General features: G+C 42.9%; 33 protein-coding genes, 3 long non-coding RNA genes and 1 pseudogene across 62 annotated transcripts; 18 read left to right on the forward strand and 19 right to left on the reverse strand.

Annotated features, from left to right (window-relative positions):
- Positions 1-6,766: 6,766 nt before the first annotated feature.
- On the reverse strand, positions 6,767-30,899 carry hig (hikaru genki). Of its 4 annotated transcripts, XR_011442395.1 has the most exons (11): positions 30,447-30,899; positions 13,264-14,232; positions 12,902-13,009; positions 10,923-11,144; positions 10,374-10,471; positions 9,793-9,867; positions 9,056-9,392; positions 8,509-8,997; positions 8,079-8,261; positions 7,128-7,770; positions 6,767-7,062 (listed from the first exon to the last, which is right to left on the reverse strand). XR_011442395.1 is itself a non-coding variant. In XM_017252612.2 (10 exons), exons 1-10 carry the CDS (start codon positions 30,574-30,576, stop codon positions 7,562-7,564), a joined length of 2,820 nt encoding a protein of 939 aa, XP_017108101.2. In that variant the 5' UTR covers positions 30,577-30,899; the 3' UTR covers positions 6,767-7,561. The 4 variants fall into 4 exon arrangements, 3 of the variants coding, with proteins under 3 accessions (XP_017108101.2, XP_017108102.2, XP_043066614.1); XM_017252612.2 differs by having other exon boundaries at positions 6,767-7,770; XM_017252613.2 differs by lacking the exon at positions 9,793-9,867 and having other exon boundaries at positions 6,767-7,770.
- LOC138926002 (probable cytochrome P450 4p2) lies at positions 16,980-19,137 on the forward strand. 2 transcript variants are annotated; one of them, XM_070278100.1, is made up of 8 exons: positions 16,980-17,208; positions 17,265-17,468; positions 17,526-17,607; positions 17,663-17,763; positions 17,827-18,097; positions 18,154-18,374; positions 18,433-18,747; positions 18,804-19,124. In XM_070278100.1, exons 1-8 carry the CDS (start codon positions 17,010-17,012, stop codon positions 18,962-18,964), a joined length of 1,554 nt encoding a protein of 517 aa, XP_070134201.1. In that variant the 5' UTR covers positions 16,980-17,009; the 3' UTR covers positions 18,965-19,124. The 2 variants fall into 2 exon arrangements, with proteins under 2 accessions (XP_070134201.1, XP_070134202.1); XM_070278101.1 differs by lacking the exons at positions 16,980-17,208; positions 17,265-17,468; positions 17,526-17,607 and having other exon boundaries at positions 17,698-17,763; positions 17,829-18,097; positions 18,804-19,137.
- Positions 19,210-21,376, forward strand: LOC108132980 (probable cytochrome P450 4p2). 2 transcript variants are annotated; one of them, XM_017252614.3, is made up of 8 exons: positions 19,210-19,451; positions 19,509-19,709; positions 19,769-19,850; positions 19,916-20,016; positions 20,070-20,340; positions 20,407-20,627; positions 20,688-21,002; positions 21,061-21,376. In XM_017252614.3, exons 1-8 carry the CDS (start codon positions 19,253-19,255, stop codon positions 21,219-21,221), a joined length of 1,551 nt encoding a protein of 516 aa, XP_017108103.3. In that variant the 5' UTR covers positions 19,210-19,252; the 3' UTR covers positions 21,222-21,376. The 2 variants fall into 2 exon arrangements, with proteins under 2 accessions (XP_017108103.3, XP_070134203.1); XM_070278102.1 differs by lacking the exon at positions 19,210-19,451 and having other exon boundaries at positions 19,599-19,709; positions 19,774-19,850.
- LOC108132981 (probable cytochrome P450 4p2) lies at positions 21,472-23,738 on the forward strand. 2 transcript variants are annotated; one of them, XM_017252617.3, is made up of 8 exons: positions 21,472-21,845; positions 21,908-22,108; positions 22,159-22,240; positions 22,307-22,407; positions 22,468-22,738; positions 22,796-23,016; positions 23,081-23,395; positions 23,459-23,738. In XM_017252617.3, exons 1-8 carry the CDS (start codon positions 21,593-21,595, stop codon positions 23,626-23,628), a joined length of 1,614 nt encoding a protein of 537 aa, XP_017108106.2. In that variant the 5' UTR covers positions 21,472-21,592; the 3' UTR covers positions 23,629-23,738. The 2 variants fall into 2 exon arrangements, with proteins under 2 accessions (XP_017108106.2, XP_070134200.1); XM_070278099.1 differs by lacking the exon at positions 21,472-21,845 and having other exon boundaries at positions 22,036-22,108; positions 22,164-22,240.
- On the forward strand, positions 24,037-26,101 carry LOC108132983 (Cytochrome P450 4p1). The gene is made up of 8 exons (XM_017252620.3): positions 24,037-24,260; positions 24,335-24,532; positions 24,594-24,675; positions 24,736-24,836; positions 24,894-25,164; positions 25,222-25,442; positions 25,514-25,828; positions 25,891-26,101. The coding sequence occupies exons 1-8, from the start codon at positions 24,062-24,064 to the stop codon at positions 26,049-26,051; spliced, it is 1,548 nt and encodes a 515-aa protein (XP_017108109.2). The 5' UTR covers positions 24,037-24,061; the 3' UTR covers positions 26,052-26,101.
- On the forward strand, positions 26,368-28,379 carry LOC108132805 (cytochrome P450 4p1-like). Its single transcript, XM_043210680.2, has 7 exons — positions 26,368-26,611; positions 26,679-26,958; positions 27,017-27,117; positions 27,174-27,444; positions 27,504-27,724; positions 27,788-28,102; positions 28,161-28,379. Exons 1-7 carry the CDS (start codon positions 26,413-26,415, stop codon positions 28,319-28,321), a joined length of 1,548 nt encoding a protein of 515 aa, XP_043066615.1. The 5' UTR covers positions 26,368-26,412; the 3' UTR covers positions 28,322-28,379.
- Positions 30,900-36,532: 5,633 nt separating the features above from the next.
- Positions 36,533-37,340, forward strand: Tsen15 (tRNA splicing endonuclease subunit 15). Its single transcript, XM_017252555.3, has 4 exons — positions 36,533-36,826; positions 36,886-36,970; positions 37,023-37,176; positions 37,236-37,340. Exons 1-4 carry the CDS (start codon positions 36,824-36,826, stop codon positions 37,318-37,320), a joined length of 327 nt encoding a protein of 108 aa, XP_017108044.2. The 5' UTR covers positions 36,533-36,823; the 3' UTR covers positions 37,321-37,340.
- On the reverse strand, positions 37,332-67,613 carry Pkn (serine/threonine-protein kinase N). Of its 14 annotated transcripts, XM_070279112.1 has the most exons (12): positions 54,640-54,823; positions 53,026-53,739; positions 52,606-52,927; positions 50,822-51,360; positions 43,686-44,996; positions 42,135-42,812; positions 40,476-40,700; positions 39,701-40,327; positions 39,269-39,640; positions 39,095-39,202; positions 38,893-39,033; positions 37,332-38,829 (listed from the first exon to the last, which is right to left on the reverse strand). In XM_070279112.1, exons 2-12 carry the CDS (start codon positions 53,350-53,352, stop codon positions 38,686-38,688), a joined length of 4,794 nt encoding a protein of 1,597 aa, XP_070135213.1. In that variant the 5' UTR covers positions 53,353-53,739; positions 54,640-54,823; the 3' UTR covers positions 37,332-38,685. The 14 variants fall into 14 exon arrangements, with proteins under 14 accessions (XP_070135213.1, XP_017108033.2, XP_070135214.1 ...); XM_017252544.3 differs by lacking the exons at positions 53,026-53,739; positions 54,640-54,823 and adding an exon at positions 67,475-67,613; XM_070279113.1 differs by lacking the exons at positions 53,026-53,739; positions 54,640-54,823 and adding an exon at positions 56,808-56,979.
- On the reverse strand, positions 45,093-48,949 carry LOC108132948 (uncharacterized). Its single transcript, XM_017252554.3, has 4 exons — positions 48,806-48,949; positions 47,476-47,957; positions 47,000-47,419; positions 45,093-46,933 (listed from the first exon to the last, which is right to left on the reverse strand). The coding sequence occupies exons 2-4, from the start codon at positions 47,719-47,721 to the stop codon at positions 45,326-45,328; spliced, it is 2,274 nt and encodes a 757-aa protein (XP_017108043.2). The 5' UTR covers positions 47,722-47,957; positions 48,806-48,949; the 3' UTR covers positions 45,093-45,325.
- LOC108132989 (SAP30-binding protein) lies at positions 67,519-70,263 on the reverse strand. Its single transcript, XM_017252626.3, has 4 exons — positions 70,053-70,263; positions 69,247-69,989; positions 68,486-69,192; positions 67,519-67,847 (listed from the first exon to the last, which is right to left on the reverse strand). Exons 1-3 carry the CDS (start codon positions 70,143-70,145, stop codon positions 69,063-69,065), a joined length of 966 nt encoding a protein of 321 aa, XP_017108115.2. The 5' UTR covers positions 70,146-70,263; the 3' UTR covers positions 67,519-67,847; positions 68,486-69,062.
- Positions 70,264-70,271: 8 nt separating this feature from the next.
- Cog6 (conserved oligomeric Golgi complex subunit 6) lies at positions 70,272-72,524 on the forward strand. The gene is made up of 4 exons (XM_017252622.3): positions 70,272-70,428; positions 70,477-71,108; positions 71,165-71,385; positions 71,447-72,524. Exons 1-4 carry the CDS (start codon positions 70,339-70,341, stop codon positions 72,394-72,396), a joined length of 1,893 nt encoding a protein of 630 aa, XP_017108111.1. The 5' UTR covers positions 70,272-70,338; the 3' UTR covers positions 72,397-72,524.
- On the reverse strand, positions 72,441-75,150 carry Mad1 (Mitotic arrest-deficient 1). Its single transcript, XM_017252621.3, has 4 exons — positions 74,891-75,150; positions 73,792-74,837; positions 72,918-73,729; positions 72,441-72,865 (listed from the first exon to the last, which is right to left on the reverse strand). The coding sequence occupies exons 1-4, from the start codon at positions 75,015-75,017 to the stop codon at positions 72,658-72,660; spliced, it is 2,193 nt and encodes a 730-aa protein (XP_017108110.2). The 5' UTR covers positions 75,018-75,150; the 3' UTR covers positions 72,441-72,657.
- A 68-nt stretch (positions 75,151-75,218) lies between these two features.
- Positions 75,219-83,867, forward strand: Drep2 (DNA fragmentation factor-related protein 2). 2 transcript variants are annotated; one of them, XM_017252624.3, is made up of 3 exons: positions 75,219-76,164; positions 80,626-80,896; positions 81,378-83,867. In XM_017252624.3, exons 1-3 carry the CDS (start codon positions 76,153-76,155, stop codon positions 82,541-82,543), a joined length of 1,449 nt encoding a protein of 482 aa, XP_017108113.1. In that variant the 5' UTR covers positions 75,219-76,152; the 3' UTR covers positions 82,544-83,867. The 2 variants fall into 2 exon arrangements, with proteins under 2 accessions (XP_017108113.1, XP_017108112.1); XM_017252623.3 differs by lacking the exon at positions 75,219-76,164 and adding an exon at positions 78,935-79,180.
- Positions 83,868-86,052: 2,185 nt separating this feature from the next.
- Myd88 (myeloid differentiation primary response protein MyD88) lies at positions 86,053-90,758 on the reverse strand. Its single transcript, XM_017252625.3, has 5 exons — positions 89,306-90,758; positions 88,215-88,498; positions 87,989-88,157; positions 87,745-87,931; positions 86,053-87,533 (listed from the first exon to the last, which is right to left on the reverse strand). Exons 1-5 carry the CDS (start codon positions 89,814-89,816, stop codon positions 87,107-87,109), a joined length of 1,578 nt encoding a protein of 525 aa, XP_017108114.2. The 5' UTR covers positions 89,817-90,758; the 3' UTR covers positions 86,053-87,106.
- Positions 90,759-94,363: 3,605 nt separating this feature from the next.
- On the reverse strand, positions 94,364-163,198 carry LOC108133107 (serine-rich adhesin for platelets). Of its 2 annotated transcripts, XM_017252870.2 has the most exons (8): positions 162,829-163,198; positions 147,743-149,126; positions 147,009-147,681; positions 146,836-146,941; positions 145,068-145,205; positions 143,918-143,993; positions 143,729-143,858; positions 94,364-94,839 (listed from the first exon to the last, which is right to left on the reverse strand). In XM_017252870.2, the coding sequence occupies exons 2-8, from the start codon at positions 148,820-148,822 to the stop codon at positions 94,721-94,723; spliced, it is 2,322 nt and encodes a 773-aa protein (XP_017108359.2). In that variant the 5' UTR covers positions 148,823-149,126; positions 162,829-163,198; the 3' UTR covers positions 94,364-94,720. The 2 variants fall into 2 exon arrangements, 1 of the variants encoding a protein (XP_017108359.2); XR_011442397.1 differs by lacking the exons at positions 94,364-94,839; positions 143,729-143,858 and having other exon boundaries at positions 143,919-143,993; positions 146,836-146,939.
- LOC138926066 (uncharacterized) lies at positions 94,748-103,055 on the reverse strand. The gene is made up of 2 exons (XM_070278579.1): positions 99,669-103,055; positions 94,748-94,839 (listed from the first exon to the last, which is right to left on the reverse strand). The coding sequence occupies exon 1, from the start codon at positions 102,666-102,668 to the stop codon at positions 99,951-99,953; it is 2,718 nt and encodes a 905-aa protein (XP_070134680.1). The 5' UTR covers positions 102,669-103,055; the 3' UTR covers positions 94,748-94,839; positions 99,669-99,950.
- On the reverse strand, positions 103,126-134,558 carry LOC138925506 (uncharacterized). The gene is made up of 3 exons (XR_006246062.2): positions 134,383-134,558; positions 133,489-134,068; positions 103,126-103,852 (listed from the first exon to the last, which is right to left on the reverse strand). It is a non-coding gene; the product is annotated as an uncharacterized lncRNA (long non-coding RNA).
- Or45a (Odorant receptor 45a) lies at positions 128,436-129,631 on the forward strand. The gene is made up of 2 exons (XM_017252367.2): positions 128,436-129,521; positions 129,578-129,631. The coding sequence occupies exons 1-2, from the start codon at positions 128,436-128,438 to the stop codon at positions 129,629-129,631; spliced, it is 1,140 nt and encodes a 379-aa protein (XP_017107856.2).
- On the forward strand, positions 129,762-130,577 carry LOC108133108 (uncharacterized). Its single transcript, XR_001773723.3, has 2 exons — positions 129,762-130,234; positions 130,294-130,577. It is a non-coding gene; the product is annotated as an uncharacterized lncRNA (long non-coding RNA).
- Positions 136,085-136,433, reverse strand: LOC122321292 (uncharacterized). The gene is made up of 2 exons (XM_043211117.1): positions 136,369-136,433; positions 136,085-136,311 (listed from the first exon to the last, which is right to left on the reverse strand). Exons 1-2 carry the CDS (start codon positions 136,420-136,422, stop codon positions 136,177-136,179), a joined length of 189 nt encoding a protein of 62 aa, XP_043067052.1. The 5' UTR covers positions 136,423-136,433; the 3' UTR covers positions 136,085-136,176.
- Positions 151,883-152,845, forward strand: LOC138926094 (uncharacterized). Its single transcript, XR_011442448.1, has 2 exons — positions 151,883-152,264; positions 152,330-152,845. It is a non-coding gene; the product is annotated as an uncharacterized lncRNA (long non-coding RNA).
- Positions 163,199-164,906: 1,708 nt separating the features above from the next.
- Positions 164,907-165,625, reverse strand: ODA-Dnal1 (Outer dynein arm dynein axonemal light chain 1). Its single transcript, XM_017252514.2, has 3 exons — positions 165,441-165,625; positions 165,265-165,376; positions 164,907-165,209 (listed from the first exon to the last, which is right to left on the reverse strand). The coding sequence occupies exons 1-3, from the start codon at positions 165,590-165,592 to the stop codon at positions 164,907-164,909; spliced, it is 567 nt and encodes a 188-aa protein (XP_017108003.2). The 5' UTR covers positions 165,593-165,625.
- A 133-nt stretch (positions 165,626-165,758) lies between these two features.
- Positions 165,759-169,272, forward strand: LOC122321116 (phenoloxidase-activating factor 2-like). The gene is made up of 3 exons (XM_043210533.2): positions 165,759-165,776; positions 167,993-168,126; positions 168,193-169,272. Exon 3 carries the CDS (start codon positions 168,439-168,441, stop codon positions 169,168-169,170), a length of 732 nt encoding a protein of 243 aa, XP_043066468.1. The 5' UTR covers positions 165,759-165,776; positions 167,993-168,126; positions 168,193-168,438; the 3' UTR covers positions 169,171-169,272.
- A 28-nt stretch (positions 169,273-169,300) lies between these two features.
- Positions 169,301-170,866, reverse strand: LOC122321115 (nucleolar GTP-binding protein 1-like; annotated as a pseudogene).
- A 2,090-nt stretch (positions 170,867-172,956) lies between these two features.
- On the forward strand, positions 172,957-174,321 carry LOC122321114 (phenoloxidase-activating factor 2-like). Its single transcript, XM_043210532.2, has 2 exons — positions 172,957-173,190; positions 173,257-174,321. Exons 1-2 carry the CDS (start codon positions 173,008-173,010, stop codon positions 174,214-174,216), a joined length of 1,143 nt encoding a protein of 380 aa, XP_043066467.1. The 5' UTR covers positions 172,957-173,007; the 3' UTR covers positions 174,217-174,321.
- Positions 174,322-174,346: 25 nt separating this feature from the next.
- LOC122321113 (nucleolar GTP-binding protein 1-like) lies at positions 174,347-175,912 on the reverse strand. Its single transcript, XM_043210531.2, has one exon. The coding sequence runs from the start codon at positions 175,895-175,897 to the stop codon at positions 174,485-174,487; it is 1,413 nt and encodes a 470-aa protein (XP_043066466.2). The 5' UTR covers positions 175,898-175,912; the 3' UTR covers positions 174,347-174,484.
- Positions 175,913-178,001: 2,089 nt separating this feature from the next.
- LOC108132815 (phenoloxidase-activating factor 2-like) lies at positions 178,002-179,367 on the forward strand. Its single transcript, XM_017252375.3, has 2 exons — positions 178,002-178,235; positions 178,302-179,367. The coding sequence occupies exons 1-2, from the start codon at positions 178,053-178,055 to the stop codon at positions 179,259-179,261; spliced, it is 1,143 nt and encodes a 380-aa protein (XP_017107864.2). The 5' UTR covers positions 178,002-178,052; the 3' UTR covers positions 179,262-179,367.
- A 24-nt stretch (positions 179,368-179,391) lies between these two features.
- On the reverse strand, positions 179,392-181,797 carry LOC108133242 (nucleolar GTP-binding protein 1). Its single transcript, XM_017253090.3, has 3 exons — positions 181,639-181,797; positions 181,235-181,509; positions 179,392-181,165 (listed from the first exon to the last, which is right to left on the reverse strand). Exons 1-3 carry the CDS (start codon positions 181,684-181,686, stop codon positions 179,530-179,532), a joined length of 1,959 nt encoding a protein of 652 aa, XP_017108579.1. The 5' UTR covers positions 181,687-181,797; the 3' UTR covers positions 179,392-179,529.
- A 267-nt stretch (positions 181,798-182,064) lies between these two features.
- l(2)k10201 (lethal (2) k10201) lies at positions 182,065-182,754 on the forward strand. The gene has a single exon (XM_017252483.3). The coding sequence runs from the start codon at positions 182,098-182,100 to the stop codon at positions 182,752-182,754; it is 657 nt and encodes a 218-aa protein (XP_017107972.2). The 5' UTR covers positions 182,065-182,097.
- Positions 182,751-183,348, reverse strand: LOC108132900 (dolichyl-diphosphooligosaccharide--protein glycosyltransferase subunit 4). Its single transcript, XM_017252484.3, has 3 exons — positions 183,231-183,348; positions 182,938-183,057; positions 182,751-182,859 (listed from the first exon to the last, which is right to left on the reverse strand). The coding sequence occupies exons 2-3, from the start codon at positions 183,036-183,038 to the stop codon at positions 182,838-182,840; spliced, it is 123 nt and encodes a 40-aa protein (XP_017107973.1). The 5' UTR covers positions 183,039-183,057; positions 183,231-183,348; the 3' UTR covers positions 182,751-182,837.
- A 161-nt stretch (positions 183,349-183,509) lies between these two features.
- On the reverse strand, positions 183,510-195,501 carry wun (wunen). Of its 3 annotated transcripts, none has more exons than XM_017253069.3 (7): positions 195,362-195,501; positions 191,368-191,821; positions 186,787-186,938; positions 186,211-186,429; positions 185,212-185,391; positions 184,964-185,140; positions 183,510-184,053 (listed from the first exon to the last, which is right to left on the reverse strand). In XM_017253069.3, the coding sequence occupies exons 2-7, from the start codon at positions 191,648-191,650 to the stop codon at positions 183,931-183,933; spliced, it is 1,134 nt and encodes a 377-aa protein (XP_017108558.2). In that variant the 5' UTR covers positions 191,651-191,821; positions 195,362-195,501; the 3' UTR covers positions 183,510-183,930. The 3 variants fall into 3 exon arrangements, with proteins under 3 accessions (XP_017108558.2, XP_070134384.1, XP_017108559.2); XM_070278283.1 differs by lacking the exon at positions 195,362-195,501 and adding an exon at positions 191,975-192,146; XM_017253070.3 differs by lacking the exon at positions 183,510-184,053 and adding an exon at positions 184,674-184,828.
- Positions 195,502-195,610: 109 nt separating this feature from the next.
- wun2 (wunen-2) lies at positions 195,611-199,830 on the forward strand. Of its 2 annotated transcripts, XM_043210473.2 has the most exons (7): positions 195,611-195,752; positions 197,197-197,308; positions 198,652-198,803; positions 198,863-199,081; positions 199,136-199,315; positions 199,377-199,553; positions 199,613-199,830. In XM_043210473.2, the coding sequence occupies exons 2-7, from the start codon at positions 197,197-197,199 to the stop codon at positions 199,628-199,630; spliced, it is 858 nt and encodes a 285-aa protein (XP_043066408.1). In that variant the 5' UTR covers positions 195,611-195,752; the 3' UTR covers positions 199,631-199,830. The 2 variants fall into 2 exon arrangements, with proteins under 2 accessions (XP_043066408.1, XP_017107907.2); XM_017252418.3 differs by lacking the exon at positions 195,611-195,752 and having other exon boundaries at positions 196,264-197,308.
- Positions 199,831-203,998: 4,168 nt separating this feature from the next.
- LOC108133159 (cilia- and flagella-associated protein 53) lies at positions 203,999-218,751 on the reverse strand. The gene is given in 6 exon segments (XM_043210906.2): positions 203,999-204,297; positions 204,373-204,595; positions 204,653-204,751; positions 204,753-204,839; positions 204,896-205,215; positions 218,415-218,751. Coding segments are annotated over 5 exon segments (864 nt in total). The 5' UTR covers positions 205,192-205,215; positions 218,415-218,751; the 3' UTR covers positions 203,999-204,138.
- Positions 205,848-217,940, forward strand: egl (Egl_like_exo domain-containing protein). 3 transcript variants are annotated; one of them, XM_017252965.3, is made up of 8 exons: positions 205,850-206,541; positions 208,223-208,475; positions 214,079-214,324; positions 214,383-216,357; positions 216,420-216,518; positions 216,576-216,825; positions 216,884-216,972; positions 217,034-217,940. In XM_017252965.3, the coding sequence occupies exons 2-8, from the start codon at positions 208,310-208,312 to the stop codon at positions 217,245-217,247; spliced, it is 3,039 nt and encodes a 1,012-aa protein (XP_017108454.2). In that variant the 5' UTR covers positions 205,850-206,541; positions 208,223-208,309; the 3' UTR covers positions 217,248-217,940. The 3 variants fall into 3 exon arrangements, with proteins under 3 accessions (XP_070134313.1, XP_017108454.2, XP_017108455.2); XM_017252966.2 differs by lacking the exon at positions 205,850-206,541 and adding an exon at positions 207,727-207,809; XM_070278212.1 differs by lacking the exons at positions 216,884-216,972; positions 217,034-217,940 and having other exon boundaries at positions 205,848-206,541; positions 216,578-216,719.
- Positions 218,752-219,660: 909 nt separating the features above from the next.
- Sesn (Sestrin) lies at positions 219,661-230,233 on the reverse strand. The gene is made up of 8 exons (XM_043210349.2): positions 230,093-230,233; positions 223,938-224,123; positions 221,785-221,967; positions 221,325-221,703; positions 220,817-221,135; positions 220,573-220,756; positions 220,407-220,517; positions 219,661-220,313 (listed from the first exon to the last, which is right to left on the reverse strand). The coding sequence occupies exons 1-8, from the start codon at positions 230,141-230,143 to the stop codon at positions 220,227-220,229; spliced, it is 1,500 nt and encodes a 499-aa protein (XP_043066284.1). The 5' UTR covers positions 230,144-230,233; the 3' UTR covers positions 219,661-220,226.
- Positions 230,234-230,671: 438 nt separating this feature from the next.
- On the reverse strand, positions 230,672-238,806 carry LOC122321093 (uncharacterized). The gene is made up of 2 exons (XM_043210350.2): positions 238,609-238,806; positions 230,672-230,957 (listed from the first exon to the last, which is right to left on the reverse strand). The coding sequence occupies exon 2, from the start codon at positions 230,839-230,841 to the stop codon at positions 230,674-230,676; it is 168 nt and encodes a 55-aa protein (XP_043066285.1). The 5' UTR covers positions 230,842-230,957; positions 238,609-238,806; the 3' UTR covers positions 230,672-230,673.
- LOC108133124 (purine nucleoside phosphorylase) lies at positions 233,281-234,458 on the forward strand. The gene has a single exon (XM_017252904.3). The coding sequence runs from the start codon at positions 233,421-233,423 to the stop codon at positions 234,435-234,437; it is 1,017 nt and encodes a 338-aa protein (XP_017108393.2). The 5' UTR covers positions 233,281-233,420; the 3' UTR covers positions 234,438-234,458.
- Positions 238,807-241,903: the final 3,097 nt, after the last annotated feature.

A 241,903-nucleotide genomic window follows, 5' to 3' on the forward strand; every position in this document is an offset into this window, starting at 1 on the left:
AATTATTAACATAGTTATGAATATTTATCCATTACAAAAAGTAAAAAATTTAAATATTGTTTTTGATATTTTCTTTTTCCCCAAAATATAAGTTTTGATTCAGTTTGTGGTGATTATTTTTGGTATTTCTGAACCGATCTATAAACGAATTATGAATCATGACTCGAATCCACTTAGATCTCCATCAAAAGATAAAACAAATCATAGACAATTGTGAATATTTTTCTAAACCCTAAATTTTTAAAAAGGATCACAAATTGTGCAAGCAGTAATGCCACATTATTATACTCGAAAAGAAAAGATCAGGAAGGTATAACATTTATCGATTGGACAATAATTAGCCGAGCTATTCCTAAGTTTCTTAAAAAAATAAGACTGTCTAAAGGTTTACCGTATATTATTCCATTTTCCGTTTAATAACATTTAAAAGTTTACAAAACGTTTCATATTTAATTTGTTTTTCGGCCATAGTTGTAAATATTGTTAAACATTGGCGGCTGCCACTCACAATTTTGTTCAATCATTTACATACTCGTAAACTGCAGTTTGATAAACAGCAGGAAACCGCAACAGGAACAGAAACAAAAATGGCCAAAATGGCAACCAAATCTGCATTAGCTCGTGGGACAACCGCAAAAGGGAAACAAAATTTTTACATCAGCTAGGACGCTTATGATGCCAATGCGGTGGTGGCTGCCACCACGGTAGTGCTACTGGCCGGCTAAGTGGGGCAAGGGAGACTCCCCAGGGCGAGTGGCCACATTTTAGCGTTGAATGCGTTAACCGAGAATGCAGTGGCCAGGCAACTAGCTACTGGCCAATGGATACTGACTGCTGACCAAACGAAACCAAATGCTCCCTGATGCTCCGAATTAGGTCAGAGTGGTGCCCGCAAAAAGCGCAAAATAAAAACGAATAAAAACAAAAGTGACTGAGATTTTGGCAGGCTCTGAACTCTAAAATACCCCTTTTAGTTAAACTGAAAAAAATTAATTTAATTAAGAGAGAGTATATTAAATTTGGATGGGTTTTACTCTGACAAAAAGCCCACTCTCTGGCCATAATCTATGGAATTTAATTAAATTACTTTCCTTGAAAGGAAAAATGAAAGCAAACAGGCATGCTGACTAAATGTATACCTATACCTTTCTAAAGGAAACAAGTCGGATTTCCTTCTTCAGATCTCATTTTTTACCTTTGATAACGAAACATATATGTTACTTAATTATTTAATATTTATGTAATTAAAAGAATAAAAAAAACACCCTTTCTTTCACAAACTAATGGGTATGAAAAGCAAAGTTGAAAATAACGTAGGGCAGAATGCTTGAATCGCTTGACTCGCACGGGCTATCAGCGCTTGCATTTTAATTGCAAATTTTCTTTCATTCTACTGGACCCAGTCGGGTGAAATTCTGCGGACACTGTTCGTTGGCAATAATTTATTGGAGGCGCTTAGCACGAGATTAACGGTAAATGTAAACCCAGCCAGCGAACCGGAAACGGATTACGGGCCAACGGAAGTAGAAAGTCACACGTAATTCAATATCACGCTGGCAATTTACGACCCGAGAAGGACTCAGACACTGACGCTCACATTGGAATCGGGATATTCGAGGAGTCCCAGGAAGTCTGATGGGTAATTGCATCTGGATCTGCTCCTGGTCCGGTGTATGTCTGAGTGGGTCTGTTGCCATTTTTATTTTCTTCCTCTCCTGCAATCAGCCATTAAATTAAGCGACCTCTTAGACTCTGGCTTCAGAGCCTTTTAAAGTCGGAGTGGATTGCGGTGAGGTTGCTTTCAAGCCATATGCTTGTCATCCGACCAGGAAAATGTATCTCGACAGTTCCGGTGAAACCTTTTTAGCCAAAAACCATGATCTAATTGGCTCGGGGCCCGGGGGTTGTAAGCAACCAGTACCAGCAGCTCCCAACCTCTTAAGGGAAATTAATATGTAAAACGTATAATATGTGGGTAAAGCCATTTCTAAGATTACTTTAAAGTTAAATTTAATTTCCAAATATTTTGATTAATTAGTATACAAGTTGTTAGTGGTAGTTGTAAACAATAGAAACTTTTTAAATATTCCAGGAAATAGTCTCTAAACTACCATAGACTACCATAACCCGCTGGCAGCCATAATTGTTTTTGCTGAAGAGCACCCCGGCTAGACTTTATTTATTGTTGGTAGCACACACACCCAAAACATCCAAACACACAGCCACAACAAGCATACAAGAGCAGGAAGGATGAGAGATCCTGTGTATACACCATTTCGACAAATTTTTGGCCGGGTCAAGCCCAATGCAAAATGGCCCAAACTGAATGCAGCAGCTGCAAATATTTGTTGGGCGGTCTTTGCTTGCTTTTATTTCCAGAAATTGATTGACTTTTTGGCTTTGAATTGATTCGCTTTGACGAACAAACAAAAAACACTCTCGGACACCAAATGGGAATGTTTTGGTCAACAATTATTTGCAAGTTTTTTCTTTTGTTGGGTAAAATTCAATTGTGTTTTATAAAATTTAGAAAAGAGAGTTCTAAACTTATAGAAGTCGGCATCAAAATAAAGGATATATTATATTTATAAAAGCCAACTATTTTTGTGGTTATAGTCATTGCAGTTATATAATTGCATTTTTGGTTTTTTAAATTTACATTGATGTTGCTTTCTTTTGCCAATTTCATTCCCAGGCCAGGACAGACCATTCAGCGAATTGCAAATTTAAATGCCGCAGCAGCTGCAACTGCTTATGGTAATGAGCCTGTCCGTCTGTTGAAAAGTCCGGACAACCCGGAGTCCGTCTGTTTTCACGGCAGTTTCCCTGGGAGAAGACCAGCGCAGTCACACCAACAGACCATGGCAACTAATAATGTAAAACTCGCTTTCTAACTTTCAACGGCCCCGAAGAAAGTGCAGGGAGGAGGCGACAGCTACAACGATTGCTATGGTGACCAAAATTGAGTGCCGTTTGTGAACAGCTGGAAACTTATGAAAGTTGTTTGCCAAACAACAATAAAATAAATTGTGCGAAGCACTGAAGTTGTCGGTTGGGGGACGGGTCTGTATGTTGCGGCAAGTAAGGGGATTCCCCCCCTCATTCAGCCTTACAGGGGTTAAGGTGTGCACTGTATTTTAAAGAGAGAACAAAGGAAGGAGCCGAGCAAGGCGCTGGCAGAAGGTGTTTCCGCCAACTCGTGTCAATTGTCATTTCGTACTTGAAGCTGCTTTGCTGTTGCCACCAACTTGACTTTGTCTTTTGACTGAGTTGTAACGCTTTTATTGCCATTGTTGGGCCGGCTGTTGTTCGGCATATTATTTATATTACACCCAGGCACTCGGCACTCGGTACTCGGCGGGAAAGGTGTAAAAAACTTTTACCCTTGGCGGCTTACACTTTTTATGAAGTGCACACAGCGGGTTATCAATTTGTACGTTGTCGCTACAATTCATTTTATTATTAAAAATCACTGAGGTGGAAGCATCAAAGCGGAAGTTGCATTCACAGCCGACAGGAGATATTGTATATTTTGGCATTTTGGGGGGCAGAGGGGATCTCCATACACACATACATATATCCTTCTTTACATACAAAACAGAAGTACATAAATTGTAGCTGAATACAGACATATATATATTTCATAAGATATTTATTTATGCAAATGTATGTATGAATTTTGTAAGCTTAAAGCACTTGGCTTCCCGGTTCGTTAATTTGCATATCAAATTTAAGGCTTACCCTGAATGCTTTTGATTATAATTCGGGAATTCGCAAATAATTGAAATAAATTCAAGCTGACTGGTGAGCAGCTACTGTATCCATTACTAGATTCCATTGCTAAACAGGGTACTAGAGTTTCCAATTCTGTGGGGCATCCTGTCATTCTGCTTCATCATGCCGTTGCAGTTGATTACCCAAGGTTTTCCATCCATATCGATTCTGCTTTTTTGTTATCAGTGATAACAAAATGCAAAATGAAAAGAAAGCGAGCAGGCATATCAGTGTCCGTATCCTAAGAAGCAGCTGCTTTTTCTCGAACGAAGAATTCGAATGGAAATTCTTAGTGTCCACATCGTTTCGAATTTCGCCCCTTTCTCCAATCCATTGCAGCCAGTTTTCCACCCAGCTTCCAGTGTCCATTGTTGGTTTTCGTTTTCCCATCCGATTCGGATTACGTTGTGGAAAATGCAAAATACTTTTCGCTACTTGCCGGTTCCGGGGAATATAACCAAGTTAGATTGCAGCCAAGAGCTTTGGCCATATTTCGTACTCTCGCACTTTCGGCTTAAGATAAATATTTATGGAAAATGTTAATCCCGCGCTCTTTAATCTAAATGTTAATTTCGCGACGCGCAAATAAATCACTTTGTAGCGGCAGCATGGCGTATGCGTAATGTGAATGGCTTGGGAATTCCAAAAGGACTTTTCACGCACCCGCCCAGCACTCACCTCTCACCTGGCTGGTGCCTGCGGTTGTTGGATTAATTAGAGCAACGTGCACATCAAAATGCTCCTTGGAGACCAATTGCCGGGGAAAGTTCAAGTGCGGCTTTTCCCCGAGTGCTGCTGCTCCTTCTGGGGCTCTTTAATATTTGCCTGTTTTCCAAGCTGCAGCCTGATGAAAATGTCGGCAGCAGGTGTAAAGTTTCAATTAGCGCTCCAGTCATGGCCAAGACCAAAAAACTAGCACCTAATTACGCAGCTCGGGATTAGTTTTTTGTTGAGAATTCTTGGTTGTGAGGGAAAAACTATTTCTTTTAACAAGAAAGTAGTTATCGCTCTGAAAGCCTTTCATTTTTAAGAGAAAGGTTCTCCCCTGGGACTTACCTTGTTTTGATCACATTGATTGGCTTTCAGCCAGTCCAGTCCCTTAGGTGATTAATGGTGTTTTCATCCAACTATACGGATTCCCATAAATATACATACAATGCATCCGCCTAATCAAAATATTCAGATGAGTAATTGTGTTTCTAGAGCGGCATCCGGAAACAAAACTTGCCATTTCCCAAAGGCATTCGGCACTAAAGAAATATGTCAACTATGCGGCCAACTTTAAAGCCAACGAATTGCTGGAATAAATGGCTAAGATGACTTTATGGCCATCACTGCACTTTGTCTTTCCACCGAAACGGAGCTGGAAGCACAAATTGCTGAGGATTTTGGGGGTGAAAGGGCCAAGACTGGGGACTGGGTTCAAGTGTAGTTCGCCTCGGGGGCTTTGGCGTGCATTTAACATCCAGGCCAGGACATGACTGGAGGGCAGGACAAAGGGGCGGGGCCAAGCTCGTTGTTTTTCTTACTGAGCCTGACCTACATACACTGAGCAAAGAGGGGCTTTTTACAGCTTATTTTATAGCTTTTTTAATCATATTTTTTCAAAATAAACCAACATAGATCCCTTTAATTATAAAATGATTGTAAACCCTTTAATTTCTGTTTTTAATCTCTTCCTCTATCCAATCTTTGCTCCAATATTCGCTCTACTGTGTGGCATGTGGGTGTTGCACAGAGTTTTTCCTTTGGGTTGGCGACACCGTGTTCGTGCTACGTGACGTGCATAGTTCATCGCTTCTGGCCCGGCTAGCACGGACTGAAAATATTGCAGTTGTGATATGTTTCAGCTGACTCGGATGTCCGACGATGGTATCACACCCTGCTCCAGAGGTGCTAATGAAAATTGCTCAACTTTTAGAACAAATCGGAAATGGATATGTGGCATTCCCACACACCTCCCACAGCCACATCCGCGTCCGGGTAATTGCATGTTCTTGGCTCTCGTCTAGCGCCCTGCTTGCAACTTAATTAACCCCAACAATTAGAGCTACATGGTACTTGGACGCCTTTAAAGTTTCCGCCTCGGAATTGGGTTTGAGTTAAATGCGAGTTTTATGTCGTACAGCCGGGTTTGTTGTATTAATTTTTGGGGACTCGAGCAACAAACAAGCAAAACCAATTTGCGCCAAGGAACACCAAGAGCCCTCCTCCTTCTAGTCCTTGTCCTCGTCCTCGTAACAGGAGCAGTTAATTTTAATTACGCACCAACAGTGGAACAGTCACTGTTGCTTTGTTGACAACGAGGGGGGTCCTCCTCAATTTAGACACCTTTTGAGGAAGTCAGAGCACCCTTCCCACCCCCCGGAAAATTGCCATTAAATGGGCGTGGGCGTGGCTGAAAATAAACGACAATGGCGTTTCTGTGGCCATGTGTGGAAAATGGTTGGTGTCGGTGGAAATGAAGCCTCCAATCGTTTCGAGGTGCAAAGCAACGAAACAAATTAATTTCCCCCACTTTTCCAGTATGAGCTGCTGTTATTGCTGCACAACTTGATGCCTGCCACACACACTGCCACACCACAAACACAAACGGCCAACCTTAGAGAAGATTACCAACTAAATTTCCCCCCCACCGTGCAACTTTTAAATGAATTTCACTTCCGCTTTTCAGCATGCCACCGGAACAGTTAAAAGCACTGGAAAATATAAGTTTTAAAACTCAAAATGTGTCATGTTGCATTACCTTCCCAATACCTCATATTTCTCTCAGTGTAGCACACATTTGCTGCCGTGTGCCGCTTCTGTAGATTTTGATCCTGTGTTGGCATTAGCAACCGTTTTTGGAGCAGGAGCTGAAAACACACACGTGCATATATGGATTTCCTTGGCACACTTTCACGCCAAGCTAAAGGATATTTTCCCTTCCAAGATGCTCGGCTATAAGGATAACACCCCACACAACACAACACACACAGTTAAAGACAGTAAGTTGCATTTTACACAATATTTGTATTTTATTTTAAAACGTTCTTTTCTTTACACACAGATTGCAGCTGCTTACAATGCACCTTTTTCGCTTTTCTAAATGGAATTATCAAAGGATATCATGCTCTTGCCATTCTCTTAGCTCCTAACTAACTAACTTTTCCAACAACTGCGGCTGCAACCCTCATCGTTTCATCTCTCAGTGTAGTACAATTGTTATGCTGGAATAGAATTCTTTAATCTGTATATTTGTTTATATACTCGCACAGTGGGTAAGTTTGTGTTCGTTATCCTTTTCCTCTAAACATTTACATTTAATTAACTTTGAGCTGTAACCAGAATACATACATAATATATATAAATACCTGTACTTAGCTGTTGATTATATATATATATATATCTTTAAATAGTTTAGAGTTTAGAGTACAAGAAATTGCAAATAGTTTTTTTTCAAATTTTTCGAGTTATACCGGGTAGAGAGTGTGGTGCCTGATCAACTCGATCTATATATTCGGATTAAAGCCTTGAAAAAGGATACAGATAGAGAGCTGGAGCTTTTGACAAAAAATTCGTGGGCCACTAAATGACAAAGATTTGATTTATTTTATATATTTTTTTCTCGTTAAATAGAACCTATCTGATAAAATATCTATTAATTTTGATACCTCTCACTAAGTTAATCTAAATATCACTCGGTTTCTGCTTGTGGCTGATCATTGTTATATTTTCTGGTTTTTTCATCAAGATTCTCTGATTCCGACGAGATGTGTGGCTCCTGGGGAATGTGGAGTCGCGGCTGTTACACCTCCTCGTAGCTCTTGCACTTGGGCAGGGGTCCGGACCACCGGCCATCCGGCTGGCATTTGGGCCGTTCGGGCGGACCCTCGTAACTCTGGACAAATCCGGGCCGGCACTGGACGCTCAGGTAATCGCCGGCATCGTAATTGAACTTGAGCGGAGCTATCAGGCCGTTGGGCGGATCGCCCGGATAGGGGCACTGTGATTTGCCTGGGCGAGCGAACGTGGTGGATGTGGTGGTCATGTTATGCATTTTTTTTATGTAAGAGTGATGATTCGTGAGCGGTATCGTATATCGGAATCGGTATTCGGTATTCAGGTATTCAGGTAATCAGGTAACAGGTATCAGTAAGATCGGTGCGGAAATACAACACAAGTTCATTAATTGAGTTTTGGTCTGAATTCGGGGCCCACGAGGCAGGAGGAGGAAGTAGGGGCGTCCGCCGGCAATCTCTCGCAGCGTTCGCGTTCTGTGTCAGTGAATGTGTGTGAGTTTAGTAGTTGCGGTGTCTACTTACAAAATGGCGGCGAGTGCGACCAGAATCCGTTCTCCGTGCAAATGATGCTCGACTCGCCCACCAGGCTGTGCCCGTCGTTGCAGCTGAATGTGACCAACGCCCCCACCGTGAGGCGTCGCTGGCTGAGACTGGTGCCCCCGATCCGTCCGTTAAGCGGCGCCACTGGCATCACGCACTGTATGACTGTGGTGTATGGGCGGTATTGTGTTGGGGGTGGTGGATAAGGAAGCAATATATATTATTATTAATTATTTTTTCCATAAAACTAAAACAAATATTAATAAAACAAATTAAAGGCATTACCCAATTAAGCTCGTAACTTTTTATTAAAAAAAATATTACTCATACGCCCTGTGTGTCAGTTGGAATTAATATCCAAAATAAACGAAACACAAAACTTATTCTTCCTAGTTTAGGGGTTAGCACTCACCTTTGCAACGAGGAACGGGGCCACTCCAGACGCCCGACGGCTCACAGTCCAGCTGCGCCGGTCCGGTCAGCTTGAAGCCCCACTGGCATTTGAACACCGCCCGCCCCCAAGCCGAGGTGTTCAGCTCAATGAGACTGAGATGGGGGTCATCCAATTCGAGACGGGGACACTGGACAGCATGGCAGGTCGGCGTCGGCGATGACCAATTGCCGGAGGCCAAACAGGTGGCATTCAGAGCCCCGTCCAGCCGGAAGCCCTCGGGGCACTCGTAGTGCGCCCGCTGGCCCAGCTTATTGCCCTCGAGACGCAGCTTGAGCGGCGCCAGCGGCTCTGTCAGCTGCGGACACGTCGAAGTGGCCACCACGACGGCGATGCTGTTGGTCAGGCCACGCGGCGAGGTGCAAGTGAAGGTGCCAGAGTCATTATTCTCGATATTCTTGATGCTCAGACGGTAGCGTACAGCCTTTTCTTCCTGGGAAGGCGACCAACCTATTAGGGCCAGAAGAAACCGAAATAAACTCATCTCATTCCATAGGGAAACACCCACCCGTCGAGTACTGCATGTACCAGCTGGTCCAGCTCCACTCCGGCGTGCCCCTGACCCTCGGATACATGCAGTCCATCAGGACCGTGCTGTGAGGAGGAACTGCCATCACTCCGGAGGGCTCGAACGAGTAGGAGCCGTTGAAGATCTTGATGCGGATGGAGGGAGCACTGTCCTCGGAGTAGTTGGTCAGGACGGTGGTGGGCACACAGCTGGGCATGCGCGGCGCCCAGAGTCCGTTGGAGCAAAGGACCCGGGACTCGCCCAGCAGCTTGTAGATGCCCAGCTCCTGGCAACGGGCTTGCAGGGAATGTCCGTGCGGCAGATCCCATCCCACATTCTAATTAAAGTGGCAGGTGGCAAGCAAGCGGTGAAAGGAATGTGATTAGAAGTGCAGTACAAAGGGAGAGAAAAAACAAAAAAGAGACAGAGAGAGAGAGAGAGTGGAGAAAGTTATCAAAAATCAGATGGGTCCTTGGACTGGGGAAAGTGGCACTGGTTGCTCTGGCGTGCAGTTCCTCGCAGTGTATCTGTAACTTGTATTTTTGTATCTGGTATTCGAGTATCATTCATTAACTCATTCAACAGGACCCACTGTATCTGTAATCTGTTATCTGTTAACTGTTATCTGTATCTGTGTCTTTGTATCTGTGTATCTGGTGTATCTTAGATCTGTTCTGGTTGGTGTCTTTTTTTCTTTTGGTGCAATCTACACAACACAATCTACAACGACGACTCACAATTTCTGTATTTGAGAGAAGTGTCGATTTGGATAATCGCGTTTTACGCCAGCCGCGATTTGGTGGGATCGGAGTCTGCAAGAGAGAGAATCAGAGAGTACCAAAAAACAACACACTACTACTATATCATAGAGCGAGGGAATCGTATTGCCCGATTCCCGAGCATCGGCATGCAGATGGCTTAGACGCTGGTCTTGATTATTTATTTTATTATTTTTATATTTTTTTGGTGTGATTTTTTTTTCAGGCTGATATGAGATAAGAGCGATAGCAAGACGGGTCGTGCGATATTAGAGAAATAGAGACAGAGAAAGACATAGTTAAATAGAGAGAGATAGACAGACAGAGTTTCGAAGATCGGAGCTGCGATCCCCTTTTTTGGCAAAAGCTGATATACAGGCTCTCCTCCGGAAATCTACAAAAATCGTATGTATGTGTGTGCGTGTGTGCGCGTTGTGGCATGTGGATATGTGTGGTGGTGGTGGTGCTGTGGTGCATCTGCGTGGTATCTGTGGTGGTGGTGCGGCAGCCAGCTGAGGCGACGGATCCACAACGACGGTTTGCCCGCCGGAACCACTTACCACTGAGATGTTGCGATAGCTGAGAAGCAGGTGCGATGGTATCCGGTTCACGTGGCAGCTCTTGTACAGCGGCTGAAACTTGACGTTGCCATTATCATCTGGGGGCGGCAAACACATATTGGTACACAGAGAAAAAATATCAAAAACAGGGATTCATTTTTATTAGCGGATGAGTGTTTTTTTTGTCATTTGACTGATAAATTATAAGAAAAATAGAGTTTTCTTTTGTGAATTGATAAAATAATAAGTACTTAAACTTTTCTCTCTGTGTATTTAATTGGCGAATCAAAATAGGGTTTAAATGAAACAACAATCTGGATGTTTGTGTCTCTTGATTGTGTACTTGACTGTGTCTGCTTTATTTTCGAACATTTAAATGGATTTGCATTTGTATCTGTTTGTGTGACTTAAATGTATCTGTTACTGCTGGCTAAATGTATCTGCAACTGCAACTAGGTATCTATTGTATGTAATGCTGTTTAATTGTGTGTGCTGTGTCTGGGGCATGGCTCGTGTGTATCTGGTGGGTGGCGGTGTGTGCTCACTTACCCTCCTCGTTGGTGGCGCACAACGGACCCACCCACTTGCCCTTGACACACCGTATCTTGCACAGCCGGCGATCGCCCATGGGTCCAATCTCGCCCGGAAACCTGATCTCCGACACCTCGGTGAACTGCTGCAGGATGTCCACCTCCTCGTCCTCCTCCTCCTCCTCCTCGAACTCCTCATCCGGATGCACAGGCGAATAGCCAGTCTCCTCATCATAGATACCTATATTTTTGTTTTGATTTTGAAGTAGTGGGACGAGAAGAGCAGAAGGTGTGGGCGTCATGAGATGGGCAATGTACCATGCCAAGAAAAAGGGGGGCGGGTAGATAGACTTTGAGAGGGGGGAGCAAATAGAGCAAGCATCTAATGAGCTAATGAGGCCAATGCAAATGCAGAACTGAAATGGGGATGTCAATGGCTGATTCTAAATATTTCTACCACCATATCCATATCCATTGATCCTTAAAGAGGATAGTTAAATTTTATGTAAAATTAATTCAGTTTGACCCTCGCTGGGTGTTATTTTAAGCGGGTCTGATAGCCAAGATGGATGTATTCATGAGTCAACCCGAGTTGACCCAGCCACTTGAGAAGGTTTCATGAAATTGCGGAAAATACTTGAGCAGCCACATTAAGCCATAGAGAAGCCACGGGACGTGCGAAAAGTGCTGCCAGCTGAAAATTTCAATGGGAAGCTGCGACGAGTGCTTAGATATGCATTAAAAGAAGGCAAAGAATTCGGGAGCCGGGAGCCGGGGGAAGTGATGCTGAAGTGGCCACTTAACAGGATACAACTTCATTTCCAAGCAACCCCATCCAAGCAAAAAAAAAATCCGAGTGCAAAAATAAAAATGGAGATGTGAAAAGGCAAAGATAACACGAAAGATAATATTATGTCAGAGAACGAGGGCCGGCTAATAGAAAATAGGATGAAAAAAAGGCGCAGCCACAGCCACAGCCGGAGACGGATACGGCTACGGATACGGACAAAAGCAGTATAGAGAACCAAAGCAAACAAAGGAGCCGAAAGGAAAATCATTCAGCACCCATACCGAGACAAAGTTCTGGCCATAACAAAGGACCACCAGTCCAGTCTGAACTCTATAACCACGACAAAGATATGGCCGAGCAAATAAACCATGACCACGCAGCGACGATGGCGAAAATGGGGTAATGAAAAGCCCAAAGAGTGGGCTGGGAGGATATGGTTTTGGGGTGCTGTTGGCAGTGGAGCAGGTGCCTCAAAGCAGGTGTGAATTCACTACAGGATGAGCCATATGCAGTATATGCTTTATGCTATATGGTGGATGGTGGATGGGATGGCGCTGTGGCTTTGGCTTTGGATGCGGCTGTGAGCGACTGCGATTAGCTTTTACGAGTATGTTACGGTGTGTCCTGTCCACAGCTCTCAACTTCCGTTTCATGTCCTGCATGGGTCTTTTTATGTGTGTGTGTGAGAGTGTCTAGTGGCTTTAATGCCCTGGCAAAAAGCAGTTTCAATATTGGCAAGCAAAATTATTCAAATTTTTAATAAAGAGGTTATAAGGCTTGAAAGAAAAATATAAAAGCAGCATAGGCAATGCTTTTTATGTTCCACTAGGCGTATACTTAATTTTTGGAATTTAGGAGACCAACCTACGTATACTTAATTTTTTAGAGCTTTTTTATTTATATATTTTGGATTTTGATTAGTTTCTATTATTTAAAATTGTTATAATTAGTAGCTTTATAAAAAGACATACTAATAATAACCTATCGGACAACCTTATCTACCTTCTGTATTGTGACCTTTTTGCTAGGGCATTCCGGATTATTAACATTCCGGGTTAATAATTATAAAAAAAGCTAGTCGTGATCGACGGACGGCGCTACACGGACAGACAGACAGACAACGAGACAGCAACAGCGGAGCAAATCTTTATAGGCATTGGGCACTGTGGCATTGCCAGTGTCTGGCCGCCGTGCGGACGCACACTCACCCTTGTCCTTGCGACTGGTGGTCTTGGAGCTGGAGTCGCCACCACCCTTCGGACGGCTCAGTGCACCCGTGGTCTTGCCCGATTTACGCTTTACACGTTGCAGGGCCACTGTTGAAGAGAAATACTTGTATTATTTATTTGAGTTAAAAAAAAAGAAGAAATGTTCTTTATATATTATCACTGCTGGAATGTAAAAATTTTATATTAAAGTTTTTCTGTAGTTTTTATAGCCTTGCAGGGTGTACAGTCTTAGCAGCCTACAAGGCATATACTTAATTTCAATTCAAGAAATCCCGCAAGATTATAAAAACTTTACTTTTGATTCAAAGTTTCTTTAAAATGTATCGAGAAAGTCACTTTACCTGCTGCACTGCTCGACTGATTTCCGTACTGTTGTTCTTCAATGTCCACCGGCTCCGGTTCCTTGTCAGGATCCGGAGGCAGCTGGCCAAGATCACCCTTGGACTCAATGCTGCGCCGGCGACGCCAACGCGGGCTCCGGTCACGCTGGTCGAGCTCTGCAGCGTGACTGTCCCCGCGTCGGCGATGGTGGCCAGAACTGGACTCTGGCTCCTCCATCACGTCCTTCTCACTGCGCTCCTCCTTTATGATTTTGGTTTCCTTTTTGAGGGTCTGCTCCTCTGGGTTGACCTTCTTGGTTTTGGGTTTCTTCTTGAGAAGCTTGGTGCACTTCTCCTTGCCACCCTCTGCCAGGCACTTGCTCATCTTGGCCTTCATCTTCAGCTTGTGCAGCTTGGAGCGCAGTTCCCGATTCGGTTCGCGACTCTTCAGGATATCGGCTATGTGGACATAGTAGACATCGCCCTCGGCCGCCAGCTTACTGCCGGCCCAGCGATCCGTTTCCGGCGAGGCTTCCGCATCGTGGAGAATGGCATGACGCTTGTAGCGACTGCCACGCCCCCTGCCCGTTTGGCCATTGTCGTTCTCGATGCGACGACGTCGCCCGGAACCGGAACGCCGACGCTTGCCCTGCTTGCGATTCGTGTTCAATCGCTTCTCATCGGTAGGTCCACCGTGCAACTCTTCATCCTCGTCGTCGCCCAAGTCATCATCGGCCACCAAACTGGCGGCAGCATCGCCGACATGCAGATGGTCATCGCCCAGGTCGAGGGAATACGGATTGATTACGGCCGCATGGTTCTCCCCCGGATGGCGGGGGGCCGACTCCACGAACTCCACATCCGCGGTGGTGAAGTCCTCGGGCAGGTAGACCTGAGTCGTTTCGAACTTGGCCAACGGCTGCTCCGTGGTCGATTCCGGCTTGACAATCGTGAAGCGAACATCCGGTGCCCGGCAGCCAGGCGAGGCATCTGGAAAAAGGCAGATAATATTATCACTCGGAAAAATATTTCAAAGATACATATTTAATAAATATTATTTAAAGATAGATTGAAAAAAAAACAACTTTTAGATTGAAAACAATTTAAGCTCTAAATACTTTTTATTGATTCTTTGAATCAATATTTTATTTGTTTTTGTCTTAGTGATGGCTTACACAAGTAGGAGTATATATGAGCTAAAGATTGCGACTTAAACCTCGAAGGTAATGCAATTTCAGGTCTGGCTGTCTGGCAGTCAAGCAGTCAGGCAGGCACTCTTGTCATAAATATTTCATATGTGATCTAATTTAATAACTTGGCTTGCTTCGGCGAACTTTCTACTCGACGTCGCCAGAGTTTCGAGTGCCATCGAAATTGCAAATTTCCAATATGCATTTGGCATTCTGGCAAGTAATCAGGGGAGTGGAAAAAAGGATGGCAGGATGCAGAGGGCAGGATGGTCGATGGGGTGGCAAGAAAATCGTTGCACAGTCAACGCACAGTCGAGTTTCCATTTTACATGAGACTTTGCTTGGGAGGAAAAGGAGCAGGAAGCTGGGGAGGAGTAGGAAAGAGTCATGGCAGCTTTTTCCGCCATCTCCAGTTAGCATTTCGTAATCGCCGACGGCAGTCTTAAAGTTTTACTTTTCCATTCAACATTTTTTTTTTCTTTATTCCGTAATGTGTCATGTACTTTGTCAGAAAGTAGGTCGAGCGCAAAAACAACACTGACAAAATTAACTTAAAGTATTCCGAGTGATGTTGCAATTCATGCAATTCAATCTAATTAGATTTTAGTTGATTAAAAATCTTTCTTCCTCATTCAAGAGAAAGCAATACAGCTCTAAATGGATTTCAAAATCAAGTTACTTTTCTGAAAGCAAAGCCAATATTAACAAGAAAGGAAAGCTAACTTCGGGCGGAGCCGAAGTTTATATACCCTTGCAGCTAAAACCGGATATATATCGCAAACATCGGATATAGTTGGCCGATCCTTATGAAATTTGGTAGGATGGATCAAAATTTAATCTGTACCAAGTTCCAGCTTTCTATCTTCAAAAACACGAAAGTTGGGTCATTTCCGATCGTTCAGTTATATGGCAGCTATAGGATATAGTCGGCCGATCCTTATGAAATTTGGTACGTTGGATCAACTGACCAAAAATAGAATCTGTATTAAATTTCAGCTTTCTATCTTCAAAAAAACGAAAGTTGGGTCATTTCCGATCGTTCAGTTATATGGCAGCTATAAGATATAGTCGGCCGATCCTTATGAAATTTGGCATGTCGTAATGTTTTGCCAAAAATAGCACTCATGTCGAATTTGAACTCTCTAACTCTAAAAACACCAAAGTTATACCATTTCCGATCAATCAGTTATATGGCAGCTATAGGATATAGTCGGCCGATCCCGGTCGTTCCGACTTATATACTGCGTGCAAAGGAAAGAAGGGTGTGTGCAAAGTTTCAAGACGATAGCTTTAAAACTGAGAGACTAGTTCGCGTAGAAACAGACAGACAGACAGACAGACAGACGGACAGACGGACAGACGGACAGACGGACATGCTCATATCAACTCAGGAGGTGATCCTGATCAAGAATATATATACTTTATAGGGTCGGAGATGTCTCCTTCACTGCGTTGCACACTTTTGGACAAAATTATAATACCCTCTGCAAGGGTATAATAAAATTTTCTTTAAGCCAACAAATATAAAACGCCATTCCACTACAAATCCGTGATTGTGTCGCTTACATTCTCAGCCTCGCCGCCGCAGTAGCCGTATTGTGTTTTTTGTTTGGTACTGTTTTTTTTTCCTTTGGGGTGAACAACGTACTGGGTGCCGACATACCGGCATACCCGGCTGCGTAACAAATAAATTAAAAAAAACAAGAAAGGAAAGCTAACTCCGGGCGGAGCCGAAGTTTATATACCCTTGCAGCTAAAGTTGGGTCATTTCCGATCGTTCAGTTATATGGCAGCTATAGGATATAGTCGGCCGATCCTTATGAAATTTGGTACGTTGGATCAACTGACCAAAAATAGAATCTGTACTAAATTCCAGCTTTCTATCTTCAAAAACACGAAAGTTGGGTCATTTCCGATCGTTGAGTTATATGGCAGCTATAGGATATAGTCGGCCGATCCTTATGAAATTTGGCATGTCGTATTATTTTGCCAAAACTAGCTCTCATGTCAAATTTGAACTCTCTAACTCTAAAAACACCAAAGTTATACCATTTCCGATCAATCAGTTATATGGCAGCTATAGGATATAGTCGGCCGATCCCGGCCGTTCCGACTTATATACTGCGTGCAAAGGAAAGAAGGGTGTGTGCAAAGTTTCAAGACGATAGCTTTAAAACTGAGAGACTAGTTTGCGTAGAAACAGACAGACGGACAGAAGGACAGACGGACAGACGGACAGACGGACATGCTCATATCAACTCAGGAGGTGATCCTGATCAAGAATATATATACTTTATAGGGTCGGAGATGTCTCCTTCACTGCGTTGCACACTTTTGGACAAAATTATAATACCCTCTGCAAGGGTATAAAAAAGAAAACGCGACTGGGCATCTCCTATACTCTGATGAAACTAAAACCAGGCCGCATGTAAATCTATATTTTATAGGGAAATATAATCTGTTTAGTTGTTGTTTCTGATAACAGAAAGCTTTCGAGAGCGACCTAAGAGCTAACAAAAAAATAGAATAGCTCGAGCCAGTGGCGTGTTGGTTGCCATCGAATTCGGTTTTAAAGAGATGCTAGCTCTTTGGCTTGTTGTGGCTTTAAGTGTGCTCCTACACTGGCTCTATAAGGTCAACAAAGAATACTACATTCTGGCTTTCTTGGCCAGAAGAATCAAGACAAAGAATGGCAAGCCACCGGAGAGTATTGTCCCCCTGCCCAAGGGTCGCACCATATTTGCCAATTGTTTCGATTTTTTTGGTAAAAACAGAGGTAAGCTTTAATCTAATCTGTTTACTAGAGATTTGGTTACCATGTGTTTTGTTTAGTGGAAGTCTTTAAACATATTCGACGCAATGCAAGAAGAGCAGCTGGTGAAAGTTATATTCTGTATCGCGTCGGCAATGCCAGCTACAATGTGATCGATGCCCCAAATGCCGAGTTTATACTGAACCATCCAAATCTCACAACCAAAGGTTTTGTTTATAATTTCCTACATCCATTTCTGAAGACTGGCGTTTTGACATCAAACGGTAATACAATTTTCTATGGAATCAACACATATAATTGCAAAATATTGTTTATTGCAGAAAGTAAATGGCATACCAGAAGAAATATGCTAACCAGGACATTTCATTTTAATATATTGAATCAGTTTCAAGATGTCTTCATGTAAATAGTTCTTAAAAATTGAATAACTCTCTGATTTTAATATTACTTCTTTTAGAACCGAGAGTGTCAAGTTTGTAGACCAATTTAAAGGCCTAAACTCGTTCAATGTTTGGCTAAGTGAACCCCTAGCAAAATTTACTTTGAACAGCATTTGCGGTAACTACCAATAATAAAATTAATAGTGTAATAAATATAATTACGATTACGATGTTATTGCAGAGACTGCCATGGGAGTTAAACTGGATGAAATGGCTGAAACTGGCGATCGCTATCGGGAAAGCTTTTACTTAATTGATAAATGTTTTGTCCGGAGAGTGAGCAACCCATTATTTTGGGGCGACTTCTGGTACAACCTCCTGGCCGCCCACGGATATAGTGCAGCCTTAAAAGTGGTTCACGACTTTTCGAGTGATATCATAGCCAAACGGAGGATTCTTCTTGAAATGGAACTGGAGTATAGAAGGGCCACCCAAGAAGCCGACGATGATCTGCAAGTACCACCTCCATTAGAGCTATCATTTTTAATCCAGAATCTCTTTGAAACAGATGTGTTCCCAGGGGCAAGCCCTTTGCCATGTTAGACACCTTGATTTGTGCTGAAAAGGATGGCCTGATCGACCACAGTGGCATTTGTGAAGAGGTGGACACTCTGATGTTTGAGGGCTACGACAGTCCCTACATTGGACTAACTTTTGCCCTATTAAACATGTCCTTCTACGGCAAACACCAGGATATTTGTTACCAAGAGATCCAAGAGCACATTGAAGGTAAATGAAGGGAACTAAACCGTCCTCTTTACCATTATACTTAAATGTGTATTTTCAGATGACTTGAGCAACCTAAACGTGACTCAATTGAGTAAACTCAAATATCTGGAATACTTTTTAAAGGAAACAATGCGACTCTATCCGTCCATTCCACTCATGTGCCGGGAAACTATACAGGAAACAGAACTTTTTAATGGACTAATCCTGCCCAAGGGATCTCAAATTAGTATTCATGTGTTTGACATCCATCGCAATCCCAAGTACTGGGACAACCCCAACGAATTCCATCCGGAACGTTTTCTGCCCGAGAACTATCAAAATCGCCATACTTACGCCTTTATACCATTCAGTGCTGGGCAGAGAAATTGTTTGGGTAAGAAATTGCAATTTAGTTCATATTATTCTATTAAAATATTTGTATTAAAACAGGTCAAAAGTATGCCATGCAACAGATGAAAACCCTGATGGTTGTCGTTCTTAAGAAGTTTAGAATATTACCAGCCATGGAGCCCCAGTCCATTATCTTTCAAATGGGCATCAATCTGCGGACTCAAAACAAAATACAAGTCAAGTTCGTGAGACGAAAATAGGGAGTTCTTAACACAATTACTGATAGTCATTCTAATAGTCTAATAAGTCACAAAGGTCCCACACGCGACCATCATCACTCCCAGCTGACCGAACAAATAAAAACAAAAACATACATACATATGTAGATATTATAAATGATTCCATACTACCATATATTCTAATGATATAGAGAGCTTGTTATAAAAACAAAACCGGTTGATATTGGAAAGCTCGCTAGATGGGAGAGCTGAAAATCGAAAACAAAAACAGTCTACTTTGGTGAGCGGTCTAGCTCGGTCGAGGAAAACATGCTCGTTCTTTGGCTTATAGTGGCTCTGAGCGTACTCATCCACTGGCTCTATAAGGTAAACAATGAGTACTACGTTCTGTCGTTCTTTGCGAGAAGAGTTCGAACCAAAGACGGTCGAAGTGTGAATAGTGTGGTTTTTACTCCAAAGGGTCGCACTATATTCGGCAACTGTTTCGACTTGATGGGAAAAGATAATGGTAAGGGAGTAATGTTAGAATCAATCCAAAGCTCTCCTTATCTAATCTTTCCACTAGCCGAGGGATTCCAATACTTTCGGGATTTGGCCAAGCGTTGCGGAGAGAGCTACCTCCTCCATACGATAGGGAAAGCCAGTTTCAACGTCATAGACGGTCAGACGGTGGAAAACATACTGAATCATCCAAAACTTATCAACAAGGGATTTGTGTACGACTTTCTGAAACCATTCCTCAAAACTGGAGTTCTAACAGCTAAAGGTAGAGGACTCAAAGCTTATCCATCCTTGTCGGTTGTATTTTAAAATTATTTTTCGTAGAAAAGAAGTGGCACACGAGGCGGAGTATGCTTCAAAGAACATTTCATTTCAACATACTTAATCAGTTTCAAGAGATATTTATGTGAGTAAGTTCTACAACTCAATAATGCATGTTATTAATTTATTATCTTTTGAACTATTTTTTAGAGCTGAAAGCCTTAAGTTTGTGGATAAGTTTAAAGAACAAGAGTCAAGCATCGTCTCCCTAAGTGATCCCATTTATCGCTTTACCTTGAATAGCATTTGTGGTAATCTTTTATTCTTTTATGAAGAAAACCTACTAATATTTGGTTTCTTACAGAAACTGCCATGGGTGTTAAATTAGACGAAATGGGAGACGCTGGCAAACACTACAGGGATAACTTCCATCTGATCGATCAAGGTTTCGTGCGTCGAATAAGAAATCCTTTATATTGGGGCGATTTTTGGTATAACCTTTTTGCAGCCCGAGACTATGCGGCTGCTTTGAAAAAGGTGCATGAGTTTTCTAGTGATATTATTGCCAAAAGGAGAATTCTCTTAGAGGAAGAACTAGAGCACAGGCGTCTAAACCAATCTGCAGATGATGATATGTAAGTGCATCACTAAAATCGTTACTAAAAATCAAACTTATCTTTGTTTACTTTACAATTACAAAGCGGCTTTACTTCTCAGAAGCCCTTTGCCATGCTGGACACTTTTATTTGTGCTGAAAAAGATGGTCTTATTGATCACAAAGGTATTTGCGAGGAAGTCGACACTCTGATATACGAAGGCTATGACAGCCCCTTCCATGTGATAAAATTTGGCCTAATGAACATGTCTCTCTATCCTGATCATCAAGAGGATTGCTACCAAGAGATCCAGCAATTTATAGAGGGTATTGAAAAATAATATTAAAATATAATTGGACTCCTACTAATTTTTTTAAACTCCTCAGATGATTTAAATAATCTGGATCCAAGGCAGTTGAATAATCTTAAAAAATTGGACTGCTTTCTGAAGGAAACCATGAGACTGTTTCCTTCTGGACCTATTTTGGCGCGTCAAGTCGTCGAAGAAACAGAACTAGCCAATGGCCTGATCCTGCCCAAGGATACCCACATCAACATTCACATCTTCGACATTCATCGTAATCCCAAGCACTGGGATTCGCCAGATCAGTTTAGACCCGAGAGGTTCTTAACTGAAAACTGCCAGAGGCGACATCCCTACGCCTATATCCCCTTCAGTGCTGGACCAAGAAATTGCTTAGGTAAGCCATATGAGTTTTTTACTTCCTGAATATTTTTAATGAATTTTCGTTCAAATAGGTCAAAAGTATGCCATGCAAGAGATAAAAACTCTCTTGGTGGTCATTCTTAAACATTTCAAGATTGTTCCAATAACAAATCCAGAACCTATTGTTTTCCGAATGGGAATTCAGCTTCGCACCACAAACATATTAAAAGTCAAATTTGTGAGAAGAAAATAGCATTATCATGTCGCAACCCAGAGACTAAAAAACCTTAGATTAAATATGTTTATTTTACGTTAGATGGGACTCTCTTAAAGATAACGACTCTTCGGTAGGCTAGTGCAACAAAAATTTATCAAAATGCAATAAAAAATGTAGCTACACTAAGAGAAGTTATACAAAATTTGTTTTATTAAATAGTATGTTTAAAAAAATTTAATTTTTGATTAGTAATACTTCCTTTGTAAGTAATTTGGAAAATGATAATTTAAGACATTTCCCTAGTATATTTTGTTTTGTGTAATTAAATCTAATCTCTTCTATTTGTTGTGTATAACAAAAACCGGCAGATAAGCCGAAAGCTGATAGTGGCTTTAAAAAAAAAAACAATGAAAATCCAAAACAGTACTGTGAGAGAAGCCCACGAGTTCACAACCGTGATGATTATATTTTTATGGCTTGTTGTGGCTTTGAGTGTGATTGTGCACTGGTTTTATAGAGTAAACAATGAATATTATGTTCTGGCCTTTTTCGCCCGACGAGTTAAGGCCAGGAATGGCAAGTCCCTGGAGAACTTGGCTCCCATAGCCCCGCAACGATATTTTTTTGGCAACTGTTTTGATTTGTACGGCAAAAACCCAGGTAATATACTCAAACATTTTGAAATACAAAACTCAATAATCTAATCTATCTTTTTAAATCAGCTGAAGTTTTCCAGCACATGCGAGATCTGGCCAAAGGATTCGGAAGAAGCTATCTCCAATATGGAATGGGTATCTCGCATTACAACGTTATCGATGCCCACACCACGGAGAGTATCCTAAATCATCCAAATCTGATAACCAAAGGGATGGCCTATAATTTTCTTCATCCATTCTTAAAAACTGGGGTTCTAACTTCAAAAGGTAAGGCTATGATTATTATCTGGTTTTTGTTTATAATTATTTTTTCTCAGCAAAGAAGTGGCACACTAGACGAGGGATGCTAACAAGGACTTTCCATTTCAATATCCTCAACCAGTTTCAAGAGATCTTCATGTAGGTTTTTGTGGGTAATATTTATGTATTTATTTAATTATTCATTTAATTTATTTATTTTATTAGAGCCGAGAGTCTAAAGTTTGTTCAACAATTCGAAAATGATGAAATAAGTCTTGTTTCGCTGAGTGAGCCAGTAGCTAGATTTACCCTAAACAGCATTTGTGGTAAGTAATGAATTATGTCCTTAGAAAGGACTCTCTAAAACAATTATACTCTATCCACAGAAACCGCCATGGGTATAAAACTAGATGAAATGGCTGAAAGGGGCAATCGCTATCGTGAAAACTTCCTGATGATCGATGAGTGCTTCATAAGACGCTTGAGAAATCCTCTATATTGGGGGGACTACTTCTACAATATTTTTGCTGCTAGGGATTATGATGCTGCTTTGAAAGTTTGTCATGACTTTTCCAGTGAAATTATAGCCAAGAGAAGGATTTTGCTTGAAGATGAATTAGAATATAGAAGAGCTACACAAACAGCCGATGATGATTTGTAAGTACATACTCTTCGTTTTCTAAATTCCAAATACATATTTTCAAACACTTTTAGATGCGTTCCCCGAGGAAAATTGTTTGCCATGTTGGACACCTTGATTTGCGCTGAAAAAGATGGCCTCATCGATCACAGTGGCATTTGTGAGGAGGTGGACACTCTGGTGGCTGAAGGACATGACACCACGGCAGTGGGTCTTATATTTGGCTTAATGAATATGTCTATCTATGAGGAAGAGCAGGATATCTGCTATCAGGAGATCCAAGAGCACATACATGGTGAGTCCTTAAATAATTCAAAATGGTCCTTAGAAGTCTAATAATAAAGTACTATTCTTTTCAGACGACTTGAGCAACCTTGACCTGAATCAGTTGAGTAAACTGAAGCACCTGGAGTATTTTCTGAAAGAAACCATGAGACTGTATCCCGCTGTACCCATGTTGGCACGCCAGGCTGTCCAGGAAACAGAGCTTTCCAGTGGCTTGATTCTCCCAAAACGGTCTCAAATAAATATACACGTCTTCGATATCCATCGAAATCCCAAATACTGGGATGAGCCAGAGGAATTCCGACCGGAGCGGTTCCTCCCAGACAACTGCCAGAAACGGCACACTTACGCCTATATTCCATTTAGTGCCGGACAAAGAAATTGCTTGGGTAAGGAAAAATCTCAAAAAAAAAATGAACACTTCATAATTATAATGCTTTGTTATTGGCCAGGTCAAAAATATGCCATGCAAGAGATGAAGACCCTCTTGGTGGTCATTCTCAAAAAATTCAAGATTCTGCCGGTTATCGATCCGAAATCCATTGTGTTCCAAACGGGAATTACACTGCGCACTCAGAACGAAATAAAAGTTAAGTTTGTGAAAAGGAAAGTGTCATCGTGAGAAGACTAAAAGAGTACATATAGGTTTCATAAATCGAAAGTCATGATGGCTTGCAGAAAATTGTTTGTTTTGTAATCCAGTAATACAGTCCATACCTTTGTACAAGCATGTGTTTCTATCATTATATTTATAATAAACAAAAATATAAACAAATTCCAAACAAAGCAATTTTTTGATAAACCGGTTTACAGAGGTAACTATCGAATATGTTATTTTCTAACCGAGAAATAAAACAAAACCTGTTGAATTAGCTTCTAACTTGTAGTTAGCCGAGCGTGGGGACATAGTCGGTGCAATCTAATCAGTATTTACTGTATGTTCTTATAATTGTTGTTATAATAGACATATGTATAATTAAACAGACTGATATGAAAAAAAAGCCAACACAGTGATCAGTGTTGTGGGAAAGTTACTCGGTTACGGTTGTGCAACGATGATTGTTCTATGGCTGGTTATAGGCCTGAGTGCCCTTATACACTGGCTTTACAGACTCAACAAGGACTACTACGTTATGTCCTTCTTCGCCAAGAGGGTTCGCACCAAGGACGGCCAACCTCTGTCCAGTTTGGTGGCCCTGCCCAAGGGTGTTACTATTTTTGGCAACAGCTTTGACTTGTATGGCAAAGACCACGGTGAGTCATGGAGGGGCCACCTTTGGCTTTACAAAGCTTATCGGAATCGGTCATTTAATTTTTGGTTCACTTAGCTGGGGTCTTCAACATGTCCCGTGAGCGATCCAAACTAGGCCGGAGCTATGTGGAATATGGAATGGGTACACCGATTTACAACCTAATCGACCCCGACAGCGCCGATATAGTTCTAAACAATCAGAACCTGATATCAAAAGGTCTGGTATACAACTTTCTGCATCCATTTTTGAGGACTGGTCTTTTGACTTCGACAGGTGGGTTTTCGGGTTTTGATTTAGATATTTTTAAATATTTAGAGGAATAATCTTATTTTAGGCAAGAAATGGCATGCTCGCCGCAAGATGCTTACCCCCACATTTCATTTCAATATTTTGGGACAATTTCAGGAGATTTTCAAGTGAGTTTTAAGAAATTTTAAAATTATTTAATTACTAGAATGCTATAAACATTTTTTTAGAACTGAGAGCCAGAAATTCTTGCAACAGTTCAAAGGTCAAGATGAGACCACCATCACTCTGAACGATGTTATTCCCAGGTTCACCCTAAACAGCATTTGCGGTAAGGAGGTTACCTAATCTTCATTAGATTTAAATAATTTCACATTTAATTGATTAGAGACGGCCATGGGCGTTAAATTGGATGAAATGGCTGAGAAAGGCGATCGCTATCGCGAGAACTTCGCCAGTATCGAGGAGTGTTTCATCCGGCGATTGAGTAATCCGCTTTACTGGGGCGACACTCTGTTCAACTTGTTCGCTGCCAAGGATTATGCCTCGGCCCTGGACGTGGTTCATGGATTTTCCAGTGAAATCATAGCCAAGAGAAGGGTTCTACTGAAAGATGAACTACAAAGCCAAAAGGAAAATCCGACGGCTGATGATGACTTGTAAGTGAAAGATTAGAATTGCTAACTCTATAAAGCCTCTATAAATTTCTTTAATAGATTTGCTGGAAAGAAAAAGCGCTTTGCCATGCTGGACACTCTGATTCATGCTGAGAAGGATGGCCTAATCGATCATATTGGAATTTGTGAGGAGGTGGACACTCTGATGTTTGAAGGATATGATACCACCTCGATTGGTCTAATCTTTGGTCTGATGAACATGTCTTTAAACGCCGAAAAACAGGAATTGTGTTATCAGGAAATTCAAGAGCATATTGAAGGTAAAATGAAGTTCAAATAGGTATTATACTCTCTATTTACTCTATTTTAAAAAATTAAATTATACTTTCAGATGACTTGAGCAACTTGGACATAAGCCAGTTGAATAAACTTAAATACCTGGAATACTTTGTGAAGGAAACCATGCGGTTGTATCCCTCAGTTCCTATTATGGGCCGCGAAACAGTTCAGGAAACGGAACTTTCTAATGGTCTAATCCTGCCAAAGGGTGCCCAGATCACAATTCATGTTTTCGACATCCATCGCAATCCCAAGTTTTGGGATTCCCCCGAAGAATTTAGGCCTGAGAGGTTTACACCAGAAAACTCCCAGAATCGCCACACCTACGCCTATATCCCCTTCAGTGCTGGCCAAAGAAATTGTATTGGTAAGAACTATCTAGTTTAGAAAATTTTCTGCTTATTAAAATATATTTTTCAATGTTTCTAGGTCAAAAGTATGCCATGCAGGAAATGAAAACCCTGCTGGTGGCTGTCCTCAAGCAGTTCAAGGTCCTGCCAGTTACCGATCCCAAAAGTATTGTCTTCACCACTGGCATCACCTTGCGGACTAAAAATAAAATTCAAGTAAAGCTAGTTAGACGAAAATAAATGAATGTTGTAATAACCTGTTAATAAAGAACAAAATACTTTTTTTATAATTATTATTTTACTCATTTTACTCATTTATCAAGAATACAGGAAAGGTTTCGAAATGTTTGAGATTTAATCTACAAAACACTCAAATAATTAAATTCATTGAGAAAACAAGAAAATTTCTAGGGCAATAGCAGACTCTAATCGTCTATGAAAGTATTTTCTGTACAATCTTATCTGTTTCAAGTACTAATATTTTTATTAGATGCGGTTACTAAATATGTTTTAGCAGCCGTGTGATAAGAGTAAACCTCGCTTTTCTCGGGGCACAGCGTTCAGTTCCGAAAGTCAAGTTCATGGGAACGGATGCCTAAAAATGTTCGTCGTCTGGTTGATTGTGGCCGTGAGTGTACTTGTGCACTGGCTTTATAAGATTAATAAAGACTACTATATACTGGCCTTTTTCGCAAAAAGAATTCGCACCAAAGATGGTACACCTGTCGAAAATATTGTGGCAATTAACAAGGGTAATACCATTTTCGGGAACAGCTTCGATTTGTATGGCCAAGATCATGGTGAGTTTTTAGTTTAAAAATTTGTAAAATTTATATATGTATATTATAATTAATAAAATACCTATAGCTAGTGTTTTTACCCACACTCGCGTGGGTGCCAAACTGGGTAGAAATTATTTGGAATACGTAATGGGTACTCCAATTTACAACATCATCGATGCCGAGGGATCCGATTCGATTCTCAATAATCCGAATCTAATAACCAAATCGATTGTCTACAATTTCTTGCATCCATTTTTGAGGACTGGTCTGCTGACTTCAACAGGCAAGAAATGGCATGCCAGACGCAAGATGCTCACACCTACTTTTCATTTCAACATTTTAGGACAATTTCAGGAGATTTTCAAGTAAGTTTTGACGGCTGAAATAGCATCATTATCAAGAAATCTTTATAAATCATTGTAGAACTGAGAGCCAGAAGTTTTTGCTGCAGTTCAAAGGCCTAGACGAAATCACCATATCGCTGAACGAAGTTATTCCTAGGTTTACCCTCAACAGCATTTGTGGTAGGGTAATACTATATCTAATCGAAAAGTTTGTAATTGCACATTTAATTTATTAGAGACGGCCATGGGCGTTAAATTGGACGAAATGGCCGAGAAAGGCGATCGCTATCGGGAGAATTTCGTCAGTATCGAGGAGTGTTTTATCAGACGAATGAGTAATCCCCTTTATTGGGGCGACACTCTGTTCAACTGGTTTGCTGCCAAGGATTACGCTGCAGCTCTGGACGTGGTCCATAGTTTTTCCAGTGAAATTATAGCCAAGAGAAGGGTTTTGCTGGAAGATGAGCTGCAGAGCCGGAAGGAAACTCAGACGGCAGATGATGACTTGTAAGTAGAAAGCTAAGATTGTTTCGGAACTCTCTAATTTATCCCAATATATTTGAAAGATTTGCCGGAAAGAAAAAGCGTTTTGCCATGCTGGACACTCTGATTCATGCTGAGAAGGATGGCCTGATCGATCATATAGGCATTTGTGAGGAGGTGGACACTCTGATGTTTGAAGGATATGATACCACCTCAATTGGTCTGATCTTTGGACTTCTGAATATGTCCCTTTATGCCGACAAACAGGAACTCTGCTATCAGGAGATTCAAGAGCACATTAAAGGTACTGCTAAGGTTTGGCTTATCTATGGTGCAAACTTATCTAAATTTCGTATCCATTTCTCAGATGACTTGAGCAACTTGGACATTAGTCATTTGAATAAACTAAAGTACTTGGAGTACTTTGTGAAGGAAACCATGCGTCTATATCCCTCAGTGCCCGGAATGGGACGTGAAGTAGTCGAGGAAACTGAGCTAGATAATGGTCTAGTCCTGCCGAAAGGTACCCAGATTGTGATTCACAACTTTGATGTCCACCGCAACCCCAAGTTATGGGATTCCCCCGAAGAGTTCCGCCCGGAGAGATTTACTCCTGAAAATTCCCAAAATCGTCACACCTACGCTTATATTCCTTTCAGTGCTGGCCAGAGGAACTGCATTGGTAAGGAGTCCTGTTTTCTCAATCCCTCTGTGTTACATAAACAACATTATTGTTTTAGGTCAAAAATATGCCGTCCAGGAGATGAAAACTTTATTGGTTGTCCTTCTAAAGGAGTTCAAGGTCCTACCAGTTACTGATCCCAAGAGCATCATCTTCACCACGGGCATTACTCTGCGTACCCAGAACAAAATTCAAGTGAAACTTGTGAGGCGAAAGTGATGTGTCTGTAAAACTATACACATATGTTACCACAAAAAAAAATGCATTGTTAAAGTTACGGATTCACTAAGGGCTTTCTGCATACATCCTTGGAGGTCTGGACCGATAATCGTTGGCATCTTGACAGCTGCCGCCCTATAAATCATTCATGCACTGCCGAGCAAAAGCAGTTTGCCTTTATTCCTTACATATACCTATTACCATTTTTACTTCCATTTCGAGCACAGTAGGAGTCCTTTGGCGTTTCCTTCTTTTGCATTTGAAGCAGCCAAGCAGTCTCCAGTCTCTCAGCCAGTCCACACACTAGACCGTACATATAGAAAAGGATATATGGAACGAATAATAAAGCGCATAAAGCGCTGGCGACTTCTTGTCAGTCGGTCTGCCTTCTTCAACTTCTTTATCGCCGACTGCTTTTTTGCTGTAACTGCGATTTTGACAGTTCGTTACTCAGTTATACCATTTGCATGCATAATGCAGATTCAGCTTTGTTCTAAGCACATAAAATGTGTGAAAGGAAGCTGCCAGGACGAAGATGCGACATGCGACCACGCTGCACATGTGCGTGTGTGCTAGTGACTGTGCCTGTGTGTGTGACTCTGTGCGCAACATCATCATCTATCCTTGGGCCCACGATTTATGGGACAGGACATGAAGAAGTGGGTGTTCGTATGTGGAATGTTGGCCGGCTGGTCCTGCTGGTCCTGTCGGTCTGTCAGCTTTTAGTTGCTACTTCGGTTATTGCATATTTCATCAGGCTCGCTTTCTGCCCCATCCCATCCCAACCCATCTCTCCATCTCGTATTTGGCTTTTCAACGTCATAAGTCAACATTAAATGACGCAGCTCTGGATGCCATTTGTGAGTCATGTAAATGAAATTCCGTTGCGAGCAAATATTTGATCCTGTGGATACTGAAACTGCAGGCCATCTCACTTCGCACCACACAAGGTTTCCGTCTCACTTTGCAAAAACTACGCATAAAAATCAAAAGTCGCAATATCAACCCACAAAAAATACAAACTGCGTAGCATTTTTTTTACTTCAAACTGAAGGCTGAAAACCCCACAAAAAAATAAAAGCTCGACAGCTGCCCCTGTCGATATGCTAGAGGAAATTAGAAGGGAATCGAAAGGATTCGGGCATTCAACAAATCGGGCATCGAGGGTTGTGCCATGGAGGGAAAGTGAATTAATTACTTTATGCGCATCTGCGTGTCGCTGTCGGGGCACTTTACACTTCCCCCTGTTTCCTCCATTATCCTGCGGCTCCTTTCAGTTCCCTTCCCATTTTTTTTTCTCACACACAGACTCACACACATGACGCTATTAATTTCTATTACCCAGCCTCAGACAGCCTGCCATACTTCATTACGAGCTTTCGTGCAATTGCCCTTTGCTCGAGCTACCTTTCATTTGGTCTGCTTTTTATACACTCAGAAAAAAGGAGGAGATGTATATGAAATATTATGGAATAATTCTTCTTTCTGACTTTCAGGCTTTTTTGGTATTTTAGTTTCAAATGTTTCACATTCAATGCCTAAGAACTTGTCAGTATCTTTCCACAAACTCTATGTATATTAGTCCCATCAGAATTGTATAATTTTCTCAGTGTATGACCCCCCTTTGCCCTTTTATTCGCGCTTCCCTGGCTTGTTTGTTGATTCTGATTGGGATTAAGGTTGCCCATGGGTTCTCGGTTCGTTTTGATTGCCTTTGTGCCGCAGATGCCGTGAAATATTTCATTTGCTTCCAGTTATTTGCTTTTGCGCTCTGCAGTTTCAGTTTCAACATCCTGTGTCCTGTTTTTCTTTCTGATTTCAGTTCGTTTCAGTCACTGTTTCCTTTTTTATTTGGTGTGGTTGATGTGTGGTGCGTGTGTGTGATAATCGCAGGAAGGGCACATGGAAAGCCATTTAATAAAGTGGCCTCAACTGGACTGCCCTGACCTGGCATCGGCATGTAACCAACTTAGACGAGGCCTGTCATAACTTATTTACTATTTTTTGTGGATTTCTTGTTGCTCTATCCGAAATCACTTTCATGGTGACTTCCAGCACTTAACTGAAGGTCAAACCGAAACGCACACAGCACACACGTGTGCAGGCAGGAGCAATTAAAACTCACCTGGCTCGGATGTGGTGGTGGTCTCTACGGGCTCCGTGTTGGCATTGCTTTTGTCCAAGACCAGCAGCAAAACGGTCAAGGATATTAGGGCCCAAAGCGGCTTATGGCGCATACGCTGCCTGCTCCACATGGCCAAGGATCAGAATGCAATTGCCACGATATCCTTGCGAATTTTTGTTGTATTCTCTTTAGGGAGTTTTTGGATGGTTCACTATTTTTAAAGTCTTTTAAAGTCACTGTATATTTTGGGACTGGCACTGCACTTCAAACGCTGCCAAAAATAGAAATCCACTTGGCCAACTCAACGTCACACGGACGCACACACACTCGCGCAAAGGACATGCAACGAGCAAATTTGGCTTTAAAGTTTCACTCTTATTTTCAGGCTTTATCCTTTCTGTTTTTTTTTTTTTGTTAGCTTTTCCAATGTTCTCCGAAGCTCTCCTGGCGAGTGACGACAATCGAATGCCAGGAGGCCAGCGAACATCTCGCTTTTATAGCGCTCGTTGGATTCTGCGCAGCTTTGGCGCGTCTTCGTCAAGGTGCCGAGTGCAGCTCTCGTCCTTTAACGAAAGCATCTCTTGACGAAGGCAGCCAACCATTCCCGCCCCCTCGCTAGATGTCACGTGCATTTTGCCGGCAAATCGTATGTTTTTGTTTTGGTTTGCTTTTCTTTCCTCCGATGTTTTGCTTAGTGGCTGCTGCTGTTGCTGCTTTTCCGATTTTCCACTCTTACCTTTTTTGTTGCTGCTTTCGCTTTTCTTCTCACTTATGTATGTTCTTCGCTTGTGTGTGTGTGTCTGTGTTTGTATGTATGTGCCCTTGTAACTCTCACGTTTACATCCTTTTCTGTTTTCCTTTTTTTGTTCGTCTTCCATTTTCCCACGTGGCAACGGCTACAAATGAAGTTTTCCGCTTGCTTGCCAAGTTGATTAAGTTACTTCCCAGTTTAAAAGTAATTTAATTATACAGTCTTAATACCCCTAGATAGCTTTTTTAGGCACCCAGACAGCCAGTGAATCAATCAAAGCAAATCAATTACGATTTTCCTGAGAAACAAAACTTTCAAGCAGGAAATCACATTCAATTTCGGATAAAACATGACAGGAGGCTATTTTTCATAGACCTATAAGGGGATGGTGTTACAAATTTAAGTTGGAATGACTTTTAAAAAGTTTTCGTTATAAATTACATTTAAAAAATTCTACATTGCAGAACTTTAAGACCAACAGAAATCGACTTTTTATGCCAATTGCATTATACTGCATATTCAGCAGCCCGGAAAAGTATGCTATGAATTTTGCTGACGCCAGATGTCTGATTCCGACTGCTTCCTGGTTTCTGCCTTTGGCCTTCTGTTGGCCCTTACCAGATGCCAATAATAAAGCAGCAAGTTGCGGTGATTTTGAAGCACTTACCTAGGTCCTGTGGCCAAATGCGGATGCCTCTCGGCCACTAATTACGCAAATGAATTCTTCCAACAAGAAAAGGACGACTGGCATTCCACAACAAAGATAAATGTCACTCAATGGAGATGGAGGATGGAGCAGGATAGGCAGAGGTGAGGTGAGGAGTGGAGTGGCCAAGTCCAGGACAACCGTAACCGTAACAATACTGTCTGGGATTCTGGGTTGGCTGTCGCATTGAAATTTTGCTGAAATGCGAAACGCGCTCAACTCAACTCGAGTGGAAAATGAATGTTTGTGTACGAAGATGTGCTGCTGCATTTGCCGTGTTCAGCTGGAAATCCAATTGTGCAGCAGCATTATCTTTTGTATAATTTCTGGCATAGTCCTTTGTACACCCGCCCCCTCTGTCGGTACGTCCTACACATCAAATGCAATCAGGCTGAAAATTTATACGTTTAGCATGTTTATCCTGCCTTTCGGCTGATGTTTTGCTTCTGCATCCTTTGCAGACAAAATCAATTTGCTAACCCGCAACCGCAGGCTACGATGGTACGGACAAGGTATTTCTATTTTGGCAACCTAAAGGCCAATAGCTGACATTTTAGCCTGCGTGCAAATTAAATTGCGTGTCCTTGCCTGGACATCTACACAAAAGGTTCCTCAGGTCGAAAATTAAATGGCATTGCTACAAAGTAGATTAAAAGCTTGTAAACATCAGCTTTAGATTAATCCATTTTTCATTACATTAATTGTTATGTAACTGTGTGAGAAAAGTGTCATCTGGAAATTGTAAGGACCTTTAATTTATTCCACCTCCTAAAAAGAGATATTACTCTTGAATGAACAAAATATAATCAGACAAGACAGCAAGAATATCAATTGAGAACAACTTCTATAGCTTTTCATGCCATTTGCCAAACGGTATTTGGGAAAAGGATAAGGAAGGTTTGCCTTAACACTCCATGACCAAGTTGGAGAATCTTGTCTTGTCATGCAATTATCGAGTTTTAATGAATTTTCGCGCTACGTCAGTGAGCCAAGATCCAAATGCCATTAAAGGACACCGCCAGCAGAGATGCGCAAAAAAGCGCAAAAAGTCCTTGCCAACTAATTACCCCAGGACACTTGCCACACCCACCCAGAATCCCAGAATCCCAGAACCCCAGAAAGCCAGACAAAAAACCAACAAATGCTCGAGTTAATTGCATTGCCAATGATGCGGCAAAATCGTTTTGACTCTCTGCCCGCAATGATGACCATTAAGCCATTAAGAAGCTCAAATTGCCATTAAAGAGGGCAACCACGAGCATAATCTGACGAAATCGCAGTTCCAAAATTTCACTACAAGTTCTCAAGTCATCACCCTTAAATCTGAACTTTAAGACACCATTTTTAGGGGAAGAGAGACGAGAGGAGTCCTTACCACTTCTGGTTGTAATTAGGCCACATTCCCATTGAATTGCAAATGACATTAGTTAAGTATTTTATGCTGGTTTTGGGAAAGTTTGCCCCAGCTGTCGGTGGTTTGTTTGCTCCCCAAATGCCTAACGAGCTAGGTGGTCAGTGTGAAAATTCTAAAAGTCCTCAAATGGCAATTCCCGCTGTAAGTTAAACAACTGTCTAATTGCTTGCCACTCGCAGTGGCATCAGGGACTCCATTCGAAACCAAATCCGAGCTGCAAGAGTAAAAAGCAAAACACATCTGACACAACCAGGCAATAAATCTCAATTGATCCCTCAGGTGCCTCACATGGGGAGGGAAGGGAGTGTTTGGTCAATTAAAACTCGACCGTTCAGCCACCCGACTGGACATACTCCTCTGCTCACATCAGTGGTCAGTGCATCAGGTGGTGGAGCAGGTGGCACAGAGGAGGTGAACGTGCGGCAAATATGTTAAGTGGCATCAGCGAGCCACAACAATGTGCATGCTGATGACTGCTCAACCTGCCACACAACCTGCCACACACACTCCTCTTGGCCATGAATTCCCGTGACTTTTCCGGTAAACACGAGATAACCGCCGGCGAACAGAAGCCAATTCGAGCCAATTCCACAAAAAAGGTAAAACAGAAAGTATTTTAAATAAAAGAAATGAGATACTATTTTACACACAAAACATTTTCGTGTTAAATAATATATAATATTATTATAATTAATAATATATATTCATATCATAGAGTATTTGCATCCATTTTTTTCCAGTTGATCAGTTTCTTTTTTAAATCCTTGAAATATTCCACTTTTTCCGATGTCCTTACAAAGTAAGGACACATAAATAACAATTTGGAAGTATGTGTTAACCGTAAAGCCCATAAATGAGTCCCGCCTTTGGACGATGGGCGATACAAGGTGAAAGTATTTTTAATTAAATTCCACAAACAAGCCAAGCAGATAAAGCAATTGAATGTAAATGGGTATGAGGATGGGAAAACAGGGCTAAGAACGCATAGTACTTGGTCGTAAATGCCCCAATGGGCAATTGTGGACATTTGGCCTGAAGAAATGGTTATGGAAGGAATAAAACCGGCGGGAGAAACAGAGCAGAGCGGACTAGAGGCACGCAAGTGCAAATAATATTGTGGCCAAGTTGGCTCAAACAAGTTCCAGTGGTCAGTGGACAAAACCCTGGACAAACCCAGTAAATAGCATTAAGTAACCACACACACGCACATGCGGAGGGCCAAGCTGGGCAGGGGGTGTTTGCGGATAACTGCTGTCGGTGTCCTTGTCGTCCTAGTGTAATTGCCTTGGATGACTTGCCTGCCCCCAACCTCCTGACTGGCCGGGCTATCCACTGACTCCACTTCCTTATGGCTCTCTGGCATTGACAAGCTCCATAATGGCCATCGACCGCAACATCTGGTTTATGTTGCCAGTTTCCTCTGGCCCGGCAGGGGTCTTGCCACTCGGCTTCCACGCATTGATTCTCAGGTACACACGCCACCACTACCGACCAGCCTAATTGAATATCCTTGGCAAGCTCATGGTAGCACAGGCTCCGCTATTAACTACAGGTGCAACACTTGAAGTGAAATTGCTGCGCTTTTCTTCAAGAATTCATGTCACATTTCCCAATTTTCTAGAAAACAAAAATATAAAAAAATTGTTGATGATTAAAATGCAGATTGAAAGAGAATTGATCTACGGTTCGTTTGAGGTATTCCTCTATAGAATCTGAGGATTATTGGATTAGTGGCAGATCCAAGCCATTTTCAAATTTTTAAGGGGGCCCAGGAAGTTCGGCAAAAAATCTGAAAAATAATTAGTTTCCAGGTTTTAATGCATATTAAAAGATAAATGATCTACTATTCGTTTGATGTATTCCTCTTGAGAACCGAAGGATTATTGACACAGATATGGCCTACGCAGTAGCTCATAGTGGCCGCCCGAAGCCATTTAAAAAATTTTAAGGGGGTCCATCAGGAAATTTGACGAAAAATCTGAAAAATAATTTGTTTCCAAGTTTTAATCCTGATTGAAAGATCTACAATTCGTTTGATGTTTTTCTCTTGAGAATCGAAGGATTATTGACAAAGATATGACCTTCGCAGAAGCATAGTAAATTTTTAATGGGGTCCATCAGGAAATTTGATGAAAAATCTGAAAAATAATTTGTTTCCAAGTTTTAATGCAGACTGAAAGAGAATTGATCTACGATTCGTTTGATGTATGTATTCCTCTTAAGAATCGGAGGATTATGGACAAAGATATGGCCTTCGCAGTAGCTCATAGTGGTATTTTTAAGCTATTTTCCATATTTAATTTATTATTAACCTGCTATTAAAGCAGCTTGAAAGTGAATGTATCTATTAACGAAGCTTTACTGTAACTGGCACTGGACTCTGGACTGTGTATTGTGCCTTTCCGCATTTCAGTAAGCAAAAGTTGCTTATCGTCGACGCACATTGATATGCATACACACTCACAGACACGTATGGGAATCCTTGGGATGCTGCTGCCAAACCCTTATCAGAAGGATACACAGCCAGAAGAAAACTCCCTGAAGGGACTCCCTGGCTCCATTGGAGATCTCGGGAAATGCCTTGGAAACCATCGCTTTGCATGCATATCCCGGACATATTTCCGTTCCTCGGCCAACTGCATCTACTTAGCATAATTTGCCGCCTCTTTCTTGTCCTCTTGTTTTTTTGGTGGAGGGGTCCTGGAGTTGCGAAGTTGTGTTCTAAGAAGTCTTGGACTGGGAAATGTCTGCCGCTCGGCTGTCAAGGACCCAAGTTGCGCTTTCAGTTTGTCTAGACAAAGACTATGTCTGCATACAAAGATTATGTTTTGATGGGACGTTTAGCTGACAATCAATTGGTGTGTAGTATCAAAAGTTTTTAGCATATATTTGCATTTAAAAAGAAAAAGATTAAAGAGACAAATAATAATAAACGAAAAAGGGAATAATGTAGTTTCGGACTAAATGGGAGTTAAAACCTTTTATTTTTTTTAAGTTAGTATGTATGGTATACACCTTTATGTATATTTTGTGGTAAATTCAAAGAAAAGTAACTATAAGGCCAGTAAATTTATTACTAACATTAAAATTCAAATATTTATAAGCGCGCCATCTTGCAGGTCACTGGTATTTTTGAGCACTAAAAACGCGTATTTCCCAGCACTGAAGTTCGCACAAAGTGATTCTAAAACCTCATTCATATTCTTCATATTCAACAGCTGTGCGAAGCTTAAATTTGTTTATTTCACAAAAACAATAAAAAATTTAAAGTTTCTGTTCATAAAAAACATTCAGATCTGAATGAACAAAACCCCTTTATTAATTTGGAATAGAAAGAACAACGAAAGCGGTACATAATTTGCAAATAAGAAACTCCTACAATATTTTTGGCACAGAGAATAAAAATATTAGTTTTCTGACCACTTTTATGAATGATAATGTTTAGTAATAAACATTTTCTGTACTAAACTAAAGCCCTACCTATTTGGTGGTCAAAAATAAACACAATGGTAAGCATATTAGCAGCACCGGTAACTCCCAAACGGTAAAGCATGTGTTTAACTTTCAGCTAAAACTGAGTGACTTTCAAACTGTTTGTCCCGACAGTTTGAGTGCAACTATTGGTTATCAAATTTACACCGATTTAAAAAATGGTGAATATAAAGACTTCTTAGTTTTATTTCTTCTCAAATGTACCTATTTCAGATCCCCAAAACGTGGACCTAGAGCCAAGCTATGATAAAAGCCTCAAACTCTTTTGTTTGAAACAAGAAAACCGGGTTTACATACCTGTATTACACACAAAACTAATAAATTTTAGACAGTTGCAACAATTTAAAGAAAAATGTGGCAGCAATGCGTAAGTTTTGTAATTATACACTTTTTAATATTTTTATTAATTCCCGTTGTTTATTTTAGCAATATATTCCTAGCCATAATTGACAATACCGCAAATATATTATACTATGAGCTGAATCAAGGATTTTGTGAAAAGCCAAAATAAATAAAAGTCCATTTTATTAATAGCGATAGATACATTTATTCAAAATCATATCATAAATAAAAATTACAGTCACAACTTGAAGCTAAAAAAGTGACTGACTAATGGTCGAAGTCGACGACAGCTTTAAAATCAAATCGGCATTATCATAAAATCATAATAAAAATGACAATAGAAGATCTCTGCTCTGTTTATATAATCCTTTCGATTTGCTTGAGGGGTGCACAATCGTTATCATACTCGTAATTATCAATAATTATCTTCACATAATGATAGCTTAGGACTACGTTTCAATAATCGATTATTACAAACTTAAATAAAACTAAAAAATTACATTAAATATATAGCGTAGATCTTAAGGGTACAACGATTCGGTTGCATGCCACCAAAATAATCCTCTTGAGGGGTCTTTCAATTTATTCATCCTCGATCGGGTTTAAAGCATACCGCGCCCATGCAAGCAAATCATTTACAATCTTTTAATCGATCATCGAATAAAAATGCTCAAAGCAATACAGTTTCTTGTATAATAGGTAGGTGTAATAATATAATAATAATAAATAACAAATGTTTTCGTGTGTGTTTCTTGTTTTTTTTTGTTTGTATATGATTTAAAAAATATGTAAAATTATAACACAACTCGGGCAATGGGCTAGGGAGTTGATAAAAAGCGCAAGGCAATTTACAGAGCTTACATGTTAAAACTGTAAATATTTAAATATGATCCCTTTTATATCCTTTCTCTTCTTCACTCGATTTAAATATATATATGTGTATAGACGATGAGCTCGTTTCCTGGGATGTGCATGCAATGTATGTATATAAAATATATCCTCGAATTTGTTCTTGTATGCTGATTATGAAAATATGTTGCGGGCGGTGTATACATATACTATCTATTTAGATCCGGCCCTAAAACTTTCCAAAAAACTACAACTCTGCGTATAAGGCTTTCCTAAGGGTGTTCAGACTATTCAATGTGTTTCCCTTTCGAGAAAACAAAACTAAAGAAACGACTCTGCTGTACAATGATGCGACAATGATGTGGACAATGGTGTTTCAATGGGTTATATCTTGGGTTGGTGATTAGACAAATGCGTTCGCTCTGCCACCAAGTGGGCATCTAGGTAATTTGGTTCACGTGAGCAACACTCAAAAGTACTCTCATAAATAGATATATTTTTTATATAGATATAATTCATAAATATATATGTCCTGTATCTGCATGATCTCTCGTATAAATATTAAACTCACATCGATATAACCAAATACAACTACTCGAAACCAACTTCGTACACATTTAAAAGCAAAAGGCAATAGTTTCTATCGGGCGGGCTAGGCCCGCTCCGAGCCAACAACAACAGGTGCCTAACACCATTCGGCCGTGTATGAAAAGTCCTGGAAGAGCACCTGCTCGTCCTCGGAGAGGTGGCGCGGCTCCTTCGGTGGCGTTAGTTGGGCCTTCTCCGACGTGAACTCCTCGTCAAAGTTTGAGACATCCTCCAAATGGTTCTATGAATGGAATTATTATATTATTAATCTGATAGCTAGTACCCATGAGGGTTAAAAGCTTACAATTGTGGGCACAAACGGTGGTTTGACTTTGCGGAGCAGCAAATCATCCCAGACAATAGATCGGAAGAAGGCCTGCTTTTTCACATCCTCCGCATCGCGTTCCGAAGATCCCAGTCGTCGTTCGGGGTTCTTGCGCAGCAGCTGGAAGAATTTTGGGTTAGTATCTTGGTTTTAACTTGATTTCATAGACTCTTTTTCTTACCCTACGCATCACGGCTATGGCCTCCAGTGAAAGGAAACGCGGATAGCGCACCTCATCGTTGACAATTGAATCGAATACCTCTTCTTCATCGTCGCCGGGGAACGGGGACTACAAGTAATCAAGAAACACATCAGTAATCATAGCTAGAAATCATAGGTTTCGTTATGAACTCACCTCCCCAACCAACATCTCAAAAATTAAAACACCCAGACCCCACCAATCCACGGCCCGAGTGTACGAGGTCTCTGTGAGCACTTCTGGAGCCAGGAACTCTGGCGTGCCACAGAAAGTGCCAGTGCGATCCCCGAAGCCCATGCCCTCTTTGCACAGGCCAAAGTCGGCGATCTTGACATAGCCCTCCGTGTCCAGCAGCAAGTTGTCCAGCTTCAGGTCCCGATAGATGATCTTGTTCTCGTGCAGATACTGCAAACCCAAGACCACACAGGCGGCATAGAAGACGGCACGCGGCTCCAGGAACACATCCGTATGGATGTGCATCATTAGATCGCCACCGGCGGCGTACTCCATCACAAAACAAACGTGTTGCTAAAAAGAAGATACGTATTAATAAACTGGAATGAATGGTTTTGGATGTCCAGGACTCACGTCAGTTTGGAAGCACGAATACAAGTTGACTAAGAAGGGATGACGCATGGCATTGGCCACCTCGAAAATGCGCTTCTCACTGAGCAGGGACTCGACCTCGTCCCGGGCAATAATGTCGCCCTTCTTGAGCGCCTTGATGGCATAGTACTGGTTGTTAGTACGCAACTGTGACAGTATAACCTTGCCGAAGTGGCCACGACCCAAAACACTCAGCAGGCGGAAGTTGTCCATCGACAGCATGCCGGCATTGGGAGCCTTACCGGCGCGTCCGGCCTCGATTCCGCCGGATTCGCGATACTGCAGGCCACGGGCAACACTACGGCGCTGCTGTTGTTGCTGCTGTTGCTGTTGCTGACTGTTGGCATTGGAGCCGGGGGTGTAAACGGAAGCGGCTGCCGCCGCCTTGGCCACATTCAACTCGTACTGATTGGCATAGATGGGTTGCTGCTGCTGTGGTTGCTTCTCCTGCCTCTGTGAGGGCTGTGGGAATTGGGGCACACCTGAAGTGGCATTATTCCCATAAATGGTCGGAGTGGGTGGCTCCTGGATGATGGGCGAGGACTGCACATACTGCTGCTGCTGTTGCTGGCCGCCGCCTACATAGAGCTTGCCCAGCTGCGGTATTACCTAAAGGGTTGGTGGAAAACGAATATATTTTATTGTTATTTTCAGTACTTTTGCGTAGGACCTCCTTGGTAGGACAACTAAGTAGCTACAACTTGAGAGCTTGGCATTGTACTTCCTGTGGCGTGGCAAGTGGTACCCCCTGTGTTACCTGATTCACTTGGACTTGGACTGGGACTTCTGATTCTAACTTCTCAACCGTTTCGAGCAGAATGCTCTCAACATAAGCCTCGGATACTTTATGTGGCGACTGCGACTCCGCCACGGCCTTGACCTCCGGCTGCAGATCCGGCTCGGCCACCTCTTCTATCAGGCAACTGGTCGTCCGGCTGGCATTGATCGGTTCAAGGGTGATATGTACAAGACTAATGCGGGCCTGCAAGAGGATGCGTTTTCTTGATAGGGTTGATTGACTTGATCTCTGGGACGGAACACACATACAGCGGGAGATGCGACGACGGCGCTGGGACACAGAAATAGCTTGTTGTCGATGATTCTCGAGGGGGACAGGTCGAGGTAATGAAGCTGGCTGGGGTTATGCTGGTAGTGCTGCTGTTGCAGGGAAAACATTTGCCTCAAAACTTGCGCGACCGCATGGAAAGTTGGCACAATCATGACGTGCGGCCCTACATGTCGATCGATAACGTTACGCGGCGATATGGCCAAAACCGTATTGGCCAACTGAAGGCGAACAAGTGCCAAAGTCAAGACCAGAGGCCAACCAAATGGCCGGTGGTGGTCACTTAGCATTTCAGCCGCTTCTGCGTCGTTGTTTTGGGTCTAAAAATTACCAACCGACCAGCAACCGACAGCCAGAGAGAAAATGTGACAACGCGGGGACACATAACGATGGGTACATATGGGCTTGGACACTCACATTAACCAAAAAAATGAAAACAAATACAATCTTAGATGGAAATGTGGAACGCTGACGTTGCAACGTACTTGTAGAGATGTAGTGTGTGTTGGGACTCTAGGTGGGTGTGGATGACAAAAAATTAAAACATTTTCCGACCATTGGCACGTGAAGTGGCGCACTTTCGTTGGCCCCCTTGTACCTCCTACTAATCTATTTTAAGATTTTTCAAAAATTGTCAAATTTTGGTTTTCTTTTCCCCACCGATTCTATTATTAATATAATATATATATTTCATTTAATGCCAAAATAAATTATTAATTATTTTTGTACAAAGCTCTCAAGTTGTAGGGCCTTTGGGATATAGGGATTAAAAAAACTACTTCAAGCATTTTAAATTTTAAATACTTTATAATACGCTGTGCAAGTTAGCTCTTAAAGTGCCGGATTTTAAAAATCAATTTCTAAAAACATTTAATAACAACATCTAACTAAGCTGTGCAAGCTAATATATATTTCAAATTTGTTTCTAATTACTTTTTACATATTATATATTATTTATTTAATTTTTAATTATTTTTTTTAAGTATTAGTCTCTTTTTGGTTAGAATTTTGCAAAATTCAAGTCAGTTAGGGGTTTATGTGTGTGATTTTAATGATTTAAATGTTTTATAATTAAACTTTGGGGGCTTCCGAGGTTATATTTGTGTGGAAAAGCCAAACCAGGAACAACACACAGACATTTAAAACAGAAACATTTAACCCAACTCATTGTCAGAACAAAAACAAATAATATTCAACGAAAAATTAAAAGCAAAGATCTTGGGGTTAGTGAGAAAACAAATCATAAGAAAATAATATTTGTAACCAGGCTGCAGGATCAACACTGCAGCCAAAGAACAGAGATTGCAATTAAACCGGAAACCAAACCAGGAAATGAAAAAACCTCCTAACCTCCACACAGAAACGATCGCCGGCGCTGGAGCTGTGACTGGAATGCAGCCGGCTGCTCTGGCTATCCCTGTACAGATACTCGTCATCGTCCTCGGGATATTCCACCAGCGGTGACGGCGGCACCGATCGTTCCTCCTCCGTTCTGCCGCCCAGTAGGACCACGGGTGGCAGGGTGAGAACCGGTCGGTGCAGCTGCTGTTCCACAGCCGATGGCGGTTCGGATTCCGTGGATTTCTGGGCGGGATGTAGCTTGCTCGGTGGCTGGGGCTGCTGCAACTGAAATTGTGGGTTGTGGGTTGGGCATTGGCTATGGCTATGGCTTTGGCTTTGGCTTGAGCTTGGCATGCGTAGCGAAAGGGGCGGCTTTGGTGGCGGAGCGGTGAGGGTGTATGGCGGCAACTGGTGATCCTGATCTAGCTCCTCCGGCTCTCTATGTTTCTCGCACATCTGCAGGATCGCCTGGCGCTGGGCCTCCTGGAACTGCTGCAGGCGCAGCTGCTCCTGCCGCTGGCGCTCCTGCAGGGCCTGTTGCTCCGATAGCTGTTGCTGCAACAGTAGGCTCTCCAGCGCCTCTGGATCCAGCGTCATGGGCTGCTGATCCTTCAGCAGGCGACGCAATGTGGCGGGACGCGAATCCAAGTCGGTGAGGAAATCAAATTCGTGCAGGGCATCCTGCAGCTGTCGGCGGATAACGAAATCATGACGATACGCAACGAAAACGGAAACGGAAACGGATACCGAGACGGGCACACAAACACACAAGGACATAGTGTGAGAGAGAGAGATAGAGAGTAAGGGACAGAAGGCCACACAAAGCAAGATGCGTTCGAAAGAGACAGAAAGAAACATGATGAGAAAGTAAGAAGGCTAAAGGATAATAGGGACTCTCGGAAGAGAAATGAAATAAATGGAAGCGGATGAGATAGCGATGATGAGATGAGTTGGGATATAGTATAAGGATATAGAGGCTAGATCCTTCTCTTTAGGAATAAGGTCACATTTTCTAATTTTATTTTTCAATAAGGATATAGAAGTATTTCTTAATTTATAGATATTTTTAAGTAAAAGTTTGGATATCTTTAAAGGGTTTACACTCCTCTCTTGTAGGATTGAGGACTTTCATCTTTAATCTTTAAAGTTTCTTTACAAAAATGTACCTTTTTAAGCCTTTTTTTCTAACAACTGAGCACTTGTTCCGCTAAAGATGGTTCTGTATGGAGTTTGGCTGGCGTTTCAGATTAAAAAAATCATAAAAAATGGATTCATGTTTACAAAACAATACAAAACCAACACCAAATGTCCAAAATGTGATGACTGTACAGCTTTCGTGTATATGTGTATTTGTGTGTGTGTGTGGTGCGTGTGGGTTGGTGGGTGGGGCGAGTATAGATACATGAGAGAGTGGGCGGAGGAGCAGTGGCAGGCACAACGATCAAACCAGCTACGGGTAAACAGCTAAATACATACGCAGATCTTTATACAGGATCCAATACGCAATACTGAACTGTACACAGGTCTCTTGGTTAGGTGGGGACTAGCTACGACACTTACCTCCTGGTCCAGCACTGGCGTCGTGGTGGAGGGCTTCACCGCCACGGGTGGTGGCGGTGGGGCCGTTGTGGGGGCTGCAGTGCGTCCGCCCTGGATAGCCGCTCCTTTAGTGGCACCCGGCATCTGTAGGTTGAGCGTTCCGGGTCTGCCGGCAGCGCCCGCCGCGGTAACTGGCGGTGAATCCGGTGGGAGGACGCTGATGCCCTGCATGTGCATGGACAGGGGACGCATGCCACTCAGGCCGCTGGCCGAGGGATCCGGGTATTCGCCAGGAGTTTCCACGTGCTCGTTGATGCCAGCATCCGGATCGAATTCCAGATTCTGGGCCTGCTCGCCGGGCGTATATGGCTCCGGTTCGACCAGTGCATCCGACGACGGTGTCCTTGAGATCGGCGAGTCCGAGTCCCGGGTGAAGCTGGCCGCCATGGGGGAGGCACCGGCTGGGGGAGCTCCTGTTCCCCCAGAACTCATGTGTACATGGTTGGGGGCGTTGCGCTTCAGCAGACGGCCCCAGGTGGCCACATTGATGTTCATCTGCTTGGCCCGGGAGATGTTCTTCGCCTGCTGCCTATTGAAGATCATGCGCTGGCGCCGCAGCTTCGGCTTCTGCGATATCATCGGGTTCAGGAATTTTACCTCGGCGAAGAGTAGACCCTGCGGCTCCAGTTGCAACGCCATGCCATGACGGACATCGTCGATGAACTCCTCCAGGCGCAGAACCTTCACGGCACACAGGGAGCGCCAGTCGCGCCAGTAGACTCCAATCTCCAGTTCCCGGGAGCGGTCTAGGTCGATGGAGAAGCGCTGGTCCCAGGCCTGCTGCGAGCACGGCTTCCAGGATGTTTGGCCCACGGTGATGTTGTCCAGCTTAATGACCGCCATGATCTCGATGGAGGTCTCGTCCTTCACCGAATAGCTCTTCGAACTGCTGCGCGATGTCACGCCCTTGACGAAGCTTCGCAGATCCCCCGGACTGGAGTTGTTGTCCTTGTCCCTCCTCGATCGTCCGGGCACATCTTCCAGCAGATCCTGGCAGCCCATGAGACGCACCTCCAGCTTGCCGGTGACACTGGCGCACCTGCCCAGCGACGAGACCGACTGGTAGGGCTTGCCGCCCAGCAGACCGCCGTGACTCGATTGCAGGGAGGTGTAGGTGACGGGGACCGGGGACGTGGATTGCTGGACGATCTGCAGCTCCGTTTTCAGCAATTGGGCGGCGGGAGAGTCGGCGGGCAGCTCCTGGCGGCGAAGGTCCAGCGAGTAGCGCAAGAGATCCAGTTTTCGCGAAGACTCCGACAAGCGTCCATGGGCCTGAATGAAAAGATTACATTTTTAGTATTTTTAATACAAACTAATATTAGTTAGTTACTATAATTAATTCCACCACCCCTAACCCCCCGTAATACGAACTCTCTTAATTACAATCTATTGCTCTTGACTTTATTACAACATATGATTACAACATAACTGATTCAGCGTTTGAGGAACATTCGCGTCTGGCTTACAACTATTCGACAGATTTGGGTTTCTTGTGGTTCGGGATTAGGTCTGGGGTTCGGGTTAATGGGGCAGATGGCAATCAGAAAAGCAACGTGTTAAATGCAAGCCTTAAACTGGAAAATAAATATGAAACGCAGGTCCTAGGGTTGCGGCCGCCGCAGCAGGGGTCGCTCGCCCAGGGAGAAGGCTCTGCCGCGGAGCTGGAAGCGCTCTGCCAGCCAACGCTGGCAGCTCTCGCACTGGCAGTTGGGATTCTTGGTGGGACCGACGTGGTGGCCGGGCTTCCGCATTGCCACCACATTGCCGAAGCGACGCGCCTTCTCCAGGTGCTCGTGGGTGTAACCGGACACGATGGTGGACGCCTCGCTGGCCAAACTGGGACTGTCCCGGGATATATCGAAGTGACGCACTGGTAGTGGTGATGGCGCCACAGTGGCCCCGAAAGTACTGGCGGACGTGGTGCTGGGCGGGGCTTCACTGCCGCATCGCACCACTGTGGTGGCCGCAGACAGCAACTGCGGCGAACTGCGCTCCGAGGAGGGCGATCCGGAAGCCACCTGCACGCTCAGATTGTCGCGGGCCTCGCTCTTCCAGCGATAGCTCGGATGGAGCAGCCTGAACGGATCCGTTGTGGCAGTGGCTGCTGGCTGGACCGGCGCCGTGGCCGGAGGAGTTGCCGTGGGTCCTTGCCCGCCAGTGGGTCCAAAGAACTGCAGAAAGCCCGGGCGATTGCGCGGGAAATGCGATATCTGCTGGAGATGGGACTGCGAGTGCCTGCCAGGGTAGGTATTGAAGCCGTTGGCATCCGAGAAGCCGTCCGACTCCGAGGGGATGGTGTCGCTGCGCTGGAACGAGCTGCGCTGCGAGGACTGCGCCTCGGTGATGGTCTGCAAGTGCGGATGCAGGTTGTTGGTCGCAGTCAGGTGCTGGTTTTGGTCTAGGGAGTGCTGGCGGGACCACAGCCTCTCCATCTGGCTGATGCGCAGCCTGTCCAGCGAGTTCTCGTAATCGAAGCTATCGGACTTGGTCAGGCCGAAGCTGATATTCGTGGTGTCTACCTCGTCGGTCTCCTTCCAGGAGGAGTCGACGCAGTCCACCCCACCCATCACGCTGGATATGCTGCTGCAGGTGGCGTCCCGCGGCATCGTGGAGCGGGAGGAGTTCGGATAGGTGCTACTGCTGGTCTCGTCGCTGGGCTGGCGCATGTACTTCTGGCGCAGATTGGCCAACTTGGCCGCCCGCTGGTCCCCGATGTGCTTGCGGAAGAGCAGCTGCTTGGACTCGCTGACCTCCTCGGCGGTACTGCACTTTGTAATGGCATGTCCCAGATTCAGTTGGTCCCTCGCCTGAGTGCTTGATCCTGTGCCTTGGCCCTGCTGCTGGGCTAGGCGCCTTGGCATGGCTCCGCCGGATATCCTCTTGTGACGCAACAGCATCTGCTCGTTGTCCAGCACGGTCTGCGGCGTGGAAGTTGATTCTAGATCGTAGCGCTTGCTGCCAGCCAGCTCAGAGTCGGATGAACTGGAGGCCTCCTCGTCGGCGTGATGCTCGTCATCGGCTTCCTCCTCATCCCCCTCGGAGCCCGTGCAGTAGACATCGATGTGCACTGTGCGGGGTTTCTTCTCCCCAAGATTCGATGGCCGTGAGACCGACGGTTGATTCACACTGCCAGCGAGAGGCGGTATCCTGGACATCGAAGCCGACTTGAAAGTGGACGAGGGCGTTGTGGGCGTGGGTGAGTAGGTTGGCTAAACGAGGTGGGTTCAAAACAGAGTTAGAAAATGCAGTGACCAGCAGGGGATTCCATTGCATACCACATAGGTGTTAGCCTCCTCCGCCTGCCGCTTGCTGGCAAAGTTCATCAGCGCCTCTGTGGTGGCCCGACGCTGCTCGTACGCCGGCCGCCTCCTAGCCGGCTGCTCCTCCGTGTCGCTGGTCTGGGAAAAGGCATCCCTCAGCTGCTGGGCCCTCACCTTGCTGTGATACACAAAGGGTTCGTTGGCCACCAGAGCTCCCTCCTCCTGAGGCAGAAAGTCCGCCACAGCGGACACCATAATGTTGCAAGTGCTCCGGCAGCGAGTCCCACACACCTGGGCCGTGGCCCCTGGAGGGGCAGCAGCGGCCTTATCCTTAACCGGTTGGTTCACCACCCTGGATGCTTGGGGACTGCCAAAGGCAGAGTCGGCATTGGTTGTGGTGGCCGAAGAGTTGGTGGAACGGAAGCTGTTTCTGGTCTGGAAAGGTACTATTCGATAACACACTTCATCCAGTTGCTTAGGGAATGGGTTACCTTGTCGGCATCCTGCTCCTGCTCGGGATCCTGGAAGGGAGTACTCCACTTGTAGACCACACGCACTGGATGCACTGCCTCCGGAGCACAGAACTCCTTCTGTACGGTTTCCCCAGCCCGGGCAAAAGTCAAATGGGCTCGCACCGTCCACTCGGCGGTCAGTTCGTGGGGCAGTGGCGGAGCCTGCTGACCACCGGAAGGAGCAGCTGCCCCCGAGGCAGTGGGCGTGGGCGTGGGCGTGGACATGACTCCCTACGCAGTTTTACGATCGCAGCATGAACACATTGTGGCAATGGCTATGGCGGTTGTGGCTCAAGGTGCCATCCACTATATATATATACACACTCACGCACTACACATAGGTCTATATATATAAGACGCACACACTCACGAACTTTTATATTCTTATGACTTTTGCTAAAAATATCAAGAGTCCGTTTTGATAGTTCTATGATCTTCTCTGGTCATGCGAATGGCTCGAACTGAATTCAAACTTTTATCATTAGGGGTATTATAGTAATCGATTACAGTTGAAGGTGCCTATCGAGGAAGGTACTAATAGCTCTATATATTCTAGGTCTTCCTAGAATATATCTTTAGATAAATAATTAAAATTGCAAGGTAAATGGAAAGCTAATATCAACAAAGGTATCATTATTTCACGGCAGAATGTTTACAATTCTGGTGGAAACATTTGTGGCTAGCTTTTAATTTAAACAACCTCTGGACATTCCTTGGGGTGTTTATAGGAATATATTTTAACCAGAAATAGAGTCCAGAGTCTAGTCAAGATCAGTAACATCCATCATAGGCCATTCCAACTGTATTAATTGGGTTTTTTGTTTGTCCCGTATTTTTAGCTTCATTCAGCCAACGCACACACATATTTTGAAACGAAAACACTTTCGGTTTTTATTTTATTTTTTTTGTTTTTCACTTGGCTTTTGTAAAATTCGTGCTTCTAAATTTATGTGAATTTATTTTTAACAATATTTTTGTGTGTTTCGTTACGCTGAAATTGCAAGATGACCCCAAAAGCCAAATCTTGTGAGAAACGGAAAATCGGACAACGAACGTGCCACCTCACGGAGCACCACCACACGGAGCACCGCTGAAGGTGATAATCTTCTAAACGCAAAGTTACGCAATTTTCAGGTAGATAACACCAGAGAAGCCTGCAGCACACGCTACGTATGCGTAATATTCAAGCTAAACGTTCGAAATCGGTGGGGAAATGGGTGGCAGCATGTCTGCGTGCCTTTTCCGGATTAACTTTGATTATTTAATTATTCTCGTTATAATAGTTATTATTGGTATTTTTTTTTATTACGCATTCAGAGAGTCTAACACAAACGCGACGCAAAACACGGCTAATAAAAATAATTATTAAAAAAATAAGAAACTAAAGTATCGGAGGAAAGCAACGGAGATGGCGTCGCCAACGGCAACTCAACGCGCACTGAACACCGCGGAAAAGCGGAAAAGCTGCTTGTGAAAATTCGCTAGAGGATCGCTTCTCTCAGACGCTCGCTCCCAGATACATATGGACATACGTATATATTATATATATATAATACAATAGACCCACTAACAAAATTTCCCATATGCTGGCCAGAGAACTTTGCGCTCCGTTTCTTATGATGACTTTTATAGGTTTCTCGTTCCGATTTGGATACTCTTGCAGAGGGTATTGTAGTTATGGGTTAAAAATTCGGGATTGGCAGTAAACGAGAGGTCTTCGACATTATAAGGGACGATCAGGTTGATCTTTTGAGGGTATAGGTTTCTACGTAAAGTAGTTTTCTTATTTTGAAAGCTACCAACTCCAAACTATGCCCATATCCTTTTTTTAAAGGCTTCCTATATACTAAACCACATACTTAAATCGCCATATAGATGAAAGATCGGATAAGTTATAACTTTGGGTTTTTATTAAAGATATAAGCATGGATATTTTTTCGTAATTCTTAAGAGACTAGAATTACTAAAGATACTTTTTGATTCTGAGACTAAATTTCCCAAAGAAGAGGCCCTTCACGTCTGATATTTAGAATAAATATCTCCCTTAAACAGCAAGAGTATAGAAACTTCGTCTTCCCCAAATACTACCTTTTCTTTCCTGTTTAAAGTTGTATTTTTTTGCCAAAGACCAAAGACCCGATCAGGCAGATGCACAAACATAAACTATACGAGGCTATATACCCTCACGCAGCATAGTTCTAAAAATGTTTAGCAAAACACCAACAAATGGCCCGAAAATAAAAAAAAAAAGAAGATGCCAAAGTTTATTTTGTGTTTACAGTTTTAGATGGATCGCATAAAAACTTCATCGGCGTGGTATTGAAAGAAGAATTAATTGAATCCAATGAATGGAAACTGGAGGCATCTCGTTAAACTTTCGTCTGTCTTGTGGCTGGTGTGCTGGTGCTGCATTGTAACCGATAACTTCCCCATTCTGCTGTCAGCAGAAAATGCAACAGACAGATGCAGCCAGCAGCCGACAACTGGCCGCAAAAGCCGCACAGAACAAATAAATATGAGAATGAGGCCTGCAGATAGATTATTTAGGCCACAGCCCGGACAGCATATATTGCTGGCCCTCCGGAAGTGGAAACCTTGGGCCTGGAGCATCTCAACTAGTGTCATGTTGGCCATCCACTAAAGCAAACCAAGACATCTTCTTTTATTGTGAAATTTGGAAACATTCCTAAGAACATAGAATAGCCAAGTTTTAAGAAAATAAATCTATATGCGTTTATTTTCGTTGTAAAGCGAAACTATTAACCCACAATGTTCTGCTAAAATTATTAGGGCAGGCCCTGAGAACACTTGCCAAATCATTTTTCGTTTCATTCTCAGATTTTTTTTTGGCTTTTTCCGCCAAGTAATTGCGACGTTCCACGTCCATTTAATTAATGAGACGACAGTTAGTGGCAAAAAGACTTGAAATGAAAATGAAAACGGACGAGTGGCAAACGGCGAACGGGTTGCGCTGAAAAATATTTCAAGCAGCCGCATAATTAGCTTTTTCCTCCTTCGCTCTTCGGGCATAATGCGAGCAAACATCACGTATACGTACGGGTATATCAAATATGAATCATACGCCGCGTGGCCATATGGCAGCAGCCGCACCTGACTTCAGGTGGATGAGCTAGGGCACCATGCTTCCCTTGGCCCTCGGCCAGCTTTAATTATCTCCGGTATTAGCCGTATTACGAATAATCCTGGGGATGTCCCACAGATACACAATTTTAATCAAGTTACTTATAGAAAGAGTTATATTTAGAGCTTAACTAGGTATGATTTTTCAAGAGCCCCTCCATAATAATTGCCATTTCCGACTTACCTCCTGTAGCGCCTTCTTGTCTGGAGCCCGGTTGGCCGTCTGAAGCGTTCGGATCACATTCTTGGCTCCATCCACGACGGCTGCCTCGATCCGTAACCGATGCCGCAGCTCCTCAATTCGCTCCTCCAGCGTCGTCTCCAGACTCTGCGGCTGGCTACTGCTATTGCCGGCCACCGTCTGGCCATGTTCGTCCAGCATTTGGCGCGTGGCCTTCATGCGATCGGCCTGTTCGCGGTTCTGTTTCACCTTGATGATGCGCAGTCGCAGGAACTCGATTTTGGCCTTCGAATCGGCCAGCATCTGGTGGGCCTCGGCCAGGAGCTTCTTGTCGCATCCGATTCCCAGCGACTGGATCATGTTCTCCGCCCCGGTCTTGACCTTCATCTCGATCTGCAGCTGCTTCTCCAGCGAGGCCAGAACTTTGTCGTTGGCAGTGGCCGGGCCACCGCCCTCCAGTGCGTTGTTTCCGCCGCCCAGTCCACCAACTGCGCCGCCAACCAAGAGGCCTCCATTGGGATCAACGCTGGCAGTAATAGCTTCTGGAAAGAACGGAATAGATCAGTTTGGTAATCAGGTTTTTGTAATTTAATCTAATTCCTTGGGTCAGGGCTGTAAATACGTGTCTAGGGCTCTATCGGCTGTTAAATCAAAGCATCGAAACTGTTTCTTATCGACTAATTGGAATCTAAATGGTAGGGTTTATAACCCTCGATAAGATGAGGTGGTGAGTCAGCGATGAGTTTCCATTTCTAAAGGGCTGATACTTTAGATTTCAGAACATCCTGTTTAGTTCAAAGCACTGCCTCCACCTTTTTGATGTTTTTCAAAAATAACTATACACCGCACGGCATTTGTGCAACATTCTTTGACAGCTGCCAGGCATGTCAATCGCGGGGCATATGGAAAGTCGACAGTGGCGCCACACAATGCTCCGTCAGCGGCAGGATGATGGTGGTACTGGGTCAGTGGCTTGGCCAAACACGGAAGCTGATAAATGGAATGCCAGAATGCTGTTTCTCCGACTCTAGACTCTAGAGTGTGTAAACAAACCAAACCTAGCACATTTCATGCCACTTGTGTCAATATCTGTCTCACATAAAGAAGAATAAGTGGCGACAACATTTCGGTTTGTTGCCATCGCCCATCACAATAGTGTTTGTGTTTAAGATACCATAGCGAGTTTATAAAGGCGATAATCAGATCTTTCACACCCATCACCCATCGGAGTAGTGTGTTTCTGTCACCCTGAAGCCATCCAAAGACCAAAGACAGCAAGTGCGTGACCAAGACCCGTAAATGAAGCACTTTCGTCATTCGTGTTCATTTCAAATTACTCTCTACTTGGATGAGGGCAACGCAACGCTTCCGGTTCGAAACCAAAAGCCAAATTAACTCTCCGATAGCATAAATTTATTAAAATCCATCCAAAAAAGTACACAGTTCTGGCAGTTATCTAAGAAAACTTTATCAATTAACTTGCAAAACTTATCTTCCTGACCTTACACTTGCTGGACTGAATGGGTATTGCGCTACCTGAACTTCCATTGCCTCGTTAGTGGAACGCCCCTGGGCGCGCCCTTTGTTTCTAGCCGGGGAATAGAGCCACTTGCCTCGTTACTGCCGGCCACATAAAACTTGTTGCATGAAAATATGCTCAACTCTGGCGGCTCTCGTACAATTGCAACAGTTTATGGACAAGACCGTTGAGATTGGCTTTTCGAAAGTTTGGCCAGCTTTTTGGGGAAAGGGACGGGGGGGATGTTGTTACCAAATAGTAGACTCACCTTGGCCATTGCTGTTCACCGCAGTGTTGGCCGATGTCAGTAGGATTTGGCTCTCCAGCTCCTGCAACTCGGACTTCAGCTCGGCCAGCTTGCTTTTGCTCTTCTTGACAAGAACGGCCACATCGCTGAGGGAGCGCCGGTCCTTGGCCACCTCGCGCAGCTTCTCGGCGCCCTCCTTGATCTTCAGCTCCTTGCGAATCTCGCGGCGTATGGCCTCCTTGATCTCCTCCAGCCGTATGGACATACAGCTCTCGGGCAGATTCTCTGTGAAACCATATTTGTGACTCAGTTCGTACAGAACAGGATGCTTTATGTATTCGCCCTGTGGAAAGGAAAGATGATAGATATTAGACATGGTAGTTGGTAGTTAAAAGATAGAGATACATCTGAATATGCCGCCAAGGGCCTTAGCCTACTCACTTCTCCGGACAACTCATAGTTGGAACCATTAACCGAATCCGTATAGAATATAGCACCACTAGTATTCGATTCTTCATAGAAATCATCGTCACTTTCTGTTCGAAAGACATTGGTGACCAGACGATTCCACAGGCCACTATTGGAGCGTCTGGCAGTGGAGTGACGACTGTACCGTCGCGGCAGTGAATGGAACTTCCGGCCTGACACCCCGCCCTCAAAGGTAGACACCGAAGCAGAGTCTTCACGATCCCGATCCCTAGCCGGATCCCGATCTCGATTACTGTGAGGACTGATCATACTACGGATTCTCTTGACCAGCCTGGACATTATTATTCACACTTGGATTTCGGATTTTGGGATTTCTGGTTAACTCGGCCGGTTTATTACCTTACTTTGGTCATTTTACAGCAGTTTTGTGTGTGTTTGCTGGACAAGTTCACGGTAATTAGCTGGAACAGGCTGACCCACAAAGAGCACACTATTTTTTTTATTCACACGACTCCGACTCCGAACGGGCGTTTATTAGGAAAATGTTATGCCCAGACCTCAGGTGTCTGCCGTCTCTTCGGCGGCTTCTAGTTCAACAAGTTTCTTTGGCTTTCTCATTAAACGGTTCTCGATTGCTTCTGTCTGATAACCGGCATTCATTCATTGCACATTGTGGCCAACAAGACGACGACGACTTGGCCGGGAAAAGTTGGCAAAAGGTGTCAGCTGAAACAATCGAGCAACGTGCTGATAATTGCCATGCAAATGGAGGAATTCTAATCGAAATCAGTTCCAATTGAATGTCAGAGGAAATGTGCCTCCAAGTTAATGGCGAAAGTTTTCTTTATTTTTATAATTTATACTGAATTAGTTAGGCCTGATTAAAGTTTAAGAAGAATCATGATATCAGGAAAGGAAATACTTAATTTTATTTCCAAATTTGTGAGTTCAAGTTCATTCTTATCGCCCTCTTCGTTTTTTTAAGCGAATATTTACAGAGTGAGCCATAGGACAACAAAGTTATTCAGTTCAGCTATCGACGGAATATGTTTATTTCCCGTTCTTGTTGAAATCTACATCATGGGTCTACAACACCTCTACACATGTACCAAACTGTACTACTGTGCCATTCCCAAACAAAGTGGCAAGTGCAGAGAGGTACACAGTAAACACTTTTCAGCGATATCTACGAAAATATCCACAATATATACATATGTTCATCCATATACATCCATACATATAAACAATCTTTTATGGAGAACTGTTTGTAAATATTTTTAAAATGCTGCCAATATCCACAAAAGGCTATCAAGCTTTTGTTGAGATATTAATGGACGGGGGGATTTTTAGTTCGAAAGTGGAATGAATCTGGGTTTCCCTTTATGCATATCTTTTGCTTTAAAGGATTTGAATTAAAATCAGGCCTTTCAGTATTTAATACGGCCCTGAGTTGGCAGAAAAAATAAAAGGAGTGCGTAACAATTTCTTATCAAAACGGCAGAGACTGATAAGTTGCGGCAATAACTTTGAATTCCAGAACGGCACTGCTTGTTTATACAGTGGGGGTATGGGTATAACTTTTTCTATTATTATTACTATTAACTTTATTTAATTTCGCCACTTTACACGCTTGTTTCGATATTTGATATTTGAGGCGCCTAGCCCTTTTCGCAATTAGGTTAGCACTTCACAGATAATTATGCAAATATTTGCTACACTCCGGCGGATTAGTGGCCAATTATTGGACAGTGACACGACTGAGTCATCGCCGACGAACTCCGGTGGGAAATCGGTTTTAACTACGCCCGTCTATAGCCGAACAGTTACTGAGAACATCGAACTACGTCGAACAGCTGGCGCTGTGCTGGTGTGTGTATCCCTGCCCTGGGGGTGTGTGGGTTGTGGGGGTGTGTGGGTGGGGAAAACGAATAGCAAAACACGAATGGCAACGAACGGCAACCAGCTGGAAGCAACAGGTTCGTTTCGCCGCCAAACCACGCAACTCAATTGGCGGCCTGCAACCTGGAGTTGCCAGTTAAGAGAGTGATCCACTCAGGTAATGCGGTTAAGGTATGCATCTTTGAGGTACGTATCTCTCAGATAATGAGATTTAAATCAATCCTGCTAATTGGCAATTAGCCCGAAGCAGAAGCCAATAGAGCGCATCGAACAACCTCAAACAGGCAACTCAAACTAGCTAGTTGTAAGTGCTATATACCTGGAAATCATCCCACACCTCAGCCACCCATCCAATCATCCCAACATCCCATCATCCACCCACCTGTCTGCCTCCCATCTCGAACATCAAACACCGATTGAAGGCTACGCTAAGTGCTATTAAATGAGGGTCATTTCCAAAGCTTTATTTATTTTTATTTTTATTTTTATTCGAAATGCAAACAAGGGATAGGATTCAATGGATTTTCGAGATAAATGGGTGTATTAATTATATATTTTAAAGAATTAAGTAAAATAACTGTTTATATATTTACGCATATCCCTAGTAGAGTCTATAACTATAGTTTGGGAATATCTTTTTAACAAGATAGAAAGATATTACAGTATTGTTATACGATATATTATAGTACTAGCTTCTAATATGATATGAGAACTGTTTGAATATGAAGACTTGGGCAAATGTTCCTCACTTACTAACATAATATATCATAATACTAGCTCCTCCTACTAGCTAGTTCAAATTTCACCTCAAATCTCTATTAGAGTCTATAACTTTAGCTTGGGAATATCTTGCTAACAAGATAGGAAGATCTTGTAATAGTAGGTAGATATATTATAATATTACATAGCTTCTAATATAAGAACTGATATCAAAAAGGTTTAAATATCATGAGTTTAGCATACCTTCCTCACTTACTAATATATGGTAATATATCATAATTATAGCTCCTAATATGATAGAAGACGGTTCAAATTTCACCATAAATCCCTTTTAGAGTCTATAACTATAGTTTGAGAATATCTACCTCAGTTACTAATATAATACATCATAATAATACTTCAAATATCACCCCAAATCCCCATCAGAGTCTATATCTATAGCCTGGGAAATACAATTCCCATGTGAAACTTAAGTGGCGCATTCTTGGCAGAAAAAAAAGAGCCATCTTCATTTTGATAACCGTAATAAAGCCAAATGAGATTGCATAACACGATTGCAGATTGCAGCCCAGGCCAGACCGGGCCAGGAAAATGCAAACCCAGCATAACACACAACACTTGAATAATCAGCATAATATACGATATAGCGACATGTTCATTATACATCGGGATTCGGTGTGGTTGCAGCAAGACAAAGGCGATATATAAGGCGAAGGTAGCACCACCGCTATATGGATGGATAATGACGCCAGCCAGCTGGCTGAGAAAGTTGCACAAAATGCAGCCCCAGGAGGGGGCCTGAGGTGATGTCAGAAAACTTCAATAAATTTTTAAAAATTTATGAATTTCTTTTTGACGCACGCTTGGCTGGGATTGGGATGGGAATGAGTGGGCGGATGGTTGTCGGAGAAGAATTCAGTGGAGAAGACAGCAGAGGGAAGCAGGGAGAACACTGCATCGACTCACTTATCAGCTTCTTCTGCCTTAATATGATAATTAACCAAGTGGCGGCGGAAGAAACAAACATTAAGGCAGTAATTGCTGTAATTACTATTAAGCCCAGCTTGTTTAGTAAAGATTTCCGGTAGATTTCACAGCAAAAACAGTTAAATTCTTTTGAGATTTTTTTTCGGATAAACTGGAAATAAATATCTGAATATCTGAATATTACATACGTGCAGGTATCCTCTGAGGCGCGAACGTAAATCCTTGAGAAAAACCATGTTCATGGTCAGTGCCATGATATTATTCAAAGTTTAAATTTAATTTAATTTTTATTTTACACACACATGTATTATTTAGATTTTATAAAAGTATAGTTTCTTTCTTTTGGTTATCTCACTGTAGAAATATGCGAAAATTTGTATAATCATTATCCAAAGGAAAAATGGCGACGCTGTGACAGAGCTGGCCAAATATTTGTCACAATAAAATGCCCAGGGAGCGGAGGTGGAGGCGGGGGCGGGTTATAAACAGCAGACCGGAGAGTATCCGCTGCGAAATGTCAAGGCGGTGGTGCCGCGACACAAACTGCAATACGAGGAAAATTGTTACTCTTTCCATTCGCGCTTTCCACGGGACTGGGGGGTGGCGGAAAAGCGATTAGAAAGCTTTTCGATTTGCGCACCAAAATTTCGGAAAAAATAACAGAAATCGCGGCTGTTGTTCTGTCTGGTGCCAGCACGGAATCGAAATTGGCATGAAATGCAAAACGGAGAAGGGGGCGGAAGACAGGAAAGGCAGGCAGGCGACTGCAGACACGTGGATGCGCCTGTATCTATCAGATACACTATGTGATGTCATTCATTTGGATGGCAAATATTTGGTTTTTCCTTTGGAAATTTTCTACAATTTTCTCATACATTTAAAAATTACAAAAATCCTGATCAGTCATTTACCTGCAACGAGAAGAAAAGAAAACATATATTTATTAGTATATCAAGTTGGGGCAAATTCAGTTAACTAATGATAATGATGATGGACCACTTTGATTCGGCCCGCGGCAATTCATAAATTGATAATTGGCGCCCGCTTTGAAGTCGAATCTTCGGGTGTAAAGGGGGGATCTGGGAGGGGATCTAAAGGCATACCATACAACAACCACTACTGACAAGTGACCAGTGACCAATGACCAATGGGCCGCACTGAAACTTACGATTTCTAATCGGTCGTTTGCCTCCGAAATACAAACCTGCCACTTAAGCTACATACAGCATTGGTGGCTAGGCAGGGCAGGGCAGGGCAGGAAACATTGAAGCGTTTGCCGCACGCACATGAAATCAAACCAGAAACAAGGTCGCCAGCTATATAAACTCTACCAGCAGGCATACACGAACATAAACATATTTATATCACAACCCATCGTATACCCTTGGCCGATCCGATGCTGCTTGGCTTTTGGCTGTTGATCGGCCCACGCACGTCCAAAAAAACATGTGTAGCTCCGGGGATATTTTTATTTTTTTGTGAGTTTCAAGTAGCGATTTCATTTTCGCACTCTACATAGCCAAAGGTATCAACGTGGGCTAGCCGAATGGCTTTATATGTTACTTTTAATACTCTTCTGATTGGAAATTATTCAGAAAAGAAGAAAGAGATGCTGTCCTGGCGGTGTACTTGAAAAGATTCTGGATGCTTTTGAGGTAAGCATGCTTTTTTTAGAACAAGGTATCAACGTAAACTAGCTTAATAGCTTTATATGTTTAAATTAATACTCTGAGAGATGGAAATTATTTAGAAAAGAAGAAATTACTGCTATCCTGGCGGTTTTTTTGAAAAGAATAAGCATGCTTTTGAGGAAAGCATGCTTTCTTTAGGAAAAGGTATAGACGTGGGCTAGTTTTATGTACATATATGATTAGTAGAGTACTATAAGGTAGAAATGGTTTCGAAAAAAATAATTAGGATGTTTAAAGACAGGAATATGAAGGAATCAGCATGCTTTTGAGGAAAGCATGCTTTTTTAGACAAAAGTATCAACTTGGCTTTAGCTTTATAATTTTAACTTTTACTCTATTTGATGGAAATTATTTAGAAAGCGGGAAAGAGATTCTATCCTGGCAGATTAATTGAAAAGATTTAAGGAAAGCATGCTTTTTTTTAAAAAAAGGTATCAACTTGGGCTAGCTGAATAGCTTTATAGTTAATAGAGTATTACAAGATGGAAACGATTTAGAAAACAAGAGGATGAGATGCTATCCTGGCAGTTTGAAGAAAGGAATTTGAAGAAATCAGCATGCTTTAAGGGAAAGCATGCTTTTTTTCTAAAAAATGTCTTTTTTCGAACTTTTCTTTAAATTTGTATATTGCTTGAAGATTGTTTCTTTAATTTATAAAAAATAAACAATTTAAACTTGAATAAAAGTATACTTGAATAATTTCCCTTTTTAATTACATTTCCTATCCATCACATCTTTATAAATATTTCTCCCAAACCCAAGTACTTCAAACTATACCGCTGTTGACCATTTTTGAGCCAAAAACAGTTCAAAACCATTAACAGGTACTATAACCAAAATCAAAACAAGATTTCTTGTTATTGTTTCCATTTTATAGTGTGTATTTTTTGGACAAACGCCTAAGCAGTTGGCGATCTGTGAGATACAAAGATACATAGATACATATAACAAATGTGTACAAATGGCAAACAAATTTGATTTTATTTAGCACTCTGATTTTGGTAAGTGGAATTGAATTGGAAATTAGTTTTCAAGTGTCAATAATAAATTTAAAAATAACAAAAAAATACAAAAAAAGGCATAAGCTCACACATACAGAGTAGAGACAAGTGCATAGAATCTCATTATGGCATTTTTGCTGATGAATTTGTTTAGTTAGTTGACAACTCGAGCTGTCAACGACGCTTCTGTAATTCGAGTTCGACCCAATATGGGAAAATGGCTAACAGAGGGGTATGGGGTGGGGGAGGGAGAGGCCAATATAGGGGGCTATATTGGTTGACCCAGTCGCATGGCATTAAGGCAAAGCCATAGAAAGGCATCAACAACTACGACTGTGACAACAAAAATTTTCATTTTTCTTCAAAAGCGCTTGCTTTTTTTTGTTGTTGTTGCTGCTTCTGGCTGCTTCTTAACTATTTTTTTTGCTTATTCAGCACATGCAACAAGTGAATTTGGGTTAAGCCTCACCAACATAAGTACCGTAACAAAAATAAAACCGCCAGCCGCCAGTCGAACACACGGCCAGGCCAAAAGCCAGAAAGAGAGGGCCAACAAAATTGTGGCAAAATTAGAACAAAACTTGCGGCGGTAGCGGCAGTGTTAGGGTGTCCATGTGTCCGTGTGTCCGCTTGAAACTGAAAATCGATTTTCGACTGGTCTCGAATTTTAATTGATTGTCACTTGGATTTTCACTTTTTATAAAAAGCAGAGAAGCAGATACAGATACAGATACAGAAGCAGAAGCCCAAACGAATCGAAAAAAATAAAAGAGAAATGGAATTTCACCCAAGTGCTGTTTGCCAGTATCTCGATATGCATCTGTATCTGTATCAGTATCTGTTTATGTATCTGTATCTGTGTGCCATATCTCAATGGCTTTTATCTTTTCGCCTTTTGTCTTAATTATTAACTAGAAATCCGCTCGAGCCGAGAAGAAGCCGTAAAATAAATGGTCCAAATCGCGTTGATTCGTTTAGCAAGCAACTTACACACACTTGGCAAACGGCTAATCCCAGGGTATTATATACTCTATATAGTATCTGCCACCAGATAACTTCACTCGCGTAGCATGGGCGTGGGCGTGTGCCTTTCAAAATTAAGGACATTGACTTAAGGCCAAAAAAAAAAACGCATTTATGCGTCATCCATTGGAAAACATATTTTTTATTTTTTTTCGCACACAACGTCCCAAGGCTTCCCAATTTATGCAATTCGCCGCCTGATGCACGGTTGCGGCGCCGCTACTTTCACACACAAACAATAACAAACGAACCTCGGAACACGTACCACAACACGTACCACGGTACCACGGAACCCAAGACGGAACGTCGTCTCAGCGACACAACCGGCTTTTGCAACGTCCGCGAGCGAACTGAAACCTCTGAAAAAAAATTGAAAAAAGCACAGAGACCCAAAGCCCCCAGCGCACCAGCAAGAGAGAGAGAGAGAGAGGGAGGGAGAACTAGCCGCCAGAGTAAGCCCCGCTTAATGGGTGATTCTTCAAAAATGAAGAAACCAAGAGAGTGAGTGGAAGAAAAGTTGGTTAATTGGCTCTGGCGAACCTCATCTTCTTCTTCTTCTTTTTTTTTCAATTTTCCTTTTACCGCTCTCCCGAGATTCCCGGACATTTTCCGCTTTTGTTCCAGTTCTGAGAATTGTACAGCTATGTTTGATTAACATTTGAGAGAGATCCCCCCGCACCCTGCACAACTAACCATCTTTCAAAGCCTCTCTTCTTTAGATTCTATTTTTTTCGGCTATTATGAAACTGTCACACATTTTAGTTGGCCACGACTTTTGTTTATTGTTACCAAAAGACTGTTACCAAGAATCGAGGCGATAAGCCAAGTGTCGTCATTTGCATAAGCACCGAAAATAGCTATTTGGGGGGAAAATGAGGGAAAATTCCATGGCTCAGCATGGCGGCGCCACAATTAAGAGAATTCTTAGCTAGAAGATGTAACTGGAAGCTTGAAATTTAAGGACAAATTTTGGTTAACCCTTATAGGCTTATCCAAGAACCCCTTGCGTCAACAAGGTAGGAAAGCCTTTCAAGTGCATGACTAATTAGATGGTCTACACCCCCCTATTAACCCCAACCACACACCACACCAACCTTTTCCAAGGCCCTGACTCACCCAACTGACCTATTGAATGTCGTTTTTCCAAAGAAAGGGTTTCCGAGTCGATACCAGCAAGTACTCTTCCAGATACCGGATGTCCGGATGTTGCCATTTCGAATGCCAAGTGCAACGACTGATAAGAGCTGGCTCGGAAAAGCGAAAACGAAACCGAAAACAGCGGCAATTAAACCGTCGAATGCGTCATGGCCATAACTGAAAAAATAAAGTTGGCCCAACCCACGCCAAAGAGGTTGACAAACCCAAAACACTGCCTGCCACGCACTCGCCTGCCTCGAAAGCAGCGCCCAAAAAAAAGTTGCCCAGCCAACGAGCCAAGTCAGCCAGTTTCATCATAATTACACATGCCTCTCCTCAGGCTCCTCAGATCTCTACCCCACCCTCCCCGAAAAAAAAGGAAAAGTGTCGATACTATAAGGTTTATAATGAAAGTGGTATACCCTTAGAATAACTTGCTATTTCCCTCAAAATATTATGCAATTTTTGATCAAAAAATAGATTTAAAGTTTTATTTTCGGGAAAGTTTTTTCCGCATTCAAGTGGAAAATAGGGGGGCTTGTCAATTATGTCATTATTAAGGGAAACCGAGCCAAGAACAATGCGAAATGGAAAGATATGCTGATTGTCTCTGCCACATCCGTGCCTCATGATGCAGAGATGTATCTGCAGCTCTATATGTATCTGTAGGATTGTGCGCCTCGAGCCGTGTGATTGTTTCACTTGTTTTTTGTTACTTTAGTTGTTGTTGTTGTTGTTGCTGTTGGGCGCTGTCACGTAACGAAAGGGAAAACTCTGGTTGTCGCTTAGCTTTAACTTTGGCTCTGACTCCCTGGGCACTGTCGCATCGATGTGGCTGTGGGAAGTCATCGTTGTCGTCTGCAACAGTAACATGCAGCAACAGCAGAAACAGGATGGTACAGTAGACATTCCTTAAATTGACTAGTGATAGACTCAAGCCAACTAAACCCTACTAACTCATCTAGTAGTATAAGCTATAAGTTTAGAAAAGTATCTTTAAAATCCTTTCGTAATATCTGAAGTCATCTTTCACGGCGTCCACCTGTAGCTTGCAACAATGACACCCCAGTGGCAACAATGGCAGTCAAGAAGAATCGTTTTTAGCCAAACCAGAAACGGGAAGCAAAGGGGAATCGAGGGGGGGAGGGAAAAAAGAGCCGGGCCCTTCAGTGTCGGCCGACGTCAAAGAGGAAGGTGCCCCTCCACAGTTCCGACTGGCTGGCTTCAAGACATCTTGAAGCTCTCTGCTAGGCGGGGTGTCGACGCTCATTTGCATCTCAACTCAGCAACTGGGAAGAATATAAACACCAACCCCAGCTGAAGTATATCTAGTAGTATCCCCAAAAATCTAATTAAAATATCTTACTTTGCAGCCGTTAAATTAATGGAATTTTTATTACAGTTAGGTCTTGGTTCAGAGTCCCCAGAGACAAATCGGTGGGAAAGCTCAAAGATGTCGAAGAGCAGAATTTGTTGCAAAAAAAAAACAAGATGCAAGTGAACCGCAACTAACTCCTCTGCCTAATTGCATTAAGAGCTCGGGAAGGTGCAACAGCAACAAAAAATCAGAGCAATTCCCACAGAATCGGAGAGGCATTAGCCGCAGCACACGTAATGTGATTAACACGGACTCCACACACTCATACGTGTTAGGGATGGGGGATTAGGGATTAGGGATGATAGAGAGAACTAGGGAAATAGGGAAAACTATCGTTATTTTATTTGTTAATTACCTTCTTTACCAAATTATCTTAACTATTTGTTGATATAAAAATACCTCTAATCTGATTATAAAATCTATTTATATTTCATTAGTCACTATTTGAAACTAAATATTTATTTACCGACACCCTATCGATACCCCCTATTGACTTCCCCAAGCAGATTTCCCGTTTGTCTAAAAACTAGGTATTTACTCATCTCTAATATGGAGAAGCTTTGGCAGCTTTGTTGTTTGTTTGTTGTTTGTTTGTTGTTGTTTGTTGTTGTTGCTGTTGCTGCTGCTGCATTCAATCAACGAACAACGGCATTTTGAGAGCAGCGCCAGGGGCGGCAGCTCCAACACGGCAGCGGTCAACAACACTTGCAGCGATTGAATGAGAAAAAAAAATACAAAAACTACAACAACAACAAAAAACTTAATAATAACAACAACTGAAGCTGTTTGAGGAAGCCAGCTTAGAGCTGGGAAAAATTGGCACCGAGAGAGAGAGAGTAAGAGAGGGGTACTAAGCTTAAGAGAGAGAGATGGGTGAGAAGAGGGAATGCAGGCGAGAGCTATTGCAGGTGTTTGCCAAACAATTGCACTCCAGCTTGGCACGCTTCGCCTCTTTCTCTACACAGAGAGAAAATAATAAGACTTTGTAGTAATTAAATAAATAAATTTAATAAGAGATATCCTTTAACTAAGGATACAGAGCAATAATCATAAAGTTAATAATTTAGTGTTTTCTAGTCCTTTCTTATTTAATTTTTTTCAGTGCATCTCTTACCCCCATATCCTCCTCTCTTTCCCACTCACATATGCCATTAACATGCTGTTAATTTGATTGAAAAATGCTTTATGGCCAATAGCCGCAGTGGCACTGGCACTGGCTTTGGTTTGCCATTTGGACTTTTTTTTTTGTTTTTATACCCTTGCAGAGGGTATTATAATTTTGGTCAAAAGTGTGCAACGCAGTGAAGGAGACATCTCCGACCCTATAAAGTATATATATTCTTGATCAGGATCACCTCCTGAGTTGATATGAGCATGTCCGTCTGTCCGTCTGTCCGTCTGTCCGTCTGTCCGTCTGTCCGTCTGTCCGTCTGTCTGTCCGTCTGTCTGTTTCTACGCGAACTAGTCTCTCAGTTTTAAAGCTATCGTCTTGAAACTTTGCACACACCCTTCTTTCCTTTGCACGCAGTATATAAGTCGGAACGGCCCGGATCGGCCGACTATATCCTATAGCTGCCATATAACTGATTGATCGGAAATGGTATAACTTTGGTGTTTTTAGAGTTAGAGAGTTCAAATTTGACATGTGAGCTATTTTTGGCAAAACATTACGTCATGCCAAATTTCATAAGGATCGGCCGACTATATCCTATAGCTGCCATATAACTGAACGATCGGAAATGACCCAACTTTCGTGTTTTTGAAGATAGAAAGCTGGAACTTAGTACAGATTTAATTCTTGGTCAGTTGATCCAACCTACCAAATTTCATTAGGATCGGCCGACTATATCCCATAGCTGCCATATAACTGAACGATCGGAAATGGTATTTGGTAGAAATATCAACTTTCGTATTTTTGAAGATAGAAGTTTGGGACTTTTTTTAGATTTTGTATTGTAATAAATTGGATTATATATTCCTATTCCCATAAGGATCGGCCAACTATATCCGATGTTTGCGATATATATCCGGTTTTAACTGCAAGGGTATATAAACTTCGGCTCCGCCCGAAGTTAGCTTTCCTTTCTTGTTTTTTTTTTTTTTTGGTCTTGGAGTGAAAGTGAAAATTACAAAAATTATACAGAAATCAATGTTACCGCAAAAGCCGTCCCAGCAATAGGAAAATTGGATGGAAATGATCGGGCCACAAAGTCAAACAGGCCAACATCCAACATCCGAGCAAACAAACAAACAAACAACACAAGCCAGCTGTTGCTGCACCTTCGAGTGGCAAGTTCAAATGTGGCAAGCTGGCAGAAAATGGCAGAAGGTGCACCATATTCCATCGCATTCCTTGGCCAGTGCCAGTTCTACTTCCACAACCAGGCAACCACCCAACTAGTTTCTGTGGCACAACATCATTTGCAAGCCAAACGAGGTGGCCTGTCCAGGCCAGGCCAGAACCCGGCTGGCTGGCTAACTAACTTTGTCCCAATTTCGAGAATCCACTGTAATTGGGGACACCTGCATGTGCCGAATTCGAATGCCGAGTTTTCCAGTTTTGAGTTCAAGGGGAAAAACCCGTTCGTATTAGCACCCGAAAAGCACTGGCATTAGTAGACATTCTTTTGGCCAGTAATCCTACCTGTTGGAGGTGAGGGCCATAAACAAAAAGGCCTCAATCCAATCAGGTGGATTCATATCGATCTGGCAGGGAGGGCAGGAGGCAGCCACAGTAGCCAGTAGTCAGCGCCATAATTTGCGCAATTGAACTCATCAATTGCTGCAATTAAATGGTGGGGCAGGGGCAGGGGCAGGGTGAGGCCGACAAACAATAACGAGCTATGAATTAACTTGGTCAAATGCAGCGAGGGGCTTGTGATATAACCCCAACAACAACACCAACAACGACCACGAGCACGGCAAGTTAATTAAATGATTTTCAATGCCCCTCAGTACTTTCTTTCTCCCCCCGGCGGTGGAAAACTTTGCCTGGAAGAGGAAAACTACAACTAACAGCCATGAATATTTTGCAACATTTAATTGCTCAATTTATGTAAGCCAGTCGGAGCAGCTCCGAGGGTCGAATTGATAAGAAAACATCAACAACAACATCAACGACAATGATGAAAAGCAAACAAAATAATCTGTAGAGCCCTACTATCCGCCACTAGGGACTCAAGACCAAAACCCCATCAGCGTTTTAATGAAATAAAAGCTATTTTTTTATTTTTTTTTGCGCAGCTAGTGAAAATTTACATAAACAAATCACGACAAGTAGGACCCAGGGGGGTGATAGCTTATCAGCCTCCATATCAGGCTAGAGAGCACTTGCCACTTGATAGATACAAATTGAATTTAATGAAATGCATCCCCTGCTTCCGAGTGGCTGTGGAAAACTTTTCGCGAAAATCGAGACTGTCAACAAGATGAACCTTTAATTGGCATTCTTGGCCAAGGAATATTATCTCTCGACGGCAGATAAACAAAACAGGCTTAAGAACCTCCCTTCCCTGTGTGTGGGGGGCCCTTTGTTTGTTCTGACAGGCTGTCAGGGGCCAAGATATGGCCACACAATAATCCAAGAGGCCCGACACGTGACACTTGACGAGACCAACCGTCTTAGCCAGCCAGCCAAGTGTGTTTGCCAGGAGAGCCACTGGAAACATGGCTAGGGAAGATTAGCCAGGATTCTCCAAAAAGTCAGTTACCATGCCCCATTCTACCCAATTTTCCCAGCCAACTGGCTGACCCTGTTCTGGTGGGCAACTCTAGAATAGCGTTCACCATCGAGATGGTTCCAAACCGGTTTTCTTTCAAAAAAAAAAAAAAGAAGCTACTCTCAGGTGCACCACCGTAAATGGCAAAAGTATGTAAGTAGGAGCTGCTGAATGCTCCTCCTTCGGGAATCTGGTTTTCTGGCCAAGATCGGTTCTTGAGCTTAGTAGCCTATTATTCGAACAACCACCCTACTACACCCTACTACCCCCTTTATAAAGTCTTCTGAATGGTTCTATAAATGTGTTGAATGGTTTTCGCGTTGAGTCACTTATCGGCCGGAGAACTACATACGTGATGGATGCTGTTGTTACAGAAGCTTCATATAACTGCCAGAGATAAGGGGGCTGGGCGATAAGGTCCACAGACAGGGCTATTTATAGCCACAACCGTTAAATACCCTGTAATCAAAGTGCAGGGTAATTGCAATAATGGCAGAGCTAGTGGCCACTGCCTGTGAATCAATGCAGTTCTTAATTGCCCCTTTTTTAGGGGGGGCAATCATACAATTCCGAACAAATATTTGACCGCAGGGGTCTATTTTTAGACACCCGGGTCACGCACTTAAGCCAATTGGCACTTGGCGAGCGGAATTTGAATGTGGAACGCGATTTGTGCACAAAAGTGATGTCATGTTGGCCACTGGGGGGGGAGGGGGGTGGCTGAGAGATGACCCACAAGTGGTTTCCGTCAGCTGGAGCGGAAATTCCTGGTGTGCAACAGGTGCGTCAGAAAGGAAAGCCAACTATAGGGAAGTACTGCCACTGTACTGCAAGATAGGTATGTATGGGGTCTGATATGAAAAGTAATAACCAGGCCGATTTGACCGGCTGCGGGTGCTCACTCACCTGATAATACGAATCCGACATGGTTTATTTAGTTCGTCCAGCTGAATCACTCGATGCCCTTGCTGCTAGCTGCTAGCTATTGGTGATATTGTTTTTTTTTTTTTTGGGTCTTTTAGTCGTCAGTTTTTGGTTATTTTGGATTTTATTGGCGCCGCACAAGTCCACACAGTCACAAACATAAAACACACACTTGGCACACGCGTACGAGTTGTTTTTCTTTTTTTTTTTCTCTTTTTTTTTTTGTTTACTTTTCCTTCGAACAAACTAGTGGTGTGCCGTTGTGTGTGCGATTGGAATTGTTTAACACTTTAACACCTGATGCCGGACTGCTTTTTTTTTATCTTCTTTATTAAGTGCGCTCTCATTTGATTTCCTGCGGCCGAAAAAAAAAAAACAAAAACAAAATGAATAGAATTCTGTTGTTTTGGGCAGGGCAGCACACACACACACACACACACATACAGGCAGGCAGACACACGTAAACACACCAACAAGTGGCTGCTCCCCAAAGGTGAGAGCGAGCGAGTGACACAGAGACAGACAGACCATTACAATTGTGGAACAAAGAGCTGCCCTGGCTGTAGCTTCCCCTTCCTCCCCGGTTGCCTTTATTGTTGCTAAATATTATGCATATTCCAGAGACAATGCACTCGGATCTCCCATGGAAACTATCTTCTTCTGCTCTTCCTTTTCTACCCCCTCCCTCCCTCTCCCCATACGCTTCAGCAACAATCCGCGGCCCAAAGAAGAGGCAGAGAGAGAGAGAGACACCGAAATACCGGTTGCATCGCAAATGGCCACATCCGCAATATGCACCTTGAATTAACAACACGGCCAAGATTGTTTAAACAAAAATTCAACACAAAAAACTCTCCGACATATCCACGGCATCTTCTTCGTCTGGTTATATCGTTCGCACGCACACACACATCCACACTCAGATCTAAAATTCTTCTGCTGCTGCTGCGTTGTCTTCTCCAACTTTAACGCTGCAATTGATTACGGACGTACGCTATATTTTCAAATCATAACGCCAGGTTGGGACTTTAATTGCTTGTGCAATCCGTCTGCTTGCAATAAGTAGGCACTGCTTTGTTTTTATTTTTATTTATTGCGATTTTAAGCGGAAAAAGACTCAGCACACGGACGTTCGAAACAGAGTTGCCAGCTATTTTTAGAGCTTGAGTATCGATATATCGATTTCGATTTATGAAAATGGTATATCTTATCGTGATATCGACTTTGCTATAGGATTTTTATGAAAACGAGTCTTGCAGACTTTAGAATTAGCATCTTTAAAACTGTAGCAATAGGAAATGTGATTATTTCGCCCTAATTCATATTTTTAGAATCCATTGACATATTTTATTTCACTTTTTTCAAGTGTTTATGGTTTGTGTCTTCGCTTCATGCTACCAGATGGCCAAAAAACAAGTGCTGCCAGACTGAGTTCGCTTCTGGCAGGAAAATCTATACCTGGAGAGGATCTAAACTTAAGATCCTTAGAGCTCCAAGATCTCCTTAATTGGTCGTACAAATGTATAATAACAAGCCTAGTTTTAAAATTATAAATTTATTGAATAACTGACTAAGCGGTTGGTTTCTTGGGGAGCGAACCGAAGGCGGAGATAACCGTGCCCTTGGTGCCCGTGACCGTGGTGGTCAGAGCAGGCAGAGTAGGCTTAGTGGACGGAGCTGGCTGATCCCACTTAGATTTCCTGGAAAAAAGAAACCAATTAAACAACGAAGATTCTGAAAATAACTAATCTTACCGCTTTTTGGCTTCCTCTTCGACTTTCCTGGCCAAAGCCGTGACCTGTTCAACCTTGTCCATATCCTTGCGATCCTTCTGTCTTTTAACCATTTCTGTCTTTTGAACGGCGGCAAGAGCCTCATAGTAGGACTCCTCGCCCCACTGTAGAGGGTCATAGATCTCCGGAGGATAGTTGGTGCCAAACTCGTTAATGTCACAAAAGCTAATCAGTTTGTCGTAGATGCTGGGGTTGCGGAACTCCTTGCGGTCTTGGATCACGCGGTTCATGTCCATATTCGTCTGCCGCATCTTTGTGTACATTTTGGTGATCTTGGCCACTAGTTCTGGTGGCGGTTTGCCCTTCGGCTCTGGCGGTAATTGAAACTTGTACTTGGCATATTTCGGATCCTTCTCATAGCTCTCAGCAGTTCGTTCGTCAGTGGGAAAGTCTGCCGACTCCTCATCCACCTCCATGACATCATCTCCATCCCGGGTTCCGTTACCAGCATTGCTCTTGTCCTTTGCCTTTGAGCTGTCCTCACTCCTGGAACCGGAACTGTCGCTTTCCGAATCGCTGCTTGACTCCTCCTCGCTGGATTGGGCTGCAGCCTTGTCTTCTTCCTCGTCTGAAATAAGGGTGTCATCCTGGTAGCTCACCAGCCTGCGGACTTTCTTGGCCCGCTTCCTTTTCTTTTTTTCTTGGCGCTTAGTTTCGGGATCCTGTTTTGTGGGAGTTGGCGATGGCCGCTTCGGAATGATTACCTACAAGATACATGTAGCATTAATTACATATATTCTATAATTTGTAGTTTTTTGACTTCTCACCTGGGACGCCGTTGAGTTTTGGGAATCCGGACTGGCCTCGCCTTCATTTTCTGAGTCGGTGTACTGGGCGGTCAAACTGGCCAACGCGGCCATGGTCGTGACTTGCTGGTTAGATTTACTAAAGGAGTTTATTTAAGATTTTCTAAATTTTTAACTAATTCGACTTTGCTTTGTTTTGTGATGATGACCAGGGATGCAGTGTCTAATTTCTAGTATTTTTAGCCTCCTACCAACTTTAGTATTTTTTGTCAGCTGTTTAGTGTGACCATAAATTTATTTATTCAAGATGAGCTCCACGAAGGAAAAACTGGAGGATCAGGACAGGATCCAGAAGCGGGTCAACAAGATCCTGGAGGCTCGTCTGGAGTCGGACAAGGTAAGCGCCTGCCGATCCTACAGAAAGTCTCTAATCTCGTGTTTTTAGGACACTCTGGATGCCCTCAGCGGGCTGTCCAGCTTCTTTACGGAAAACACCATCCAAAACCGCAGGAATCTCCGAAGCCAGATCGAGCACCGTTCCGTGGGCATCAATGAGAACTTTCTGAAGGCTTTCCGTGAGGTAAAGCTGTCGCTGGACGCCGTGTGCGATGATCTGGACAAGATGGCCACGTCAGTGGAGACCATGAAATCGGACCTGGAGACCTCAAAGGCCCTGACCAAGGATCTGATCGATCAGACCAATACTATGCAACAAGAACGGGACCGGTTGGAGGTCCATCAGCAAATAGCCCAGGCCTTTTTGGCGCGCTTTCAGTTGAGTGGGCCGGAACACCAGCTGCTCTACGGCGCTGCCAAGGATGCGCCAATAGTCGCCGACTTCTTCAAGGTTCTGGACCGGGTCCAGAGCATCCACGCCGATTGCCGGCTGCTGATGCAGTGTGGCTACCAGACAGCTGCTTTGGACATCATGGAGGAGATGACTTTGCATCAGGAGGGTGCTCTGGAAAGACTCTATCGCTGGACCCAGAACCACTGCCGCAGTCTGGAGAACAACGAGATCGGACCGCTGATTGTAGAGGCCATGAGCCGGCTGCAGGATCGTCCAGTTCTCTTCAAGTTGGTCCTTTAATAGTTTAGGTTTTTGGAATTATTTTAAAAGAAGGACATTTCAGATACGTAATCGATGAGTATGCCATTGCCAGAAGAGCTGTTCTAGTGCGCCAATTCATTGAGGCTCTCACCGAAGGCGGACCTGGCGGCAATCCCAAGCCCATAGAGCTGCATGCCCATGATCCCAAGCGCTACATTGGAGACATGTTTGCCTGGCTGCACCAAAGCATTCCCACGGAAAAGGAGAACCTGTCGTTGCTTTTCAAAAAGTGCGACAAGCAGGGTAACTTAAATGGTCCAACCTGTTATGAGCCTCATTACTAATTGATTCCTTAACCCTTCAGATATCTCGGACCAGCTTCAAAGCGCCCTGGGCTACATAGCCGATGGTGTGTGCCATCCACTGAAAGTGCGCGTGGAAACCATCCTCCAGGCTGAAAAGGACACCATTGTTCTATTCACCATTTCGAACTTGCTCCGCTTCTATCAGCAGATAATGCGTCAAGTGGTCCAGGGTGGCAGCCTGGAGGAGTGTCTGGTGGAGCTGCAAAAGAACAGTGAGCAGATCTACTTGGGCGCCCTGGCAGCTCAGGTGCGTAGCGTTCTGCAGCGGCCGTCGGGAGGATCTGGCCTGGCCTTGGAACCTCCCCAACGAGATCTAGTTCCGCCACCAAGTGTGGCACGTTTGCTGAACATTCTCAAGGAGATCTTATCGGTGGCCACAATGGTGGATGGCCGGCAGGCGGATATTACCAAGATAGTGAGCTGCGTAATCGACCCGCTGCTGCAATCTGTCCAGGAAAGTGCGGCTCATTTGCCCACCGTGGATATGGGGGTGTACCTCCTGAACTGCCTCCATCACATGCAGAGCTCGTTGGCGGTTTACGAATACATGGACGAGCGCGTGGAACGGCTGCAGGCCCAGTCGGACGCCCAACTAGACACCCTGACCTCTGAGCAGGCCTCCTCGCTGGTGGCCAATTTGAATCTGGGCCCCATCTACGCCATCCTGCAGAGCAATCAGTCCAAGATTGAAACGAACCTGCTGAAAATATTCATGTCCAAGATGGACGCCTTTCTGGAGCTACCCGACGTGCTGCTCTTGCCGCAGGTGCAGCTCATCATGTCGAGCAGTCATCGGGCCACCGTCCAAAAGCGATCTTTCAATGTAATCGTGGCTATCTACAAGCAGATCTACGATCGAGTTCACGATCCTGCCAACGGATTCGAGCACCCCGACCAGTTGCTCCACAGGACGCCAGAGCAAGTGTCTCACATCTTGACTTCAACTTAATATATATACCCCATTCCGATTCTAAATAGTCTTATTTATCTGTGTATGTCTATAAATCTATATATTTTAATCAAAAGCCGATTTTCCTGTCTGAGATGTTTCAATTAAAAGTTTTTAGCATCCACTTAGTTTTAAAAAAAAGGACTAATCCTTGCCAGGAAAGTAAATTAATGTTTTTGCTTTCACACGTATACAGTCTATGAGGTGGCCACTGGCCAGTGAGGTGGCCGAACCTCATGCAATCACTATCATCTAGGAGGTCTAAGTAATGGTTACTGTTTGGCGCTGGAAGAGCTCCAGAGTGAGGGAGGAAAAGAACGCAGGGAATGAGTTATTGGTGGCCAGCTGCTGGTCAATAGCTGGACTCAGAGTCCGGGAATACGGAGACTCGAGCAGAGCCAAGCAGTTCGATTCGTTGAGGGTGACGTCCAGGTAGTCCTCCGGACTTTCAGCATACATACTGGAAAGGCTACAAAAGGAAAACATTAATAACAGGACTAGAGCAAGTCGTTAAAACCTACCGATAATTGCTATTAGCTCCGATGCGGTCGATCCTATAGCCCAATAGCATGTAGCATACATCGCGGAACTCGGTGGTGGCCGCTTTGAAGCACTCCTTCATCTTGCGCATCTTACCGTTCGCCGACTCCAGCTCCGCCCGCAGCTGATTGAACTCTTTAAAGTTCATTGTCATGCCTCCAGTGCTGGTGGTCTCGTTCAGTCGCTGATCCTGATCGTCCTCCAGCTTCTTGTTGCGCCGCTTCAAGCGCTCGATCTCCGCCTGCAGTTTTTCCATTATATTCTTGGCGGATTCGTAAGCTTCGGCGGCCGGATTCTCCGTAAAATGCACCACCTTGTAGTCCTTTATGTTAAAGTCGCCGCGCAGACAACGGTGCATAAGCTCCAGCTCCATTTCCTCCTTGCGCCTGCGGAGCCGATCGTTCTCCAGCCGCAGTGTGTCCAACTCCTTCTTGACACTGTCGTAGCCCTCGCTGGACGGTTCAGCCAGCTGCTCATGTTGGCGCATGGCCTGAATCTCACGTTCCAGTGTAGCACACATATCCTTGTAGGCGGTGACGGTGCGTTCTAGGACCTCCATGCGGTAGCGCACCTGCATGTCCTGCGTCATGTCCGCCATGCTCGTGTTGCTCATGGTCAGATCCTTGTCAAAGTTCTCCACCATCTGCTTGTAAAAGTCGCGCTCCTTGGACACAGTAATCAGCTTGCGCTGCAGTCGCTCCTTGAAGTTCTTGTGGCGTTTCAGGCCCATATTGAGTTCTTCGATGTTCTTCATGTAGACGCTACACTTTTGCTCCATTTCACGCACTGTGGTCTATAAGGGAAGTATATTTTAAGCAACAAAATTAAGAAAAATAATATGTTTATGAAGCCTACCTGCAAGTGCTTGGTGTCGGATTCGGAGGTTGTCTTTTCAGCAACGTGCACTATGTCCTCTTGCAACAGTTGCTCGATGCGCGACCGTAGGGCCAACGGACTCACCAAGGTATTCGCCAGGCAGTGGTCCTGGGCCACCTTAACCCACTCCTTGAGTTCTTGCTCGACATGCGAGAGCTTGACCTGCAGGGACACCGCCTCCGCTCGAGCGCCCTCCTCTTTGTCCAATCGCGTCTTGTAGTCATGCACCTGCTCCTCAAGTAGCAACTTGTCTCCAATGAGCGTGTTCAGGTGCTTGTTGTGTTGACGCAGTCGATCCACCTCTGCCTGCAACTCGGGAATACTGGCCAAGCGTTCCTGCGATGCTTTAGTGACCTCCTTCCAGTCATTGTACGACTGAATTTCGAACTCCAACTCCTTGATGCGTTCGTTGGCTTCATTCAGGCGTTGGGTTTGCTTCTCAAAGTCGCTACGCAGTTCTTCGTGCCTGGCAACCCGTTCCTTGAACTCGTCATGTCGACGACGGAGCCGCTCCAGTTCAGAGCGCGTGGCCTGCAGTTCGAGATCCGCACGATGAGCCATCCGACGATACTCGGCCAGGTCGTTATTGATGCACATCTGAACGTCGCGGGCGTCCTCCTCCTGCTGTGACTTTTCCTTTTGTAGCATATCTACCGAGTTCTCAAACTTCATTTTTAGCTCCGCCAGCTCTGCTCTGGCATTGCTGGCCTCTTCTTTTAGCGCCCCTTCTCGCTTTCGCATTATCATTAAATTCCTCTCCATTTCCAGCATATTCTTGCTGGTTATGTCGCACTGCTGCTTCAAGGCGGTGCTTTTGCTCTCGGCCACCGCCATGGCCCGGCAGTGTTCCTTCAACTGGCGCTCCAAGTCGCGCTGCAACTTACTGTTCCTGGCCTTCAGTTCGATTATATCGGCGCGCAGTTGGCTGTTCTGCCACGGACCCAGGGAGCTGTTCAAGGAGCTATTTAAGGACCCGGTACTGTTCAGATTGTTGTCGGACGTGTCCATGCGTCGCTTCTTTGGTGCTGTAAGTAATTCTTGCCACTTTCTACTCAAATAAAAATGCAAAAATACTTACAAGCAATAAAGTCATCGGTGAAAGATGTAGACAGCCGGTTGAAGAGAAGTTTCTTTGGTGCTGAGTGGGTGACGCTGTCGTTGAACTGCGCCATCATGTTGTCCATGCTGCTGCGTATTTCGTCCATCTTAGCTTAAGTTTTGTTGAAATAGTTCTAAAATATGTGTTTATGAAAATTTTTCGGTTTCGGCTTTTGGTGATTTCTTGTAAGCGTCAGTGTGGCCAGATTTGCCAGAAACCGACACTCTTTGTTTGCTAAAAAATGTGGCAGCCTTGAAAAGACAGTTATGTGGCAGCACCATCGGGATAACACGCCCGTTCTCTGGCAACACCGTTTTGGCCCTGTTGTCTGGCAAGTCCGATCCGAAAATAAAAATTGATTTGCATTTGTTCTTGGCCAAAAATATTTAAAATGTTATGGTTTGCCCACAAAAAATGACTTAGTTACCACTCCAACTAAATTAAATGGCCAAGTGGTGGAAACTCAGACAATTAAACAACTGCCGGAAAGTCTAGCGTATGTGAAGAAGTAGGCGTGTGTACTTGCCGAGCAAAAGAAGAAAAAACGGTAAAAAGGATTTTAAGCAAAGCTCAAGCAATAACTTTTTATCAAATAGCATAAATAGGAAAATTAATAAAAGGAAACGCGAGTGCGGCTTAAATGTGCGAAAATCGCAACAAAAAAGTGTATGCCAAATAGGAAAATGTGGCTCCGCCAACGATAACGGTACTCGTACTCGCCAACACACACACATACCACTACACTGCCAGTGGCGGATCTTGACCACCAGCCGCACCTATAAAAGTGGGCGTAGGTAGAGACAAATTACAAAAAAGGATGTTATGCTTCTAGCGACAGAGTAAATAGTTTAAACAAATTCAACCTGGATTAAAATAATACTCAAAAGCTTAGAAAATACCAATACACATACACATTCCCACGCACACCAAAGGAAGTAGGAGGAAAGGAAAGGAAAGAAAAGGAAGAAGAAAGAAGTAGCATCGGCGCGTTGGAGAAATGTGCGGGAAGAGAAAAGTGAAAATAAACGTGTAGTAGAGAATTTTTGAAGCAGACACACACACACACAAACACATACACATCCCACACTCTTTCTCTCTCTCTGTCACTCGGCTTTTACCGTTTTCCGCCTACTCACACACACACACACACTCACACACTTGCAAAACACTCACTCACACACACACACACACACTCTCGTATTGTATGCGCGAAAAGCGTGAGCTAGTGAGAACATGTCGTAATGGCCAGAGAGGTAAGTGCAAATGCCAAAAGTGTTAAAAGCGAAGCCGGCAAGTGCGGTTAAACTGTTAATTGCCAGGCTATTGCCAGTCTTCATTGCCCGATCTTGGGCGATAATGTTCATCCATCCATCGAAATCAGCTGATCCCGCCTCATAATTCATTTCTCACCCCCACACACATTAACGGTTAATACGGGCCCTACAGTAAAGCTCCAGTAAGTCGTGGCTCTTCAGTGAAGCCAGTGCCACGGTTTTTATAGCCTACTTTTGAGAGCTCCAGGCTTTCGTTCATTATTAAGATTGTTTGATTTTCCTTTTTTTAAGCCAAAAATCTAGTTTAAGCCTATTCTTTCTATCAAATTTGTATTAATTTTTAATGACAACCTTTTGTAAGTGGGGGGGGGGGGGGGGGGGGGGGGGATACCCTGCATCTCAGCATCAGCATCAGCATCTGCATTCGCATCCGCATCCACATCCACGTCCACGTCCGCTAGAGGAACCTATTAAGCCCGTGGCCCCCATTAGTCTCTTTGTGTGCGTGTCCCCCAATCTCGGCGCTGGGCCTGTGTGAGTGCAGTGGGTATGCGTGTGTTTGTGCATGTTTTATGCAGTTCCTTCGTTTCGTTTTGCTTTGCGGGTGAGTGAATAGCTTTGACCCAAATAACTGAGGTAATACTTACGCCCCATAGATGCGCCACACCCCCAACGCCCATAGCGTCCTCCTTGCAATACCTCCCCGCTCCCTGGCCCCCCCATGTGCATCTGCAACTGTTGTTGTTCTTCGCCCTCCCCCCTCCCCTTGCCCACATAACGGTATTCGACTCTCCTTGGACTTTTGCAAAAAAAAAAAAAATTGTTGCTTTGTGATGTCGCCAAAAGGTTGTTGAAGAAATTCCCGAAAGCCAAAAGGAATTCCTTCAAAAGCTGGCCAAATTTCAGCAGAGTTTTGAGCTGCAAGCTGATCCCCTGCATTATTAAGCATAAACAAAACCAAATTATCTCTGCTTCTTGGCTAAAACAAGCGAAAAAGAAGGAAAGTCGGCCAGCAGCACAAGTTACAGCACTGTTAAGCCCTAACATTTTCAGCTGGCAATGCTGTTTACATGGCGAGAGAAAGTGAGAAGAGAGAGTGTCACGAGAGAGAGCAGCTTAGGGAACTGCATCTCGCTTTCGCTCTCGCTCACCAGCCCAACAGCCCATCACTTTATATCCTTTAGCCCCTTTTATTAAACGACTCTATGAATGTTTAATGTCCTCGGGCTGCAGTTTAAATGCTTCACGGCGCTGTTAATTAAAAGTTGGTCAACAAAAAAAAAAAGTAAAGAAGCTCACTCTAATATTATTGCAGGGTAAACAAGGACCAGCTGCCGTGCTAATTGATCGGATTTGATTTGGTGTCAATATTTACGAATCGAACGGTACAGGATCCGTGGGAATACTTGTGGAGCGTTTCGCGGGAGAAGGTGCGCGCGCCTTATCGTCCTGATTATATCACATTGATACAAATGTAGGCCAAAGCACGGCTAACAAAAATGTCAACTTTCCGAATGGGAATTTTTAAAGCCTAGAAAGAGAGTACTGTATTAAAATAAAAGCTTTAACTAAAGTTAGTTAATATGGGTTTCATTACTTACTTCTTTTCTAAACTCTGGCTTCTTTTCCTTTAAGCTTTATGCTGCACTTCTCTCACTCACTCCCCCTAGGAAGTCATGGCTGCACTTCTCTCCCGTTTAAGCCCTGTTCTCGTTCCGAGCGATGTTAGAGCCATGTTAGCCATGGCTGCAACACACAACCCAGCCCCAAAAAGGGGAAAAAACAGCAGCATCTGCAGTACCATCAGCAGCAGTAGCAGCAGCATCACGTCGGGAAAACCTCCCAGTTCGCATTGCCAAGCTGCCAGGCACAGAGGCGGCCAAGAAGAGCTCTGCTGCCAATTTTTTCGTTTAAAAATACAACATTGAAACAGGGTGTGACTAAAACCAACGTTTTTTCTATCTTCGAACTTTAAAATTCTTTGATTAAAATCCTTTTTATTAAAAAAAAAGGATATCTAATAAGCAGCTTGGCAGCCACAAATGAAAACGAAACGAAAACTCGGCGGTTTCACGGGCAAAACGGGGTGCTGCAGGCGCGTAGTAAAGTGAAAGTGCGAAGTGCGAAGGTCAACCCGCCCTGACCTGCCCCAAAAATACGAGTACGAATGCGAATGCGAATTACGAGCAGGAGTCCAAGAAAACGAAATTTCAGACCCATCTGCTCAGCAAGCCAAACCTTTTTACAAAAAAAATAAAAAAAGGAAACCTCAATTTTGTGCAGAGTGCGTTTTTATTTTATTGTGATTTAAAAATAAAAAAAAACACCTTTTGTATGCACTTGTAGTAACGAATTTTCCCCGAAGGCATTTAACAAGAAAATTAATAAAATTTATAAACAATAAACTACAATAAAAAATAAATGAGCAATAAGCTTTAATTTTTGTAATAACTTTTCGTAAAGTTTGCAAGTTTATATAACGATTTTCTAAACAAAAAAAAGAGGAAACTTTATACAATTATTAAAAATGAAAAATCCGAACAACGAGGTGGTAGTGTGAGGGAGGACGACCTTGAGCGAAAGAGCCCAGGAATCGAGCCCAGAACCAACAGCAACAACAACAACAGCACCAGAACCAGCAGCAGCAGCAGCAAGAAGTCGCGGCCTAAAAGTGGCTGCCAAGGGCGAAACGAGTGCCATCTGCAGCAGCACCACCGCCACCAACACCGCCATCAGCAGCAGCAGCAGCAGCTGCAGCGCCACCATGTGGTCCAACGCCCTGTGCACGCTGGGCGTGACGAAGCCGCTCTGCAACTGTCTGAGCATCAGACAAGTGGCAGCCGCAGCTGCGGCGGCGGCCCAGGCCACGCAGGGCGTTGCTGCCTCTGCCGCGGCAGGTGTGGGTGTTGGGGGCGTTGGCGGTGTGGGTGGTGTGGGTGGTGCGGCCATCACAACGGGACCTTCGGCCACCACCAGCAATGGCCTCTCCGCATTGGTAATTGTCCCGCTTTTTTTTTTTTTTGAAAAACCTGATAAGTGATAACTGATTACTGGATAGTAGAGTACCCATGTTGCCAGGCCAATGGATCAATCACCATTCTCACTGCCATAAATTGATAAGATAAGCCAGCAGTCGCTACTCTACGATTATCTGGAGAGCCAACAAAAGATACTCGGGTTGTTTGCTTTTGAAATCGTTTAGAAATTTCATTTTAAATCGATTAATCCTGGCAATTACGATAAGATATATGTACATATATAGTAGAAGTCTATAAAAACAGTAGTGCCAAACCAGTCTATAAAGGACTGGCTATATAGATCTGAAGATCCGAAAGATAGCTACCAAGGGAATCATACCTGTAGCAGAGCACCGCGCTGTCTATGGCCTCTGCTCTGGCTGTTTATACAATTTATTAATTTCTGAATTTATAATACCACCTCCACCCTCTCCCCTGCAAGGCCCCACTCTTTCGAAAGCCATATGGCGGCGGCGGGGCCCCGAAACTGACCTATCCCAAAGACAAAACGCGAGCGCACGAGTTCACCCAAGGGGGAGGGTGGAGTGGGGAAAGAAATGAAATATTTTTATGAAAAGTTTTCTGCTTGTTTTCGGTGTGTGTGTGTGTGTGTGTGTGTGTGTGTGGAGGAATAAGCAAAATGTCAACATGAATTTTTTGTAATTTTTCAAACATTTTATTTTGTGAAAGTAGCGGGATAGGAAAAAGGAGGTAGATGTATGTAGAGGATATATGGTAGGGGAGGGGGGGGTAGCATTCCATCTACACTAGAAATGATGAGAGCGAAAGAGAGAGCCAGCTTCCTTTTCATATTTGTATTTGGCTCGTGTGCTGCACTCGTTACTGGGTCACTGGAGCGCCACACTCATGTCCTTGCAATACATTAAACATTGCAGCTTCGTCCTGTTACAGTCTGCTTCTTGCCACTGTTAGCCAACAGCTGCGAGCACTGTTAGCTGTTCCACACCCCCCTTTTCCCCCACTCGCATGGGGTATCTGTCACACTTTTGTTTTCACTTTTCTGTTTTATTTTTTCTTTTTATTTAAAACAATAAAATATTTTAAAAAAATAATACAAGAAAATATTTTTTTATTTTTATTTCTTAATTTTTTTTTTTTTGTTTCTTGTACAATTAAGCTTGCATAGTTGGCCTTGACATTTGCCCCCCAACCCCTTCATTTAATAAGCCCGAGTACCTCAATTAGCGGGCTGGAGAAATTATGACACAGCCCGGGCCTTCTGGTGCTGCCACACCCACTTGTCACTTTGCCTGCGCAGTGTTTCACACAGGTGTCACGCCCATTTTGCATCCTCCATCTCACATATCACATAACCATGCCCCTTCCCGACCCCCCAATCCCCAAACCCCAAACCCCAACTAGCTAGAGAATCCCAACAAACTAATCCAAGTCTTCTTCGCAGGAGTCTCGCGGCAAGAGACCACTGAAAATCTGGGACAGCTGGCGGAATGTGCGCAAGGGCGTCGTAGTTGGGACTTTCGAAGAGCTCTTGGTCCGCGGCAAGGACAAGCTGGGGGTTCCTGCTTCAGAACCGGTACGCGTTGTTCTGGAGTGTGATGGAACCCAAATCGAGGATGGCGAATACTTTCGCACCCTGGCCAACAATACGGTCCTCCTCCTGTTGAGGCAGGGCGAGCGCTGGTATCCCACTGGCGTCGACGTCATAAAGGCTGGTAAGTATCTGTGCCTGAATCTGGCATTAACTGATATATATATTGATAATGGCAAAAATAAATCTTGAAATTTGATATAAATTGTAATGTTTATTGAGGAATGTTTACAAAATCATTTGAAAACCATTCAGACTCGAATAAAAACAGACTTTTTATTATGTAATTATATAATTTTTAAAAATATTTACGAGATCTATCAATCTCCTTTCAAAAACTTCATAAATTTCAATATTTTCCATGAAGATATATAGGTTCTATAAATCTTAAAGAATGTAAACACTTTTCGAGTGACATACGGCATTGGAAAAGTTTTGTTTATATAGAAAGAAAGATATATGTATATTCCGATGTGTATCTAGAAAAACTATTTTTAAATAAAGCGCAAAAGCCATTTAAAGATCATTCGCTTGAGTTTCTTTTAGCCATTGTCAGTACTGCATGAAAATAGGACCCTATTTTAATGATCTACTTACCATTTCAGCAATATCAGCTATACCGAAAATCGTCTGCGAGACGATCCATGCACTAGAGCTGCACGATGAGACCCCGTCGTGGAAGATCATGGACAACAAGGGGCGTGTCACGGTCGTATTGCACTGGGATCAGCGGCAGGGTGGTGGAAGCAGCGGCGGCGGCGGAGGAGGTGGTGGCGGTGGCGGCGGTGGCATGTGCTCCGGTCTGGGCAGCAGCAATGGCTTGCTCTCCTCTGACAAGTACTCGCCCTCGAAAAAGGGCCTCTCCGCACAGAGTTCTCTGGACAACAAATCGGTGTCCTCGCAGTCCTCCCAGCCGCGCTACGCCAGCCCCCAAATAACGGTGATCAGCGACGACGGCCCGGCGAGCATATACCATCCCGGCGGCGTGGTACTGCCGCCTGGAGTTGTGATACCCGGCGGCAGCCGTCGCCTCTCCAAGCAGGGTAGCTCCTTCGACAGCACCATTGGAGTGGGCGTTGGGGCGGTGCATGTGCATACGCCGGAGTGCGCCCATCACGCCCACACGCCAAGCAGGGCAGGCAGTCCCAGCACCACCGAGTGCGATTTTCACTGCTGTGCCCTGCACGAGGAGGGACGAAAAATAGCCGTGCACAAGAGTGTGGCCACGTCGCCCATCCAGGACGGAAGCACAAGTCCCCAGCCGCAGTCGGCACCTTCGGTTATGGATCCTATGCAGGGCGTCAGCAGCGGAGGAGGCGGCGGAAGCATGCAACGCCGTTCGTCGGGGGCCAAGGGCCATGTGCGTTTCCTGGATATCGCCCCAGAACGGGATAGCTCCGAGAGCGAAACGGAGAACACCGTAATGGAGGACGACAAGACGACGACGGAGAAGTTTCTGCTATTGATCGACCAGCTGTCGGTGGATCAAAAGCGCCACCTCAGCATCAAGGACATCGGCATCATATTGGAGCGCCTCAACTCCAAGATCCTTGATGTGGAGCGGTTGGATCGCGAGTCCGAGTCGGACGACTGCTACAACTGGACGATAAAGGCGACAATACGCGGCGATGCGCTTCGCGAACTGGGCGTCATCTACAATGGCAACTACTACGCCATCTCCGAGCATCCCGGCTACAAGGAGGAGCTCGAGGAGAACGGCGAGGAGGCTGAAGAAGAGGAGGAGGAGGAGGATGAGGAGGACAGAATTTAGACGGGGAAAATGAGAGGGGGCATTAATCCCAAATTCACGAACGCCCCACGTTGGGCGCCAGGAAGAAGGTATCAATAAACTAACGCATTTTACAGAAACGAAAAACGAACAAAAAAAAAATCCAAAAAAAGAACGATTTAAAAAGAAACCACACACACACACTAAAATAGGAGTAGCCCAGCAGCTCAACACACCACACACACACACATAACACATGCATACATATATACATATATACTTATATAAAATAATTACGAGAATATAATAATGCAAGTCGCACATTGTACAATAGTGAAGTAAGCATAAAAAGTGAATTATAAAAAGGCGAAAGCAAAGCAGCCAAAAAAAAGATACAAACACACACACACACACAACACACTCATCTCAGACATCCTTTGAAAGCCCCCGAAAAAAACAAAAACAAAAACAAAAGCAAAAAGCGCGAAAAAAATATAAAAAAGCAGTTTTGTAGCATTTAGCAAGAATTCTCATAAACGGGAACCGACCGTTAACGAAGGAATGTGTGAATATCAGATTCGAATTCCCCACAGTCGAAGTCACCATACCCATATCCGCATCCGCATTAACATCCCCACGATCAGTTGCTAATCCCAATCCTTGTGTTGTTATCGTTGTTGTACAATAGATGTTTCGTGTTCCGTTGTGATTGTGTGCCAAAATAGCCTTATTTAGTTGGATAGCCCCACGCACAGACTGCCACTCGAGTCAGGAAATCTAATCTGAACCTAAAACCCAAAGACTATAAGTTGTGAAAGAGATATAGATAACAGAGACTATAAATTGTTGTTGCCAAAAGCAAAAAAAGATGAGAAACCTAACACTGTCTGTTGGTTCAGTCGGTCTCTCGTACTATCCTATGTAGTGAGTTCCTTAGTTTTGTTTCTAGTCTCCCAGCCAAAAACAAAAAAAAAACGAAATGCATTTGTATAGTTCCTGGAGTCTATTATTTGTTAAAAATTGTTATATATTTTTCAAACTCCCCGCTGAAAGAATCACACAACTCACCACATTCGCCTAAGCATTAGCATCCTACATCCTGCATCCTACATCCTGCATCAGCATGTAAAACTGCCGTTAATCGTAGTGTTGTCAAACGTTCAACAAATTCGCGCACAATGTTAAATTTAAACACGAAGAATAGAAACAATAAGCAAAAGATGCTGGTAAATGCCTGACAAACTGACTAAAAACAAAAGAAAAATATGTGTAGTAGATTTAAACCGCCCTCTCCCTTTGCATTGTCATCGTACATTGAGTTAGTGAACCTTACCTATAAAAAACGAAAGAAAAAAAAAAAGATAAATCAGTAGATCCATTGGGTGAATCTCTCTATTAGTAACATCGTAAGATCGCAATCGAAATTGTAATTGCACCCGTTGCGTGCAAAAGCGAAAACACTGCCAAACAAAATATCGCCACCAATGTCCGCATTTGCATCTTCATACCGTTGGGTTAGAGCTCTATTTCAGGACCTTCGATGGTTCCATACGGGTAAAAAGCAATAGAGAAACTTGATCAGTAAACGGAGGATAGTTTGCCGATTTTCAAAAATCTATCTTTAGAGTTTTGGAGACTTTCAAAGTATTTCTAGTCATTTTTAAATGCTCATCTCTCCTGGCATTCGTAGCTGGTCTACGTTGCTGCTGCTGTTTCCCTAATTGAAACCTAGGGGTACTAATAGGTAACCAAAAAAAATATCTTCCTGCTCTGCATCAAATCATCAGACACCTCCAGTAGCATAGGGAAACCAACCGAATTGGACAAATAACGTAAACAATGCCGAGATCAACCACAACTGTCTTCTGCTTAAATAAAAAAAAACAAACGAAAGAGAGATAAAAAATGGAAATAAATTTAAATGGAAAGTAAAAAAGAAAACCTAAAAAAGAGGCGAAAGTGATTTTTAACACAAAAGGCACAAATCTAAGCATTTATGCGAGAAAATTAAATGAAAAATCTAGTATGTATAAATGAAAATTGAAATTGATAATTGATTGATAACGATAATAAAATAGAAGGGAAGAAGGGTCAGTAAAATGAGAAATCAGATATAGGAGACAAGCGAAGAAGAACGTTAAACGAGTACTCACAATTAGCGAAGCGAAAAACAAATTCATTAGCGTTGTTTTAATTTATTAGTAAGTCGACGACCCAAAACACGACTAATCGTCGGATATAGTATGTACTATATACATATATCCAAATGAACGGAGAGTGAGGTAGGAGGAGGGGAGTCAGTCGAGTTACGAGAAGGAGATGAGCAAATTACCTATGCGTACTCAACAAGCATTACATAGTTATAAGACGGGAACTTGCAATACGATGATATCTCAACTTCCATACCGATACAGACTTCTTCAGCTGACTTCCATAATCATAATCATTGTTAACACTTAACTATAGAGGATAACGCTTTAAAAAAACAAAAAAGAAAAGACATCAGAACACACGGAAAAGCACACAGTGTTCTTTGTTCGGGCTCGTTTAGTTAGTCGTTCTGTTCTGATCGATCCTCCAAGAAACCATATATATGTTATATTGAGTCCTAGACCAAGTCCCCAGACCCTGCACCCGCCCCACTGCTCCCACTCAGACTCGTCGTCGCACACTCTCTGTGTAAATGCAATCAGTTAGATTTATAAGATGAATAAAAGAACAATTGGAAGACCTCCCCCGGCAGGATAATGAAAGCATTAATTAAGCTACGAAAAAACCAATTGCAAATAATAAAATGTCATAGGGCGTGAGGAGGCAGGAGGTCGAGGCAGATGATAATGAATGAAACAAGATCGAGATGCAACATCATGCGTTACATTGTTTTAATATTGCGAATTACGATTCAATTAACATAACATACATATACATACATAAAACAAAGAGGAGACAACTGTTTTTATTAATTTTGTTAAACGATAATGAAATCATTAAAATAACTCTAAACAAAGGAAAACAAAGCTAAGCGATTAAAACAAACGACAGATTAAAATTAATAACATATATAAATCGATATATAAATAAACACACACACACACACACTCTCATACAACCGAAACTTTGAGCAGAAAAAAAACAACAACAGAAAACATAAATTCAATTAAAAACAAAAACCAAAAAAAGTTAAAACAAGAAAAGCTCAAGTCGCAAAAAGTCGTTAAGCTAAAAATAAAAAACTGAAAAAAAAATACAAATTTGTTCACAGTGTAAATTGTAACACACAGAGCGAAAAAAGAGCGCAGGTAGAAATGACGATGAGATAAATGGATGTGAGCGAGGAGCTATTATTAAAACATTAAACGATTTAAACAATAAAAAACAGAAAATAAATAAAACCAAAAAAATACAAAAATTTCAAAAACGGATTCGAACTGTCTTATAGATTAACCGGAACTGGCCGATAAACAAACTACCGCCGATTCCACTCCTATATACATAGAATGTACAATATGTATGAGAATAATCATCTGTATGTAAATATACGACGGGGGGGATTCACACATCAACTGCAATGTTTATTAAACATGAACGAACTAAAGGTTGTCTACATTCAACAATAAATTATTGAGCCAAACATTGAACAGTTTATTGCCACGCTCAACCTGGAGCTGGTTCATTTCCGATACGGCAACGGTGCGTTTCATAACCATAAACGATAAACGACACGTGCCCCGAAGGTCGTTCATATCATCGGCCATTGTCTGACATTGAAACGGAATAGACTCGCACTTTTTATTTTATTTTTTTTTGCAAATTTGTTTAGCACATAAGTTTTTATTTTTTGTGTTTAAGGTTTTGAAACGCACTGTTTAGACATACTATATAATCTAGTACAAAGTTAAGTCAGGGCTTAGGCACGCATTCACAGCAATCGGTCGTTATCAATCGGTATAACAGTAAAGCTAATCATTTGAGGATCCGCCCACGGCGGTACTTGACGTTACGTTTTACGGGTTAAAAAAACAACAAAAACAAAAAACAAATATAGAAACAATCAGCTATAGCTAGAACTGCTTGAGCAATTTACAGAGTGATAAAGCACTGCACAAATACGGTATAGCTTATATATGGCCGTTACTCATCTAAAATGTGGGTCTGAGTTGCGAGAACAGCTACAAAGATAATTGAATTAAGTAAGTCACTTATCGAACGCGTGACTAACAGTTAATTGAGAGCTTCGATTAGCAGTGGGACGCGCATTTAACCTCACTCAGACCCAGACCCAGACTCGGACCAATTTGTCTATTTATCAAATCAACTCATATCTTATATATATATTACTTGTGTTCCTATCGGATGGGTCTGTGGGGTCGGTTATGTGGTATTGTCTTTATTCGTTGTTGTCTTATTCAAGTTAACAAGTGCGTCTAAGTATATTAAGTTAGTTGGCTTTGATTAAGATTAGGCTACGGATTAATTCTAAGTATGGAGGGGTGACGGCGTTGTGGCGACTCTACGGCCGTATAACTAGACTGGGCACACGAAAAGGAATCGAATGAGCTCCAAACCAGGTGGAGACTAAGACTGAGAAGGATCTTAAGATTATATTTAACCCGGAGTCTGCAGCTTGCTGCTGGATCGCGAGAAAAACACCTTCTTGAGGATATTCGGCTGCCACTTCTTGCTCTCCGATGTCGTCGATATGTTGGAGCTGCTGGCACTCAGTGTCCTCTCCCGTTCCGTGACATGGATGGTGCTGACGGAGTGGGCATGTCGCAGGGGTTTACCACTGGTGCTACCATTCTTTGGCGACTTGCCAAAGTTCAGGGTGATCTTTCGCAGGAACTTTTTCTTCGACTTGTGCTCCGGCAAAGGGGAACTGGTGTCTCCCGAAATGGATACCATGGTGGTATCCGCATCGGAGGAGCTGCCATTGTTGTAGTTGGGCATGTCGGTGACGTCTTTGTCGTTGATTTGGATCCGAATACTGGGAGTGGTCACTCTCTGGGGAGCTGATTCCTCCAAGGGCGATGGTCTATAAGCGAATTTTAATGGTTTCTTATTTTCGAGAGTCAAATATTTGACGGGTCAGTCGATTAAAAGTTTTTATCTTCAATGGGTTTTTTTTCTGTTTATTTTACATTCTTCAGATAGTGACTTCCGGGGCTTTGTTAGAATTCTTCAAAACTATTATTTAGATGCACTCTCAATCGACTTTTGCAAGGAATATAAACAGAGCTGCTTACGTTTGCACCTGGCGCGTTGAATAAATTGAAACCGCATCCAGATCGTGCAGCGATCGGGCCAGTTTATCCCAGAAATTGAAGAGCTTGGAGTCCCCGGCGTACTTGATGTGCGTGTATATGCCCAGGGTCTGTGGTATGTGCATGCTCGGATTGTACAGTATCGGTATGATTTTGCGAGTGTGATTTTCTACAAAATAAATAGTATATATACTCGCTAATTAGTCTAAAGGCTAGTCTAGGTTACCAATTTGTATCTTCTGGGTGAAGTTCACGAGGTACGTGTTCTCCGGACTCCGGAGAAACTCCTCTGTGAGCACAACGATCAGGTGGTTGCAGCGGGTGGCCATGAAGTGGGAGAGTTGGATGTGCTCGAAGGGCACCCCCGCCAGCATATCGCGATGCCGCAGGAAGAGCTATACAGGAATTGGTCCTCCAGTTAGGTTGAAATTTCAGTAGAAGATCGCACTTACCCTGAGTTTGTATGTCTCGGATTCTAGATTTTCCATGATCTCTGTGGCATGACCGATGTCCGCTTCTGCGTACAAAACACAGGCATTGTACCGGGGCAGGGGCTTTCCCATCTTGGCACAGTCCTGGTCCTCGCCGCTCAGGATCTGAACGCTGGGGCCCACTGTGATGCTGTTGCTGTAGTTGTTGTTGGTCTCCAAGCTGTCGGATGGGGGCGGCGGACAGCCCTCCACCAGTGCCGTCTGTCGCTGCTCTTGTTTCACGTGATATCGTTCGGTGTCCTTGGCTGAGAGTAGAGTATACATATATGTATCTAGATCGTATTATTTGCAAACAATCTAAGGCTAAATGGAAATTTTGGTCTCAAAACAAAACAAAAAACAAAAGAAATTCTCGAAAATCAAAACAAAATTGTTGATTGTTGGGTTGTTTTTCTTCAAAAATCAACAAAGACTATACTACATTTGGGATCGTTTATTCAGAATCAAGAATTAAACAAATGTTTAATGATTATTTTTAGGAAGCATCGCCCATTAACAAGGTTAAAGGTTTTTAGGGAGAAACCCAAATAAAAACTTTTCAAATCTTATGTTTTTTAAAAACTAGAAATATCTGGAATGGACTGGTTCTGGTTCTGGCAGACATTATATACTCAGTTTGACATCTCAGAAGATCTCAAGATCTCAAGATCAAAGATGTATATCGTACAATGTTTGTCTCTGGACATCATAAAAAAATATATAAAACGTCTGGCAAAACAACAATTTCCAGAGAAAATATTAAAATGATTTATTTTAGACATTTATGGGCATAGTTCTGACTTGGTTTCTCAATAAATTAAACTAAACTATAGTATATATTGTTTAGGGTTTATAAACAAAAGATATTATGACTATTGATAGCGAAAGCATACTATCCTATCTGTCCTCTATTTTTAAGATACAAAAGATACCCCTAGTTGGTGTATTAACGTTATCAGGTTAAGAGTTATCTCTCACGTATATATTTATAGCTTTTGTGGATATCTTTACGACCCGTTCCATTGCAATTTCGCCAGACAGGTCGTCAAACATGGATGGGCTACGGTGCCTACCTAGATTCTCTTGGATATCATCGCATACGTCCCAGCGCTCGATGATACCGAGGAAGTTCTCCAAGTGTCCAACTTTGGCGGTCTGGGGATTGCGCTGGCTCCAGCTGCTCAGCACCAAATCCATGGGATTGTTGGCATTCTCATCGACGAAGCCCTTTTGCTTGGCCAGCTCCGAGATGCCGCGCCAGTCCTTCTGGTAGCCCTCTTCGGAGCGCAGGACCTTCTTGCGATTGAGCATCTGGGATAGCTGGGTGCGGGTCTCCACGCTTAGTTCAGATAGCGGCGTCTCGTTGAAGTGGCCCATTCCGGTACCGGAATCCAGGGAGCCCCCCATACCGATCCCCTCCACGGCCACCATGTTCGCGGAGCGATAACGTCGATGACTGACGTCAGTGGCGTGGTAATGGGGATGCGATCGAGGATGGGAATGGGTATGGAAGTGGACAGCGGCGGAATGGGTATGGGAATGGGCAACCGAGTGCTGCTGATGGCATACAAATCGAGGGCGCATTCGCACTTGGCGCTGGCTTTATTGGAATAATTGGTGTTTGTTTGCGATGCGATATTTATCAACTGACGTTTATCAGTCGAGAGCAATAAAAAAACGATGAAAAAAAAAAGAACAGAACGGCGAATAAAAACAATAAAAAACGCTTGAGAGAAGCGCGTGAGTTTGCTATTGTTGTTTTTTTTTTTTTTTTTGATTTTTTTTTCGCTTTCAGCTGCCTTGATGATATTTTTTTTTCCTGATCGCGCGTGCTGTTGCGGGCGGATGGAACTGGAACTGGTTACGGCGGGCAACGGCTACGGGTTACGGCCAATGCGGGGGGTGACGGTGGGTGGGTGGTCAGAACGACCGAGCGCGAAATGTGCCGAGTGGTGACCTCCAGCACCTTGCCGCGTCACCGTCGCGTTGTTGCTTTTATAATTCTCTTGTTGTTGTTGTTGTTTTGCTGTCTGCTCTGGCGGAGATCAGATCTTCTTGTCTGGCCTGGCGGGTGATTTTTGTTTAAATATTTTTATACACTGCACAGACATACACACACACACACGCGCGCGTATAAACGGTAGCACGAGCACGGGCCAGAGAGCGCAAGGGGGGGAGCTAAACACAAAAATAAATTTTATTAGCGCTTCGAGTGCGTCCGGAGCGGTTTGTTGTTTTCTTTCGACTGGTTCTGTCCGCCGTTTCGAGCTTTTGTTTCTGCTGCCTCGCTGTCTCCTCCACCTCCACCTCCTCCTCCGCCTCCTCCTCCTTCTGCCTGGCGCTCTTGTTTATTTTGGTTTTGTGGGCGGGGGGGTTCGGTCCTGGTCGGAACTATTCGCTCAGCTGCTGCTGTTTGCCTAGCACCCTCTGGAACACTATGTACACCTGCTAATTGCTAATTAATTGATCTTTTTTCTCCCAATCTTTGTTTTACTTTCTGCGCAACAAATGGATCGCGATAGCTTCACTAGATATCGATAGGCGGCCCCCAAAAACCTACTAAAAAATCCAGCTTTCCCACCAAATTCAAAAGTCAGTTTAAAACAAAAAGCACTGAGTTTACCGCCACAAATCAAATACCTCCAATCTATCTGTAGGTTTTATATATTTGCTAAAAATAAAGAAACCTTCTCTTTGTTCTATACGTTTTACTTACGTTTCGACTGTAATAGACTCTTTTACCCGGTTCGAACTTACGTTACCGGTTTGGAGCCGCACTGCTTTCTCTTATAGTATTATTTGGTATTTTTCAGCTGCTTGGGGGCTTCCGGTCACACCGAAAGCTAAAAGCTTTAAGCGAACTAATAAAGGCGGGATTTTTAAATCAATTTAATCATTTATTTCTAATAGTGCAATAAATAATACATTTTTTTTACCACAACGCGTATTTAATTGCCTAAATTGTATCCATAATTAGACAAATAGAAATACCTTTGGTAAAGAACATACATTACGTATACGTAATATAACGTATACGTAATTTTGTGGTATTTCTTGACAATTTTTAGATTTTTTTTTTAAATTTTACCAAGGTTATAATTACAACTTACTTTTGAAGAGCTGGAAACCAATTCCACAATTGGCCACAATTTAGCCAAAACTTTGGCAGCCCATTTTGGCAGACCCCACGCCATATTACGTATACGCATAAATAATACTCAAATGTCAAGCGTTCACTTGTAAATTCAGTTTATTTTCATTTGATTTTCTTTGTTTTGTTTGCTGCCTGCATTCGTGTTGCGCATTTCAACACATTTTCAGTTACAAATACTGAGATATACTTACTACACAGGTGACACAAATTGATTTATCGCTTGTATGGCTCTTGTTTGACTTTTTCTTTTCATTTTTATTTTTCTTTTGATTTTCAACATTTCTTGGTTGTTTGCTTGATGAATAAAACGCCCGGAGGCGTTCAAATGTATTTTTAAATATATTTGTTTTCTTATTTTCTTCTTCTTTAATGGTTTATTTAATTTATTTTTATTTTGGTTTTACTTTTGGTTTTTTGTTTGTTTTTTTTTTGTTTTTGTTTTTGTTTTTGCATTGCCAGCAACAATTAACAGTTAAAGTTATTCCTTGCACACGAGTTGAAGTATTACCTGTTTTTGTTTGATTTCCGTTGTTAATTTATTTAATGTTGATTTTCTTGGATAAGCCTTTTCATTATATATTTATTTACTTGGTATTTACCCATTTGTTTTGTTTGGTTTTGTTTTGCTTTTTTTGTAGTGGTTTTATTTACAATATATCTGTGGCTTAAGTGTGTCTTTTGTGTATGTGTGTGTATGTGTTTATGTCAGAGTTCTAGCCGTGTCCTTGTTTCAATTTATTTATTTTTATTTTTATTTGTATTATTTTTTGTTTTTCGGTTGTAAATAATTGCTCAAACTGGATTGGGCACCAAAAGTCTCTCTTTCAAAGGCTAAAATGTTTGATTTTTTTCTCGAGAAATAATTTACTTTATTCTTGAATTTATGTTTGTATTTAACTTGTGTCATTTATCCATTATTCATTTGAGATTTGTTTTCTTTCTTTTGCTTTGTCTTCTTAATTTTTTTTTTTTTGTGGTTTTTTGCCCTAAAACATTACGAATATTTCATTACATCAATGGTTTAATTTTGCTTCGATTGTAGTTGGTTTGTATAATAATTCAGCTTACATTTTTACACTTAGCTAGTCATAATTACAGACATTAGTTGTATTGTATTAATTAGTTTTTGGATTAGCTCCGGTCAGTTTATTTCTGTTTACTTTCGTTAATTGTATTGTATTTTTCGTTTTAGCATGCATTTGAATCAATTATGCGAACCTAGTATATATATTCTCTTTTCGATCTGTCACAATTACTCATCCTTATGTTAAATGCAATTGCCAATCCTTTGTGTATGTGGTCTGTGTGTGTATGTGGGCAGGTGTAGCCTTCTTGGCTTATATGTCGTCTGGTCATATATGAAATTGAAATTCCCTGACCCGAAATGTAAATCTTACAAGTCTGAATGAGCTCTGTGGGATGTGGTATGTGGGTGTGTGTAGTTGTATTGCATTTAACAAACGTCTCCCAGCTAAGTAGATTAAATGTTAATGTTTACAATTTATTGAGCTAATTTAAAGCTTTCCATTTGTGTGTTGTCCTGCTCCTGCCTTCCTGCCCTCTGCTCTCTGCTCTTGCCACTTGCCCCCCAGAAATCGAGATATAGGACTAGAATCGTAATATATACACGATACAAAATGTATTGTTCAACTGGAAAGTTCACAAAATATCCAATTTATTTTTAGGATAACTGACAATGTGCAGTTGGGCGGGAAAATTGTGGAATAATTGCGATTTAATTGTTAATTGGGCAAAAATAGAGGGTGAGCTCTGTTGGCTGAAACCGATAGAAATTTGCTTCAAGCTACATTTTGTCATTAAACTTTGCAACTGAGTTAGCACAGGTTTTCGATTAAATCATAAACACACACACATATTAATATTCATACAATTATAGTATATTTAGCAAAGGCTGGGCAATCAACTCATCGACAGCTCAAGCAGTTCGACCACAAATTAATTTTAACATTGAACACCTAAAAAAACATTTAACATTTAGCTTAGATTCACTTAGTTTAAATCCATTTAAAATTAATTCGACAACAAGCTCGTTTTGCACTTAAGTAACAGTTTTCACATCAATCCGCTAATAATCTAATTTCCTTGTTATGTATATTTTTTGTTAATAATTATTCATGGGCCTTGGGGGAACCCACTTGGCACAAGTTCTTCTCGTGAATAGATCTATTGAATGTTTAGCTTTCTTTTACAATTATTGTTATCCTATGAAAATCGTATTTTTTTTATTCAAAATGTATTTTGGAATACTGAATACATATGTATGTACTCTTGCAATTTTATTCATCCATGTTGCTGGTTGCTGCTCCTTCCTAGAGATACAAAAACTTTTCTGTTGTTTATTGCTATTAACATTTACTTAGGAGTACTTTTCAGTTAACAACTTAGTTTCAGACATAACTATTGACCAACTTTTGTTCGTCAGCTCTTCGCCTCTTAGCTGCCCAGTCGACGCCATTCGGAAAGTAAGTTCTGGGAAATGGGAAAACTATCTGGATAGGGGGCATCTGCTAAAGAAAAATTTGAAACCATTTGGCTAATCAACTGAACCATCGAAACCTTTCGCTTAATTGCTCCTTTTCCCCCTGGCGTCGTCCTGCAACCACTCTACTAGATCAGATCCTAAGCACATTAATTACAGGAGAATCGAGTCCGTTCTGGTAAACAATTTCGCCTTCAAGGAATGCGAAGGATCTTGGGGGAAAATCTTGAAACGAAACTATAAATTGGTAGTTTTTAGGCCACTTTCTGGCGATTTTGGTTACCAGAACGTGCCGGATCTAACATTTAAAATGCCATCGAAGTAACTCTATAAACAACGCTTCAACTATTGACTTAACTGCATCACCTTTTAGTTTTTTTCCGCATTTTCATATTTTGTTGCTCTAAGTGGAGTCTACCTCTCAGTTAGATATAAAACAAGTGACTTCCGCCTGGGCGGACTTAACTACAATTAGCATTAACTTTAGCATGAGCCGAGCACTTCGGAGTGCTCGTCTTGAATTTTTTATTTATTATTTTTGTTCTTTTTACTATATTTTAGTTAACAATTTCTTTTGTTTCGATTTCTTTTTAGGTTTTTTTTTGTGCGCATAACGTTGATTCAAGGATAAGGAGGCGTGGAAGGGTGGTTAGCAATAGGGGCAGGGTGTGGGGAAGGGTTCGTTCCTCCTGCCACCTGTTTCCTGCCACAAACTTGTCGCTGTTGGTTGTTGCTGCTGCCATTTTCTGGCATTTCCAGCTAGCGATGACATCTCATCCGGTTGCATCTGCTGCTCCTGTTGCTGCTGCTGCGTTGCAACATCCTTCCGGCCGTTCACGGAACGTGGAAATGCATCTCCATCTGCTGGCGTTGCAGGTTCAGCTCGGTGAGGTTCTTCATCAGCCGGCTGCGTTCCAGATTCTCGCGGTAGCTCCGCTCGTTCTCCTGCCGAACTGTCGACAAGAGAAGAATGTGTGTCAATAATAATCAGGGAATGTCTTTGAAGTAAAATTTATAAAAATGGCTCTAAAGCAAAATATTTGAATAAAAGGCAACTTTTTCTAAAGAATTGTTTAAAAATTACTTAAATACTATTTACACAGTCTATGCTTTCAAAATCAAACTCTCTTGGAACAAGTCTTTTGGATAAAAAAAAGGATAAAATAAAACTAAAAAACGTTCACTACGCACTCGTTATTATCCTGTTGAGTTTCGTTCGAACTGCAGTTGAAGTAAATGCCTGTTGATGAATTCTCGAATACAACTTTCATCAATCCAGACTATTTACTTTAAGCACAGTCCAACATTGTACATATTTCCGCTTTTTGCTTGGTCCCTCTTTTTGCATTTCCGTTTCCGCTTTGGGTTATCACGTTCGCATATGTGTAAACACATATACCATATGTGTGCCTGTGTGTTTGTGTGCAGTATATCAACCCATTTCACACACAATATTCGTTTGTTGTTTTTTTTATTTTGGTGTGTGTATTGGTGGGTGTGGGAGTGTGTACCTGCCCCCCTCCCTCCCTTGACATGACCCCCTGCGATTGTCGCCGCGGTTGCTGTTTGCTCAACGCTTTTGTGCATTTTACAGCAGTTTTAATTAACGCTCAACAAACTGGAGCCAGGAATGGAAATGGGAATGGGTAGTGGTGATGGAGATGGAGATGGTGATGGGGTAACTGGCAAAGCCAGGAGGGAAAGCCCTGTGGACACACACATTGGTTACCTGACCCGTGGGTGTTGTGTAAAGTGTCAAAATTTGTTTGCCAATCAATCACAAACGGACACGCGGACATCTGTAGATACAGATACAAATACAAATACCGATACAGATACAGATATAAAGTGGGGACAGAACAAGTCACGACTGTTGAAATACGAGTTACCCCCAGTCTCTCCACAAAAGTTAAACTGTTGCTGCTAAAGTCCCTTGATTGATTCCCAGCTAATTCTGGAAACTTTTGCTCTTAATACTCTGGCTTTGGCTAGTGCTCTGACTCTGTCTCTGTCTCTGGCCTCTGGATCCGGCCAATATATGCATGCATTTCAGCTACAAAATTTAATTAAAAAATTCTTGCCCCAAATGGCCACCAAACAGACCAGAACAAACACAAACACCAGCCAAGCGCCAAACAAAAACACATGCGCACAAATTGCTGCAAGGCTAGTGCAAAAATTTAAGTAATTTTCCCCTCTTTTACGCTCTCATTTAATTGCAAAAATTAGTAATGCCATTTCCATCCTTCATCCCGCCATCCGCATCCTCACCCGCACCCGCACCCGCACCGGGAGAAAGCGACTTTAACGAGTGGAAGTTGCAACCACGAGGCAACACATCACACAGTCCTGCCACTAAAGTTGCTGCTGCTGCTGTCGTCATCAAACTCATATGCATATATAGGCCAGAGACCACCACACAAGCGACCGGACTCTACGGGAGGTGGGAGCACGCCCCGGCTGTGCCTCCCCCCCGTACCAGCATCCATCTTTCATGGCTTTGCATGGGCTATGAGCCGTAATCGCAACGTGTTAATGCCCGACTGGCCGGGGAAGTTGCAACCCCTACCTGGCAGCAGGTGACGATGCCTGCCATTATTCACTTGGCCAAGTGCCACTGCTGGCCTTTGTTGTTGCTCCTGTGGTAAGTAGGAGCTACTCAACAGAATGCCACCTACCACCCCCATCTTGGTCAAAATTCCAAAGGATGGCTTAGGGCTTGGGTGTGATGCTGCCAATATTTATTCCAAGAGTACCTAGTGCCTACTAAAGGAGTGCTTGTGTGTTGTCCTAAATAATATTTAGGGGCACTCGGGGTATTCGGATAAGTGAGACAGGAAAATAAGTAGCTTATGGCAAGGAATTTAGGTCTCGGCTACAAATTATTATATTTATGGATTATGTTTTGGGGACCCCCAACAAAAGATGTCTCTTTAAGAACCCCAGGCGTAGTTTCTTAATTGAAATCTATATTAATCTATTAAGACGTTTAAGCTCTCCTAATTGCACTCAGAGGCTTTAACTAGAAACTAAAACAGATCAACTATTCACCCAAAAAAGTATTTATTATTAAATAGCCAAGTTAGGTACTCTACAGGACGTTGCCTAGTTGATCATTCACCTGTCCTCAAGGACGTGCAAGAGCCATGTGCGTGCTCGGCGGAGTCCTGGAGGAGTTGACGTGTGTGCCTGTGTGCGAGGCTATTCGAGACCAATTAACATATAACTTTCCCACCGGTAAACAACTTAAATTGTTAACAGCCATTATGGGCGCTCATAAATGCTGGCGAGTAACTTTCAGCCCCACACCCACACCCACGCAGGAGCAGCAGTAGCTGCCAGTGCCTGCCGCCTTTGTGCCTTCGTCCTTTCGCCTCGTCCTGTCCGCCTGGCCGGCTGGGCGCTTTGTCTTTCATGTTGTTTAATTATAAATGTGGCGCTGAAAGCAAAAGGCCCCGCTCCCCATCCCCCTGCCCAGAGCATCCACTGATTCGCTCTGGCCTAGTCGTCACGCCAGTTTGCCTGACGGATGGAGACCGACGCCTAATTAGCAGCCAGGGACTGGCAACGGGAATCTGAACAGAAACGGGGTACTAGTTCTCGTCCTGGTACTGGTATGGTTCTAGGTTCTGGCTTCTGGCACACGGTTTTGTTTGCCATCCATTGTACCTTTAAATTGAATTTATTGATGCACTTTTGTTGCTTCCACCGACTGTCTGGCTTTATGCCTGCCATGCTCCTGGCATTTCATTTAATATTTTAGTTTTTCTTTTTTTTCTGCCTCGGTTTTTGCGGTTTAACTGGAGCATGATGAAAATGCAATATGCAACAGATTTGCACTTCTAATGGAAAGCTTGTTGAATCAACTTGTTCATTATTGTTTTCAATTAGGAATATTACAGTAGGATTAGTTTGAAAACAAAAGCCTTCAATATGTCCATGTCCATGTTCATATTGACCAAAAAAGTATGCTACATTACAAGGCTTATATCTGCGAGGGGGGAGTTCTTTTAGTGAAATATTCAAATAAATAATAGCTGATATTATTGTCAGTTTGAGGACGAACTAGGATTCAAATACTACCTTTTCTTATTCTAAATTTTTTTTAAAGAAGTGAAATCTCAACGCTAGGGGCTCGAACTCGTGTCAATCAGACTTTGAGATACATATTACACATGCAGTTAGTTTTCCCTGATCGAGTGGCTTTCCCTTAAGTTTTCCAGTTGAACTTTTTGATAAAGGAAATAACTTGCAGTGGCTAGATTTTTTTGTATCATTTTTTTATTTTCTGACCTCTAACTTTCCTTTGCAAACTGTCAATTTGTGGCTGTTTTTTATGTGTAGTGCTGGCAATTTGGGGACTTTAGCGGTCACACGGGATTCTCGGGTCGACTCTCTAGCATCTCGGCCAGGCAAGGCCAACCAAGCCAACGGAGCCAACTGAGCGGGCAATGTCACTAGCATACTACTGCTGATTCAGATGCTACTGCTTCTGCCACTGCCTTATAATAAACAATTGTTGTTAGTTTATTTTTTGTCGTTATTGTTGGATCTGTTGTTTTTGTTGTTGTTGCTTTTGCTGTTGCACTTTCCCCGGCTGGGGCCCAGTGAGGCGCAGTTGAAAAAGTAACCTAGTTTCCATGTCGTCAACGTGAAATTAAGATGGTGTATGTACGGTATGGATGTGTGTGTGTGTGAGCCCCCTGTCTGCGGGCGCACGCACACATAATAAAAAGGAAACCAAGCGTACAGCACCGTAATGATGCTGCACACACACACACACACACATACCTTACAGCTACACCTACGTTAACAAACAAAACTATTAAGCGAGAGCATAAAAAAAGAGCAGGATAACCAAGGGAAAGGTCTCAGCAGGCCTTGGCAGCTCGGCCTGCTGTCTGTCTGTCCCCTCCACCGCCCCCCGTTTCGGCCGTCTGTCGGTCAGTTAGTCACCTACCATCCCGCCCACTGAGAGTCGGTTAAGCATTGTTTGTGCCCCAACACACGCACACACACACACGTGCTGATTAGTTTGGCTTTGTGGCAAGAAGATGCTCCTGCTCCTGCTCCTGCTCCGACAGCGGCTTCTGCGGCTCCTGATGCAGTCAAAGTCATTAAAGTCATGGTAAGTAAGTACAGCATCATTTTTTATGGCCGTGTGCGTGTTTGCCAGCCAGGTTAGTGAGTTAGTCAGTTATGTAATGCTCGAGATTTTGCTGAGCTTTTGCCAGCTCAATATTTGAAAATTCCATGCCACAGTTTTTGTTTGCATTTGTATGAGTGTATGTGTGTGTGTGTTTGTTTTGGTGGCAGGAGGAGAACGACGCTTGATAGTCTGAGGGACTGACATACATATTTGTATTTGCACAGTTTTATGGTCTGTAAGGACATATGGCAATATGGCCACAGCGACTATAGTTATGTGTGGATGTGGCTGAAGGGTGATGGGAAGTGGTGGGCAGGGATGGTGCGTGCTTTAAGCAGGACAATGGATTCCAAACCGGCATTGATGCTTTGGCCAGGACCAGGAGATGGAATGCAGTTGAAACAGATTTTAGGCCTATTCTAAATTATTTCGTTTTTCTGAAATTTTAACAATAAATAAATGCAATATGCTGATAATTCTCGATGGGAATGATTCCCCTCTTTGGTTGGATCAATAAATGGATTTTGAGGTTAGGCTGTGTGGTTTTTATGGGGTTTCTGATACGGGGCGACCCTACAGTTCAGGACAAATTTACGATTTTTGTTCACACACCGGAGGCTTTGCCGGACTTACAGGCTCTGCGATAGTTCCTCCTGCTCCTGCGGCTCCTCCCTTGCTGGCGCCTCCCCCTCAGTGGCTGGACGTCGTTTGGTGGCCCGGCGGAGTCGCAGAGGAAACAAAACGAAGAGCGGAAACCAGGCATGGATTCGAAGCGGAAGCGAATGGAACGAAAACGAAATCGAATCCAAAGTCAGGGGATAACCGGCAACTGGCGGCAGCGGCGGGTAACTGGTGACTGCTAGTAGCGGTGGAGCTGGTGGAGATGGTGATGGAGCACAGCCTCTGAGTTGGAGTTCATGAGGGTCGCATGCCCGTCCAGTGCACCGGGGTGTCCCTGCTGAACGAGTGCGCCTTCTTTCCGGCCTGGCCCGAGCTGGAGGTCAACGTGATGGTCAGTACAAAGACGCTGGCGCACACCAAACACAGCAGCACCGTCGACAGGACGATGCAGACGATGCGCTTGCGCTTGCGGTCCGCCGCCTCCTCCTCGTCGGTGTCGTCGCTCAGCGACTTCTTCTTCAGCTTGTGGGAGCCGCCCGTGACGGAGCCTTTTCGTCCAGCCGCCAGCTTGTGATGGAATGGCCGCAGCACTTGGGCGGCGAAGGCGGCGTCGCTCAGCTCGTGGTCGTAGGTCAGCGATGATTTCCGTTCGAACGATGGCCGTTTCTCCTCCAAGAAGGCGGCTGCGGCCGCCGAGGCGGAGATGGGTCGTGGACTCCGCTTGATCTCCTCGATGCTCGAACCGGGCACCGCCGTGGAGAGCGGGCGACTGTTGCGTCGGTGGGGTGAGCTCAGCTCGAAGTCGTCGCCCGCCGGCGGACCGCTCACGGCCCCGGCGTCTCCAATGAAGCTTTTCGATTTCTTCGAAGCACTCAGTGTCTCCCGATAGCTGCGCAGGCGCACACTGGCGCTGTGCAAAGCCTTGGCCTGCTTCACACTGGCGCTGGCGTTGGTGCCCTGAAAGGCGGCAGCGGCTGCCAGAACGCCCGGTCGGTGGACGGCCAACTCCTCCAGGTTGCTGGGCGACAGGTAGAGCGAGCGGCCGTGCTGGGCGCCCCGCTTAAAGTGGTACGCCGCACTGGCCGCCGCGGCCGCACTGTGCAGCTGGAGGCCACCTCCGCCGGCTGCAGCTGCCGCCGCTGCCGATGTGGAGGGTCGGCCGTCCAGCTCCAGGCTGTGGGTGCTCTGTTGGCGGGTGTGCGGATGGTGCGATTCCCGCTTCTGCTTCACACTGTTCGAGGACGAAGGCGGGTGGGTGGCGTGTCCAGCGCCGGCATCCTCGAAGGACCCGGCACCGGAGCTCTTGCGTAATCGTTGCACCGCCACGGCGGCGGCGGTGATCTCCGCCAGGCCCAGCTCCTCCATCTTGGTGTGACTGTTGCTGCGCGATCGGGTGTCTACGAACAGCTCGTTCTCCAGCGACAGATTGGTGGGCGGTGCGAACAGATTCCGTCCGTTCATCGGTTCCAGCAGGTCGTCGTTCAGCGAGGGATGTCGTATCTGCGATTCCACCACCGAGTCCGGCTTAACACTCGGCCGTCGGCCGGGATCGTTGAAGGAGCGATGCGACCGACAGCCACGTCGGCTGGGCGACGGCGAACGGGATATCTCCTTGGCACCGGCCGGTGGTCCCGGCATTAGGAAGTTGCCCCTCACGGAGCTGGTGCGACGACTCGAGGTGGCCGATCCACCGGCACCGGCAACGGCCAGCTGGATTTGGTCCAGGGCGGCGGGATCCTGTTGTGCGTGGAAGGAATGCGTTTTCTTCATCTGAAAATTGGTAGACGGATGGACGTCAATGGTGTCGGAGCGCCGGAACAGGTTCTTCTTCAGCGGATGCGTGTGCATCGGCCGTTGGGTGGCGGCCGTTTGATTGGCCGAGGGCATATCGTCCATATCGATGAATTGAATGGGCGATGTGCTCCCGCCCATGGATCGGCCAAGCTGGCCCAGCTGGCCCATGCCCACGCCCAGCCCAAGATTGGCCACACCCACACCGACACCGACACCATCGCCCAGGCTGCTGCTGCTGCTGACCAAGTATATGTCCGGTTGCTGGCGGTGCTGTTGGCCGAGCACCGGACTGACCGCGTGTGAGGTTGGTGAGCTCTTCGAGTGCGCATGCGAATGCGGATGCTGATGCGGATGTTGAAGCTGATGATGTTGTTGTAGTTGATGCGGATGCGTATGTTGTTGTTGTTGTTGTTGTTGTTGGCGGTGCGTATGCCTGCCGGCAGCAGCGGCCTGTGCGGCCAAATGCTGAAAAGTGTGCATGTGCAACTGTTGTTGTTGTTGTTGTTGTTGCTGTTGTTGGTGTTGCTGTTGTTGTTGTTGGTGGTGGTGTTGCTGTTTTTGTTGTTGTTGGAGGAGGTGATGTTGTTGGTGTTGATGGCGAGCAGATAGTGCTGGCGATACAGAACCACTGCCGCCCCCACTAGATGGATGGGATAAGGAGACATGTTGCTGTTTCTGTTGTGCTGGGATAGCTAGGGTCTGCGGGGGTAGGGCGCCGGATCGGGGGTGGGGCAGCGGCGAGGCCGAGCGGTGGATCAGCGGCTTCTCACTGATAACGATCCCCTCGCCCATGCCACGCACAAGGCCATCGTTATCGTCCATCTCCATATCCATATCCATGTCCATATCCATGTCCATGCCCATTCCCATGCCCATACCCATGCCCATGCCCATTTGCATTTGCATTTCCATATCCAGGTCCATATCCATATCCCCAGCCGGGGCATAGTTGTCAATGGCCATGGACAGGGATCGGTGGATGGGCTTCAGCTTGGGTGGTTTCTTCTTGGTGGCGGGATTGTCAAAGGACGAGGTGCCCGACGTGTGCTCCTCGTCCGCACCGCCGGCGATCAGATACGGATCGAAGCTGTGGACGGCCACCACATGCTGGTGGCGCGACTGCTGTTGCTGGTGGTGGTGCGACTGTTGTTGCTGGTGGTGCGACTGATGGTGGTGCGGCTGCTGCTGTTGCTGACCACCGCTGGTGCCGCGCTCCATGCGGTAGTAGTACTGCCGGGGGTATCTATGGTAGTAATGTGCAATTGTGGTGCTGGTATGTGGTTAGGTTTGGTGTGGATCAATCTGGGGGAGCTATCGGGAGCTACCAGGATGCGGATGCGGAAGCGGTTTACGGAGGCGGTTACGGATGCAGAGGCGGAGGCGGAGGCGGAGGCAGTTACTAAAGGCGGAAGCGGATACGGAGCTTGGTGGATTTTTGGGTTATTCACTCTGACCTGTCAGCCCCAAACGATCGGTGGTTCGGCTGGTTGGTGGTTTTGGTTGGTGTTGTTTCGTGGTTGCTAGTTGCAGGCTTGCAGGTGGCTTTATACTTATTTCTTTAACTGTGATTGCTTCTTTCTAGGAAGTGAGGGTGCTTTTTTTTTTTTTTTTGATTTTTCTATTATTTGTGCTTTTTTCTATTTTTTATTTTTTTTGGATTTTTTTTAAAGTGGTTGTGGTGGTGGTGGTGCTACACATACACGGATACACCGATCGGAATGGTTCGGAATGGTGGGGGGAAGTGGTTTTGATTGTGGTTTTTGGTTTCTATTAAGGTTTTGATTTTGGTTTTTGGGTGCACACACGCATATGCATATACGTGATACGTGAACAGGACACTCACACACACAGAGACACAGAGGACACAGTGAGACGTATCTTAAAGGTGCAAGAAAATAAAGGAATTTGAATTAATTTGAAAAATACGCTTTTGTGGCGGTTCTGCTTCTGTTTCTGATTCTGATTCTCTCTCTCTGTGCTTTGTGCTTTTCTGCTTTTCTGCTGCTTTGCTTTTTGGCTTTTTCATTTATGGCTAATACTGCTCGCAATTAAATTCCATTTTCAGCTTCTTAGCTTCTGGCTCACTGTATTTACTTTTATTGTCACATTGTGTACGTGCTGGGTTGTCTTTTGATTTTATTTAATTGCAATTGAAATGAGTTTTTCTTGTAGTTTTTTGGTTTAATTTTCTTTTTTTTTTTCAAATGATGATAATAATGATGGGACCTGCTGCTATCTTCTGGTTATTGTTGATGTTGTTGTTGTTGTTGATGATGTTCTTTTTGTGTTTTTTTGTATTTTGCTAAAGTTTTTGGTTTCTAGAATTGTTTTTTTCGTTTTGGTTTTGGTTTGGTTTGGTTTGCTTGCTACACTCATTAAAATTGGCAAATACAAAAGCACAACTAGAAGTAGAGAAAAGAGAAATTCGTAAAAAAACGTATTAGCAAGCTGGGCCGGGGGGGTGTGAGCGGTGTGGGTGGTGGTGGTGGTGTGGGTGTGGGTGTGGGTGTTGTTTGTGCCATGTGCAGAGTCGGTAATGGCCATAGATAGCTTTGCAAAGTTGAAGAAAAAGCAACAAAAAAAATCTAGAAAAAGTGATTTTTAAAAAAGAGTTGAATGAGAAAAGACTGAAATCGAGTCGAGCCAAGTTCTTATTTTCCATAAAGCTTCAATTGAATATCAGAAATTACTGAAAAGTGTCCAACAACTAGAGTTGTAAACTAAAGTAAAGTTTCGAGTATTGTTGCGAAGTTGAAAAGCAATATCATTGAGATTTTCAATGAATTCCCAATCACACAGTTAATTCAGTTTAGTTCAGCCATGTGGGACCGGTTTTTTAATCGCCCAGAAAAACTGTCTCATGCATTTTTAATCCAGATAATCCTTTTAGTTTGGTCGGCCTTCAGCCCAGCTCAGCCCAACTGTGAAATGGCTTTACGACCCTCCACGTAAAGGCGATCACGTAGCGGACTCGTTGTCGGGTAATGTGGCATAATCAAATTTAATCTATGGAACTGCCCCAAATGGCTGGCCCACTCTATTACCGGGCCAACTCTTTGCTGGCCAAACACACAATTCATCATTTCGCAATACCTTTGGCAGGCGAGTCCACGACGAGTCCCCGGACCTAGCTCCAGGCAAGAGAATTTTAACGTTTTGCATAATTTAAGGCGCCAGGCCACAACCAGTCAGGCCATCGAGCCACTTTTCCCATCCCACTGTCAGCATTCCCACTCCACCGAAAAAAAGAGGCGAAGGCGAAAGTCCTTTGCCACTGTCACTCACAGTGTTAATTTTTCAGAGCTCATTGATGGATGAGCGCGTCGGTTGACATTTATGTACGATGGCAGAGCCCAGGCCTAGACATGCCACAAATGATGCCGATGATTCCAACTCGGTCCAACCCGGAGAGCAGCCCGTTAAAAATTAACGCCACAAGTTCGGCTCTCGACCACACGGTTCTCACTTCGCATCCGCGGCGCCTCCACTGTGGCGGAGCAACCAAAACGAGTTAAACATATTAAAATTTGCTTTTGCAAAAAGGTACCAGAGCTGGGACCAAATGCTCAGGAGACACTTAACATCACGTACTTTAAATATGTTTAACGGAGCTTAAGTGGAATGAAAAGCGTCGGAGATATATGTGTTCTTAGATGGGTATATATAAGATATACGTGGCATACATAAGCCGCTAAAGTGTACTTGAAAAAATGAATATTTTTTGTAAAAATAATTCCAAGAAATAGGCACTACAAAGATTGATTATTTCCTGAAATAAAGAGGATGGAAGTAATGCTTTTTTAAAGTTAATTATCCCTTGTATCTCTTTAAAGAATAAGGGTATTAGGTAGAAAAAAATATATTTCAAGTGTGAAGGTCTTCTTGTCGCTTCTGTTTCTGTAACCATATGCCATAGTCAATGGCAACGTCTGTTACTGGCATTATTTCACAAAGTTGGCCATAGAAACAGTGGGAACGGAGGCTGAGTCTGGCAAGGAGCCTATCGAGTGTCCTGAGTCGCCCGCTTTGTGCAGCGACACTTGCCACGTTTCTCGTTCGGGTCTTGTATGTCAAATCCTTGTGAGATGGATTCCATCTTGGGTTCCCAGACAAAGCCCACATTGCCGCAAAACTGCGAAGGGATTTAATTTCAAAATCGTGTTCGGGTCAGAGAATCAACTGCGATGTGCTATGTAATCCAAAACAGGAATAGAAAGAGTTTCTTCCCGGCACTCTAGGATTTCAGGTGCTGCTGACTCATTAAAGGAATTAATTGAAAGGAATTTAATTGAAAAAAAAAAGAAAAACTAGGATATTAGTTCCTTAAGGGGTTGGTTTTCGTTTCTGTTTTTCTTCTTAGAGCCGAGACTTTGTTTATCTTAATTGCTTGTTTATGGGAGCCAACTTCCCTTGGCCCAGTAAGATGTTATTAAGATGTCTGTTGCCACCTAACCGGGCTGTATTAATTTCCCGTTTCTTTCTCTACTGCCCAAGTTAATATAATTTCTATGGGATATCTAATTCCTATCCTATTCCTCCTCCTTCGATTCCGCTTCTCCTAATTGACATAAACAATACTTAATTAACATAAAACTAACATTCCCCGTCCGGGGCAAACCCAATTTAAACAGCCATACGTGCGTAATTAAGTCAGTCGTCCTCCTCCAGCCACGCCTCCATTCAAGGCGGATGGGTGTGGTCGGGTGTAGGGAGTGTGAAAATCAAAGTGGCATTAAACGCACGCCCACGCACTTGGCCTGGTCAGAATCGGGCTTTTGGCTGCTGGGTGCTGGCTGCTGGTAATTGTAATCCCGCCCGAATTGGCGGTCTCGAGTGGGGCGTGGCAGAAAGTGTGACCAATTAATTGCTCCGGTTTCCGGTTTCCAGACCCTCACAGCGAGCCAAGACAACAGATGTCACTTAATGTTATTAAATCTGTGCGCGCCATGTTTGCCTTAAATCTTTTTGGCCATAAATGTATTTTAACAAGGACTGGATGAGACTGAGAGCCTGTGAGTATGCCAGTAATCCGATTAAACGGCGAAAATTGTGCAAGGGAATGCAAGCCCTTTCTCCTAACGCCGGCAAGGACTCCCTTTGACGTCCTCGAAAGCAACGATGAAGGTGCATACCGCCTGTCACCTATGTATGTATGAATGTATCCTTCCCCTATCAGGCATCTGTCGACACAATTAAAATTCTCTCACATCCTGACAAGGCAAAGCAAGGCAAGGCTCAGGCTCATGCTTTTGCTGATTTTCCACAACTGTTTATTTTCATTTGGGGGAAAGTTACACGGATAATGATCATTTGCCAAAGAGAGAATCGTAATCCGTGCTCAAATGCCATCACATTTTCGGAAAATGTTTATGCATCAGTGAGAAGCGTTTTAAAGTGATTGCCGGAGATTAACATATTTTGAGATTCAGACTCCTCCGGGTCCTTTGGATAAAGTGCATACTCAGTTGCATTTCAGTCAGCCATTCCGGGCGGCAGAGCCATTAACATGTTTAGTGTCGGAAATAGCCATAAGATGATTAAATAACCATTTGCAAATTCAATTGCATTCAGTTAAAATCCCATACACACACACACACGACCCACTTTTAGTGCTTTCTCCCAAGCCGAACTGCCATTTCAGTACCGATGAGATTGAAGCAAATGTCCTTCCCCACCCACAGCTGCTCCCACTGATACTTTAAAAGGAAGCGGACTTTTCAGCTTTTAAGTTTTCAAAAAAAAAATTTTTTTCGGTTAATATTTACAAACCATAACCGGCACCATTATGGGTTGTCAGTAAGATGCTTCCATGTTGGGGAAACACATTTCACTTCGTTTCCTTTGACTGAAAGGCAGCCCCTGCAGGTATGCAATATTATTTTAAAGAAAAATTCCATCTTCACAATGTACTTCATAGAAATTTCCCTCCTCCATGAGCCCCTCCATTTTGTTGCGGCCATATTTTTCCCCTGATGGCTGTCGACTGTGGACTGTCAGCGGCAAATGCGAAAACCAAACTCGAACGGAATGTCAGGCGTTGTGGAGACCGTTTTGGACTTTCAATTTAATTTGAATTGTTTGCGGATGGCAAGCATTTTTTACTATGTACTTGGCTACTCGTAGTACTCGTAATCGTAATCGGACTTGTGTCTTGACCGACCGACCCAACCGACCAACCAGCCAACCGACCACGCCCAGTCCATAATCTTATTAAGTGCGCTTAGTTCCTTAATAAACAATCGTAAAAACTTTGAAAACAGGAGGCGACTGCAGCCAAGAGTTCTGCCAGGGTTGGGGAGAGGGTGAGGTTCAAATCTAAACGAGAAATTACGACAAGTAACCCCACACACACACTTGGTGTTCTTGGTGTTGTGGCACAAAGTTCTGTTCAGCAGCACGCTGGCCACAGCGCCCTCGGTGGCAAATTCAATTAAATAACTGCACAGAAAACTTTCGCAAAACACAATTCAACAAATTCTTGAATGCCTTGCTACACTTTTGACAAAAATTTATACACATTCTGTCGCCGCAAAAGCATTCCACAAAACTTGCCCCACCAAATCCAAGAACCCTGCACCAAGCCGGGCTAAGCCAGGTCTGACGAATTGTTGACCAGAAAATATGTAAGTGGCCCGGAATGAGCTAAAAACTGTGGCCCCAAAAACTTTATCCACTTACATTGAAGGATGCGGTGGTTGTTTGGTTTGCTCCCTTCATGGCAGTGGCGGCTATGGCTATGGCTTGAAATGAGTTTGTAGCGGAGAAAAATCATTGCTAGCAGAGATTTACTTCTGCCACTGCCACTACTACTACTACTGGCATCATCATTTTATTTCACTTATCGCTTTTGGGCACCGCACGAACCGATCCGTAATGAAGGCCCTCCGTAAAGTTTCATTTAAGCGGATAGTAGCTACTAGCAGGCAGCCCTATGCTGGCCAAACAAAAACAGAAGACCAACCCGTAAACCGTAACCCGTAAACTGTAACCCGTCAGGACGAAAACTCTGTGTGGTGGTAGAAGCCCACGCTCGGAAAGAAGACAAACAAAATATTCTACTCTGTTCATTTTTGGTCTATAATGTTCTGTCCTGGCCTGGCCTGTCCCGAAGGCTGGCAGCTGCTTCTTTTAGGACTTTTTCTTTGCCTTCTTGGCTCCTGTGTGGACTTGGACTTAGTCTTGTTTACGGCACACACGCATGTGTTTTTCCAAAAGGAAGAACCTTGTGTTGTTGTTGATTCATAAATTCGCCAGGACTCTCCGTAGCTTCTTCGTAAATTGTTGTTTAATATGTTTTTCTATTTGTTGTGTAATTGTTTCTCTGACGCCCCTCCCCTCCACACACAAACACACACACTAACTCTCATAGAGAACTTTTCCCTTCAGGATATAACAAAAAATATAAACAAAAACAAGAATAGACTTTAACCTGAAGGTGGGTGATAAAATGATAAAATTTTTCGAAAATTAATACTGTTTGGCAGAAAAGGATTTGGAAACTTTTTACCAGCTTTGGCCAGAGTTTGGTTGGCTTTCTATCTCACTTTTTGAATACACAAAATATTATAAATTCAGTCAAACGGGATTTGCCAAAGTAGATAATCCTCCCGGTGGCTACATTTCTTGCCACAATATTGAAAGTCGAGTGCGAGTACGAGAGCGAGTGGCTTCGTGCTTCATTAGATGACAGCGCATAAATAAGAAAAGCAAACAAATGGCTGTCATGGCCAAAAAGATATATATGTATATAGCCCCACATATACACAAAAGTGTACTGTATCTCCAAGTTCGATTTGTGGCATGCCTCTTGTCGCATGTAAAACTTTTCCTACCACAATGTTACTTGACAACTGAAATTAATTGATTTATGCTGCCAGCGGCGAAAAGTGTGCCGGATTGTTTTTACAAGCCAAATAATGCACAGGGAGAAAAGTAACTAGACTTCCATTTAATCTTATATTTCTTTATGTGCAACTGTAGTTCTCGTAATCAGCACGCGTGCCACGCCCTTTGTTGCAATAACTCAGAAAAAGCAGCTGCTGCAATCGAAATTGGAAAATGTGTAAGGCTGCACTTGCTAGAGGGGGCGGAGGGGATGGGTGGTTGGGAAAAGTCCTGAATACGTGACCTGGTTACTTTTGGACCTTATTGATTCGTTTATGTTGTGTAATTTGACAAACATAAATAAATTAGGCCAGTACAATAACGCAAGCAGAAATGGCGGATATTGGCCTGGCAACCGGAAACGTTACAAGGTAGAAATAGGAACCGAAACAGAACCAGAATCATGAGTAACTGTAGCCGAAGAACAAAAGGAAAAGCTGAAACAAAGGCAAACAGAACAGGAACAGTAACAGTAACAGAAACAGAAACGTTTCCCCAGCGGAAACGGAAATCTCAGGTGTTTGCTTTGGCCTTTGTTGCTGGGTTGCTGGGTCTGTTTCTGCTGTTGCCTTTGCCTTTGCCGCAGATGTTCGCATCTAAACAGATCCCCGGCTAATTAATCTTATTTTGGCATGCCACTGGCATGAGGCAACCAGGGGAGCAGCAGCCGACACACAAAATTTCGAGTAATGTCCCCACTGAGTTGGGTTATGTGGGTACATATGTACGTACATCCATATACACCCGACATCCACGCACTTAAAGTAAGCGCATTCTAAACGCTGACACTGATGCTTGACACGAATGACGTGATGAATGTCTCCAGGATACGAGTATGGTTCTCCACTCTTTTGACGAATGCCTCTGGCCGGAGCAGCACGCAAAACAATTTCAAGTGTCGTCGCTGCCGTTCAGGTGCTCCATCATACGGGGCATGTTCATTTGTTGCTGCCCGGCTCAAATAAACTCTGCTCAGATAGCTCAGCTCTGGCTCCACCTAGCTCCCCTTCCACTTAGAGCTAGAGCCACCCACCTGAGCACCACCTTTTTAGGGAGCTTGCAGTTTGTCAACGACAGCTGCATAGAAATGGTACCGAACTGGAATCGCATAAATCTCACGAATATCCAGCAAAAATAAAAAATATAAGCATATAGAAGAGAACTCTATTTAGACTAGAACTATACCCTTTTTAGTAAATAAAATTCAAGATCTATATGCCATAAAAATACCTATTCTATAGAAATATGTCCATTCTGACTAAGTGATTTTATAAACACACAATTGTATTATTTTGTTAGTTTTTATAAAAAAAAGTAACAGAAATTGAATATACCCTCTATAAAGTCAGCGAAACAACTCTATCGCACAGATGAAACAACACAGGGCGTATACGTAATATATTTTTTTTGTGCATTTCTAATAAAAGCTTCCAACTATTTCGCCATTTCCCCATTTGATCATTTTTGCATTGCACGTGTAAGCTGATTACATTTCAAGCATATCTCCCGGCTTCGTCTCCTTTATGTATTTTTGGCATCGGGGGGAGATTAGAGCAGCTATGGTTAAAAGCAAATGTCCAGCAAAGTTAACAGGACACTGGGATGGGGATGGGGATGGGAATGGGAATGGCTATGGGGACCAGGAAAGCTTTGGCAAGAAAATATTGTTGGAGATGGAAAGTCAATATTTTCACATGACCAACAAAAAGAATTCAATATATAATTTTACTATTCAGTCATAGTAGAATAATTCCCTTTAATAGTATTTTGTTTCGCACTCGATTGGGCCAAAGTAAATGTTTGATTTTATTGATTGATTTCAATTGAGATTCCTTCTGGGAAAAAAGGGATTAGTTATGCTCGATTATTTTCCAATTTCCACACTTTTAATTGGAATTATTTTCAAAGATTTAAGGTTTGAGGATAGGCGCTGTTTAAAAGGAAACAAAAATTCCTAAGCCTTCAACTTCCCTATAGGAAGAATGAAACTCATCATACCCCTTTCAGAGCCATTTAAATGAATCAAAGGACCTCCGTTGATGGTGCAATAAGAGCTAGATAGCCCCCCCAAATCGAAAACGATGGCCATTTCGAAAAGCTTGCCCAAGAGGATTCTGTGCAATGTCAGATGCACTTTGGGTCAACGGCAGATCGAGTGCCGAAGTGCTGCCTCAAGTGGTGGACAGTTGGGAACTCGATTGTCCCCCCATCCGTGCCATTAAAATCGGCAACAGTTAAGTGGGGACATAAATTAGAAATGGTAATATAAATCTAATTCTTCTCACTCAATCCGCTAAGGCCACTCCTGCCACATCAACGCCATATCTCATCCACTTCCTCATCCAATCTCGGCATCAAGTTGAAAATGTAATTTGAGCTTAAATTACATTTGAGTGTGGAATTAGCACAGTTGTCAATCTGTGTCCTACTACGTATGTGTCAGTCCATCCAACCATATGTCCGTACGTTTGTCCGCCGGAATGTAGCAGCATATTAATGGGTCCGGCCACATTGTGCATGTGAGTGTCCATGGGAAACAAGTTGTGGCTGGTCATCCAGGATGGCCAGCTGCTGGGGCTGTAACTCGTTTACGTCTACTGCACGTTGGAAAATTTGAAAATTCATGAATTCCTCTGTGCGAGCTCACAGGAGGTCATATGGCGAGAATCCATGGGGCACGCACAGGAGCTGTTTACATTCAATTTACGGGGTGGCGTCGGCAGGCGAGCAGGGGGTTGATGGTGGACTCTTGCCAAGGCTGTTTTCCCTCCACATCTTGATTATTTTCCGCAAAAAAACTGAAAATGAAAATGCTTCTGGTTGTCCAATCAAAGAACAACCATTCAGTTGCATACCCTAACAACAATTTGCAACACCAGGCCCTACCAGGTGACCAGGTCACCTGTTGGCCCCACAATTTAATCATTTCATTTCCATTTGTGGCCATAAACAATAATTGCATGTAATTAACACAAGGACAGTTTTCATAGTTGTGACAAATGCAAATTTATTCCATCAAGCAGACTATAATTGTTTTTCTCGGTGGAGACCAGCCAGGATGTTGACGTCAATGCAAATGCAAAACATCAATAGCCCGGTGGTAAGTGGGCTCTGCTGTATCTGTGCTCCATTCTGCCATTCTGGCGTTGTGGAAATGTTTTTCATGCTAATTTGTGAATACAAAAACCTGTGTCTCGCGCTGCGACCTCGTCACGCCTGGGCACACAGTGCGTATGCTTAACCAGCCGCACACGCTGACAATTTATGCAACAGGACACCGTCACAGCCTGTGTGTCCTGCCTATTGTTTGTTCCACTGGCTCGCTCGTCGAATGCTTAAACAACAACACGTGGCCAGATCCCTACGGATTCAGTCTAGCATATCGTGTGTTCAACAAATATTAAAATTTAATCCGGCCTAAGAGAGATGTCTGTCGATGTTGCAAGTGTCCTGCTTGATTGATTGTCCTGCTGTCATCACTCACCTCGATGTATAATGAAAAAATAATTGGGAATTTGCTTTACAAAAAAAATACAAGTGCAACAGTAGTGTTTGTGGTTCAGTTTCTCTTTGAAACTAGATTTCTTTTGAGTAAAAATTTGAAAAACCTTAGTCTGCTTTTTAATTTGCTGCTGTTGGATGCAAAACCGACTTGGTTAATGGTAGCCTGGCCAAAAACCAAGCAGCTTAAGGGCTCATCCGGATGCTGCCTTTTTCCGGAGCTTGACTGCCACTGCAAATTGCTTATGCTCTTTGCGTAATTACAAGTGCTGCATGCCACCTGAAGCCTGAAGCCAGGACCCATTTTGCACGCTGGGACTGTGAATGTCCTGCGTAGTGTTCAAAGTTTGCTTTAAAAATGCACATTTGCCAAATGGAATGAATATAAATTTGTAAAAATATTACATTACGCTCGGGTGTCTAGGACAGTGTCATTTGGCGGAAAACAGGGCAGGGGCTGGAGCAGGGGACTTGGCTTATTATTTGCAATGAATAAATAAACATGGAGCGCACGCACACATGGAGGGCCAGAGAAACATGTTCATGTAACTGTATTCCCCCCCACACTATTCATCTCTTTCGCACATCCGATGTTCGTATTTCGCAAATAGTTGACATTTTTCATTTGCATCAATTCCGCTGTCACATTTCACAGTGTTTGTTTCTCTCGCCGACTCGTTTACCGTTATGGTTATTGAAATTGACGCCGCACCGTTACCCGGGCCGTATATATTCCGGCGTATATCGAGAGTAAATTAAAGACATGTCTTGTCCTTGCTACGTATGAGTTTTTTTTTTTCATTTTCTTCACTTTTTTTGCACCGTGACATATTGACAATTTGTGGCTGGCTTTTCATTTTCACATTTTCGGTCGCGTTTTTCATTTTCTCACCCCACTATCTATCTCTTTCTCAGTGTCCCGTTGTCCTGACTCTTGAAATTGACTTCGTCCTTAAATATTTGATGCATTTTCGCTGGGGTCCTTTCTGCCAGTGCACTGAAAGCAATATATATTTATTCCATAGTGCATTACTCTAATCATCAAAGGTGCGCTCCAGTTTCAGTCTGCACCGCCTCGTCCTCGCCCTCGCCCTCGTCCTTCTGGCAGGAGGCAATCTGTGAAATGGATATTCATCTCATTTTGCTCGCCCTTGTTGGCCCTTGTTCGGAAAGGAAAATAAGTGCTCCGGCCCATCTATAGATGGTATCTATCTATTGGTCTATCAGAGCATTATCGGATTAATCAATCAATTTGCAACAGCTTCCTTCGAATGAAGATATCCTTGCAGTGGCTGCTCCCTTGAAAGCAATTTAAATGGCCGCCATCTTGACTTATAATCCTCTCGTTTGGCAAACATTAAGCGCCGATTGGCAATTTAACAATTTCTGAATAATTAATATTCAATTATGCAACTGCGTGCAACGATAACGAAAGGAGACGGGCACAAAAAAACGGATATATGTATGATGGGACTGAAAACAATCCATTATCCTGCGCACATGCCTCTGCTGATGGATTATTTATGTTGCGGTAATTATACAAAAGGGTGAGAACGGACAAAGAAATGGCTGCAGGCCCATAGATACAGATACGGAAAAATAAGGCAACAAGAACTAAACCGTTATCTCTGACCAGCTGCTGAACCTCCGGGGTGGAGAGGCTTCGTCCCTCCCCTTTTTTTGGCCCTTATTTCTACTCCTTTTTTTTGTGCGTCTACTGGCAACGGTTCTGCAATAACCGCAGCGAACAACCCGCAGCTCTTCGGGCCATCGGTGGTACGGGCCATTCCATATGTCGCACTAAGGATTGTCAAAATATTGAACACACACACACCCACACACACACACTCTCTCATCTCTCATCCACTTTGGGGCGGCATACACATACTTATGCGACGCATTTAGCATCATGTAGACAAAAGCAGGTCAATACTTTTACGTTTTTTTGTTGCCACTACTGGCTGGCACTGCTGATGCCGCTGCTGCCGTTTTGTGTGGCAAAGTGAAACGTAAAATTGTTTTTTTGTTTGCTTGGTCTCCCTTGTTTATTCAGTCGTTGTCGAGGCCCAGTTTGGTTTGCTGTTTTCTGTTTGCTCTCGGCTGAACAGGAAAAGGAACCCCGATAGGGACATCCCACCCACACACGGAGACACACACGAGAAGGATAGCGATGTAGAGGCCTTGCAAAAATAAAACTCTTAAAATTTCCAAAATTAAAGCATAACATTTTGACTATTGGTTCTGCTTCAAATAGCAATCTATCCTTAAACTATCTGGAGTTGCATAAACAGTCAAGAACTGAAAGTAAATTTTAATGTTCCATAAATAAAACTCAGAAGAGGAATAAAAAAAAAAGGAAAAATGCATATAAATGAGGGAAAGTAATATCGCTTCTTTTGTTTACTATAGCATACTTTTGAGGGCAAAGATACTATTGAAAAGGAATCTTTCTAGTTTCTTTTGAGGCAAGGACAACAATGAAACTTGAAGTATTTCTACAAAAATTAACTTTCAATTTCAACTATTAAATATAAGATTTTCACTTAATTAAAACTAATCTACTAAACTAAAGCGTGTTAAAATAGACCAATACCATAGCTACAAAATTCCAAAAAAAAAACCATGTTGATAATGGACTTTATAGCCATTAAATACGATTAAATATAATCATAAACAAAGCCATTAATACCTAATTGTTTATTTTAAATCACCACTAAATTAGCTTTTTGCCAAATTAAAAAAAAAATCTATTCTAGCATTTTCATAGGCGAATTGGAATTTCACAAATCAGAATTGGCAAATAAACGGGCAAAAAATAAATTTGAAACCCCCTTTGGCGCCAAGGCCAAAGTCAATAGAAGCGGAGGCGGATAGGCCTGCAGACATTTCGCAAAAAAAAAAAGGGCGTGGCATTTCCAGCCATAAACAACAAGGAGCCAAAAGTGGCCACGGCTACAGTTTCCCCGAAAGCCAAAAGCCAAACCAGGAACCAGAACCAGAACCAGACCAGACGATAACTTTGACCGAACACTGAGGACCGGAGCCGAAACCTTTTGCCTGTTTACATTAAAAGCTTTTTAATTTGTATTCTAATTTCAATATTTGCTTGCGCCCAACAATGAAATGAAATCCTGCACTCCCTCTGCCCTCGAGAAAGGATAAATGGTACGGGGCACTGAGCAAGGTTACACTCATGTGTTTGTGTCAGTGTGTGTATGTGTGCTGTATGTGTTTATGTGGCTGAGTGCAAAATGGCGGACGAAATATGCAAATGACATTAGGCCATGTAGTATAACTTCTGGCACGTTTAGGCCACGTCGATGGAGCGCAACAAGGAAAGTTTAAAGGGATAAAGGAGGGGCTGTCCTGGATCCAGGGGACTTGAATCGTTTTTTAAGTGTTCGTGTCGGAAATCTTAAGATTTTTGACGGTGAAGTGTACAAGAGGTGAGCAGGTCGGGGGGGCCAAGAGCTCTCGACTGGATTAAATTTATGAAATGCTACGTTTCGAGTCCCGGGGGGAAATTAAATTTCAAAAAGCTTGATATCATATTGTTGTGGATTAGAATGATAGAAACGTAAGTTGTTTATTAGTTACGAGGGCTATTGATTCCCAGAATTACCAACAAATACTCTGTTCTATTAGCCATGAAACTTCAGGACCTGAAAAATAGCTTGGCTTTCAAAGTAAAGCCCGAAATTGAGTTCACCAATCGTTGACATGGACCTGGCCAATATATTTGACCAGCCAGTTGGCAAAACTCGTTTGCGCGGCAAACTTGCCCCTAAGGAACTGCACCTGCTAATTTGAGCAAATAGAACGATCCTGTTGCAGTATACAGGGTGGCACGGGGCGTATACGCAATGCTTAATTTGGAAAACTGGTAGGGAAGGAGGTGCTTGATTGTACGAATTTTCCGCAGCGGGTGGCAAATTTTGCCACCAACTGGTTTCACAGCTGGATGCAGCTTCTATTAAAAGGGGAAAATGGCCATGTGGGGTGCGTACTGCGCGCCAGTGGCCAAATGCATTTCCTATTTTAGCCAGAAACGAGAGACTCACCGAGATTGAAGGGTGGAAGGGTGGTGTCAAGGATGCAAGTACGCAAACAGCGCCTGTCAGGGGCGAGCTGGTGACAGATTTCTGCCCGGGAATTTCTATTTTAGGATCCGTTTAGATGGCCTGTCACCAGCAGTCTCGATTTCTCGATGGCCTGATGGCTCTGGTACTTTGTTTCGTTCTGAAAACGGAAATGTTGGGGCCAATGCGAATGTTGTCAATGATGAGGGATACGACGATGACCGCAAATGGATGCGACTGGAGCAGTATCTGCTATCCTTAGGGGACAAAAGGTTCGCGAAAGGTTTGACTCTTGCCAGCGAACAGTCTGTCAGCTGGACGTCAGTGTCAGTGCAGCTTTCCGCCGGATACTGGAGTCCTGACTCGACTTGCCTTGACTTGACTTGACGGACAGTCTATCCGGAACTCGAACGCCAGTTCAGTGGCCAGGATGTGTGAGCATCATCCGGCAGCATCTGTCCGTCCGTTCGTCCGTCTCCTCTTTGAAGTTGTGACGATTTATGCATATTAAAAATTATTTTTTATTGGCCCTTTTTTTTGCCCGAAAAAGTTTTTTCCAGCTACTGGATTACAAAGGAAGAGAAAGTTTCCGTTTGAAGAAATTTATGTATAGAAGAATCCTCGTGTATTTCTTGGCTGTATTTGTACTGCTCTTATTGAGTTAAACATTTCTTGAAAGTTGAGCGGAAAACCTGAAGGATGAAGGATACAGCAGGATGAAGAAAGAGATAGGAGAGAGGAGGCAAGTATACAACTTTCTCAGATGCCTTGGCACTTGACGCTGATGCTGCTGCTGAGATGCTGAGCTTCTGACTTTCTCTGACTCGAATTCCCTATTGTTTGACTTAAATTGCTTGTCCTGACTTTACGCTCAAATATTGCATGCGAAAAAATAGACAATGGTCGTAAACAAGTAGAAAAGTTGCCCCGTTCCACATGGCTTGGTTAATTAAAAGCAGCTTGACTGACGCATTGTCCTGGCGTGTCAAGTCCTGCGACTTTCTTTCTAGCTATTGCCAGCTGAGTCCCGGCCTGGTCAAGTTCGCGCCAAACATTAAAAAACGGGATGGAGGTGGAGGAGGATGACGGAGCGAGCTATTTCGCAGAAAATGGCAATAAGACCCTTCTTGCAGTTCAGTTCGCGGAGACAAAGGCTTAATTGCTTTCCCACACACACTCGCGTACACTTCAGAACAAGTTAGTGGCCATTACGAGCAGCTGCATCAGCCGCTGGGGAGGCAGTAACAAATTGGGCCCTTGCCTTGAAGAATGCACCGCTTTTTGGCCCAAATGGCGGGGAAAGCTACGAAAAAGAATGCTCCTTGATGCAAATAACTTGCGAAGGCGGAAGCAAGCCAAGGCGAAACTGACAATGAAAAGAAATGAGAAAGGGGCCAGTCGGGGGGCTGGAGAAAGCTCAGATCCGAAAGAGAAATGTGGGCCATGGGCAACAGTTTTTGATTTGCATAAACAAAAGGTTCAAGTGTGGTGAAAGTGGCTACCCAAGTGGGCAGTTGATTGAAGATGCTGCGGCAGGATGCTTACACAGCAAGAAATCATCATTTCCATCAAAAAATAACTGATTCAATAAAATAATAGTCTTCAAAATCCTTCATTTAAGTCAAAATTATAGTGTATTCCCAAATTAGTATGCCTTGCCCAGAATAAACCGCCAAGGTCGAGAGTATCCATCCACCTGGCCAAGTCATTCCTTGTTGAGAACGAGGCTGAGGCCTCTGCGGCATAAAAAGTTGAAGGTAGCCTCGGGGATGGAACTGGTGGAAGGATGAACTGGCTATGGGTATGGGTATGGGGTAGTGCCCCCAGGATGTTGCACACTCAATTTCCTGAGCGCATATCGCGGCTTTTCGTCTGTCAACAAATGCAACAAAAGAAACAAAGGCTTAACAGGAGTTGATTGTTTGCCAGCTTGGCAGTGTGCTGGTCTGGTCTGGCCTGGCCCTGCCCCTTTCGGCCATGTTTCTCAGACCCAGATCTCGTTGCAATGCATACGGAAAAAGTTTGGCTGATTTGCATAGAGAAGGGGCATTTTGTGGCATTTGTAATGCAACTTTGATGCAAACTTATGATGAGTTGAACGAGTTATTATTATGTTTTACAGATTGAGGTGCTAAATATTCATCAACAGTTGTTTCTCATCTGCCAGAAACTTGTCGCTTTCCTAGTTTTCAATAAAAAAAAGTTAAATTTCAAAACCAAAAGAAACCCAATCGAAGTTTATGATTTAAATTCTAAAGAAAAGTGTGTCCTTCTCGGTACTTTCTTCTGTGTTGGAAACTCATTTTAGTTGCAAATTTGCACTCGAGACAAGTTCGATTCACTCGCCAAGCCGAAGATTGATTTTCATGTCCTGCTTTCCTTCTCATAAGAAGATGGCGATAAGAATCATCTGACGTCAGGATTATCGTCTATACAAACACACCCATACAGGCACTCACACCAATGCACTTTTAGCTGCATTTATTTTTAGTCCTCACACTCACATATACATACCATTGGACAATGGCGGCTGTAAATATTAAGGAGTGTAAGGATAGTAGTGCCCTTCAGTTGCGTTTCGGTCAAGGTCAATTTTCCGCATTTTTTCCGTCGCTTGGAGGACATTGTACTAGTTTTCTATATATATATAGGGTATATACCATAAATATATGCACATAAATAAGATTTTTTTGTTTGTTTGTTTCAGTTGCCATTTTAATCACTTTTATTCTCATTCTTTGTCCTCATCCCCTGCTGCATATTGATGTCTGATGTCGAAATATAGAAACAAAATAAAAGGCAAACTACTTTTGCATTTGCAGCACTTGACAATTTTGCACTTGAAAATGTTCAGAATACGTAGTATCCTTTTTTTTTTTGGGTTTGGTTGGTTTGAGGGCGGGGCCACGCCCAACTCAAGCGCTTTTTGACAGTTTTCCAGTTGCTTTTGCTGGCCAGGCAGGCTACTGATCCAAGTTGTTGGATTTTGTATGTTTAAGCACTGAGAGAAATATATATTTTCTTTAAATATAAACAATATTAAAACAATAATGCAATAGTTTATGAATATTTTATGATAAATTATAGATTACTTTTACTAAATTTAATGTAAAAGGCTTCTAGTTTTTATCCTTTTTTTTTTGGTGCATATGCGGTAAAAGCTTTCAAGCACACACTCAAAAAACTGAAAGGATGGGGAGGAACCAGTACCAGCACCAGGGCCTGTCAGGATGCGGGGGAGCGGAGCCATGGGAGTGGGTAAGGGCAAGGATAAAGGGGAATTCCATTTCAGTGAAATGCGCCCGTTCGCTCGCTCGCTTGCTCGCTTATGTTAATTAAGCCTCCACTTAGCCAGGCCAAACTATTCGAAAAGAAAAACGCTGAGTGTTGCTCTCTAGCAAGGACCTACACCCACTGCCCGCCCATTCACCATCACCCCTCCCTGTGCTTTTTCGCAGCAGAACATGGGCTTACATCAAACGCTGATGCTGCTGATGCCAGTGGTGCTGATGACGTTGCGCATACGCCACGTGAGCCTGCATCTGACATCAGCGTCAGGTCCTTGCCAGCTGCCGTTGTCTCTGATGCTGTTGCTGTTCCTGAGCTATTTCTCGTTTATTTTTTTTATTGTACTTTTTTTCCTGTACATAATCAGTTTTGTTTAATCAACTTTCGCTTGGCAGATTAGCCGCCATTATTAAGGATTAATGCAGCCATTGTTGGGCGTTGTTTTGGCCAAAAAAATAAAGAAAAAATCATTAGCCATTGTTGCTGGCTGGACCCATCAACATCATCATCCTCATAATCGTCGGCATCAAGGTCGTCCCCGTTTATTTTTTTTTTTGCGTTTGTTTGTTGGTTGGTTGGTCCCCATTGTCAACGCAATTTTTCATTCTCCCACACATTTCGTGGGTTATTTTTCCAGCGCTCCTCATAGATAAAGCGCATAAAAGATCAAAGGCCTTGAATAAAACATCAAATAACGCGCTTGTCAAGCACCAATCGAGGCATGGTAATGAGAAAAACAGTTTGGCATGCCAACAGACTGAACGGGGAGGGGAACGGGCGGTAGATTGGCCAAGTGGGAAAGTTTGGCTAGTGGGCGTGGTGGTCTGGTCAACATGCGCCACTGTCAGCCTTTTGACAAGCGATTAAGCCAACATGAGCATGAGCCGGGTGAGCAGGCAAAGCAAGCTGGCAGCTGGCACATCAATTTCGATATAAAAAGTAAGTGGCCAAAAGGGAAAGGGGCAGGTGGTGGTGCGGAGGGGTGGAGAGGGGTAAGCCGTAAGCAGTAATCAGTGAGCCCTGCAATTGGCCATCAGTGACGGTAGAGAGTGTATTAAAATCAATTAGAGAATTGGTCGGAAGGGCAGGGCAGGTGAACTGCAAAAGCAAATTGAGTTTAAACCTGAAACTAAGTTCTTTACCAACTAACTAATAGGCTAAAAACACTGAGAAAAATATTGCATTAGTTAAAAAAAAATATTAAAAAACAAGAAAGGAAAGCTAACTTCGGGCGGAGCCGAAGTTTATATACCCTTGCAGTTAAAACCGGATACATATCGCAAACATCGGATATAGTTGGCCGATCCTTATGGAAATAGGAAAATATAATCCAATTTATTACAATAAAAAATCTAAAAAAAGTCCCAAACTTCTATCTTCAAAAATACGAAAGTTGATATTTCTACCAAATACCATTTCCGATCGTTCAGTTATATGGCAGCTATGGGATATAGTCGGCCGATCCTAATGAAATTTGGTAGGTTGGGTCAACTGACCAAAAATAGAATCTGTATTAAATTCCAGCTTTCTATCTTCAAAAACACGAAAGTTGGGTCATTTCCGATCGTTCAGTTATATGGCAGCTATAGGATATAGTCGTCCGATCCTTATGAAATTTGGCATGTCGTAATGTTTTGCTAAAAATAGCTCTCGTGTCAAATTTGAACTCTCTAACTCTAAAAACACCAAAGTTATACCATTTCCGATCAATCAGTTATATGGCAGCTATAAGATATAGTCGGCCGATCCCGGCCGTTCCGACTTATATACTGCGTGCAAAGGAAAGAAGGGTGTGTGCAAAGTTTCAAGACGATAGCTTTAAAACTGAGAGACTAGTTTGCGTAGAAACAGACAGACGGACAGACGGACAGACGGACATGCTCATATCAACTCAGGAGGTGATCCTGATCAAGAATATATATACTTTATAGGGTCGGAGATGTCTCCTTCACTGCGTTGCACACTTTTGGACAAAATTATAATACCCTCTGCAAGGGTATAAAAAAGAGTAATAGAAAGTAAAAACTTTAACAAACTTACTATAACTATAAATATCATAATAGTTAAATAATTTGTATAAGGTATTAAACTATTTCAACTCATGTGTTCTGAAGTGCTCTCTATCTGCAATTAGCTCTTGCCAAAATGTAACATTTGGCCAATTATTACACACAAAACATTTATTATTAACGAGCCGACTGGCCGACGAGCCAGGAGGTCTCTGGCGGTGAAGAGAAATTCCAGCCGTAAACACGATGGCCGCAAGTCGATTAGGGCAATTAGTGAGTGTATTGACAATTGCGGACATTGCAAATTAATTAATGTAAATGTCCTCTGCATATGCACGAGTTGAGGACGAGGACGGATTGCCGATATATGGCCAATCTACGGCCACTAATTGCGATCTCCTCGTTGCCCTTAAGCCCTCCTCGTTGATGTCGTAATGGCCGAGGACTGATGAGTGACCTCTTTGGACCCGGTTACGGAATAGTGGCAAAGTGAAAAAGTATACAAGGTAAGGGGGCAGGGAGCATGAGGCAGGAGCCATGAGGCTAGCAAACCCGATTGACACAGTTATTAAAAACGACATGTAGAATTGGCATTCAGGCATGCGGGCAACGACATGGCCATCGACATACTTAGGCGCATACTTTGACAGGGACGGGGCACTGACAGGGGTAGTGGGGTCCTGACAGGCGTGCAAAGTGGCCAACAGCAGTGGCAACAGCAGGGGGGCCCAGTCGGCAGCTCTTGTCGATGTCGTTGTCGTTGTCGAGATGCCATGCCACTGGCACTGTGAGCGGAAAAGGAAACATTCGCCGAGATTTCCTCAGATCCGAAAAAGGATGCCGAGGATACGGGGCAACGTTAAGGAATTCAATTAGGCAGATGAGTGGCTGTAATGCGTGTGTGGGTGTGGGTGATAAAAGTGCTGGCCAAGTCAAAGGCAAAAGTCAGAGACATCTGACACTTCACATGCTCGGATGAGGGCGTCTTATTGGCCTCAAGTTTTGACTTGGCCAGAAACTAAGCTGATGTTGCTGATCTCATGCCAAAGATGAATCGGATGAAGGGCTTAAGTCCGGAGAGCAAAACTTTTCAATAAATTTGCAATCAGTGATGCTACAGAAATACTTGTAAGACTTGTATGCAATGGAAATGGGATTTCGAGAATAAAATCATGTACCAGAAAAATGTCTATCTCTTCTTGAAATAAAAATAAAAACATAAACCTCTACCTCTAAACCTCATCCCTGACTGCTGGATAACTGAGGGTAAGTGGATAGACTTGTTGGGTGAATGCGGTTATGAAAAGTTCCTCCAGTCAATCAGACTGTGTACTCTTATAATTTATCAAATATTATTCATGATCCGGGTTAGATTTTGAGGGAGTACTTGTCGAACTGTTCTGTACTATACAGTAGAGCACTCTATGCTGTGCTGAGTAAGACTCCTTTTCTCCGGTTTGCATTCATTTATCATTCATGGCCTGGATTCTGTGCAGCAAGGACTTTGTCCCTGGACTTTGTTTGCTTAGCTCAAATGTTGTGGTGGTGGAGTTGGTGTTAGTGGGTGGCTCAGAGGATGAAGAGAATAAGTAGCTGGGCGCTCCCATCCAGCTCAACTGAACCGTTTTAATTGCTGCATAAATATTAGCTTAAAATTAGCTCATTGTGCGCCGAGCTGGCGTTGAGTTCAAGCTCAGATCCAGACTCCATTGTGTGCCAGGCTCTGATACGAGTATATCCCGCACGAGCTTCTTTGTCGAGAAGCAGTCAATTACCACATATTTGTCTATAATTAATATACTTCCCAAGGGGAAGCCGCCAGAAGCCCCAGATTTGTCTCCCACTGCAGCTAAAGCTTTAAGCAAATAGTAATCACATGAATTGCAATCGTCTGAGAAGTTTTCGCTTATTCAATTGCAACTTGCAACTTGCAACTAGCAACTATCAACTAGCAACTATTGCGACTTGTTTTCTCTGTTCGGTTCAGCCCTCCATTGAAAACTTGGAATGTTTCCGTCGTGCCGTTAAGGCATGTTCGATTTTTGTTCGTTTCCCCCCTTTATTTATTTATGCCACTTGCTGCAGAATCCTCTGACTGCAAATCGATCCCCTATCGTTGCCACTTTCCCAGGTAATGGGTTTTTCCGCCTCCCCCTGTTTGTACATCCAACGCTTCAAATTAATTTTCAGCAAATGTGTGCAAAGCGCTCTGTGTGTTTTTATGCGAAAATGACTTAAAATTAAACTTTAAACTCCTGGACTTGTGGGGGATTTTATTCTTCATCATTAAATATTTATAGTTTTTTTTATGGCTTAAAAAACAATCAAATATTTCCATCAAAGAAAATATGCTAAACATTTTTTTCTAAAGCTTAAAGTGTCAAAAGAGTATTAAATTATCACTGGGAAGGTTACAAGGTTTCAATCAACAAAAAATGGCTAAAAAAATATGGGTCATACATACATAAAAAAAAGGATATTTTTCAATATAATTTTCTGTTTTAAAACTGATAAAATCTGTTTAAAATTGATAAATTTCCTAAAAAACTAAGCCTTTGAAGAAAAGTTGCCTTGAACGTGTCAACGTGATGCATCTGCCTGGAATAGGATGCATTTCACACCCCCTTGGCCATCAATCAAGATGGTCCTTTTGCTTCGTTAGCAACATTTTGAAGTTTCCCTTCTTTATTTTTGCATCTTTTTCGACAATTTGCAAGATCCTGGTGCATCAAGGACAGACTAAACGTATGCAAATCATTATGTTAATCGTATACCATCAAATTTTCTGGTGTCATTTATCACAGTGTGCCGCACTTTTCACCCACATCCATTTAGGTCCTTGCCAGGACCCCCCCCCCCCCTTAGCCTGCTGGCAGCCACTGCTTGCTTTGCTCTTGCTGCTGCTTAGCGCTCGCGTGGCTAAGTCGAAATTTACACAGGCAGAGCGAGTGTGCTTGGTTATGCTGAAATTTGCACTTTTGCAAACACGCCAGGACTCTCACACACACACCACCATGCCAAAGCACACACACATACACACTTACAGGCACTGGCAGGAGAGCAGGCGAGGAGCATAAGTAAACAAGTTTAGTATAATCAACGGTTGCCTGCTGCCGGCTCTACACTAAAAAAAGTGTTGCACATCCGCTTACATAACACACGTATTCCTCTTAATATATATACATATATATATATGTACAGATGACGTAGTATATGTTTTTATTAGCATGCTTTGTATGCCCTGTACGCTGCGAGGCTCACGACCAAGTTGGGCTGCATTTATCAGAGAGATTAGGGGCAAGGGAGTGAGACTGGGGGCTGTCTGGCTGTCTCATGGTGCTCGTAAAACCACATTACCTGTGATTTCCGAACACACAACCAACCCACCCACCCTCCTTCTATACTGCTAACATCCTGCAGGATGGCTTGTTCATCAGCGTTGCATTGGATATCTGGTATATTATACATATATTCTATATATGGATCTGGTGTGGGCCCTTTGGCGCCTTTGTGCCACGTTCATTGAATGTTTTCCTATTAATTTTTTATTGAATGATGTTTTTCCACCCAGCATACTTTCACGTACATACATCCTTGGGATGGGGACTCCCTGCGGCGGCATGCTAACTTTATTCAATTCCTCGGCTGCTCATGTGGAACGCACACACTTGCCGCTCCTGGATGTCCCACTAAACCACCAGCCATGAGTCCATCGTCCCGCCCTCCATCCTTTTGCTATAGTTACAACCACATTTTGGTTTTTTTTTTTTTTGCCGAGTCCTGAGCCGGACAAGAGGAGCCTTGTAAAGTGGCTGAAAAATTGCTAGTACTTAGAACGCATCCCACATGCAGGGGAAAAACTGACAAAAAACCACTCGACTAGGCAGTGCTCTTGAAAAATTCAACAAAAGAACTGTATTTTAAAAAATGTTAAATTCAAAAAATGCAATAAAAAGCAGTTGTATTAAAGAATTGAAAATGAAAACATGCAGGGTTATTAAAAAAAATGGAAGATTCAAGAAGTTAGAATGTAAAACTAGAACCAAGATCTAGTACCTGACAACCTTGACCTTAAGTCCTTACAAAAACCACAACCTTTAAAACCAAAACAGTACACAAATTAGTTACTTGAACATATTTTTGTCCCTTAATCCAATATACCCTTGGGATACCCAACAATTCTCCCTCTGATGGGACAACAAATGAGCAACATGATGAGAAACATTTTGCTAGTTCCTTAAACGGAACAAAGGATCAAAAAAAAAAGCAAGTGAAAGAAACGGATGGTGGGCTATCCTCCCTGCTTGGCAAGCTGGTTAAGCCTTGCATGCCACTCCATTTGGAAGATGCTTTTTACGGCACGCCGCAAGGACATAAAAAACCTCCAAAATGGGTGACACACAAAGGAGCACACCTGCACATGAACACTGTCGGCAGGCGGCAAAAGATACAGTCGGGCCAATGAAATAAACAAAGCCACACAACGACTTACAGAGCTCAGCGGCATCAGGCAGAAAAAAAAAACGAGATGGAGTTACTCAGCGGGAAAGAGACGGGAAATGACGGGGAGAAAGAGATGGGTGGTAGAGTGGCTTACTGTAAGGAAAGCAAATTACCCGGGGAGACCAAATGCTGGACCGCTGTCAAAATTATCGAGCAGCAGGTGTGTGTTACCAACATTCCCTCTCTTTCTTAGTACTACCATCCCCCCCTCCCCCTCTCGTTTGCTCTTTATGCCTCTGGCATTATTGCTTTTGTGGCTTTTTGGTAAATATTTTGCATAAAATATCAATTTCATACGCAAACGTGCAAACATATGAAAATGTGCTACTGCACTGACGATCTCCGACTTAATGAAATTTAAATGAAAATGGTTGTTTGAAATATGCTGTTAGAACTGCCAAGAACTGGCAGAAAATGCAAACTTTATAAATTGCTGAGTGTCTTGTTTTTGCCAAATAACCCATCTCCTCCACCGACCATCCCCTCCGTGGGAAAGTGTTGCAGAACTGTTGCAGCCGCAAGAAGGCCCTGAAGCGGTTAACTCCCAAAACCGCAGGCCACAGACTTTATATATAAATCAGTAAAGCTGTCAGATCGGGCGAGGCTGACAATCATATGGCGGTGGATTTCGTGGGAGGCGAAATGCAAATGATGGCTATTAAAATTCCAGGGAAAGGTCGACATCCGTCCCCCGGTACTTCGGTACTTAAGATTAATTGAGAGCATTTAAGGTGACATTAAGCCTGGACCCAAAAATAAGTGAAGGACCCAAAAAGTAAACCAAACGAATGCCAAAGAAATAAACAAACACTTCACAAAAAATACAGATACTTCTTATTTAAATTTTAGATCTAGCCTTACCAAACCAAAATCTTTTCTTCTTAGTGTATCCATGCATTAGAAAATCCTCTGGCAAAATGGCCATTTCACTAGATTTTTGCCTAGGCAATGTGATAAAATTTGAAAGCAGATTAACTTGTTGATTTCTGCCCCTTTTTTGGGCATTTTTGGCAAAGCCCGTAATTGAATTACCCGCGAAACAAAGTGCGTCTAAAATGGATTTCGACATCGGTCGAGGTCCTCCGGCAAACAAATTGAGTAAAGGACCCGATGGCGCGGACTGAAATTAATTCCATTTTTGGGTTTTGGGTTTTTTCGGAATTACCGAGAAATCAGAGAGGACCCATTTTTAGATGACAGTATTTGTGGGACTAAACATACAAATTTAATTGCATTCCAATAGATTATTGTACGGGATTTGAAAATGTTTGGCGTCCGTAACTGAAAAAGGAAAAACCACTTTTGTGGGTAACTTTTGGTATCATCTGGCCTGCAACCAGAGGGTTGTGTTTAAATGTTAATTGCAGAAAAAAGACCAGCTTGTACCAATTTAGATAACTATCCACCCATTTTCTGGCTCGGTTGGTATTTATTTGTTAATATGATATTTACGCCCTCCAAATCCGGCAACTATTATTCCGTGAAATTAAAAGTTCCCAATTTCCAATCACAAACAAAGGCGGAAATGCCACGTTTTGTGGTAACCATATCACGTAGCCCGTTAAACGGAAAGAATAAATATTTCAGGCCAAGGATATTTCAGGATGGAGAGGCGGGAACGGCATCCACTTAGCGTGTAACCCGGCGGATATAAGCTCGAATGGGAATCAAACCTATTCAGTTCAGATTCAAATACAAGGTTGAAGGGTCAGCCAGTCAGTATGGACTCCAGCTATTTCGCCGTGCAGCGAAGAGCTCTGGAAATAGCCGGATTCGATGCCAGTTCCCCGAAACTCCACCTGAAACATCCCATTTGGGCCGGGATACTGGTTCTGTCATTGATTTCGCACAACTGGCCGATGGCCGTGTACGCCCTTCAGGATCTGAGTGATTTAACCCGACTTACTGACAACTTTGCCGTGGTCATACAGGGCTCCCTGAGCACCTTCAAGTTCCTAGCTTTTGTGGTGAAACGTCGACGAATCGGTGCTCTGATCCACCAATTGCACCAACTGAATCAAAAGGCATCGAAAAATGAGCAGCAGCTGGAGAGGATTAAAAGGGAGAATCGGTTGGATGGGTTTGTGTCCAAGGCCTTCAGAAATGCTGCCTACGGCGTTATCACTGCCTCGGCCATAGCTCCCATGCTTATTGGCCTCCTGGGCTTTATTCGAGTGGGCATCTTTCGACCCACCACGCCCATGGAGTTCAATTTCTGGCTGGACGAGACACAGGCCCGGTTCTTCTGGCCCATATACTTTTGGGGTGTTTTGGGCGTGGCAGCTGCAGCCTGGCTAGCCATTGCAGCCGATACTCTCTTCTCCTGGCTAGTCCACAATGTGGTGGTGCAGTTTCAATTATTGGAATTGCTCCTGAAGGACCAAAAGCCCCAGAACCCACACAATTGCCAATTAACAACCTTCATTCATCGCCACCGTTTGGCCCTAAAATTGGCTGAGGATCTCAACCATATCTTTTCCGAAATAGTGTTTATGCAATACATGCTGAGTTATCTGCAACTCTGCATGCTGGCCTTCCGTTTCAGCCGCAGTGGTTGGAGCTCACAGGTGCCCTTTCGAGCCTCCTTCTTGGTGGCCGTCTTCATCCAGATCAGCTCCTACTGCTATGGAGGGGAATACCTGAAGCAACAGAGCCTGGCAGTCTCCCAAGTGGTGTTCGACAACTGCGAGTGGTCGGAAATGCCGCCGGAAAAGCGACTACTTTGGAAAATGTTAATCATGAGGTCCCAAAAGCCGGCCAAGATTTCGGCCTTTATGTTTGATGTTGATCTTCCACTACTTCTTTGGGTAAGATTTGTTAAAATTAATATATTATTATCCTAAACAAAAAAGTACTTTAATAGGTGGCTAGAACTGCCGGTTCCTTTCTGGCTTTGTTAAGGACCTTTGCTCCCTAAAAACAAGGAACTAGAACTCTTAGTTTAAACTAAATGGAAAAGAATAGCGTTATGATTTTGAGAAAAGTATGATTTAAAATAAAACCCCGACAAAAACACAAAAAGATGTGCATGTTGTGAGAAGCCCTGCATGAGTAAATATTTGTTTTGTTTTAAAATTCATATTAAAAATCATTGCATTCGTAACTATGGAGAAGTCTTTGTTGGAAATATTATTATAAATTTCCGCAATCCCCTCTTTCTCTGACAGCTAAACTATATTTCGAAATAATTTTATAACAAGCAGTCTCTCATTAAATGGCATTTGTAAAAATATTTTATGCGAAGGTTGCTTTTGGCAGGACCATCACCTGGGGGCTCTTTCGGTGCAGTAAGCACATGCCACTGATGCTGCAGGCGGGGAATATGAAATTCATGAGCAAATTCCACAAAGGCAGCCAGTTCATGCATGGCTTGTAGCAGCATACTACATGTTGTATCTACATATACGAGTGTACGATATATGCTATGTGTGCAGGGACGAAGTCGGAATTTGTTAACAGAAAAGTATGCAAGAAGAACGGCAGAAGCAGTAGCAGCAGCAGCAGCAATAGCTCCATTCAGGTGAGCCAGGACTCTCTCCTTCGTGTTGCTTAAAAACAGATACTCCAACTATTTTTCAGCCAGCCAATGGCCCGAAGGCGTGTTGGGCTCAGCTGAGACTCCTCTTTAGCTAGTTCCAGCTTCTGGATTCAGGACTCAGGTGGAATGTGGTCCTCAAAAATCCTCCCAAGCTTACCCTTCCAGTTTGCAAGCGGGCTGAATATTCGTCTTTCTGTTTTGCGGAATGTTGCCTCTGTTGCGGAATGTTTTGGCTTTTGCCGAGTAACTGGCCGAGATTGTGAATTCGGTCGAAGGCCAAGTCGCTCACAGCCGGAATTTGTTTTATTAAAATTTATAATGGTAACTTGGTATTTTGCACTACCAATGGACTGGACTGCAGTGACAAATTGTGTATGGCTGGGTGGATAGCAGCACCACCTTGGATTATGTAACAAATTGCCACCGAAAGCTGCTTTGCTGGCATAATTAATTTTTGTCTCTGTCATTTGATTTATTGGTCTGCGTTGGTCAGCATCTTTGGCTTTGCTTTTTCTCAAACGGAAAAACAAATGAGCAGCGATTAATAAACGGAAACGCCTTGGGTGGAATATGAAGCCATTACCTATGTACCCACCTACCTACCTACCTACCTGCAGTATAAACACAAAATCGAGCATTAACCTGAAATGACAGCCACTGGCAGTGACAGTGGCAGTAGAAAACAGCCATCAAGTTTACAGCAAATTGTGGCCGAGATAAGCGAGCCACAAGCACCCACCCACTCCCTCACAAGTTGAGAATAGTGACGGAACGGAAAAATAAAAAAATAATATAAAAAAAACAGAATACACCATTTTATGTGTATTAAAAACGAACGAGATAGAGGAGGAGGAGGGCATGGCAGAAGCACAGATTTGTTTGCGGTTCGTTGGGCACACAATAATTCCATCACCGGCAGCAGTGGCAGCCAAAGTGGGCGTGGCTGGGGCGGACGAGAGATAAAACTGCCGGCAGCACTTTCACTGCTGCACTGCTTACACCACTCACCGCCCCACCGCCCCCCGTCACCCGTCAACTTGTTGTTCTTATTTTTGTGTGGTCAGTGTACCACAGGGCGTATGCTTAATAATCGAACAAAAACTTCTTTAAGCTGATGCCCCTGAAGCAAGCATATGTATGTATATTTCATTTTCATGGAATTCCGAATTGAGAATTCAAAATTCAAATTGCAAATGCAAATTAAACGAAATTCATCCGCTTTTCCGGTTATCCCAGCGGCGCCCAGAAAAGTAGGCAACACAAAAAGTGTCCCGCCCTCATCGGTCATGTGTTCGCCGCAAAGTCCTTCCTATACATACATACATATATTTGCGAGCATTTCCGTTTCTATAGGTATATATTTATGTGTATATATGGATGTAATATTTTTCGGTTAAACATACAAGGCGGCTGTGCAGGGGCCGGGCTGAAACTTTTCTAATTAAAATTGTGCGGCTTGATGGAAGGTTGAAAGAGAGAAAACGGGAGGAAAAATGGTAGAAACAGAGGCGAAACCGTTTTAATAGAAATTACATTAATTAATTTTTAAAATATGCTTAAATACACATTTCTATGCATTAATTAATACGGTCTGCCCTCCATCCACAACACACACACACACTGGATAGGCAAACAATGGAACGTGACTAGAACGGAAAGCGAACTCAAAACTCCAGTCCCAGTCCCAGTTTCAGTCCCAAACAGGGATTTGGCTAATTAAAATACTCCCACTTAATTTCTTGTTTATTCGGTTAAATCCAAATTTAATTGGTCCCCGGTTCGGAGTAATTTTTTGCGGAGTGCGTGATGCCAATTGATATGAACATGGGTATAAACAGCTTCCGTGATTACTGTATTTTATTGACTGTTTTTCTCGCCTAATTGCCAACAATTTGGACAATGTCCAAATCGTCTTGTTTTCTCCCGACCATCCGACCCCTTAGCTCTCTCCCCAGCATCTAGTCGCTATTTTTGTCACAAAGTTTGCCAACTTTGATTTACGCCCCTCGGCTCTAACCCATTTTTATGGCTTTTTGTGTGACCCACTTGAACTTGCAGCGAACGGGGTCCCTTGAGTCGATGCCACATGCATGACAAGCACTTATGCAAATTATATGGCGTACTTATGTGCGGCCAGAGGATTCGGCTTTATTTGCTGGAACTTCATTTCTGGGGATTTTGCAGAGCAGATTTCGGTACATGTTATGAAAATTTGAAACCAATGTAACTAATTTTAATGGGTGTACATAAGGACGAAGGAAACTATCTATTTAGGAATATTGACGGCTTTAAAAACTTGTTTAAAACCCGAATGAATTCGAGTTATCGAATTCCACTTTGTAAAAGTGAAAACCAGAGCCTTGTCTGCACATGATAATTTATTACATCGGCCATTCATTTTGTAATTCCTCATGAAATCATAAATTGTATTCATTTTTCACTGCACAAGTAACAGGTATGCGAAACCCTCATTAAATAATCACCGCATAATTATCATTATTTACCAACTCGCTTCGTATTTCAAATTATTGATGTGGCAGCCACATAACCCCAATTCCAATTTGCAATTACTTTATGCATAATTAAATTATAATTCATTAGACGAGATGGGTCGCGACAGTGTCTAAATTACAGCAATTAAATATTAGCAATTTGCCAAAATGGTCGTTAATCAATAGGCTTAGAATAAAAGGACACTTTTTCTTATTAAAAATATACTTAAATATTCTCTACAGATTTTATAGAGTTTATGGATGATGGCTTGGCTCGACTCAATGTGTTGGCACATCTAGGAGATGCTCAGATATAAAAATTCAAAGTTTGACACACAAGGAAAAATGCAAGCTGGTGATGGTGATTATACTATAACAGATACAGATACAGAGTGAGGGAAGATTGCAGGATAAATTCTGATGATATGGAAATTACAAATACCATTGTGTGTCGTTTGCTAAAAGTCAGAAAATGTGAAATTTTTTAGAGGCGACTTGAGACAAGGAAAAACGCAGTATATATATTTGAAAAATGACTTTTCTTCAATAAGAATCTGCTCTGAAGTTCGGGCAAAAGAATTCGAATGATTTGGCGATTTTCTTGTTGCAATGTCGCATGAGTCTGGGATTTCTTTGTGTGATTGGCTTGTGTGATTTTTTTAGTGGCAAAGTGTGTGCTTTTGTGAATTCAATTATTTTGTAAATCTGTCTTTTTTTATCATATTAGCTGTTGTTGTACATTACAATTTTGGGTTCCAGTCCGGACTTGGGTGCCTTTGTCGACTTCATTTCCCTGCGATTTTGATTTCTCCACCTCCTGCTCTCAATAGACGTATATATAGTTTGGAATTTTTGCGGTAGGATATATTGTTGGTGTGAAACGTTTGCTGGCTGGCTTTGCTGTTTTAATTAGTTTGCCTCATTTAATTGAATTCTTTTGAGCATGGTTTATTAATTAATGCATTTTATTTGGCGATTTTCATCACTCCATTTCCATTACCATTACCATATCCATTTCACGGTGTCCTGTCAATTCTTTATGCTTTCTTTGTTTTTCTTTTGCGGGGAAACCTTTTTGTATTTATTGAATTTCCTTTTTTTTTGTTGGTGTTTATTTTATAAAAATGTTTGCGGCTGTTGTTTCAGGTTTGCGTTTATTTTCATTGGTGTTTTCAATTGGATTGATATTTTCCTTCAGTTGTGTTGCTTTAATATATACTTTGGTTTTTGTTATTTACTAATAAAATGCATGTAAGTCAGTCCGTCGTTTCACAATTTTTTTATGTCTTCTTGTTGATTTTATATCTTGTGGTTTGTTTGCTAGCTGCAAAGGCAATGCCAACCATGAGCACTCGAGTTCGAAATTTGAGACTTGATGGCCGAGGAGGCAAGCCAGTGGAGAGCAATTATCGCCTGGCCAAGTGGAAGTTGCAACTGCAACTGCAACGGCACAACAAGTGCATGTTGAAGGTAGCCGCACCCACCGACCTGGGTGCACACTGGGTGTGCCACGCCTTGGTGGCTGCCACGACAATTTCGCTTCCCACTTAGACTTGCCTCACTCGCACACTCACACCACCAATCATACACTCGCAAACACACTCGCACACACACCCTCTACGATTCTTAAGAACGCACTAAATTTGCAGCTTATGTTGGGATTCTAATATTTTATATTGGTTTTCAAATTTTTCGAATATTTTTTTTGAATATTTCTTTAGCCCGATTTCGAAACGTTCCAAGTCCAAGGCGTGCACAGCGCTCGGCGCTCAGAGGAAAAGACAACTTGATCACAGCATGGAAAATGTTCAACTGACCGAGTGGCTATCCTGTAGACCAGCAGCCAGGCATCCTGGAGAAGCTGTAGCTGCGGCTTTATCAGTTCGTGGCTGAAAATCCCTCGGCTCGGCTCGCCTCGGTTCGTGAAGCTCCGCCTTCGGCAACTGGCTGCGTTCGGTTGTTGGGTTCGTTGCGTCCTGTTCGTGTCCTGTTCTCGTTTGCACTCGCCACTTGCCATGCCGTTGCGTGAAGCAACATGTTGGACGCATCCTTGGCTGCTGTTGGCCCTGCAAATGTCTCAAATAATCGAGTGAAACTCACGGTTCTCACTCGTCCTCCATCGTCCTCGTGTCGTCACGTGTTGCTCTTGTCCTGGCATTGAGATTCGAGCTTCGAGTGAAAGCTGCATTTGTTTTGCTTGCCTACGCCCAGTGGCTCCTGACGACGACGACGACGACGGCGACTACGATGATGATGTGCGTCCTCGTTCCCGAACATTGGATATCCTTCGCAGCGGAAATTATGTATGACGAGGGATATGTATTACTTTGCCATCGAACAAAGGGAATGCGCTTCGCCTCGCCGTTCTCCTTCTTTCAGCTTGGCTGTAACTTTTCATCAGCATTTGGTAATTGAGGCCGCGTTTGTTTCTCTTCCTCACAACAGAGAGAAAAAATAAACACAACAATGGAGGCTAATGTTTAATCTAGAAATTCGATTAGATTCTTACACGTCAGGTCTCAATGAAAGCAAACTTTTGGAATCATCTTGAAAGCTACACCTGATAAATCTTTACAGATTAGTTGCACTATTCTCACTATATGTGATTAGTAACATACTATATTTAGTTGTTTTAATATTTCATATAATATCACCTCTGCTATCTGCTTCCCTTTGAAAACCTGACATCCCATGACTGATGGCGATAACATAACTTTTTCGGTTATTCTCCGAGGTGCACTCACACATGACTGCCTCGCAGTTGCTGAAGTAGAAACCTAGACTCTGAGAACTCAAAAGGTGGACTTTTTTGGGGGGGCAGGACCCGGTAGGTTGGACCCTGAGCAGCAGAGACCCCGAAAAACAGGGTTAGCTGTGCTTCCTTTAGAATCCGGCCGACATAATGCAATTATACACTCAGTGTGCCCGGCGGCACAGCTCCTTTGGCTGAAATAATAAGCATTTGCATTTTCACAAAATGTTGAATGTGGAACACAAGTCGCTGGAGAAGAAGTTACCGCTTTGTAGGACCCATCTAGCCAGCTAGCACCATTTCCTCCGCCGGCCTCCAGGCCGTGTCGGCATGAGCCATGGAGCAGGAGCCAGGGTGCTCATAATTTGTGCACTTTATTAATAAAGTTTGCCAACTCCGAGTTGGCCCAGACCGAGTGGAAATACACAAAGTCGTAGATGAGATGAATATAAAGAGGTTATAATACTCGTAACAATTTCAAAACAATAAAGCTCGAAAAACTTGTACAACACCAAACACCCGCTTTTTCCAGTCCAGTCCTATAATAGGTCTTCCCCATAATCCCCTTAATAGAGTTCCAGTTATACGTTTTTCAATTTGCTGAATTAACTATTTATTTAAATCCGAAATTAAGTGACAAGTGTTTCCACTCGAAAGACATTTTGGTTTCTGGTGTTCATTTAATTATTATTGTTTTGTCCATTTTGTCCGTTTTGACCTTGTCCACCCTGCTGGTTGCCATTTCCATTGCCATTTTGAGGCGGCGGCGGGGGAGTGTTCTGGCCATGGCCGGCCACCTGCTGCGGGAACTGGGTCTGGAAAAGCGCCACTGATTAGGCCAAACGGGAAACGGAAAACGCCTTAGCTCTTACCAATCCCACAGCCAGAATGAGGAGTACAAGACCAAAGAATGCAAACAGCTTCATATTCAACTTTAAAGTTTAAACTGATTTATTCGGAGCTGGTCTCGCGGTTTTTATAGTTGTCGAAATCACCGACATATAAATCAAACGGCAATTAAGGTTAATGTCGGAAAATTTTTGTAGTAAAATTGTTTACCAGTTTTGTAATTGCACGAGAGAATTGTTTTCGTTTTGTAGCATCCACGAATTTGATTTGATTTATAATTTTGTAATTGCGTGCGAAGTTTTTAAATCGCTGATTAACTTAATATTCTACAAATCGGCAACTATAATTGATTTCGTGGGAAATCAAAAGGCAATTTTATAATTTATGAAATTTATTTTCAATTTCAGTAGAATGTGCAAGCCAAACTTGGTAAAAAAGCCATCTATTGTTTCAAATCTTTAGCCAAAATAAACCCAATCTAAGCCCAGTCTTCTTGTAGGCAATTAACTTTGCCATTATTACATTTTGATCGAGTTTGTCTAGGCAGGGCACACACTATTCATTATTCAGACGTGATTTTCTATTTTGGTTCGTTGTTATAATTCGAAGCGTACTGTGCACACATAGTGAGGCACACACACATGCCGCCATTCTTTGACAGACAGTGCCCGTTTTCTATAACAGCACCGCACTGAACCTGCCACTTGCCCCCACTCTCACCTGTGTGCTATGCAAATCACCTTGGGGGCATGGCCGGGCAAAGCAATTTCGCTTAACATTTTCCACCGTTGACTGGCAAAATGTCTTCGGTTTCAGTTTGAGATTAAATTTTGCCAGCGTTTGGCCAAAAAGGAAACAAAAGTCTCTCTAGTTTGGCCAAGTGGGATGAGCTCTAGAAATTCCTCAAACTTTTTACTAAAAATCTTAAAAATAAACATTATTTTGATGGGAGAAAACGAACTTCTTATCTATTTCCCTCTCTATAGGTATTAGAAAATCTTAAATTACATCCAATATTTTCTCTCAGTGCTTTCTGCGTACAACTGTTGGGGTAATAAATGCTCCTGCCGTGGCAAAATATGAATATTGAATATGCCTATAGCCGCTGAATAAACCGCAATTAAGCGGCGAACCGCTGAAAGTATAATGCCATATATTCATTGCAGGACTACCCCGTCTCACCACAAACGATATGAAAAGGTTATGGTGGCTGGTAGCTGATGGCTGAGAGTATAAGGACCAGTTTCAGGTCCGGACTGTGGAATAACCAAGACCAAGACGACACCAGCATACATACATTGTGGATGAGCACTAATGAAGTCTCAGTTCTCGTCCTTTACAGCTGGCTGCCTCATTGTTTGACTTTGACTTTGCCACTACCTTTCACTTGCCAGCTCAGGCTCAGGCTCCGTCTGACTAAAAAAAGCCCCCTCCTATCACTGACAACGCCCCTGTTTCCAGTTTGGTTACTCACGAATGTTTGCTCAGCCACTGCCTTTGTCCTTTCTGGCGGCTGGTCTGCCTGCCAGGCCTGCCCGCCTGGCCTGCCTGCCTTTCTGCCTATTTATTTATGTTTATAATAGGATTTTTATCAAAACTTTTCCCCGAATTAATTTTGTAATGAGTATTTAAAAGGCACTCGCATTTAGACAAACAGAGACAGGACACACTCGCACACAGACACTCAAACAAAAAAAAGACCCGCAGCGAGCCGTTTTGGTGTTTGTCTTTTGACACGCCCGATGCCCACTCAACTTTCCACAGGCACGCCCCCATGCCCATGTCCATGCCCCTTACGACTCACAACACCCACTCGTCAGGATCTGTCCGAGATGGCAGGACCAGGATGTGGCAGTCAACATTTATGGCAAAGGTTCTATCTTGGGGTATTTTAGCTGGAGGATAAGTTATTTTTGATTTATATTTAGTTTTATAAAACTTTAAGGTTTTTAAAAGTTTAATTTAAATATATTTCAGCTATTATATAAATTAAATACTCATACCTAAAACTTAATACAAATAAATGGAAAGAGTTAAAGGTTTATATTTCAGGGTTTTATATTTATCTCCAGATCTGGCACAAAATATGATCTAGAAATGCCCTAACTCAAGGCCCTTAAGAAAACTTATATATTAAGTAAACTAAGAGAACCTAGTATTCACATATTTCCCTTGAATTCCGGTCTTCGTTTCCTTTTTTCCGGCACTCTTATTCGCACCACCAACTTTTTTGTTTTGACTAATTTGCTGCAATGTTCAGTCATTAAAATAATGCCGGTGTGGATGTTTTGTTGAGTGAGATTCGTGGTCCTTATTCCACTTCTGGACCAGCTCCTGGTCCTCGTTGTGGATGTTAAACTCGGAAATTTTCCACCAAAAACCGAAACTAGATAATTGCCAAATATTTGCGTAAGTTGTTCGTGCTGCACTCATCTCATTACGGATTCAGACTGATGGACTTTCATATTTGGTTGGGGGTCTTTCGAGGTGGAGTCTGATGGGTGGATGGGTGCACGGTGGTTGGTTTACTTTGTGTGCGCCACTTTCGGCTAGTGGTTATTACTGGGTATTAGGCGGTTATCCACCCACCTCAAATGAATGCGGCTTCGGCTCATTTGGCCGGCGAACAGAATTTGAATAAATCTCTGGGTAGTCCTTTGGTTGCCGCCATGGTCGCTTCGTGGCCTCAGATTGAAAAAAAAAAAGAAAATCCCTTAAATGATTATAAAAGCCCGCCTAATTTTGCCCAAATTTGCTGTTTAAACATGGCCAATTTAATTTTTGGGCGCCAACAGGCAGGGCAACTTGCCAAAATCGTTCTGGCTCGGCTGCTGTGTGTTTTGCCATTCAGTTTTCAACGGCACGCCAGTCGGGGCCAGCCCAGCCCAGGCCAGGCCAGGCTAGCAATTAAGTCAAGAGGGCTTTTCGTCTAATAAAAAGCGCATTACTCGAAAATCCTGGAAAAACACTCGTGAGTGCAGCTGCTGGCGGATTAAATCAACTATGCAACAAGGTGGAAGGGGCAGGTAAATAAAGGAATAGTGGATCAAATTCTGGGCACTTTGGAATAAATTGTATAAAAATGTTATCTATAATTCAAGACATTATAGGAATTTATTTTTCTCACATTTTTGTCATAGTATATCCAACTATCATCTATATTTTTTTCTCTGCACAACCACGAACCTAAACCTTTGGGGCAATCATTAAGGAAATCGCTTTGAAATGATGTGATGACTGCCGACTGCCGACAGTTGACTGAAACAAACACACGCCGGGAGAAAAGCGAGAAAAGCGAGTCGAAATGGAAATGGAATAGATGATGGACCAAGACGGGGCCGAGCCGGGCTGGGAAAATGCGAACTTTTCAAAGCATCATTAATCATGAAAAGTTCGGGCGGTCTTAATCCCTGGCCACGGCATAAGCCTTTGTGGGGCTGTCGATATTTGCCTGTGGTTTTTGCGCAAATTGGCCAAAAATGAGAATGACAAAGTTCTTGGTCGTGCCACACCCTGTCGCTCTACCATCTATTACCCTTGTCTAAGGCCATCTCTGTCGGTGGCTGGCTAAGCGAGGGCGGAATTATGGTTTATCATATTTGTTTGGAATGCTTTGCATTTTTTCCTCAACTTGCGGTAACCAAACCAGAAAAGCACATACACACGCTCCTCCCCACACACAGAGATGACATTTCCTTTGTCTCATGTTCGTCCAAGTTTTATGCGTTCCTCTTGTGCGTTGTTTTATTTTTTGTTCTTCTTTATATACATATATACATATATAATATTTTATATATTTTTTGTTTTGTTTTGTTTTACTTGGAATACTGTAAATATTTTTAATTCTTTGCCAGCGCCAGAGGGGTAGCGGCATTTTCAGCTTTTAAGCTAAAGCTATGAAAATAATTTGGTCCCAGAAATACTTGCGGCCGAGTATGAGTGGGTTGGGCTGTCCATGGACTAGGTCCTTTGCCTGGGTCCTGGAACTGAGCATAAGCCTGGTCCTGGGCCTGGGCCTGGGCCTCAGCCTGGGCATGGGCAATTGGAATGCCTTTTGTGGCTCGCAGTAACGTGGCCGTGTTGATTAAGCCAAAGTCAAAAGAAAACGCGTTCTGGCCAACGGGGCGCATTGTTGATGCTGCGTTGTTGTTTGGCGGGGAAGAATGGAGAATGATTCTTGCTGTATTCCCGGTGACATGGTGGCTGCCACAAAGTGCCGCTGCAAGTGGATAATAACTGACGGCAACTATGCGCATTTGTTTTATGCGGCAAAGTAATGAAACAACAACAAGAGCATCCACGCGGATCCACAGAGCCCCACCGAAAACTGACAACACACCAACCCGCTGCCCCCGAGCGGTACAACAGCAACTTGCAACGCGGAAAGGCAAAGGAGAACATAACAACACAGCCACGGACATAATACTGGGAAGAAATCTTCTTAATATTCTTCTTATCTTAAAAGATTAATATATTAAGCAAAAAAAATTAAGCCAGTTTTTTAATGTCTCTAAGAAATTCAGAATAAAACTCTACGTTTTTTGAAAAGAACTTGATAAAATATTTTATGTAGCAACAGTCCTAATGTGTTTTTGTTTCAAGTTCGCCTTAAACACCAGCCACTTTTTTAATTTGTTTATTTTTTCAAGTGCCTCAAGAGTAAGAGAGCAACAAAATACCAGCATCAGAGCAACAAACTGGTGACTCTTCCGAGGAACCGAGGAAATTGCGTGCATAGTGGAAAAACTTTTGGCCGGGTCGAAGTCAAGAGCGGCTTCGACGTCATACCCAGCTGCAAGATGGCCGGGAAAATGGGTGGACAATGAGGACTGTGCGGGAGAGATAGTTTTCTTTTGGCCTGTTTGGAGTGCCAGGACAAAGACAAACACCAGGTTCCACCAACCACCAGCCAACTCCATGGTGAAGGACGCGTTTGCGGAGCTGCTTTGTCATGGCCGCTGATTTGGTTTAAGAAATGCATAGCTGCATTCCACATTTTCTGCTTGGCGCTCGCTGTGAATGCACCAGCAGGGCTGATGCAAAGGAAATTATAGTGGAGGTGGGGGTAGAGGTGGAGGGCAGCCAGGAACAGGAAACACCCGCCTGGCCGCCATTTTGGCCATGGGAAAGCGCTCGTGCATGCCGCAGTTAGCGCCATCTAATGGACGGTGGGTAAAACGTTTGCAACCAGATCCTTTTGGCTTTTATCCTTGCTCGATATATATTTTTGTGGCAACTTGATACCAAGAAATGGAAAACCTGCTTACGTTATCTGAGCTATGGCTGCACATTCATGGACAAGGTCGTGGTTTCAGATTTTCGTTATTAAAGTTTCTTCGTAGCCTTTGAATTGGTGTAAAGGATATGCTTATGATTGCTTTTACCTGGAAACCAGCATCTTTAAAGGAACTAAATCCTTGGATAACATGCTTGTTTCTTTTGTGTCAACAGTTCTTGGAAAATCGAAATGATATATGAAACGGATTTATTAAGAAGTTCTGAGGAATTCATAACGGATTTGAGAAAGTGAGAAAATATGGTATATATTTCAGGAATAAGTATAAGAAAAGTCATAGACTTCTATGGCCAAAATATTTCCTTTTAGTTGCCCCAAATGATTATTTATAGAAAAACTTTAGCTTCAATCAATCAAATACATTACTCTGAACATCATACATATTTATGTGCTCCATCATTGCCGCAATTCCATATGACCTTTTTGACGACTAGACTCTATTTTAGCTCTTATGATTATCTAGACCCACTGTACCTAAACCGGGCCAACACACAAATTAGTTTTAACCAGGCCCTGTCACGCTGCGGTGAGTCTGAGCCCCATTGTAGTGCCAGCAGCGTGGCTGGTGCCGATTAAGTGCGTCGCCTTGGAAAAGGCGCTTGAGGAGGGTATAACCGGAACATTACGTGTATGTATAAACTACATCTAGAAATGGCAAAATTCAAAGGCAAAACTAGAACCTGAACCAGGAGCCCGGCAGGAGACCCAGCCAGCTTCTGCTTGTTGACATCTCAGTGCCCTTTCAGTTGAGTTGCTAAAACAAAGAGCTAGTGGGGAGTTGGGGCTGTTGCATTATTTGGTGTGGTGTGGCATTGGGTTGAAAGACTCCTTCTAATCAACATCTAATTATTTCTCGACTCTACTCTAATGAAGGTGAGCCAAGGCATGCATGATTGATGATTGATAATTACGAAGGAGGTGTGTGTGTGTGTGTGTGAGGGATAACATGGGGTTGAGGGCGGGTGTCGTGGCCCATCAAAATCAACACAACACAAATCAAGCAGCTTGCAAATCTATGCCAAAAACACACATACACACACCCCAACAACCATACACTAACACACACAAACACAATCAATGTATGGGTGGACTATTTGCGTTTGTGTTTGTGTACGAGATGCAACATGTGATACACTGTCCTAGTTCCGCGTCCGTTACTGCGTTGTTATGCAACACAATGGCACACATAAACGCAGGCGTAAGCAGCAAAGAAAGGGAGTGTCCTGGGGGGCAGGGCAGGAGGTAGGGCATTGAGTTTGAGTGAAAACGAAAAGCTTTGAATCCTGAAAATCCCCAAAAAGCCAACTCAAAAGCTTAACAACAGTATAATTTCCCCAAAACTTGGAGTTGTGTCCTGGAAAAGGGTAATATAACACAAGCTTACAGGCTACCAAGCTTTCGGAAAGCTCATCTAAGGCTCTCCACAACACAACAGCAAAGCTTTCAGCCAACATCAACACAGGACAGTCCCCAAAAAACGTGGGATGTCCAAAGAACTTAAAAAAAAAACACATCCATAACATAAACTCGGATTGATTAACTCTGCAAACTGGCTTAATTATAATTAACTATATATATTTAAAAAAATGATCTATTTTTTGCAGAACTATACCAAGTCTTAATATTTTTTGTTGTTGTGCTTGTACTTACATTTCTTTAGGTCTTCTAAAGTTGAAATATAACGAAACAAAACACAATACACATGGCATTAGATATGTGATCGTCATCTTATCTATTGGGTCTTAGTATGGAATATTGCAATGCTGATTACTGGATATTACTAAATATGTACAATATCTATATCAAATATCCTACAAAGTATGGCATATGTACAATGTTTGTTCTCGCAACGATTGCAACGATTCAAGGATAATAACGAGGCGCACTTTGTATAAGACCTAATAACTTGTTCCATTAGAGAGTTACGCTTAAAAGCTAAACTGAGATGGGGATTTTGGGGGGACTGCAATGCAAGCAGGGTACTCAAGATACTGTAATTTAGCTGGGTAGAAGCATATTTTTTTTTTTGGATACAAAACACTCAATGAATCGCTTTCTGTATATAGTTCTGATTTTCGAGGACTTACCCATATCGTCGATGATCGGAGCCATACGTAGAGTAACTCCAATCAACATGAGGCACATGAGCAACAGCAGGCAGGCGGTGGCAATTATTGTCCAGCGTGCACGCTGTGACAGATCCTGAGGATCGATCACCTGGAGGATTATAGTCATATAAGTTATAGCAAATAACAATATTGTTGGGGATTACTTACCTTAACAACCTCTGTGTCCAAGTCCTGTACTAGAATTTTGGGTTTTTTGTGCCGATGTCGTTTTTTGTGGCGATGTCTGTTGAAGATAAGAAGAAATTATAGTTTTTTAAATTCTAATACTACATAGTATCGAATTCATAACTAAAACCTTTATGGAAGGGAAATTGTTTTAGTTTTCGGCAACTGTTCTTTCCACCAAATGCCATTTAACGATTATTTCTGCCAGAAATTTTGCACATTAATCTGTTTAGGATTCGCTTCCCGCCCGTAGCTTACCCCTCTGCTGCTTGCCACATATGCCAGCTCATACCTGCAACAGAAGCTTAAACATATTTGCTCTATTTCCGTTTGGGTTTTGCAAAACTTCCGCATTACAAAGCTGCCGCAATTTCCCCTGCAGCCGCCTCCTACTCCACTGCTACTACCCTCCTTGCAACAACAACATGGCTCAATTTTTGCAACGGAAGTTGCTTCAGGCAATGGTAGGGGAAAAAAAAAGTAAAAAAAGAGCAACGACAGTAGAAACAACATCAGACATCGGGCTGCTGACATTCAATGCCATTGTACAGTACACAGTCGCCCACCCTAACCAGCTCCTATTTCCGCCTCATTCTGCCATCTGGCTCCTGCCACCTACCGCCTGCCACCTGCCACCGGCCCAACGTGAATCGCACAAAGCTTGTCAATCAATTTTTGTCTGCTCAACGTCACCGTCCTCCCACCAGCTTCTCCGGAGGGGAAAATTGGAACGGTGGCGGCAAGGACCAACGCATTAGGACATATTGGGCAATGGGAACGGCAATAGAAAACGCAATCGCAAATCGGCAACACACCGCCAATCGGCAGGACATTTATTAGTGCAGCCCAAGGACACGGTCGGCCTTTGTTGGTTCCGTGCACCACCTGTCCGAACTGTCCAAAATGTCCTGGCTGTCCTGCCTGTCCGGCACCGAGCCACCATTCATCCATCAGTAGGTCTGCCGTCTTACCCCCAAAATACGCTATTATTTATGTTGCCCCCGATCATTTCTCAACTCAAGCCGATTTGGCCAAGGCCAATGTGTCTTGCTGCCTAAAAGGATTTAAAGGATATCCACGGGGAGGCGGAACAGCGGGAAAGCGGGAGAAGGCAGCCATTACAGTCACTCACCGATGCTTTCGGCGATGCCGCTGATGACCACTGGGGACCATCTGCTCAAGGTCGTCGATTTTATCGGCATCTGTGTCCAGGTCCAAGTCCATGTCCAGCTGCAGGTCGCAGGGCGAGTCCTCGCCGTAAGGGCATTGTCTGAAAAAGGATAATAAATGACATTAGCAGGCAGTAACGTCTTTTGATGTGATTTTGATGCGTTAACTAGACGAAACGATTGATTTTCTCTTTGATTTTTATTTATTTTTGGAGAAACAAGCGAGAAAGGTAATTACTAGGTTATGGATAATCAAAGGAACTTTCATTGAACTTTATATAAATTTTAGCAGATAACTGGAAACTATTGAAATTTTAATTTCAAGAAAGGAAAGCTTACTTCGGGAGGATCCGAAGTTACTATAATCTTGCAGTTAAGTGGCAGTTTATATTATATCCGATGGGATAAGTATACCTAAATACATACATACATATGTATGTATCTATACTGCATATATCAGTAACAGTTGGTCATCGGGGTTTTATTATCAAAATCATTTAATTTAAACAAATTTAAAAAAAAGTCCCAAGCTTTTATAATCAAAAACACCGAGTTTATATAAAATATAAACACTTACCAAAAAATGTATAAATAAAACTAAATTAAAAAAAATATTACAACAAATAAAAAAAAACATTACAACAAAAAAAAAAAAACATTACAACAAAAAATTTAAAAAAAAATTACAACAAAAAATTACAACAAAAAATTACAACAACAAAAAACTACAACAACAAAAAATTACAATAATAAAAAATTACAACAACAATATATTACAACAACAAAAAATTACAACAACAAAAAACTACAACAACAAAAAATTACAACAACAAAAAATTACAACAACAAAAAATTACAACAACAAAAAATTACAACAACAAAAAATTACAACAAATAATTACAACAACAACAAAAAACTACAACAACAACAAATGGCTACAACAAACACCTACAACAACAAATGTCTACAACAAACACCTACAACAACCATAACTTACAACAACAAAAATAAACAACAAAAAAAACAAAAATTTACAAGCCATAAGTAGCTATTTTCCGATATTTTGGGCCTGCTTAGGTACAACGTATGAGAATCGAGGAGGAGGGCGCTATTATTTAATTTAATTTTTTTTAATTATTATTATTTTTAATCATTTTTTTTAATGATTTGTTACCAAATTAATGCTTTTTTTAGAATGTTATGATATACAAAAAAACGGGCATATTTTACTCTTCATTACTATTTGGCTTCTGGGCGCCCAAGAAAGTAGGCAATGGAAATATGAGTGTTTACATTTTCAGACGTAATAAAATTTATAAACAAACATTTGTTCCTTTAGAAATTATAGAAGAATTAAGTTACATAAGGAAGGAATTAAGGAAATATATCCTTTATTAATATTTCCTTAATATATCCCTATAATTCCCTAGAAGGAATTATGGAATATCGAATATAGTTGACCTATCCTTATTTATGTATCAGACCAATTAGGTACAACGGGAATTCAGCAATATAGGATATAGTCGACCGATCCCGGTCGTTACAACTTATACAGACATATATATGTATGTATGTATATACTGCTTGTAAAGGGAAGCACTACCTTCATTGCGTTACACAACTGCCCTTACACACAAAAATAACCCACTCTATGCTTTTTGAATAGTTCTCATCCTCCCCTTCTCCCTCTCGACTTATATCCTCTGTCTTTCCATTCCGGCAGGACTTACATGGGCTGCTGAGTATCCGGATTGATGCCAAGCACGTGCACATAATGCTGGAGACCGCTGGGCGAGGGATAGACCAAGGCGGGATCCGAGCAGCGGTGATGTCGCTCTGAAAAAAACGACAAATGGGATAAGTAAGCCGAATAATTGGAGAGTCCTCGAGAGAGTGGACTTACTGTACTTCCGCTTCCGGCGACGGTACTCATCGTCGCTCCCAGTACTCTGGGCTGTTGTTGTTGCCGCCGAGGAGGGCAGCGTGGGCCTGAATGGCTCGCCGGGCCGCTCCTTGGGCTTGGCAGCACTGCAGCAGCCGGTGGTGGCCGCCACACTGGACCCCGTTGACGTGGAGGTCATGCGGTGCAGCTTCTCGGCCACCAGAGTCCTGGCTGCGCGCTCTGTCCGTTCTGCTCCCTCTATGGGTATCACCACGGCATTGGAATCCATTGGGACTTGGGGTCGCACTGTCAACAGTCCTGTGCTCCGCGATTTGCGTCTCTCCTGGTCCCTTATCCCCGGGCCTGGGGGCGTATTCGCATAGCTGGGCGTTGCATGCAATGACTGCGAGTCGCTTTGGGCCAGCACCGTGCTCACCGTCACATTGGCGCTATCCTCCGAGGTGTTTTGACGGGAGAAGTAGCGCGAGTACGCCTCCGCTCCTCCTACGCCCATTCCGCCTCCGGCTGCCCCGGAATCTGCCCCACTATCCGTGTAGGATATCTGTTTGGGCAGCAGGCGCCTTCGCTGAGGAAGGGGAGCCGGCAGGGTTTCGATGTCCAAGGCCACGTGGGGCAGCTGCTGCAATGTCGGCTGTGGTTTGGCCAAACTGGAGGGAACATTGATGTGCAGGCGCTGAGGATTAAAAATAGATAAGGATTAGTACTAAGGATTATAAAAAATGAATAATACTTACAGCCTGTTGTGGCGACTGCAGCGGAAACGAACGCACTACGTGCCGGGGAAAGATTGGGCTGCACTGGGCACTGATCGACTTGGCCTCCAGGATGCGAAGCCGCTTGGCCAGCCGGGCTCGTTCCCTAGCCTCGGCATCCAGTCCAGATACTGCCATTATCTCCGCCCCGCCGAAGCTGACGGTGCAGCGGGAGCTGCTGTAGGAGAGGCTCTCCAGGCTGCCACGCATCGAGGCCGTAAGACTGTCGTCCGCCAAGGTGGAGCTGTGCAGCACTCCGCCCCCGCCCCCCGTGGCAGTTGCTGTGGCAGTCGTCGAGGTATTGTCGTATCCGGAGGCCGGGGGCAGTAGTTCCGACTCGCCGTTAATCGTTGTGGAATGTTTGACCAGGTGTTGGCTCTTCGACCGGATCTCCGTCTCCTCGGAGCTGGTGGATCGTCGCGTTGCGTCGTTGTCTCCCTCCCGATCCCGGGCTGGTGTGTGGGTCTGGGCCCTCACCAAAAGGCTGTGGCTGTGTCTGTGCTGCCGCGGGATGCCCGGCGCCGAGGAATTGCTTAAAGTGCTGGCCAGGCTATCCTCCAGGGTCTCCGGCCTCTGCTTTGGTTGAATTTTCGGTACACTAGCCACCGAGCCCGAGGCCACCTCAATGTCATCTGCCCTAGGCTTGGGCGCTGCTTTTGTCCGGGCCTTGGACTTGAGGCTACTGCTGCTGCTGGTAGCTGGCGGGGATTGCGGCTTTGGGGCTTCTCCTTCCGAAGGCGCTTCCGGTGGCGGGGTGTCCTCCCGACTGGAGCAGGAGCGGCGACTGCCAAAGATCTTGCGCGGAAGTAGGATCCGGCCAATGGACTTCCGTTTGCGCCGCTTGGCCCGCTTGTGCTCCTCGTAGTCCCGCTTGAGGGCCTGCATCTTGTGCTCCACCAAGGTGGAGAACACGGCCTCGTAGGTGAGGGCTCGCTGGAGATCGAGCAGCACATCGTTGGTGGAGACGGCCTTGTCCAGCTTGGTCAGCAGTTGCAGCTCGCCACTCCCCCGACCACTGCCGCTGGCACCACTTCCACTCTTGCTATCGTCCGCGTCCGCCATGTCGAGTTGAGAGTGGCTTAACGACTTCCACTGGCTCTGGTGGTTGGTGGTTGTTGCTCCTGTTACTCCTGTTGCTCCGTTTTTTGGCGCCTATTTGCATCACGTTGATCATCGGTTGGATATGGCTCCGGTCCTTGTTCCTGTTCCTTCGGCTCCACGTCTCACACGTCATCTGGTTGGTGGTTGCGTCAGTGTCATCGCTGATGTAGTTGCCTCCTTCTTCTCCAGTCAATTGCCTTTTCAAATGGATTCCCTTTTGTGTGTCACGATGGCATCAAGTGGCGCTTAGAGGCGACGCCTGCACCTGCAACGACACCAACAACAACGCCATTAGGATGGCTCTCAAATTCAATTCAATAGACAATCATCGCCCAATCGCCTGCCAATCCCCTAGTCCAAGGACGTACAAAAGAAAGAGCAACACACCCAAAGGTAAAACGGGGAGGTGGCTTGGCAGAGACAGTTTCCCAATAGTTTTGCTCACTTTTCTGGCTCGGATTCGCGTCTGCTTCCATTATGCATGAGTGTAGCAGATTTCAACTTGTTGCACGCACACCTACACACGAACGCCCATACAAACGCACACCCACATGCAAACAGGACCACCTCCCCCAGTGTGTGGAAGGTGGAATAGCATTCATGCCATATAAGCGCCAGTCAATGTCGAGTGGTCAGTGATGGCCCACATATCCTGGCCTTTTTAAGGCCATAGTTTCTGAATGGAGCCTTTCTCTTCGATTCTCAAGTTTCCTACCTAACTTATGACCTACCTGGGTTATTATGACCTACCAGCTATCTTTCTTTTTATTTAAACCAAAGCTCTATATTTAATGCTGAAGTTGTTTTAAACTTATATCCTTTGAAACCCACAGCTAAACCACCATCTCTGAGCCACATTGGTGGAACCCTGAACGAACGGTGAGCAATGATATGTAAGTGGGAGTGCGAGTTACAGTTAAAGCCAAGCCAAGCCCTCAGCCAAGCTATGAGTATATTCTGGCTATATGTGTGCGAGTGCTCTGTTCTGGGCCCATAGGCCCGTGGGAAAATGCCAGCGACAGGACTCCCTCATGGCCAACGTTGCGCTTTTTTGCGGCCCTTCATTCCGTATGTATATGTATGCATATACGCCGAATAAAAAGGTACAATGGAAATGGATATTGTTTTCATTTCCGCAGTGCATAGTCGCTGCTTGTCGCCACCGCCGAGAAATCGCAATCGCAGTTGCATGTTCAGGACGAGTATGTAATGTCGTCGCCAGCTGCGATGCAAATGGCGCACAAAAGGGTCGGTAGCAGCGCCATCTAAAAAATGATTAAATGCAAAATAGTTGAATACATAACAATGGCCGTAAAACAAGAAACATGAAATAGGCGGAGTCTAGTAGAAGCCCTGATTTCTGATTTCTTACACATGTGTGGCGTGCTTTTAGAGGCCATGCCGTGTGGCAATAGCTAATTAAATAATAGGAAAAGTTCTAAGCCACCAGTTTGCATAAATTTCAGTTAACTGGATAGTATATGTATTTAGCAAGGACTAACACACTAACTAGGCCACTGAAAATATTTTTAGAAGCGAAAAGGGTAAATCTACATTGGAAATACATATCCCTTCTTTGCGATTCTCAAGATTCCAAGTTAATAGAGAAATTATATCTTGCGAAGCCCTCGCTTAAGCCTTAAAGTCCTGTTAGTGCAACACCTTGCATCCTATAAGCCACAAACAACCCAAACCCTAAACAAGGAAGTTTGTGCAACAATTTTAAACAGGATTTCTGTAAAATATCCTGTAAGATAAAGTTCAACGGCAATCGAGTGAACCTTCAGAGAACGGGTTCCACCCACACACCCATTCATCCTTGATCCTTTTGAACCTGCCTGAAAATTGTCTGGAGTACAATTGCTGGCCAGCCAATCATTGAATCCCAATGCTACGAAATAGCTGGAAAAGGAATAACCAAAGCCCCAACAATAACAATTTTTGTGAGTGCACAGCCTAAGCGTCTTATCTCTGGTCCAAACACAATATCCAACCAGCCGAGCGTGCAAACAATCTAGGCAAATGAAAGAGTGAGAGGGGAGCACCAAGGGGAGCACACACACACACCAATACACAACCATACAAAGACACACACGCATAAATCCAAACAAAGACCACATGCCTTATAGCCAGGGCCACTGTCGCTGCCACTGATACTCCGCCTCCGTCGCCGTGGCCGTCTCAGGCGGTCCAAAAATAAATCATTCGAGGACATAAAGCGAAGCCAGGCAAAAATTATAACTGTTGCTGCCACTGCCGCAAAAGTAAATAACAGTTAACAGCTGCAACATCTGTTGTTGGCCGCTGCCAGCCGCAGCAGAGGCAGAGCCAGCATCAGCGAATGCTCAACAGTTGTGCAGAAGCGGGAGAGCAGGAGAAAGTATTCGCCCACTCGTTCTCTCGGCTTTCTCTCGCAACGCTCTCTCCTGCGCAGCGTTCGCAACTCTGTTAGATAAATGTTAACGCCGCGTTATCCTTGCTGTTAGCTAGTCCTGCTTGTTGCTCGCTTCGCATGTAGTTCAGGAATGTTTGCTGTGGACGGTTTGCTGCCACAGTGTGCGTGTGTTTGTGAAGGCACATCGCAACTTTTTAGCCAAGTAGTTGACAGTTTTTTCCATTAAATTTATGTGGAATGTAGTTGGTAGCAACTAGCTAGCTTGACCAACTTTCAGGGCCGAGTTTCTAGAGTTTTGGCCAGTTTTGGTGTCAATGACAAGCTCGACAAATGCTTAATTGGCGACACACAGAGCCTGCCTCCGAGTGGTGGCACTTCTGGGTTAAATGGGTATATTTAATGGATCTCTGCGACAAAACCAAATCCCCGGAGAAAGTTTCGAGTTTATTTAGCGCCAGAAATATTTGAGAATTTCTGTGGAAATTTTTGGCAAATAAGTTATGGATTTTATATGCCTTTTGGTTATAAAAAGTTGGCCAGCACATGTTATTTAAAAAAAGTACCATTTGACTTTATATTTTTCCAAAAATGTTTCTTTTCTTTATTATTTAAATGTCACAATTTATTTGTAAATAAAGCTTTATCCGACCATGCTGAATATAAATACGAAAAAATTCCGCCGACCATAGACCAGCCGATAAAATGACAAGCCATGCCAGCGGAAATAAATCCAAATGTCGCACATGTCCATGACGTATATACGTGATAATCAAGGGCGCATAACGTATACGCCACGTTGGCCAGCACCCAGCCACGGATGCTCCAAATACACAAATAGCCCCGCACCGCACAGTGCCCGCCTGCCAGCACATACATAAATATATAATTGTTAATAATTTCGCAGTACAATTACCCGTGCTCAAATCAAGAATGGAATAGCAAATGCAAATGGACAAAGTTGCAGCCAAGGGGAAGGACATAGGGGACGAGATATGGAAACCGGAGCAGGTGAATGCTTAAATTTAATCAACTTTTGGCTGCCTCAGATACTCCTGCTCCTGTTGTTCCTTCAGCTACATACTACACTTGGTCCTGCCGCGAAAACCAGAAGCCCAACGATGCCGTTGCCGATGCCGATGCTCTCGGATGGGAGTGCTCAATTATTGACGCCCCTTTTTGCCGTTGATGCTGTTGTCCTTCGCACATTTTTCGGTTTATTCGATGCAGCCTGCCGCCGCCACCTCGCCTCCCCCCCTTGAAATATACAAAATCGAGCCAACAAAAAACTGGCTGGCGAATAAAACATGCACATGGCTTAAAACACATGACATCGGGAACGAGAGTAGTCCACCAAAACCAACCGACAAAATAAACCAGGACTATAAGCAAAAGGACTATAAAACGGAAACCAGCGTACAGCGTTCTCCCTTTCGCTTCCGTCACTACCCTCGGCTTTTGTCTCATTTTTTTTCCTGGCACGACCTTTGAAATTAGAGTTCTGAGATGTGTACGTAAAGTTGGTATATCCGTGTGCGAGAGTACAAGAACAACACACATTCAAATGAGTCCTTGGCCGCAACGAGCTGAGCTGCAGCAAAAAAAGGACCGCCTCATGCAACACCCTCGTGCATGCGGCATGGCAGGATGGCAGTATGGCAGCCCATGGCCCAACAGCCATCAGCGTGTCAGATAATTAGTGAAAACTGTCTGTGAAGAAACCGTCTGTCTGTCGCCAGGTCCAAGGGTCCGACATCAGCATGCACATCCACAACCGTGACTATAACCATGTCCATGTCCATGTCGACGGCCCTGGCAATGGCAACATAGAAAAGGACGAAAAGGAACCGAACCGAGCGAATAGCAAGAGCTATGTAAACCGAAACATGCCACCATGGGCGACGTGTATCTGGTGTTTTGTAAACTTGCCAACAGACAGCAGAAATCTCTGAATAACCTTTCAAGTGTATTGGTATATTTTTTATAGTATAGTATAGTGAGAGGAGCCTTGGAAGCGCCATCAGTGGCATTCTGTCGTTGGCTGGAGCTTTAATGAAGATGGATGAAGGCTCTGAGCCCCACTCTAAAGTACATTTCTTTCTATTAAAATTTACATTCTTTGAGGTTTAGTTTTATTTATCTTTAAACTGGTCTTGATTAAGAAAGATGGAGGGTACTTGAGATGGCTCTACTAAGCCACTAGGAACAGGTCTAAGATAAAGAATTAAAGGATCTTGTTCCTCCTCCGAAATATATTCATATTGTTTGTCAAACTTTATCCACGAAAGTCTTGTGCATTTTTGAAATATCTTCCTCACTTCGTGAACAAACAAACTAATTAAAATGCATGGAGCTAAGTAATTGGAAGCACTTTCAGCCCGCCTTGATCCCATGGTGTTGCCTTGCCTTTGGCTCATGCGAAGCGCCTGAAATGCAGGTTGACAGTTTTATGACACACACTGACTCTTCTTGCCCCACATGCCTCACATTCATATGCATGGGTGGATGGTAGGGGCTTGGGGGTCTTGTGTTACACGAGAACTGTGACAACTGCGAACATCGTCGCCTCCAATTGGATAGCTCAAGTTCAGATAGTCCCCACTGTATGGATCTCGGATCCCAGTAATGTCCTGACCTGACCTTGAACCCACGGGTCGAATGAGTAATTATTTTTCCGCCGGGGGAATACAGGCCTATTTGGAATGCGTTGCGTGTTGTTGTTTGTTTATCGAAGACGGGCCGCTTGTATTTATAGACCTTTCAGAAATTCATCAGCCATCAACTGGACTGTGATTTCTTCCCTTGCTCATGGTATCTCCTGCTCCTCCATCTCGGCCAAAATTCCACCTCGTCTCGATCGCCCCATCCCCAGCCCACGCTCTCGCACAAATCAAACTATCAAATGGATGGTTTTTTCTTTTCGGTTTCGGGGTTGATATAAACACTGCGATTCGGACTAAATATTTACACGTCGTTTGCTGTTTTCATTTTGGTGTTTGTTTGCCGCCTTGCCCCTTCTAGCATGCCTCGATTTTCCTTTGTATTCCGTTCCGTCCGCTCTCCTCCGTCCGGTTCCAGTTCCAGTTCAATTGGTTTCGACATTGTGCGTTTGGCATTTTTATGAATGGCCATCGGGCCGAGCGAATTCCATTGTCTAGCCAAGAGCAGCGAATCGAAAGCAATTAAATGTACCTTTAACTTTTCCGGTTAATTTTTCTGTTTAATTTACCCGCCGTCGTACAAGATGTTGTTCGACAGCAGCCAACACAGCCCAACAACACGATCAGAAAGAGGAAACGGACCAATATTGCGTATACGCATGAAAGGCCATATAATTGGCAGCTCGGTCGCAGGTCCATTTCGCCCTTGTCCGGTCCAGTCCGGCAAGAAAGGTCAGTGCGGTTGGGGGCAAAGGGAAAATAATGAAACTCGCATTCCATTAATTTTCACTGAAAGTCATGAGTGCCTTCGATTGGCGATGCCCTTTACGGTTGCCTGGCTCCAGTGGCTATGAGGAAAAGTTGGTTAGAAAGTTGCGTCAACTTTGTACTAGAGGGGGGCTTAAAAATGAAAGGGCTTTCAGGGATCCTAGTACGGCACAGTTCTAATCTTTAAGACCTATTTAATCGACACCTAGTAGGGCAAATATTTCTTGTATTTATACTGTAGTTCAAAGTTCAATCGAAAAGGTTTCTTCTAGGTTCCAAGTAATAAGGACTAATATATTATTCATAGGCTTAGTCCCATTATCTCACACCGAGTAAAGGCAGTTAAGAAATATCTAGAAATATCGTATTCAGACTATTACTAGCACTTAACTTAAGCGTAGAACACTTAGAGAACGCCCCACAACTCATCCAATGATTTGTGAAAAAGAAGAGATTTCAAAGTTTCATTAAACATTCGCAGTGAAGTGGAATATCCTGCACAATCATTTTTATTGTCTCTGCAAGAGCAAGTTTCCTTCGGTTCGAGGAAAAAGTTTGTGCTGCAATATTTATATTGTTGTTTTAAAATCGGTTGTTGTTGCTGGTTCTGGTGCTGGTTCGCTGCTTTAGCTGTTATGGTGCCATTGGTGTTGGTAATGGCGCCACATTTGTTCACGCTCCCAAACCAAACAGGATACAAGGCGAAGGGGGAATTGGCGTGGTTGCTGGGGCAGTGCTGTGTTGTGGCACTCAAATGACAATCGATTTGCCAACGCAAAGAGCGTAAATACAAATCAAATATGCATTACACAATTGGCCCAGTCAGGACTGGTAGTTGTGGCCAGACTGCCGATTTTGGAGTGCATGGACCTTGGCCCAAGCCTCTATAGTAAGTGGCGGCCACCAAAAGTTTTCCCTAGTGCTTCCCGTGCTAATGTCCCAGGGAAAGTTCGCCTTGTTTTTACTTGCCGGGTAATGCCCAAACACTTGTAAATTTAATGGCACGGCTATGAAACAACATTTTTGACTTGCCCCGGGACCCGACCAAGAATTAGGCAGCCGAAGCAGCGGCAGTGGCAGTGCCAGTGCCAAAGGCAACATCTGCCATGGAAACTTTCTCACGCATTTTTAGTATTATTTAATTGCGGGCATTTAGCGCTTGCATGGGTGTATGTTTGCCTGTGTTCGTGGATGCTTTCCCTCCGTTAAGCTATTAATTAGAGCCCCCACACAACCACGGGGAGACACAGACACACAACCAGCCAGAAGCTGTGCGAAATTTATAGCTTTTTATCGTTGCAACAAGTTTATCGCGTCTTCCTGCTAACGGACGCTCATTACGACCCCGGTCTGGATAAATGGGTGGATGGATGGATAGAAGGCTGGATGGCTGCCTGGCTGGCTGGTCGGATGGATGTATGGATGGATACTGTGACTTCCCCCTCAACATCAACCGATATCCGTCTGCTGACTGTGCACAAAATACTCAGCAAATCCCGTCAGGGTAAACAACATTTTTTGGGCTCCGAGCTAACACGCTGCAAATAATTCTGAGGCCACCCGAAAAACCAACAGAATACCAGAATGCCAGACACTAATTGAGTAAACTGCACTGCCAATTATGAATTGAAATTTCTGGCGCTAGTTAGTTGGTAAGCTGTTTTCCCATGATTACATTTGAATTGGCCAAATGAAAAGGTCCAGCACTGGTCGGCAGACTTTTAAATTCAATTTAAGCAAACAAATGTCATTGAAAAGTCAGTTTATTGCATTAGCAGTCGAATGTAAATCAACTGTGATGATTGAAATTAAGTTTATTTGTGTCTATTGGCCATGTTATAATAAACATTTAATAATAAACATATATGAATCGTAAATAAAGCCAACTTATCACACACCTGATGGCCTTTTTTATTGGCAATGAGTCGACTATTTCTCGCACTGCCTGTGGACTGGACTTCCTTCGGTTTGTGGCAATCGCCAGGCCTATTGCATATCGATTGGAATATTGGTGGTTCCCGGCCAATTGGGCCATTGGGCACTCAACCGACGAACTGTTGGCGATGTGGAACCAATGAAAATCCAATTTCAGCGCCTCGCTTTCTCGTCTCACTCACAGCCCTGCCTAAAGTGGCATTTATTAAGGCCAACACCCCATGAGCCCAGCCACACACCCATACACACACTAAAAAAAGGACGAAACGAAGGCATGAGCTGAGTTCCAAGAATATCATGTGTGAATGCGACCTAAGCAGCATGTGTGTACAGTATTTTTTTCTCCTTAGCTGTTTATGTGCATCTTGTTGCAACTAGAAAGTCGAAACGGGAGGAAAAGTCAGCATCAGTCGCCCAACAAACCGAGCCATGGGGCGAAACAGCTTATCCTTGAGATATAAACTGACATTTAAGCAACTCGGGCGTATGCATAGCACTCACCCAAGCACAAACACACAGGCACAAAAGGCAAACATCCGTATATGTGTATGTGTATATGTATATGTATATGGGTGTACAAGCAACCTTGCAACACGCGTCGGCACCAAAGGAATCACGCTGTCCCCTTCTGCCGTTCGTGCCATGTTCCCCCTGTCCTATACGCTTTTCAGTCAATTGCATTGGGATGCTGGCAAAAGGACGAAAAGGAAGAAAGAAAAAAAAACATAGCACCAGAGAGTGCGGGAAATAGAATAGTTTATTTGGCATTTTAATCCTGAATTACGTGCCACAGATTAGCGGAGGCGGCAAATCAACACGACAATCCCCCCGATGATCAGGACGCATGCTAAAAAGTTCAAGCAATTAAATTAAATTGCATTTATGCATGTTGCTTTGCCACAGACCCTCACAAACACACACTCTCACCCATCTACATATGCTCGAACACGTGTCGTATGAGCAATTCTTTTGTCTTCGTGTTGGTGTTGTGTACCTTTTTATTGAAATTAAATTGTTCGTGTTGAATTTCACTGCCACAAATTGTTGGCCTGCATATGTCGTTTTGTGTGTGCCTGCTTCCACGTTGCACGTTAGTCAATGTCAGACTCTCTCCAGACCCTCTCCCCGACCTCCTCGCTGTGTACCACAGCTGCGTCAATTTGTGGTTTGTTGTCTCTGCTGGCGAGGCATGAGAATTTCGCAGCGTACCACGCGGCGTATGAGCAACATGCCCGAGTAGGGCACTCCGAGTGCCAGTTGTAGCCACACACAAATATGCATAAGCTGCCAGGCACTTGCACCTTCTTCTCAAAAATTACTTCACAGGTCTGCGCAATGCAACAGATTTTGCCCTTTTTTGTTGCGTCTTTTTAGTGCGAGACTAGTCTTTAGTCCACTTTGTGAATCGGTGATGCTGAGGTTTCACTTTAGATAGAGTCTGAAACACTGAACACTGAAAACCCCTGGAAATTGGGTCAAGCCAAGGCGAGTCAGCTGCTCAGTTCATTTTAATTTCACCAACGATTTTGGCTTTCAGCTCGAGACAAAACCAGAATCCAAATATATCCCAGTTAAGCCAGAGGAGAGAATATTCATTAAGCCAGGCAGGAGAAACTTTAACAATTACTCAAACTTTTGTGATGCCTCGAATCTTATTTAACTTTTACCCTAAAATTCAATTTTAGAAAAGTTTCAAAGTTTTAACCAACTATAACTCCTCGAAACCACCTATCAACGTGAGATAACCTCATTTTATTCGATTATTGTTTGATTTTATTCCCCCAATATGCTGGTGTTGATTTAGTTTAATTGGAATTTACCCTACCATTCAATCCAAAGCAGAATTTAAATGATTTTAATTCCAGCATCTCAATGCTATGCTTTCGTGGTATTCTGTTCGAGCAAATGTTTGCTTTAATTGTGGCTAAAATGTTTTTGCTTTTGTACAAGGCAAGGCAAGGGTTTGCTGCTGCTCCAAGGGTCTCCCAGCTGCCTGCCACGGCTGCCTTCCTTGTTAATGCTAATTGCATTTTGTCTGCCAACCTGCTCGGAGCAAATAGAATTACAGAAAATAGTTACCAAAGACAAGAGACTGCCAAGGCCAGGCCGCAAAAACCAAATGGCAGCCGCAGAATTGTGAACGCGGTCGTTGGGCTAATTTAATGTGGCGCAATTTCGCTTCTGAATTCTGACTTTTATTTTATTTTATACAAATATATATGAATACCCGTATATTACTGTTCAACATGGTATTCAGCCGGATCAATAGAGGCCATGGGATTATTGCGCTAGTCTGAAAACACTGGCCCACATAGTCGAATTTAAGAGTTCCTCTGATTTGAAATTAGAGAACCTAGGTAAAATTTTAAGCTGCTGGCCTGTGTAATTTGCATTGAATATGCAATGGTTTGTCCATGATTTATGGCCTAGTATCCTGCCTTAGGTATTCAACTAGCTCATCAATTAAGAACCAAGTGCGTATATGGAACAAAATGTCAATGCCGATTTATTGTTCAAAAATTGGCAGGTCAACTGGGAACAACATTACTGGCTTTATCATAAATCATAAAGAAACATTTCCGCATATTAAATTAGGCCTAAAGGCTTACCCAAACAGAATTATGCATAATCAATATCGAAGTTTGGGCAAATTCAATTTCAAATACTAATTCACATAATTGCTATGTTTACTTAAGAAATTTACATAAAAATTTTGCTTTTTAATTTAATTATTTTTAAAATGGTAAAGTGGTTTCTTCAAAAAGCAACAGAAATTCTTGAAGCGCTTATTCGGCCTCCAGAAAAGGCTATATCTTTGGGAAATCCTTAAGAGAATCATCCTAATCTTTAAGAGAAATTCTTTAATGAATCGTAGATAAGATTTTTTGTAAAATTTTGTGGAGGGTCCCCTTCAAAAATCCACAAAAATGCGTGGAGCCACACTATGGCCCCCAACAAAGGCCATATCTTTCTCAATAATCCTCGGATTCTTGAGCGGAATACCTTAAACGATTTGTAGATCAATTCTCCACAAATCTGCATCAAAATCTAAGAACATAATAATTTTAATATTTGTTTTAAAATTTTATGGAGGGTGCCCTTCCAAAATCCTTAAAATCCTTAAATAAATTATAAAAATATCCTTCATTTTATTGTAAAATAACTTGTTTATTTAGGGTAGTGATGTTCGCTGGATATTAATATTACGTCGTGACATGTATCGATGATTTAGGAATCCCTTCGCCTTTGTTCGGGCTTTGGTAAGAAATTTGGGCAGAAAAAAGTACGCGTAAGCCATATACAGATTTATATGTATTATTTATCCCGCCAACACAGCCGTATGTTGCCAAATACATACCTCTTACACATGTATATAGCGGAAAAAAAATATATATACTCCTCCCTGGGCAAACATCTGCCGTATTCTCACACAGAGACCGCTATTTCATATTGAGGCAGTGCTCGGTCAGGCGCAGAAACACACACACCAGCTAACATTGTATATGCGCATATAAATATTTCGTACTTTGTTTTTTTTTGTTGTGTTTTTCTTTTTTTTTTGGGTGCACAGGAAGCCTATGCACAGATTTGCGAAAGAAACTTTCAAATGAGTTTCCATTGAAACGCCCTAATGCCAAATTAAGGCATGGCCCACTCCTCATCGGGCTTATATGGCAGAAAATGAGACGTCAGACTGTCACAGGCACACACACATCACATCACATACCGCAACACACACATCACATCACATACACACACTCAGTCAGTCAGCAGGAAAATTTAGTAAAAAAACAACACCAACAACAACAAAAAAGAATGGCAATGAAGAGAAACGAGAACAGCTTATAATGAACGAGCCAAGAGCTTAAGCACCATTGGAAAAAGTTTCAAGTTTTTGTCACATTACTCATACGACATGTTGGCTTCCAATCACTTTGCACCAGGTTTTTGCTAGCATCCCAACTGCAGAAACCTAGATACATAGATACCTATACTATATAAGCGGGAGATTGATGAACCCGAAAAAAGGAAAGAAAACCGAGTCAAGGCCATTCTATGTATTTTTGTTAAATTGTTCATTTCTCGGGGTAATTTACACTCGAGCATCTGCTGCTGGGTGTCGCTAAAAGTTTTAATGATGTGTCAGTGTCAGATAGGGATGTATCGTGTTTGAGAGACTTTTGAAAGGGTTGGCTTGGACTCCGTGAGTCCATGAGTGCACCAGTCCCTTCCTAACTCACTTAACTTTTCTCAATAAGCAAATTAAAAATGCGTGAAATGTAAACGGAAAACGAAAACGAAGGAAAACCTCAAAGGGAAAAATAAATTGAGTAACCCAGCCAGCTTCCCAGCCTCCCTTAGTTTACTTTCATTCATCTAATTCCACTTAAGTCGAATTTTTTCGTATACATATTTATTTAATCTCTGGCCAGAAAAGGGGACAACCTCGGTCGAATGGGAATCGATGGGTAAATACAATTCCTCTTGGCCCGAAGCACAGGTCTCTACCAGAGACTCTCTTTCTCTGCTTTTCCGTTTGCGTCTCTTGTATAAACACCTTAATCACATTTCACTTCAAAGACCAACAATTTGGCCGCTGTTTATGCTCCTGGCCGACTTTGTTTATACATACATGTATATGGGCCAATGCTTCGAGTGCTAGTCCATATAGCAAATGATGTGTCCATGAGACGCACCCACACATGGTGTTCTTGTTGTTTATATAGTTTCTGTCTGTTGGCTGACAATTAATTGTCCATTCATTTTAATTAAGCCCCATAATTTGGGTTTTTGGGCCAAGACAAATGCCCAACAACAATGCCGGCTAATTGCGATGAAGGGTTTTGCGCCGAGACAGCAAAACCAGTTAACAGAACATTCTGTTCTCTTCTGGGGTTCACGAAGATATTTCAATTAGCAAATGACACACAGGCATCGATTCTCGGCAGTTTGCGACATCAAAATGAACTTAACTCGGTTTGCTGTGCTCCGCTGTGCCTCGCAGTGCCTTGCCGTGCTTATGATTTATCTGCGGTATACTTTGAGGCGCCTCATAAAGGACTCTCGCACACAGATACAAATATCTGTCAGGATTCGGATACAGATACTCGTGCTAACGAGGCTAGCTGTGCTGGGCAGCGGCAACAGCTTCAACTTGTTGACGTTGGCTCCCAGCAACATCCACAAGTAGAGCTGGTGGGCGTCGTAAAGGACGAAAAGCGAGCCAACGAAAAAAAAGGAAATCACCAGGCATAGGGAGCCAGCAAATTGTTGAATGTACATGTACACCGTGTCTGTGTGTGGGCGAATTTGTATTACTGTAGAGCCCCCGTAGGTCAAACTTGGGTGGGTTTTGGACATATCCTGGGACAAGGTCTTCGTTAAGAAGTATTCCCAAATAACTTACAGCAAAGCGTTATATTTAAATTTCAGAAAATAGTAAAGGTTATCCTTTAAAAGTTCAATATTTTTGGAGTTATCCTGTAGTTTCTTTCTTCTCACTCGCTCTACATACCGAAACCGAAAATGACTCGGGACGAGAGACTTTGAGTGTTGGACTAACTGTTTTGCGGCATGCCAGTGCCCAAAAGTGCGAGGGAGACGGAGACTGGGGAGTGGGGGCGTTCGCGGGACTAGTAGGGAGGGAGGGAGGGAGGAGGAGACTAAAATACAGGATACGAAACGAGAGGAGCTGAGAAAGAACGAATACCGGAACGGAACAGGCCTGCTGCTGGTCCTGCTGAAACGTTAAAGAGCAAATAAATGTCTCGCAGCAAACAAACGAAAAAGATGAAGCAGAGCAAATGAGGAAAGGGAGGAAGCGGATGAAGAGTAAAGAAGAAGCAGAAGGAGCCACAGAACTCCACACAAACACACACACACACAGCTTTACGAAAAACACACACACAGACACAGAAGAGCCTACGTGGATGCTGCTCAAAAAGTTAAACATGGTTGCTTATTACCGTTACATTCGGAGACTACTCCAAGGGAGTTGAAAAGAGATGGTAAGTGAGGTGGCCAAAGAGGGACGGTAAGAGCTTTCCTTTACTGTTTTTTACTTTCTTCCTTTTTTTTTTTTACTGTTTTTACTCCTTGAGCCACCGTGGCGAATTTTATGTTGCTAATTTTCGTTTCATTCGAAATTTGATTGTTTTTATTTAATTTTGCGCTGGCTTCTTTTTTTATTGATGTTGTATGGACCATCTCACCTTGTTGCTGTTGCTGTTGTCGTTGCTGTGTTGGCTGTTATTTTTGCTTAGCACTTTATTTGTTGCACACACATTATTTTTGTCGGTTTCTCTCTGGCTATTTTGTATAATTTTTTTTTAGTAAACTCACGTTGTTATTTTTATTTATTTTTTAGCTTGGCAGGCTGTTGAATCTTTTATGAGCCCCCACACTAACACACTGACATTCAAATCGCACGCACGCACACACACACACACTACCACTAGCACAGTGATGTCCTTTTTTCACGTTTGAATTTTTTTCCGCTCCGAAAACTTCCGCTGACCGACCGGTTGTGTTGTGCCCGGTTCGTACATGCGTTACCGATTGGGAGAGTCGACGTCGACTGAATTACCCTTGGCATCAGTTCTGTTCTCTGCCACTCTGCCGCTGCCTCAGTCGCTGCCACTGCCAGCGATGGCGTATTCTGCTGACTGAGCGTTAACAGAGCCATGTTACGCCCCCGTAATAGGTCAGTGCTAATAACAGAGACACCTGCATCACTGAATTTATCCAATCTGGCTAGTCTTAGCCTGTTATTTATATGCTGTTGCATATTTCAAGCATCTGTTTTCTATCACAACTTTGTTGCTGTTCTACGCAAGTGTGTGAGACCAGCGGGTGGGAGTGTGTGCGTGTACAGGTGTTGTTTAGTGAGTGGGTGGTGTGTAGTAAAAATGGGATGATGGGGGGTTGGCCCACAGTTTACGAGCCATACTGCTAAGTAGTCTGTAGTTTTTGTTACTGCACGAGGAAAAATTAAACTATTAAATTTTAGCAAAAAAATTAAAAAAAAAAACTAAGATTCTTTCATTCAACTGAAGTAAAAAGGTGGGCAATAAATTATTACCAGGCTTACTAGGCGTATGAGTAATATTCGAATGGAATTTTATGCAAAAAATCCAATGGACACGTTGTTTTTGTACTAAAAACTAAGAATTTTCCTGCTTTTTGGCAAAAAACTCCTAATAAAGGGTCTGGCATGCAACCAACAGTGCGTATACGTAATATGTGAAATATAGTTTATGGAACCCACACTGCGTATACTTCATGTCTTTGATGCTTATGGTAAAAACTACTTTATTTTTTCAGTGTACAATGTGTTTTGTTTGTGGAGAGCACATTTTATGGTCCTGCTTCCGCTGCCCAAGCGGAAAACTCTTACTTTATGCTAAGCGTTTCGGTGTGTTATTATAGACAAGCATCCTTGCCCTTCTTCTGTGGTCCTGATTTTATGAGTTTTCTTTTTTTTAAGCACAAAACTATGGGAATATTTTTCATTTAGCATTCAAGCACAGGAGCATACTGGCTGCCACACAAAAGAGCACATGTTTCCGACGAGGAGCCTACCTAAAATGGCCGCCCCGCGCAGCCTCCAAAACAACTTTGTTGTGGTGCGTAACAACAACACACTCGCAGGCAGTCTAAGTTGGCTAATGGCCAGGGGAGGGGTATGGGGGGTCCGGGCCAAATGTATCCAGGGAATACATTTAAATTTACATAGCACGCCCGCTTGTATTTGTTCAATGTGTTTTCTTGGGAGAACACGCGCCATTTAATTTGGAATATTACTTCTTTTTCCGGATGGGAACCTCTGAGCTCGAGACGAGCCTAAGTCGCTTTTGATTCCGATGCCCGACTAGGCACGTTATTAATATTCGCCAATATCCGTGGCACGCAGCGACCTTACCGCAGTAACACCTGCGAGCGCTTTGGGGCTCCAAGTGCGACTGAAATCGAAAGTGATCGGGAGGGCCGGGGGGAGTGAGAACGGCAACAGCAGGCGCAACAGCAATGCGGCAGCATTGTGAGCCGAGGAGAGCCTTGAAAACCCGGCTAACAGAGAGCTTAACAGCGGCAGCTACAAAAGTTGGCCAATAGGTCAGTTACACTGCAGTGGCCAGAAAACAGGACCTGGCTTTTGACGCAGCGCTCGGTCAAACTGGCTGTTAAATATTCAGACGCCTCTCCACAGGCATGCAGAGAAATTTCAACAATTTACACTTGAAGAATTATTTTATTTAAAAATAATAAAAATAATTATTAAAAGACGACCCTTTTATAGTTGTGGTTCTTCGTTGAGAACGACAGGCTCTCCGTCTAATTTTCGAATGGTGGGCAGTCGCTTGATGCATTCCGCCCGCCAAGAGGGCTCGTCCAATCCCTCGGATAGGGGATTTCCCACCACCACCAAGTCTTCTAGAGACTCTATTTCTGCCAGGCGATTAAACTCCGACCAATCCTTGATTAAATTGTTGCTAATATACAACACTTTCAGGCTTTTGAGTCCTGTCAGGCCCTTGATTTTTTCTATGAGATTGTAGCTAAGCCAGAGTTCCTCCAGGGTCTCAGCCACAGCTTCCTAGAAAGGTTAGTAAGCATAGGTATTAAAGGAATAAAATGGAATACTATCTCACCAATCCAGAAATCTGCTTTATATAGTTACGTGACAAGGACAGCACCTTGAGACACTTCATGCCCGACAAACCGAATATCTTCTCAATCATATTGGTGGATAAACTTATCCTCCTAGGAAGGAAGGGTTTCCGTTAAATAACACACTTCAGTGGAGGCTAACTCGCGGAAAACTCACTCGCATTGTACCAGCGTTCCCAGGGTGGCATCCATTTTCTCGATGGGCGGCCACTGGAACTGCAGATCAATGGTCTTGGCTGTGAGGGAATTCTGCTGCTCTCGCTCCTCCCAGCGCTTCAGTGCCTCCTTAATTGTGGTGGCTTTGGACATCTTGTTGGCCCCGAAAAACTTTCAACCAATGAGCAAGAAAATTTTGGACAAAAATTAAACAAACTTTATGGTTGCCAAGGTGAGGCACGTTAGAGACGCTGCTGCACAATGCAGGGTGAAAGTTTGTTAGTTTGCAACACCGTAGAATAAACAATTTCGTGTTCCAGGAGAGGCACTCAACGAAGTGTGTGAACATCAACAAAAGTGAACCAAAATATTATTTTTTTTTTTATTATCAATCAATCAATAGTTATATTTAAAATCTGTCCGGAGTTATGGACAATAATTCAATTTTATAATGGGACCTAAACTTAATGAAATATTGAGTAGTACAATGTTTGCTTATCCTAGGAAACTAATTTTAACAGTAAACCTTAGCGATAGAAATTAAGTTATATTGTCGGGCCCTTTAGTGGGCCTTGGTTTTACAACTGCAGCTTAGTCCCGTTCGCCCGAGTGGCAGAGGTCCAGTGGGTGGGTCCGTTTCAGCCTCCTTGTGGTGTAGCTGTTGTCCAGAAGATTGATGGCCTCAGGGTTAGGATGTCGGTCCAGCCTTTCCACGTACCTATTGGCGAATCGCTGAACTTCTTCGATCACATATGGGACTCTCAGTTGGGCGTGGATTGTCGCATTGTCGTGGAACGGAAATATTTTTTTTAAATATATTCATATTTTTGAATAAAGTTTTTTATTGTTTGGCAAAAGGACTAAACTTTTTAAAAATATATTTATTAGCATTAAAAAAACAATGAACATTTAATGGTATGAATCATAACTGGTGATTCGAAAAAAGCAGAAGCGGACAAACAAAATATCGAATATGATTTGCGAACACATGTGCCTGTGGTTACTCAATCAATAAAATCGGACCCAAGTCAAGATGTAATATAGGGCTCGCTCTGGTTCCTTTTGATTCCAATTTTCATACATCCATCGCCACCCACACTCCCTGGAGAATGGAAAGCTGATGTGCAAATCGCCAATCTACGCATTTTAACTTGATCACTCAACACATTTGCATAAAAATGGACTTGATCTGCTTGATGATGGGCAGGAGGTATCCCATATCCTTAGAAGTAAATCTTCATTCCTCTGCCAGTGCGATTTATTTTCATAAGTGGCTTGGTGATGTGGCTTCCCTCCCGCCTATTTGGCTTTTGTTTTGGGACATAGTAACAATGCTTATCAGCTAAAGTTGGATGGAGAAAACCAAAAACCCTGAACGTCGTATATTTATTGCACTTTTTGAACATTGATATGCCGTCTGGATCATCCGCTATTTAAAATAATGTCCCCATTATCTCTTAACTTTTCAAAGAAATGTCATCATTCTAAAATTCCCAGTTTTAATTGAAACTTTCCCACTTATTTGGAAATTTACAAAAATCGAATAAATAATTTCAAGTTTGGTTTTAATGAAATCTTAGGTCACAGCTTTATTTACCCGCTTATCAGTTGCATTATGTTTAACAAGATTTAGTGTAAAATAAAATAATATTTTATAATGTCACACTTATTATTATACCCTTGCAGAGGGTATTATAATTTTGGTCAAATGTGTGCAACGCAGTGAAGGAGACATCTCCGACCCTATAAAGTATATATATTCTTGATCAGGATCGCCTCCTGAGTTGATATGAGCATGTCCGTCTGTCCGTCTCTCAGTTTTAAAGCTATCGTCTCGAAACTTTGCACACACCCTTCTTTCCTTTGCACGCAGGATATAAGTCGGAACGGCCCGGATCGGCCGACTATATACTATAGCTGCCATATAACTGATTGATCGGAAATGGTATAACTTTGACGTTTTTAAAGTTAGAGAGTTCAAATTCGACATGAGACCATTTTTTGGCAAAACATTACGACATGCTAAATTTCATAAGGATCGGCCGACTATATCCTATAGCTGCCATATAACTGAACGATCGGAAATGATTCAACTTTCGTGTTTTTGAAGATAGAAGTTTGGGACATTTTTAGGCTTTGTATTATAATAAATTGGGTTATATTATCATATTCTTATAAGGATCGGCCAACTATATCCGATGTTTGCGATATATATCCGGTTTTAACTGCAAGGGTATATAAACTTCGGCTCCGCCCGAAGTTAGCTTTCCTTTCTTGTTTTTTACTATTTTTATCATTCCTGAAAAACAAGAAAATTGTCCTTAATTGAACAACTTCATACATAAAAAGAATAATGTGGTATACATATATGCAGCATTTTAATGTTTTTTCCAAGAAGCAGACGATAAGCTTCGGGCAAAACCCATTTGATAAAGAAGCCATCGGCGGCTATTTAAGGGGAGGCATTGCAGTGACATTCACAAAGTTCTCTTCGCAATTAAACCATGCAGAAGCACTTGTCTTTAGGAATTCTTCTCGTCGCATCCTTTCTAGGATGGAGCGGTGCTGAAAACTGTTATGCTCCTCATAGCTGCGTTCCTCAGGATTATTGTTCTATAAGGGGACAACCTGTCACAGTTGATATTAAAAAATGTGAGACCAATGAAGTATGCTGCAGATTAACAAAAGTAAGTATTTAATTCAGAATCCAGTAGGAAAAATTATCTTTAATTGTTTCCTGGTCTTTATCACAGCCTTCAATACCCTCCTCTACGACTCCCTGCTCCAAAACGACTCCCAGCCCCAAAACGCCTCACAGCCCTACTTCCTGCGATACTACGACTGCCAGGCCCAATACAACTCCCAGCACCACTACGACTCCCAGGCCCACCACGACACCGCGCAGTAAGCAGGCCTATGATTGCGGTACCAGCAACCCCAGAGGTATAGGCAATCTAGCGCTAGATACAAGTGACTCTAGACCTGGAGAATTCCCCTGGATGGTGGCTTTATATTCCAATGAGAAGTTCATTGGAGGGGGATCTCTAATCGCTATGGATGTCGTTCTCACCGCAGCACATATTCTTGAGAATGTGACCGCTGCCAATACAAAGATCCGAGCTGGTGATTGGGATTTAATATCGGACCGAGAACCGTTTACACCTCAACAGCGATTGGTGAAGAGCATCATAAGACACGAAGATTTTGATTATGAAACTGGGGCAAACGATTTGGCCCTTGTCATTTTGGCCCAGCCCTTCAAGCAGGAGGATCACATCCAGACCATCTGTTTGCCCACTCCAGATGAAGACACAGCGAACAAATGCATAGTAGCCGGTTGGGGCGTGAAAAACTTCGGTGACAAATGTTTATCAAATGTTCTGAAGGCAATTGAGCTTCCCTTAGTGTCCCAGGATGAATGCCAGGATAAGCTGAGGAAAACGGAGTTGGGACCTGATTTTGAATTGGATCCAAGTCTAATGTGCGCCGGAGGAGAAGAAGGGCTCGATTCCTGCACGGGAGATGGTGGTTCTGCCATATTCTGTGAGATGGACTACTACAGGAACCGCTACATACAGGTTGGAATCGTCAACTGGGGTATGGAGTGCGGCAAGAAGGACACTCCCGGGGTCTACACGAATTTAGAAAAGTTCAATGACTGGATTTATAAGCAATTAGAAGCCCTTCCAGCCATCCAGCACCCAAGGAGAGGAGAATACAAACAATTTTAACCGAGTGTCAACTATTAATTTAATTGACATGTGAATTATTTCTTGAAATACATTCATATTTTTATATGAACCAAAATATTCGGACATCTAAGAACTTTTCTAGTTTTACCCCAAAAAGTAGGCAACAAAATGTTTTGTAAAAATACAATATTGTATTTCAAAAAGGTTATGGGAAAAGGATTAAGATAAGTCGCTTATTTTATACAGAGGAGCGGGATGCCCAACAGGTAGAACCGAATCACTTAGCCAGCTACAGCCGCCGTACAGATTAACGACGATCCGTCTTGCCCGTACCGCGCTTGCCGGAATACAAATGCTTGGGCATCTTGGTGCCGATGAAACGATCCGCCTCGCCCTTGAGACCCATCTTTGTCACCTTCTTGGCAATGTCGCGCTTGGCCATTTGTTGCGCCTTCTTGCGGATGGCCACATTCTTGATGCCCAGGGTGTCGCGGGCAGGCGCACGCTTCAGTGGCTGGCCAGTCTTCTTGACAACCGCGGAGGACTCCTTGTCGAGCAGTATCTGCTTGGGCAGTTTCTTTGAGCCGACGGCCACCTGGCCACGACGCAGATCCACCACAGACTTGGTGAAGTTGGCGGTCTCGCTGCCAGACATGTCCACGCCAAGACCCTCCATGGTCTCCACCAGTTTGTTGACGGAACGGTCGCGGACCTTGGGCTGTTTGTGACGCGGAATAACCGGCTTGTTCTTCCTGGAGGACAGACGCTTCTCGTCGCGCAGCTCGAAGCGCTTGCCTCGGATCTGCTTGGCCATCTCGCGGATCTCCTTGAGCGTTTCGTCCATGGACATATCGGGCAATGTGTACACGCCGCTGGACTCCCGCAGTCCCTCTTCGCGTTCCAGCTCCTCCAGCTTCTCGAAGATATCGGGATCGATGTAGTCGGCAATGTTGCGACCCTCCCAGAACTCTGGGATAACGTCGTAGCGCTCCTCCTCGGGGATCTCGCTGTAGTTCTTCTTGAGGTCCAGCGTGTAGTCGTCGCCCATCTCCTCCTCAATCTCCTTCTCCAATTTCTTCTAGCGCTCCGCTTTGGCAGCGTTTTGTTGGAGGCGGGTCAGAGCCTGTTCTGGGATGCATGGAGCACGAACCTTTTCATCGCGCGGCGCCGGCATTGCTACGTGCAGGCGGTTGAGGATGTTATCGACCTTCTTTGTGCGCATCTTTTGGTCCACGCGGTATGACAGCAGGCGCTCGCAAGCCTCTGTTTTCACTTCCATAACGCCAGTCTCCTGGACCGTCGACATCAACATGACGGGCACGCTCTTATCCTCCTGCAGTTTGGTGATGATTTGTCTCCTCTCCTCCGGCAAATCCTCCGGCGTCAGAATGTCAATCTTGTTAATGGCCAAGATCAAAGGCTTGTTGGTGAACAGAGGCTTGATGCTCTCGAAGAGCTTGACCTGTTCCTCCAGCGAATGGCCGCACTGCTCGGATATGTCCATGAAGTACAGTACACAGGCGCGCAGATGAGCCAGCGCTGTGATGGCCTGCATTTCGATAACGTTGCGCTCCTCCAGTGGATGATCCAGAATACCGGGTGTGTCGATCACCTGCCAGCGCAGATATTTGTAATCTGTGTGTCCCAGGCCATATCTTAGAAAATATTCATCCGATTCTTGAACGGAATACCTTAAACGATTTGTGGATCGATTCTCCATAAATCTGCATCAAAATCTGGGACCAAAATATTTTTAAGATTTTTTGCCAAATTTTCTGGGCTGTCCCCTTCAAAATGTGCAAAATGCATGGGGAGCCCCATATGACCCACTGCGAAGGCCATATCTTAGGAAATATTCATCCGATTCTTGAACGGAATACCTTAAACGATTTGTGGATCGATTCTTCATAAATCCGCATCAAAATCTGGAAATAAAATATTATAAAGATTTTTTGTCAAATTTTCTGGGCTGTCCCCTTCAAAATGTGCAAAATGCATTTGGAGCCCCATATGACCCACTGCGAAGGCCATATCTTAGGAAATATTCATCCGATTCTTGAACGGAATACCTTAAACGATTTGTGGATCGATTCTCCATAAATCTGCATCAAAATCTGAGAATGAAATATTTTAAAGATTTTTTGTCAAATTTTTTGGGCTGTCCTCTTCAAAATGTGCAAAATGCATGGGGAGCCCCATATGACCCACTGCGAAGGCCATATCTTAGGAAATATTCATCCGATTCTCCATAAATCTGCATCAAAATCTGGGACCAAAATATTATAAAGATTTTTTGCCAAATTTTCTGGGCTGTCCCCTTCAAAATGTGCAAAATGCATGGGGAGCCCCATATGACCCACTACGAACGCCATATCTTAGGAAATATTCATCCGATTCTCCATAAATCTGCATCAAAATCTGGGACCAAAATATTTTTAAGATTTTTTGTCAAATTTTCTGGGCTGTACCCTTCAAAATACCCTTCAATGTACCCTGAAAAAATTTTGCCCACTGGGCCTTTTTCCTTAAATCCGCCACTGTGTCGGGCCCTTTAGTGGGCCTTGTTGGTTTTACAACTGCAGCTCAGTCCCGTTCGCCCGAGTGGCAGAGGTCCAGTGGGTGGGTCCGTTTCAGCCTCCTTGTAGTGTAGCTACAAGGAGTGCCTGGACAACTCCAGAAGATTGATGGCCTGAGGGTTAGGATGTCGGTCCAGCCTTTCTACGTACCTATTGGAATCGCTGAACTTCTTCGATCACATATGGGACTCTCAGTTGGGCGTGGATTGTCGCATTGTCGTGGAACGGAAAATTTTTTGAAATATATTCATATTTTTGAATAAAGTTTTTTATTGTTTGGCAAAAGGACTAAACTTTTTAAAAATATATTTATTAGCATTAAAAAAACAATGAACATTTAATGGTATGAATCATAACTGGTGATTCGAAAAAAGCAGAAGCGAACAAACAAAATATCAAATATGATTTGCCTTTATGATGTGCCTGTGGTTACTCAATCAATAAAATCGGACCCAAGTCAAGATGTAATATAGGGCTCGCTCTGGTTCCTTTCGATTCCAATTTTCATACATCCATCGCCACCCACACTCCCTGGAGAATGGAAAGCTGATGTGCAAATCGCCAATCTACGCATTTTAACTTTATTACTCAATAGGAGGTATGGGCAGGAGGTATCCCATATCCTTAGAAGTAAATCTTCATTCCACTGCCAGTGCGATTTATTTTCATAAGTGGCTTGGTGATGTGGCTTCCCTCCCGCCTATTTGGCTTTTGTTTTGGGACATAGTAACAATGCTTATCAGCTAAAGTTGGATGGAGAAAACCAAAAACCCTGAACGTCGTATATTTATTGCACTTTTTGAACATTGATATGCCGTCTGGATCATCCGCTATTTAAAATAATGTCCCCATTATCTCTTAACTTTTCAAAGAAATGTCTTCATTATAAAATTCCCAGTTTTAATTGAAACTTTCCCACTTATTTGGAAATTTACAAAAATCGAATAAATAATTTCAAGTTTGGTTTTAATGAAATCTTAGGTCACAGCTTTATTTACCCGCTTATCAGTTGCATTATGTTTAACAAGATTTAGTGTAAAATAAAATATTATTTTATAATGTCACACTTATTATTTTTTACTATTTTTATCATTCCGGAAAAACAAGAAAATTGTCCTTAATTTAACAACTTCATACATAAAAAGAATAATGTGGTATACATATATGCAGCATTTTAATATTTTTTCCAAGAAACAGACGATAAGCTTCGGGCAAAACCCATTTGATAAAGAAGCCATCGGCGGCTATTTAATGGGAGGCATTGCAGTGACATTCACAAAGTTCTCTTCGCAATTAAACCATGCAGAAGCACTTGTCTTTAGGAATTCTTCTCGTCGCATCCTTTCTAGGATGGAGCGGTGCTGAATACTGTTATGCTCCTAATAGCTGCGTTCCTCAGGATTATTGTTCTATAAGGGGACAACCTGTCACAGTTGATATTAAAAAATGTGAGACCAATGAAGTATGCTGCAGATTAACAAAAGTAAGTATTTAATTCAGAATCCAGTAGGAAAAATTATCTTTAATTGTTTCCTGGTCTTTTTCACAGCCTTCAATACCCTCCTGTACGCCTCCCAGCCCCAAAACGCCTCACAGCCCTACTTCCTGCGATACTACGACTGCCAGGCCCAATACAACTCCCAGCACCACTACGACTCCCAGGCCCACCACGACACCGCGCAGTAAGCAGGCCTATGATTGCGGTACCAGCAACCCCAGAGGTATAGGCAATCTAGCGCTAGATACAAGTGACTCTAGACCTGGAGAATTCCCCTGGATGGTGGCTTTATATTCCAATGAGAAGTTCATTGGAGGGGGATCTCTAATCGCTATGGATGTCGTTCTCACCGCAGCACATATTCTTGAGAATGTGACCGCTGCCAATACAAAGATCCGAGCTGGTGATTGGGATTTAATATCGGACCGAGAACCGTTTACACCTCAACAGCGATTGGTGAAGAGCATCATAAGACACGAAGATTTTGATTATGAAACTGGGGCAAACGATTTGGCCCTTGTCATTTTGGCCCAGCCCTTCAAGCAGGAGGATCACATCCAGACCATCTGTTTGCCCACTCCAGATGAAGACACAGCGAACAAATGCATAGTAGCCGGTTGGGGCGTGAAAAACTTCGGTGACAAATGTTTATCAAATGTTCTGAAGGCAATTGAGCTTCCCTTAGTGTCCCAGGATGAATGCCAGGATAAGCTGAGGAAAACGGAGTTGGGACCTGATTTTGAATTGGATCCAAGTCTAATGTGCGCCGGAGGAGAAGAAGGGCTCGATTCCTGCACGGGAGATGGTGGTTCTGCCATATTCTGTGAGATGGACTACTACAGGAACCGCTACATACAGGTTGGAATCGTCAACTGGGGTATGGAGTGCGGCAAGAAGGACACTCCCGGGGTCTACACGAATTTAGAAAAGTTCAATGACTGGATTTATAAGCAATTAGAAGCCCTTCCAGCCATCCAGCACCCAAGGAGAGGAGAATACAAACAATTTTAACCGAGTGTCAACTATTAATTTAATTGACATGTGAATTATTTCTTGAAATACATTCATATTTTTATATGAACCAAAATATTCGGACATCTAAGAACTTTTCTAGTTTTACCCCAAAAAGTAGGCAACAAAATGTTTTGTAAAAATACAATATTGTATTTCAAAAAGGTTATGGGAAAAGGATTAAGATAAGTCGCTTATTTTATACAGAGGAGCAGGTTGCCCAACAGGTAATATCGAATCACTTAGCCAGCTACAGCCGCCGTACAGATTAACGACGATCCGTCTTGCCCGTACCGCGCTTGCCGGAATACAAATGCTTGGGCATCTTGGTGCCGATGAAACGATCCGCCTCGCCCTTGAGACCCATCTTTGTCACCTTCTTGGCAATGTCGCGCTTGGCCATTTGTTGCGCCTTCTTGCGGATGGCCACATTCTTGATGCCCAGGGTGTCGCGGGCAGGCGCACGCTTCAGTGGCTGGCCAGTCTTCTTGACAACCGCGGAGGACTCCTTGTCGAGCAGTATCTGCTTGGGCAGTTTCTTTGAGCCGACGGCCACCTGGCCACGACGCAGATCCACCACAGACTTGGTGAAGTTGGCGGTCTCGCTGCCAGACATGTCCACGCCAAGACCCTCCATCGTCTCCACCAGTTTGTTGACGGAACGGTCGCGGACCTTGGGCTGCTTGTGACGCGGAATAACCGGCTTGTTCTTCCTGGAGGACAGACGCTTCTCGTCGCGCAGCTCGAAGCGCTTGCCTCGGATCTGCTTGGCCATCTCGCGGATCTCCTTGAGCGTTTCGTCCATGGACATATCGGGCAATGTATACACGCCGCTGGACTCCCGCAGTCCCTCTTCGCGTTCCAGTTCCTCCAGCTTCTCGAAGATATCGGGATCGATGTAGTCGGCAATGTTGCGACCCTCCCAGAACTCTGGGATAACGTCGTAGCGCTCCTCCTCGGGAATCTCGCTGTAGTTCTTCTTGAGGTCCAGCGTGTAGTCGTCGCCCATCTCCTCCTCGATCTCCTTCTCCAATTTCTTCTTGCGCTCCGCCTTGGCAGCGTTTTGTTGGAGGCGGGTCAGAGCCTGTTCTGGGATGCATGGAGCACGAACCTTTTCATCGCGCGGCGCCGGCATTGCTACGTGCAGGCGGTTGAGGATGTTATCGACCTTCTTTGTGCGCATCTTTTGGTCCACGCGGTATGACAGCAGGCGCTCGCAAGCCTCTGTTTTCACTTCCATAACGCCAGTCTCCTGGACCGTCGACATCAACATGACGGGCACGCTCTTATCCTCCTGCAGTTTGGTGATGATTTGTCTCCTCTCCTCCGGCAAATCCTCCGGCGTCAGAATGTCAATCTTGTTAATGGCCAAGATCAAAGGCTTGTTGGTGAACAGAGGCTTGATGCTCTCGAAGAGCTTGACCTGTTCCTCCAGCGAATGGCCGCACTGCTCGGATATGTCCATGAAGTACAGTACACAGGCGCGCAGATGAGCCAGCGCTGTGATGGCCTGCATTTCGATAACGTTGCGCTCCTCCAGTGGATGATCCAGAATACCGGGTGTGTCGATCACCTGCCAGCGCAGATATTTGTAATCTGTGTGTCCCAGGCCATATCTTAGAAAATATTCATCCGATTCTTGAACGGAATACCTTAAACGATTTGTGGATCGATTCTCCATAAATCTGCATCAAAATCTGGGACCAAAATATTTTTAAGATTTTTTGCCAAATTTTCTGGGCTGTCCCCTTCAAAATGTGCAAAATGCATGGGGAGCCCCATATGACCCACTGCGAAGGCCATATCTTAGGAAATATTCATCCGATTCTTGAACGGAATACCTTAAACGATTTGTGGATCGATTCTTCATAAATCCGCATCAAAATCTGGAAATAAAATATTATAAAGATTTTTTGTCAAATTTTCTGGGCTGTCCCCTTCAAAATGTGCAAAATGCATTTGGAGCCCCATATGACCCACTGCGAAGGCCATATCTTAGGAAATATTCATCCGATTCTTGAACGGAATACCTTAAACGATTTGTGGATCGATTCTCCATAAATCTGCATCAAAATCTGAGAATGAAATATTTTAAAGATTTTTTGTCAAATTTTTTGGGCTGTCCTCTTCAAAATGTGCAAAATGCATGGGGAGCCCCATATGACCCACTGCGAAGGCCATATCTTAGGAAATATTCATCCGATTCTCCATAAATCTGCATCAAAATCTGGGACCAAAATATTATAAAGATTTTTTGCCAAATTTTCTGGGCTGTCCCCTTCAAAATGTGCAAAATGCATGGGGAGCCCCATATGACCCACTGCGAACGCCATATCTTAGGAAATATTCATCCGATTCTCCATAAATCTGCATCAAAATCTGGGACCAAAATATTTTTAAGATTTTTTGTCAAATTTTCTGGGCTGTACCCTTCAAAATACCCTTCAATGTACCCTGAAAAAATTTTGCCCACTGGGCCTTTTTCCTTAAATCCGCCACTGTGTCGGGCCCTTTAGTGGGCCTTGTTGGTTTTACAACTGCAGCTCAGTCCCGTTCGCCCGAGTGGCAGAGGTCCAGTGGGTGGGTCCGTTTCAGCCTCCTTGTAGTGTAGCTACAAGGAGTGCCTGGACAACTCCAGAAGATTGATGGCCTGAGGGTTAGGATGTCGGTCCAGCCTTTCTACGTACCTATTGGAATCGCTGAACTTCTTCGATCACATATGGGACTCTCAGTTGGGCGTGGATTGTCGCATTGTCGTGGAACGGAAAATTTTTTGAAATATATTCATATTTTTGAATAAAGTTTTTTATTGTTTGGCAAAAGGACTAAACTTTTTAAAAATATATTTATTAGCATTAAAAAAACAATGAACATTTAATGGTATGAATCATAACTGGTGATTCGAAAAAAGCAGAAGCGAACAAACAAAATATCAAATATGATTTGCGAACACATGTGCCTGTGGTTACTCAATCAATAAAATCGGACCCAAGTCAAGATGTAATATAGGGCTCGCTCTGGTTCCTTTCGATTCCAATTTTCATACATCCATCGCCACCCACACTCCCTGGAGAATGGAAAGCTGATGTGCAAATCGCCAATCTACGCATTTTAACTTTATTACTCAATAGGAGGTATGGGCAGGAGGTATCCCATATCCTTAGAAGTAAATCTTCATTCCACTGCCAGTGCGATTTATTTTCATAAGTGGCTTGGTGATGTGGCTTCCCTCCCGCCTATTTGGCTTTTGTTTTGGGACATAGTAACAATGCTTATCAGCTAAAGTTGGATGGAGAAAACCAAAAACCCTGAACGTCGTATATTTATTGCACTTTTTGAACATTGATATGCCGTCTGGATCATCCGCTATTTAAAATAATGTCCCCATTATCTCTTAACTTTTCAAAGAAATGTCTTCATTATAAAATTCCCAGTTTTAATTGAAACTTTCCCACTTATTTGGAAATTTACAAAAATCGAATAAATAATTTCAAGTTTGGTTTTAATGAAATCTTAGGTCACAGCTTTATTTACCCGCTTATCAGTTGCATTATGTTTAACAAGATTTAGTGTAAAATAAAATATTATTTTATAATGTCACACTTATTATTTTTTACTATTTTTATCATTCCGGAAAAACAAGAAAATTGTCCTTAATTTAACAACTTCATACATAAAAAGAATAATGTGGTATACATATATGCAGCATTTTAATATTTTTTCCAAGAAACAGACGATAAGCTTCGGGCAAAACCCATTTGATAAAGAAGCCATCGGCGGCTATTTAATGGGAGGCATTGCAGTGACATTCACAAAGTTCTCTTCGCAATTAAACCATGCAGAAGCACTTGTCTTTAGGAATTCTTCTCGTCGCATCCTTTCTAGGATGGAGCGGTGCTGAATACTGTTATGCTCCTAATAGCTGCGTTCCTCAGGATTATTGTTCTATAAGGGGACAACCTGTCACAGTTGATATTAAAAAATGTGAGACCAATGAAGTATGCTGCAGATTAACAAAAGTAAGTATTTAATTCAGAATCCAGTAGGAAAAATTATCTTTAATTGTTTCCTGGTCTTTTTCACAGCCTTCAATACCCTCCTGTACGCCTCCCAGCCCCAAAACGCCTCACAGCCCTACTTCCTGCGATACTACGACTGCCAGGCCCAATACAACTCCCAGCACCACTACGACTCCCAGGCCCACCACGACACCGCGCAGTAAGCAGGCCTATGATTGCGGTACCAGCAACCCCAGAGGTATAGGCAATCTAGCGCTAGATACAAGTGACTCTAGACCTGGAGAATTCCCCTGGATGGTGGCTTTATATTCCAATGAGAAGTTCATTGGAGGGGGATCTCTAATCGCTATGGATGTCGTTCTCACCGCAGCACATATTCTTGAGAATGTGACCGCTGCCAATACAAAGATCCGAGCTGGTGATTGGGATTTAATATCGGACCGAGAACCGTTTACACCTCAACAGCGATTGGTGAAGAGCATCATAAGACACGAAGATTTTGATTATGAAACTGGGGCAAACGATTTGGCCCTTGTCATTTTGGCCCAGCCCTTCAAGCAGGAGGATCACATCCAGACCATCTGTTTGCCCACTCCAGATGAAGACACAGCGAACAAATGCATAGTAGCCGGTTGGGGCGTGAAAAACTTCGGTGACAAATGTTTATCAAATGTTCTGAAGGCAATTGAGCTTCCCTTAGTGTCCCAGGATGAATGCCAGGATAAGCTGAGGAAAACGGAGTTGGGACCTGATTTTGAATTGGATCCAAGTCTAATGTGCGCCGGAGGAGAAGAAGGGCTCGATTCCTGCACGGGAGATGGTGGTTCTGCCATATTCTGTGAGATGGACTACTACAGGAACCGCTACATACAGGTTGGAATCGTCAACTGGGGTATGGAGTGCGGCAAGAAGGACACTCCCGGGGTCTACACGAATTTAGAAAAGTTCAATGACTGGATTTATAAGCAATTAGAAGCCCTTCCAGCCATCCAGCACCCAAGGAGAGGAGAATACAAACAATTTTAACCGAGTGTCAACTATTAATTTAATTGACATGTGAATTATTTCTTGAAATACATTCATATTTTTATATGAACCAAAATATTCGGACATCTAAGAACTTTTCTAGTTTTACCCCAAAAAGTAGGCAACAAAATGTTTTGTAAAAATACAATATTGTATTTCAAAAAGGTTATGGGAAAAGGATTAAGATAAGTCGCTTATTTTATACAGAGGAGCAGGTTGCCCAACAGGTAATATCGAATCACTTAGCCAGCTACAGCCGCCGTACAGATTAACGACGATCCGTCTTGCCCGTACCGCGCTTGCCGGAATACAAATGCTTGGGCATCTTGGTGCCGATGAAACGATCCGCCTCGCCCTTGAGACCCATCTTTGTCACCTTCTTGGCAATGTCGCGCTTGGCCATTTGTTGCGCCTTCTTGCGGATGGCCACATTCTTGATGCCCAGGGTGTCGCGGGCAGGCGCACGCTTCAGTGGCTGGCCAGTCTTCTTGACAACCGCGGAGGACTCCTTGTCGAGCAGTATCTGCTTGGGCAGTTTCTTTGAGCCGACGGCCACCTGGCCACGACGCAGATCCACCACAGACTTGGTGAAGTTGGCGGTCTCGCTGCCAGACATGTCCACGCCAAGACCCTCCATCGTCTCCACCAGTTTGTTGACGGAACGGTCGCGGACCTTGGGCTGCTTGTGACGCGGAATAACCGGCTTGTTCTTCCTGGAGGACAGACGCTTCTCGTCGCGCAGCTCGAAGCGCTTGCCTCGGATCTGCTTGGCCATCTCGCGGATCTCCTTGAGCGTTTCGTCCATGGACATATCGGGCAATGTATACACGCCGCTGGACTCCCGCAGTCCCTCTTCGCGTTCCAGTTCCTCCAGCTTCTCGAAGATATCGGGATCGATGTAGTCGGCAATGTTGCGACCCTCCCAGAACTCTGGGATAACGTCGTAGCGCTCCTCCTCGGGAATCTCGCTGTAGTTCTTCTTGAGGTCCAGCGTGTAGTCGTCGCCCATCTCCTCCTCGATCTCCTTCTCCAATTTCTTCTTGCGCTCCGCCTTGGCAGCGTTTTGTTGGAGGCGGGTCAGAGCCTGTTCTGGGATGCATGGAGCACGAACCTTTTCATCGCGCGGCGCCGGCATTGCTACGTGCAGGCGGTTGAGGATGTTATCCACCTTCTTTGTGCGCATCTTTTGGTCCACGCGGTATGACAGCAGGCGCTCGCAAGCCTCTGTTTTCACTTCCATAACGCCTGTTTCCTGGACCGTGGACATCAACATGACGGGCACGCTCTTATCCTCCTGCAGTTTGGTGATGATTTGTCTCCTCTCCTCCGGCAAATCCTCCGGCGTCAGAATGTCAATCTTGTTGATGGCCAAGATCAAAGGCTTGTTGGTGAACAGAGGCTTGATGCTCTCGAAGAGCTTGACCTGTTCCTCCAGCGAATGGCCGCACTGCTCGGATATGTCCATGAAGTACAGTACACAGGCGCGCAGATGAGCCAGCGCTGTGATGGCCTGCATTTCGATAACGTTGCGCTCCTCGAGTGGATGATCCAGAATTCCGGGTGTGTCGATCACCTGCCAGCGCAGATATTTGTAGTCTGTGTGGCCCACATACAGGGACTTGGTGGTGAAGGCATAGGGCTGAACCTCCACATCGGCACGGGTGATCTTGTTGATGAACGAGGACTTGCCCACGTTGGGGAAGCCGCAAATGATGATGGTACGCGAGTAGGGATCGATTGTGGGCAGACGCGAAAGATGCTGACGCACTTGCTCCAGGTAGGTGAGGTTGGAGGCCTGTCGCTTCATAATAGTGGCCATACGACCCAGGGCGGCCTTCTTCAATTGTTTGCAGCGGTACAGCGAGTCACCATATTTCAGCAGACGAACATAATCCTTGGCCACACTAGAGTACAGGAATATCATGCATTTTAGAATGATTTCACAAAATAATTTAATTTAATGCTGAACTTACTTGTCCACCAAATGTCTGGCTGTGTTCAACTGACCCAGGGCCAGTTTGTAATGATCCTTGTCGTACAAGACATTCATCAAATCCGCATAGAAAGGATGCACGTCGTCCAGCTTGGGGAAATCCTGGATAATCTGAGACAAACGATCGTGGAAGTTCTGCTGCGTGTACTTCACTTTTCTCGTGTAAAAGGCACGAATGCGGGAAATCTTGTACCCCTTGTGGACAACCGTTGGGGTCTTCCGCTGTGTCTTCGACAGCATAATATCGATAAAGTCCTGAAAGGATACATAATTTCAGCATTATTTACATATTGCGCATCATGGTAAACACCTGTAGTGAGGTTAGGTAGGCGGCTCCCAAAAAGGGTGCTCCGCTGGACGGGCATTCTGGATAATGATATTTACCTTTGCTGGCGGAACCACCATGATCTTTTTGAAGTTGTACAGACTCATCTTGGCAGGATTTGTTTATTTTCCACGCGACAAAAGGAAAATAAAAAGGGAATCGACAGCAAAAACACCACGCGGTGCTCGCTCCGTATTCCAAAAAGAACCGATTCACGGGATGAACCAGTTTAGGTTCACATGTGCTTAAGAGTGATGCCACCTGGTTGAAATATTAGGATATGGCAACATTTTATTTTATATACAATGTTTTTACTGGGTTTTTAGAATTTTATAATTAATTAAAATAATTATTTTAAATATGCTCTTATGAATTTTATTTTTTTTAAGGCTGGAACTATCCAAAGTTAAACACATGCAAAAAATATTTAATTTTATTTAAATTCTAACCATGACCAGTGAGAACATCTTAAAAAGAGGAAGCAACCCAAAAACAATGCATATTTAAAGACAAACAAAATGGAATCTGAAGCTGAAAGATCAGTGTTCCTCTCCAGGGAGGAATTAATCAAAATTCTGAGCGACGTGCCAGTGGGATTTATAAAACCCTCTGATCCCCCGCAGCCAGAATTGCCAACTTTTAAAAAACTAGGAGTTTTGGTGGAAATACAGGATATAGTGGAAGCCAAAGAGCCCCAAAAAAGCATTAAAAGCAGGACTAATGACCAGTCGTACAGCTGCGCCGAGTGCCGAAAGATACTACCAACGGCCCATTTACTGGACTTGCACATCACCGAGCAGCACGACTTTTATTTCGCCGCCAGCGTGGAGCGGGGGGATAAGCCCATGTTCTCCTGCTTCCTGGAGGAGTGCTCGGAAAAGTTTCAGAGTCCCCGCAAACGAAAGGACCACTGTATAATAGTCCACAAGTTTCCTGCCAACTACCGCTTCGATCAGGGCAAGGAGAAGCACCATCCCAAGAAGCAGCTCTCCAACTCCATGGATGTGGATGATGATGCCGGAAGTAGGGATACCAAAGACTTGCCCAGCATCAAGGCCTTCACTTTTGGCCACCACCCACTTCGAACTTTCAACACGAGAAAGGATAAGAAATCCGGCGAGACGCTCGAAGATATTCAATCCATGAAGGATGCCATCAACGAGATTCTAGATTAGATTTACACGACTATTTATTTTGCGAATGAAGAAGCAGCATTATCCTTATCATAATATAAGTTTGTTATTCAAAACCTCGAAGATCATTTCGCCTTTGGGATGGGTCTGAAAATAAATCACAATTTTGTTAATGTTGCAGGTCTTCCTCATTCTGGTGGGTGTTCCTTTCGACAGATAACTTACTTTCCTGTGTTGGCATTAATGTAATGGTATGCCACCACCAGCAGGAACAGGAACACGCCCAGGACGTTCGAGAAAATAGCCAATTGCACGTCGGTAATCATATTTTGGAATGCCAAAAATCTGTAAACACGAAAAGTTGATTAGAACAATTGGGGAGTGACACGTCATGGATGCGCGAATGGTAAACTGAAGACTTAGGGCAGCCGTTAACTGGTAGGTCTGAACGAAATTACTCCAGAGTTAACTTAGCTATCCAAGTGAGTGTTTTATTTAATTTATCTTTAGTAATTTACCTTTTTATTAAAGAAAAAAGCGAGCCGGTTGTTGTGTTGCAAGAATTACAATGTGACCAGGTGCGGTTGTACAAGGCATACCAAAAAGGTTTGTGACCTGGATAAAGTTGCCAGGGTGTTTAACTTTTTCAAATCGAATGCCATTTTTAAAAAACTAAAAATATAGTTTTTAGAAAACATCCATCACAGCTTTTAAATTAAGCACACCTTTTCCCAATAACCGTTTAAAACACAAAGACTTTAGTTTTTAATTTAAACTTAAAACTTAGTCATTTATTTAATGATTTCCTTAATCTTATTTAAAATATCTTTCAGTTGTATTGCTTATTTCTTAATTTACAATAATACTTATTGTTTTTCTGCTCTCAGTTGAGTTGCGTATTTATTGTTGTGCTGCTCTGTTTGAAGGTCACTTGTTTTGTTGGAAATAGTCACATTAATTTAAAATTTTTCTTAATTAAATAGTAAAATAAATACCATCACACACAGATATCTTTTCAATTTCTCTAGCTTACGACTAAAGTCACTAAAAGAAGTGCACTTTCAGCTCACAAACACTCTTACATGGGGCACACAAAATGCAAATTCAGGAATTTAAATTAAAAAGGACTTCACGAAAAGCTTAGCTTTGTCATCCAAAAAAAGGGAGAGCCTACAACTTGTGGAATTTGTGATAATAATGTTGCACTTTTCCGAAGTGTTAGTTCGACGTTATCGTAAGTCCTTGATGGGGCGCCAAAGGAGTTGCATTCAGGTCCTGCGCTGTACGTGGCAAATAGGGCTTTTTGTTGGACTTTTGAAATAAATCCGAAACGTAGTTGGCCTGAAAGTAAAGAAGGAAAGATGTGGTTATTAATGGTATTATAATCTTGGATAACTTTCGGGGGTTTAAGTGTAAAGTTTATTTAAAAATGAGATTACAAAAGACCCTTATTAGCATTATTCATAAGTCTAAATAGTAGAACCCTTTGAGTGCCTTTTAAACCCCAATTATGTGGTAATTCTTTGAGTACACAATTAATTAGACATCTGCTCCTAAAAGTATGTGTTTTGAGCGACTTCCCAACCCGTTCCTATCTCTCTAATTGAATCGCTGTGGAATATGACGGTTGGGGTCCTACTCGATCAACCCCCCCTCATAACTTTCCCTCCGTTCCCCAGTGAAGCGTGAAATTACGACTGGACAGCTGCACGGCCAGCTGGATTGGACTTGGCATGGAGTCAAGCCGACCTGGCTAGATGGCTAGCTGGCTGGCTGGCTGGCAGGCTAGCCGTTTCGTGCTACTTATATTGGATGGCATTGATTGGCACCACACGCAAATAGGCCCGTGGCAAGGTGTTGAGAGCCTCTCCACATCCCACATCCCATATCCCATATCCCGCACTTCAATTAAGGCTAATGGCCGCCACCAGGTTAATAATAATGAATAGTCGGAGGTCGGTATGCAGGATTTCTGATGCTTTAATTGCTAATCTTCTTTACAATGTCATAAAAGCTATTCTGCCGATACTGTATGCGGATCTTTCCCTCACTTTGCTTTGATTTTTGCGGGCCAAACTGTTTGGAAATTGAACCAACTCTTGGGCAAGCAGTAGCTCTAAAAAAGATGATGGAAGTATTGGATATGAGTCTAAGATACTGGGCTGTGTAGCTTAGCGGGTAAGGGGGTCATGCTTTCTTCAACTCAATATAATGATTGTGAGTGCCGGAATGAACAAAAAGGAACACTTACCACAACTAAGGCACATAGGGAACCAATCAGGGATCCAGCCAGCACGTCCGACCAATGGTGCTTGTAGTCTGAAACGCGGCTCAGGGCCGTGTACCAGGCCACCATGATGAAGACGAACTGTAGGAAGTGACGCAGCAGCTTGGAGCCCCGCCAGGTCATGCGTGCCTGCAGGTACAGCTGCAAAAACCAAAAAGTACAGAGAGAGAACAATGAGTCCTAGGATCGTGTGACTGTAACAATGGACTTACCGCCAGATAGACCATGGCGAAGAAGGTGAAGCTGGAGTGGCCGCTGGGGAAGGAGAGGCGCATCTCTTTGAGCATGCGTGCCGACGAGCCGACTCCCTTGCACGTGAAATCCTCGATGTACTTGCCCACGTTGCGGGGATCGTCGCAGGTGGAGTTGTCGGACAACACGGGCTGGCACACCTATATATGGGGGAGGACAATGGGAACGGGTGAGTCAAAGGATGACTTGGACTTGAGCTGATTAGAGCTCAAGAGTTCTCTGTGCCACATGTGCCGCAAATTAGGGAGCTGCAACAGCTGCAACTGCATTGCACTTTCTGCCGCCCGGTTGCCGCACTTCACTTAACAATAGGGCGGCTCTGTGCGGCAGCTCCCCTAAGAAAGTGATTCCTACATGTCCATGGAATCCCTATGCGAGCTCCCCAAATGATCCGGACGATAACAAGCTAACAAGCCACTTGCCGCCGCGAATATTTATGGAATTGTCAGACATCCAGTCAAAATATCATAAATAAACAAGCTATTGGAATGGGATAGCTGTCTGGTATGTATGATTTTTTTTTAAATTATAAGAAGTTTCAAAATACTCTGATAAAATATAATTACAATAATTGAACAACTTATAACCCCTATTTTATCATTCAAATGTTTGCAAATAAAACTACGCCCCAAAAATGTTAATATTTGATTATTTTATGACGAAAAGATAAACATTTATGGTTAGGGTAACCCCAAAAATCTATTAATATCTGTTCCCCCTTGTGCGTGAGAGTCTCGGGCTTTGTCTCCACGAAGACTCCACGACTTTGTGTCCATGTTAATGTCATTTTCCTACTTCGACATTGGATTTGTCTTCGTTGTTGGCTGTCAGTGTCGCTGTTGCAGTTGCCTGTCGTCTTGTGCTGCACATGTTGCAGATTAAAATTAATTGGCAATGTCAAAACGTGGATACCACTGTGAAATTATTAACCACGACTGCACAATCAGATAAATACTCACCGCTATGAAATGGGGACGCAGACGTCCGATGGAGTATTTGGCGATATCCGTAGTCAGTTGACTAACCACCGCTCCGAAGGCATAAATGCCTAACTTCTTGTAGCACTCGATCAGCCAGTCGGGCAGTTCCCGGTTCATGAAGACATATCGCCGGCCCAAGGTGTTGCCATTATCTGTCTTGGCCTTGTCCTGGGATATTATTACCTCGACGGCGACTATCTACAAGCATAAATAAAACACAATAGGAGTGAGTTCTGTGAGTTCGCAGCTCGTAAAACCCTTTTTTCTGGAAGTCATTAAGGGGCGCATGCAAAATATTTATAGTATCTGGAACATGGGCTGGGCGTAGGAGTTTATTAGGGCCTAGGCCCATTAGGCCCAGACACATGTTGCTCTAGTTTTAATTGCCGACATGTGGACAGTAAACATGCAATGTGGTATCTTGCATCATGTCTATGTCGCTATGGCCTGCTGACAACTGAACTTGACGCAATTGCGCAATCTTGGCTCAAGTATCTGACAGCTGCTTGACACAATTTCTATCCCGAAAAGCCACCCACCCACTTGGACACTTACCACGCCAACTGGTATGATCACTCCAATGAAGTATAGCATCCAATTCCGGACCGTGGAGTCGTGGAACGGATGCTTCAGCGACTCGTCGTCGCAGAAGAAGCCACGCTTGTATGGTTGGCCCAGCACGAAGAACAGGAGTATTGGAAATCCAACTGCAATGAACAGAATAGAAAATAGAAATTAGAAATACTATCCATTTATCAATTTATAAATTCTCCCCGCCCTGTCCCGCGCACGGATCTCAGTAGGTCATTGGGGCTTAAGTGGCGCGGGGCATTATCTTTGGGGCGGCCCGGGAACCCTATTGACTAGCGATATGTCCTAAGCCCAAGTGATAAGATTCCCAGTGACAAGCGAACGTGTGCGGGGTCTCAATTGGGGCTCATAAAGTAATGCCAACGCGGGGAAATCTGTCAGCGACTTCTCAGCCTGTCTTATTAAAAATTCGTAGCCATTAATAATAACCTATAGAACTTTAGAAGTCTGACAAATGGTAGAATTGATCGATGGCCGGGCTTCTTTATTTGCTTTAGTGCGCTGGAGAACATTTATCTAGTGGATAATTAAAACTGCATTAGCCCTGGCTCCAACGCTCTAGTTTGCCTAATTGACTCCCTCTGCAATGAGGCATACTACCTGCAGGGAACAAGTCGATGAACTGGATGTGTTCAGCCAGGCGTTGAAAATTGTTGTAGAAACTTGTGGGCCTGGGCCTGGAGATTTGAAGTGCTCATTAGACTGGCAGAATGTATGGATCTGTGGAGTGCCTAGTGCCTAGTGCCTAGCTAGCACTCCGTGGCGACACGTCTCTCAGTTTTAATTACTTTTTGGCATTGGCTCTGATCTTCGAGTTGCAACACAAAGGTGGGTGACACAATGCCTCGTCTTCCGTCCTCTAGACTTTGTCCTATTCTTCAGCCTGCAGCTGCATCAGGTCCCTAAATCTAGATCAGTGGCATTGTCGTCGGGATGTTAAACGATCGCCGACTGTTTTTTGATAATGCTGGGAAAGTTATAGAGATAGAGTCTGGATTCTGGCTGCAGAGATTAGCGTCATATTACGAACAGCAAGTGGCCCTTTGTTGGCCCAGAAATCCCTTTCTCTTTTCTGTAATCCCTAATCCTGTTCCAGCCACCCGGTAGCACTAAAATGTTTTTATGACTTTGCGGCATGGAAAACGAAAGTGTCTGGCTTTTGTGGAAAGATGTATTATGATCTCCATAAGCGCAGAGATTAGTTAGTTCGAGAAATGGAGAAATGGGGAAAATGTAAAAATGAAATCGGAACATTTATTTCTAAACGAAGGCAAGGGCTGTTGATGTTTTTGTGCGTGTCTCTTTTTTATGAGGGTGACATAAACCGTTTAAAAATGATTACACAGTGGCTGCTGTAGTATACCTCCAGCGGAAATATTTAATTTAATTTTTCGAGAATCGGTCGGGGGCTGCACTCAACCGAATTGTAACGCACCTATGGACGCCGCACTTTCATAGCAAAACATTGTCCATTTGGTGTCAAGTTCATTTTAATAATAAAGACGCCGCCTGCTCCAGCTCACTGCCATCTAGTTGAACAAACAAGACCCACAACAAACGGAGCACCAACATAAACAAATTGTTTGTTAAACAAAGAGGTAAACGCACCCACTTCAGCACCACTCTCAGCCTCAGTCTCACTTCCCAACAATCAGATTTCCTCAAAAGATCACTTGGCCAGCTCAAAGCCACCGTCCTACGCCTACCCCTCGTGTTTGTATCTTTGTATCTTTGTATCTTTCTATCTTTGAGATGCTGGGATGCCGCCAAGTCGCTTTTCTTTCAAGTTCCCAAATGTTTGCCTGTCGCTTAGCTTAGAAGAGTTATCTCGTGCTAGCCGAGTACATATTTGCAGAGTCTTTGGGGAAGAGATGATTCTACGTTCAAATCTGACCCCAAATACGAGGCAGCTTCTAATTAAAAGCGTCTGACTTGCACTTGCCGCACTAATTAGACATGACGGAAGTCAAATTAAAGACAATTAATGCCAAGATGGCAAGTAACTCCGAGACTTCAGAAGACTTGGCAGCCAGACAAGCCCAAGGATGGCTAACCAGAGTAAACTTTGAACCGAGCCAATTGATCGGATCAGGACCAAGACAATGACCGTAAAAAATGAACAAAATATTGATGTGGGTTTTGGCGAGAAATCAGAATTGTTTACCAAGAATCTTCCCAACGACCCGCATCAAGAAAAGGTGTCACACACGCAGGTCTCTCTACCTGCAGCAGACTCCCCAACCTTTCTCTGACAGGTCATGAGTCATGAGCCCACGGCAATTAAATGTTCATTACTTTCCTCCCAGGAACTATAGCGCAAAAAAATACATGAAAAATCAACATCAATCTTTGCAGCAATGCATCTTCTCTCTGAAATCTATTGTGGCTCGGAATGTATGGCTCTGAATCTGTATCTGAATCTGTGTCTGTATCGTTTTTAGGCCCTGTTTGTTGTTGCCTGAAAGGTAAACAATAACAGCCATGCCTCAGGAAAATGCCCAAAATGCATTGCATAAATATTATTCTTTCTACTTAGTTTTTGGTCAAATTGAATAGAAGAATGTTCACCCCCAACTACAAACACACACAACCTACAAGTATACGCAGTACAGGGGGGGCTCACGCAATCACGCTCGATAAATTATCAAAGTGGGGGCTGAGAGATGGGGAACTGAAGACTGGGGGACGACCTCCGATATGCATTTCTGTATATATTTTATGGGTTTAATGACTCCACCTCAAGGAGAAAGGTGAAAGAAGCAGAAGAAGTTTGTGCCTCAGCTCGTTCGCATTCAATTAACGTCAAACGTAGATTCGAGATTCGGTTTCGAGTTCTTCAGATACTTTTCTAAGGTTGGGAAATTTGTTTGGTTAAGTGCCACTGACACTCTCGTCATGGTATCACTTCTTTCCACTTCTTCCCCACCAGAAATCACTTTATCAGCGTTTGTCTAACGTCACCAGTAATTTACACCCAAAATTTGTTGACGACAGGCGAGGGCACACCGCGGCGGTATGCATCCATCAGATGCATCCGATAGATACAAAGATCCAAAGCGACCCACTAAAAACAAGAATTTTAAATGGCCCACAGATATTTTGTAAAAGATTTAACTAATTGGAATTTTTTTTGAATATTTTGTCTTCTTTGTGGCAACTTATTGACAAAACTTTGTGGTGCTTTTGTTGAAAAATCGATCGAAAAATTTCCAATTTGTTTTGTGGGAAATTTCAATGTGCACACGGCTGGCACGTGTTTTAGATTAGGAAACTACCAAAAAAATATAAATGTGGTTAGATTAGAGAAGTCTGCGAACTCTTATCTTGAGATATTTTGGGGTTATCTAGTTGAAAGCCCCTTTTTAATTTCCTGTCATTTTAATAAGGATGATTCATTTGGGATTTGGGTTTACTGCCTGGACCTTAAAGGCGCTTCAGATGAGTCAACAAATAAGGCGAAAGTTCAGGCTACCTGAGGCTTGAAATGTGTCATGCTTTTATGCTGAGAATGGGAACATATCTCATTGAACTTCCATTGTAAACAAAATGCAATATCAACAATAAAGCCGTAAATTCTATAGGAGGTCTCTGCCTGATTAGCAAACTCTACTCTACTAGCCACTGCTAGTACGATCTACTAGTCAAGGCAGCACTCCATATCAGTTGTTCAAATATGGCGGCCTGGGCCTCGTTATTTTCCAGTAGTGCCAATTGCAAAAATCTACAAAATGTCTCTGCCTATAATGGGGTGCTCGATCTGTGACTCAGCCCAGGTTGCTAATCAGTATAGGCACATTCTACCAGGTACAGGTAAACCAGTTTGGCGACAATAAACGCAATTGTTCAAAGGGGAAAATGTTTGAACTTAACTTTTAAATAAACAAAAATTCTATGTAACTTATTGGTTCTTTTTTTTGGACAGAAACAACAACACTGATAATGTTGGGCAAGAAATACTGTTTATGGGGAAATTGTGCAACACCCCCACGATCGAGGCGAGGAGTCAGCACTGCAGGTTGTCCACCTCTGGCTGACACAATTTACTGCATTTTACTGTCTTTTGTTTACTAAGCAAATAAAAATAAAGGAAGGGCGGTAAACAGCAAAAGGCAAGAAAAGACAGCACTACCTTTTTAAAAGCTTTTAAAAGCGGGCATGACAAACTTCCACATTTTTTATGTTACAAGATCGTTGGAATTTTATGAATTACGAATTCACTTTGAGTCATCAAATGGATAATATATTTTTTGTTTTTACACTAATCTGTAAGTTGCGAATCTAATGTCTGAAGAGAACTCCACCTAAGAGAGCAGAAAACTTAAAGAGAGCCTAAAAGCTCTGACAAGGCCAGCACAGATACGCACACATACACGCAATTACATAAAAAAAAGCCAACTAGGAGAGTAAAACGGAAATAAACACAAAAAGAAATAATAATAAACATTGCGACAGAAAATAAACATGCGGCTAAGGTAAATAATTGAAAGTTTGCATTGAATTCCGAGGTGAACAAGTGTAATTGTGAATTCGAATTCCATTACTTACCGCAGAGTAGGATTAAAATATCCAAGCCCACGCGGCACAAGATTCGCTTGTTGGTGTCCATGTTGGTAGCCTGGCTCTGCTGTTGTATGTTGTTCGCCTCGTTCTCCTGCAAACGCACTGCCACCGAATCTCCGTAGTCGGTTTTATTATTATTACTATTACTATGGTTGTTGTTAACAACGGTCTCCGTTAGCTGTCTGTGGTTTTGGGCCACGTTATCAGGCGATTCACTTTCGGGCCGCCGCAGCGGTGTTGTTTCGCTGGCGGATGATTCGTTTCTCATTTTTGATTCTCTTCGAACACTTTTGGGTGCCGTTGGAAAAGCTTTAAGCTTGCTCTCGCTTGGCAGTGAACTTGAGCTTAAGAGAACGTGCACAAAAGGTGCAAATCGTATCTTAACGTCAAATCGTATCTTCCTCTACGTCACAAACCTCTTTTGCTGGTGCTTCTTCTTCTGAAAAGGAGGATCATCAAAAAGATACATATATGTGAAATTATTAAGGGGGGAAAAATGTTGAATAAGTCGACAGAGTGAGTAATCGGTGGAGGATTCCCTAACGATAAAAAACTGACAGTTGTGACGCGCGTTTTATTCTTCCCACTTTACCATAACCATTTCTGATTCATTTGAATGCGTAGCATCTCGTGATTAATTAGCTTTCAAATGGAATTGAAGATTGAAGATGCTTCTCCAACAGGGTTAAGTGACGTTGCTTCCAATGAATAATAAAAACTTTCAATTTCATCTGTCAGAATTTGAATCGATTTTGTACAGTCTAGCTTATAAACGTCATATTTTAGAATCTAAGAAGTTATAATGTAATCAGAATTTCATATGAGACTTTGTTAAAAACAAGTTTTGAGCTACAACGTTTTTTTTTAAGATGTTAAACGTATTTTTAAGATCATTCATAAATTTTTTATGAAATTCATAACAATTTAATCTTTCATTTATAGAATTATGAATTAGTTGTAAATAATAAAGTGTTACTGCGTTCGTAAAAAAAAAAATATTCAAATTCAATATAATCAAGCTACTTTGTATTCCAAAATTCCGGTTTACAAGCTTAAGCAATGACATAATCGTGGTTTTTTCCAAGTATTCAAATTTTAAAACATTATTTTTATGAAAATAAAATAAATCGAATAAATCCCGATTTATTCGAATAAATCAAATAAATCACGAATAAACACAATCGTGGTTTTTTCCAAGTATTGAAATTTTAAAACATTATTTTTATGAAAATAAAATAAATCGAATAAATCCCAACTGCATTTTTGTACTCCCATCTAGAGAGATGTTTTCTTGAAGTTCTATAATTTTGTGCAATCAACGGGGCCATCAACGGGGCGTTGTAATGACCAAGTAGAGATCTGTTCAAGTGCTCCGGGTCCAACAAGGCCTTAATTTGACAAAACCACAACTGGCCAAGTGGCAAACGTCAGTCAGAGTCCCAAGAAGTTCTTCTCCTCAAAGAAGGAGCAACAAACTTACAGAAGAGGAGGCAACAAAAAAAGAGGAATTGCAGTTGCCAGGTACGATTATGGCCAGGCCAAGGCAACCGGGCCAATGAATTCGATCAGGCATCCTTCTATTTATAGATAGCAATCCAGCTCTGTTGCTATTTTATGTTTGCCAGGGCCTACACTCCGGAGACTTGATACTCCACTGATGAATGTTCGCTGCCCTTGTCCCCTTTCCCTTTTTTCATTGAATGACATCGCAGCAGGCAGTATCTTAATTAAAAAATTCAAAACCAAAAAAAAAAAAAAAATAGAAATAAAAAAAGAATTGTAAAAGAACCGCGGATATTATCGGATCTGGGGATGTGAAGAGCGTGCTTCCACGCACTCGAGATTGTTAGCATGAGATTATTTTTTAATTGTCAGCTCCCGGAAATAAATGGAGGTATTAATCAGGCTAAAAATATCTTAGCCTGCATGTTGCAGGGGCGTCATGTTGACCCATTAATAAACGATTAATCTTGCCTTTATTTGTGCAAATCGCAGCATTATCTTATCACCAGCATTTAACGGTGGAAATGATAACAACACTGTTTTATGACTCAAGGGGCTAGGCTTTATAAGGCCTCCATTAAAATGACAAAATATTTATGACAAACTGTAAAGTTTTAAAACTACTTGTGATTGGGAAATACTTTTATTTTACCTCGGTTTAAGATAAACAATTTCTAAAGTTATTGGTAGGGTGAGGTATTTGGGGAATATATCTCGTGATTTCTGGTTATTTATGGAAACATTAATGAGCTTTTAATTAAAAAGACTGATTAATGGTTTGCTTATACAATTCAATTGATTTTAATACTAGGGATTGTTGATTTATTATTCATTCATTATCCATGTTGGCTTACTATATATATATATATTTTTCCCCCTTTTCATAGTAATCTGACTGTATTTAGTTAGTTCAACACCTAAAAGCAATTAAGTCAACAGGTTTATGGTATCACAGGACGTGTCATTGTAATCCAGCATTACATGAAGATAATTATAAAGTCACTTGTGAATCGAAAGGCTAAACCTCCGCCTCCTCATTTTAATTCCCCGAGTTGTACGATTAACTTTTGAGGGGCCAACGACCACAAGCTGAGGCCCAGACCTCCGGCCACCCCCTCTCCTCCAGCCAAATGTCATTTTTGGAATATCTCGGACTCATGGGGCGAATTAAGGTCATTCGAGATGGAAAAAAATAATTTAAAATCAAAAAAATATGCATATCTGTTAATGAAATGGTTCACAATTTCCATAAACAAGTGGCGCCAGACAGGGATCATTAAAAATGCAACAAGTGCATGGCGGGACATTCGATCTAAATATGGAAATTTCGACTTCACTCCAGGCACGCAAATCCCCAATTTTTGTGAGGAAGAAAAAGTTGTCCACGTTGGGGCTTCGATTTCGGATTACAATGCAGACAAGTTGTCGGCGTAAAGGAAGGAAAATCGACACCCGAAAGGCAGTCTGTGGTCTCAGGTTTGGCAAATCCAAACCCCAAACTGTATGTAAAAGACTTGTTTATTTGCTTTGTTAACGATTATTATTGATAGCATTGTGGTTCTAGCTGAAATCAGCAAAAGTTTGCCAACATTACACGCGCTTGACACTGAAATATGAACATGAAGTTGGCCAAAAAAATGCGGTAACAGAAGTACAGACTGTAATGGAAATAAAAATATATTGCTTTTAATGTAGAACTCTTGCCAAGCCCAATAAAAATTTACAAATTATCGAAAAAGCTCAGGAAACGTACAAAAATCTATGAAATACAATTTCGAGATGATTTATGAACTTGTGTGTGGCAGGAACAATGCCAAGTATTTCATATTGGAAATGTTTATGGTGGGCACACCAGGAATACATCGTGTAACAGCTTGCAACTTGGCCAGAGGCCAAAAGTAGAGTGGATCTAAATGACGGGAAAGCCTTATCCAATAATGGCCAAATCGGACGTGAGGTATTAAGCTGGCGGATCGAACCAATAACGCTAAAGCACCATGAAAAGCCAAATGCTGCGCATCCAAACGGCTTTTGGCCTTTTTGCGTTTCAATTATTGATAAGCTATCGATGGCGTAGGGTTCCGCGAACTCCTCGATGGTCTGATTTTAATTGAAAGATTGGGTAGACCTCATATCCGTAACAACAACAACAACAACCTTGACCATGGCGGGAACGTATCGATTTTGAACCAAACAAAGGCCGTCCCACGCCCACGCAATCGATGAGAGCATTTTCCCTTTTCTTTTTGTTCACCTGTTTAATTTATGAATATTCCCACATACATTCGCAGATTGTTCCGCTGCCACATTCGCAATTTGTTTATGCCACCATCAATTCTAGAGGCTCCACAGACACTCGTGTTTGCCGGCCAAGCAAATCAATAAAATGCTCGAACATACGCGCCAGCCCATGGATATAGCCATTAGCTCACTAGGCCAGGACAAATAAACACTTTGGTTGTTTAATTAATTTTACCTTTTTGGCGGGCAGGTTGCTAAAGTTTACTTTTTAAGCAATCCTCCTTCGCTCCGTCATCGTTATAGCACTGATTTTGCTTTTGTTTTTTTTACGCACTTCTAGATATTCGTATTATTCCCGTTCCGTAACACTAAAATATATATTAACGACCGATTCGCACTGCTGTTGTGAACTAAACGGACGGATAGCGACGCGTAGAATTCCGAAACATCCGTTATTTGCAGTTGCACAAAGGCAACTGAGGCACCAGATAAGATTGTGCCTCGTATGGCCATTCAGTCGGGCTGAGAGAAAAGAGTAGCACTGGGGGTGGCGAGAGAACGGGCTGCCACTCTCCCTTATCAGTTGGCCGCCTGTGAACGTGGAATTGAAACTGAGAGAGTCGAAGGTAAAGGTTTTGTACAAGGATATCTCGAAAAGAGCTAGCATGTCCTTGAAAAATGTAAAACTAACTTTTTCATAGGGAGCACGTTGCGTATGCGTAATGTTATATGTGAGCTTTTTTTGAATTTGTGCTTATTGGCGGGAATTTCAAACTATACTGCCTTATTTTAAAAGTTTTTTTAATTATAATTTGTTTTTTTTTTTTATAAAATTGTTTAATAAGGAAGTATAATTAACTGCTAAACTAAACCTTACTGCCCTTTTGGACTTCAAAAATATATTTATTTTTATGTATAAGGTTTTAAATTAAAGTAAATTATAAATATGTTACATTTCCCTTACAAAAATTAAGAAAATAGACCATAAACTATGCCCATGTTCCATTCTATAAATTCCCTATTTAAAGAAAAGAGAGTCTTTCCAGGGAGAGTACCACGAGAGGCCCACTCTCATTGCAGCTGTTTACATTGCTGGCTGGCTGGCTGGGACCATGCTGCACTGGCTCTTGGATTTCTGGTCGCACTTTCTCAGGCGGCGTCAATTGGATCGGTTCGGATCGTTCGGGTTTTAGGGGTTTTTTCTGTCCGCTTCTCTTCTATAATTTTGTAGAAACGTAGTCGGTGCTGCTGCTGCGCATGCGAATATCAAATAGAAAAGCAGAACCAAACGGAAAAAAGTGCGAAAAAAAGTAGAGCAAGAACGATAACACCTTCGAATGGTCGAAAGAAGAAAACAAACGGCAACTAAGTGTTAAGTGGCAATGCAGTCCAAATAATGGCAGAGATTTCTTAACTGGTTGTGTTTACCTTTGTGCGTCGCCAGCATTATTTGACCAAAATTTTAACTCGGACTTAACCGATCGCGATCGCTCATCGCCTTATCGCTTGCGCAATTGCGTTTATTTACCTTCGCTCCGGTGCAACTTCAATTTTCAAACCGCCCACTAAAACGCCGACGCCGTGTATTTTACAACATTATCGATTTGTTGGCTTTATTTACTTGGTTACACTAGCTTATCGCAGTGCCTCGAAAAAGGGAGCGTCCATTAGCACATCGAATCCCGAAAGAAAATAACGAAAAAAGTGAACCACTCCCGAGGATTATTTAAATATTTGAGTGTGCATCTCGGTTTGCTGATAAGATGACCACCCGTGCTGTGTCCAGGTGCAATAGGCCCATAAATTGAGCCCATTGCTTTCATCTTCAAGATAAATCCCTCGTTCAGCTCTACCCTACCCTACCCTACCCCCCCCCGACTTTTGACAATGAGCGGTATGCGTCCGGGCAGCGTTTGCGATACCACGCCGCTGCAGAGATTCGAGAGCCAGAGCAGCAGTAGCGAGGAGCCTTCTTCACCGACGGCGGCGAGCATTATAGCCGCGGCTAATGCTGGGGCAACCTCTAATCCCAGCCACAATAACAACAACAATGTGAAACTCGACTTACAGATGCCAACGTTCGTTGGAGGCCAGCGCCAAAATGGAACAGGATCCAAGCCGATGCGTGGTCCCCGCCAGATATTCTACCGGATCTTTGTGGACCTCTGCTTGCTCAGCTGCGGTAAGTTGTGGGAAGGGACATCACCCATTCTGGTCAAGGGTGCACAACAAAGACTAGCCATTGAGGATCTGGGCTGCCCTATTGGCAAACGGATGTTTACCTGGCGATACCTAGTTTATGATCGAAGAACAACATTGCCGTCTTCTGTCCATGACGAAACTGCTTGGGCAACACGATAAAAGAAGTACTCTTGCAATAGATAAAATAATTTCCAAGTAACACCTGGAAATCCGTTGTAAGCGCCACAAATGCCCCATTAAGTAATGATAATGGCCTCTATCTATACCAATCTTAGGGTTTCCCAACCACACTTCGGTAGCCAAAATTATTAAATAGCTTTTCTGATAAATAATGTCCGGTTGTTTTGTTTAGACGACCTTCGACCACGAAACGCATCCTCTTTAAAAAGTTCCGACCCATTAATAATCTCTTTGTTGAGATTGTTTCTGAAGCGACGTAACGCCAAACAAAATATTTACATTACACGTCCGCCAAAAAGAAAAAAGTTTAAACTTCCATGAACTATTTAAAAAGTCTAGAACAGAATACTAATTGCGTCTAGTACTAGAAACTTGTTCAACCATGAACGATTTCTTTCTTTCCTCTAATCAAAAAAACCAAAATAAATCAATTGTAATGGTTTGTTTGTATCAGCTGGATGTGCCTTGTCTTTAATTCTTTCTATTTAACCCACTCAAAGTTTTTCGAAAAATGTATTATCACTTTTCCCGACGGCCTTTCACACGTTTTACGGTCTGTTATCATGAAAGCAGCAATTGATCTCTTGCACTTGCCAGTCATGAGCTTATTCCACATTTGAATCCATCACGCAGATGTGCTTCGGAGGGGGTTCCGCTATCTATCCCCCATGGACTAATAGTACCCCAAAAATACTGTGTTTTGAGGTGAGCCAGTGCCTTGTTTTCAAATATCTCTACAATGTTTCCAGCAGTGTTTTCTTTTGTGGCTTTTTTTTTGTGCGTTTCAATGATGATCAGCGAACCCCAAAAGAGATGCTATGGAAAATAAAATATATATTTATTCGCACATTGAGTTCGTTCCGATTTATTATATTCAATTTGTGGCCAGTTCTTTTTTTTCGAAGGGGGCAGCATTTGTATATTTCATTGTTCTGGACTCGTTTCCACACCATCATCACCACCATCGTAGTATTCGTTGTGTTTACCCAAGTCCAATTAAGGCTTGATCAGCAGACCTTGCTTGTGGAATTGGACACCATTCGGTGGTACTGGGCCACCCAAAAGGCCCTATATTCTCATTTTTCAGATGGGAAAAATCTAGAACAAAGAACCTTTACTAAAGTATTAACTTTATCCTTCTAGTGGGGCTGCCTATGCTGGGATTTTCCTTGTGGGGCGAGCCTTTCAAAAGAGGATTCTTCTGCAATGACAACTCCCTGTTACATCCTTACAAGGAGTCTACTATGCGCAGCTGGGTGCTATACTTAATGTGCGGAATCTTGCCGGTTTCAGTGGTGAGTTAATGATAATATTTTTAATTTTGAAAATAAACTAGTAAACACTCCCCCCACAGATTCTTATAGTGGAGTTCTTCAGAGCCCAGGACCAGCGTTTAAATGGCCCTTTCAACAAGTCGGGCAGTGGCTACCATATCTGCCACTTGGAGCTGCCAAAATGGCTGGTGGAGTGTTATCGTCATATAGGAATTTTTATATTCGGCCTAGGAGTAGAACAACTAACTACAAACATAGCCAAGTATGCTATCGGGCGGCTGAGACCCCATTTCTTTTCTGTGAGTTTAGAATTTGGAATTTAGAAAAAATTTCTTATCCACTTTATATTTCAGCTTTGTCAACCTGTTTTGCCGGACGGCAGTACTTGTAATGATCCAAAGAACTACGGTCTTTATATTGAGGACTTTGCCTGCTCCGCAATGGACATCACTTCGAAGCGAATGAAGGACGTACGCCTATCGTTTCCCAGTGGACACGCCAGCTTTTCCTGCTACGCCATGCTCTATTTAGTAGTAGGTTTCCTCCTAACTCATAATATTATTTTACAAATTTTTAAAATTATTTCTTTGATAGATTTACTTGCATAACAGAATGCAGTGGCCACGCTTGCGCATGCTGCGAAACTTACTGCAGTTTATGTTGATAATGTTCGCCTGGTATACGTCTCTCACTCGAATATCGGACTACAAACATCATTCGTCCGATGTTTTAGCAGGTGCTTTCATTGGCATTTTTTATGCAACATGTGTGGTACGTATTTGTATAATCCTCTGAGGCTCAAAAGTGTATATTTTGTAATCTTCTTCTAGACCGCGACTACGTTATAGGAAGGCATCTTAAGACAACCGGGGGTTACAAACCCCAAGACCCCACCGCGCTGAGCTGCTACTGCTTTAAGATGTCTCATCCCTTTAAATTTCAGTTTTATTCTAGTTTTAACTTTTGACCATGTCTAAGCTAGCTATTTATCTATGTGTGTGACAAATTTTACTTAATAAATTTCAGTTAAATATGTTGTAATAACTAACTCTGGAGGACACTCCCTGATTCAGGTTTATCGTGTTTCGAACTGCAGTTGGTGTAACTCCAGACGGCAGTCATTAATTGCTGGCGTTGATTATACGAATACAAATCGATTGATATGATCATGTGAAAAATGATGAAATTATGCTCACGATACAAGCAATCGAAGTCAAATTACACTAGGAAATGTCCTTGACAGCTGAGATTAATAACCCAAAACTATTGCCAACTGGCTGTGGTTCAGATCTAGTTTTTATGGGAGGGGACCAGACCAGTGGCCTATCGAAACCTGTCCCGTGGACCCAGAGATCTCTGATCTCTATGGGTAATTAGCAATTGGCGCAGAGTCGGAGCAGACCAATTTGTGATTTTTAATTACACTGTGGCACCTTGTGCTACCTCTACTCCTGAAAGGAGTTTTGAATTTGCATTTGATTTGCATTTTAAACGAATTTATTGCCCTGACCACTCAGCAAGTGGAGCAGGAATCCGACCAGGAGCCATCCAACGATGATGCATCACTCAATCAGGCGGCGAGACAGCCGAGTGCCACTCACTCACTCACCATCCAGTGGAGTTGTTACTGTACAGTGGACACCATTCCGGCTATCAGCACTCAGGCCGTGGAGATTGATGCCGCCGTAAAGCATCGAGAAACAAACAAGACATCGCCATTCGATGGAGTGGTTTTCTACCCAAATTCCGTATGCTAGCCTTTACAACAATTAACACAATTTTTTATTTCGCTTTTATCGCATAATTGCATTTCTTCCAATCCGATTCCCCAATTTCCCCAATTTTCAATTGCCCGCATCTGCTGTCAGTTTTGTTTTTTTTTATACACATGGTGGGGAGTGATTCCGGGGACTACGCGTGTCTGTCAATAGCTTCAAGTTTATGTCTATAGGGAAAGTTTTCAATTCCCAACCTAAATGGGGCAGATGTACAAAAATTGAAGAAGGGCGAAGGAGGGGTGCTAGAGTCGGGGTCTCTATGACAATGGCCAGCGGGTTGGCAATTTTCGATACTCCATAAGACCATAATAAAAATTGCCCAGCAAATTCAGGCGCGAAATTCATTTTGAAGCATGAAAATTGCCACAACACCCGAAAAACACAAAAATAAAAGGTAGAACGTCCCTCGGACCGGTGAGAAGGGGTGATACATGGACTTGGACAAACTCAGCTTGATACCTTCTAAGGATGAGCCCTCGGATAGTCTGGGACATGGCTGGCTTTTGTGACAGCTATTAATGATGATGATATAATAGCTCACATATCACTTTTTTTTTATAACAAAGGTGTTTTAAAAAAAGGGGAAGTTGTTTTCTACAGAGTTTCTAATGAATCTACATGATGGCACACTTTTCTGATAAAAATATTCGATAAATACCCATTGGCATTGTGAGTCACGCATTTGCAAAAAAATACGGAAAGCCCATTGATTAGGAACCGATATGGAAATTATAAATGGTCTCAAATTGGGTTATTCAGGTATATTAACCAAGGCCTTCTTTATTTCAGTTTAAATACAAGATTCTTTGTCTATACTACAGGGTACCATCAAGTGCAGTCCTCTGTATAAACATACCACTTGTTAAAGTTGCACGTTGCATTGGTGCAACATTCTTTTTCCATATAGCCGGCAGGCAAAGGCCACAATTCATACCTGGAACCTAGGCGTTAAATTTGTCCAGCACGTACAGCACGAATAGGGATAAAATGGGGGTACAGCCAGAACCCAGTACCTCCCTCCTGCAGTGGCAGGACGTGGGCTGGCGTGGGCATTTCAATCAGTACTTGACCGCAGCCTTTTGTCCCGATTTCCCGATGGGTTTCGGTGTATTGTCTAGGTACTGTGTACGTGCAACGTGTGCAACCTCGCAATGGGAGGGCCAGGCTGTGGCCCGACATGTCCTGCTCGCCTACACAAACTATTATTTATTGTTCCTTGCTCCTTATATTTTCTTGCCATTTTGCTTCTGAGGGCGTTGGCAATTAGCGTTGGCATTAAACGCTTATTAATGAGCCCGACTCGAGCTTCATGGCCCGAAGGCTCCAAGAGATCTATAAATCTTCCAACGCGCTTTCAGAGATCCTGCGATAAGGCCAGAGTTAACTCTAGCCAGGGGGCGTGGTTGGGCGAATCAGATTTATGCGGATATTAGAAAATACTCGTTACCTTTCCATGTAACTCCTCCTTGTACATTTTTCATTATTCCCATTCCGATGCCTGTTAACTGCTATTGCGCAGCATTGTTCTTGAGATATTTCCATTTGAATGCATTTTCCCCCGGTGCCTAGTGCCTGGTGCATTTGGCAAATGTTGTCACGATTGTAAGTGTCACATAAATAACCCAACCAGCCACCCCTTTCGGTCCTAGGGATGGACTGACAAGCCGTGAGGAATCCCAGCAGGAGGAGGATAAGCAGGCAATTCTGAGCCGACTTTGACACCTCTCTTTGAAAATGTGCCGCATGGCTTTTCCATGTTCTGAGTTCTAGGTTTCCTACGGTTCGCCTGTTTCTCAGGCTTGGCTGGAGCTCGAGTCGCAACTGCGTGATGCATGAGATCGTGTTATGCAACTGGACAGGCTGCTAGAAGTCAGCAGGCAGGGGTGACAATATGCCAATGCCTATTCTTACAGCTGGAAAATATTAGTTTGAGGTCTAAGAAACAAGTTTTACATACGTTTATAGTCCACTTCCATACGCTTATAGTCAGAAGGTGTGGCAAACAGAAACTTCGATTTTAATGCTGATTTTTGGAGAATCTATCTACCTATCGTTTAAGGTATTCCGCTCAAGAATTCGATGGTTATTGGAGAAGATATGGTCTTCGCTGGGAGCCATATAGTGGCTCCACGCATTTTTGTGGATTTTTGTATTTTTTTGCAAAAAATCTAAAAAATAATATGGTCTTATATTTTGATGCAGATTTATGGAGAATCGATCTACGAATTGTAAAAAGTCTTCTTTTTAAGAATCTGAGGATTATGGGTAAATATATGTGAGTCCTACTCTCAAGAACTATTTCAACAAATGCATTTTAAATATTGATGTAATTTATTGCTGCTAAAATCCAACAAAATCTTTTCCCAGCAAAGTACGGCAATTGCCTACCAAAGTACTTGAGTTGTTTGTTTGGACAAGCAAACATGAACCAGGAATAAATATAAATAAACAAGCCGTGTATGCCAAGAATGGATGAGCGGAGATTACCTCGATGGGCCTAATCCCCCAGAAATTGCTTATCAACTCCGCGTAGAGACATACTCATCTTCTAAATGACCCGTTGTTGGCCATTTGGCTAAGTACATTGCAATGAAAATTGCTGCTGGTTCTGCAATTTTCTGCCTCTTCCCCCGTCCCGCCAAATCTCTGGCCCGCACTCTTTTTTAATTGAATAAACACAGCGGTTAGTGTGTTTACATTTTGAGTGCATCCATTGGCTACGTGCAACGTGCAACAGTTGCAGCAGCTGCTGCCGGCGACATGGCCACCGATCAACTCTAATTAGCGGCAACCAGTTGAGGAGACAAGAGCAACAAACGACGGAAGCGGTCAATTATAAATGCCACTCGAGGCTGGAGAGGAATAAGGGGGGAAGTCTGTTGCCAGTCCAAGTTCCAAGTCCTGTCCAAGTGTCAGAAATATTGTCAAAGTCTCTACTCAAGTCACACTTTATGATTTTATCGATGAAACAGTTGAACTTCTATAAAGTGAATATTTTTAATAACTAAAAAGTTTCTAAAAGGACTATTTAACCTGAAATCATAAAAATAAAGCTATCCTGGGAAATAAAAAAGGGATATGGAGCTATTAAAAGGACGTCCCATAAATCCGAAGGCAGTTTCTCTTATAAGAAATATTCTCTAGCATACTTTTAGGCACTGATATGAAAACTATTCCATCTTTAGTTTGAAAATTCTTAAATAGTTTTCTATTCTGAATTCCTATATTCATCATATTCTGGTAACTAGAGTCTAGTATCTTTAGTTATATTTATTTCAATTTATAAAAGCTTCACTGTGGCAGCATGTTGCACTGGATTAATTTGCATATTTGCCCCCTGGCCATCGGCCAACTGGCTGGCCAGCTTCCACTCCACTCACTGACGTTGAATGCCCATCAGTATCACGATTTTTATGCCGCCCGTGCGTGATACGCTTTTCCTTATCGAAGCCACAGTGTGATTTATATCAGTCATAAATATATTTGCAATATCGTATCCAAATATGAGGCGTGACATGAGTGCTTCGGCCCATCGATCGATGGTTAGTAATGCTTATAAAGTTGATTGTTTCGGCCGTTTATCGGACCTCTTTGCCATATGGTTGCTTCTGCTGTTGGCTGAGCACACACCCAGTCCCCAGGTATTCCCGTTCCCGCTTTTCCGACCGCTCCAATTCACTTGCACGCTCCTGCGCCGTATGTGTCATGTAGCGCTGGTGCCAATCGCGATTCTGGGCCTGAAAACAAAGAAATATATGTATGGGTTAAAAAAACCATAAAGTCCGGACTCCGGAGAGATGATCTCAGCCTACTCGGGCACAATGCTTTTGCATGAGTTCCTCGTAAATTTGTCGATCCTCGAGTATGTTGTAAAGCACATCCTCCCTCATGTTATCCCTTGTCTTTGTGGCATTGATTTGAAGATTCTGTTTGATTTGGTCCTGCAAGTCAGTCAGTTGTTTCCGCCTCTTGTCCTTATCTTTTTTTAGTTCCTGCTTTTTCTTTAGGACATCCATTTCGGCGGCAACTTCAAGGCTAAAACAGAGAGCTGATGTCATAGTTAGTTTTTAATAATAATTAGTCACAACTTACGCCGCAGCACACTCTCTTTGTTCGCTTAATACTTCCTTGGCAAACTGTTCCTTTTTCTCCCGATCTCTGTCCATATTTTGAGCCTGTGATGAAGCTGAGCCATTCTTCTATTTGATGAAGCTGAGCCTGCTTGGTTTCCAAAAGTATCTCCTTGGTTTGCATGTGGCGATGGGCTTCAGAGTTTTCGCTGTAAAATCAGAACTTATAAATAAAATTTTCAAAATTTTTGAGGAATTTTTTTACATTTCCCTCTGCTGCTTTTTGACTTTAACCAGCTCCCTCTCAGCTTCTTCTCGTTTTAAACGCTCCATTTCAATCCACTCGTGACGTCTCCTCTCCGCTTCATCGGCACGTTCCTGGAGAAGCTCTGCTATCTCCTCATCCTCCCGTAAGGCTTCCGTCTGGAGCAGCAAGCTTAGACTAAAGCGACGTTTATCCACCTCCTGGTACCACTCCCGCATTTTACGCGCCACCTGGAAATCTATTTGAGACTTGAGGTTGCGGCGATCCGTACGACTTAAAAATTCCGACACTTCCATGGCTCTATTCTTCTAAAATAGTTGCTAAAAAGTTGTTTTTATGTTTTCGTTACCAAGAAACAATAAGCAACAAGAAAAAATACATATAACAACAGAAACAATTCTATGGCAACAGTTTAAGTATAGCTTAAATATAATTAAACATTTGAATGGAAATAGTTCTTATTAAGAGCACTTCATATTTCTCTTATAAATAGAATTTAAAAATATTTTAGAACATTTTTAGTACTCAAACTAACACTTTTAACGGTATTAAATACCAGAAATTTGGTATTTAAATATGTTAGTGTTGTACAACGACCAAAAGTAGGCCATTTCTTTTTTGAAAAATGTATCTGAAGATAAAAAATGTATCTAAACAAAAAAACTAGCTTAGATAAAGATTAAATAAGCAACAAGTTTTTATATTTTCTTACAACTAAAATTGTTTTTTATTTATAGGTTTAAGGTTTAGTTCCACACTAAAAACTAAAATGACAAAATAGCATTTTATTTGCAAAAACTAGCTGATAAAAGTTTTTTAATTAGAAAATTGTTTATATTTTAAAATCTAAAAGATAAATCATAGTTAAATGTCCTTTTTCTTGCTACAGCTTCAGTTCCAATACCAGTTCCTTATTGGAATGCTTATTGGAAATTGGTATTTTCCAACTAGCCGCAATCCGGTCACACCGTCTGTGTTTGTTCGCGCTGTCATCATCGGTCCGCCTCTGCTCCACTCCGCCGTAGAAAAGCAAAAGCCCAACCGTCTGTTTCTAGCACGCCAGCGTGTGTTTTCGCTCGCCGTCCGCCCGGAGTTGGCGGTATTTTATTGACAACAGCGCCCAGCCGTTCAAAGGTGCCTGCGAACCGTGCAACAAGTGGCTATTACAAGCTTCTTACGAGCGTTTTGAGAGTGCCTTACACCCACACCACTGCAAGCTCAGAGCCTGTCTACAACTACCTGACCCCCAGTCGTCAGTCGCCAGTCGGTGTGTGCGTGAGCGGTTACAACAAAAGCAATAAAAACAAATATTAACTGCTTTCGTCGCAGTTTCTGCGAGAGTGTGTTGTTGGCTAATTGCGCCGAAAAAAATGTTAAGCGAGCTAATTAATTAATGCATAATTCAATTACCGCCAGCCTTGAGTGCAAGTGTGACCGCGACAGCAATACATATTGTATTTGCAGATAAGTGTCTGAGACTGAGAGGTCTGATCGAGATCTGGGTTGGATCGGATAGGATCGGGTCTGTTCCCAACGAGAAATCCCCAACGCGAGGATCTGTATCGTGTATGTGTCAAATTATAAATATAGATTAAAATTGCACTTAAATAAATAAGAAAACAGATCAGCGGGTGATTAACTGAAAGGTAATTATAACTGACATTTCGCGGCCGCTCTTTTTTTTCGCCATTTTCGCTAGCATTTCTCCCACTCTCTCCATCTCTGTCTTTCGCCCACCGTGCTTTGCATATTTTGAGAGTGTCTTTCGTTTTTTTTGCGTGTTTTCTCTACATCGTTGCAAGATATTATTTTCTTTCGTTTGCTGGGCTTCTTTTATTGTTTTTTGTTTTTTTTTTTTGTTGGCAGATTGTTACCTTTCTTCAGGTAATATCATCTTGCACTTGTCTCTCAAGCTGATGCCATCTCTTTCACCCACCGACGGCGGTCTAATAAGACTGAAGTTTCTTGTTTTGCCACCAATACCACTGCCCAATCGAAGACACACACACACATACACATGCTGAGAGAGCTACCTGTAAGACCTGTACACTCACACTGTCACACGTGGGCACTAATGGAATGCGCCGTTCCCAATACATGTTTGTTGTCAGCCGAACGGTATTTGCTTATCAATAGAACCCCCAACACAGCCACAGACAGAGACACAGACGCAACGAAAGTTCTTATTGACTTTCTTACTTTCCTGTTGGATAATGAGTGGCAAGTTCTGTTTAGGGAAATTAATAGAGAATCTGTTTTTCGTTGTCAGTCAACACATATGGATGTATGTACCTCTCTGGTGGAGTGTTTCTTTGGCTGATGGCATTTTCCATTTCCGTTGCACATCAACTTTTTTTTTTTTTCATTTTTGCACATTTCTGTGTCACTCACCTGTTCTGCAGCGCTGGCACTCTTTTTCACATGCCAACCGGCAGCAGCAGCAGCAACGACAGCAACAAACAAATTAAAACATGTTATATATAGCCAAGTTGGAGATGCCAAGTTTTGATCGTTTGTGCTGATGCTTTCCCACCGAATTCCAACCAAATCCCAACCAAATCCCATTGTCTTAACTATCTAATCCCAGACCCAATCCCTTTGATGAACAATCGCAGATAAAAAATGGCAATTTAAGACAAAAAGTGTATTTATCTCTTGAAATCCTGCATCCATCCTGTATTAGTCCCCAAAAAATCCCAGCTGGCAACACTGATGCCCGATGCCAATTCGCCGCAGCGTAGACTCCTGAACTCGCCGCAGTCAGCTGACCGAATTCGCCTGTGTTTATGTTATGGGGGTTGTGGGCGCAGGCACGGCAGAGCAGCGCATTTGTTGTCGAGAGCTCCAGCAGCTAGCAAGGATACGGATATGTCGGATGCGGGATAAGCAGCCTTAGCTAGCGTCTTACTCCTTCGTACGTGCTTTCTCAATTATTCAAGAGACCTAACCGAGTTTATGGCTCTGCAACCGTTGCATCGCCCACGCCCCCCTTTGCCAATTTCTTGAAAAAAAAAAAAACAAAAACAATAACATAAAACAAGTGTCGGGCTAAAATAGAGACAGAAAATGAGAGAGAAAGACTGGTGAGAGAGAGAGTGCGGCAAGTGGCAAAGTGCAAATGTATTAAATAAATAAAAGCTGAGGAGAAACGAAACTTAACTGACTAATATGTGTCTGCGGTCTTGCTAGTTTCTGCCTTTGTCGACTGCCGCTTTTGGCCAGCTTTCTTGCCATTTCGCATTGCATAAGTGTTGGCCTTTTCTCCTTCTCCCTCCACTCACGCCCTTTCTTCACTCACAGTCTCCTCTTATTTTTTTTTTTTTCCAGATAAGCAAGCCAACGTGACGTATTTCGAGTGGATTAATAATTGAGCAGATAGCCAGGGCGATAGGTATATCCACATACGGAGCAACAATGGAGTCCATGGAGTACGAGATGGCACGCAACATGACGTTGCTCTTCTTCCTGGAGCGGCTGCTGGACAAGGGGGAGCCACGCACCGTTCACGATCTCTCCTGCCAGTTTGGGAACAAGGAGTTCACCAAGGAGATGCGCCAAATAGCCGGTGGCAGTCAGTCGGGTGAGTGCTATACTCTATTAGCTTTAATATCTTTCATCTCTAAAACCCCATCCTGGCAAAACTGGTCTGTAAATATGATTCCATTCAATCACCTCGCATTTAAAATGTCGTTGGGCGAGCCTGGGAAATTCGAAACGTGTGCGGTGGAAAGCAATACTGGACTCTTGTTCGGTTATGCGAACATATTTGTGCACCTGCGGGTCGATGTTTGTCACAGCCGATGATGATTGTGTTTTCCCCTGTTGTTTCTGTTGTCTGTTGCCTTCGAGTCCAAGTGCACATGTCATTGCCATTGCCATCGCCAGAGGGGCAGCCACATACATACACACAACACAACCACCTCCTCTGGCATCCATTTTCATCTTCGATGTCAGTGGAAGCTGGCTGCGCCAATGCCAAAACCACAAAAACAAGCCAAGGGTCTATACACCATTTCATTGCAGACGTCGAGCTTGCAATCGATAGTGCCTCCCATCCTACATATACATATATATATATTTTTTTTTTTAAGCAATAAGTAGAGCAGTACGTATTATTTTACAAGAAACTCTTCACAAAGCACGTGTTGGACAACTCGCTACTTGAGGAACTCGATGCCGCATTATTTATCAAAATTTATAGTTTATTTTAGTCGTTTAAAAATAGCCACTACAAACAACTTTCGGTTTTTAAAAATAGGTACCACTTAGCACTGGGAGTTGGAGTTGGAAGTTGGGAGCTAGGAGCTGGGACCTGGGAAGGTGCAATGCACTTTCCCTTTGCCGGAAGATACATGTGAAGACATTTGTTTGATGTTCTCCCAAGAAAAGGGTACTGGGCTGAAACAGGAAATGGCAAACATTTGTTTACATCACTCCCTTGCGGCTCATCAGAAAATCATTTAAAAAACGATAAACTATGAAAGTGTTGGCATATGTTTTCATTCGAAAGAGTATACTTTCTCGATAACAACTCACTTGCTCTTGACCCATAAAAATTCTTTGAAAATTTGTCACAGACACTGCATTTGTTCACACTTCATGACTGCTCACTAATTGCAATTTTAAAAACAAACGTTTAACAAATTGTTTATCGCATTTGTTGATTTTACACAGATTTGCGTGACTGTCCCGGCAAGACAAATACATAATTTACCGCCAAAACCCGCCGGCTTTAAGAGCCTTTAAGTTTTGGCCAAGAACGCAATAGTCAAAGGAATATCCGCCAAGCACGAAAATCAGAGTCGGGACTTTGGAGAAATGTCGGGCCTAATGGGAAATGTCAAGGTTTCGGGCTTATAAATAGAAAGGCGTCAGATATCCCCGGTTAGATTATCGGGTGACTCTCCAGAAAGGGTGCTCAGTGGTCAGCGAACTACAGAACACCCCCAGACCTCAGCCCACTTTATGGTACTCCCCTGGGCTGACCTAAAATCCTATAAGCATATTTTATGCTGCTTCAATTTTTGTCAACGTGTTGTTTGCTCAACTTATAAACCGTTAAAGCCGCCGGGGTGGCTTCGGTACCCTGGTGAGTGGGTGTCCCTCCTCCTGACACAATAAACCCATCGTTGTCGCCCATTAGGTGGTTTTTTTGGCCAACAAAATGGGGTTTGATGGTAGTGATGGTGGTTGGAGCGGAAACTTTGTAATAGAAAAGCGTCGATTACGTGACAAAAATGTTCAATTGAATTTCAATAAAATAGCATGTTATTCCGGGGACTAGAGACTGGAGACTCGACTCCATATCCATTTGTTGCTTCAATAATAAATGGGAGGTGAGTGTGGAGAGTGTGTGTGTTCATGCATATTCCCCAGCGATTGATGAGGGTTCTCGGCCATTGAGGCACACATTTTTGGTAAATTAACGTCAAGAGTCATTTTCTAGTTTTTGAAGAGAAACTTAAACGCAGCAACTATTAGGTTAGACAAACAGTTTAAAGAGCTGTGCCCTCGTTTATCGACTAATTAAATGGCCAACCATACTACCACAAGTTGGGACTCACAAACACAACCATTTGGTTTGCCATTTTAAGCCGCTAGCTGGCTGGCTGGCTGGTTGGCTGGCTGGTGACTTTGAATAATTGCACACACACGAAATAAGACGAAAACAGGCCAAGCCTTCAAGTATGTTTTTGCTTTGCGTAATCGATTGCCGACCAAACAGCAGCAAAAACAACATTGCCTCACTGATTGGCAAAAATTGTCAAGCCAATGGAATAAATACTCGGATATACTGATCGATCTGTCAGTGGAGGAAAGCCACTCTTCCACTGGCATTGTCGTAAATTTAACGATTTTATGTCGAAGGGCTGGAGGAAATCCTTTAACGCCTGCCAGGCAGCCGGTCGTGCCACTGTGACCCTTCTGGCAACAACATCCTCATTCCTCATCCCTCAATGGGAACCATTTCCCAGGCATTGCGTGTGTGCTGAGCCAAGGTTTTTATGCTTAAGTTAACTTTTCCTTTCAGCCAAATCGGTGACTAATACAGGCAGAGAAATGCCAACCAATATGGGTCATAGGAAGCTAACACCCTTTCAAAATACAAACTCTTTTTCGCTCAGTGTCGAGGAAGTCGCATTGATTTTTGACATTCAAACAACAGCTGACATTAATTGCAAAAAGGAGAAACATTTTGTTATGCCCCATTATTTGTGAACCCCCGTTGCCAGTTGGCAGTTGCCATTTGGCTCTAATTGATTGAGAACTCTTTGACAGACAGGGTATGGAACTAATGAGTCTATAATGAAGTCAAGTCGAGGAACAGGAAATGAAATTTCTTTCACGAATATTAGGCCATTTTCTCAACCCCCCCTCTCTCTCTCTCTGGTGCTAGATGTGTATGTGAGCCATAAAATCTTTAGTTTATGAGCAGACATAACCCTTTGACCCGAACGGGAGACCATCCCTCACCTGTTACCTGTTACTTGTGGAAATGTTTTCGTTTTCTTCAATAAGCGGCAGGAGCATAAATATACATAAATTTATGGCGAGTGTCCTCGGTGCATTTGAAAATTGCCACAGAAATTCGCAAAAAAGAAAGAATATTTGTGTCCAAGTGGGTCGAGCCGTAAAATGCGGTAGCACCAAGCCACCAAGCCACCCTTACCCGCAACACCTGCTCCACGGAAAGCAGGAAGCGGCCAAGGTGGGAGGCGAGGGTGTAGCCAAAAATGTTTGTTTGCCAAGAAATGCGGCTAAGCACACAGAACAGACAAATATTGGCTCGCCGAGTGCTTGGCACAATATGTATCTTGACATACAGATACTTGCCTTCGCCCATCTATAGATACAATATTTGGCCATTACATATTCAGGTTCAGGTTGCGATAAATATTAATATTGAAATGTTATGAACTTCGATTTGGGGCGTCAGTTGTGACCTGTGACCTGTGCTCTTGTAAATTTCAATTTCTTTAAGTAAAACATAAAATTGAATTACGCTCGAAAGGATTTCCCAAACGGACTCTATTTTTATTCAGTTTCTAGGATGAGGATACATTTGTCAGTTTTGTGGCTCATTGGACAGCGGGTCTGGGTGGGTTGGTGGATTGAGGTTTGGGGGATTACTGGGAGATTGAGTTGGAAAATCCGTAGACAATGGCTTGCATCATTCAGGCAGGCAGTCAGGCCTCCGATTCGATTAATCACAACTCCGCTCTAAAGTCGAGTTATGTCAAATGCAATTGAATTAATTTATGACAGACATTATGGCATTATCAGGCTGGATACCTCCGCCTACCTACCTCACTGACACGCAATGCCCTCTCTCGGTGAACTCAAAATCTGTGATCCATCCGTCGCAGCGCGTTTGTCGTGTCACGTCATATTACACAAACAATGGTGAGCACGGAGGATGGGGTGTAGGCTGAGTGGGCGGCAGAGCGATACAATGAGACATATGGAGTCTAGTACTCATCGCATTCCTACCAATTGCTACCAAATGATGGGGATGGGGATGGTGATGGCTAGAGCGTTGGGTGTATAGATGGGTGGGGTGTCCCGTTTTGGGCCGACAACGTCGACAACGACGACAGAATAGTCAGCCAGCAGCAACTATGACCTGATTTATCAAATAAATGGTTCACTCGCTTTGCACGGCTTGAGTGCATTCACTTTTCATTCGGTTGGGTATCCACTGAGAACAATTCTGATAGAATCTTAGAGGCTGCTGTTTAGTACTGAAATTAAAATACTAAATACTACGAATAGAGACTAGGAGTAGTAAAAACTCAGCCTGTTTCTTCTATTAAACTTCTCTCTAGTACATTTTAAGAGTTGTTTTTTAAGTGCCCTCTTATAGTAGTTAAATATCCACTAAGAATAAGGTAAAAATTATAAGAAACTAGTATTTAATACTATAATAGAAATACTAAATACTAGAAATAGGAAAAGGGGTTAACATGTTTCTACTCTTAATTCCTCTTTAATAACTGTTAGGTATTTTTTTTAAATACCCTCCTATAATAGTGGAATATTCACTTCTATCTTCACTATAAATTTTACGAAGCTAGTATATAATACTAGAATTAAGATATTAAATATCAGATATACGAAAAAGCCTCAACATGATACTCTTAAACTTCTCTCTAATTTAAGAAGGGGTTTTTAAAGCGCCCTTATATAATAGTGATACCAATCATAACAATTGGTATAAATTCTAAGAAGCTAGTATTTAATACTAGAATTAAAATACCACAAATAGAAAAAAGTCTTAATATGTTTCTAGTAGAAACTTTCTACTCCTAAACTCCTCTTTAATAAATGTTATGAGTTATGAGAAAATTAAAGTTCCCTCATATATTAGGGAATGAAAACCATTGGTATAAATTCTATTAAGCTAGTATTTAATACTAGAATTAAAATACTAAATAATAGAAGTACAAACAAGTCTAAGCTTGTTTATACTCTTAAGCTCCTCTCTCATAAATGTTAGAAGTTGTTTTTCCAAGTGCCCTCGCACAATCCTTGTCGTTCCTTGCCTCGTTTACGTAATTTCAAACCAACTCTAAAGCCAGAAAGTTTTACTTACCAACTTTACAAAGCCAAATCAACAACATGTGTAGCTCCCAGAGACCACACATGATTATTCAAAATGCTGATATATGTATGCCTCCACTGGCAACTGACACTGTGTGCTCCTCATTTGATGGTTATGCGATTTAGACAATGTTGTTAATTATGGGAATCCAGGCACATGTTACTCGCCGATAAACAAGAGCCGGCGAAAAGTTTTCACAATCAGTTCATCAGTGGCTAGAGTTGAGAGTTGAAACTATGTACATACATCCACAAACTATGGGCTATAAAGGCAAGAGTAACGCGAGTTATTCCGTAGAATTAATAAACTACAATAAGTACTTACTCATGAGAAGTGAGTGAGTGAGTGAGTGCGTCTCTTGAGGCCATTTCAGAGTTGACACATTGAAAGCAAAGTAGACAAAGGGGAAATTAATTAAGTTTGTGTGATGCTGCCGCTGCTGCAACAGTTGTAGTGCATTACCCAACTCAGCAGCTCACCAACTCACCAACTCACTAACCAAACGGCGCCTGGCGCTAATGGTCTAATGGTCGCACCTAATTATAATTGACATCTTTGTCCGGCGTTCCTCCGTTCGACAGGTCTGAAGAAATTTCTCGCCCAATACCCATCAATATTTCTGGTCGACGGGGACTATGTGCAGGTGAACGCCTACCAGCACAGCAACGCGGAGGAGGGCGGTGGCGGCGGCAAGCGGGACTACATCCAAGAGGCTAAAGACTACTTCAAGAACAAGATGCTGCAGTACGGAGCGGCCGCCGAGGTGCCAGTACGCAGCCTGCTCGGCCATCGGTCGCAGGCGTCGCCCCAAGTGCGTCACATATCAGGTGAGTGGGTTCAGAGGTCATAGCACTCTTGCAATAACTATCTAATCGCCCCATTCAGGCCAACACATCAAGGAGTTTACGGACTTTCTGATGAAACACACGGACACCTTCAAAGTGGTCGACGACTATGTGATGCTGGTGGGATGCGAGAACATGACGGATCTGCCGGCGCGGGACAGGCTCCATCTGCCCCAGTCGAATATAGATACTCGCGGCACCCAGCAGATGCTCGACTTCTTCGCCCAGTGCATCGAGATCAAGGGACCCCTGCTGGTGGACCAGTTGTTCCATCTGCTGACCACCAACTTCCCGCAGGATCAGTGGCTGCGCATGTTCAAGACGCCGTGTGATCTGAGCTCGTTCCTGAAGCTCTTCTCCGACTGCTTTCACATACAGGCTAATCTAGTCACCCTGCTCCAGAAGCCCAAGCTCAGCGACGCCCACATCCAGCAGGCCCAGGCTCAGACGCGAGAGCAGTTCTATGCCCTCAACAACAACAACAATGGCAGCAACAGGAAGCAGGAGGGCGGAGGTACTCCGGTCAGTTCCGTGCAACAGAGGCTGCACTCCCCGGCCCTGCGGAGCAATGGCCACACGAACAACAACAGCAACGGCAATGGGAACGGCAGCATCATCAATAACAACAGCATAGCTTCGCCGAACTTCAAGCTCAATGCCCCCGTTTCGAATATGATGGGTGGTGGCCAGAACCAGAGTCAGGGCTACGGCCAGCCCAAGTCAGAGCCGAACTCTGGCTTCGACAGCTATGTGCCCATGTCGGAGCTGAAGCTGGAGAATCTGTGCGAGAACAACTATCCCAGTGCGAACTCCTGCTACGGGCCCATAAACAATGCTTCGATGCCACAGCAACAACAGGCGCAGCAGCTGCAGCAGCAACAGCAAGTGCAACAGCAATCCCAGAGCCCCTCGGAACAGCGGCTCAATAGCAATAACCAGACTCTGAAGCAGCGCATCAACACTTTGGTGATTCGGACGCTGGCCGAGAATCTGGAGAAGGACAAGCAGTCGCTGGCCAACCAGCAGGGCGGTGGGACGAGCTCCCCACACGCCAGCCCCGTGCATTCCATTGCCAATTCAAGTTCCAACCAAACCAACAGCCAGAATGCCAACAGCAGCAGCTCAACTCCAAATACCAATTCGAATTCCAGTGCGAATCAAAACAACGCCAACCACAACAACTCACCTAGTCACAGCTACTTTGTCGGCGACACCTGGAAGATTAAGGTGCTGCAGAACACCACGGTGATAGCGAATGTCAAGCAGTCGGTGTTTGTGACCGATGCCATACTGAAGTACGCGGCCAAGAACGAGAATATAGTGGTGTCTCTGGACTGCGAGGGCATCAACTTGGGCCTCAAGGGCGAGATCACGCTGATCGAAATCGGCACCACTCGGGGCGAGGCGTTCCTCTTCGATGTGCAATCCTGCCCGGCCATGATAACGGACGGCGGCCTAAAGACCGTGCTGGAGCACGAGCAGGTGATCAAGGTGATACACGATTGCCGGAACGATGCGGCCAACCTGTATCTGCAGTTCGGCATTCTGCTGCGCAACGTGTTCGACACACAGGCGGCCCACGCCATCTTGCAGTACCAGGAGAGTGGCAAGCAGGTCTACAAGGCCAAGTACATTTCGCTCAACTCGCTGTGCGAGCAATACAACGCCCCCTGCAATCCCATCAAGGATCAGCTGAAGCAGATCTACCGGCGGGATCAAAAGTTCTGGGCCAAGCGTCCGCTCACCCGGGAAATGATGCTGTACGCGGCCGGCGATGTCCTGGTCCTCATTCACGACCAACTCTTTGGTAACCTGGCGCGGCAGATCAAGCCGGAAAACAAGTTACTCTTCTCTGAGCTGTGCACCGAGCAAATACTCATGCAGATCAAGCCCAACGAGGTGAAGATCCGCAAGAAGCAGCGCAAGGTCAGCACCGAAGTATCCGATCTCAAGCAAAAGTTGGCCCAGACCAGCAAGAGTATTGTGCTCTCCAACAGGGAGATTCGTCTGCTGAGGTGGGTTTTCATTAATTTGATATTGAAGAAGTCCAAGAATTAACTATGTATCTGACCTATAGGTACATGGACTTGACGGAGGATGAAAAAGAGCGTCTCAAGGGCTACTACAAGGTGGCCAAAAAGCTGGAGAAAATGGAATCAGCTGGCAATCCCAGCAAGTAAGTGAAAAAGAGGATAATAATATTCAACTCTTAACTATTCTATTTCCATCGCAGAGACCAAAGTGATTCGGAGGACGAGCAGGAGGGAAATGAGAACGACATGTTCCCCAGCTTGGACTCGGTGCCATCGGACAACTCGCTATCGGGCACCTTTTCGCCACGGTTCAGCTCGGAGCCACCCAGTCTGACGGAGTCCATGCAAATGCTGGAGGAGATTCTCCAGAACAAGTCTATGGATCGTATAGCGCGCATAGACAAGCTGGAGGCCATTCTGACGACAGCCACATCGCTGCCATGTGAACAAGTTAGTGATTCGTTGGTGAAAACCACTCCCATATACTAACCTTTATGTTTCTTGACAGATTATAGCCACAAATTCTATGCAAGAGCAATTGGGGTCTAGCATTGCAACCACCGAGAATCTGCAAATCATACGAGAGAAATCCAGAAAGTGAGAAATTACAGGAAGTTACATTACATAGATAAAAGTATTAACGTTAATTATATTGCAGCATTAAGAACTGCAATTGCCAGGGCGAGCGCAGTGTGACGCCCATCCTGCGAACGACTGACAAGCGGGTAGTGAAGCTAATAGACGCTGAAACGCAAACTCTGAGCACCGGAGACGTAGTCATCACGAAGATCTTCTTCCAGGACGAACACGACCGGGCCAAAGAGGCCGCCATGCTAAGCAATTCCCCCACCAAGCGGGCGACTCCCACATAAATATTTCTAACCCTTCGAACAATGATTCCTAATCAGCAAAGCGCAGACATACATATGTATTACTATTATTTTGTTTTATAACTATCGAGTGGCCCGATTCTTGGCGGGGCACTCAACACTCCATTATATATGCAATAACCTTCCTATCCAATTGAGAAGCAATATTTTTGTGCCTAGATGTTGAACATTGCATAACCAATAATATTATATATGATTTACCAATTGTTAACTACTCGCCTCCAGCTCAGATTATATTATATCTAATCGAATCTCCATTCTCAGCAAACCTGCTTGAGAATCTGTGTTGAATTCAGAGAGATTAGTACTATTGTGAGCTGCGCCAAACAATCATTAATTTGTAGAATATATTTTAAATTAAACTCTGCGTTGGACCAATTGTATTAAATCCAAAATAAAATTATTAAAAAAAGTAAAGAGTTTTTATAGAGGTTTCCAAATATCTTTGTCGCCATATCAGATGAGAACTTATTGTATTTTATCCATAATACTTTGTAAAACGAAATGATTATTCAAAACAATTTTAGTTTAACCAAACAATCTTCGTAATTATTAACAAAACATTTTTTTAGTCAATATAAGTAAATGAGAATTAATTGTAATTGAAAGAATACTGAAATGGATTATAAATTATATATCTATATATTGAATAAAATGTGTATATACATATGTAAAGAGTCTATGAATTTATTTAATTGAATTGAAACAGCGTCTGGTTTGTTTTGTTTCTTTTATTTAACACCAAACACCAAGAGGTTAAAAACATTTATAATTTTATGCGTTTATCATATATGCGTGTTTAATGTAGAAAAAAATTCTTCAAGAAGCAGTCAGATATTTTTGGGTATCGCAGATAGCGAGATCGATCTCATAGAACAATGCTACTAATGCATGGCTTTATAAGTATTATGGAATACTTTTCGTTAGATTATTCAATTATTTAGCTTACGAATCGTTTTTAATTTTTATTTGTCAATCATCTCGATTTTTAGCCTCGGTGCTCTTGGTTGATTTCGATCAACCATTAAAAATTTTGTTTTCTTTTAAAATGTTTCTCTTTGAATATTTTTTAAAATTGTTTTTATAGTATTAGACATTAAAAACTTGTATTTTTAGTTTTGTATAAATTGAAAAGTACTTAGCACATACCTTATCCTAACTTTTTTCAGCTGGAAAATTGTATATTTTAAAGTGTATATATATTACTAGGACCTACTGAAAGTGTAATTAAAATAGCCTACTTTCTTTGGCAATTGCATTGCCGTTTTCCTTATGGACATTCCCTCTAAATTCGAAAGTTCGAATGTGCCTTTTCTGCACAGCCATGTCTTTGAGCTAATATATGTATCTTTCACCTTCAAGTTACACTCGCCGTTCCATTAATGCAAGAACTTTTACAGCGAAATTCGTCAATTACAGCTAAATGTTTTGCAAATCGTTATAGCTAATGCCAAATATATATACTCGATCGATGTACTTGGTTATTTGCAAAGGAATACACTGTGTATGTATATATATTCGGTAAAATCACATCTTTGAATCGCCATAGCTTGTTAGTTTTATTTACAATTGGATCTAACTCGCTTCGATTGGCCAGTGAACAAATATCGGCATTAAAATCATGCTTAGCTGGTATCATTTTCCAAAGAAGGAAACCTGTTTCATGACAAATAATGTCGTTTTTTTTTTGTGTTAAATTATATTCCTATTTTCTGCCAACAACCATTTAAAATTTTCGTTTAAACAAAGTACATAGTAGTTTTATAGTTATCATACTACTGCTCTAAGGATTCAATTGAAAGTCTTCTTATAAAACTACACTTGTCTTAATTAGTTCGTTTGAATCTCTCCCGAAACCTGCAACTGGACATTTTCAAGATCAAGAATGCCAAAAAACACATAAATGCAAAAGGTACTTATTGAAACAATTTTTGTTTTTTTGAATCGATTATTGAGTTTAAAGTTTAAACATCAAGAGAAGCACACAGAGTAAGCCTTGTCCTCCTGGGGTAGCTACCACATTTCAAGCATGATCTTAATCTAAAGCCTTTTCTGTATTTTCCGTATTTTAAATTCGTTTAATCGCCATTAAATGCTTAGCACACAATTATAAGTTTTATATTTATTTGATAAATCGTTTGGTATCTATACCTTTTCACCCAGGGGCGGGTAGTGAACTCTATAGCTATGACATTGAATGCCGTAAAAGTTTTAGATGCGGTACACACATTACAGTCAGTATTACTTTATTTTAGAACTTAAATACTACCAAAAAACATAGTTACTTATGCTAGGTGTAGTTCCATTGCAAGCTCGATAAGTCGCCATTATCTGACCATATTGTAAAAGGAACTTAGAAACGAAGAGAACAGAGATCAGGTAAGAAAACAAAAAGTTTAATATTTAAAATAAAAATTGTATTTATTTCGCTAAAATAATTAAACAAAACATAATACATATGTACAGTGATTATTGCTTGCACACTCACGAAAGGAAACAGACAGATCAGATTTGTTTTTCTCAGCTCAGCTTAATTTTTTTTCTTAAATAACATTTAAATATTTTCTCCATCAAGGATGTACGCTTGTTTGGCTAACCATAGACACAGACTATTGTTAATTGAGTTGTAAATATTAATTCGACATTAATTTAATGGACACTGATATTGAACGGCTCTATTAATTGATGTGTAGTGCGTTAGCTTAAATTATTTATTTATCGACGTCTGAAACGTATCTCGTTTATTGCACAAACTGTATTCATCTTGGATTTTACGGCATTGTCCTTCCATATCCTTTCCTTTCGCTTACTTTTATATGCGCTCTCAAAATAACAAAATGTTTTATGCATGTGTGTAATGTATGGGGTGTGAGTGGGTTTTGTGGGTGCTTTTTTGGGCTTGGGTTTGGGTTTGGGTGTAATATATGTATATATATACGTATGTTTATTCACTTAATGAGATCAAGTCATATAACGCATTATCTCGCGCAGAGCATAGAGTAACTCGGCCTGATTACGGGCTTCCATTATCATTAGATTCACATGAACCTGTTGGCGAAAAAATATCAGATAATAACACGATTAATGTCTGTTGGTATATAGCTAGTGGTTGGGGACTGAGAATGGAAAAATTCCACTCACCTTTTCACTATCCTGCAGCTCGACAAGCACACTATCATAATCCTTGGTGGTAATACGCTCGGGAAAGCAGCAGGCTGTCTTTATAAACATTTTCAAAGGACGCACCAAGAGCTGACATAAAAGCGCTTTTAATGTTTGTTTTATTAATTGTATTAGCGTATATTACCTGATTCACTTCACCATAGTCGTAATCATCATGCCGTATCCCGTAGATACACTGAATGTAATTCCAAATGGCCCGACGGAACTTGGATGTATCCACATTCTTGATGCCGCCCATGGTGCAGTAGGTGAGATTGTAGGCGGCCCGAAACTTTTCATCCAAAAAGGTGCCCACATCGTTGTACAGTCTGTCATGGATACCATATGAGGGGGGCTCTTTTCAGCTAGCAGGGGCACAAAGTACTCACCCATCCACCAGCGAGAAGCCGTGATCCTCCCAGGAATAGTCCTGGATGCGAAACGTGTTGATGTTCTCGGTGCCGCGTCGAGCAAAATCCTGGTAAATGAACTTGGCATCATCCACATAGTGGGATAAATTCGGCGGCAAGGTAACCGCCGCCTCCGGTGTTACAGCTGCCAGCTCGGCTGTCTGCTGCTCCACCTTCTGGAAGCGGCTACTCAGCTCCGCCTCACTGCACTCGTCCTGCTTCTGGGACAGCACCTTCATGCGCTCCATTAGCGCCTCCACGCTGATTCCGTGCTGCTGTGGCAGTTGCTGGGCTGTGGCTGCAAAACAATTGAATTAGAGCCCTGTCTACAATGCACAATGAAATCATTACTACACTGGAAAATCTTTCTTAAAATCTGCAGTAAGTGCTTTCAAAAATTAATGGAAAATCTTTGAAAACTTCCTCGAATTTAAATATTAAATGGTTATACTATATTGTCTGGAAATCCGAGCTCCTATTGCCTTACCCAAATATCCATTGAGGGCCATTGCACCAGGACCAGCATCTCCCATTGCATTACCAGCACTCAGACCACCGCCATTGGGACCTGCTGCGGCTTGGCTATTGTAATCCGGCTTTGCATTGTTGAGCGATATCTCCGTCAGTACGGTTTTTTGCGGGTCGATTGGAGTGTTGGTGGTCTGGCAGAGACCGACGCCCGGCTCACTGGACTGGGCCATCACCGTCACCGGGGGAGTCTTCAATTTTGGACTAGACAGGCCGTCTAGCTTTTGGGTGAGACCACAGGAAAAAACGAACGATGACAGGGAGTGGAAATGCGAGAGCAGGACCATGGCGTGCACCACCTCCGACAGGGACCAGCTATTCTTTCCTTTGGTCAGACGCTGAAAAATCATTAAAATTGTACTCCCATGTTGTCCGTAAAATTGTTGTCCGCCGTATGGCGATGCCGGAATTATACCCACCTCGATGTGCTCCTTGCGCAACAGCCAGGGACGATGGGCTAATATTTTATTGATATCGTATATGGCACGTAGTTTGGCGGGTATGAAGTCGAGGCCACCCAGCCAGGCGCTATCGCCGCCCTGGTTGATGAACTCCTTCTCGTAACGTTTAACCAAGTAGGGGCACTGATGTCGAGCAGCAGCCTAGTAATAGGTTTAATCATAAAATAAATCAATAAAGTATTAAATAATAAACTATAACTTAAAGAGTATATTTAACTTTCATAAATATAATTTCTTGCTGTGCAAAAAAGATGAACAGTTCCAGGTAACATTTTTCCAGGCATTACGTAATTTGTTTTGATCTTCTAGCTCTCTAACCTTGGCCCTCAGTCACCCGCCCTCAACCAGTTTGGGTCTCAACTCAACCGCAAATATCCAAGTGACCCACAATCAGAAATCTCCCAGGGTGCGGGACCTGGGAGACACATGTAGTAGATTGGCTCCAACTATGCCCGCCTTATCTGGCCACCACTGCTGACACCACTGACACCACTGACACCACTGCCACCTGAAATGAGTGCTAAAAATATTCGAAAAGTTTTTCTTTTTTCGGTGGATGGCAGTGCGTGTGAGTGTGACCCAAAACAACAAATACCGGGACATTGAGAGAGCAAAGGCCCATTGTTTGTCTTACGATTTACGTTCTTTTTTTTTCATATTATTTTGTTGTTTGTCATTAATGAGGCCTGGGCAGGCAGGCAGAATCATAGCATGCCCTGACAAGCCATCGTAAATCTTAAATAATTTTACATTCGCCGAGGCCCGAATCTAGACAAAGGCGCAACGCCAGAATCAGAATCAGAAAGCTATGCGACTCTCGGGTGCACTTTCCTACGTATACGTATGCCCACCTCCTGCCAAAATAATAATATTTATAATAACCCTAATAAAATGCTCAGAGTCCTCTTCAGCCTCCCCCTCCTGGCGTGGAAAAATGCGCAAATTGTTCCCAATTAGCTGGCATGAGTTAATAGAATGTGTTTATTATTTACCACATCGAATGTGTGGAATGCCAAAGACCCTCGACGGCGCACTGAAAATGACCGACATGTCAACTATAAACAGCAGATACATATATACTTTGTGTGTACTTTGTTGGCTTTACGATTATTGCACACGCACATTAAAGGCCATAAATTATATCTCGCTCCTCTGGGCCAAGAAGCAACTCTATTTGTGCCCCGAAAATGTTTTGAAATAATTGATTAATGTATTTTCTGTATTCGGCCCTTTCAAAATCGCCCAATTGCATCTGGGATATAATAATTTTCAATGAGCTTCAGCTGTGCAATGCATTTGAACGAAAGCATAAATCAATTTTAATTACGCATTTATTCTCCAAGTTTATTACCAAAATTATCATTAAAGGCAGGCTTTTATGGATATTTATTACGATTGCAAACGATTCAATCAAGAAGGATGGGAGTTGGATGCCTCACTTCTGAATTAGTTTATCCCAGAGCATTAAATCGGATTGAAATATTATTTTTGTTTTGTAGGTAAAGTTAAAACTGATTCAGACGAGAGCTTAATACGTAAAATAATACCCCATCAACTATATTGTTGACGTTTCAACGCAGCGGAGCGGTAACAAGGGAATGAAATTTATACAGCTTGGCATTGATTCGGCATCAGCCAGTGGCAAATGCAACCTGACAGCTCCAATTGCGGGGGAAGTTAATATGCTTACGTTTGCCAGGGGCCACCAGACCCGGCCAGGCCAGGCCAGGCGAACAATGCCATACAAACTACATACGACACCGCATCACCGCATCACAGATCCGGACTCTGGACTCACGGATTAGAGCACATAGGCGTACCGAGAAATGGAATCTATTTAGGAAGAGTCTCATTCGATTGAGCTGCATCCACGCCGTGTCCAGGCTTCACAATACGTGACTAGAATGGATTTCCTAAACAAAAGTTCATCCAGAACAATGCCACATAGTGTTTGGAGTACATAGTGTTTTTAATTTGCGATAGACTTTGTTGGCAATCAGCGGCTATTGTTTTGTTTCAACGCGCCACTGCTACTTGACATTAAAAATCACAAAAATTCCATCCCAAATACAATAGCTAGCTAGTTTTATTATAAATCAAGCTCAACTCACAATTATGGCCAAATAGTATCTGTAATCATTGGGCAGCGGTCCATCGCCCTTCATTATAAAGTTCTGGGTCCGCAGAAAGTGATCGTGGAACTGGGGATGGTAGCCGATCACCTGGGTGACCTGATCCAAGTCGTCGAGATCGTCCATTTCAAAGTCAGATGTTCCCGTCTTTGATGCAGCGAAACACTGAAAAATTTTCCAATAAAATTTCAATTAGTCTAGTAACTTTTAAGAATGCAATACTCTTCATCAAGCCATACAAATAAAAGTTATTTTAACAGGGCACACGCTGCGTATACGTTATGTGTTTAATTTATTTCCCAAATTGCAAACGAAGCCAGAAAAATGTGAGTGTCATGAACAAAACTTGCAAAATTAATTCAATTTTTGAAGCAGAAATTTGAGAAAAGACTGATGGTTTAAACCACACGTTCAACCAGATGACTGAAACATAAGTTTGGCCTATTCTTTGCACTCTGCCACTCTACCTGAAAATGCCTAATTGTGCCTGACCAAAAATAGGAGAAGAAATCAGGAATTTAATAAACATCAGGCCGTGTGGCCAGGGCAAAGCTGAGGCTTCCCTGTCAGGGCCACTTCTTGCATTTGATGCCGTCCATTGATTAGGGTTTCCATGGTAATGCACCTCTTTACAGCTGCAGGCCAGCTGGAAACTAAGCTGGCCAGGATTTACGAGAGCTGGTTCGATGCTGATAAGGATTAAGTTCCATTGTTTACCACTAATTACCTATTTACCAGTTTACCAGTTTAGCTCTTTAAGAAATTGGCTCTCTTGTCTCTGCACTCTGGAAGCCCCCTAAATGACAAACAAAAAGTAATAATAGCCAGTAAGTGCTGATAACCAGGCCGGAGGATGAATCGGCTCTTTTGGGTCATATACTGGATGGTCTTGATAAAGCAACATAATGCCTGACACAAACGAACAGCTCACCCGAAATGGCAAACGAATATTTGCATAATTGACTTCTAATATGCCGACTCTGGTCGTCAGTCTCTGTCTATGTAGCCCAACCCTGATTTTCGATGCAAACCACATATGAATATCAGGTTTAGCTCCAACCACCCACTCTCTCGATGGTGATGGTGATGAGCTCTCGGATAGTCCGAGTGGGTTGCACCCACGCCCTCATGGCTGTAAAGATTCAACAGCTCAGGGACTGTCAGAGATTTTGTGCTAATTTCATATTTAATCAGATAAGCAAACGAGTTAACGGCCAACGATTAGCTCCAGTGGAGCTCAGATGGGACATCGTAAATCAGAAATTCCCTCCTAAATGCCATCACTTTCACATAATTAATTAATCCCAATGTCCGAGATGTATAGTTTGTTTTGGTAGCTGCCATCGGGGCGGCTATATAACAAATAACAAGTGTCGAACAAAACATAAACAAGACGGGCGCCATTAATCACTGTGATTTATGCTGTGCATGTATTTAAAACTAAAACTGAAACTAAAACAGTCCTCTTGTCTTATTGAATATCTTTTTTGATTCGCAACTTCAAATCTGGACTGTTACACTTGTTAATTAAAAGGGCCAAGTCGCCGAGATATGCAAATGGCTAAAAGCGTGTTGACATTTCCATCATTATGGGTTCTATTTCGGAATCCATAAACATACAACTTGACTTTTATGTAGATACACCCCGAGTGTGTGTGTCTCGAACACCCTGACTAACTCCCACACACACACATCGCATCGGTTGAAAATCGGCGGGAGAGATGGGGAAACCCGTTTGGAAAAGCAAACTAGTTTCGTCTGTGACACACAACCGACCCAATCGAATCCAATCCAATCCAGTCCGGGCTGCCAGCAACAAAGCAATAGCAACAAGCAAAAAAAAAAAAAGCCAATAGCTTTGAACGGTGCTTAGACCAAGTTTCATGGGCATGTACATACAATTTGCACTGTACGGTGTACAGTGTACCGTGAGTGCATATCCATTTCTGAGCCTTCGAGCGTGTGTGTCTGTTATTTTGCTTCTTTTTTCTTTGTTTTTGGTTTTGTTGGAGCTTAGTTGTTGCTTTTGCGAATGCATATGAATAATATTGGCACAGAGTTTTTCACTGTTTTCTCGCTTTCCATGACTCTCCCTCTAGTGGGTAACCTGTTCGGCTAACGTGTCGTATACGTGATAATTGATTATTAAATTGCGATTCTAATGCATGTGGGTGCATTTTTCCATAAATATATGCAGATATAAGTGTGACCTAAGACTTTTCAGGTTTGCTAAATTGCAAATCATTTCAAATTGGAAATATACTAAATGGATTTAATATTTTTTGTATGATAGCCGGTACCTTTTGCTCCTTCTTGAGTATGTAATACCTGGCACTGCTTACTCCTGCCTCTTTTAACAAATACCTTGTTTTGTATAACATTTGTTACAAAATGTGGTTCCCCCAGAAAACCTCAACTCAACAGAACTGACCACACCAATCTGCCAACTGGCAGAGACTTTCCGCGCCAACTGTTGTTAACGTGCAAGATCATGGAGCGTGGCGATTAAAAGATAACGCAGAACTGCTGAATGCTAATGTTTACTGTCGGTCAATGGAGGCGGTGGTGTGCGAAGTGTTCACCGTACTGCCACTGATGTACTGCTGGGCAATTTGTATCTGCCGGATGCACGAACGACGCAACTCTTTACGGTGTTCGGCTTATGTTAATTGCGGCCAATTAATTGCTGTAAGCTAATTTTGATTTCCTCTGTATTTTTTTTTTCGCCAGCCAGAGCACAAACTAAGCCAAATTAATAAATTAACATAATTAGCAGAAACACACTCGGCCGCGGGAATAACAATAAATTCAACTGTAATTTCAACTCCGCCCCCGAATGACTTGGAACTCTGGAAATACATTGTATTGTGCTCTGCAGCTCTGGTGAGTGTCAACACGGCCCCCAAACAGATTAAAACAAAAGCTGGTAAACAGGCAAATAAATTAGCATAAATGGTAGAATGCCATAGAGAGAGACGGACGGCAGTCGGCCGTAAGAGATAGCACATGGGGGGGAGTCGAATAGAGACAGAGACAGCGCCCCAGACAAAGACAGAGTGAGAGCCCGCCAAACAATAAGCAGGTAAACAACTAAAGTGGAAAAAACGTCAGGTGTTATAGAAATGCAAACTGAAAACAACCAAGGCAAATAAAATCTATGAAAATGAAATAATACAATGCTAACATTAACATTAGCTGAGAGAATGCAGAAAAAGTTGGGGAATATTATCAAAGAAAGTTTAAACCAATTTGGTGGCCATAAAACGGAATGGTTTCCCAAAAATGTATGAGTTTTGGAAACTTGTTTTCAACATCAGTAAAATTTGAAACAAATGGGATTAGCTCGGAAGCTGTTTCCATAAATGGGTCACACATACTACCCTATGCCGATCTGGTGGAATCTAAGGCTGGGGCTTATCATTTCGTACACCTTTATACACCTGAGAGTACTTGATTCATATGGCCAGTGGCTCGCAAAGCCCACTCACCCATACTGTGCCACGATTAGCCCACTTGTGTGTGCGTGACACCTTGCAATGCAATAAAAAATATTATAAAAAACAAAACAAAAAACACAAGCATAAAAACAAAGTGCTTGGGTGTGTGCGTAGATAATAAAGACTTGTCTAGAGTCTAGACGTGATAAACTATTTTTTCTATAGTTCCACAGCTCATACACAGTTTAGTTTGCATATAAACAGCGAGTAGAGTACCCATAGATGTAAGTGTGCTTTTTTGCAACCAGCTCCAATGGTGTGGCATATTTAATTAATCTTTCAACTACAAATAAAATTATGGGCAAGTAAGCACTTGTTTGTTAAATGCCAGCTAATGGAGGACCAATAACTAATGGGGCATTCATGCTGAAAAGCCTGAAGAGTGCAGCGCAAGTACCGGGTATTATACAGTCCTTAACCATAAGGCTAGACAACGGCTGTCCTTTCTTGCTTTTTTTGTTGGGTCTTCAGTTGTGTGGGTGGCACGGCAGTACGTGTTCGAAGCCTTCGCTGTCTGGCACTCGAAGCGACACTTTGTCTGCTGATAAAGTGCAACAACACCAGAGCCATAACGCAAACAATCATGACAAAGTGTGGCAAATTATTATTAGGTCTACGCCAGTGTCGGTTACATATCCACACACTCCTATACTCTCATACTCCTGTATTCCAGTACTCAAGTGTCTGGCAGCGACGTCTTTGTGTACAATACTATATGTATATTATTATACAGGCATATGAATGTATACTTTCTTCAGGAGATAATGTGGAATGATAAGAGAGTGTCGTCGAACAATGAGAATAGCCAACTGTTGTATGAGTTTATAGAAATGTTGCAGTAAACATACAGGGACTGGGTTAACGAACTTTCTAGCTAATACTATTCCTGAAATATGTCTGTCTATTTTTAAACATTTTATTTCCCAACTAAATATTATGGGAAATATTTGGTTGACGTTTATAAACCTGTGGCGCAAAAATGTGTCACTAATTTAAACAAATTGGCCAGGAAAACTATAAAAATAGTAGTTGATAGTTCTCGGTCGGATTTATATATTTAGTTGGATGGACGAGCGTCAGAAGTGTGTTTGACTTCCTAATGGTTAAAGTGTGTAGATGGTTGGTGGGTGATTCGTGCATTTGTGATTCGATTGCACTTGTCGCATCATTGTCTCACTCGTTCAGTCATCCAATCAGTCAGTCAGTCAGTCAATCATTCCGTTTACCACTCGGCCAAAGGCGAAAGCCTTTTTGGACTCCTGCCAGAGTGCGAATGGCGCACATCTGTTTATTTTGATATTGCTCTCATGCCACGGTGACTGACTGACTGAGTGACTGACTGGCACCACCCTCCGCCCGGCCAGAGGCCAACCCATCGCCCACCGCCTCCTCGCTCGGATCTGTCAGCTTGTGTATTTTTATACAATTTATATTTTCATTGCGTAAATAAAATTCTTTGCCTGCTGCAGATGGCTTACGGCCGTCGGGTGTTTGTGCGCTATGTCACTCGGATAGGCGAATGATAATTAAAATTATTATTTTTCGCTTTGATTTGCTTGCAGCTGCACTCGCAGGAAAGTGCATTCAAGGGGAAGGGAAATACATATTAAAATTAATACAATATTAAATCCAAACAAAGACTGTATGTGGCATTTATTGATGAAGCCAAAACATCTGTAACGCATTGTTTTTGCAATTAAATAGTGCTTTAGACACATTGTGCCAGTTTCGTTTAATTCAATTAATTTCAAGTCGCAATTACTCGACATTTGCATCAATTTCGCTGATTAGCTGACCCAGTTTCATGTTTATAAAATGTGAAAAAAAACAACAGACCTTCTAGTCACTAGCGCTATGTTATCTATTGTAGAGCTTGAGTCCATCCAAAAAAAAAATGGAAATAAAAGAAGAGAAAAATAAGGAAAGTATTCCATGCTGGCTGCTTATCAAAGGCTTATCACGGGTACCACAAAAATTCCACACTCCCTCCCCACACGCTCCTCCAGCTCTCAACTTGCAGTGGAGCCCTAAAACTGCGCACTAAAAAGTTGTATTTTTCAACTGTTGGCCAGTTGCTATGCTGATAATTAAAAACAAAAAATCTCAACTTCAAATAATACTTTTATATTAAGTTAAAAAAGTATGCAATGCAATGTTTAATTAAATTCATTGTTGGATTTAGTTAAACATTGTCGAGTCAACAAAAAATATAAAAAACAAGTCTGAAAAGCAAACAGAAGGGAAATATTAATGAATTAAAATGAGAAGCTAGGTAGGGTTGGGGGGAACTAAAGCTATGTTCAGATTAAGTTTATAATTAAATCCTATCAACCAACTACCACAAGGAATCTCTGCAACTCGGAAACCTAATATTCTGCATTCGCACAAAACAGGAATTAATTATAGTGCTTGTTGCCTTTTATTATTTCTTGTTCATATTTCTAGGGTGTTGTTTTACTAATTGATTTATTAGAAACCCAATAAATGTGGAGTAACTCAATGGCTGTTGTCTTGTTTTTGAATGCATCCACAAGACTATAAAGTGGAGAGGTCCACGTGAAGCTTATGCAACCCTAGAACTCCCTTAAATAGACTTGGCATTTTGCAGCTCTGATTTAAGAACCTTTTAATACTCACATCTTGAGAGATTTGTCCCATATCCGCGTAGTAATCAACGGCGTAGTACATGAGTCTGCCGGAGAGTATCGGAATCGGAGGTCGAAGTCGTTGCAGCTCCGATCAAAATAAAGAAATAACCAGTTTTTGCCTGGCTCTTTGTTTATGGAGCCACACGAAAGTGGAGCAGCAGCAGCAGCAGCCGGCCACAAAACTCAACCCAAGTCGGCTCAACAGAAATGAAATGAACTCAACTGGCCAGGCCAACACGAAATGCACCAGGCTGGCAACCAAAACCAAAAGGAGGAGGCTCGTCTGCGGATTGGATTGAGCAAAAACCAGATTTTCTTTTTCTCAGCTTGTTCAGTGTTCACTGTTCAGGGTCTCCCTTGGCCAGGTTTTCTCTGTGCTTCTCTGCAGTTGCTTCTTGGACTTTTTGGTTGCTTTTCTATATATATATATATATTTTTCTCAGAGATTTCTGATTTTGTCAGGGCAATTAAGGTGAGTTTTAACCAAAAATCAACAAAACTTCTCGGCAAGGAAAATCAGCACTGTCTTCGGTGGGCTTTCACTTTCGGCTTGACAGTTCCCAAGAAGTTTCAGGAAAATATCAGAGGTCGCGGACGCGGATTATGATTGAGACACTTGTAGGTATAGCTGGTCCTCCTCAATATGTTCTTCTCATCAATGATAGCGATCCCCTGATTCGAGTGACTGAAGCAATTGCAGTTGCAGCTATTGATGTTCTTTTGGTTTTTGGTTTTCATTTGACAATCTTTGTATCTGATGCCTCGGATTCCTCTTGGCGGTTTTCTTGGGGCGATACAATAGTGAAGCTCCTCAGGTCGGCAGTTCGCTCAGTTGACTCTGTTGTTGGTGGTAACTGCGGAAGACAGATCAAGAAAAAGAGAGAAAAGGTCGTTAACTGAATGATCTTAATTAATTACCATATCACAGCTTTATCGCCTCACAGTCCTCTTCTCACTTCCCACAGCAACAACTCGACTCGTTTTCAAACCCAATCCTCCTCATCTCCAACTTCAATTAGCATTCAAATGCCAGTCAAAATATTCAGTTTTTTTTTTGTCGACTGCTTTCTTTTTTTTTAGGGTTTTTTTTTAATATTGGCTTTCAAGTTTTATTTGCCAAGCCTACACACAGACAGCAGAAAATCGCGCAATGCCAAAAATAAAAAGTAAACATCGAATACAAAGCAAAAACGCAACGAACAAAAAATTGGTAAACAAACAGGGCCCAGGCCCCAGGTCCAGTGTGGAGGAAACACGGAATCGGGAATGGGAATGCCAAACGAGTTTGCTCCTCTTCCTGGGGCAAGGTAAGACAACAAAGCAACAAAAAAAAAATAAAGATAATAATAATAATAATGGTATAGAGTATGGAGTATGGGGTATGGGGTGGTAAAAAGTCAAGATAAATGTGAAACCGAAATTAATATCAAGTGCAAACATCGCATTTTTGGCATGCAGACGCAAAGTGACAAACAAACAGCCGCATCACACACAAAAAACAACCAAATACAACAAAAGTTTAACCAATAACCCAGCAGACACAATCACCGAATAGCCGAGGGATGATAGAGTTACAAGCATGGATAATCTTTTGCGGTTTCACTAGACCCACTAGTATATACCCACTAGTCTAGTATAGTCAAGGCATCGGGGCAATCGAGACAGCGTCATCAAAACGAATTACACAAACGTGACTCTGACATTGTAGGCGGCGGCTGCACTGGAATAACAAACAATAACAACCAGCCGCGCTTGTAACCCTAGCCAGCCAGTTGGCGAACACTCGAATAACATAAACAACGTTACAAAGTTTCCTATTAATAATTTTTTATTATTGACAACGTCATGAGCATACTAAACGCTTCACCGATTCCGATTCCGATGTCGAATACCAAAACCCAATTCCCCCTCACGAAAGTCAAGCAAAAACTGAGGCAGAAGCTACGTTTCGAACAGCTGGGCGCGATTGGTTAACAGATGTCTGAAAAACAAAGTGCCAAGAGTTGTCGCTGGTGTTGGTTTGCCCAACTGATTAGCAACAATATTGAACTAAACTTCGGCCTACTCCAGCCCATACCAGCCTAGACCAGACAGCGCAGTGCACTGCAAGGATTTCCTTGGGTAGCTCAAGATATATTCAGAAATAAATTCGATAACGATTTTTAAAGCTCTCTAAATTCATTATATGAATAATGTAGATATCTAAAATATATATTTTTAAAAACTCATCCCAACATCACTTATTTTTCCCCATTTCTCGATGTGTTTCTACTTGAGAATCTTGTTCACTGTTGACTCTGTGTAAACGTATTTAATTTATCCACTCACACTGCTCGAATTGTGAATTATACTACGGATGCTGTAAACGAACTCTGGTGCGTTGTGACATTGAACGGCGTTCACAAAGACACAGCTGAGCCAGAGCTGAGCCAGAGGCTAGGCCTAAGCGTTGACGCTCTGCGTCCGCCATGCGTATGAGCGATATTATCACGTATACGCATGGTATACATGGTAAACAACATCTTGTCCGGCACTGTTTTGGTTATCGACTGATTTCGGGGGTGGTACATCATTCGAGCTTGACTGACCAGAAACCACACTGCTTGTGTTGGTAATTAATGTACAAAAGTACCTTTCAGTGGTCGTTTCTGATTTAATTAGTTTCCAGAATGGCTGCTAGTCTATGGCTAGGTTGGGCAATCGGGAGCAAACTTTTCGCTATTTGCAAAATTAAAATTTGGGAAAAATATTTTGTTTGCTGTGCGAACAAACAAACAAACAAACTTCAGAATGCCCAGAATGCACAGCTGGAAAATAATACTGCATAAAGCATTTCATTTACGTCATGGCGTGCTTTTGTGCCTTTGTTTGCCAGTCAGACATTATATTTTTGCCTTTTTTGACATCCAACTATCAAGTAACCGAATACCTCTTTAATTAACTGATTTTTTAATAACAATTTAATGGTAAGAAGAGTCTCTATGAGTACTATGCTCTTGGCTATAATTAAATGAACATAGAATGTAATACATAATGAAGCCTGCCTGTCGGCATTCCTGTGGTCAACTCTCGAATTCCTGGACATGAATTCCTATTCCCATGGATTCAAATTATGTGCCAAATTTTAGTAAATTCTCCACCTATGGTATTTAAATGGAATTTTGTAATGAAATTACATTTTAATTCCAAAACATACTCATTGCTCTACAAGTCACTAAAATGTAGAATATTTTGTGATTTTTGAAAATATCAAAAAGTGGGGAAAAATAACTAGTTTTGTAGTGAAGGGCTATCTTGGGACTGTCTTGGGACTCACCATGTGCAACTACGATTGCTGTCAGTCCAAGTCGCCGATTGCCAAGCGCTTGGCGGCCCGCCGCCTCCTCGAGATAGAGGAGGAGGAGAGCCGGAAGCCAAAGATAGTGCTGGCAACGCCCCAGAGCCTGCTCTACCGCTACGACATCGTCGAGGTCATGGCGGCATATATAGTCTCGGTCAGCGAAATCCGACCCAAGTATGGTATCATCAGCGGCGCCCTCCTGACCCCCATTACCAGCCTGATTGAAGATCCCGTGTCCATTCCCTTCGAAAACATCCCGCATTTCCCCCTCAGCCACCTGGGGGACTGCAAATTCCTTGTCGGCTATGTGATGGGCGCTCCTGTTATCGCCATGGCGGATCGCTTCCACCAGTATGACGGATACCCAATGGCCACCTGCTCGCTGCCCGTCCGAGTGATGCAGTTGTGCGGCGTGAAGACCATTATGCTGACCTGTTGCTCTTTGGCTGCCAATCCCAACTACCAGGCGGGCGACATAATGCTAATCAAGGATCACATCAACTTCATTGGCATGATGAGCCAATCGCCCATGGAAGGACCCTCCGACCCGCGCTTCGGTGCCCGATTCTTTCCCATGGTCAATGCGTACAACGCGGACCTGATTAAGGCTGCCCTGGAGATCGGCAAGGCTATGGGCATCAACAAAGCCCTTCACTCCGGGGTCTTTGCCTTCTGTGGAGGACCTCATCGAATGTCCGTCAGCGAGGAGAGTTTGCTGCATCGGTTGGGCGCGGATGCCATTGGGCCGTCGCTGGTGCCCGAGGTACTGGCCGCCCACCATGCCGGCATCAAGATCTTTGCCTTTGCGTTCATCACTGTGGTGGCGTACAGTAGGCCAACCGAGGACGAGGACGAGGATCACCGGACGGCGGCAAAGGCGGCAGTAGAGAGCGCAGAGGTCACGCCCCAAAAACGTCAGGCCTGCACCGATTTGATCGGCCGCCTGATCTACCACATGCACCATGAGAATGTGGACTCGAATTGCCCAAAATAGATTTCTCGAAACGCCCCACCATCTCTCGGCCAGCGATGTGTTGTTTTTCTGTTGGCAACGCGGAAATAGTGACAGGTGCAGCTGTTGCCGCAAATATCCGAGAGGGACGAGTGCTTTCGGCAAGGGAGAGGGTGGTCTAGTGGCTAGTGGATAGTCGATAGTGGGACGGAAGATAGGTGCAAGTGTGCCTGGTGTCAAGCTGTCTAATGGATGGCCCAAATGGACAGCAATAAAAAGCGCAAAGTGCTCGTATTAGAGTACACTGGGCGTATACGTAATGCAATAGCGCGCACATACTCGAGATGTTCGTGGTTTAGTCATCTTGCCCAAATAGGTTTTATGGCAATTAGCAAGGAATGAAATTCGAACTACATTGTTGCGTTGGCCCAGCAAGTTTATTTGGTTTTAGGGCTTTAGAGTTAAGTAATGATGTAATAACTGAACAAGATAATAGCTTATCGATCATTTATTATTAATTTAAGCTTAAGTCAACTTAAGTCTTAATGTCTACTTCTTTGTTGCCAACGGGTATGATTGTCAAAACATGAGCTGTCGTATTATGAAATTATTCATAACTTTTGCGCTTCATTTGCTTTGTTGGTTATCAGTGAGACGCTTTTAACTCAACTCCTTGGCCATTATTCCGTAATGACAATTATGAACTTGGCTTCGACTTCTTTGTTCGTCATTGTTGCCAATTTTATCATTTCCCCTTGTAGTGGTGGTGGTGGTGGTGATGGTGCAGTGCAGGCGATGACGAACGAACTTGCTGGCTGGCTTATTGACGCTGATTGCTCAGATATATACAAGTAAGTGCATATATAGCTCGGCTAGCAGCAGGGAAGGGGTACGAGGGGGCAAAAAGCGATAGCCACGAGCTGTTTGCCTCGCGATTTGTGTTTTACGTTTTTGCTAGCTGGGCGATCATGCGGCTAGAGAGAGAGAGATTTCCCCGCGATTGAGATTTGTGCGGTTTGTACAATGTTTCGGCTTGTGGCATTACGCTAATGAGTTATTTGCGGCCAGTTCATTGACCCGACCAGCCGATATACATATGTATGTACAAGTGTTTATTGAAAACGCGTTGGAAAATGTTGCAATTTGCAACAAGTTCTGGCTCTCTGTCTGTTTGCGGCTATCTATCTCTATCTGGCTTTTCGTGGGCCAGTTCAGTGCACTGGCATTACAATTTAATTTTAAATATCAAAAGCATTCGGGGCATTTGTGCGTGAATATCAATGTGCCAACAATGGCAGTGCCAGAACCCAGCAGCTGATACGCAGATATGCATCTGAAACCCATACAGAGACAGAGATACAGATACAGATAAAGACTCTGATGCAGATGTATCGCATAGTTTTGCCATTTCGATTGCCCCTCCGAACAACATCTGCCTGTGGTTTTTGGCAATTGATTCGTCAACAGTCACAGGGGCCAGGCACGGTTTTCGGGGCATTGTTGCTGCTGACGCTCCTGAATGCAGCTACTGAACGCTGATGCAATTTAAATGGCTGGCTGATACTCACTATTCTGCGAAATGTGTATGCCTGTTGCTCAATCAACTGACACCACAAACTAAGCTAATTACATCGCCGGGAGGTGCGGATGATTTGGACATATTTCGAATGGCTTTCCCATCAACCCCGTCACATTTCACGTTCAACTCTAGGCTCTCATCTGGCGGAGACATTGTGGTAACCCACAAACTTCATAAAACCATAAGGTAATAAAACATTGTTTTCTTCTGATAGTTTTTACCGCAACTGTTGCCAGGTATTCTAATCAACCGCCACAATGTTTAAGATTAGATTTTTCATATATTAACATGATATACCTATAAATCACTATAAAATACGGGAAATCCAAGTGGACTTTAGATTGGCCAATATTTGTTATATTTTATTGAAAGGAAACTAAGCCCTCCACGGCCATAAAATGATGAGTCAGTAGTAGTACTACTGACCAGACCAAAACACTGACTAATATACCCAAAGGTCTTTAGTCTTGAGAGGGGAAAATGGTTATTTCTTTGAGTTGATTGTTCACAAGAGTGTGGGTGTCTGCTTGTTATAAAGAAAAGTAGCAAATTGTAGAAAATTGTACAAAATAAATGGCATGCTAACTAAGGCAGAGCCGGAGCAGATGTTGGCGTTGCACTTGCTGCTGCGGCTGTTGTTGAAAGTTCAATAACCTCGTTTTGCGCCCATAGAAATGACTGTAATTTAAGCAAAAGTGTACATAAAAGGCTTTTGTAGTTATTAAGAATTTGTAATTTAACAGACAAATATATATTGTGTTAAATAATGAAATGCTATGAAGTTTAAAAGCATTTGTTCTTTAAAGCTCACGGGCCATGCATTTTCTTCCTGTGCAGTATTATGAGTGGTGGGCTATGGCCGTGTTTAAGTAATACAAAAAGCATGTTGAATAAATGATGCGAATGGTCACAGGTCGTTGTAATCTTTCTCATTTTTGTTTCGCCTTTAGCCTGTCGTATTTTCAAAAGGGAAAACCGTGCAGTTTTGGGAAACATTTCAGTTGACGATTGATTCCGGATCGAAAGCCGCTTAAAATTGATTGCAACATTGAATGGAAAACACATTTCAATTGCCCTCTCTTCAAGTAGTTCAAGTGATTTCCCATCGCACACCATTGCAAACACTCGCCAACACACACACCAACACCAGCGACCAACAATCTTTAATGCGCCTGGCAACGACTGTGTGTGTATAGCTTTCCGGGAGCAACAGTTGTTTAAATGCAATGTGTGTGTCTCTCCGTTGTAGTGTGTGTGGGGAAAATGCATGTATGGGTGACGGGCACGACGGCATAGCAACCGTTTATCATAATTGGCATTAACTGCTAGCTGTTCTTCAATTCTTTTTGGCCCGCAGCCTAGGGGAGATATTACGTATACGCGGGGTTGGCTTAAAGAACTCACCCCCAGCACATGTACACATTTCATTAATTATTTCATCAGATTTCATTGGGTTATACGAGTATTTAATATTTACGTAAAATTTTAATTAAAGAGCGCTCCTCACTTTAATTATTTGCCAATGAAATTAAGTTAATTATCGCCCACACTTAATCAGTAACTGATAATGGGTTAACAAGCTGAAAAATTAGTCGTATGATTATTTAAGTCTCGAGTCCCGACTTATCGAACGAAGAAATGGAGGAGAAAGAGTGCGATGAAATAGTTGAGAACAAACGGATAATGAAAACGGTAAACAAACGAAAGCAACAAAGTGAATAAATGCTCTGAGCAAATTACCAAAAACTGCTGTATGAAGCAACCTCACAGATACAGACACAGAGTCACACATACTGCCACACAGAAGCGAAGAAATAAAAATGGACGGGGGGGCGTGACAGAGGGGGAAAGAGAGGGCGAAACGCACACAAAACATGCTGCTTAATTTAGATTCCCGTGCGGTAGGTCAAGTGCCAATTTCCTCAACTCGAAATTGTGTGGCAAAAGCAAATCAAATTCAGTTTGAATTCAGTAAAAATTTGATGAGAATTGTCGAGCTGCAAGCCTTGTGAGGTTTCCATCCGTTAGCCACTCGGAATACCTGTTGCTGAGGCTGCTAATACATCCCTCAGTCTTGGTCCTGTCAGAAAAACGGTACAAGGACCCGCAAACTAACCACAGACTCTTCGTCACACAGGAAGTCGGCCGTACTTTTTGGAAAATGGAAATGGCAAGAATGCTTTCAGGACTAATGCCAGAAAGCAGAAAACAGAAACAGAATCGGCAAGTAAGCTTCCAATCAATCCTCAGAGTCATACACTGTGACAAATAGCTACATAGCTTACATATGAAGCATTAAGTGAGATAAATCAATAAAACCACTTAGTCTTATCTGGTTATTTGCATATTTTATTGTTTACAGCTGTCCTTAAAAACAACAATCCTGAAATCAACCTATTAATGAACTATTTTTGCTCAGTGCACCCTATACCTTAACCATTTTTTGGTCAAAGTCCTGGTCAAAATCGAATAATGGACCCTTGTTTTTGGCCGGAAAGCCTCTTACACTGATGGCCTCCGCCTAACTATCCATTTGCACCGCCAGCCCCGCAAGAAATCTAAAAGTGCCTCTCTTTCTTGTGGCAAGTCCCTAAAAGTAAAGCTATTATGAATTTTGAAGGATATTGTACTTACCACTGGAACTACGTATGACTCTCTTCTTCATTTACTTGGGAGCTTTGCTTTTTTTGGCGTTTAGTCTCTTTTTAGTTTTATTTTCTTTTATAAAGCAAGTTTGCTGATAAAGCAAGTTCTAATACGATTCCCTGCTCTTCTTTTGATAAACAACTTTTTTTTTTGTAGATGTACATACATATATTTTTGGGGGAAAAACTGAAAAATTGTTTGAAATAAAAAATTAATAAAAAGTTGCGCGAGTGTGAAAAGACACGGTTTTTTTTTTTTGTGTTCTTAAGCATGCTCTTTTTGATTTACGGTCTTGGCCGCTCATTAATTATGTAAGTTGAACGAAATTTCCCCTCGAAATCGATTGCATTTGGCGCGAAAACACAGACAGACTGCGAAAAATGGGAACAATAACAACAACAACAAGAACAACTATAGCAACAGCAATAAACGAAGATAACAATAATAGTTTATATTTAAATTTAAAAGCAACAACAGCAACGGCCAGCATCGTTTAATTTGTTTACGCGGCTCGAGTTCGTTGTTATTCGTCTATGAGGCCAATCTAATTTATGCTTTTGCATTGTTGTTGTTGTTTCAGTTTCAGTTTTTTAGTGCGCCAGTGTGTGTATGCTTTCGGATTGAGTTGTTTTTTTCTCTTTGCCAGTAGCTTTTGCCCGGCACACTGAACAAGAAATTTCTGTAGTAATTTTCCATGCAATAACAATGATTTTCGCTTTTTTTTTCATGTATACTTTTTGTTTTTATTTTAAAATTTTATTTTTGGCCGTGTACACAGCGCTATCACTGCATTCGCCGACCGATATTTAAACCAAAAATGTGCGAAATTTACCAAGCCAAAATAAGAGTACAAAATAAAACAACTAAAAACCGAACAAAAACCGAAAAACAAAATAAAAACGGTTATCCGATTTTTCGGATATTGCCGATTTGCCGCGATCTTCTGCTAAGGTGGGGGCGGGAAAGTGGCGGTGGCTGTTATCGTGTGCGTGCGGTGCAGACGCCCAATCGCTCTGCGCGTTGACTAGCGGAACAACCGTGCGCGGCCAGCGATAAACTTTGATTGAAACAACAGGCAAGCCAGCAAACCGAAATCTGCCCCAACAACAGCTGACGACGGAGCAGCAGAGCAGCCGATTGGGGAGCCGATGGAGGAGCCGAGCCGTCGGACAGCCGAACAGCACCCGACGCACAAACACAATTGCAGTAAGCTCATTACGAGAGAGAGTGAGGGCGCTCGAGTGGGTGGAGAGCGGGAGGAAGAGCAGCAACAGGCAGGCCACGGTTACATGGGTGGGTCGGGTGGCAGTGGGAATGTTGAGGGGGTCAATAGGCTCATGAGAAACACTCCGACAATATATTGCTGCTTTGGAGCTGTTACTCAGGGTTACACTGCGCTCACTATACCCTACTCTGTTGGGGCTATAAAAGTAAGACCAGTAGCTAATTAAAATAGATTTGATAACTAGACTATAAAATTAAAAATAATATGATAACCAGATTCAGAATCTTTATAAACCTCTTTAGTATGAAGGAACCTTACCTTATGTAAATTTTACATATCTAAAGTAGCCCATAAGTAGGCAATAAAATCTGACACAACCTTGAAACAAGAAAGACAATTCAAAAACCATTTTTTTTTATTTAAAAAATTAGTTGTATAGTTGTACTGTAGTGACTTGGGCCTGTCTTCTAGCCCCAATCGAAATGTACAGTTGTTTTTCTGTCTTGGGAGTCTCTTCTTTTCATATTTTTTTTATTCAACATGTGTATGTGAAGAGCACATGTAAAAAAGCAACAACAACAGCATTAAGAGCAGCAATAATAGGCGACAGAATCAACATGAGCACGGCAACAGCAACAACAATAACAACGAGCCACTATCGCATTGACAACGAAGCGACAACAACGACGCTTCATATGATTGAACTCTTAAATGGCTGAGGCCTATAAAAACTGAGTGTATGTGTGTTTGTAGCACATATCTTTGTGTTTGTAGACGCGAGAGTAGATGCAAATGTGTGCCGCTCAATTATCAACGGTTTTGTTTGGCCACCCTTTCCACCCGCTGCTCGCCCCAGACAATGCAAACCTTCCCCGTCGCGACGGGTCTCTGTTTCTTTGAGGCGCTAGAGCCCAACGAAGAGTCAACAATTGGCGAACTCTTAAATCACTACGGAAACGCCGAACGTGATGTTAACGGTCCACATTTGATATGATCTTTTTGAAATTCTATCTTACAAAAATTTATTTAAAGTATTATGGGTTCATGTGTGTTTGTATGCCCCTTAGTGCATACTAAGGATTATCAAGAGAAATTTGATTTTAAACATATCACTCATACGCCGTGTTGCCTTAACATGGATTGTGTGTAGAATACTAATAAACCTTCCTTTAAAATCAAAACCTAACGTTATTTTTAAGACATCATTAAAAGAATAAAACAAGAGCCCCTCATAGTTCGGTTTAGAGCAAAGCTCCACTGCAGTTCAACAGACAAACAGAAAAGATGCTATAGACCCCGGGCTTTGTTGACTCTACTGATATATTTTCCGGCTCTTGCTTCAAGTTTTCCGCCACACCCTCGCCAGCCCCTTGGCTCACGAGCGTTGCAATAAGTGCCGGCGATAAATAAAGTGCCCGTCCCCATTTTCATAGTTAAATCGTGAGACAATAAAATGCAAAAAGCACTGAAAACGATGAGAAATTAATAATAAGCGAGTGCAAAGTTCTGTTTCAAACTATTATAGGCCGAATGCTGAAGATTTGCATTAAAGTGAAGCAGAAAAAAAATACGTTCTTATCGGTAATGGGAGCAACAGCAGAAGCGAGTCAGTCTGATAACAATGCTGATACTGAACACACACAAAATACATACCACGATGTACCTACCGGTGTTCGTATGTACGCCTGTAGATTATTATTATTATTGATTAATAAACAATTTTCTCACACACACTGGAAATGGGTAGAGGCTGTGAGAGTGTGTGGGCGCAGGCCAATCAAATGCCGGAGTGTGTGCGTGTGTGTTGGTGTGGCGGCGAAAGACGCGGCGACCGATAAGGAATGACCGATTTAGTTCTATAGTTCATATAGCGATAGCCAACATCACACTCGATTGACCCATTAAGTTGGGACGACAAACATGAAGGCATATGTTCATATTTTTATTTTTACTCGTAAAAATAAAAACAAAAAAGTAAAAAGTAAAAAGTAAGCATTTCTAATGAGTTTATACAATGAAAAGAAGCTTAAATAGGCTTAAAATTTTGATAAAATAAAA

Source organism: Drosophila bipectinata, chromosome 2R, assembly GCF_030179905.1.
Source record: "Drosophila bipectinata strain 14024-0381.07 chromosome 2R, DbipHiC1v2, whole genome shotgun sequence".
NCBI classification, from domain to species: Eukaryota; Metazoa; Arthropoda; class Insecta; order Diptera; family Drosophilidae; genus Drosophila; species Drosophila bipectinata.

Excerpts from the sequence above, each read along its gene's own strand:
- LOC138926002 (XM_070278100.1), top strand. The coding sequence starts at position 17,010 with ATGCTAGCTCTTTGGCTTGTTGTGGCTTTAAGTGTGCTCCTACACTGG. Across the intron at positions 18,375-18,432 it reads GATCCAAGAGCACATTGAAG|ATGACTTGAGCAACCTAAAC; the intron begins GTAAATGAAGGG and ends GTGTATTTTCAG. Across the intron at positions 18,748-18,803 it reads TGGGCAGAGAAATTGTTTGG|GTCAAAAGTATGCCATGCAA; the intron begins GTAAGAAATTGC and ends GTATTAAAACAG.
- LOC108132980 (XM_017252614.3), top strand. The coding sequence starts at position 19,253 with ATGCTCGTTCTTTGGCTTATAGTGGCTCTGAGCGTACTCATCCACTGG. Across the intron at positions 19,851-19,915 it reads CAGTTTCAAGAGATATTTAT|AGCTGAAAGCCTTAAGTTTG; the intron begins GTGAGTAAGTTC and ends ACTATTTTTTAG. Across the intron at positions 20,017-20,069 it reads TACCTTGAATAGCATTTGTG|AAACTGCCATGGGTGTTAAA; the intron begins GTAATCTTTTAT and ends GGTTTCTTACAG.
- LOC108132981 (XM_017252617.3), top strand. The coding sequence starts at position 21,593 with ATGAAAATCCAAAACAGTACTGTGAGAGAAGCCCACGAGTTCACAACC. Across the intron at positions 22,241-22,306 it reads CAGTTTCAAGAGATCTTCAT|AGCCGAGAGTCTAAAGTTTG; the intron begins GTAGGTTTTTGT and ends TTATTTTATTAG. Across the intron at positions 23,396-23,458 it reads CGGACAAAGAAATTGCTTGG|GTCAAAAATATGCCATGCAA; the intron begins GTAAGGAAAAAT and ends GTTATTGGCCAG.
- LOC108132983 (XM_017252620.3), top strand. The coding sequence starts at position 24,062 with ATGATTGTTCTATGGCTGGTTATAGGCCTGAGTGCCCTTATACACTGG. Across the intron at positions 25,443-25,513 it reads AATTCAAGAGCATATTGAAG|ATGACTTGAGCAACTTGGAC; the intron begins GTAAAATGAAGT and ends TTATACTTTCAG. Across the intron at positions 25,829-25,890 it reads TGGCCAAAGAAATTGTATTG|GTCAAAAGTATGCCATGCAG; the intron begins GTAAGAACTATC and ends CAATGTTTCTAG.
- LOC108132805 (XM_043210680.2), top strand. The coding sequence starts at position 26,413 with ATGTTCGTCGTCTGGTTGATTGTGGCCGTGAGTGTACTTGTGCACTGG. Across the intron at positions 26,612-26,678 it reads TTTGTATGGCCAAGATCATG|CTAGTGTTTTTACCCACACT; the intron begins GTGAGTTTTTAG and ends AAATACCTATAG. Across the intron at positions 27,725-27,787 it reads GATTCAAGAGCACATTAAAG|ATGACTTGAGCAACTTGGAC; the intron begins GTACTGCTAAGG and ends TCCATTTCTCAG.
- hig (XM_017252612.2), bottom strand. The coding sequence starts at position 30,576 with ATGTGGAGCAGGCAGCGTATGCGCCATAAGCCGCTTTGGGCCCTAATA. Across the intron at positions 13,010-13,263 it reads TCAGTCGAGCAGTGCAGCAG|TGGCCCTGCAACGTGTAAAG; the intron begins GTAAAGTGACTT and ends TCTCTTCAACAG. Across the intron at positions 9,393-9,792 it reads TTCTCTCAAATACAGAAATT|AATGTGGGATGGGATCTGCC; the intron begins GTGAGTCGTCGT and ends CACTTTAATTAG.
- Tsen15 (XM_017252555.3), top strand. Across the intron at positions 36,971-37,022 it reads TTACACCGATTTAAAAAATG|ATCCCCAAAACGTGGACCTA; the intron begins GTGAATATAAAG and ends TACCTATTTCAG. Across the intron at positions 37,177-37,235 it reads GAAAAATGTGGCAGCAATGC|CAATATATTCCTAGCCATAA; the intron begins GTAAGTTTTGTA and ends TGTTTATTTTAG.
- LOC108132948 (XM_017252554.3), bottom strand. The coding sequence starts at position 47,721 with ATGTCCACGCCCACGCCCACGCCCACTGCCTCGGGGGCAGCTGCTCCT. Across the intron at positions 47,420-47,475 it reads AGGAGCAGGATGCCGACAAG|ACCAGAAACAGCTTCCGTTC; the intron begins GTAACCCATTCC and ends GTACCTTTCCAG. Across the intron at positions 46,934-46,999 it reads AGGAGGCTAACACCTATGTG|CCAACCTACTCACCCACGCC; the intron begins GTATGCAATGGA and ends CACCTCGTTTAG.
- Pkn (XM_070279112.1), bottom strand. The coding sequence starts at position 53,352 with ATGTCCAGGCTGGTCAAGAGAATCCGTAGTATGATCAGTCCTCACAGT. Across the intron at positions 40,328-40,475 it reads TCCAAGTCCAAGTGAATCAG|GTAATACCGCAGCTGGGCAA; the intron begins GTAACACAGGGG and ends CCAACCCTTTAG. Across the intron at positions 39,203-39,268 it reads TTGAGATGTTGGTTGGGGAG|TCCCCGTTCCCCGGCGACGA; the intron begins GTGAGTTCATAA and ends GATTACTTGTAG.
- LOC108132989 (XM_017252626.3), bottom strand. The coding sequence starts at position 70,145 with ATGGCCGCGTTGGCCAGTTTGACCGCCCAGTACACCGACTCAGAAAAT. Across the intron at positions 69,990-70,052 it reads AAAACTCAACGGCGTCCCAG|GTAATCATTCCGAAGCGGCC; the intron begins GTGAGAAGTCAA and ends TGTATCTTGTAG. Across the intron at positions 69,193-69,246 it reads GAAGAGGAAGCCAAAAAGCG|GAAATCTAAGTGGGATCAGC; the intron begins GTAAGATTAGTT and ends TCTTTTTTCCAG.
- Cog6 (XM_017252622.3), top strand. The coding sequence starts at position 70,339 with ATGAGCTCCACGAAGGAAAAACTGGAGGATCAGGACAGGATCCAGAAG. Across the intron at positions 71,109-71,164 it reads GATCGTCCAGTTCTCTTCAA|ATACGTAATCGATGAGTATG; the intron begins GTTGGTCCTTTA and ends AGGACATTTCAG. Across the intron at positions 71,386-71,446 it reads CAAAAAGTGCGACAAGCAGG|ATATCTCGGACCAGCTTCAA; the intron begins GTAACTTAAATG and ends TTAACCCTTCAG.
- Mad1 (XM_017252621.3), bottom strand. The coding sequence starts at position 75,017 with ATGGACGAAATACGCAGCAGCATGGACAACATGATGGCGCAGTTCAAC. Across the intron at positions 74,838-74,890 it reads CACCGATGACTTTATTGCTT|CACCAAAGAAGCGACGCATG; the intron begins GTAAGTATTTTT and ends AATTACTTACAG. Across the intron at positions 73,730-73,791 it reads CCGACACCAAGCACTTGCAG|ACCACAGTGCGTGAAATGGA; the intron begins GTAGGCTTCATA and ends CTTCCCTTATAG.
- Drep2 (XM_017252623.3), top strand. The coding sequence starts at position 78,950 with ATGTGGTCCAACGCCCTGTGCACGCTGGGCGTGACGAAGCCGCTCTGC. Across the intron at positions 79,181-80,625 it reads GCAATGGCCTCTCCGCATTG|GAGTCTCGCGGCAAGAGACC; the intron begins GTAATTGTCCCG and ends TCTTCTTCGCAG. Across the intron at positions 80,897-81,377 it reads CGTCGACGTCATAAAGGCTG|CAATATCAGCTATACCGAAA; the intron begins GTAAGTATCTGT and ends TTACCATTTCAG.
- Myd88 (XM_017252625.3), bottom strand. The coding sequence starts at position 89,816 with ATGCGCCCTCGATTTGTATGCCATCAGCAGCACTCGGTTGCCCATTCC. Across the intron at positions 88,158-88,214 it reads CCGAGACATACAAACTCAGG|CTCTTCCTGCGGCATCGCGA; the intron begins GTAAGTGCGATC and ends ATTCCTGTATAG. Across the intron at positions 87,932-87,988 it reads CACCCAGAAGATACAAATTG|AAAATCACACTCGCAAAATC; the intron begins GTAACCTAGACT and ends TTTATTTTGTAG.
- LOC138926066 (XM_070278579.1), bottom strand. The coding sequence starts at position 102,668 with ATGGAGCGCGGCACCAGCGGTGGTCAGCAACAGCAGCAGCCGCACCAC.
- Or45a (XM_017252367.2), top strand. The coding sequence starts at position 128,436 with ATGGACTCCAGCTATTTCGCCGTGCAGCGAAGAGCTCTGGAAATAGCC. Across the intron at positions 129,522-129,577 it reads ATCTTCCACTACTTCTTTGG|GTGGCTAGAACTGCCGGTTC; the intron begins GTAAGATTTGTT and ends GTACTTTAATAG.
- LOC122321292 (XM_043211117.1), bottom strand. The coding sequence starts at position 136,422 with ATGAAGCTGTTTGCATTCTTTGGTCTTGTACTCCTCATTCTGGCTGTG. Across the intron at positions 136,312-136,368 it reads TCATTCTGGCTGTGGGATTG|ACCCAGTTCCCGCAGCAGGT; the intron begins GTAAGAGCTAAG and ends GCGCTTTTCCAG.
- LOC108133107 (XM_017252870.2), bottom strand. The coding sequence starts at position 148,822 with ATGGCGGACGCGGACGATAGCAAGAGTGGAAGTGGTGCCAGCGGCAGT. Across the intron at positions 143,994-145,067 it reads CGGCATCGCCGAAAGCATCG|ACATCGCCACAAAAAACGAC; the intron begins GTGAGTGACTGT and ends TATCTTCAACAG. Across the intron at positions 94,840-143,728 it reads TCCGATCATCGACGATATGG|TTCGGCAGGAGAACGAGCGG; the intron begins GTAAGTCCTCGA and ends TCTTGTCGACAG.
- ODA-Dnal1 (XM_017252514.2), bottom strand. The coding sequence starts at position 165,592 with ATGTCCAAAGCCACCACAATTAAGGAGGCACTGAAGCGCTGGGAGGAG. Across the intron at positions 165,377-165,440 it reads GGAACGCTGGTACAATGCGA|GAGGATAAGTTTATCCACCA; the intron begins GTGAGTTTTCCG and ends CTTCCTTCCTAG. Across the intron at positions 165,210-165,264 it reads TAAAGCAGATTTCTGGATTG|GAAGCTGTGGCTGAGACCCT; the intron begins GTGAGATAGTAT and ends TAACCTTTCTAG.
- LOC122321116 (XM_043210533.2), top strand. The coding sequence starts at position 168,439 with ATGGTGGCTTTATATTCCAATGAGAAGTTCATTGGAGGGGGATCTCTA.
- LOC122321114 (XM_043210532.2), top strand. The coding sequence starts at position 173,008 with ATGCAGAAGCACTTGTCTTTAGGAATTCTTCTCGTCGCATCCTTTCTA. Across the intron at positions 173,191-173,256 it reads TATGCTGCAGATTAACAAAA|CCTTCAATACCCTCCTGTAC; the intron begins GTAAGTATTTAA and ends TCTTTTTCACAG.
- LOC122321113 (XM_043210531.2), bottom strand. The coding sequence starts at position 175,897 with ATGGAGAATCGATCCACAAATCGTTTAAGGTATTCCGTTCAAGAATCG.
- LOC108132815 (XM_017252375.3), top strand. The coding sequence starts at position 178,053 with ATGCAGAAGCACTTGTCTTTAGGAATTCTTCTCGTCGCATCCTTTCTA. Across the intron at positions 178,236-178,301 it reads TATGCTGCAGATTAACAAAA|CCTTCAATACCCTCCTGTAC; the intron begins GTAAGTATTTAA and ends TCTTTTTCACAG.
- LOC108133242 (XM_017253090.3), bottom strand. The coding sequence starts at position 181,686 with ATGAGTCTGTACAACTTCAAAAAGATCATGGTGGTTCCGCCAGCAAAG. Across the intron at positions 181,510-181,638 it reads TGGTGGTTCCGCCAGCAAAG|GACTTTATCGATATTATGCT; the intron begins GTAAATATCATT and ends GTATCCTTTCAG. Across the intron at positions 181,166-181,234 it reads GCCAGACATTTGGTGGACAA|TGTGGCCAAGGATTATGTTC; the intron begins GTAAGTTCAGCA and ends CCTGTACTCTAG.
- LOC108132900 (XM_017252484.3), bottom strand. The coding sequence starts at position 183,038 with ATGATTACCGACGTGCAATTGGCTATTTTCTCGAACGTCCTGGGCGTG. Across the intron at positions 182,860-182,937 it reads ATTAATGCCAACACAGGAAA|ACCCATCCCAAAGGCGAAAT; the intron begins GTAAGTTATCTG and ends ATTTATTTTCAG.
- wun (XM_017253069.3), bottom strand. The coding sequence starts at position 191,650 with ATGAGAAACGAATCATCCGCCAGCGAAACAACACCGCTGCGGCGGCCC. Across the intron at positions 186,430-186,786 it reads TGATCATACCAGTTGGCGTG|ATAGTCGCCGTCGAGGTAAT; the intron begins GTAAGTGTCCAA and ends TTATGCTTGTAG. Across the intron at positions 185,392-186,210 it reads TGCGTCCCCATTTCATAGCG|GTGTGCCAGCCCGTGTTGTC; the intron begins GTGAGTATTTAT and ends CCCCATATATAG.
- wun2 (XM_017252418.3), top strand. The coding sequence starts at position 197,014 with ATGAGCGGTATGCGTCCGGGCAGCGTTTGCGATACCACGCCGCTGCAG. Across the intron at positions 199,082-199,135 it reads TGAGACCCCATTTCTTTTCT|CTTTGTCAACCTGTTTTGCC; the intron begins GTGAGTTTAGAA and ends TTTATATTTCAG. Across the intron at positions 199,316-199,376 it reads ACGCCATGCTCTATTTAGTA|ATTTACTTGCATAACAGAAT; the intron begins GTAGGTTTCCTC and ends TTTCTTTGATAG.
- egl (XM_017252965.3), top strand. The coding sequence starts at position 208,310 with ATGGAGTCCATGGAGTACGAGATGGCACGCAACATGACGTTGCTCTTC. Across the intron at positions 216,358-216,419 it reads AGGGAGATTCGTCTGCTGAG|GTACATGGACTTGACGGAGG; the intron begins GTGGGTTTTCAT and ends TCTGACCTATAG. Across the intron at positions 216,826-216,883 it reads CATCGCTGCCATGTGAACAA|ATTATAGCCACAAATTCTAT; the intron begins GTTAGTGATTCG and ends GTTTCTTGACAG.
- Sesn (XM_043210349.2), bottom strand. The coding sequence starts at position 230,143 with ATGTACTACGCCGTTGATTACTACGCGGATATGGGACAAATCTCTCAA. Across the intron at positions 224,124-230,092 it reads TGGGACAAATCTCTCAAGAT|TGTTTCGCTGCATCAAAGAC; the intron begins GTGAGTATTAAA and ends AAAATTTTTCAG. Across the intron at positions 221,968-223,937 it reads GATACTATTTGGCCATAATT|GCTGCTGCTCGACATCAGTG; the intron begins GTGAGTTGAGCT and ends ACCTATTACTAG.
- LOC122321093 (XM_043210350.2), bottom strand. The coding sequence starts at position 230,841 with ATGAAAACCAAAAACCAAAAGAACATCAATAGCTGCAACTGCAATTGC.
- LOC108133124 (XM_017252904.3), top strand. The coding sequence starts at position 233,421 with ATGTGCAACTACGATTGCTGTCAGTCCAAGTCGCCGATTGCCAAGCGC.